Source organism: Pongo abelii, chromosome 2, assembly GCF_028885655.2.
Source record: "Pongo abelii isolate AG06213 chromosome 2, NHGRI_mPonAbe1-v2.0_pri, whole genome shotgun sequence".
Classification (NCBI taxonomy): domain Eukaryota; kingdom Metazoa; phylum Chordata; class Mammalia; order Primates; family Hominidae; genus Pongo; species Pongo abelii.
In genome coordinates this window covers 139208-427565 of record NC_085928.1, presented here as the reverse complement: position 1 = coordinate 427565, position 288358 = coordinate 139208, and the positions used below count along the sequence as shown (strand labels likewise).

Sequence of the window (288358 nt, the reverse complement as noted above, 5' to 3'; positions counted from 1 at the left end):
TGAAATTTTTACATCTAATTAGATGTTAAAACTCAATGCAGCTAAATTTGTCGCTTAGAAAAAAGGACACAACTGATGCAATGCCTTATATCATATCACCAAAACTTTTGCTAAATTATTCCCAATCCAGTAAATAGCCTTCTTTGATTCTCAGATGCCAGTTGGCCTATGTTATCATCCAGCGCAAATGTCTGCATCTTGCCATGAAGGTATCATTAAAGTCTTTAGTTGTATTTTGGCATTTCCCTCCAGTATTCTTTAAACATTACCAGTAGCACTTCCCAAGTCACTTCTGGAAGTCATTATTTCAACCAAAGAAGAAAGCTCACTTAGACCTGGACGTGTATCCTGATGTAAATCATCTAGACACTTTTGTTTGGTACTACCCTACCTGGACTTCTCTTCTACTGTATTTATGTTTCTCTGTTAATATCTGAGGGAGCTTTGTTTACATATGATTCTCTCTGTTATACAACTCCAGTTGCTCTGCTTTCTCTCCCTCCTTGGTAAATGTTGCACTTTTTGTCTTATTAGTGTCTGTCTCCCTCCCTACCTTGTTCTTCTTGGTCAAAAATTTTCCCTCTTCTAGCCCTACCGTATACTTCTCTCTTCAAAACTCTTTTTGTTGGTCTTAGCTTTAAAAATACATATATATTACCTGAACACACATGAAAGTTTATATTTTCTGATATTCCTTTTTTTTTTTTGAGACAGAGTGTCGCTGTTGTCACCCAGGCCAGAGTGCAGTGGCACCATCTTGGCTCACTGCAACGTCCACCTCCCAGGCTCAAGCACTTCTCCTGCCTCAGCCCCCCAAGGAGCTGGGACTACAGGTGCGCCCCACCAGGCCCGGCCAATTTTTTGTATTTTTAGTAGAGTTGGGGTTTTGCCATGTTGGCCAGTCTGGTCTGGAACTTCTGGCCTCAAGTGATCTGCCCATCTGGGCTTCCCAAACTGCTGGGAATACAGGCGTGAGCTGCCGCACCTGGCCTATGTGGAGCTTCTATTAAGGAAAGGCATGGTGCTAATTCTCTAGAAAAGGCATTTGTTAGGTTCCTTTTTCAAAATGAAAAAAATATATATATGATTATAAAAGTCTGCAAAATATGGAAAAGAGAAAAGGAAAAAAGTCACCTGTAAATATACCATAATAGCACACTGTTACTGATGTTGATGATGTGGTTGTTACTGATGTTGATGATGTGGTTTTTTCCATTCTTTTTTTTTTTTTTTTTTGAGACAGAGTTTTGCTCTTGTTGCCCAGTATGGAGTGCAGCGGCTCAATCTCAACTCACTGCAACCTCCACCGCCCGGGTTCAAGTGATTTTCCTGCCTCAGGCCTCCTGAGTAGCTGGGATTACAGGTGCCCACCACCACGCCCGGCTAATTTTTTGTATTTTTAGTAGAGACGGGGTTTCATCATGTTGGCCAGGTTGGTCTCAAACTCCTGACCTCAGGTGATCCACCCGCCTTGGCCTACCAAAGTGCAGGGATTACGGGCGTGAGCCACCACACCCGGCCCCATTCTTTTTTTCTACAAGTTGCTAAGGTTGGTCTTAAGTGTTTAGATAGCAATATTTCTTAATAACGTCTAACCACAAGAACAGCGTGTTTGTTCCTTTGTGCTGCCGTACAGGAATACCTGTGGCTGTGTAATTTATAAAGAAAAGAGGTTTATTTGGCTGATAGTTCTGCAGCCTGTACAAGAAGCATGGTGAGGGTCTCAAGAAGTTTTACTCATTGTGGAAGGCAAGGGGAGCCAGCATGTCACATGGCAAGAGGGGGAGCAAGATTGAGAGCAGAGGGAGGTCCCAGAGCCTTTTTAACAATCAGATCTCCCATGGAGTCATTACCACGGGGAAGGCACCAAGCCATTCATGAGGGATCCACCCCCATGACCCAGACAGCTCTCAGTAGGCCCCACCTCCAACACTGAAGATCAAATTTCAATGAGATTTGGAGGAACAAATATCCAAACCATATCCAACAGGGATAGTTTATTCATATGTATCCAGCACTGTGTTTGGCCCAGGGGGAATGATAGAATCCTGGAATGTCTACATGGAAGAATACAATAGATCACCCAGAAATAGCCAAACTCTCATAACATGTCCCAGCAAGTAAAATCTATATCTTTCAGATTTACTATCTTGTAGATTTAATAGTAACAGTAATAATTCAGATTTCATTGACACTTGTTCATCTGCTCACATAGGATCCTAATCACCTTAAAATTTCCCCCAATTTTGGAGGAAGTTCAGGTAATGTTTTACATATACTATGAAAAAAAAACAGTTAATTATCTAATGAGTTACCACTTCTTTCCTCTTCACCTGCTGTAACCTCATAGGCGGGATACTGCAGAGTGCCCTGGAGCTGCTGCCTCCCCAGAGTTGCTGCCATGAAGGTCCTATGAGCTCTCACATGCCAAGGCAGTACAGGGGTCTGTGGAAAAGAAACAGACTGTTCTCCTTTCCTCTCCTATTACAGGGTCCACTGGTAGTGCCATTTCTGTCTTATGGAATTTTTACTGAAACAACTTTTTAGGAATGTACTTAAACACTTACTACTCAAAGTGTAGTCCATGGACCAACAGCATTCGGCAGCATTGTTAGAAATGCAGAATCTCAGGCCTCCATAATCAGAATCTGCATTTTAACAACAGCCCCAGGTGATTCATATGCAAGTTACTCTTGAGAAGCACTGACTCAAAGCACCTCTCTCTTCTTGGGACTAAGGCATTAAATTCAATTGGGGACAAGAGCAGTCAGGAAACAAAAGTTCCCAGGAGGCTGCCTCACTCCTCACTGCCTCAAGAGATAGACTTCGGTGACCTGCCACTTCTAATGAGGTTCAAGCAGACTCGGCTTAGGCTCAAACTAGGAATCCACCAGATACATGAGAAATCTTGCTCTTTACTTACACATGAAATATATTTTTATTTAATCAACATTGTTTCAGCATGTATTATTTACAAAATACTCCATTATGGGTTGTACATATACCAAAACAAGTGAAACAGTCTTTGCCCTCAAAGGATGCAAATTAAGATGTATGTTGGGGCAGGTGGGGACCTTTGGGATATAGTAAAAGGAGGGGGCCAAAATGTTCCCAGCTGGAACAGTCTTCTGTAGTTTGGAGAAACCACTAACACCTCTCATATTTATAGCCTATGTAGGCTTGTTTTCCAGGTGGAATGCCCATCTTCTGTCTCCATTTCTCTATGTTCTTGTTTACTTTCCAAGGCCAATTTAAAATGCCAATTTATTAATAAAACCTGCCCTATTCCCCTCAGCTAATAATGGTGTTGACATCTCAGAACTCCCATCATATCCCACCTTAAGATCAATTATGTGTGTTGAGGTCTTATGGAGAAAGGAGGGAGATGTAATGGTACCTCATAGACAAAATGCATTTTAGCCGGTCTTAGATTCGCCATGGGATCCAACATGTGGTGCCATAATAGTTTTTGAAGAAAGAAAAAAAAATTAAAGGTAATGCATCCTTTCTGTTAATGCCTCACTACTCAGGAAATATATCAGCCTTCTCAAACCACAATCAGAGAGAAGAAGTGAGAAAACACTGAACACTGACTGGGATAGTAAGAGCACTAACCCCCTTTTTCTTCACTGTTTTCTCTGGTTTGATTGGTTCTTTCATCTAGAAACAGTGTCCTCATTGGTAGATTAGTAGCTGTTAATCTCAGCTGAATGGAATTTCAGCTTATAAGAAGTGGGCTGGCTATATTCCTATTAGTATTTAAGAAGTCCCTTACCTTAGTGGGTGGTACTTTTTATGGCTGGGTTTCCCTAAAGCTGAGATGGAATATGAAATCCACGGTCCCTTCTCTGAAGAATGTGGAGTTGCTATTAACCGAGTAGCATCTTATGAGCTGCATATCAGTGATGCTTACTTATCCATGGTTAGTATGGGTTCTTGAGCAACTGAGAGGGAGGTTTTAGCTCTGCTCTGGGTGATAATATATCTTCTGTCTTCTTAATAATAGTGCTTATGGCCATATTGGTAGTTGGATACCAGATGAAACAGCAACTCAGTGGTTGGGATATTGCTGCTCTGTGGCCCTATATTAAAAGCTACGGGCTTTGATAGGGGAAGTTACAGTTCTTTCCAGTGTGTTCTGAAAACTACATGGGCATCAAACACTGGTGACAGACTGAATAAACAATTTTATACCTGTATGCTATTAATTTATGCTAGATTTCTGTCATATCTACACAATTAAAGGATGTAAGTGCTAGCATCTAAGTTCAAAACTATGACCCTTGAAGAAGCCATAAGAGCAAGACATTAGGCACCAGCATATTAGGATCTGGATGGCTGATCTTTGAGGTAGACTAGGTTCTGGGGGACAGCCAGAGCCTTCTGGAAGTCAAAGAACAAACAGGACCCAAGACTGACCAAAGAAGGCCTCTTCCTGGACAACCACTGAGACAACAAAGTGAGTTTGTGTGCAATTCAGGTCTTAAAACTATTTTACCTCATCCTCAGCCTCCCCCTTTTCTTACATTTGACCAGGCCTGTTATTACAGTGAAGATATGAGAATGCCTCCTTTTGCCAAGTTCTTCTCGGAGCAGGCTGAGCTGAAAAGGGAGCATGCAAAGCAGTTCCTAAGATATCTAAGAAAACGTGAGGGTATTATCTGCCTTCCAGTTATTAAGGTGAATGTCAAACTTTGTTTTGACTTCTGTGGGGCCTTTGCCAGGTCTAGAGAATTAAACTGATTAGTTGCTACCTAACATTTTAGGTTACTCATGTTCCTACATGGGCTTCTTAGCAACTAACTGACTCTGAAAGCAAGTATATGTCAACATCATTTGGGGTAAATTTTAGCCACTAAATGCTTGTTTGGCTTGTCTTAATGAGCGTCACAAAGTTTGGTCGCTGGGTTGTCAGCATCACCTGGGGACTCACTAGAAATGCAAATTTGTGGATCTCACCCCAGACACAGGCCCAAAGAGCTACAGCTTAACAAGCTCTCCAGATGATCCTAATGGTATGTGTAGTTTGAGAAGCGCTACTCTAATGCCTTCTTCCCAGAGGTTGTTAGCATCCTATTTCAGATTGTTAATCTAATTCAGGTACATGTTCAGGTATTTAATATGGCTGTCTCTTCAAAGTAGTAAAACAAACTTTTTTTGTTTGGGCACACGCTCCAAGGAAACAACCTGAGCCTTAGTTGGGACTATTACCTCCAGGAACATCCCTAATTTTCCTAAGGTGGTTGTTTTGGTTGTTTTTTAACTTCTGCTTTATGAAGAGAAGTAAATGTGTGCTAATGAGAGAGGGACCACCATCATAGAATTCCAAAGCTAATGGAATACTTGTATGTGTACCTGTGCTAGTAGTACCCTTGCTCTGTAGCACATTAAAATCACCTGGGAATCTTTTAAAACTCATGATGCCCATGTTGCATCCCATGCCAATTAAGTCACAGTGTCTACGATTGAGAGCCAAGTATTAATATTTAAGATTTTCAGCTGATTCCATTGCACCTCAAAGTTTGGAGACCATTACACTATGCAAACCTAGTCATGGCCCTATGCAGGAAGCAGAATGCAACAAAACTGTGCCTGAAGTAAAAAAGTGACTCTCCTGTTCCTCTTCAACAGAGGCCCAACATAGATAACTGGGGAAATGGCTTACAAGCCCTGAAGTTTGCTGTGCAGTTGGAGAACACATTAACCAATGTCCTACAAGATCTGAAAATCACAGCTACTAAGGATGATGAAACTGGTGTAAGTAGTTAACTGGTTCTGACAAACAGTGTCATCTTTCACTTCTGGATTATGATTTGCTTCTGGGAAAGGGGACCAAGGCAATAGATCACCCAACATATGTTTGTTTCCCTGGAAGGAAGTCTGGGAACTTATTTCTAGGAGTAGTTCGGGAGTGGGGAGATAGCTGTCCTGGTGAAGAAAAGTGAAACTTAGTGTATGGTGAAAACATCTTCCTAGGAGTAATGCACTCTGTAAAATTAAGTAAAACAATGGTTCTGTTACTGTTGGCTTGTAAATATCCTAAACCAGAAATGCTTAAGTTTTACTGAGCACAAGAATCACTTGGAGTGCTTACTAAAACACACTTCTAGGGCTCACTCCCAAAAGTTGTTTATTGGGTTGGTTTTGTATAGGTCTCAAGAATGTATTTCTAACAAATCTAGGTGGTGATACTGCTGGCTGATGGCCACAGTTTGAGAACCACTGTTCTAGATTGTTACTGCAAAAGTAGATGTTAATGGTGACCTATTACAATACAGACTTCTCTGAAGTCTTCCTGGTTATTGGTAAGCACTCTACCTCAAAGTGATAACTTCTTTCTAACTTCCTAGCTTCTCAGGAAGTCAAAGTGAAGAAAATGGGCCTAGTTACAATAGTTCTCAACTCTAGACACATGTTGGACTCAGTGAGGAGCTCTGAAATGGTACAAATGCTCGAACATTATGCCAGATCACTTACATTTTAATCTTTAGGAATGAGGTCTGGGCAGCTACTCAAAATCTCTATGTGATTCAAATAATCAGGATTCAAAACCATTGCAGTAGTAGCCTGTTAAAGTAACCTGTACTTTTGATAAGACAACCTAATACTCATATCCATTGAAAGTAGGTGCTTGTATTCACCTGAAGCTCTTGAATATCTTAGATCAGTGCTGCTGGATCATCAATATGCATATGAATCACCTAGTCTTTCTTAAAATTCAGAGGCTGGTTTAGTAAATCTGGAGTAGAGCCTGAGATTTTGAATTTCTGACACGCTCTCAGGACGGCTGGTCCCTGGGCTTCAATTTAGGTAGATTCTTGTTGCAGACATGGTCCTCAATGTGGGTGCTTCCCTGTTCTATTTCTATAGCTCATAGACTTCGTAAAGGAGTTCATAGACAAACAGACAGCAAGCATAGCTTTTCTGGAATACCATCAGAAGCTATTAGAAGAGTCCCTCCAGCAGAAAGGCCTGTCTGAAAAGTCTGCTGAGTCTGCTGAGACATCAGTTGAAGAGACTTAACTTCTGAAGGCAGCAGCACAGCAAGTCTTGCCATTGTAGTGATCTCAGAGTCAGCTACTTAAGAGTCTTGGTCAGTTCCACTTGCCTGAAGACTGCTTTCCTTTTTATCTAGTTTCCTAATCCTCTTTGCTGTGCATGCAAATAAATCTGCTTTGCATTATAACTATGTGTAAAAATATTGGTAGAGCTAGCCCTTCCAGTGCTCCAATAGCAATGTGGGATTGGTATAAAAAGCTTCCTGAGACAGTGGGTGTGTTAGGCTAAAAAAAAAAAAACTTCTGTCTACCATGCCCCCACCTTACCTTAGCACCCAGAGTCAGGATTTGGTAAATGCAAGCAGTACAAGTGGATATACTAGAAATCAAGTAGTGAAACCTTAAGTCTCAATGTTCTCCTCTTATTTGTATATGTACTTTAAGTATACAATATAATAGGGGTTACTTCATGTTAAACGCAGAGCTAAGATTGAAAACAATTCTTGGTCTAGGAAGGGTGGCCTTCACCTGAAGGATGGTGCAGTGCCATTTCATAGCCAAGGTAGGTGTAGGCAACAGGAGGGTACACAGAGGCAATTAATGCATTGCAGCCAAGTGTGTGGATGCCCCTATCCATTCCACTGTAAGCCAATTAGCAGCTACTAGGGTAATTACTTTCAAGAGCAAAGAATGAGCAAACAAGCTTGAGTCAGGCTTCTCAGGGCCTCGTGTGACTAGTACCCTCTAGGAAGAAATAGGGGCTCTATAGGATTGTGCACTGGCTCCAAAACTTACTAACTCCTTGGCCTTGAGTTTATACCTCTTCATTGCCTCAGTTTGGTCATCTGTAAAGTGGGGTGTATTAGTCAGTGTTCTCTAGAGGACAGAACTAATGGAATAGGTATACATAAAGGAGAGTTTATCAAGTATTAACCCACACAATCACAAGGTCCCACAATAGGCTGTCTGCAGGCTGAGGAGCAAGGAGAGCCAGTCTGAGTTCCGAAACTGAAGAAATTGGAGTTGACATCTGGTATAGCACCTACAATTGGAGTCACCACATGGTTAAGCTTACGATAATCCGCTGTCATTCTCCAAGATCCATCTGTCTTCTGCACAGGCCAAATGGGAGAGTTGAATGGAGATGTGATGGGAATCACCACCCCTGCGTCTTTCAAGTCCTGGATGGTGGCATTCATCTCCGCAGTCCCTCCAGGGATGAGATATGATTTTTGATTTACTATTTTTCTAGGTAGAAGGAGTTCTAATGGCTTCCATTTGGCCTTTCCCACCACAATAGCTCTCATCCTACCATTCAAGGAGCCAATGTGGGCATTCTGCCAGCTGCTAAGTATGTCTACGCCAATTATGCATTCTGGCACTGGGGAAGTGACCACAGGATGAGTCTGGGGACCCACTGGACCCACTGTAAGTTGGACCTGAGCTAAAACTCCATTAATTACCTGACTTTTGCTGGAGGACCACAGTGACGTTTTGAGTCCCCTGGAATCAATGTCACCTCAGAGCCAGTGTCCAGTAGTCTCCAAAATGTCTGATCATTTCCCTTTTCCCAATGCACAGTTACCCTGGTAAAAGGCTGTAAGTCTCCTTGGGAGGGAAGGGAGAAAGGTTCACTCCATAGTCGGTAATATAGTGGGTCCTTCCTCAAGGGCACCCAGCCTCCGCTTCATTTAAGGGGTTCCAGGTCCATAAACTGGCTCAAGTCTGGAAATTGAGGGGTTGTGATTCTGTTTTCATAATTCAAATTAGTCTTTTGTCCATTCAACCTAGAAGGTTTTTGCTTGCATAAATGAAGTAGGAATGCAGTAAGCTTCCTATCAATTTCACTTTTAGGAACACCGTGATTAATTAGCCAATGCCTGAGCTCTGTACAGTCAGACTATTCTGATTGCCACTTTGCTTCTGCTGTGCATTACGGTAGCTAGGCCTACCTTGCCTTTGACAGTTTAGTGCCGCCACCTGCCCCCTGCCACCTTGGGATTCAATTATTCTCGTATTTAATTTTGTAGTAGAGGGACTGTGGTTCCCACTATTAGATCTGACATAAAGAAAAGAGCAATTACAGGGCTCTTCAAAGATGTAGGTGCTGCCCTCGCAAATCTATTTTGCAAGGCATTGGTCAAAGGTATCTTCTGGACCCTCCCAGCTGTGATGAGTAGGTCTAAAGCGACTAATCCATTCCACCATCCTACTCTCCCTAAGCCTTTCCATCCCTTCCTCTACATTAACCCAAGGGGGATCAGGCACTTCCAGCTTACTCACAGTGGGCCATCTTTTAATCCATACTTCAGCTAACAAAGCAAATAAGCTTTTAGAACCTCTTTTAACTCCCTGAGCTACAACATTGAGTGCAGAGTCCCTACTTAGTGGGCCCAAATTAATAAATTTAGCCTGATCCAACTCTATGTTCCTTCCAGCATTATCCCATACCCTTAATATCCATTTCCATGCCTGTTCTCCAGATTTGTTTATATAAATTGGAAAATTTAAGCAGTTCTTTTGAGAGTAGCATACCTCCTCATGGGTCACACTCTCAACCTCACCTCTAGGGGTCTCCAGGACTTTAGTTATAAGTCTAGAAGCAAACAGGGGTGTTGGGGGTGACCCCTGAGGAGAATCAACGTTATCTTGCCTGGCAACTGCCTCAGGGGATGCTACCACTGTTGCCTCAGGCAGCACAGGGTTTATCTCAGACAAAGGTGGAAAGGCTGATGGCAGCATGGGTGGGGGAGGCGATGTTGCCACTACTGGGAATGGGGAAGCTGTCTAATGAAAAAAGTTTCATTAGAGCTTACAAGCTCAGTATCCCCAGCTTCATCAGGGTCCTCCCACATGTCCCCATTCCATATTGCAGGGTCCCATTCTTTTCCAATAAATACCCTCACTTTAACAGTAGACACCTGGCTGTGCATGTACCTTTCATTGCAGGTCAGCCACTCACATAAGAGCTTGTCTGTCTGTCTAGAATTTCAACTTTTTCTCTACAGGAGATAAGACTCTCACTCAGGCAATCTTAGCAGATTTGAGGCTCAGTATCTGCTTCTGAAGCCGGGATATAGAATTCCTGAGTTCATTTTCTTTAATCACTTTGTCCACTGAACTTAGGAGCAACCAACCAGCTTCATTATGTTCCTTGGTTCTCCACATATAGTCAAAGGTATTATGTATAGAGTCACTGAACTCCTTGCCTCTCACGAGCAATGAATCAGGAGTGTCAAATGCATTTATTTTGTATAACTCTCTAAACAGTTCATGCCAAGGACTATCAGTGTTCTCCATACTATTGGAAGTAGAGTCCTTAGCATTCTGGGGTCTAATCAGCCAACTCCAGAAACCCAAAGTCAATGAAAGAACTTCATCCTTAATATTCTTTTCCTCTAGAACTACCCCTGTCTCGGTACGAAAATCTGTATTAGTCAGGGTTCTCTAAAGGGACAGAACTAATGGAATAGGTATGTGTATAAAGGGGAGTTTATTAAGTATTAACCCACATAATCACAAGGTCCCATGATAGGCCGTCTGCGGGCTGAGGAGCAAGAAGAGCCAGTATGAATTCCAAAACTGAAGAACTTGGAGTCTGATGTTCGGGGGCAGGAAACATTCAGCATGGGAGAAAGATGTAGGCTGGGAGGCTAGGTCAGTCTCTATTTTCACATTTTTCTGCCTGCTTATATTCTAGCTGAGCCGGCAGCTGTACATTGTGCCCACCCAGATTAAGGGTGGGTCTGTCTTTCCCAGCCCACTGACTCAAATGTTAATTTCCTTTGGCAACACCCTCACAGACACATCCAGGATCAATACTTTGTGTCTTTCAGTCCAATCAAGTTGGCACTCAGTATTAACCATCACATGGGGTTAATAGTACTTTATAAAGTTAACAAAAGGATAAGTACATTAATGAATATGAAGTGTCTAGAATAGCACATGCTCAAATTTTGTATTCTGTTAGTAATAAATAGTGCTTCTACTTAAACTTGAGGAAAGCCAAAACATAACAGAAGCATTTCCAATAAGAAAACGCATCACTAGAATTGAGGCAGAATCTTTTTTGGGGGGAGACAAAGTCTCACTCTTGTCACCCACGCTGGAGTACAATGGCGCGATCTCGGCTCAATGCAACCTCTGCCTCCCAGGTTCTAGCGATTCTCCTGCCTCAGCCTCCTAAGTAGCTGAGATAAGAGGTGTGCACCACACCCAGTTAATTTTGTATTTTTAATAGAGACAGGGTTTCACCATGTTAGCCAGTCTGCTCTCGAAATCCTGACCTCAGGTGATCCACCCTCCTTGGCCATCCAAAGTGCTGGGATTACAGAGGCAGAATCTTAAAAGATTGAATATCTTTAGACAGAAAGGAGTATCTTGTTTGAAATAGAAACAAGTGGTTCTAAGAATGGACCTATTAGATATCTTGGAAAAAATCAAGTTAACAAATGGACTGAATATTCAAATAAACACAATCAAACAAGTGACCTAGAAGTAATCTCAGAAATTGTCAGCCAAAAGAATTTAAAAATGGTATTTAAAATGTTATAAAATGGAGTTCTAACAAAAATATCTAATTGAAGCTTCAGCAAGAAAGAGAAACTGACAAAATATTAAACTCACTGTAGTATAATTTTAGAGCATCAACAATGAGAATGCTCTCCATAAAAGATATTACTTACAAAGAATGCAAAACTGACAAATTAATAGGAGCTTTCTCAATACTAGCAGCAAAAAGCAAATGGAAAACATCTTTACATGCTGGTAAGTTGGGTGAATCATAACAAGTAAGGGAAGAATGGGACTATTTAGATATACAACAATTAAGAAAGCTTATAGAAGCTTGCAACCTACAGAAGACATTCACTATCAATATCATGGGTTTCCTCTACCTGCAGGCCCAAAGTAGGCTGGCTGATATTAACCAACCTTGTATAATTCTTATGCCTTAGTAATTCTAGTGGCAAAGGGCATGTCTCCAGGTGAAAGTCAGCAATGTAACTAACATTTTTACCTCCCTCTTCACACCTTTCTGCAACTTTCCTGAGAATTAGTGCCATGGTGAGCTTCTGTCACCATTGAATAATTACTAGTTTACAAAGTACTCTTGAATAAATGTCTCACTTGTATACTTATTATGACCACACTAATTTATATCTAATTTTATACTTATTAATGAATATTAGACATTCACATTAAAATCAGGAGTAAAACAACATTGCTTTATTCTAATACTATTGAATGTTTTCTGGAAGTTCTCAAGCAGAGTTTCTCAACCTCAGCACTACTGACAATTTAAGCCAGATGACTCTTTGTTGTGGGGGGATGTCCTGCGTATTGTGAGATGTTTACTAGTATCCTTGGCCTTTACCTACCAGATAGTACCTCCCCCAGTGTGACAACCAAAAAAAGTCTCCAGATGTTGCCAAATGTCTCTTGAAAGGTAAAATCCACTTTTGAGAACTACTCTTGAGAATCACTATTCTAGATAATGCAATAGAAAATTGGCATTATAGATATATTTGTTTGCAAAAAGACTGATTTATTTAACATAACTAGAACTGAGAAACTATTACAACTTACAGGAAAGTTTAATAAAGTTGCTGGATATAGAATAAACAGCTACAACAATAAAAGGAGAAAACAGTTTTTAAAAAATCGTATAATATCCACAAATAAGAATACATATGAATAAGCCTAACAAATCCAGTTGGGAACCTATGTAAGTAAAACGTTTCCTAGAGGAGATGAAAGCTTTATATAATAGAACAAAGACAGATTAAGTATTATGAAGATGATATGTCCAAAATAAATAGAACTAAAGCAATTTTGGTCATAATCCCAACAGAATTTTGAGGGCCTAGACAAATTAATGCTAAAGAATTAATAAACTTCAATCATGGGGAAAAACATGGAGACACACAGAAAACTTAACATCATTAGTTATGGGAAAATGCAAACCCAAACCACAATGAGATACCTCTACATATTCATCAGAATGACTGCATTTCAAATGACTGCCAACACCATATGTTGGCAACTTGGTAAAGCACCTGAAGCTTTCACACATTGTTGGTGAGAATGTAAAATTATATAACCGCTTTGGAAAAAGTTATGACACTTTCTTGTAAAACTAAGCATATACCTATTAATACTTCATGAACCAGGAGCCCTCTCCTGTATATCATACAAGAAAAATGGAAGTATGTGTTCACAAAATGATTTGTATAGAGTGTTCAGTAGCTTTATAATAACTAAAAAATGGAAATAGCCTATCAATAGGAGAATGGATAAACAAATTGTACTATATTTGTAAAATAAGTATATTCATCCATATTCATAGAGCTATGAAAAAATACCCAAAGGGATGGGCATGGTGGCTCATGCCTGTAATCCCAGCATTTTGGGAGGCCGAGGTGGCCAGATCACCTGAGGCCAAGAGTTTGGGACCAGCCTGGCCAACATGGTGAAACTTCATCTCTACGAAAAATTCAAAAATAGCCAGGTGTGGTGGTGGGCACTTGTAATCCCAACTACTTGGGAGGCTAAGGCACAAGAATTGCTTGAACCCAGGAGGTGGAGGTTGCAGTGAGCCGAGATCATGCCACTGCATTCCAGCCTGAGTGACAGAGCAAGACTCTGTCTCAAAAAAAAAAAAAAAAAGAGTGGGTAATTTATAAAGAAAAAGAGGTTTAAAGGACTCACATTTCCACACAGCTAGAGAAGCCTCACAATCATGGTGGAAGGCAAAGGAGGAACAAAGTCATGTCTACATGATGGTAGTCAAGAGAGCATGTGTTAGGTTATAAAACCATCAAATCTCATGAAACTGATTCACTATCACAAAAGTACGAGAAAAACCCGCCCCCCCATGATTCAATTACCTCCCACCAGGTCCCTCCCATGACACGTAGGGACCATGGGTGCTACAATTCAAGCTGAGATTTGGGTGGGCACATAGCCAAACCATATCAATAGGATACCACTCAGTAATAAAAAGGAGTCAACTACAGATACAACATGGAAGAATATTAAAAACATGCTGAAAGAAAGAATTTTATACTAACAAGTACATACTTTAGAGTTCCATTTACATGAAATTCTAGAACATAAAATAATTCTGTAAAGGAAAACGTCAGAACAATGGCTATCTTGGAGAGGCAAGGATTGACTAAGAAGGGGTATGAGTGACCTCTCTGGGGTGATGGTAATGTTCTATATCTTGACATGATTAAGTTGCATAAACTGGTCAGAACATGAAACTGTTCCAACAGTTTTTTTTTAATGATTAAATTATTGGGCTTATGGGATAGCAGATATAAAACAACTTGCTGAATAGTTGAAACTGAAGCTGTACCTCAAAGAGTAAGAAACAAATAACTAACAAATACTTGAGTTTGCAGGAGGGCAGATAAGAAATAACTTGCTGAAACACTGAAACTCCCTCCACTTGTGAGATTTCAAAAACTGGCTGAAATTGGTTGGAACGAATATGGTCAACTGGAGTTTGCACAGAATGAGCTTGCTGACCTCACCTCCTGAATTTCCACTGTGTGGTTCACTTGATCTTAGCCAAAAGGCCAAGAAGCGATCCACTATGTGTTTCATGCTAACTACACCTGAATTTGCACATGCAGTCCATGAGGTAGCATGAGATAACTGTGCATGCCTTAGAACTTTCTACACCTTGCCTTTTCTTCCATCAGTCACCTACTAATCCCAGAATCCACTTCCTAAGCCTTTTCTAATAAAATTACTGCCTGAAAGCCAGAACAAGGAGACAAATTTGAGCTGGACTCCTCTCTCAGCAGAAACCTTAAAGGCCAGGAGAAAATTGGGTTATATATTCAAAGTATTGAAAGAAATAGCCAAAAACACTGTATCCAGCAAAGGTATTCTTCATAAATGAAGGAGAAATCTTTCTCAGGAGGCAAAAACAGAATTCATCACTATTATACCACCCTATAAGAAACTCACTGATAAAGCAAACACACAAATGAGGGAAAGGACTCAAATGTTACCACTTCAGAAAATCATCAAACTGCAAGGATAGTCAATAAGAGAAAGAAAGGAACAAATGATATACAAAACCAGTAAACAATTAGCAAAATGACAGGAATAAGTCCTCACATATCAATAATCTTAAATGCAAATAAATGTTCCACTTAAAAGATGTAGACTGGCTGAGTGAATTATTTTTTTCAATTTCACAACTATATGCTGCCTACAAGAAATTCACTTCACCTGTAAAGACACAGATAGATAGAAAATAAAGAGACGGAAAAAGACATTCCCTACAAGCGGAAACCAAAAGCAAGCAGGAGTAGCCATACTTCTACTAAATATAGCACACTTTAAGTCAAAAACAGCAAAAAGATACAAAGAAGGTCATTATATAATGATAAAGGTATCAATTCAGCAAGAGGATATAACAATTCTAAATATGTATGCACCCAACACTAGAGCACCCAGATATATATAGCAAGTTAGATTGCGAGGGAGAGATAGATTCCATTACAATACTAGTTGGGAAATTTAACCCCCTACTCTCAGCCTTAGACAGATCGTCTAGACAGAAAAGCAACAAAGGAACATTAGTTTTAAACTGCACTTAGACCAAATGGAACTAACAAGCATCTACACAACGTTTTATCCAACAGCTGCAGAATACACATTCTTCTCATCAGCCCATGCAACATTAGGACGGTACATAAGTTACATCTGTAAAAACAAGTATCAGCAAATTTTTAAAAATTTGTTGTATATCATATCAATAAAATGAAATCGTAACAAGCATCTTCTCAGACCACAGTGGAGAAAAACTAGAAATCAATAACAAGTGGAACTTTGGAAACTGTACAAATGGGTAGAAACTGAACAACATGGGCTGGGTGCAGTGGCTCACACCTATAATCCCAGCACTTTGTGAGGCTGAGGCAGGTGGATTACGAGGTCAGGAGTTCGAGACCAGCCTGGCCAATATGGTGAAACCCTGTCTCTGTTAAAAATACAAAAAATTAGCCGGGTGTGGTGGCGGGTGCCTGTAATCCCAGAAGAAAAAAGGAACATTATGAATATAGCAGATTTTTTCCATGTTAAGATGAAATTATAAATAATTATGCCATTAAAACATTAAAACTTAAATAACATATAATAATAATAAACAATACATAAGTTGTCAAATTGACTCAAGAAAAGGTAACCTAGCATAATTTATAAGGTTATTATTATTTCAATAGTTTGGGGAGAACAGATGGTAGTTCGTTGCATGAATAAGTTCTTTAGTGATAATTTCTGAGATTTTGGTGTACTCATTACCCAAGCAGTGTACGCTGCACCCAATGTGTAGTCTTTTATCCCTCACTCCACTCCCACCCTTCCCCCTGAATCCCCAAATTCCATTATATCATTCTTATGCCTTTGCATCTTCACAGCTTATCTCCTGCTTATAAGTGAGAACATACAATGTTTGATTTTTTCATTCCTGAGTTACTTCACTTAAATTAATGGTCTTCAACTCCAACCAAGTGGCTGAGAATGGCTGAGTCGTGTTTTATTTTATATATATATGTGTATATACACACACACATACACACACACACACACACACACACACTTTTCCTCTGGGTAGATACTCAGTAGTGGGATTGCTAGATTAAATGGTAGTTCTACTTTCAGTTCTTTAAGACATTTCCATATTGTTTTTCAAAGTAGTTATACTAGTTTACATTACAACCAGTAGTGTAAAAATGTTCTTTTTTTACCACATCCACAGTAACAACTATTTTTTTTTTATTTTTAAACTATGGTCTTTCTGCAGGAGTAAGGTGATATTGCATTGTAGTTTTTGATTTGCATTTCCCCGATAATTAGTGATATTGAGCATTTTTTCATATGTTTGTTGGCCATTTGTATATCTTCTTTTGAGAACTGTCGATTTGTGTCCTTTGCCCAGTTTTTAATGGTATTATTTGTTTTTTTCTTGCTAATTTCTTTGAGTTCCTTGTAGATTCTGGATATTAGTCCTTTGTCAGATGCATAGTTAGCAAATATTTTCTCCCACTCTGTTGGTTATCTGTTTACTCTACTGATTATTTCTTTTTTCGGTGAAGAAGTTTTTAGTGTAATTATTAATAGGTCCTGTCTATTTATCTTTATCTTTTCTATAATTTAGCTTAATTATTAATAGGCCACATCTATTTATCCTTGTTTTTGTTACATTTGCTTTTGGGTTCCTGGTCATGAACTCTTTCCCTAAGCTAATGTCTAGAAGGGTTTTTTCAATGTTATCTTCTAGAATTTTTATGGTTTCAGGTCTTATATTTAAGTCTTTGATCCATCTTGAGTTGATTTTTGTATAAAGTGAGAGATGAGGATCCAGCCTCATTCTTCCACATATGGCTTGTCAATTGCCCCAGCACCATTTGTTGAATGGGGTGTCCTTTCCCTACTTTATGTTTGCTTTGTTGAAGATCAGGTGCTGTAAATATTTGGCTTTACTTCTGGGTTCTCTATTCTGTCTCGTTGGTTTATGTGCCTATTTTTATACAACTACCATGCTGTTTTGGTAACTATAGCCTTGTACTATAGTTTGAAATCAGGTAATGTGATGCCTCCAAATTTCTTCTTTTTGCTTTGTCTTACTTTGGCTATGGGGGGTCTTTTTCGGTTTCATATGAATTTTAGAATTTTTTTTCTGGTTTTGTGGAGAATTATATTTTGATGGAATTGCGTTGAATTTGTAGATTGCTTTTGGCAGTATGGTCATTTTTACAATATTGATTCTACCCATCCATGAGCTTGGGATGTGTTTCCATTTGTTTGTGTCACTGATGATTTCTTTCAGCAGTGTTTTGTAGTTTTCCTTGTAGAGATCTTTTACCTCTTTGGTTAGGTATATTCCCAAGTTTTTTGGTTTGTTTTTTTTTTTTTTCTTTTTGCAGCTGTCATGAAAGGGGTTGAGTTCTTGATCTGATTCTTAGCTCGGTCATTGTTGGTGTATAGCCATGCCATTTATTTGTCTACATTGATTTTGTATCCTGAAACTACTTAATTCCTGTATCAGATGTAGGAGCTTTTTGGATGAGTCTTTAGGGTTTTCTAGGTATATGATTATATCACTGGCAAAGAGTGACAGTTTGACTTCCTCTTTATTGATTTGGATGCCTTTTCTTTCTTTCTCTTGTCTGACTGCTCTGGCTAGGACTTCCAGTATTATGTTGAGTAGAAGTGGTGAAAGTGGGCATCCTTGTCTTGTTCCAGTTCTCAGGAGAATGCTTTCAACTTTTCCCATTCAGTATAATGTTGGCTGTGGGTTTGTAATAAATGGCTTTTATTACCTTGAGGTATTTCCCTTCTAGGCCAAATTTGCTGAGGGTTTTAATCATAAACCATGCTGGATTTTGTCAAATGCTTTTTTTTAATCTATTGAGATGATCATATTATTTTTGTTTTTAATTCTGTTTATGTGAGGTATCACATTTATTGACTTCCATATATGAAATTATCCCTGCATCCCTGGTATGAAATCCACTTGATCATCATGTATTATCTTTTTGATATCCTGTTGGATTTGGTTAGCTAGTATTTTGTTGAGGATTTTTGCATCTATGTTTATCAGGGATATTGGTCTGTAGTTTTCCTTTTTTGTTATGTCCTTTTCTGGTTTTGGTATTAGGGTGATACTGGCTTCACAGAATGATTTAGGAAGGGTTCCTCCTTTCCCTATCTTTTGGAATAGCTTCAGTAGGACTTGTACCAATTCTTCTTTGAATGCCTGATAGAATTCAGCTGTGAATCTATCTGTTCCTGGACTTTTTTGTTGGCAATTTTTAAATTACTGTTTCAATCACGTTACTTGTTATTGGTATATTCAGAGTTTCTGTTTCTTCCAATTTAATCTAGAAGGGTTGTATATTTTTAGGAATTTATCCATCTCCTCTAGACTTTCTAGTTTTTGTGCATAAAGGTATTCATGGTAGCCTTGAATTACCTTTTGTATTTCTGTGGTATCGATTGTAATTTTACCATTTTGTTTCTAATTGAGTTTATTTGGATCTTTTCTCTTCTCGGTTAATCGTAGTAATGGCCTATCAATTTTGTTTTTCTTTTCAAAGAATCACATTTTTGTTTCATTTGTCTCTTTTTTTATTTAATTTCATTTATTTCTGTTCTGATCTCTCTTATTTCTTTTCTTCTGCTGGGTTTGAGTTTGTTCTTTTTTCTCTAGACCTTGAGGTGTGACCTTAAGTTGTCTATTTGTGTTCTTTCAGACTTTTTGATATAGGCATTTAACGCTATGAACTTTCTCTTGCAGGGCTCTTTCCATGTGCCAGAGAGTTTAATAAGCTCTGTCACTATTATCATTCATTTCAAAAATGTTTTAAATTTCCATCTTGACTTCACTGTTGACCCAAAGATCATTCAGGAACAGACTATTTAATTTCCATGTATTTGTATAGTTTTAAGGGTTCCTTTTGGAGTTAATTTCCAATTTTATTCTACTGTGGTATGAAAGAGTACTTGATATAATTTTAATTTTCTTAAATTTATTGAGACTTGTTTTGTGGCCTAACATATGGTGTGTCTTAAAGATTATTCTATGTGCTGATGAAAAGAATGTATATTGTGCAGTTGTGCAGTTCAATGTTCTGTAAGTGTTAAATCCATTTGTTCTAGAGTATAGTTTAAGTACATTGTTTCTTTGTTGACTTTCTGTATTGTTGATCTGTCTAGTGCCATCAGTGGAGTACTGAAGTCCCCCACAATTATTGTGTTGCCATCTATGTCATTTCTTATGTCTAGTAATAATTGTTTTATAAATTTGGGAGCTCCAGTGTTCAGTGCATATGTATTTAGAATTGTGATATTTTCCTGTGGGACTGATCCTTTCATCATTATATAATGGTACTCTTTGTCTTTTTTAACCGTTATTGCTTTACAGTCAGTTTTGTATGATATAAAAATAGCTACTCCTGCTCACATTTGGTTTCCATTTGTGTGGAATATCTTTTTCCATCCCTTTACCTTAAGTTTATATGAGTCCTTACGCATTAGGTGAGTCTTTTGAAGACAGCAGATACTGTGGGATTTTTATCCATTCTGCCATTCTGTATCTTTTAAGTGGAGCACTTAGGCAATTTACATGTAACGTTAGCACTGAGATGTGAGGTACTGTTTTGTTCATTGCCATAGTTGTTGCCCGAATACCTTCGGTTTTTTCTTTGTGTTATTATTTTATAGGCCCTGTGAGATTTATGTTTTAAGGAGGTTCTATTTTGGTGTATTTTGAAGTTTTGTTTCAAGATTTAGAACTCCTTTTAGCATTCTTTGTTTGTTTGTTTGTTTGTTTGGTTTTTGGAGACAGTCACACTCTGTTGCCCAGGCTAGAGTGCAGGGGCATGATCTCAGCTCACTGCAAACTTTGCCTCCCGGGCTCAAACAATTCTCTTGCCTCAGCCTCTGGAGTAGCTGGGATTACAGATGCCTGCCACCACACCCAGCTAATTTATGTATCTTTAGTAGAGACAGGGTTTCACCATTTTGGCCAGGTGGGCAGGTTGGTCTCACTGGCCTCAAATGATCCACCTGCCTTGGCCTCCCAGAGTGCTGGGATTACAAGCATAAGCCACCATGCCCAGCTCCTTTTAGCCTTTCTTGTAGTGCTGGCTTGGTAGTGGTGAATTCTCTCTGCATTTGTTTGTCTGAAAAAGACTTTTTCTCTCCGTTATTTATGAAGCTTAGTTTTGCTGGATACAAAATTCTTGCTGACAGTTATTTTGTTTGAGGATGCTGAAGATAGGACCCCAATCCCTTCTGTCTTGCAGGGTTTCTGCTGAGAATTCTGATGTTAATCTGATAGGTTTTCCTTTATAGGTTACCTGATGTTTTTGCCTCACAGCTCTTTAAATTTTTGTCTTGACTGCAGATAACCTGATGACTATGTGCCTGAATGATGATCTTTTTGTGATGAATTTCCTGAGTGTTCTTTGAGCTTCTTGTATTTGGATGTCTAGATCGCTAGCAAGACCAGGAAATTTTCTAAATTATTCCCTCAAATAAGTTTTCCAAAGTTTTTTATTTCTCTTCTACCTCAGGAACACCAACTATTCTTAGGTTTGGCCATTTAACATAATCTCAGATTGCCTTGGAAGCTTTGTTCATTTTTTGCAAATTCTATTTTCTTTGTCTTTGTCAGATTGCAGCAGGACGAGGCCCAGACAAAACCTCTCAGACACCGAGTTGTAGAAGGAAGGGCTTTATTCAGCTGGGAGCATCGGCAAGCTACTGCCTTAAAATCCAAGCTCCCCGAATGCACAATTTCTGTCCCTTTTAAGGGCTCACAACACTAAAGATTTCACATGAAAGGGTCGCGATTGATTTGAGCAAGCAGGTGGTACATGACAGGGGCTGCATGTACCGGTGGTCAGAGAGAAACAGAACAGGGCAGGGAGTTTCACAATGTTCTTCTATACAATGTCTGGAATCTATGAATAACATTGGTTTCTAAGTTATGAGTTGACTTTTAACTACTGGGTTTAGGTCAGGCAGGCCCAGGCCTTGTTTTGGGCCTGGCGCTCGGCTGCCTGTCTTTGGTTTTACTTCCTTGTTATTTTTTCTTAAAATAGGTACTGAGTATAAAAAAATATAAAACAATATAAAACAATATGAGAGGGTCTCTCTCTTCCCTCAAGATTTGGTTAATTTGAAAGCCCTGTCTTTGAGCTCTGATGTTTTTTCTTTATTTGTTTGATTATATTGCTGAAACTCATTTCCAGAAGTTGTGATTGTTTTTATGATATATATTTCTCAGGAGCATTTTTCATCCATATCCTGTATTTTTTTTTAATTTCTTTAAGTTGGTTTTCACCTTTCTCTGGTATGTCCTTGAATAGCTTAATAATCAACCTTCTAAATTCTTTATCTGGCAATTCAAAGATTTCTTGTTGGTTTGGATCCATTGATGGGGAGCTAGTGTGGTCTTTTGGGTGTGTTATAGAAACTTATTTTTATAATATTACCAGAATTATTTTCCTGATTCCTTCTCATTTGGGTAAACTATTTCGGTGGAAAAATCTGGAGCTGAAGTGTTGCTGTTCAGATTCTTTGGTCCCATGGGGTGTTCCCTTGATGTGTTGCACTCCCCATTTCCTTAGGGATGGGGCTTCCTGCAAGCCAGACTGCAATGATTGTTATTGCTCTTCTGGGTCTAGCCACCCAGCAGGACTTCCAAGCTCTGGGCTGGTGCTGGGGAATGTCTGTAAAGAGTCTTGTGGTGTGACCTGTCTTCAGGTCTCAGTATCAGTCCATTTTTACACTGCTATAAAGAACTACCTGAGACTGAGTAATTTATGAAAAAAGAGGTTTAGGGCAGGTGTGGTGGCTCAAGCCTGCAATCCCAGCACTTTGGGATGCTGAGGCAGGCGGATCACTTTAGGTCAGGAGTTGAAGACCAGCTTGGCCAACGTGGTGAAACCCCATCTCTACTAAAAATACAAAAATTAGCAGGCCATGGTGGCACACACCTGTAATCCCAGCTACTTGGTAGGCTGAGGCACGAGAATTACTTGAACCTGGGAGGTGGAGGTTGCAGTGAGCCAAGGTTGTGCTACTGCACTACAGCCTGGGCGACAAAGCAAGACTGTGTCTGAAAAAAAGGAAAGAAAAGAGATTTAGTTGACTCACAGTCCTGCAGGCTGTACAGAAGCATGGCTGGGAGGCCTCAGGAAACTTACAATCATGGCAGAAGGTGAAGGGGAAGCAAGCACATCTTACTATGGGAGAGCAGGAGAGAAAAAGAGAATAAAGGGGAAGTGCCACACACATTTAAACCATCAGATCTAATGAGAACGTACTCACTGTCATGAGAACAGCAAGTGGAAAATCCACTTTCATGATCCAATCATCTCTCACCAGGCCCCTTCCCTCATATGTGGGGATTACAATTTGACACGAGATTTGGGTGGGGACACAGAGCCAAACCATATCAGTCTCCCAGCCACGGATACCAGCATCTGCTCTGGTGGAGGTGGCAGGGGAGAGAAGTAGACTCAGAGTCCTTGGCTGTAGATAGGTTTAGTGTGCTGGCTTTCTCCAATGCTGGTTATGCTAACAGTGAAATTGTCACGTGGACAGACTCAGGGCCACTGGTTATGCAGGATGTTGTAGACTGTGGAATTAGTTGTTGTTTAATCCTTATTTGGAGCAGGGTTATTCTCTCATGAGTTGCTGTAATGTCATGAGTTGGTTGGCCTCCAGCCAGGAGGTGGCACTTTAGAGAGAGCACCAGCTCTTGATAGTAGAAAGGGGATATAAGCTTGCCCTAAGTTGCCCAGGATAAGTATTTGGGTTTCTCAGGTGATGGGTGGGTCATAAAGCTTCCAAGAGTTTATGTCTTTTGTGATCGGCTACCAGGGTGGATAGAGAAATACCATATAGTTGGGGCAGGGGTAGGCTTGTCTGAGCTCAGACTCTCCTTGGGAAGGGCTTGCCATGCCACTTTGAGGGATTGGGGAGTGGTTCTTGGGCCAGTGGGGTTATGTTCTAGAGGGGATTATAGCTGCCTCTGTCACCAGGGAAGTGGGGGAAAGCCAGTAGCAGCAGGCCATACCCACTTCCCACACAGTTGGTGAGGCTGGTTTCACTCCTGCAGTGTCCCGCTCACAGTGCCAGGTATATCTCCAGGAAGCCTGCACGTGGGACTCAGACCTAGCCCCAGGCTATAAATTTCCCCACTGAGAAAGCAAGCACAGCTTCCAGGCCATACCCATCCTCGTCTGCCCACACTGTCGGTGACGACTCCTGCTCTCCCTTCTGCATCAGTTCCTGTTCACACCAGATTCTGCTCAAGAGAGTTTGCACCCAGTCAAAATTAGCACACATTTCAGTTGGAACTTCTTTCACCCTGTGACCCCTCCCAAATTCTGCTGGCTGCCTTCCCCCAGGTCCCCTGTGAGATACAGCCAGGGATGGTTCCCCTGGGCTTGAGCTGGAGACGGGGAGTGCCTACAAGGCTCTTCCCACTGTGCTTCTACTTTTATATTTCATTCTAAATCTGTTTCAGCTCTAGGTAAAGTTAAATTCTTCTCCTGTAATCTGGATTTTCAAGTTCCCCAGTGGCAACATGTGTTTGGAGGCAGGTTTCCCCACACCTCACACTTTGGGACTCGGTGTTTCATCTGTCTTGAAGAATTTGCAGCAGCCTGCAGGTTCTTTCGAAGGATCTGTGAATTATTTTGGTTTCCCTGGTACACTCCTGAAGTGGTTCCTGGATCAAATGTCCATGGTGTTAGTGTCCACACACTGTTCTGTCCATCCAAGTGGAAGCTGCACATCAGCCCTGTCTCCTACCACCATCTTCCTTGTCTGCCAGGTCACAAACTTTTCCTATAAAGTTATTATTGATTGAAATAAAAACCCAAAAAGGACAGAAGTAGAACTATTAAATACAAATATTACAATGCAAAAATCAAATTAAATACAAAGAGAAATGTAGCAGTGTATAAAGGTCAGTCCATTTTGATAAATAAAATATAACTCAAGAATAGAAGTTTCAGCAATACACAACATTGTGAGATTATTGAGGAGAGGCTTATAGGTGGTCATTTAATAATCACAATCATTTATTTTTATTGTTTATTTTTTATTTATTTTTTATTTTTTGAGACAGAGTCACACTCTGTCACCCAGGCTGGAGTAGAATGGCATGATCTCGGCTCACTACAACCTCTGCCTCCTGGGTTAAAGCGATTCTCTTGCCTCAGTCTACTGACTAGCTGGGATTACAGGTGCCCACCAGCACACCCCGCTAATTGTATTTTTAGTAGAGATGGGGTTTCACCATGTTGGCCAGGCTGGTCTCGAACTCCTGATCTTAAGTGATCCGCCCGCCTCAGCCTCCCAAAGTGCTGGGATTACAGGCATAAGCCACCGCACCCAGCTTCATTTCTGATTTTTAAAGCTCTTAGCAAACTAGAAATAGATGGAGAGACTTGAGCCTAATAAAGAATCCTTATCAAGAACCTACATCACATGTGGTGAAACTTTAAAGGCATTCTCACTGAAGTCTGGAACAAGGCAAGGGTTCCTGTTATAACTACTTTGTTTAATTTTATCCTGGAAATCTTGCCAATACAACAAAATTAAATATAAAGAAAACTTCTGATAGGTTTGTGTCATCTGCTTGGTGCTGAATATTTCTACTACTCCTCCCGAAATAATTCAAATTTTAAAAGGGACAACAACAAAGACAAATACCCACAAAACATAACTTTTATGAAACTAAGAGACAGAAAAAAATCCTGCAAACTCAAATTACAGATGCACCAAAAGCAACTGCTATCAGCCGAACTGGGGCAGAAAACCAGAGGAGTACGATGGATGTGGTGAAGAACAGGGAGGTCATCTGTCAATACTGGCATATGTGTAAACATTCACTGTCAAATAAACAATTATCTATGACTATTATATTTTACTGTGGATTTATTATAGTCTTTCCTCTTTCCCTTCCCAGCGTGAACTCTTCTTTGCCTAGTATACTGCTTTCTTTGAAATGGAAATCCTAACCTTTCATTCATCCATCTTTTTACACTTTTAGTCAGAATGATATTTTACTTTTAGTGTAATTTTATAAATGGTAAATGAAGCATATTTATACTTACCAGTATGACAGATATTCAGGTGTATTTTGTCACATTACTCTATGTTATTTTTATTATTGTATGCACAGTATTAAGAGTACAGAACATACAGGTAAACACTAAGACCAAATGTATTAGTCTTCTGGGACTGCCATAACAAAATACCGCAGTTTGGATGGCTTTCTCACAGTTCTGGAAGCTAGAAGTCAGGTGTCAGCAGGTTTGGTATTTCCTGCGGCATTTCCTTGGCTTCAGAGGGCTGCCTTCTCAATGTGTCCTCACCTGGCCTTTGCTTTGTGTGTGCACACATTTCTGGTGTCCCTCCTTGTGTCCAGATTTCCTCTTCTTATAAGGACTCCAGTCAGGTTGGATTAGGGCTCACCTAAAATGCTCATTTTAACTTAATTACCCCTTGAAAGGCGCTACTTCCAAATACTGTTACATTCTGAGATACTGGACTTTAATATATGAATTTTGTGAGAACACAAGTCAGCCAATAACAAATGATAATTTTGTTGACTAAAATTGAGTAGTGAAAGCTAGGGAGAAAGGTGAGGAGGAAGAAGTTAAAAGGTAATTCATGTGATGCTAGTAGAAATCGATGGATACTGTCTGAAACAAAAGAGGTTAAGGGTACTATATAAATTTCTCATTATAAATGCAGACACTAGATTAAAAATATCATAAAAACAACAATTTTAAAAAGCCTCTATAGTATGAAAGTTTATATAATACAATGTTCATATTTACATTGTATTTTCCAAACTTTATATTAGACCTTGTTTTAGTCCTAGTTCTATTTATAGGTATGAGGGGACTTCAGGAAGTTCATGAAAAAAGGAAATAAAAATATAAAATATAAACTTTATTTTATATTTCTCAACATAAGCCCCATCAAGTCCAAGACACTTTCACAAGCAATGATACCAGCCATCATCTAATCCATCCCTAAAGAACTGACAGTCCTGGGAATTTAACCATGCAGTGTTTTTTTTTGTTTTTGTTTTTGCTTTTTTGTTTTTTTACATTATTAACTGAAGAAGAATGGGTGCCCTTTAAAGACCTCTTTTGTTTTTGTTGTTGTTGGTTGTTGTTGTTGTTGTTGTTGAGACGGAGTTTCACTCACGTCGCCCAGGCTGGAGGGCAGCAGCGTGATCTTGGCTTACTGCAATCTCCGCCTCCCAGGTTCAAATTATTCTCCTGCCTCAGCCTCCCGAGTAGCTGGGATTACAGGCACCCACCACCATGCCCAGTTAATTTTTGCATTTTTAGTAGAAACAGGGTTTCACCATGTTGGCCAGGCTGGTCTCGAACTCCTGACCTTGTGATCTGCCCATCTCGGCCTCCCAAAGCGCTGAGATTACAGGCATGAGCCACCGTGCCCGGCCCTAAAGACTTCTTAAGATTACAAAACAAAAAGTAGTCAGAAAGAGCCAAATAAAGGATGGTAAGGTGGATTTGCCTAATAATTTCCCATCAAGAGTCTCACAAAATTGCTCTGTTTGATGACAGCAATAAGCAGGAATATTGTTGTGGTGAAGGACTCTCAGGTGAAGCTTTCCTGGGCATCTTTCTGCTAAAGCTTTGGCTATCATTCTTAAAACACTGTCATAATAAGCAGATGTTATCATTCTTTGGCTCTTCAGAAGATTCACAAGTGAAATGCCTTGAGCATCCCAAAAAATGTTTGCCATGACCTTTGCTCTTGACCAGTCTGCTTTTGTGTGACTGGACCACTTCTACTTCTTGGTAGCCATTGCTTTGATATTGCTTTGTCTTCAGGATCATATTGGTAGATCCAAATTTTAAGTCCTGTTACAATTCTTCAAAGAAACACTTCAGGATCTTGACTTTACTTGTTTAAAATTTCCATCGAAAGGCCTGCTCTTGTCTACAGCTGATCTGGGTGCAAGGGTTTTGGCATCCATTGGGTGGAAAGTCTGTTCAATTTTTCAATCAATTGTGTAAGATAAACCAATTGAGATGTCCATGGTGTTAGCAGTTCTTTCTGCAGTTAATCATTGGTCCTCTTTAATTAGAACACAAACTTTTTCCTTGAAAATTGGTGTGGATGTTCAGCCACTATGGGCTTCATCCTCAATTTCATCTCATCCCTTCTTAAATCAAGTTATCTATTCATAAACTGCAAACTTATTTGGGGCATTGTCCTCAAACTTTTTGTAAAGCAAGAATGATGTCACCATTATTTACCAAATCTGATCATAAATTTGATGTTTTTTCTTGCTTCAAGTTTAGCAGAATCCATGTTACTCTGATAGGGGTTCTTTTTAAACTGATGTATTAGTGCCTCAAACTAAGATCCTGTTCAGAGACGTTAGTACAAGTTTATTTCGTTGCAAAATCATATTGAAATCTAGGCAGAGTTTTTTATAATATGCATTTTCCATAAATTTTTTGAAGACCCCTCATATATTCAATGTTTATCTCAGTCCTTTTGCAGAGGTTACTCTGATCATCTTATGGTTGGGTTAATCTTACACTCTGGGAGATGATTCAGTAAGATCTAATGTGAACAATATTTCCTGAGTCCTTGAATTTGTAGAAATGTTTCTCTGTGGCTGGGTGCAGTGGCTCATGCCTGTAATCCCAGCACTTTGGGAGGCTGAGGCAGGCAGATCACGAGGTCAAAAGTTCCAGACCAGCCTGGCCAACATAGTAAAACTCTGTCTCTACTAAAAAAAAAAAAAAGAAAAAACAACTAGCTGGGCATGGTGGTGGACGCCTGTAATCCCAGCTACTCTGGAGGCTAAGGTAGGAGAATCGCTGCTTGAACCAGGGAGGCAGAGGTTGCAGTGAGCCGAGATCGTGCCATTGCACTCCAGCCTGGGAGACAGTGCAATACTCTGTCTCGAAGAAAAAAAGGAAAAAAAAAATGTTTGCCCTGTAGCCTTGACACTTGAAGAACAGCTTGGTTGGATTTTAAATCCTTGGCTCAAATTTTCCACTTCCATTAGCATTGACTATAGCTGTGCCATCTTGGCCTCTTTCCCTTAGAAAAGACACAATGTTTTTTGCCCAGATGCCCAAAGTTTGTTACTAATATTAGTAGGACATGTCTAGCGTTCGTAAGATATGTTATAAGTAGGATATATCTACTAACCAATGTTACTAGCTTTGATATTGATAATTCTGGGACAGATTTATCAGATCTTGGATATAGCATCTAATATAAAGATTCAAATCTGCTGGGCATGGTGACTCACGCCTGTAATCCCAGCACTTTGGGACGCCGAGGCAGGTGGATCCCCTGAGGTCAGAAGTTCAAGACCAGCCTGGTCAACATGGTGAAACTCCATCTCTACTAAATATACAAAAATCAGCTGGGCATGGTGGTGGGTGCCTGTAATCCCAGCTACTCAGGAGGCTGAGGCAGGAGAATCACTTGAACCCGGGAGGCAGAGGTTGCAGTGAGCCGTGATCGTGCCATTGCGCTCCAACCTGGGCAACAAGAGCGAAACTTCATTCCAAAAAAAAAAAAAAAATTTTGAAAAGATTTAAAACCTACTTTAAGAATACTTTCTAATGTTTGTTTTCTATTCTTCTGGATTTTCTCTGGAGAAACTACAATTACTAATATTTTAGATCATTTATTGTCTTTTATAACTTTCACTTTCTCTCTTTAAAAATTATTTTTGCTTCTCTTTCATTTCCTTCACTTTTCCCATATGTATACTGCGTTTTGCTGTGCTTTCTGTGGTGTCTGTTTTCCTATATGACCCTTGTAATTTAGTCTTTACTTATGAAATGATTCTGTTTCTCTAATTTCTTTCCTAAATTTTACCAATTACCATTTCATATCCTTGTATTGACTGACCATTACCTTCTGTTGACTGGCCATGACTTTTCTTTCTTTTCTTTTTTTTTTTTTGGACATATCTTCTCTGAGATCTTTTTTGTTTGTTTGTTTGTTTTCCTCCCTTACTGCAATTACATCATATTTTCTCCTTTATGCATGTTGAAATATTGTGTTACAATTTTTCTCTGCTTTGGAGCAATATTTTGTTAGCAAGTATTCTTAGTCCTCAGGGAAGTTTTGTGTCTATTTTTAGTTCCTTTTTTGCCCTTTTAATTTCCTAGAATATCTTTCTTTGGATGTTCTAGTTACACAATTACTTTGTCAATTATATTTGAAGGAGTTGACATTTTTTCAGCTGAAAGAAGGATCTCTTGAAGTGAGGGAAGGAGTAGCTTTTCCAGTTTCTCAGCTCAAGAGCTCACTTCAGGTAACAGGCCTCACCTGAATTGCAGATCTTAACTTCCTCACAGAAGCTCCTGCAATTAGTTCCACACTACTACAGTTCCTTCATGACCTCCAGGGAAGAAGCTACCTTCATCAGCGGATCCTGTTCCAAACTTCCACTAACTTCTCCCTCTTATAAGTGCTATTTTCTTGAATCTATCACTTCTGGTTGCCTCCTCACCCAAACACATTCTAACCCTTCTATCTTCAACTCTCCCATTGCACCTGCTGTCTTCAATTACAGCAGTCTCACTGAGGATGAGGCCCCATTCTTTTGGGAGTGCATATTCACTGTTGATTTCTCAGACCTTCCACTTCTAAAACTTTTTGGTACATCCTGTTCTTAAACACACCTGCAATGCTCTTGTGGCTTTTTATACCAAAACTGCTAAATTCAGATGTCAAAAACAGTTATCACCTGGAATACACAAAGGAAGGGAGGTTCAGAAGAGAGAAACAATTAGTCATAAAACACAAACAATAAAACATATACTTTCTACATGTGAGCAATTCCTCTTGAGGGCAAAATCCATACCCTTTGTCCAACAAAAAGGGCCCATGAACAGGACTGGATGTGACAGAAGGCCCCTCTGGAACCAGTTAAGTGCATAAATGCAAAGAGACAAGGCTCATAAAGAATCATGAAAATAAAATTGAAGAAGGCTAGTTGATTTTCTGACTGTGGAAAAGAAAGATAAAGCATTAGAAAAATAAAAATCTTTCAGCATAGATTGTTATCCTGTTATCCTACAGGAAATTCTTGCAAATAGATGATCCAGAAATCTCTAACTCAAACAACAATGACAGGAGGAGGAAGAAGAAGAATGAAGAAGAAGAGGAAAAGAAAAAGAGAAGAAAAGGGGGAGAAGAAGAAGGAGGAAGAAAAGGATGAGGAGGAGGAAAAGAAGAAGAGAAGAGGAGGAGTAGAAGGAGGAGAAGGAGGAGGAGAAATGGCGTGACATCTATATAGGTAGTATTAAAGAAAAACGGAGAAAATTAAGCACAATTTATTAACATATAAGGAATACTTTAACATGGAACAGATGAAAACTATAAACAAATATTTTAACTTTAGCCATTTTGTGAGTGTGTAGTATATCCCATTGTAGTTTAATTTCCATTTCCCTATGACTCTGAAAAGAAAATATTTAAAACTGTTAGAAAATTATATAGGCAAGGCCAGGCATGTTGGCTCACACCTGTAATCTCAGGCCTTTGGGAGGTCAAGGCAGGTGGATCGCTTGAGTTCAAGAGTCCAAGACCCGCCTGGGCAACATGGTGAAACCCGGTTTCTACAAAAAATACAAAAATTATCTGGGTATGGTGGCAGGCACCTGTAGTCCCAGCTGCTAGGAAGGCTGAGGTGGGAAGACTGCTTGAGCCTAGGAGGCCAAGGTCACAGCAAGCCATGAGCATGCTAGCCTGGGTTACAGAGCGATACCCTATTTAAAAAAAAAAAGAAAAAAAGAAGAGAGAGAAAGAAAGAAAGAAAGAAAGAAAGATTATGTAGGCAAATATGCCGTGGTCCTCTATGGGAACAGAACTGAGTCTGACTATGAAGAAAATAATCTCACTGCAATCTCTTGGAAGGGCAACACAAAGCACTGAAGACCCTCCAGCAAACTGCTTGTTATGAAAAGATTACTGGGCCACAGCTTGGAGGTTTGCTTGTGTTTGCAGATAGCTTTATTACCACTATCATTGTGTTCATTTTAATACTAAGAGAAACAAGAGCAGTTATGTCTTTGCAAATAATTTATCTGTGCCTCTGGTTAATTTCCAGTAATATGATGTTACCAGTAGAAAGTAATTTCCTTAAAACGTTGCAGAGAGACAGCTTCTTACACATCAGAAACAAAATTGTTGGATTTTGTACCTTTTCCGTCATACTAAATCAGTTCAATTAAACAAGTTATTGAGCACCATTTATTCATCATGGGATTCTATTCATCTAGAAGATGGGAATACAAAGTTAAAATAGGCCTTGCCATCAAGACATACATAATATAATAGAGAACACATATATATATTTGCAAAGAACTAGAATTCTGTTTGGTAAATGCAATAGTAAAAGCCTATGTGAGGCAGAGAGGAGCATAGAGCAGCGTGACCAATTGTGCCCGGTTAGCGATGGGTGCGCAGCATAAAAAAGCTCCTGAGTAGGGTTAAATGAATAACCCAGAGGTCAGTTGGATGGGATTGAGGGATCAAGCATTTCAGGCTTAGCCAATGGCATTGAGTCAGATCAGGAAGTGCGTGTCATGCCGTCTTAACATGCTTGAGTTTCATTCCTTAAGAAATGAGAAGGCTGGGTGCCGTGGCTCACACCTGTAATCCCAGCACTTTGGGAGGCTGAGCCATGGGATCTCTCGAGCCCAGAGTTTGAGACCAGCCTAGGCAACATAGCAAAACCCAGTCTCTACTAAAAGTAGAAAAATTAGCCGGGTGTGATGGTGTGCACCTGTAGTCCCAGCTACTTGGGAGGATCACCTGAGCCCAGGAAGCAGAGGTTGCAGTGAGCCAAGGTCGTGCCACTGCACTCCAGCCTGGGTGACAGAGAAAGACCCTGTCTCAAAAAAAAAAGAGAGACAGCAACGCAAGGAGTTTTAAACATAGACATGATTTGATCAGATGTGCCACTTATTAGATGACACAATCTGTCATAGCACAGTAGCTGATGGATTGGAGTCAGAGGTCAAGAATAGACACTAGGGGCTGGGCTCAGTGGCTCACACTTGTAATCCCAGCATTTTGGTAGGCCTAGGAAGGAGGAGCACTTGAACCCAGGAGTTTGGAGGTTGCAGTGAGCCATGATTGTGCCACTGCACTCCAACCTGCACAACAGAACAAGACCCCACCTCCAAAAAAAAAAATGGGTGACTAGGGTTCAACTGCAGTGGTTCAGTGGGAAAATAGTGCTGGCAGTGGAGCGAAAGGAAAAGACAGATTCAAATTATGTATTCTAGGCCTCATCAGTAGGATCTTGTGATTTATTAAAAGTCAAGGATCCTTGAGTGTAAAATCTTTTTTTTTTCTTTCTTAAAGACTTTTTCAGTCGTAGAAAAACCAAGACAACTTATATTCAATTGTGGAGGAAATGGACTGCTTCATGCAGTACCTTATAGGAGGCAGTGCTTCACCATTTTCACACACTGTACACCACATGGCCACTCAGTTCTATCAGTTCACCAAGAGGTAATCAGAATCCAGTAGACTGACTTGTCAAGCTGGTCAAATGCAAGTGACTTATAAATTGGAATTCCATTGTGTTCATTTACAATAAATACTAAGCCCAATTACAGAATTTACCCAATATTGTCACATGGTTCTCCCTTTTTCCTATTAAAAAAAATAATAAACTAGCATTCAGAAGATTGTATGTTTAGCAGACTCTGAGAATAATGTTTCCAAATGTCTGAAAAATGTTAATCTTCTGGATGCAAGAATAAGACATTGGGCCGGGCATGGTGGCTCATGCCTGTAATCCCAACACGTTTGGAGGCCAAGGCAGGAGGATCATCTGAGGTCAGGAGTTCAAGACCAGCCTGGCCAACATGGTAAAACCCTGTCTCTACTAAAATTACAAAAATTAGCTGGGTGTGGTGGCGGGTGCCTGTAATCCCAGCTACTTGGGAGGCTGAGGCAGGAGAATTGTTTGAACCTGGGAGGCAGAAGTTGCAGCGAGCCAAGATGGCCACACTGCACTACAGCCTAGGTGACAGAGTAAGACCCTGTCTAAAAAAAAAAAAAAGAAGAAGAAGAAGAAGAAGACATTGGAACTCAAGATTTCTTGAAACTTCTCAAAACAACAAATGATTTGTAAAATGCTTCCAACATTCTTCATATTCTTTTCTTCCTATTACGAATAGCTAAAATTGTTTAATAAATAAAAAGTTATATATTTTAAAGCACTTACAAATAAGTAAATCCTATAGCAAATATTCAAACTCTGGTAAACACCAATGAACATTAATGACTTATATTTAAGCAACATGACACTCAAATCTTGTAGCAAGATTAATAGCACTACACAGAATCACATGGAAAATGCCAATCTAAGGACTTACTTTCTTGCTACACTTGTTATTTCTTGGAACACCACTGGTAGGATTTATAGAAAGTATACTGCGTATTTGAAGTTATTAATTTTTTTTTATTTTTAGGCATGGCTCACTTTTAGTAGCAGACAGGGCCACAAATTTACGCTTACACCATGGCAACAGCTACAAATAAAACGGCCTGATTAGCTCCACCCAGCCCTTGTCTCATTTCCAGATAGGTCAGTCTTAACTTCTGACTCCATGAGTAAATATTTCCTGTGTCTGCTCTTACATGACCACAACAGATCCCCTTCTCTATGTTGGTAGTTAAGCTTTAATTATAATATTTTATGAAAAACACTGATCAGAGTGGAAAATGCATTTCTTAGGGCCCACTACTCTGTTTGAAAATTATAATGCAAGTGTTTATCAATGTGAGTTAGACTCAAATACCACTTACTTATCAACTACTATGCAATGGACATAATGATCAATGCCAATGGTTCAGTGCTCACTTCTTAGATCAGAGAAAATGAAATCAAAACCCACTCTCTTTTCATTCCTAGTAACACACTTCAAATTTAAAAATAATTGTATAAACTTGAATTTCCATTGTCATGTTTGTTTAATGTTCCCACATGATTTGAATAAATTTTGGTCAATACTGGTTCTCTCTCACACTCTCTCACATTGCTTTCACTCATCCATTTCATCTCAAATTCTGATGGTTAGGACTTTGTTAAATATGATGTAGGTTAATAGTATTCAAACTTTTGCTCACAAATTTATTAAAACTATTTTGTAAAAATATGTGCCTCCATCACACATTTCAAAGTTAATGTCTAAATTTTTTATCATAACTTTATAGTTGTAAAGGACATAATTTTCAGTAGATTGTAAAAATTTACATTTTAAAATAAAACTGTCAATCATTGTTTTAAACATATTCAATGAGATTTATTTATTTATTTTTTATTTTTTTCTGATGGAGTCTCGCTCTGTGGCCCAGGCTGGAGTGCAATGGCGTGATCTCGGCCCAGTGCAACCTCCGCCTCTTGGGTCCAAGCGATTCTCCTGTCTCAGCCTCCCTAGTAGCTGGGATTACAGGCGCCTGCCACCTCATCCGGCTAACTTTTGTATTTTTAGTAGAGACAGGGTTTCGCCATGTTGACCAGGCTTGTCTCAAACTCCTGACCTCAGGTGATCCGCCTGCCTTGGCCTCCCAAAGTGCTGGGATTACAGGCATGTGCCACTGCACCCGGCCTATTTATTTATTTTTGAGACAGGGTCTTACTCTGTCTCCCAGGCTGGAAGTGCAGTGGTGCAATTACGGTTCAGCACAGCCTCAAACTCCAGGGCTCAAGTAATCCTCCCACCTCCGCCTCTGAGTAGCTGGGACTATAGACATGCACCCCTACACCTGGCTAATTTTTGTAGAAATGGGGTTTCGCTATGTTGCTGAGGCTGCTCTTGAACTACTGGGCTCAAGCAATCCTCCCGCCTCAGCCACCTGTTATAGGTGTGAACCATCGCGCCTGGCTTCCAGTGAAATTTAAATGCATAATGATTCGATATAAATGTTCATTCCTATAAAAATATACAAACTAGTCTTCCATGTTGCCCAGAGCAGAACTTGTTTTGTAACAATTTATACGAAAACATCATGAATCCCAAAGCCCTTGATATTCTGCAGGTAAAAGAGGAGTTGTGCCTGTTCCTTCCCGCAGGAGCTCATTTAAGTACAGATGGAATAATGTGACAGACAAGTGGACCACAAACACAGTATCACTAATCATCAGAAAAATGCAAATCAGGGCCGGGGTGGGGGTGGGGGGAGAGTCGACCTGGCTGTGCAGGCTCCGGGTGACTGCTGGCGGCCTGGGCCTGCTGCGAGATGGTGATCTTTGACGTGGAAGGGTAAGGCCCCGGCGCGCCGGGGTTGTCAGCCCCTTGAAATAGGGAATCGTGTCTTACTCGTCTTTGTATCCCCAGTGTCTAGCAGTTCCTGATACATAGTTTTAGCTGAATTTTGGGACAGGGCCACTGCTTCACCAAGGTCTGATACTAGTGATAACCACAGTGGAAGTTTGCAGTTATAGGTAAGTGTTTCTAGTGCCAAACTTAAAAGAAGAAAGAACTGGTTCAGAACAGCAATATATACAGAAGTAATTGTAGATGGAGAAATTAGGAAAACAGCAAAATCCAGTAGTTCTTCTAATCCAAAATGGGATGAACAGCTAACTGTAAATGTTATGCAACAGACTACATTGGAATTTCGAGTTTGGAGTCATCACAATTTAAAAGCTTAATTAGGAAATGCAACGATAGATTTGAAACAAGCTCTATTGATACACAATAGAAAATTGGAAAGAGTGAAAGAACAATTAAAACTTTCCTTGGAAAACAAGAATGGCATAGCACAAACTGGTGAATTGACAGTTGTGCTTGATGGATTGGTGATTGAGCAAGAAAATATAACAAACTGCAGCTCATCTCCAACCATAGAAATACAGCAAAATGGTGATGCCTTACATGAAAATGGAGAGCCTTCAGCAACGACAACTGCCAGGTTGGCTGCTAAAGGCACGAATGGAATAGATAATCATGTACCTACAAGCACTCTAGTCCAAAACTCATGCTGCTCGTATGTAGTTAATGGAGACAACATACGTTCATCTCCGTCTCAGGTTGCTGCCAGACCCAAAAATACACCAGCTCCAAAACCACTCACATCTGAGCCTGCCGATGACACTGTTAATGGAGAATCATCCTTATTTGCACCAACTGATAATGCTTCTGTCATGGGTATTCCAGCAGTGTCTGAAGAAAATGCCTTGTCTCCAAATTGCACTAGTACTACTGTTGAAGATCCTCCAGTTCAAGAAATACTGACTTCCTCAGAAAACAATGAATGTATTCCTTCTACCACTGCAGAATTGGGATCTGAATCTAGAAGTATATTAGACCCTGACACCTCTAACTCTGGAAGTAGTTCTGCTTTTGAAGCTGCCAAATCAAGACAGCCAGGTGGGTGTATGGATCCTGTATAGCAGGAGTCTGGGAATGCCAACACAGAAACCTTGACATCAGAGTGGGAACAAAGAAAATATCCTCATGGTAGAACCTATTATGTGGATCACAATACTTGAACTACCACATGGGAGAGACCACAACCTTTACCTTCAGGTGGGGAAAGAAGAGTTGATGATTGTGGAAGAGTTTATTATGTGGATCATAACACCAGAACAACAACGTGGCAGCAGCCTACCATGGAATCGGTCAGAAATTTTGAACAGTGGCAATCTCAGCGGAACCAACTGCAGGGAGCTATGCAACAGTTTAACCAACGATACCTCTATTCGGCTTCAATGTTAGCTGCAGAAAATGACCCTTATGGACCTTTGCCACCAGGCTGGGAAAAAAGAGTGGATTCAACAGACAGGGTTTACTTTGTGAATCATAATACAAAAACAACCCAGTGGGAAGATCTAAGAACTCAAGGCTTACAGAATGAAGAACCTCTGCCAGAAGGCTGGGAAATTAGATATACTCGTGAAGGTGTAAGGTACTTTGTTAATCATAACGCAAGAACAACAACATTCAAAGATCCTCGCAATGGGAAGTCATCTGTAACTAAAGGTGGTCCACAAATTGATTATGAACACAGCTTTAGGCGGAAACTTGCTCACTTCCATTATTTGTGCCAGTCTAATGCACTACCCAGTCACGTAGAGATCAATGTGTCCCGGCAGACATTGTTTGAAGATTCCTTCCAACAGATTATGGCATTAAAACCTTATGACTTGAGGAGGTGCTTATATGTAATATTTAGAGGAGAAGAAGGACTTGATTATGGTGGCCTAGCAAGAGAATGGCTTTTCTTGCTTTCACATGAAGTTTTGAACACAATGTATTGCTTATTTGAGTATGCAGGGAAGAACAACTATTGCCTGCAGATAAATCCAGCATCAACCATTAATCCAGACCATCTTTCATACTTCTGTTTCATTGGTCGTTTTATTGCCACGGCACTATTTCATGGAAAGTTTATCGATACTGATTTCTCTTTACCATTCTACAAGCGTATGTTAAGTGAAAAACTTACTATTAAGGATTTGGAATCTATTGATACTGAATTTTATAACTCCCTTATCTGGATAAGAGATAACAACATTGAAGAATGTGGCTTAGAACCGTACTTTTCTGTTGACATGGAGAGTTGGGGAAAAGTTACCTTACATGACCCGAAGTTGGGAGTTTCCAATATTCTGGTGACTGAGGAGAACAAAGATGAATATATTGGTTTAATGACAGAATGGCATTTTTCTCGAGGAGTACAAGAACAGACCAAAACTTTCCTTGATGGTTTTAATGGAGTTGTTCCTCGTCAGCGGCTACAGTACTTCGATGAAAAAGATTTAGAGGTTATGTTGTGAGGCACGCAGGAGGCTGACTTGGCAGATTGGCAGAGAAATACTCTTTATCAACATTATACAAGAAACAGCAAGCAAATCATTCGGTTTCGGCAGTTTGTGAAAGAGACAGACAATGAAGTAAGAATGCTACTATCGCAGTTCGTCACTGGAACCTGCCGGTTATCTCTAGGAGGATTTGCTGAGCTCATGGGAAGTAATGGGACTCAAAAGTTTTGCATTGAAAAAGTTGGCAAAGACACTTGGTTACCAAGAAGCCATACGTGTTTTAATCTCTTGGATCTACCACCATATAAGATTTACAAACAACTAAAGGAAAAACTTCTTTTTGCAATAGAAGAGACAGAGGGATTTGGACAAGAATGAATGTGGCTTCTTATTTTGGAGGAGCTCTTGCATTTAAATACCCCGACCAAGAAAAATTGCACAGATAGTGTATATAAGCTGTTCACTCCGTACAGTGAATTTTCCGAACCTCTCAAAGTATGTTTTCCATTCTTCCACAGAAATATGCAAAACATATATCATCCTTTTCTACTTTATTTATTGTTCCCTTGAAATGATTGACCAGGAAAAAGATCATCCTTAAATTTTGAAGCAAGTGAGAGACTTTATTAAAAATACGTATGTATCTATATAAGCATATATGATAGTGGCTCTAGGTTTATAGAGCTCCAAGTATATTAAACATGACAGCCATTCATTCATAAAGATCTGGATTTGCCTTACCTTGTTAATATTATCTAGGGGAAAAAGTGCAAATTGCTCCATGTTCTTCTCTCCCTTATGTAACATCTCTTGAGGGTGTTTAGTTGCATGGCAGTTCAGGAAGGTATTAAGGGCTTAGGCCAAATCTTACTTTGAGTATGTTTTAAAAAAAATGCTGCTGGCTTTTCTGAAGATAGGTGCTTGAACCTGTCAGTTTGTTTTAAATAAATACAATGGTTGAAAATTTTTCTCTCACTGTTACATCAGTAATATTGTCAAAGTAATGGATAAAACCATAACTTACACATGAAAGTCATATACTAGATCCGATACTGTTTAGTTTATTATCGAAGGATTCAATGAGTAGCATAGAAGTTTGTTTACATGTTACTTTGAGATGCTAGGTATTTGTGGAATTAAAAAGAATCAGGCACTTTTGTACTTTGTTTTAAAATCTGTGATGTTTTACTAATTTAATTCATAATAAATTGATGCAATTTAATACTTAGGTATGTAGAAAAGGTAATGTCAACTCTGCCACTTGTTTTGTGTTCAAAATTTTGGTTTTATGAAGCCAGATGGATTGAAGAGTTACATGAGCATTTGAATGTTCTAATATGAGGCTAATGATTTTCTGTTAGTGTTTGAATATCTTCATTCCTCTCAAATTCATAACAGTTCTATTTATCTGAATTAAATAAGCATGTTAAAAAAAGAAGTGACATTTATCAGCCTCTGGAATTCAGAGCTGTTCTTTTCTTATGTTTATATCTTTGCAAGGCATAGATGAGCTGAAGCCTCCATTTTGTAGGTATTCCATAAAATCTTATGGCGCTTTGTGGCTTGCGGGAAAGACTAACCGCCAACAAACAACATAGGTAGATATCACAAAACAGTAAAAAGGATAAAAACAATACATTTGGTAGAATCAAAGTACTTACGGATGGATAGAATATTGACCAAATGGGAAGAACTGAAAGCTGGAATAAATTGTAATGTCTTCTGTTCCAAAAATGAGGAAGATTATGCCTTCCTTTCTTTTTCTTAATATTTCAAATAGATACTTCACATAACTCAGCATAACTCATCAATTCCGTATTGCAATAAAATTAGTCCATACCTAAATTTTCATTTCTCTTTTGGATCAGAACAACAACAACAAACTATAATAGCTAAATATTTCAAAGAACAGTACCAAAGCAAGGGAAATTACATTGATACAGACACATGTATATCATGCTGGCAGTGTTTTAAATACATTCCATATTTTTTGGAAATAACTTTTTTATCACATATTTGTGTAGTATTTTCAATTATTTTTCTTGGCTTTGGAAGTCACATTTTGTTGAAATTAATAAGGCATTTACTAGTGGGGCTAGTTTTTGTTCAAAGATCCTGAGATGGTATCAGTTACTGACAGGTAATCTATCTCAACATTTTATAGAAACAGAGCAATTTCAATGGAAAAGTATTAGGAGATCTAAGCCTGATAGTTTTTGTAGTAAATTTTGTTTGTTAAATTTTAAACTTCTAATTCTCTAACTTATTTTAAAATTTACAAAATGGTTTCAAGAAAAAAGACCAAATCTTAATACATCTCTATAGTACTTAACTGAATTAGAAACCCAGCAAAAATAAAGTACAAGATTTCATGATATTATTATATGGCTATGTTCTTTCAAATTAGTCCTGAAACAAAAGGAAATAATTTTCCTCCACTGTATCATTAGCTGCCCTGTCTGCCTACCTCTGACCTTTGCTGGTGACCTGCAGTTCTGGCTGGAAAGGGGAGAAAAAGCAAGTAGAAATTTTCAGTTCAGGGCTGGTCCTTATAAAATTTGTCTTTCTGTGCCTCTCAGCAGCTAGCTTACTTGCTCTCTCTCTCTCTTTCCTCTTTCTCTTTCTCTCTTTCTTTTTTCCTTCCTTCCTTCCTTCCCTCCTTCTTTCCTTCCTCCTTTCCTTTTCTTTCTTTTCTTTTCTTCCTTTCTTTCTCTCTTTCTTTCTTTTCTCTCTGTTTCTCTCTCTCCTTCCTTCTTTCATTCCTTCCTCCTTCCTTCCTTCCTTTCTCTCTCTTTCATTCATTCGTTTGTTCCTTTGTTCGTTCTTCACTGTCACCCAGGCTGAAGTGCAGTGGAACAATCATAGCTCACTACATCTTCGACCTCCCAGGCTCAAGTGATCCTCCTGCCTCAGCCTCTCAAGTGGCAGGGACTACAGGCATGCACTATCAATCACACTCAGCTAATTTTCTTTTTTTTCTTTTTTTGTGGAGATAGGGTCTCACTCTATTGCCCAGGCTGGTCTTGAACTCCTGGCCTCAAGCAATTCTCCCACCTCATCCTCCCCAAGTGCTGGGATTACAGGCATGAGCCAGTGTGCTTGGCCAGCATATTTTATTTTCTTAAAAGAGGCTCATATCCTTAATTCCCATAAGAACTTGAACTCATTGTTAATGATATCCTAGGTTGGGTCAGGCAAAAAACTTCATACTATAGCAGATGACATGGAACAAAAGTCCTGATGGGAAGCTCAGTTCCACCAACGACTTTTGGCAAGTCCTGTTACCTTTAGGATCAAAGTTCTCACCTCTAAGAGGGGGAGGAGGGTGGCTGGCTTATCAATTCTAAACCTCATTTCTCCTGTAACACACATAACAGATGATCATGTCTATGAACAAAAAACACTCACTGAGGAAACCCAAAACATTTCCCAAGATATAAAGCAAAGAGCAAGGAGATATTTTTATGTTCTTGACAGTTTTGTTTTAACATAATGTGAGGGGTTACATAATACTTCACTGAGAGCCAAATAAAAGAACAGCAAATGAATTTTATTTCCTTCTAGTAAAGTAGTATAATGGTTTATGTACACCAGTTTGGTTTGACATGGCATTCCAAAAAGCACTTATGAGCTTATAAGTAAATAAAATTGCTATTTATTTCACAAGGAAAAAAATGGGCCTAACTAAATTCTAATTTTTTTCTTAATTTTTTAAATTTTTGTGGGTACATAGTTCATGTATATATTTATGGGGTACAAGAGATGTTTTGATACAGGCATTCAGTGTGACATAAGCACATCATGAAAAATAGGGTGTTCATCCCCTCAAGCATTTATCCTTTGAGTTACAAACAATTCAACTGTACTCTTTAAGTTATTTTAAATAAATTCTTAAATGTTTAAAAAATGAATTTTGATATTTTAATATTCTCTACCCCAAGATAAACTAAATTGAGCAGATTTATGTGTTGGCATATTTAATATTCTGATATGTGTGACTTTCTTTTCTTTTTTCTTTGAGAGGGAGTCTTGCTCTGTTGCCCAGGTGGGAGTGCAGTGGCACGATCTCGGCTCACTGCAACCTCCGGTTCAAGCGATTCTCCTGCCTCAGCCTGGGATTACAGGCTCCCGCCACCATACCTGGCTAATTTGGGTATTTTTAGTAGGGATGGGGTTTCACCATGTTGGTCAGGCTGGTCTCAAACTGCTGACCTCAAGTGATCCACCTGCCTCCGCCTCTCAAAGTGCTGGGATTACTGGCCTGAGCCACTGAGCCAGACCGTGACTTGTTTTTTTTGTTTTTTTTTTTTTTGAGACGGAATGTCACTCTTTCGCCCAGGCCGGAGTCTCGCTCTTTTGCCCAGGCCAGAGTGCAGTGGTGCTGTCTCCGCTCACTGCAAGCTCTGTCTCCCAGGTTCACGCCTTTCTCCTGCCTCAGCCTCCCGAGTAGCTGGGACTGCAGGCGCCCGCCACCACGCCTGGCTAATTTTTTTTGTATTTTTAGTAGAGACGGGGTTTCACCGTGTTAGCCAGGATGGTCTCGATCTCCTGACCTTGTGATCCGCCTGCCTCGGCCTCCCAAAATGCTGGGATTACAGGCGTCAGCCACCGTGCCCGGCCGTGACTTTCTAATAGGATAAGGGAGCACACAGCAGTTACTCCCTGGATCAGCGTCCTGAGACAACAGTTTGGGAAAAGCTTGTGAAGTGCTAAGAACCTAAGATTTGGAGCTAGAGACCTGTGGCTTGGTCCTGATTCTTCCACTCACTGTGTGATCTTCGGCAAATCACCTGACTTCTGAGGTTTCAGCTTTATCATATGTAATCACTGATAATTACACTGTACCTCTAGAGACTGTAGTGAAACAAAAGAAGCTAGTAATTTCTTAATGACTAACGTTGTTGGTGATAAATGCTGTCATTAGGACCTTTTCTTTCCAGTTTTTACTAGAAAGACAGACTCTTATTTCTACTATAAACAGACCCAGCCTGATACCACATCTGAAATATCCTCCTACTGATCTGGAATCATGAAAATATTCCCAGTACTAAATGTTTAATTCCATTTAATGAACACGTATTAACCATTTCCTTTATACTATGAAATACATGATATAAGAATAAGACATCATTTTAGCCTTTGAATTTCTTACAATCCAATTGCCACAATTTACTCTGCAGTCTTAATTTAAACTCCTCAATGCTAATGCAAAAGTTATATTAATTTCACCCCGCCTTTTTTTTGGCAAATTCTTATTTAAATATATAGAATGAAGATACGGCCAAATAATAAATATAGATGGGCATTTGTACCAACATTCTACACAATTTGTAACTGCATTTAGGAAATGAGATAAGCCATGCTTTTAATATTTTCAGTATTGTCTTAATTACTTGGGGAAGTTATAATCAGCTTTAAAACAACAAGGAAAGAAGAAATTGTACTGCAAACAGGAAAAAAATAAATGTAAGAGAGAAAAGTAAGGGAAGCAGTTCATTGTTTTTATTTAGAAAAGTTGTAAAAGCATGTTTCATTCTGGTTTAACTGAGAGTTAGCAGTATTTCATCTTTTTAATATATTTTGACAAAAGTTATGTATGTTTTTGATGTACAACACGATGTTTTGATATATGTATACATTGTGGAATGGCCAATTCAAGCTAATTAACATACATATTATTTTACTTTTTTGTGGTGAAAATACTTAAAATCTACCCTCTTAACAATTTCAAGTATACAATACATTGTTAACTATAGCCATCATGTTTTACAACAAACTTTGGGTCTAACTGAAACTTTACACCTTTGATCATCTCTACAACCTCCTCCGAAGTCCCTTGAAACCACCATTCTAGCCTCTGTCTAGTCTCTGGTCTATGAGTCTGACAATTCTGCATATAAGGGAGATCATGTGGTATTTGTCTTTCTGTGTCTGACATTTCCCTTAACATAATATTCTCTAGGTTTACCCTTGTTGCAAATGACAGGATTTTATTATTTTTGAAAGCTAAATAATATCCCATTGTGTATATTGTCCATTCATCCACTGATAGATAGAATACTTAAGTTGATCCGTTAGCTTGGCTATGGTGAATAATGCCACAGTGAACGTGAGAGTGCAGAAACTAATTTCATTTAGTGGAATTGCTGGATTATATGGTAGTTCTAGTTTTAATTTTTTGAGCAAACTTCATAGTTTTTTTCACAATGGCTGTACTAATTAACATTTCCACCAACAGTGTAGAAGGGTTCCCTTTTCTCCACATCCTCACCAACATTCGTTATCATTTGTCTTTTTGATAATAGACATTCTAACGGGTATGAGATTATATCTCATTGCAGTTTTAGTTTGCATTTCCCTGATGATTACTGATGTTGAGCATTTTTTCATATACCTGTTGTTTGTAAGTATTCTTTTGAGAAATGTGTATTCAAATCCTTTCCCCATTTCTTAATCAGGTTATTTGTTTTTTATTATTGAGTTGTTTGAGTTCCTTATATATTCTCTTTCAATCTCTCAAAATATATTATTGAACTGTACTCACCTATTTTTGGACTATGATTGACTGCAGGTAACTAAACCATGGAAAGCAAAACTGCAGCAGATAAGGAGGGACTACTGTACTCAATAGTGAAGAATTGAAAGCTTTTCCTCTAAGACCAGGAACAAGCAAGGATGTCCACTCCTGCCACTTTTATTCAACATAATACTGGAAATCCTAGGCAGAGCAATTAAGTAAGAAAAAGAAATAAAAGGTATCCAGGCCAGGCATGGTGGAAGCCAGGCGAGGTGGTTCACACATATAATCCCAGCACTTTGGGGGGCCAAGGCAGAGAGTTTGAGACCAGCCTGGCCAACATGGCGAAACCTCGTCTCTATTATAAATACAAAAATTAGCTGGGTGTGGTAGTGTACACCTGTAGCCCCAGCTACTGGGAAGGCTGAGGCAGGAGAATTGCCTGAACCTGGGAGGTAGAGGTTGCAGTGAGCTGAGATCATGCCATTGTACTCCAGCCTGGGAAACAGAGTGAGACTCCATTTCAAAAAAAAAAAAGTTAAATTGTCTCTGTAGATGACATGGTTTTATGGTTTTATGTATAGAAAACCCTAAAGTCTCCACCAAAAAAACTGTTAGAGCTGATAAAGGAATTCAGTCCTGTTTCAGGATACAAAAATTAACATAAAAAGCAGCATGTCTATATACTGACAAACCATTTGAAAAAAGTTAAGAGAATAATTTCATAATACCAAAAAAAACCCTTAGGAATAAATTTAACAAGAAAGTGAAAGACTGAAACCTATAAAACATTGATAAAAGAAATTTTAAAAGACACAAATAATTGAAATGGTATCCCTTGTCCATGGATTAGAAGAATTAATAATGTGAAAATATCCATGCTACTCAAAGTAATAGAGAGATTCAATACAATCCCTATGAAAATTCCAATGACATTTTTCACAGAAATATAAAAACAATCCTAAAAGTCATATGGAACCACAAAAGACTCCGAATAGCCAAACCAATCTTGTGCCAAAAGAACAAGGATAGAACAACACTCTGTGATTTCAAAATCTACTATAAAGCTATGAGAATCAAAATAGCATGATGCTGGCATAAAAACAGACACATAGACCAATGGAACAGAATACAGAGTCCAGAAATATTTCATCTTTAAAATATTAACTTTTGGCCAGGCGCAGTGGCTCACGCCTGTAATCCCAGCACCTCAGGAGTCTGAGGCGGGTGGATCACGAGGTCAAGAGATCAAGACCATCCTAGCCAACATGGTGAAAACCCATCTCTACTAAAAATACAAAAATTAGCTAGGCATGGTGGTGTGTGCCTGTAGTCCCAGCTTCTTGGGAGGCTGAGGAACGAGAATCTCATGAACCCGGGAGACGGAGGTTGCAGTGAGCAGAGATTGCACCACTGCATTCCAGCCTGGCAACAAAGTGAGACTCCGTCTCAATAATAAATAAATAAGATAAAATAATAAAATATTAACTTTTATGAAACTTCCTATTACACAGGGGAGAAATAAGAAATACTAATTGAGCTTTTCTAAAATTATAGAATATATCATGGATATTAGACATTCAAATACTTATGTTAAATCAACATAGGAGCTGGAAAGACCAATAAGATAAGTGTGAACTCAAGAGTTGCCACTGGCATAAAAATTGATGCACTATTTCTAGCAATATATAAGCAAGAACCCTAAAAAGTTTGTAGCTTCAACTTTATAATCCCAGTATTAGAAATTTAAATAATAAAAGCTTTATTTATATACCTTTGTAAAAAGTGGCATTTGTAAGAGCAAAGCCCTTGAAACAATCTGATCGTGTAGCAGCCACACAATGGCTGATTAAACGACACGTGTCATGAGGAAATTTGTGAAACCACTAACAACACAAATACAAGATTGTAGAAAAGTGAATGCAAAACTATCTTAAGTACAAACAAGGGTAAAGTGATTATAACTAGGCAAAGCCAATGCATGCATGTATACAACTGGAGAAGCTATGTAGAGATATAAATAATTCTTTAATATGAAAGCATTTGTTTATTTTAACAGCTTAGCGAGATGTAATTTACATGTCATAAAATTCATCTGTTTAAAGTGTGCTATTCAATGGTTTTAAGTACATATATAGAATGCTCAGTTTTAGAAATGACTGAAACTTTTTTTTTTTTTGGTGAGACAGGGTCTCCCTCTCTCACCCAGACAGGAGTGCGTTGGTGTGATCTTGGCTCATCGCAACCTCTGCCTCCCAGGCTCAAGTGATTCTCCTGCCTCAGCCTCCCGTGTAGCTGGGATTACAGGTGCGCGCCACTACCACCCGGCTAATTTGTGTATTTTTAGTAGAGACGGGGTTTCACCATGTTGGCCAGGATGGTCTCCAACCCCTGACTGCAAATGATCCACCCAAAGTGCTGGAGTGCTGGAGGCATGAGCCACGGCGCCCAGCCAACTTTTCTTTTCTTTTTTGAGACAGAGTCTCTCTCTGTTGCTGATGCTGGAGTGCAGTGGTGTGATCTCGGCTCACTGCAACCTCTGCCTCCCGGGTTCAAGCCATTCTTCTGCCTCAGCCTCCTGAGTAGCTGGGATTACAGGCGCGCACCACCATGCCTGGCTAATTTTTTTTTTTTTTTTAGTAGAGACGGGGTTTCACCATGTTGTTCAGGCTGGTCTCAAATTCCTGACCCCGTGATTTGCCGCCTCGGCCTCCCAAAGTGCTGGGATTACAGGCATGAGCCACTGTACCCGGTCCCCAACTTTTAAGATGAGGCAAGAGATCAGTAGATCTAATTGCCTGGTACAAAGAGGACTCATATTTGAATTTGTTTAAGATCTACTGAAAAATTATTGCTACTGTGTCCATGTAGTGAACATAATTCCAAATACTATGTTTGGATCTAATATCCAAATAGATATCAAGCCAGTCCAACGAGATTTTTTTTTTTTTAATCTGAGTCCATTACTGGCAGTAGATTTCCTCTTTATTTCCCAGATCACATAAGGTTTGTATTCTGTCCCAACTGGTCCCAGCAAATTTAAATCCACTATGTCTAATGTCACTTCTAGAGCCTACAGTCTCTCATACATTCTGCTTTGTTAGGAAGAAGGAAGCAACATGATATAGTTGGTTTTATCTTAAGAAAAAATGTGGAATGATGATAAACACACAGGCTTTGGATTTACACTTGGATTTGAACTCAAGCTCTGCTATTTGTTATGTACTCTGAGGCTTACCTGCCCCAGTTACCTCGTCTATAAAATAGGGCTAATGTCACTTATTTGCAGGGTGGTAATTGACCTGATAAATATTAAGCACTTAGCACAATAGCTGGAATGTTGGTGAGGCTCATTCCCTGGAGTAACTACTATGATGATAAATCCCTGATTAGTTAGCACAGAGCCACATACACTGGAGCTTTGTTTCCCAGACCACACCAACCATGAGAAAACCATATAGAGGCATGAATTACAATTAAATAATTATTTCTGCACCCCTCCCTTTTCCTGGGACTCTCACTGTGGCAAACACCATTGCAGAACAGAGCGGATGCTCCACACACCTCCTCCTTGGTTGTCTGTGCATGTCCACAGAGCTGTCCTGCATCAACAGTGCCGCCGCTACTCATTTTCCTCTAGCACTGATGACCTGTCTCACCAAAGTGCCATCCTCATCCCAAGTATATGGTTCTGCTTTTTCCCATTCATAACTTTTGGAAAACTTCAAAAGATGGTCTTGTTCCTTGGGGGAATAACCCAGCCACACCAGCTGTGATTACAGAATCAAGTTAAACTTCTCTACTGGCTTGGCAGGAGCCTCACCAACCTACTTGCTGGAAATTTCCACACCTGCACACATACACATCTGCTCAAACTATACCCCAAACATTTTTGAGATTTTCCCAAAGTATTTTGGTTATAAACCCCTCAGGTTCTTTCGACAGAATTCCTGTAACTACATGTGCATATATATGTGTGTGATTGTGTGTTTTCTTCTTAGATGTGAACCCAAACATTTTTTTTTTTCCTGCTCTAAAGAGGTTTGGCAAGGTTTTGACCATTGAGAGCCTGAGCTTCACTTTTGCCAAAAAAAAGAAAAAAAAGAAAAAAGTTGAGGGCTTTGTTTTCAAAAACCTAGAATGGGCCAGGCACAGTAGCTCACACCTGTAATCCTAGCACTTTGGGAAACTGATGTGGGTGGATTGTTTGAGTCCAGGAGTTTGAGACCAGCCTGGGAAACATGGCAAAACCCCATCTCTTCAAAAAATACAAAAAAAAAAAAAAAAAGCTGGATGTGGTGGTGCACGCCTGTAGTCCCAGCTCCTTGGGAGGCTGAGGTGGGAGGATAACCTGAGCTCAGAAGGTCAAGGTTGCAGTGAGCCAAAATCGTGCCACTGCACTCCAGCCTGGGCAAAAAACAGAATGAGACCCTGTCTCAATAAATAAATACACAAAAAATCAACAACAACAACAACAAAAAACTAGAATGGAGTCTAGGAGCTGGGTTGTTTGAAAAGGTCAGGGTTCCATGGGTTGAGAGGGAAAGGAGTGGCCTGTACTTGAGGAAGGGGAGTGGTGGAAATCTTTTTGCACAACCTCAATGTGGTGCAGCTATGCGGGCATCCCCTAGGTGAGAACAGGCAGTGGGGCTGCCCAGTTCGCACACAGGGGATGCCCACATAGCTGCACCACATTGAGGTTTCTGATTGTAAAGTTTAGTGTAGAATGCATTGTTCAGTTTGGAAAATGAACATTTTCACAGTAACAAATATAGAGTCAAGATCAGCAGTTCATCCTTAAATTACCAAAAGCCCTAGGATTCCTGTAGAATTGTCAGTTAAAATTAAGATTTTCTACCACGTAAAAATTATATTTTCTTCCACCTTTGATGGGTGTTGTTGGGGAAGGGAGGTCAGATTGATTTTATTTGGAAAATAAAATAATGTTACATTTTCTTTACTTTGAGTGCCTGGAATAAATCACTCTGGTTACTCTCCCATTTCAGCTTCATTCAACTCATAGCAAGGATTCCTACGCTTGCTGAGAAGTACCCTTGGCTTCCCTATTATTTTGAGAAGTTGCATTCTCAAGGGATTATCTGGAAAGCAAAGACAGATTTATATAAAATTGATTATTTTTCTTTGGAGTTTACGTGATTAGATTCAACCATCTAGATTATTAAAATAGTTATTGTCTGAAAAGACAATGTGTGAACTCTGAAGCAAACTAAAACTATATACATACGGTGCAGAAAACAGAAGTTTTGGAGACAAAAAAACAGCCTTTGCCACCTTGGACAAGTTGTTTACTCTCTCTAAGGCTTGGTGTTTTCAACTGTAAAATAAAAAAGTTAAGTATATTTTTCATGAGGTGATGGTGAAGAAGAAAACAAATACATACTTAAAGGGACATAGGCTTCAAGAAATGCTCATTTTATTCTCTGTCATAGCCAAAATGGTTTCTTTTGATCTCCCTTTTTAACAAATCTTATTGATATATACACAGAAAAGACTACCATAGGCATAGAATTTGATGAATTATCACAGAAAGAACATATCCTAATAATCACCGTAATATCAAGAACTAGGACATCCCAATGTCAGGGAAGCCCCTCCTGTGTCCCTTCTGATCATTACCTCCTCTACCTCATCCCCTAATGTAAACAATCTCCAGACTTCTATCATTTAGTTTTGCTTGATTTTAAAATTTAATACATATTGAATCATATAGTCTATATCATTCTGTATCTGGCTTCTTTCACTTACCATTATGTTGGTAAAATTCACTCTGATTTTGCACTAAACAGGGGTTTGTTCATGTTCATTGTTGAAGAGTTTTTCCATTGTTTGAATGTGCCATATTATATTTATCCTTTCTTATGTTGGTGAGCATTCATGTTGTTTCCAGACTTGAGCTATTATACATAGTACTGTGTGACAATTTGTATGTATGTGCATGCATTTCTGCTGGGAATATGAATAGGATCCAAATTGCTGGATCACGTGTTATGTGCAGGTACAGCTTTAGTATATGCTGCCATAGTTTTCCAAGTTGCTGTGCCAATTTTCTCTCTCAAACAAGTATATGAGTTCCTTTTGTTCCACATCTCTGCACTTGGTATTTATAATTTTAAGTTTTAGCCATTCTGCTAGAGATAGATAGATTACTATTTCACCGGGCTTTGATTTACATTTAGCTATCTTCTTTTGTGAAGTGTCTGCTCAAATGTCTTTTGAGCATTTTTTTTACTTGGTTATGTGTGGTTTTTCTTTTTAAGGATTTCTTTATATATAACCCTTCTTACTCTGTGGTTTGCCTAGTAACTATACTAAAAATGTCTTCTGATTGAAAAGAAAGTTTCCAAGTCTAACGTGGCCCAATTTGTCTATCTTGTTTTTGTTTGTTAGTGCTTTCACCATGCTTAAGAAATCATTCTTACTCCAAGATCATGATAATATTCTCATGTGCTTTCTTTTAAAAGCTTTGCATTTTAACCCTTATATTTGGTATAAATCCACCTGGAACTGATTTTTTAACATGGTGTTAAAAAGGGGTCAGGATTCACTTTCTTTCTCCATATGGAGATCCAATAGACGTAGCACCTTCTATTTGTAAAGAATATTGTTTCCTCACTTCTTTGCAGAGCCACCTTTCTCACTAATTCAGTTCTGTATGAGTCTGTTCAGATTCTCTATTTCATTCCAGTAGTCAATTGTTTATTCTTAACTATTGTAACATTATGGTAAGTATTCATATTTAGTACTGTAACTTCTACAACTCTTATTTTTCTTCAAGATTACCTTGGCTCTTCTTGTCTCCTGCATTGCTATACGCATTTTAGTATTAGCTTGTGAATTTTTTCACAAAATCTGCTTGGGCTTTCATTGAAATTGCATTAGATCTATAGATGTATAGAACTATTTAGGATGTATTCTACATATTAAAAATGTTGTCTTCTAATCCATGAACATGGGTTTTCTTCTATGTTTCTACATATATCTTCTTTAATTATGCTCAATAATGCTTTTTTTTTTTTTTTTTTGAGACAGAATCTCACTCTGTCACCCAGGCTGGAGTGCAGTGTCATGATCTTGGCACACTGCAACCTCCACCTCCTGAGTTCAAGCAGTTGTCCTGCCTCAGCCTCCCAAGTAGCAGGGATTACAGGTGCCTGTCACCACATCCAGTTAATTTTTTAATTTTTAGTAGAGTCGGGGTTTCACCATGTTGGTCAGGCTGTTCTCAAACTCTTGGCCTCAAGTGATCCACCAGCCTTGGCCTCCCAAACTGCTGGGATTACAGGTGTGAGCCACCACAACTGGCCTCAATAATGCTTTATGGTTTGTGTAGAGAACCTACATTTCATTACATTATATCTAGATTTTGCTGTTTTGATGCTATTGAAAATGTTAATTTCTCAAGTCTTTAGTATTAAAAAATATAGATTTATGTATATTGGCATGTATTCAGTAATCTTACAGATTCACTTATTAATTTTAATAGTTCACCTATAGATCCTTTTGGGTTTTTTGTACACACTAACAATTATTTATTTCTTCCATTCCAATGCTTACAACTTTTTTTCTTGATGTATTGCACAAGCTGGTTCCTCCAGAATAATGTTTAACAGAAATGATGGTAGCAGGCATTCTTGTTTTATTTGTGAAATTGGGGGAGAGATTTCAATATTTCACCATTAAGCATGATGTTTGTGGTAAGTTTTTTTAAGGCATCTTTATCGGATAGTCCTTTTTTATCCCTAATTTTGTAAGAATTTTTATAATGGATAAACATTGACTTTTTAAACTTTTATTTTAAGTTCTTGGGTACATGTGCAGGATGTGCAGGTTTGTTACATAGGTAAACGTGTTCCATGGGGGTTTGTAGTACTGATTACTTCATCACCTTGGTATTAAGCCTAGTATCCATTAGTTATTTTTCCTGATTGTCTCCCTCCTCCCAGCCTCTATCCTCCAATAGGCCCAAGTATGTGTTGTTCGCCTCTATGTGTTTGTGAGTTCTCATCATTTAGGTCCCGCTTTTAAGTAAGAACATATGGTATTCGATTTTCTGTTCCTGTGTTAGTTTGCTATGGTTAATGGCCTTCAGCTCCATCCATGTCCCTGCAAAGAACATGATCTCATTCCTTTTTATGTCTGCATAGTATTCCATGGTGTATATGTACCACATTTTCTTTATCCAGTCTATCGTTGATGGACATTTAAGTTGATTCCATGTCTTTGATATTGCAAATAGTGCTGCAATGAACATACACATGCATGTCTTTATACTAGAATGATTTATATCCCTTTGGTTATATACCCAGTAATGAGATTGCTGGGTCAAATGGTATCTCTAACTTTAGGTCTTTGAGGAGTTGCCATACTGTCTTCCACAATGGTTAAACTAATTTATACTTCCACCAACAGTGTATAAGCGTACCTTTTTCTCCACAACCTTACCAGCATCTGTTTTTTTTTTTTTTTTTATTAATAGCCATTCTGACTGGTGTGAAATGGTATCTAATTGTGATTTTGATTTGCATTTCTCTAATGATCAGTGTTAAGCTTTTTTTCATGTGCTTGTTGGCCACATGTATGTCTTCTGTTGAGAAGTGTCTGTTCATGTCCTTTACCTACTTTTTAATAGGAATGTTTGTTTTTTTCTTCTAAATTTTATTTAAGTTCCTTATTAGACCTTTGTCAGATCCATAGATGGCAAAATTTTCTCCCATTATGTAGGTCATCTGTTTGCTCTGTTGATTGTTTCTCTTGTCGAGTAAAGCTCTTTAGTTTAATTAGATCCTCTTTGTCAGTTTTTGCTTTTGTTGCAATTGCTTTGGACATCTTCAGCATGAAATCTTTGCCCGTGCCTATGTTCAGAATGGTATTGCCTAAGTAGTCTCTCAGGGTTTTTATAGTTTTGGGTTTTACATTTAAGTCTTTAATTCATCTTGAGTTAGTTTTTGTATATGGTGTAAGGAAGGGGTCAAGTTTCAATTTTATGCATATGGCTAGCCAGTTATCCCAGCATCATTTATTGAATAGAAAATCCTTTCCCCATTGCTTGTATTTGTCAAGTTTGTCAAAGAAGAATAAGCACTGAAATTTTATCTCATGTTTTTTTGTTTCTATTAAATTATTATATTATTTATCTATCTTCTCTTCTCGTTTAATGTAGTGAAATCCATTGGCAGATTTTTCTTTAATGCCAAACTAACCTTGAGCTCCTGGAATACATCTGTACCTGTTCATGACTTATTGTCATATATACATATATAAAACAATATATATGACAAAAGATATGTATATGACAAGACTATATATATATAACATTTTATTTAGGATTATTGCATCGATGACTATCCTATAATGTCATTTTCTTGTTGAGTCTTTCTCCAATTTAATATTAAAGTTGTGTTTGTCTCATAAAATGAGTTGGGAAGAGTCACCTCTTTCTCTACTCTCTTGAATGGTCCTGTTTCTTCCTTAAGTGATTTGGAAGAATTTCCTATTGAAGTGTGTGGGCCTGGAATTTTATTTTTATAATTTTAATTACAGATTCTATGTTGACATAGGATTGTTTATACTTTTTGTTTTGTATTGTATACATTTTGGTCAGTTTTGATTTTCTTAGAATTTGTCTATTTCATTCAAGTTTCCAAATTTGTTGGCATAATGTTATTTAAAACATCCTCTTATGGTGTTTCTAATAGTCATTGAATTTGTAGTGTTTTTTTCATTGTTGATATAATTTATGACTTATTACTCTTTTCCAGATTAATTTTTCCAGGAATTTATCAATGTTTTTACTCCTTCCAAAGAACCAAACTTTGAGTATATTGATCTTCTCTGTAATAAAATTTATTTGTATTTCATTAATTTCTACTTTTATCTTGGTTATTTTCTTTCTAGTTTCAATGGGTTTAATTTACAGTTCTTTTTTTAACCTCTCGAGCAGGACATTTAGATAATCTATAGATATTTTTAAAAACAAACCCAAAACTTACAATGGACATTTTAAATATTTTCACTTAAAGCTATAAATTGTTCTTTTAAGCATGAGTTTTCATCCAATTAAGTTTCAATAGTCTGTATTTTCACTCTAATTCAGTTTAAATATTTCTATATTTTATTGTGATTATTTTGATACATACACTATTTAGAATTATATTGCTTAATTTTCAAGTATTTGGAAATTTTCTACTTTGTTTCTTTTAATTCTCTTTTCTAAGTCAACTTTATTGAGACATAATTTAACATAAGTGTACTGATTTTAAGTATATAAGACAAATGTATGTGCCTATTTAGCCACCAACAAATCCAAGATACTGTACTCTGCCATCTACCCTAAAATGTTCCCTCATGACCTTTTGCAATCAATTCCCATACCTCTGACCCCAGGCAAACACTATTGTTGTTTCTGTCACTACAGATTCAGATTTGCTTACTTTAGAATTTCATATAAATGGAATCATACAGAATGTTATCTTTTGTTGTCTGAATTATTTTGTCAACAAATGTTTTTGAGATTCATCTATTTTTGTTGTGGGTATCATCAGTTTGTTACCATTTATGGCTGAGAAATATTCCATTGTATGTATATGCCACAATTTATTAATTCATTCACCTGTTGATAAGCATTTGGATTTTTCTGGCTTGGGACTTTTTGAATAAAGCTTACATGAGCATTAGTGAATATATATTAGTATATTCCTTTCTGTGCACATACACTTCCATTTCTCTTGGTTAATGTGAAATCCCTGGGTGAGATGGTGTTTACTAATTACTTAGTAATTATGAAACCCTTTTCCAAATTGATCGTACCATTTTTTATTCCCACTACATTAGAGTTCCAGCTGCTTTACATCCTAATACTTGGTATTGTCAACCCTTTTAATTTTAATCATTCTAATTGTTTTACAGTGGTATATAATTGTTTTTAATTTATATTTCTTGTGATGACTAGTGATGATGAGCATTTTGCATGTACTTGGTCATTTCTATATATTCTTTTGTGAAATGTCTATTCAAATCATGTGCACATATTTTAAACTCAGGTTGTTTGGCCTCTTATTATTCAGTTGCAAATATTCATTTTATATTATCGTCTCTTATTTTCTTAATGATGTCTTTTGAAGACTAGATGTTTTTTATTTTAATGAAGTCCAGTTTATAATTTTTATTTTTTATACCTAGTGTATTTTGTGTATCATATAAGGGAACTTAGCCTACCAAAGATAACAAAGGTCCTATATTTTCTATAAAAATTTTCTAAATTTTCCTTTTACATTTAGTTGTATAGTCCATTTTGAGTTAATCTTTGTCTATGAAGTGAGGTATGGGTTAAGGCTTTTTTAAACCCTAATTATCTTTTGGTTACTGTTTTTTTTTTCTGAATTGTGTTCAGAGAATATCTTCTGTATAATTTCAATTTGTTAGAATTTGTTAAAAGTTCATTTGTGGCCTATGATATTATCAATTTTGATAAATGTTCTATGTACATGTGAAAAGAATGTATGTTCCATAGCTATGGGTTACAATGCTGTTCAAATGTTCTGAATGTCTACTTTTTTTATTGCTTCATCAGTTATTGAGAGATTTGTGTTAAGATTTTCTATCATGATTGTGGATATGCTTGATTGTTTTTTTTAGTTTGGTATGGTTTTGCTTTAAATATTTTGAAGGCTTTTTGGTTAATATTCTGTCATTTAGAATATTGTATCTTATGGTGGATTAATTTTTTTATCATTTGTAATGTCCTGTATCTCTAAGTAAATGTTTTTACCTACATTATCTGATATTAGTGTACCAGTGCTGTTTTGTTTAGTGTCTGCATGGTTGTATGTTTCCATTCTTTTACTTTTAATCTTTGTGCTTTTTTTTTTTTTTTTTTGAGACAGGATCTCACTCTGTCACCCAGATTAGAAGGCAGTGGCGCTATCACTGCTAACTGCAGCCTTGACCTCTTGGGCTGAGTTAATTCTCCTACCTCAGCCTCCAAAGTAGATGGGACTACAGGCATGCAACACCATGCCTGGCTGATTTTTTGTATTTTCTGTAGAAACAAGATTTTGCCACATTGTCCAGGCTGTTCTTGAACTCCTGGGCTCAAGCAATCTGCTGGCCTCGGCGTCCCAAAATACTAGGATTACAGACCCGAGCCTGGCCTTTTGTGCATTCTTATATTTAAAATGTGTCTCTTATAAGTACCACATAGTACTGTTATTATCAGGTCTGACAATGATTGTTTTTTAATTAGAATATTTACTCTGGTAATATTTGATATAATTTCTGATATTTAGGGGTTTAAATTGAGTGTTGATTCTCTGTGTGTCTTTCTCTTGCTCTTTCTCTTCCTTTGTTCCTTCTTCCATTCCTCTCTTACAGCCTTTTGAATTAACTGGACACTTTATTATTTTATTTTTCAACTCTTTTAGCTTGTTACACATTTTTTTTACTATTCTCTTAGTTGTTACTCTAGAGATTACTATGTGCATTCTAACCTGTTAAAATCTGATATAAAGTAGTACTTTTATATTACTTCCAAAAAAATGCAACATTCATGAAGCACATTAAGACCATTTATCCTTCTATCTTTTGTGACTTTTGTGCTATTGTTGTGGATTTTGCTCCTGCATATATTTCAAACCCACATATTATTATTGTTTATATATTTCATATTTTTAGATTTACTCATATACTTATCCTTTCTGTTGTCCTTTATTTCATGCTATTGCTTTGTGATTTTTATATGGAACCATGTACCTTCTGACTAAAGAACTCCAATTAGTATTTTTTTCGTGTGAATCTATTAGTAAATAATTATGTTTTTTTAATCTCAAAAATCTTCATTTCACCTTTACTTTACAAAAATATTTCTAACAGATGTAGAATCCTAGTACAGTTATTTTCTTTTAGCTTTGACCTTATATTAATAGATGTAATTTTGATGTTTATGGCTTACTTTCTTTTGTTAAGAATTCAAGTGTCAGTCTTCTTGCTGCTTTTGAAGATTATACTCCTTTTTCCTCCAGTTTGTATTAACATTTCCTCTTTGCCTTTGATTTTTAGCAGTCTTGGTATGATACACTTATATGTTGTTTTCTCTGTATTGAATTTGCGTGGGATTTATGACTTCCTGAATTTATGCCTTGATGTTTTGTAAAATTCTGCTGTTTTATTCTTCAAATTTTGTCTCTATTTCATACATCTCTTGTTCATTACTTTCTTCTCTTCATCATCCCCCTTCTCCTCCTCCTCTTTCTTCTGATTTTAGGATTTCAATTGCATATATATTAAATATTTTCACTATTTCCCATCTTTTATCTTTTTTAAATTACTTTTTATATTTTTCTTTCTATTTTCTCTGTGTGCTTTGTACTGAATATTTTCTTCCATCTATATTCCAATTTACTAATGCTTTCATTGACTGCTTCTAATCTGCTTTTATTAACTTTTTAATTTTAGTTATTATAGATTTTTTCAGTTCTAGAATTACCATTTGAAGAATTTTTAGATTTTTTTAATTGTATGCTGAAATTTTCCATCTTGTCATCTGATTTCTAGAACATATTAATATCAGTTATTTTAAAGTCCATGTACAACGATTTCAATATTTGAATCTTCAATGGGTATATTTTTATAACCTATTTGTACTGTTGATTTTGAGTTCTGTGGTCTCATCTCCTGATATGCCTAGTAATTTTTTACTGACAACTCGACAGTGTATATGATAAATTGTACAGATATTTTAACATTCTAGATAATATTATCTTCCAGAGATAATTCACTTTTGCTTAAAAGTTAGGTAAAAGGAACATTAATTTTAACTCGACCAGCAATTTAGTTGTTTCTAGAGTTACAACTAAAAACTACTACACACTTTAAGAAAAGAAAAAAATAAACTCTGCTGTCTTTCAAAGATCTTATTAAAGTAATATAAAGCATTAACCCCATATGCCACTAACATCTAAACGTAGCTAAAAACTAGTTGACGTTATCCTCACAGTACAACTAATGAGTCACCAAGAGGTCAGGTTCTCACCTACAGCAATAAATTGACCCATATCTATATATTGACTCCTCACATAAGTTCAGTAGATGTTTTCAATGTCTAATTGCATATAATTTATTCAGATTAATCACTAACTGTATCATTCATCTTACAGAAATTCCCATTATGACTAAGGTACTAATCATGAGTAGGGCCATAAAAAAGGTGATTAATCTCCTCTTTAAAATACAGCGAAGTTGCCGGGCACAGTGACTCATGCCTATACTCCCAGCACTTTGGGAGGCTGAGGTGGGCGGATCACCTGAGGTCGGGAGTTCGAGACCAGCCTGACCAACACGGAGAAACCCTGCCTCAACTAAACATGCCAAATTAGCTAGGCATGGTGGTGCACACCTGTAATCCCAGCTACTTGGGAGGCTGAGGCAGGAGAATCATTTGAACCTGGGAGACAAAGGTTGCAGTGAGCCGAGATCACACCATTACACTCCAGCCTGGGCAATAAGAACGAAACTCCATCTCAAAAAAAAAAAAAAAAAAAGTGTATATGTATATATATATATATATATATGTATATATATATAGCGGAGTTGGTGTGGCTGACAAGACAGATCCAGTCTGCAGCTCCCAGCAAGATCAACACAAAAGGTGGGTGATTTCTGCATTTCCAACTGAGGTACCTGGCTCATCTCACTGGAACTGGTTAGACGTTGAGTGCAACCCGCAGAGGGTAAGCCAAAGCAGGGTGGGGCGTTGCCTCACCCAGGAAGTGCTAGGGGTCAGGGAACTCCCTTCCTTAGCCAACGGAAGCCGTGAGGGACCGTGCCATGAGGAATGGTGCATTCCAGCCTGAATACTATGCTTTTCCCATAGTTTTCGCAACCCGCAGACCAGGAGATTCCCTCGGGTGCCTATACCACCAGGGCCCTGGGTTTCAAGCACAAAACTGGGCAGCCATTTGGGCAGATACCAAGAGTTTGTTTGTTTTTCTGTTGTTTTTTGTTTTGTTTTGTTTTATGTGTGTGTGTGTGTACTCTAGTGGCATCTGGAATGCCAGCAAGATAGAACCTTTCACTCACCTGGAAGGTGAGCTGAAGCCAGGGAGCCAAGTGGTCTAGCTCAGCAAATCCCACCCCGATGGAGCCCAGCAAGCTAAGATCCACCAGCTTGAAATTCTCGCTGTCAGCACAGCAGTCTGAAGTTGACCTGGGATGCTCAAGCTTGGTAAGGGGAGGGGCGACCACCATTACTGAGGCTTAAGTAGGCAGTTTTCCCCTCACAGTGTAAACAAAGCCAGTGGGAAGTTCGAACTGGGCGGAACACACCACAGCTTGGCAAAGCCACTGTAGCCAGACTGCCTGTCTAGATTCCTGTTAGGCTTATAGATAAAATTCCCATCTCCCTGGCACAGAGCACCTGGGGGAAGGGGCGGCTGTGGGTGCAGCTTCAGCAGGCTTAAACTTTCTTGCCAGCTGGCTCTGAAGAGAGCAACAGATATCCCAGCACAACATTCAAGCTCTGAAAAGGGACAGGCTGCCTCCTCATGTCAGCCCCTGACCTCCTTGCCTCCTGACTGGGAGATACCTCCCAGCAGGGGTTGACAGACACCTCATACAGGAGAGCTCTGGCTGGCATCTGGTGGGTGCCCCTCTTGGACGAAGCTTCCAGAGGAAGGAACAGGCAGCAATCTTTGCTGTTCTGCAGCCTCTGCTGGTGATACCCAGGCAAACAGGGTCTGTAGTGGACCTCCAGCAAACTCCAGCAGACCTGCAGCAGAGGGGCCTGTAGAAAGAAAACTAACAAACAAACAGAAAGGAATAGCAACAACATCAACAAAAAGAACGTCCACACAAAAACCCCATCCGAAGGTCACCAACATCAAAGACCACAGGTAGATAAATCCACAAAGATTAGACAAAACCAGTGTAAAAAGGCTGAAAATTCCAAAAACTAGAATGCCTCTTCTCTTCCAAAAGATCACAACTCCTCGCCAGCAAGGGAACAAAACTGGACGGAGAATGAATTTGAAGAATTGACAGAAGTAGGCTTCAGAAGGTGAGTAATGACAAACTCCTCCAAGCTAAAGGAGCATGTTCTAACACAATGCAAGGAAGCTAAGAACCTTGAAAAAAGGTTGGAGGAATTGCTAACTAGAATAACTAATTTAGAGAAGAACATAAATGACCTGATGGAGCTGAAAAACATAGCACAAGAACTTTGTGAAGCATACACAAGTATCAGTAGCTGAATGGATCAAGCAGAAGAAAGGATATCAGAGATTGAAGATCAACTTAATGAAGTGTGAAGACAAGATTAGAGAAAAAAGAATGAAAAGGAACAACCAAAACCTCCAAGAAATGTGGGACTATGTGAAAAGACCAAACCTACATTTGATTGGTGTGCCTGAAAGTGACGGGGAGAATGGAATCAAGTTGGAAAACACTCTTCAGGATATTATCCAGGAGAACTTCCCCAACCTAGCAAGACAGGCCAACATTCAAATTCAGGAAATACAGAGAACACCACAAAGATACTCCTTGAGAAGAGCAACCCCAAGACACATAATCTTCACATTCACCAAGGTTGAAATGAAGGATAAAATGTTAAGGGCAGCCAGAGAGAAAGATCGGGTTACCCACAGAGGGAAGCCCATCAGACTAACAGCAGATCTCTCTGCAGAAACCCTACAAGCCAGAAGAGAGTGGGGGCCAATATTCAACATTCTTAAAGAAAAGAATTTTCAACACAGAATTTCATATCCAGCCAAACTAAGCTTCATAAGCAAAGGAGAAATAAAATCCTTTACAGACAGGCTAATGCTGAGAGATTTTGTCACCACCAGGCCTACCTTGCAAGAGCTCCTGAAGGAAGCATTAAATATGGAAAGGAAAAACCAGTACCAGCCACTGCAAAAACATATCAAATTGTAAAGACCATCGACACTATGAAGAAACTGCATCAAGTAATGGGCAAAATAACCAGCTAGGATCATAATGACAGGATCAAATTTACACATAACAATGTTAACCTTAAATGTAAATGAGCTAAATGCCCCAATTAAAAAACACAGACTGGCAAATTGGATAGACAGTCAAGGCCCATCGGTGTGCTATATTCAGGAGACCCATCTCACATGCAAAGACATGCATACCAATGCAAAGAGATGGTAAACATTTACCAAGCAAATGGAAAGCAAAAAAAAGCAGGGGTTGCAATCCTAATCTCTGATAAAACAGACTTTAAAGCAACAAATATCCAAAAAGACAAAGAAGGGCATTAATGGTAAAGGAATCAATGCAACAAGAAGAGCTAACTATCCTAAATATATATGCACCCGATACAGGAGCATGCAGATTCATAAAGGAAGTTCTTAGAGCCCTACAAAGAGACTTAGACTCCACACAATAATACTGGGAGACTTTCACCCCACTGTCAATATTAGACAGATCAATGAGACAAAAAATTAACAAGGATATTCAGGACTTGAACTCAGCTCTGGACCAAGCAGACCTAATAGACATCTACAGAACTCTCCACCCCAAATCAACAGAATATACATTCTTCTCAGCACCACACCACACTTATTGTAAAACTGGCCAAATAATTGAAAGTAAAACACTCCTCAGCAAATGCAAAAGAATGGAAATCATAACAGTCTTTCAGATCACAGTCCAGTCAAATTAGAACTCAGGATTAAGAAACTCACACAAAACCGTACAACTACGTGGAAATTAAACAACCTGCTCCTGAATGACTACTGAGTAAATAACAAAATTAAAGCAGAAAGAAATAAGTTCTTTGAAACCAATGAGAACAAAGACACAACATACCAGAATCTCTGGGACACAGCTAAAGTAGGGTTTAGAGGAAAATTTATAATACTAAATGTCCACAGGAGAAAGCAGGAAAGATTTAAAATGGAAACCCTAACATCACAATTAAAATAACTAGAGAAGCCAGAGCAAACAAATTCAAAAGCTAGCAGAAGACAAGAAATAACTAAGATCAGAGCAGAACTGAAGGAGATAAGAGACACGAAAAACCCTTCAAAAAATCAATGAATCCAGAAGCTGGTTTTTTGAAAAGATTAACAAAATAGACCATTAGCCAGACTAATAAAGAAGAAAAGAGTGAACAGTCAAATAGACACAATAAAAAATGATAAAGGGGACATCACCACTGATCCCACAGATATACAAACTACCATCGAGAATACTATAAACACCTCTACGCAAATAAACTAGAAAATTTAGAAGAAATGGATAAATTCCTGGACACGTACACCCTCCCAAGACTAAACCAAGAAGTCGAATCCCTGAATAGACCAGTAACAAGTTCTGAAATTGTGGCAGTAAATAATAGCCTATCAACCAAAAAAAGCTCAGGACCAGATGGATTCACAGCCGAATTCTATCAGAGGTACAAAGAGGAGCTGGTATCTTTCCTTCTGAAACTATTCCAAACAATAGAAAAAGAGGGACTCCTCCCTAACTCATTTTATGAGGCCAGCATCATCCTGATACCAAAACCTGGCAAATAAACAACAAAAAAAGAAAATTTCAGGCCAATATCCCTGATGAACATCCATGCAAAAATACTCAATAAAATACTGGCAAACCAAATCCAGCAGCGCAGCAAAATCTTATCTACCATGATTAAGTCGCCTTCATCCCTGGGATGCAAGGCTGGTTCAACATACGCAAATCAATAAACATAATCTATCACATAAACAGAACCAATGACAAAAAATACAGGATTATCTCAATAGACGCAGAAAAGGCCTTTGACAAAATTCAACACCTCTTCATGCTAAAAACTCTCAATAAACTAGGTATTGATGGATGTATCTCAAAATAAGAAGAGCTATTTATGACAAACCCAAGCCAATATCATACTGAATGCGCAAAAACTGGAGGCATTCCCTTTGAAAACGGCACAAGACAATGATGCCATCTCTCACCACTCCTATTCAACATAGTATTGGAAGTTCTGGCCAGGGCAATCAGGCAAGACAAAGAAATGAAGGGTATTTAAATAGGAAAAGAGGAAGTCAAATTGTCTCTGTTTGCAGATGACATGATTTTATATTTGGAAAACTCCATCATCTCAACCCAAAATCTCCTTAAGCTCATAATCAACTTCAGCAAAGTTTCAGGATACAAAATCAATGTGGAAAAATCACAAGCAATCCTACACACCAATAACAGAGAGCCAAATCATGAGTGAACTCCCATTCACAATTGCTACTAAGAGAATATAATACCTAGTAATACAACTTACAAGGGATGTGAAGGACCTCTTTGAGGAGAACTACAAACCACTGCTCAAGGAAATAAGAGAGGACACAAACAAATGAAAAAACATTCCATGCTCGTGGATACGAAGAATCAATATCATGAAAATGGCCATACTGCCTGAAGTAATGATAGATTCAGTGTGATCTCCATCAAGCTACCATTGACTTTCTTCACAGAATTGGAAAAAACTACTTTAAACTTCATATGGAACCAAAAAAGAACTGGCATAGCCAAGACAATCCTAAGCAAAAAGAACAAAACTGGAAGCATCACGCTACCTGACTTCAAACTACACTACAAGTTTACAGTAACCAGAACAGCATGGTACTGGTACCAAAACAGATATATAGACCAATGGAACAGAACAGAGGCCTCAGAAATAACACTATACATCTACAACCATCTGATCTTTGACAAACCTGACAAAAACAAGCCATGGGGAAAGGATTCCCTATTTAATAAATGGTGTTGGGGAAACTGGCTACCCATATGCAGAAAACTGAAACTGGGCACCTTCCATACACCTTATACAAAAATTAACTCAAGATGGATTAAAACTTTAAGTGTAAAACCCAAAACCATAAAAATCCTAGAAGAAAACCTAGGAAATACCATTCAGGACATAGGCATGGGCAATGACTTCATGACTAAAACACCAAAAGCAATGGCAACAAAAGCCAAAATTGACAAATGAGATCTAATTAAACTAAAGAGCTTCTGCACAGCAAAACAAACTATCATCAGAGTGAACAGGCAACCTACAGAATGGGAGAAAAATTTTTGCAATCTATCCATCTGACAAAGGGCTAATATCCAGAATCTACAAAGAACTTAAACAAATTTACAAGAAAAAAACAAACAACCCCCATCAAAAAGTGGGCAAAGGATATGAACAGAAACTTCTCAAAAGAAGACATTTATGTGGCCAACAAACATATGAAAAAAAGCTCATTATCACTGGTCATTAGAGAAATGCAAATCAAAACCATAATGAGGTACCATCTCACGCCAGTTAGAATGGCGATCATTAAAAAGTCAGGAAACAACAGATGCTGGAAAGGATGTGGAGAAATAGGGATGCTTTTACACTGTTGGTGGGAGTGTAAATTAGTTCAACCATTGTGGAATACAGTGTGACAATTCCTCAAAGATCTAGAAGCAGAAATACCATTTGACCCAGCAATCCTATTACTAGGTGTATATCCAAAGGATTATAAATCATTCTACTATAAAGACACATGCACGTATGTTTACTGCAGCACTATTCACAATAGCAAAAACTTGGAACTAACCCAAATGCCCATCAATGATAGACTGGATAAAGAAAATGTGGCACATATATACCATGGAATACTGTGCAGCCATAAAAAAAGATGAGTTCATGTCCTTTGCAGGGACATGGATGAAGTTGGAAACCATCATTCTCAGCAAACTAACACAGGAACAGAAAACCAAACACCACATGTTCTCACTCATAAGTGGGAGTTGAACAATGAGAACACATGGACACAGGGAGGAGAACATCACACACCAGGGCCTGTCGGGGGATAGGGGTCTAGGGGAGGGATAGCATTAGGAGAAATACCTAATGTAGATGATGAGTTGATGGGTGCAGCAAACCACCATGGCACTTGTATACCTATGTAACAAACCTGCACATTCTGCACATGTATCCCAGAACTTAAAGTATAATATATATGTGTGTGTATACATATCCGCTATATATATGTATATGTACATATACATATATATCCGCTATATATGTGTATGTATACACACACATATATCCACTATATATGTATATATACACATATATACATATAGGTACGTATGTAATATGTATGTGTACATATGTAATATGTATGTGTATTTCTACATACATACATATTACATATGTAATATGTGTATATGTATATATGTACATGTGTACTATACATGTATACATATATGTACATATGTACTGTATGCATATGTACTATATGTGTATATACATATATGTACATCTGTGTGTATATACATATATGTATATCTGTGTGTATATACATATATGTATATCTGTGTGTATATACATATATGTATATCTGTGTGTATATACATATATGTATATCTGTGTGTATATACATATATGTATATCTGTGTGTATATACGTGTGTATATCTGTGTGTATATATATGTAGGTACGTGTGTGTATATACATGTAGGTACGTGTGTGTATATACATGTAGGTAACGTGTGTGTATACACATATAGGTACATGTGTGTATATGTGCGTGTATATACACATAGGTACATCTGTGTATATGTGCGTGTATATACATATAGGTACATAAGTGTATATATGTGGGTATATATACATATATAGCAGATATATATATTATATATTATATATATGGAAATATATATATAATATATATAACGGAGTTTCTTTTTCTCCTATAATATGTAGTGGAAAACAAGAAAAATTTAAAAATCAATTTTTAAAAAATTCAGTCTTAAGACTAAATTTTTTCGTCAGGTAGTGTGCACTCAGCTTCAAGTAACAATACACTGCTAAAGTAGCTTTAAAGACAGGAAAAGTCTGGAACCAGGAAGTACGGAGAAAAATATTTCCAAGTTTATTAGAGCAGTTCAGCAATTTCATTAGGAGGTGGGGCCTTCCTCACACCCTCCTTGGTATATTGGCTCTGTACCTTCATACTTGCAGGATGGCTCTCCCCTCCAAGATGAGACATATGACAATATTTGGGCCCCCAAAATCTATCAGATTTTATAACCTGCATCTATACATATTGTACCAGAAGCATTTATTCCATAGTAAGTCTTTTGAACTTTTATTTATTTTTATTTTTATTTATATATTTATTTATTGAGAAGGAGTCTTGCTCTGTCGCCAGGCTGGAGTGCCGTGGCGCGATCTCGGCTCATTGCAACCTTCGTCTCACAGCATCAAGCGATTCTCCTGCCTCAGCCTCCTGAGTAGCTGGGACTACAGGCGCGTGCACTCATGCCCGGCTAATTTTTTTGTATTTTTAGTAGAGACGGGGTTTCACTGTGTTAGCCAGGATGGTCTCAATCTCCTGAACTCTCGTGATCCGCCCACCTCGGCCTCCCAAAGTGCTGGGATTACAGGGTGAGCAACCGCGCCTGGCTATTTATTTATTTTTGAGACAGAGTTTGGCTCTTGTTGCCCAGGCTGGAGTGCAGTGGCGTGATCTCGGCTCACTGCAACCTCCACCTTCAAGTGATTCTCCTGCCTCAGCCTTCTGAGTAGCTGGGATTACAGGTGTGTGCCACCATGCCCAGGTATTTTTTTTAAATATTTATTTATTTATTTAATTATTTATGGGCATGAGCCACCACACCCGGCCTCAACTTTCATTTTAAATGGTGATACATATTCCATACCGAAAAAAAAAAAAAAAAAGAAAGAAGGAAAGAAAGGTCGGGCACAGTGGCTCATGCCAGTAATCCCAGCACTTTGGGAGTCCGAGGCTGGTGGATCACCTGAGGTCAGGAGTCCAAGACCAGCCGGACCAACATGGTGAAACCCCGTCTCTACTAAAAAATACAAAAATTAGCTGTGCATGGTGGCAGGTGCCTGTAATTCCAGCTACTCAGGAGGCTGAGGCATGAGAATTGCTTGAACCTGGGAGGAGGAGGTTGCAGTAAGCCAGTATCGTGCCACTGCATTTCAGCCTGGTCTACAGAGTAAGACTCCATTTCAAAAAACCAAAACAACAACAACAAAAAAGAAAAGAAAGAAAGAGAAAAACAAACCACACACCATATAATTGGATAGGCCCAGTGCCTCATTCCCGTAATCCTAGCATTTTGGTGGTCAAGGCAGGAGGATCACTTGAGTCTGGGAGTTACCACCTTGAGCAACATAGAGAGACCTGGTCTCTAATAAAAATAAAATTAGGCTAGCATGGTGACTCATGCCTGTAGTCCCAGCTATCTGGGAGGCTGAGGCACAGGAGAATAGTTTGAGCCCAGGAGTTTGAGGTTTCAATGAGCTATGATCACATCATTGTACTCTAGCCTGGGCAACAGAGTGAGACTCTGTCTTAAAAAACCAAAAACTGTAGTTGACTTAACATAATAAACAGCGTTCCTTTCATTTATGGAATACCTGGGTATTAAGAAATATATACTAGAGGCTTTACACAAACACCTCTAATCCTTAAAACAATCTTGCAAGGTAGCAATTATCATTCTGATTTTACAAATGAGAAAACTTAAACTCAGCTTAAAACTTATCTGATATTTCTGCTAGTAAGTTGCAGAACAGGGAATTTGAGCCCAGATATATCTGATTTCCAAACCAGCAGTCATAATGATATTTAACACTGGGGGTGGGTGGGCCGGGTAGGGAGAAATCAAAGCCCAAAGGAATAGGCAAATTCATAACTCATAAACATAGAATTAGTTGGCCAGGCACGGTGGCTCACGCCTGTAATCCCAGCACTTTGGGAGGCCGAGGCGGGCGGATCATGAGGTCAGGAGATCGAGACCATCCTGGCTAACACGGTGAAACCCATCTCTACTAAAAATACAAAAAATTAGCTGGGCCTGGTGGCGGGCACCTGTAGTCCCAGCTACTCGGGAGGCTGAGGCAGGAGAATGGCGTGAACCCGGGAGGCGGAACTTGCAGTGAGCCGAGATCGCGCCACTGCGCTCCAGCCTGGGCGACAGAGTGAGACTCCATCTCAAAAAAAAAAAAAAAAAAAAAAAACACCAAAAAAAACCCAACATAGAATTAGCTAAGCTTATTATTGAAAAAAAAAAACCACACACACACAAAAAACCTGAATTCTTATAAGAAGTCAGCAAATGGCTACAAAGCTATGAGAATATTCAGATCTATTTATAACCTACAGTTCATCATTGCATTTTTAGTAGACAGTAAGCAATTATTCAGTTTGCATCAGTAGCTATGTTGAGCTTACTCTGACATCCTGTTTTCCATACCTCTTGATCAGGCTTACTGGCATTTTGTTCTTCATAATTCTTTGTCAGCACTTCCTACAGTTGTCCAACACTATCTAGCACATACAATTAGTCACATTTGTCAACAGTCCTCAGTAAGGTTAGATTAAGTTCAATTTCTCATGGCACCCATATAAAAAGCTCCTGGTTTGACTTTTCTATAGCACAATAAATTTCACTAGCCAATAGAAAATTCTGTGAAATATATGTAAATGCGTATATATGTGTGTATATATATGTGAGTGTAGTACTTCTTGTGGTAGGTTTAGTCTGTATCCTCAAATAGGTGACAATCAAACATTTTTTTTTGTTCTAAAGGCATCAAGAAGGCTATACAGAGGCCGGTTGTGGCAGCTAACACCTGTAATCCCAGCACTTTGGGAGGCCAAGGCGGGTGGATCACTCGAGGTCAAGAATTTGAGACTACCCTGGCCAACATGGCAAAACCCTGTCTCCATAAAAATACAAAAATTAGGCGTGGTGGTGCATCCCTATAGACCTCGCTACCTGGGGGGCTGAAGCAGGAGAATCACTTGAACCCGGGAGGCAGAGGTTGCAGTGAGCCGAGATCGCGCCACTTCACTCCAGCCTGGGCGACAGAGCAAGACTGTCTCAAAACAAACAAACAAAATGGCTATACAGTGTCTATAGGTGTTAGCAGTTAAATGGAATACATGGATAAAAAAGGAAAAATAAGAAGGAGGGAAGCAGTGAAAGAAGGAAGAAAGAACTGTATACATAGGGCAAGGGAAAGGGACAGACAGTGTGTCACTATTGTGAATTCTGCTGGACAGAATAAATTCTAGAACAGACTGGGAAACAGCACACGGCAAATGTTTCTGTCCTGCCAACAGGACTAGCAGAGACTAAGCCAAACTGCTGTCACTGATTGCATCACTGCAGGTTGTCACGGATTGCATTACTGCGGTTTCTCTTCTCTGAGGACACTTTTTTCTCTCCTCTCCACCCAGGGACTTGGACACTTGATTTCAAATTCTCCCAACAGTTTCAGGCTCTTTAGGCCCAGTCTCACTTATTTGCCTACCCACTTCCAGGACGTGTTCCAAAGGGCTTTACCAATATACCCCTCATATCGAAGACCAGCCCCATCTCTGGTTTTCTCTTCTCCCCATGTCATTCCTGCCTATGGCATGGGTGGTTCTGGGAGAAAGGTGACATAAACAGGTTCCCTCCGGACTCAACACAGCACAGCCAAATAGGAAATGATGTTGGCAGCTTTCCTTGTGAGGTCAGTCACTGAAAAGTGCTGACAGTCTGGCAGGTGGGAAATCAGAGTCCCTGAGAGAGCAGGAAACACTCACCGAGCTTCTCAGCCTCCTTTTTTTGCCCTCTGCTATGGCTATCTGAAGATGTCCTAGGGTCAGTGAACAAGAAAGTTCTCCCCAGTCGGTCTGGCCAGACCAAAGTAATATTTTGGATTAAGCTTCATGACATTTATTTGTCCCATCCTGAAACAACCCTCTGGGAGGGAGAGGGGAATTCATAAATTTACTTTAGTTTGATTTTTGTGACTAACAAGAAAGTGGTATTTTACCTTTTTTTCCATTCTAGATTGCTAATGTGCTCACTTTTAGCACCTTGTTAATAATATATAAGATTTATTTACCCCATCTTCATTTACTCATCATCTTTCTCCTGTCTTAAATAAACCCCACACTTGGAGCATATAAATTTACACAGTTTATTTTAAAAGAACAGACTTTGAAGACCTACAGATCTGGTTTTCATACTGGCTCCCACGTGTCTTAGCAGAGTGACATTGGACAAGCTGGTCAACTTCTTTCAATATCGCTCAGTTGTTTCATCACCAAAATGAAGGTTATGATGTCTACCTCAGAGGGTTCTTAAGATTGAAGAGAAAGATCTCCATCAAGTGAAAGGCAAGGAGTAACTGAGTAGAAATATCCATTCCCTTTCCCCTCTCTTTAACCCATCAGACCAAAAGAATTTAGCATTTTTTGTTTGTTTGTTTGTTTTTTTAACAAGTTGTGAACTCAGCAAATCTGAGACAGGTCTCAGTTTATTTAGAAAGTTGATTTTGCCAAGGTTGAGGACATGCCCGTAGCACAGCCTCAGGAAATCCTAATGACATGTGCCAAAGGTGGTCAGGGCACAGCTTGGTTTTACACATTTAGGGAGACAGGAAGCATCAATCAATATGTGTAAGAAGTACATTGGTTCCGTCTGGAAAGGCGGGGCAACTTGAAGCAAAGGCAGGAAGACCGGAAGCGGGGAGGGAGCTCCAGGTCACAGATAAGTGATACACAAATGGTTACATTCTTTTGAGTTTCTGATTAGCCTCTCCAAAGGAGATATGCATCTATCTCAGTGAGCAGAGGAGTGACTTTGACTAGAATGGGAGGCAGCAATAAACATACGTGTGCATGTGTCTTTATAGCAGCATGATTTATAGTCCTTTGGGTATATACCCAGTAATGGGATGGCTGGGTCGAATGGAATTTCTAGTTCTAGATCCCTGAGGAATCGCCACACTGACTTCCACAAGGGTTGACGTAGTTTACAGTCCCACCAACAGTGTAAAAGTGTTCCTATTTCTCCACATCCTCTCCAGCACCTGTCGTTTCCTGACTTTTTAATGATCGCCATTCTAACTGGTGTGAGATGGTATCTCATTGTGGTTTTGATTTGCATTTCTCTGATGGCCAGTGATGATGAGCATTTTTTCATGTGTTTTTTGGCTGCATAAATGTCTTCTTTTGAGAAATGTCTGTTCATGTCCTTCGCCCACTTTTTGATGGGGTTGTTTGTTTTTTTTCTTGTAAATTTGTTTGAGTTCATTGTAGATTCTGGATATTAGCCTTTGTCAGATGAGTAGGTTGCGAAAATTTTCTCCCATTTTGTAGGTTGCCTGTTCACTCTGATGGTAGTTTCCTTTGCTGTGCAGAAGCTCTTTAGTTTAATTAGATCCCATTTGTCAATTTTGGCTTTTGTTGCCATTGCTTTTGGTGTTTTAGTCATGAAGTCCTTGCCCATGCCTATGTCCTGAATGGTAATGCCTAGGTTTTCTTCTAGGGTTTTTATGGTTTTAGGTCTAACATTTAAGTCTTTAATCCATCTTGAATTGACTTTTGTATAAGGTGTAAGGAAGGGATCCAGTTTCAGCTTTCTACATATGGCTAGCCAGTTTTCCCAGCACCATTTATTAAATAGGGAATCCTTTCCCCATTTCTTGTTTTTCTCAGGTTTGTCAAAGATCAGATAGTTGTAGATATGTGTTATTCACAATAGCAAAGACTTGGAACCAACCCAAATGTCCAACAATGATAGACTGGATTAAGAAAATGTGGCACATATACACCATGGAATACTATGCAGCCATAAAAAATGATGAGTTCATGTCCTTTGTAGGGACATGGATGAAATTGGAAATCATCATTCTCAGTAAACTATCACAAGAACAAAAAACCAAACACTGCATATTCTCACTCATAGGTGGGAATTGAACAATGAGAACACATGGACACAGGAAGGGGAACATCACACTTCGGGGACTGTTGTGGGGTGGGGGGAGGGGGGAGGGATAGCATTGGGAGATATACCTAATGCTAGATGATGAGTTAGTGGGTGCAGCGCACCAGCATGGCACATGTATACATATGTAACTTACCTGCACATTGTGCACATGTACCATAAAACCTAAAGTATAATAATAAAAAAAAATTAAAAAAATAAAAAATAAAAAATAAACAAAAAAAGGAAGGGGGCAAAAAAAAGAATGGGAGGCAGCTTTGCCCTAAGCAGTTCCCAGCTTGACTTTTCCTTAGTGATTTTGGGGGCCCAAGATATTTTCATTTCACAAATTCAACAAATGCTTTGAAGTATTAAAACATTATCACTACTCTTAAAGAGCTGATAATTTAGTTGGGGATATAATGCTAAGTCACTGGAACAGTAAAAGACCAATTCAAGAGTGGTTATTAAGTAATCAATTATGTGTGATTTGGATTATTTAACTAAAATTAAATAAGAAAAGAAAAAAATAGATTGAAGTTTTCTGTCAAGTAGACTTTCCTCTTATAGGATCTTGTAGGCATTCCGTGAAGTGAGAAATAAGTATAGGTTGAGGTTAATTATATGAACATATTAATTTATATTTGTCCTTATTAAACATAGACTGACAGGTATACTTGGTGACAAAATCCCACGAATCCCCAAACTCTCTCAAAAAAAAAAAAAAAAAACTCTAAAAATCCATGTTAGAGGCCGGGCACTGTGGCTCATGCCTGTAATCCCAGCACTTTGGGAGGCCAAGGTAGGTGGATCACCTGAGGTCAGGAGTTCAAGACCAGCCTGGACAGCATGGTGAAACCCATCTCTACTAAAAATACAAAAATTAGCCGGGTGGTGGCGCAGGCCTGTAATTCTGTAATCCCGGTTACTCAGGAGGATGAGGCAGGAGAATCACTTGAACCCGGAGGCAGAGGTTGCAGTGAACCAAGATCTCGCCACTGCACTCCATCCTGGGTGACAGAATGAAAAAAAAAATCCACATTAGAATTCATCTGTCCTTCCAATCCTCTTATAAATCTATAACACTTTTCTCCTAACTTGTGCCTATCATGATGATTATAAAAGTATTTTACATAAAAATTTTCCCCTGCTTACTCATACAGTCAGTAAGATTCCATCAGAAATTTATGAAATAAGAATTTCCCAGCTCCCTTCTACTTCCACTTACCAAAGAAGCAGAAATTCTATCAAATATCAGGAATAATTTTTTTAATGCAAATTCCTCTTTGAAACCCTTTGACCCTCAGGAGATTTAAATTCTATGAGGTGAAAAAGAGAACATAGCAGACCTTTAAAACAGTAGATGAGAAATGTTTGCATTTCTGAAAGAATTTTCATATGACTCATGAGTCATCTTCTTCCTCTTTTGCCGCCTAATACAAATTCAGGATGTTATTTATTGTCTCTATAAAAACTATTTTTTCCATATATCTCTGGATAATTCTTTTGCCACAACCTAAGGGGTTATGATACTTTTCAAGAATCAAAGTATTAAGTGTGGCAAAAAGACTAGTATCCTCTGGACAGAAACCAAATAAGCTCACTCAAAATTAAAGAACAGAGCAAAAGAACTTTCATGTTTTTCATGCCAGATACTGTTCAAAACATCTCATAATTAGCTCATTCAGTCCTCACAACTGTCCTAGGCATAGGGTAGGTATAAATGGCCTCATTTTGTAGATGAGAAAAATGGGGTGAGAGAAATGAAGTCATTTACCCAAGGTCACAGTGCCAGAAAATGGCAGAACCAGGATTCTAACAGGAAGTTGGACTCAAAACCTAAATGAATATCCCCAAACCAGAATTTCATAAGCACTGGTGAATTCTGAGCAAGCATAGGAGAATCTTTATTTAGTATAATTAAAGAATGGCGAATTCTATTAGGCCAGAAATTCCTTTCTATGACAATGCATTACTGTAAACCTCTCTTTAAACTCATCTACTTCCTTTTCTTATAAATTTCATATGTATATTTATATACAAATTATATATAAACAAAAGCAACATGATGTGTATGTGCATGTATATGTATGTAGATAGATAGATAGATAGATAGATAGAGGAATTGGCTCACATGAATATGGAGGTTGGCAAATCCAAAATCTGCAGGTTGGGCCAGCAGGCTGGAGACCAGGGGAGAGTTAACGGTGCAGTTCACTACTGAAGGCCATCTTCTGGAAAATTCTCCCTTCTCTGGGGAAACTATTGTTTTGTTCTATTGAAGTAATTGGATGAGGCCTACTCACACTATGGAGAGCAAGCTGCTGCACTCAAAGTCCACTAATTTAAATGCTATTTTCATCCATACCCCCCTACCCAGAAATATCCAGAATAATGTTTGATCACATATCTGAGCAGTGTGACCCAGCCAAGTTAACACATAAAATTAACTATCATATATATATGATAAATATATATATATGTACACATACACGTACCTCATATATAACCCCTCTCTATATAAACTTTTCATAAAGGAAAGGTGATATTTTTGTAGTATCTTAGGAATTATGAATAGGAACATTTGAAATCACTGTTGAAGGGCTAAACACATAGAAAGCATTGGATCAAATTCTGTACTGACCACCAGACATAACCAGGAATTTAGATTCATGAATAACTTCTGACTATTAGCTTTTCTTGTGATTCATTACTTTCTCCTAAAGCTTGAGGGCAAACAAAACAAAAATCAGGTTAATCAAATAAAATGATACATTTCTTCCTATGAATTATCTAATTTATCTATTTGTCTGTCGGTTCATCTATCTATTGAGACTTAGAAGAAGGTCTACGTTCTACCTCAGCCAGAACTGGAAATAGGGCAGACTGGATAACACATGCTGGCTTCTTTGCTTTCCAAAAAGAGAATGACCAGACCTCCCAATACCCCACTTAAAAATTATGTACAAATGACTTAGTTAAAGTGATGCAATTTTTCCAAAATGTTGTGGGTAGACTTGATGATGAGGAAATTATCTAAATACTGCTGCAAACAATCTCTAAAGCGTACACCAGACAATCCATTTGAGTGCAAGTAGAATATGCTGTATTAGGATATATGCATTCTCTTTATATGTAGTTTTAGTTTAAAATATTTTAAAAATTTATATTGACACTTCCCTTATGATTGTCAGCCAATCGCCTGTCATGTACAATGTGAAAAAGGTCCTAAGGGACAAGTAGAAGATACACAATGACAATGGGTTGATAACAGCACCATTGCTCATTGGTTTGCTATATATTGCAGAACACAGGTGCCTTGTTAAGTGAATTTACATATTTTGGCTCTGATTTTAACCTAACTAGTCCTCCCAAAATGGGTAGGTGACTAAAAAATCTATTGCAGCAAAGAATTGAAGGTGTTAATAATGCATGTACAAGGGAACAATTAGAAAACTGCGGGGCTAACACTTTTATTCCTGCCATAAGCTGTTGCCAGAAACACTAAAATTACCAAGAATATTATTTGAAATATCTATTTATATACATTATCATTATGATAGGTGGTTAATATACAAAATGATTTTTTTTTTGAGATAGAGTCTCACTCTGTTGCCCAGGCTGGAGTGCTGTGGCACGGTCTCAGCTCACTGCAACCTCCTCCTCCTGGGTTCAAGCAATTCTCCTCCTCAGCCTCCCGAGTAGCTGGGATTACAGGCACCTGCCACCAAGCCTGGCTAATTTTTGTATTTCTAGTAGAGACAGGGTCTCACCATGTTGACCAGGCTGGTCTCGAACTCCTGACCTCATGATCCACCTGCCTCAGCCTCCCAAAGTGCTAGGATTACACGTGTGAGCCACTGCGCCCCGCCACAAAATAAATTTTAGAACTACTACTTTAAAATATTTCATGTTGTTGGATGGGCGTGGTGGCTCACGCCTGTAATCCCAGCACTTTGGGAGGCCAAGGCGGGTGGATCATGAGGTCAGGAGTTCAAGACCATCCTGGCTAACAAGGTGAAACCCCGTCTCTACTAAAAATACAAAAATTAGCCGGGCGTGGGGGTTGGTGCCGGTAATCCCAGCTACCTGGGAGGCTGGGGCAGGAGAATCTCTTGAACCTGGGAGGCGGAGGTTGCAGTGAGCTGAGACAGTACCACTGCACTGCACTCCATCCTGGGCAACAGAGTGAGACTCTGTCCCCCCCCAAAAACAAAACAAAACAAAAAAAAACCAAAAAACCATGTTATCGATAAATTGCAAAAGTGGCCACAAATTCTATCTATCCCTGTATGCTTATCCATTCACAATGTGACTTTGCAACTACTCCCATGAAGAGGTAAATTCTGTTCTATTCCTTGAATCTGAGTTTGACCATGTGGACAAAGAAATAGTTGTAAAAATTATACAAGAAGACTTAAACAGATATTTCAATGTTTATTGAAATAATCCTGTCCCTGCTTCATCATTGTATATCACATGTATTGGGGCAGATAATTCGTCTTTTTAGTTCATTGGCTTCTAAAACTAGAAGAACAATATCTGAAGAGACTCGTCTGATCTGATTTAGATTACAAGATCCCAAACCATTATTAGTTGAGACTGTGGTGCAAGGATCTCATCTGCAGAAGGAATCGTTTCAGGCCTAGATCACTTTGCCTCTAAACATAACAGTCTCCCCCTTGCAAACCCACAGGGAGTACCTGCTGGAGGACAAGAGATGTGTGTCCCAACCACCCCTGTCACCCAGCCAACAGCTGATCAACCCTCAGGAGCAGAGCTGTCAGAGCAAGTTTTACCTGCTCAGAGGAACTCTGAACTAAATGAGCCAGTTGAGAAAAGCATCCAATTGATCCCAGCCAAAATAGTTGATTTAAAAATTATAAAATAAACGTAACTGTTATTCCAGGCAAATGAGTTGGCTAGAGGGTGGTTTGTCTACTTGTCTGTGTCTACACCAGTTGGATACTAAAATTCAATATAGCTTGATATCTGCTGAGGCAAATCTCTCCCCACCATACACACGTTTTCCTTCAGAAGAGTCGTGGGGCTATTCTTGGCTTTTTTTTTTTTCAGCTCTATACATTTTGAATGAGCTTATCAAGTACAGTGGAACCAAAAAATACCCTGTTGAAATTTTCGTTGGAATTGTGTTAAATCTATAGATACATTTAGAGGAACTGGCATATTTTTATGTTGACTCTTTCTATCCATAAATATGTCTCCATTATTTAAGCATTCTTTGGTTTCTTCTAATAAACTTTTGCAATGTACTACATAAACACGTCATACATCTTCTACTTTTCCAAATGATTGTGGCAGGTGTATCAAAGTGCAAATGATTCTTATTAATTGTAATAATTTGTCTGTGGGTGTCTGAAACTTTTCCCCTCCCTCCCTCCCTTCCTTCCTTTTTTTTTTTTTTTTGGAGACACTATCTCACTCTGTCACAACACAAGCTGGAGTGCAGTGGTGATAGAATCCCAGCTCACTGCAGCCTCGACCTCCTAGGCTCAAGCTATCCTCCTGCCTCAGCCTCTTGAGTAGCTGAGACTACAGCACCATCATGCCTGGATTTTTTCTTTCCTTCTTTTTTTTTTTTTTTTTTTTGAGTCGGAGTCTCGCTCTGTCACCCAGGCTGGAGTGCAGTGGTGTGATCTTGGCTCACTGCAACCTCTGCCTCCCTGGTTCAAGTGATTCTCCTTCCTCAGCCTCCCAAGTAGCTGGGACTACAGGTGTGTGCCACCACGCCCGGCTAATTTTTTCTATTTTTAGTAGAGATGGGGTTTCACCGTGTTAGCCAAGATGGTCTCGATCTCCTGACCTTGTGATCTGCCTGCCTCGGCCTCCCAAAGTGCTGGGATTACAGGCGTGAGCCACTGCACCCGGCCTTCTTTCTTTTTTTTTTACTTTTTGTAGAGACAGGGCCTCAATATGTTGCCCAGGCTGGTCTCAAACTCCTGAATCCAATAGGTCTTTCTGCCTCAGCCTCCTGCAGTGCTGGGATTACAGGCATGAGACACCATGCCCCTGGCAAAATTTTCTATGTAGACAATAATCTAGAGAAAATAGCTTTCTCTCTCTCTCTTCCCATTACACTTGATAATGGATGAGTCCAAAGTAACAACTGCAAATATAAGAGGAAGCAGAAGGGAAAGAAAAGAAATGAAGCCAAAGTGCCCTTTTCTTCCACTATAAATTTGCAAATCTGAAGCAGACTGAGGAAGGAGTAGCTACTTGGGTAAGAATTTCAGTTTTGATGTTACAACTGCAGGGAATAAAGGTAAATTATATTAGATGAGACCGAACTTGTATTTTCTAGGAACAATTGTAAAATCTCTGGCACAATGGAACATTTCTCTCTTAAATGTTTCAATCAATAAAAATAACTTAAGCCTTAAAAAAAGAAGTATAACACATATTTAATGTTGCTCTGGCATGGCAAGCAAACTGAGGTAGTCATAAAAGCCAAAAAAAATCAAAGTAAAAGTGGGAAATCTAAGTAACCAAAAAGCAAAGCCAGCATTTGCCTGAGGACACATTCAGACCCCTCCAACCCCCACCCACACCCAACGACTCTGAGTCTCTTCTTTCATGAATGCTCAATTCTGGTGACATAAAGCCCAGTTCTGGTGACATAAAGCCCAGTTCTGGTGACATAAAGCTTCCACCAACTTTGGAAGTCTAGTTGGACGACTTCCTGCATAAAGCTGGTAGATGAATAATTGTCTCCAAAAATGTCCATGTCTTAATTCCCAGAACCTACAAATATGTGGTTACATGGAGAGGGAGAATTTAGTCTGCAGATAAAATTAAGGTTGCTAATCAGCTGACTTTAAGATAAACAGATTATCCTGGATTACCCAGTGGACTCAGTGTAAGCAGAAGGACTCTAAGTGTGGAAAAGGGAGGAAGAAGGTCAAGAGTCAGAGAGATTTGAAGATGCTCTGCTGCTGACTTTGAAGATGGAGGAAAAGCCTATGATCCAAGGAATGCACGTGGCCTTTAAAAACTGTGGAAGGCAAGGAAGCAGATTGCCCAGTACAGCCTCCAGAAGCAATGCAGACTTGCCAACACTGATTTCAGCCCAGACTCCTAACTTTTAGAACCATAAGATTATAAATTTGCATTGTTACTAACCACTACATTGGTGATAATTTGTTACAACAGCAATACAAAAGTAATACAGAGCCCAAAGGGATAATATATCTTCAATACAGAAATGTTGGGGGAAATTATGGTTATGAAGAAAATAGAATAATTTTTATAATACATGTTAAGATGGGGCCAGGTGTGGTGGCTCACGCCTGTAATCCTGGCACTTTGGGAGGTCTAGGTGGTTGGATCAAAAAGTCAAGAGTTTCTGACTGCCTGGCCAACATGGTGAAACCCTGTCTCTACTAAAAATACAAAAATAGCTGGGCATGGTGGTGCATGACTGTAATTCCAGCTACTCGGGAGGCTGAGGCAGGAGACTCACTTGAACCCGGGAGGCGGAGGTTGCAGTGAGCCAAGATCGCGCCATTGCACTCCAGCCTAGGCAACAGAGAAAGACGCCGTCTCGAAAAAAAAAAAAAAGAAAGAAAAGTTAAGATGGAACACACAAAAACATATCCAACCTACTCAGGAGTTCAAAGCACTCTTACTAATTGAATTTGATCTGATGAAGTTAAAAGTGTCATCTGCCTCTGAGAAAGGCAGGGCAAGATACATTAACAATTAAATTTACCGGAAAAGGAAGAGCTGAGTCACTATGCCTGAAGCATGAGAATATCTTCATTCTGCGGAATTCATGATCTTATAAACAGAAGTAGATGCCCTTCCCAGCAATGAGTTCCTTCCTATCTTCGAGATGCTTTGATCATGCGTCCCAAATGGAAGAAATGGTTTTTGTAAGTTAAGGAAATAATTTCAATTTTATGACATTCAAAATATGAATTATGAGGGTTATTTGGGGAACAGACCACTGAAGTTCACAAAGTAAAAAAATCCAGGCCAGGCACAATGGCTCACACCTGTAACCCCAGCACTTTGGGATGCTGAGGTGGGCGGATCACCTGAGGTCAGGAGTTTGCGACCGGCCGGGCCAACATAGTGAAACCCCGTCTCTACTAAAAATACAAAAATTAGCCGGGCATGGTGGCAGATTCCTGTAATCCCAGCTACTTGGGAGGCTGAGGCAGGAGAATCGTTTGAACCCGGGAGGTGGAGGTTGCAGTGAGCCAAGACTGCACCATTGTACTCCAGCCTGGGCAACAATAGTGAAACTCCATCTCAAAAAAAAAAAAAAAATCCAGGACTCCTTCTGAGTCTTTTTTTAAAAGTGCTAAAAGTGCTACTGCTTCTACACATGAGAAGCGTTACATCTTTTTTTTTTTTTTTTTAGACAGAGTTTTACTCTTGTTGTCCAGGCTGGAGTGCAATGGCACCATCTTGCCTCACTACAACCACCACCTCCTGGGTTCAGCAATTCTCCTGCTTCAGCCTCCTGAGTAGCTGAGATTACAGACGTCCACCACCGCGCCCGGCTAATTTTTTGTATTTTTAGTAGAGACGTGATTTCATCATGTTGGCCAGGCTGGTCTTGAACTCCTGACCTCAGGTGATCCACCGCCCCCGGCCTCGTTAGATCTTCTTTTAAGTCCATGGACCTTTGATATCACAGTAGTGACTTTACAGTTTAATATTTTTCTTTCAAAGTTTGAGTGTCTATGCCCTGTGTTTCAGAAAACTTTGGCTAAAGAAAAGATTTTGTGGTGGGAGGTGTACTGACTTCAAATCACTGAAGAAAAGGCAATTTAGTTGGCCGAATGGTAGCTATGTTTGAAATGTCTCAGTGCTGAGTGAGGAAAGGAGCTGAAGATAAGGGTGTTACCAGAGGACCATAACATTGGCTTAACCCAGGGCTGTGAGACAGCAAATTTTCTTCCCTTTTTAGTGTTCTTACTCTTTCTATTTTTTTTTTGAGATGGAGTCTCACTCTGTCACCCAGGCTGGAGTGCAGTGGCGCGATCTCGGCTCACTGCAACCTCCGCTGCCTCCCGGGTTCAAGCGGTTCTCTTGCCTCAGCCTCCTGAGTAGTTGGGATCATAGGCGAGCGCCACCATGCCTGGCTAATTTTTGGATTTTTAGTAGAGACGGGGTTTCACCATGTTGGTCAGGCTGGTCTCAAACTCTTGACCTCGTGATCTGCCCGCCTCCATCTCTCAAAGTGCTGGGATTACAGGCATGAGCCACCACGCCCGGCCTTAGTGCTCTTACTCTTTACCTCTGCCCCTTGCTAAAGACTCAGGAACTGAGTACTGCCAGCCTTGTATCCTCCACAGCTACTCCAAGCACTACCTTAGCTATGGATATCTTACTTCCCATCCTTGCATCTCATCAAATCTCACCTGTTAAGATGTTCTAATTTCCGTGCTTCCACTTCCAGCTTTTTTTTTTTTTTTTTTTTGAGATGGAGTTTCGCTTTTGTCACCCAGGCTGGAGTGCAATGGCGCGATCTCGGCTCACCGCAACCTCCGCCTCCTGCGTTCAAGCGATTCTCCTACCTCGGCTTCCTGAGTAGCTGGGATTACAGGCAAGCACCACCACGCCCGGCTAATTTTCTATTTTTTTTTTTTTTTAGTAGAGACGGTGTTTCACCATGTTGGCCAGACTGGTCTTGAACTACCGACCTCAGGTGATCTGCCCGCCTCGGCCTCCCAAAGTGCTGGGATTACAGGTGTGAGCAACTGCGCCTGGCCTCACTTCCAGCTATTCTTATTGGGAAGGAGCTCATCACATATGTAATATTCTACAATTCTGGAATTTTCCTTCTCTCACAGAAGAGAATAATGATCCGATGACTTGGTTTTTCTCCTCAAAATGTCCATCCCTTCTCTCACAGAAGAGAATGATGATCCGATGACTTGGTTTTTCTCCTCAAAATGTCCATCCATTGGCTGGGCACAGTGGCTCATGCCTGTAATCCCAGGAGTTTGGGAGGCTGAGGTGGGCGGATCACCTGAGGTCAGGAGTTCGAGACCAGCCTTGCCAACATGGTGAAACCCCATCTGTACTTAAAATACAAAAATTAGCCAGGCATGGTGGCAGGTGCCTGTAGTCCCAGCTACTCGGGAGGCTGAGGCAGGAGAATTGCTTGAAGCCGGGAGGTGGATGTTGCAGTGAGCTGAGATCATGCCATTGCACTCCAGCCTGGGGGACAGAATAAGACTTCGTCTCAAAAAAAAAAAAAAAAAAAAAATGACCATCCATTGACCCAAGAAGTGTTTTCTCCTGTCCCTGTCAAATCAGTTTCATACATTCATGTTGAATGTTAGCAATGAAGGTGAAACCTGGGAGGTGGAGGAGAAAGGAATGAAGTTAAGCTAACCTTCAAAATAAGCAGATAAGACGATTTTGGAAATTGAGGACAAATGAAAGGTGCTAGAATAAAGTGGAGGTAAGATAATTGGGGAAGAGGGAAAAAAGGTAAACGGGTTGCTGCCGGGGGTTGGTAAAGAATCAACTTTAATATATTTTCAAAAGCACAAAAATTAGAACATAATTCTATTTTTCCTACTAAATAGATATTTGGTCTGCGCTTCTATGGATGAGACTGTATGCATGGACTGGACCATATAGGTCAGAGGGTAAAAGGGTTACACACTAAGTTTAGGGTGACCAACTTGTATCAGTTTTCGTAGGACTTCCCCAACGTTAGCACTGAAATTTCACATCCAGGGAACTCCTTCAGTCTTTGTCAAACTGGGATGGTTGTTTACGCTAAGTTGTTAGTGACTAATAATGGCTCCATGTGTTACATTTTCTGGGAGAATAGTAAGCTCTTGGTTTTCATAAGAAAGGCTTAGAGGATGAAGAAACTATTGTGACATTTGACTTTCAGTGATGTCCATAGAAATATTATCTTTAGTTGAAATGCAAACACTTATATTTTACATACCCACAAGTGGTTCTTGGGATTCTAATTCTAGAATCTGAATTTCTCTTTCTCCTGCTTGCAAGAGAAGACAAATATAGTACTCAGAAAAAGAGACAGTCTCGGGGGAAATTTAGTGGAAAAGAAGGAGGTGGAGGAAGAGGAAGAAGTGAAAGGAAAGAAGAAGGGCTCGAAGAAGAATAAAATTTAAGTGCATGTGTGTCTATAAGGGAGAAACTCTCTTCTCTAAAAAAGAAGTTGTTGGGTGGAGATGATTCTATCCTCCAGGGGATATTTAGCAACGTCTGGAGATATTTTTGGTTGTGACAACTGGAAGGAGGGCACTACCGGCATCTAGTGGGTCAGTTGCTACAGGGCAAGAATGCTGCTAAACATCCTACAATGCACAGGAAAGCCTTTCGCAATAAAGATCTAGCCCAAAGTGTCAATAATGCCAAGGTTGAGAAATCCTGACCTAAAGAATGCATCATTAATAATGGACTAATAGACATCAGAAAAAATGTATAGGATGAGGACTGAGGACACAGCCTCCCTATCTGTCCTTAAATCATACCATATATAGAGTGATGCTAAAAAAATGATTTTCAAGGGTCTAAAATGGTAGTGTTAGCATATAAATAGAATGCTAAAAGAACATCAGCAAAAAGCAGGAAATAGGTGTCAATTTTTTATTTAGCTGCCCATGTCTCAGATAAAGTACTTGATGTAGAAAATAACAATACTTTTCTCCAAGGTTTTCCAATGTTAGGACAAAGGGAAGTATCCCAATTTACCCAGAATCTGTAAGACACTGCCGAACTGGAATTGAATCAGCAATTAGGAGAGGTGAACTTTGCCTTATGAACATTAGAATCAGCCAATTTAGTCACTCAACAAGCATATTCTTTCATGCCAGGATTCTTGAGGAAACTGGGGATGCAAAGATGAACATGATACACTGAAGGTACAAAAAATATAATTCTTTACTGAAGGTGAGAATTGTGTCATGGGAGCACAGCCAAGGAAAGACTCATTCTGCTTGAAGAAGGTGTCTCAGAACAGGTAAAATTCTACCCGGCCCCTGAAAGATGAGTAGTAAATAACCCATCAGCGACAGGGCAAGATAAGGACAATCCTGGCCAAGGCTGCAGTGAGTGCAAATCATGGGGGCTTTAAAGAGGGGTAGACCTTGACATTTGAGCAACTCATCTTTGCAGCTAGATTTCATGGAGAAAAGAAAGAAGTGATTGTGTATCAGATGTCAAGAAAAAGACTACCATAATGCCTACATGTTGTCCTCTCAAGTCAAACAGCATATACATTCTCCCCCATGCCCATCATTGTCCTCTCCCAACTCAGAGGCTTAGACCACATGTCCCCCTCTCTCTGCCTATTCAAGGTCCCTGCAAATATCCCTTAGACCAAAGAGATGCTTCTGTGCTTGCACTACCAATAGTTTATGTCATTTAACGTTCATTTGTAACTCTGTTAGGGTGGCTGCATCTCCTGAGTATAAATTGTATCCTTGCCCATCTATGTCATGAACTTTCCAAAAGATGGACCAGATATATATGGCTTGAAGCTCCCAAGGACATATTGCCACATCCCTGGCAATCATATATACAGACTAAATGTTGGTGAGTTAATATTATAAGAACACTGTTGGTGTCGACAAAATGGAAAAGGAAACTTAAGTCTGAAACAATTTGGTGCTCTGCTGAAGTGTTATTTCAAAAAGAAAAAGAAATCATTCTTCTAGAAGTGGGATTAGTAAAGCTTACGTATTTAGTACCTGACACAAACTGGACACTCAATAAATATTTGTCCCATAAGTAAAATATCATATTTTATTGCCCAAGTTGAGTTGATGTTAATGGTTAGATTGCTTACTCTACAGGTCATCTCACTCTTCAAATCAACAATCTACTCCTGTGTTTCTGCTTTCAACCCACAAAGGCAATAATCAATTGCCGTGATACTCTCTTACATTCCCCAAAATGTATGATCACATGAACCTACTGCTAAGCCTCCAGTAGGTTTTACCTCAGTTACCAATAGAAAATAGGTAACAAGGCCAGGCGAGATGGCTCACGCCTGTAATCCCAGGACTTTAGGAGGCCGAGGCTGGCAGATCACCTGAGGTTGGGAGTTCGAGACCAGCCTGACCAACATGGACAAACCCCGTCTCTACTAAAAATACAAAATTAGCCAGGCATGGTAGTGCATGCCTGTAATCCCAGCTACTCGGGAGGCTGAGACAGGAGTATCACTTGAACCCGGGAGGCGGAAGTTGCCATAGGCCGAGATCGCACCATCACACTCCAGCCTGGGCAACAAGAGTGAAACTCCATCTCCAAAAAAAAGGAAAATAGATAACAGATAGTGTATTGAAAATACATAAAGTCCCTATCACAGTTTGTGACATATTGTAGGTGCTCAATGAAAGGTGGCTATTATAACTTATCTTGTTACTATGGAACCCGATGGTCACAATTCTCCCAAACGTGTGTGTGCATGTGTGTGTGTTACACACCTACCCAGAAAGGGCAATTATGCAGTCAGCGATCATCTGCTCAGTACATGTTCTTTAGAAAATCTTCTGACACTTCCCCCTAGAATCATTTCACTAATCAGTGCCACTATTTAATATTGCCATAATCCCTTGTCCCTTATTTCAATGACAGTATTTTTCTTTGTCCAGAGATTTCCTGTTCAGACTTGATTGCTGTTTTGTACTGCAGTTATTCTGTATATGTATAACAGAATCGACCTGCAAAATATAAGTAATATCATATTTTCAGAACCAGCCATTAAACACTGATTAAATAATAAAACTTACATTTTTCTTATCATTAAAAAACACATGGGGCTAGGCATGGTGGCTCATGCCTGTAATCCCAGCACTTTGGGTGGCTGAGGTGGGAGCAATCCCTTGAGTCCAAGAATTCGAGACCAGCCTGGGCAACACAACCCCATCTCTAAAAAAAGAAAAAAAATCGTATAAAAAATAAAAAGTAAAAAAAGAAAAAATTACTAAACAAAGAAACAAACAAAATATGGTAGCACATATTGTAATGCCAAAGGTTCTTGCCTTAGCCACACCAAAGAATTAGTGTGGCGGCTGCCCGCAGCGAGTGATGGAGACACGGACCAAGAAAAAGCCTACAGCTTTATTGAGCAGAGTTACAATACAAAGCTTCCACAGCGTGGAAGCGGTCCCCAGCGGGTAGCCAGAGTTAGATTATGCAGTTGCCTTTTAAACTCTTTAAGGCGGGAAATACGTGCCTGCGGAGGGAAGATGTTACCAGAGCAGAAACAAAGGCAGTAAATTATTTTGTGATGTGTTTTAGATTTTGAGGAAAACCAGAATTGCAACTTAGGTTTTATCTACTTTATGACCTCGCAGCGGCATGGCAAAAGAGACAGGATCTCACAGGACTTTACAAAGTATGTTTACAAGGAATTGGAATTAGGAGCATAGATAAGGTCCGCTGGTCACAGAAAACAGGCATTTAACATTCCTTTTAGTTTTAGGGGAGGGGGAAGAGAGAGAGGGAGAGAGGACACAGGGAAACTTACAGCAAAATTTTTGCTGTTTATAGCTTTCTTGGGGAAGAAAACACATGCACAAATCCTGGTGTTAGGAATATTTTAAGCATATATCTTCAATATTATTCATCCAGGACCGAAGTAAGTCCTGATGCAGGAAATGAGTGAGTTTCACAGTTTTCTGAGCCCCTACTTGACCCAGGAAGCCCAGCTGGAACCTCCTCTCAATATTATAGATATCTATACCAGTCATGCAAAAATAAATAGGTGGATGGGTTTCTTTGCTTTGAACTGAGAAATACTATGGTTAAAAAGCTTCAAGTGTTAATAACCTTACTTGCTTTCATTATATACAGTACTATCTAGGCCTTCAGCGGTGAGATAATCTGGTAACTGGTCACAGGCTATAAATCCTAAGGCCAAGGAAATAACAATTTACTGCAGGCTACCAGATCAGACAAAAAACAAAAACAAAAAACACGTAACAGGGAACGTATCATACTCCAGGACCCAGCTAGTACCAAGGCCAGCAGAAATTTGGGTGCAGTCCTGGCTAACCCCAAAGCCCATGATCCTTCTCTTATTCTTGCCCCCCACTGCCTCTGGAAGGCAGAATGCAGTGTGTGAATGACTCCTGAAACCCACTCTTCTCACTCAATATTGGGAACCTCATTTGTTATTCTATCAGGACTATGCAAGGAGGTAAGGCTTCAAAGAATCAGTCCAAAAAGAAATTTCCAACATCTCCTATACATATGCAGATACTTGGAGACTAGAAGGTAGGCAGTTTGTTGCACATCTATAAATAACATTGACCCTGGTCAACCATTTTCCACAGACAACTCTTTTGGTGCTGACTTCAAGTAGTGGTTTTGTGTAGTCTCATGTTGGTTTCTGGCTAGTTCAAGATGAGATGGACAATTTTACAGTTAAGGAGGTGGGGGCGGCGGGGGGTGGATATCACTGTCTTCCTCCTTCCTCAGGGCTTGTCAGACCAGTTGGAAGGGGATGAACCTGTCAGTTGCTGGAAGCAATTTTCAGGCCATGTGGACTGTAGAAAGGGTTTTAATCAATCCGGTATTTCCTAGTGCTGACTCTCTCCGTGGCCAAACTTGGCCCAGCTAAATTCCTCACTTCCCTGGGGGCTTCCCTTTCTTAAGGAGATAACTCTCTTTTGATTTAGCCAAGGCTAGGCTCAGGTGTGGGGAAGGAAGTCTTTAAATAATTTGTATTTTAATTAAAGGAGGAAGTAAAACAAAAGAAAAACAACAACAACAACAACAAAAAAAACAAGAGGAAAAGCCAGCTGTTTTCTGCAAACCTTTGACACAACAGCTGTGCACTCTTCTCCTGCTCCAGTAGAAACTGGCTTCCTCCCCAACCCTGAATGTTGCTTTTCTAGTCTCCTTAGCTTATCCCAATGGCTGTGACCTTGCCACTATCATTTCACCTATAAGTAAGATTCTGAGATATGCTAAGTGAGCTCAGAGACAGCTTGTTCAGTTCTTCACTCGGCTATGATCAAAGCTATGCTTTTCACATAATAGCCATAATATATAACACTTTATAAACACAACCTCATTTAATCCTCAAAGTTACCCAGTGAGGAAGATTGTATTATTATCCTCATTTCACAGGTGATGAAAGTGAGATGTAGGTCCTATGTCCGAGTCACCTAACTTCAAAACCTATTCCATAAATCAGAGGATCACAAAAAGTCTTCACATCAGAAGGGTGCTTGGTCAAAAACATAGATTTCCAGGCAGCCAACTCCGAGATTCTGACTGAGTAAATGTGGAGTGAAGCCCAGTAATCTGTTTTTTAACAAATGTCTCTGTTGAAGCAAGAGTTTAAATCTTTACCATGCTACTCTATAATTTTGTATATTCTGCTTGGCACAGCCCTTTCTCAATTCTTAGTTCTAATTAATCACTCCTTCCACTGGGTTCCTCTTCTCATGCCTAGTGCAGCAGGAACCACATTGTGTTAAAATCAGCTCTCTTTTTCTTTTTTTTTTTTTTAGACAGAGTCTCTCTGTCGCCCAGGCTGGAGTGCAGTGGCACGATCTCTGCTCACTGCAATTCCTGCCTCCAGGTTCAAGTGATTCTCGTGCCTCAGCCTCCCAAAAAGCTGGAACTACAGGCGTCTGCCACCACGCCCGGCTAATTTTTGTATTTTTAGTAGAGACAGGGTTTCACCCTGTTGGTCAAGCTGGTCTCGAACACCTGACCTCAAGCAATCCACCCACCTCAGCCTCCTAAAGTGTTGGGATTAAAGGTGTGAGCCACCACGCCCGGCCAAAATGAGCTCTTTTTATGTCTGTCTCCCTGACTAGATGGGGAGCTACTTGATGTCCAGGATCCTGTTTCTTCTTTCTTTTTCCTGGGTTGCTCATTCCATTGATCTTTACGTAGCTGGGTTCTCCTCATCATTTAGACATCAACTTGAAAGTTCCCTCCTCAGAGAAGTCTGTTCTGATAACACAAGCAAGAAGCCCTCCAGTCAATTCTCTGTCATATCCCATTTCCTCATCCAGTGTAAAGCACAGTCCTTAGCACAGCAGGTGCTCAACTGCAACTGGATTACCCAAATGCAGCTTAAATACATTCTTAGGGCACCAAAAACAGAGGCATCAAAAGAACTTTTTTTAAGTTAAAAAGTGGTTATTTTTAAACTACAGAAAAAGTCATCTGAAAATTATCAGGATCTTGCTGGTCTCCCACTTACATTAGGGACTAGTATTATTTTTATACAGAATTACATATTGAGTATGGACTCTATAACATTTTTGAACTTTGAGTCTCTAAAGGTTTTAATCTGGCACTCTGCATAGTACCGGCTTATCAATATCTTTGTTTTCCAAAACATATTGAAAATAAGTTGTATGGGTATCATTATCCAGTCTTATCTCGAAGAGGTTAAAAAACAAAAAAGAAGAGAAAAAACATTGAACTGATTTTTTATTTTATTTTTGAGACGGAGTCTCGCTCTGTCGCCCAGGCTGGAGTGCAGTGGTGCAATCTCGGCTCACTGCAAGCTCCGCCTCCCGGGTTCACGCCATTCTCCTGCCTCAGCCTCCCGAGTAGCTGGGACTACAGGCGCCCGCCGCCACGCCTGACTAATTTTTTGTATTTTTAGTAGAGATGGGGTTTCACCGTGTTAGCCAGGATGGTCTGGATCTCCTGACCTTGTGATCCGCCCGCCTCAGCCTCCCAAAGTGCTGGGATTACAGGCGTGAGCCACTGCACCCGTCCCGAACTGATTTTTTAGAATCCTTCCTGAATTTGAGCATTTTACTGGGAATAGAATATTAGACTAATAAATTGAGCACTACACAAAGCCCAAAGAGTATGTCCTTTCCTTGCAAAAAGCCTCTTGAGCATTAAAGAATCAACTCTCCAGAGGTTTAATTCAGGCAAGACCCTCGCCATGATGAGCTCACTTCATTTTTCTTACTCATGAAACATGGGAACCCAACTAGATAACCTGTAAGATGTGGACCACCTAAGCATTAGACTATTCTACCTTGAGACGTAAAAAAAAAAACAGTGCCTGACTCAAGATTTTTTTTACCAGAAACTCTTCTTCCCCTGATTAAAGTGACTCATCATTCTATGAAAGAAAGAAATGATCCGGCATTATTCATACTCCTTAGGGTCCCATTTGCTTTTCTGCTGGGGCTTGAGTTTGTCTCATATGAGACTAGCCTTTGATTTTCTGCATTCTTTAGGATAAATTTAGATGGCACTGGGCTCCATATCCACAGCCGCCAGCATGGTCCAAGCCACTGTCATCTCTTGCCTCAGGTCCTGCAGTAGTCTCCAGACTGGCTTTTCTGCTTCCACTCTTGCATCATTGTAATTCTTTCTCCATGTAGACCCCAGAGTGATTTTTAAAAAAATATGTCAGATTCACTCACTCCTTGCTTAAAATATTTTAATTACTTCCTTTCCCATTTAGAATCAAATCCAAATTCCTTACCCTTGCCTTTGAGGCCCTGCGTGATGAACGATCTAGCTCCTACCTCCTCTTAGGCTTCCTTGCCCATTACGCTCCCCTCCCCTCGTATGATATGCTCCAGCCAGACCGATCTGCTGGTTCTTCCCTGCACATGCCAGGCTCATTCGTACTATTATAAATAAAGTTTCAGTGCCGCAAAAGAAATAGGACTTGAATATAAAATTTTCTTTTTAATTCTCAGCAAGACAACGTACTTCTATAGAAGGGTGTGCCCTTACAGATGGAGCAATGGTGAGCACACATTTGGACAAGGGAGGGGAAGGGGTTCTTATCCCTGAGGCACGTGGTCCCTGCTGCTGTATCGTTCCCCTATTGGCTTGGGTTAGACTGCACAGGCTAAACTAATTCCAATTGGCTAATTTAAAGAGAGGGACAGGGTGAGTGGTTTGGCGGGAAAAATGGTTATGGCAGAGCAGGAAATCAGAGTAAGTCAGGGTGGAGAATGAGCAGGTAATCGGAATGAGTCAGGGTGGAGCAGGTAATGGAAAAAGGTTGCTTTACGAGGAAGTTAAGTTTAAAAGTAGAAGGCAAAGAATTGAACATACTGACATACTGATTCTTTGAAGAGAAATTTAGAACTCATATCTAACAGTACCTGGAGAGTGTGCATGAGCCATTCCCTCTGCCTGAATTGTTCTGCATAGCAGGTCCAGCAGTTGAATGTATGTTTTAAAATGTGCTCAGGATTTGTTTAAATCAGGTATAGTAAGACACGCAGACATGGAAATGACTGCCATGAAGAAAGAAGTTTTTACACTTGCAGGTTCCTAGAAACAGGAGGTAAGCCCCGAAGGCCCACAAAGGAAAGCACCAGGATCAGTCCGGAGGCAGAGGGAGCAGAAGGAAAATGTGGCAAGAGCCTTTATTGCGTTTTGCAACGAAAGGAATAAGGTCAAGGTAGGGCAAGCAGCTTAGAATTGTCTAGTTTTAATAATGTCAGTGGGCTCTGGGGGTGTAGTGGCCGTCCCGAGTTGCCTGGTACCTGGCCCCAAGATGATTAGAGCTGGGGAATATCGGGCAGGAGAGTCCTTATAGAGGAGGCAGGGGAAGTGTGGACTCCAGTTTGAGTAGTTTGCATATGAAAAGCATGCTCCCTTTATCTCTAAGAATTAGCTCTTCCTGAGAAGAGCTATCCCTCCCCAGTTACCAAGGCCCCAGTTGCCAGCACATCAAACACACACACACACACACACACACAAATAAAAAAATACAGTGAATATAGTTTAGTCCTATAAACTCCATATAGGTAATTGAAATACAGGTGCAGACTTCTGGAAACCATCACCTTCTAACTGGAAGAGGGCCTGGACAGGAATACCTCTTCTTTTCCCATTGTCTTGGACTTCATAAAGTTTAACTTGATATTCTTCCCTAGACTGGGAAATGACAAATCAAATGTTATTGCTCTTCTCAGTTTTTATTTTTATTTATTTAGCGACAGTGTCACTTGCCAATCTCCCCAGTTTTTAATAAAGAAATCCTTGTAAATATGTTGTCTTTTACCAATATTCTCAATAAATTTTGGCAAGGATGTGACACCAAATGAAACTATTCTTTTCAGATGTAAATGGAGGCAGAGGTCCTGTAAATTCTTTAAAGAGAAGCAATGTGAGAAGAGAAAATCATGTCACTATCATCTGTGAATAGCTGTCCCTTTCTGGAATCTGAACTAGGCCATCAAACTGTATTAACTCATCTGAATTCAAAATAAGGATGAGATGGAGGGGCTAGAAAAGAAAATGAAGGAGTGAGAGGCCTAAGAAGATTGTGAGGGTATTTAGGGGAATATGGTTCAAAAAGGAGAACAGCTCTCTTTTCCATATAAGGGAAGAAAGTCTGTTAAATAATCTTTTGCTGCAGTCTCCATTAATTTGTTGTTGCCATTGACCCATTTTTCTATCTCTTGGTTGAATTTTTGCAATAGCAAAAGAACCAGCTTATCAATATATATTGAGAGTTTAGTATAATACTTGAAAATTTTGATATCATAGAATCTTAGAGTTGTAGGCGTTGTAGGAATTACAGAATTACTCATTTACCTATGCAGGAATTAATTCTGAAAGATAGTTATATAGTTAATACAGGTGATGTATTCTATTGCTGGACCCTTCATAGTATTAATTGTAATGGATAAAAACATAGCCCTTTCATGATATAGTTTGATTCAAAGATAAAATTGGAAAGATTTTTCCCCATGTTTTACTCAAGAGAAAAAAATGAATCCGAAGTTTTGTCTAATAGGGTCTCTCACCTGAAAATCACATCAGTAATTTTCATTCATAATTATTTCTCAAAGCCAGCGTTTTGGTAAGAGCATAGAGAGCCTGTGGTTGACTTCTGATGAGAGGTTTGTCAGGATTCTGTGCCACCAGTTGTGTATGCAAGATACTTTTCAGGCTGTAAGAAGGGGAAGAATATCATGATTGACTTTAACATTGAATGTACTTGAATATACTACATATAAACATACTACATGACATATTTTATTATTATTCCAGGTTTGGATAATCTAGCAGCTCATTTACCTCATCATGTATCCAGATCCTTTCTGTCTGTTTTCCTCAGATGCTGGCTTCGTCCTCAGGTCCTTGGCTGTTTCAAGGTAGATGCCACATCTTCAGGCGTCACATTCTTGCCCACTGATATCTCACAGCTGGAAGAGAAAAGAGTGCAGCCACATCCCTCATTTATTTTATATTTTTAATTTTTGAGACATGGCTGTGTTGCCCAGGCTGGAATGCAGTGGTGTGATCTCGGCTCACTGCAGCCTCGACCTCCCAGGCTCAGGTGATCCTCCCATCTTAGCCTCCCAAGTAGCTGGGACTACAGATGCATGTCAACATGCCCGGCCAATTTTTGTATTTTTTGTAGAGATGGGATTTTGCCATGTTGCCCAGGCTGGTCTCAGACACCTGGGCTCAAGTGATCTGCCGGCCTCGGCCTCCCAAAGTGCTGAGATTATAGGCGTGAGCCACTAAACCCAGCTTCATTTATCTTTTTAAGAGATAAGAAAAACCTTTCCAAAGCCTTTCCTCCCCTATGTCATCAGCAAGAATTGTGCCACACGTCCATCCTTACTAATGTCCATTGTCCTAACCAATGACAAAGGCAATGGTTGTCATGATTGGCTCAAACCAATCCTGATTTACACCCTTGGGGTGAGAGAAAAGCCCAGCCTCCTTTAAAGTTTACAGCCCACTCATCATGAAAATATTTGGGCTCCTATTAACAAAAGTGAAGAGGAAAATGGACAAAGTAGATACCCCACAAAGAAGGCAGTGTGTTTTGACAGTGAGTGGTGCACAGAGAAGGGTTTATATTGTACTCAAAAAATTAAGGAAATCATTATTAATCAAAATTTCTTTCAAATATGGAGATAAAAGTTATTTCTGTCATTTCCACTTAGGCTTGGGTATTTTTCTGGATAGAAGTAAAATAAGTCTAATTTCTTATTATTGTGTCAATATCAAAGCACTATATATCTATATCTATCTAAAGATATCTAAAGATATAGATATATAGATATTTTGAGATAGGTTCTTGCTATGTTGCCCTGGCTGGAGTGCAGTGGCGGGATCTTGGCTCACTGCAACCTCCATCTCCAGGATTCAAGCAATTCTCATGCCTGAGCCTCCCGCTAGCTGGGACAACAGGTGCATACCACCACACCCAGCTAATTTATGTTTTTTTTTTTTTTTTTTTTTTTAATGAGACGGAGTCTCTGTTGCCTAGGCTGGAGTGCAGTGGCGCTATCTCGGCTCACTGCAACCTCTGCCTCCTGGGTTCATGCCATTCTCCTGCCTCAGCCTCCCGAGTGGCTGGGATTACAGGCACCCGCCACCACGCCCGGCTACTTTTTTGTATTTTTAGCAGAGGTGGGGTTTCACCAAGTTAGCCAGGATGGTCTCGATCTCCTGACCTCATGATCTGCCCACCTTGGCCTCCCAAAGTGCTGGGATTACAGGCGTGAGCCACCGCGTCCGGCCTAATTTATGTATTTTTTGAAGAGACAGGGTTTCGCTATGTTGGCCAGGCTGGTCTCAAACTCCTGGCCTCAAGAGATCCACCAGCCTAGGCCTCCCAAAGTGTTGGGATTACAGGCGTGAGCCACTGTGCCTGGCTGAAGCACGATATTTAAATATTGCTCCTCCTTGACTCCCAGGCCTTTTCCCCCCAATCTCCTCAGCCCTTCCTCATGGTTTCCAAATTCATCGCTATGTCTGCTCCTGGCATAACCCTCATCTCTTCAACTCCCAACCGATGACATGAAACTCAACTTTCAAGGCTTAGCTCTGGAAAGCCTTTCCAAAGGCCTTATGGCAGTAAGTACTCCATGTTCTGTTTGTAGTCCTCTCTAGTTCCTCCTCTATGCCCACACTACTTGAACTCCTTATGCCAGTCAGTGTGCCAAAAACTTTATCAATAACCTTATTTAGTCTTCACTAGAACCCTATGGTACAGATATTAATTTTCTCAGCTTCATAAGTGACAAAATTGAGGCAAACACAGATGAGTAATTTGCTTAGGTCATAAGGTTTATAAATCGTGGGGCCAAGATTCAAAGCCAAATCATAAGACTCCAGAGTCCTGGCTCATTAGCACCACACTCTACATCTTCAGCATGTTCTTACCCATATCCCCAGAGTTATCCTTGCCCTAAGTCTGGCTCTGTGTATCACTATGTCTGGTGCACAGGGAATGCTTCACAAATGTTTGTCAAGTGAATGAATGATTCATGGTTATTCTCTATACTCTTCCATATAACACCATTAATCAATGTCCTCCTGAAAATATGCCCAGAAAACACTACCCCAAGTTTGTTTTTTTTTTTTTGGTTTTTTTTTTTTTTTTTTGAGACGGAGTCTCGCTCTGTTGCCCGGGCCAGAGTGCAGTAGCATGATGTCAGCTCACTGCAATCTCCACCTCCTGGATTCAAGTGATTCTCCTACCTCAGCCTCCCGAGTAGCTGGGAGTATAGGCACGCACCACCACGCCCCACTAATTTTTGTATTTTTAGTAGACACTGGGGTCTCACCATGTAGGACAAGCTGGTCTCGAACTACTGACCTCAAATGATCCACCCACCTCGGCCTTCTAAAGTGCTAGGATTATAGGTGTGAGCCACCATGCTTGGCACCCCCCAAGAGTTTTTTGATAGAACAAAATAAATAGCATATGTAGAAAAATAATTCCTCCCTCCACCCACAAAGATGTCTACATCCTAATACCCAGAAACTGTGAATACATCACCTTACACAGCAAAAGGAATTTTGCAGATGTGATTAAGTGAAGAATCTTGAGATGGGAAGATGATCCTGGATGATCTGGATGGGCCCAATGTAATCACAAAGTCCTGAGAAAAAGGAAGCAGGACAGACAGTCAGAGAATGAGATCTGATGACAAAAAGGAAGCAGGACAGACAGCCAGAGAAGGAGATCTGATGAGGGAAGCAGGGGCTGCAGTCAGAGAACTCTTTCTCTAAAGACACCGTGCTGCTGACCTTGAAGGTGGACAAAGGGGCCAAGAGCCAAGGGATACAGGTAGCCTTTAAAAGCTGAAGAAGGCAGGGAAAAAATTGCCCCCAAGGGCCTCCAGAAGGGAACATAGCCTTTCTGACACCTTGATTTCAGACATCTGACCTCCAGGACTAAAAGAAAAATTAATTTGTGTTGTTTTAAACCACTGAGTTTGTGATACTTTGTTACAGCAGCAGCAGAAGGAAAATACAGTATAGATACTTTCTTTTTTGACTTGGTTATGATGTTTCTATTTATAACTCTGTTTATGAGTATAGTCCTCTTGATACTGGGCACACTGAATTTTCAGACCTCAAATAGATTCTTCTGAAAATATAAATTCTCTCCATGTTCATTTTGCTTTTCTCATTTAAAATCACTTAGTTGACATCTGTCTCCTCATGTTGCCAAATTCCTCTGGACTGTTACCACCATCATTGTCCCTGTTGTTTGCTCTCATTGATGCTGTCTCTTTTTTTTTTTTTAAGACCCAGTTTCACTCTTGTTGCCCACGTTGTAGTGCAGTGGCGCCATCTCGGCTCACTTCAACCTCTGCCTCCTGGGTTCAAGAAATTCTCCTGCCTCAGCCTCCTGAGTAGCTGGGATTACAGGCGCTCACCACCATGCCTGGCTAATCTTTTGTATTTTTTGTAGAGACAAGTTTTCATCATGTTGGCCAGGCTGGTCTCCAACTCCTGACCTCAGGTGATCCACCCACCTCAGCCTCCCAAAGTGCAGGCATTACAGGCATGAGCCACTGCGCCCAGCCTGATGCTGTCTTAAAAGGAGTTTGCAATAAGGCACAGTGCCTCACGTCTATAATCGTCTTAAAAGGAGTTTGCAATAAGGCACGGTGCCTCACGTCTATAATCCTAGCACTCTGGAAGGCTGAGGCAGGATGATCGCTTGAGCTCAAGAATCCAAGAACAGCCTGGGCAACATAGTGAGACCTCATCGCTACAATTTTTTTTTTTTTTTTAATTAGCCGGGCATGGTGGCGCATGCCTGTAGCCCCAGCTACTCAGGTGGCTGAGGCAGGAGGATCACTTGAGCCTTGGAAGTTGAGGCTGCAGAAAGAAAAAAGGAGTTTGCCTCCCTACATTAAAGCAGTGGCCTTGAGGCCTCATCATGAAGTCCAGCATTATACTACTGGTCACAGATGTGGTCACAACTTTTTAATATCTAAATTTCTAAAACATCTGTCTATGAGATTAAACAAAGAGAGTGATATCAAGTCAAATAACAAAGCATTTCAACCTCAAAGTATTTTGGATTCTGATAATCAGTGATAGATGGAGGCTTTGGGCTTCAAGTTAATAGATTGTTGCACTGAGGACATGAAATATTTATTACTGTATTTAGTTTTGTCTTTCTCCTTATAACTTTGCATTTTCTAAATAACCTAGGCTTGTTATTCATCCTGTGAAACAGAGATATTATCTGCCTCACAATCTTCCAATAATTATTTTAACTTTTAAGTTGGTATATTTAATCCTTTAAACTATGATTTTTAAAGTGTGGCCCCTGAACTGGCAGCATCAGCAACTTCTGGGAGCCTGTTAACAGTACAAAGTCTCATATCCCACTTTAATCCTACAGAATCAGAAACCCTAGGGAGGCATCAGTGATCCATGCTATGGCTTCGAGCTATGTTAGGTGGTATGAATCAGAGTGTCCGAGCACTGAAGATTTTTTTGGAATGCCATTTCACATCTCAGTGGCTGAGAATCCTCAGATAGAATCGTTCTTCTGGCAAATCTTGGGTACATGCATGCTTTATTTAAAGCAAAGATAAGGCAATACTAGTAAAGAAAAATTAAGAAAAAAAGAGACAATTCTGCATAAAGCAAATCACCAGTGCCATCTTTCCTGATGTACCTAGGAAGTTGTGTCCTCTTTTCTATTAATTCTGTTGATGTCTAACAGTTGCAATATGCTGAAATAGTATTAGTCTGCATATCTGCTATGGTCTGAATGTCTGTGTTTCCCCCAAACATGTTGTACCTAGTCCTCAATGCAATAGTATTAAGAGGTGGGGTTAGGAGGTGATTAGGTCATGAGGGAAGAGCCTTATAAGAGATTAATTCCCTTATCAAAGAGGCCTCAGAGAGTTGGTTGGCCCCTTGCACGAGGGGAAGACAAAGAAGTTGCCATCTATGAGAAAGCAAGCCTTCTCCAGACACTAAATCTGCCAGCACCCTGATCTTGGACTTATCGGCTTCTAGAACTATAAGAAATAAATGTTTTTTGTTTACAAGCTACCCAGTTTATGGTATTTTGTTATAGCAGCTTGAATGAACAATGTCTGCAAGCATCATCAAGATAGGGAATCTGTCTGTTCACCACTGTATTCTCTGAACCTAGCTCAATGCATGACACATATGAATCTCAGTAAATATTTTTAGTTTCAATGCCTATTTTCCTCATATCACCTCCCAAGGCAGAAACTCCATCTAGAACTCTGTATGTCCAGTGCCTACAATGCCACTGTGCTGGACACATAGGTTCTCATGAAACATGTAAAGCAATAAATTAATGAAGGCATGATACACATATCAAATATCATTCCAATATTCAGTTCACATTCTGATGTACTATCAAGTTGTGCTGGAAATAAGTAGACATAGGTTGATGCCAAAGGAATTTCTGTTGCACTAAGACTTTGATTGTAAAAGTATTTAATGCTAGAGAATTTACATTGCACAAGCTGCTTCTATAGAAATGAGAAAAGCCAGCAGGCAAAATAATAGAAAATTATTTCAGACATTTATCTGGATTTGGACCAGAATCTATTTTATTATGCATGAACTAAAACATAAATACTTATACAATAAAATATTAGAAAATGCTGGATGGGTGCGGCGACTCATGCCTGTAATCCCAGCACTTTGGAAGGCTGAGGTGGGTGTATCACTTGAAGTCAGGAGTTCAAGACCAGCTTGGCCAATGTGGTGAAACCCCATCTCTACTAAAAATACAAAAATTAGCCAGGCGTGGTGGCATGCACCTGTAATCCCAGCTATTCAGGAGGCTGAGGCAGAAGAATGTCTAGAACCCAGGAGGTGGAGGTTCCAGTGATCCGAGATCATGCCATCGCATTCCAACCTAGGCAACAGAGCGAGACTCTGTCAAAAAAAAAAAAAAAGGAAATGCTGATAGATGTATGGTTTCAAAAATACAGTGATGATTTTATATTAAACCTGTCACTGCACGTTTGCCATGCAATTTTCTTCTAAATATATTTCTAGAGCTGGGTGCGGTGGCTCACACCCATAATCCCAGTACTTTGTGAAGCCAGCTCGAGAGGATTGCTTGAGGCCAGATATTTAAGACCAGCTTGAGCAACATAGCAAGACTCCCTCTCTACAAAAAAAAAAAAGAAATAAATAAGTAAAGACAGATAGATAGATAGACAGACAGACACACAGATAGATAGATATGCGGTGTGTGGTAGTGTTATCCCTTAGTCCTAGATAGTCAGGAGGCTGACACAGGAGGATTGTTTGAGCCCAGAAGTTGAGCTTGCAATGAATAACTGTGCCATTGACTCCAGCTCTGTCTCTAAAATAAATTAATAGATTGATAAATAAATTCCTAATGAAATAAAGTGACTTTCATCTTTAACCCTTTATAGTCACAGTTGATTTTATCAAAGATCCCAGCTGTTGGTTCTCTGACTGGATATATACAGACCCAAATCTACAGGAATTGGTTTTTTTATTGTTGTTTTAATTTGCTTTGGGAGATAGAGATAGGAGATTATGATAGAATACTGAATAAAAAAGTCTTTGACACAAAAACAAACTTGTTTAGATCTGTTTAACATTTAAGGAAAGTTAAACACCTTTCCTTTTTGCTGTTTTTACCTGGTTCTTTAATATGCTAATATGTACTGAATATGGCCTGGAGGCAGGGGTGTGGGAGGCGAGGTTAGCACTCAATGTTGTTTGCGAGATATCCTTTGTTCTTAGAACTCAGATTAGCATCTCCCAGCACGATAAAATTTGGAAAAGGCTACTCAATTCCTAAAGTAGTGAATCTTTTCCGAAATAACATTTACAAAGAAGGGAAACCGTAAGGTCTGGGCTGCTGCATCAGACAGTTTTTTACTTAATAGGCCATTCCCAGATCTTTCTTTTTAAGGATAGTAAGAAAAGCACAATTTTTACTAGGAAAAAAATGAAAATGTAATGACAAACTTGAAATTTAGTCTTAACGTTTAAAAAAAAGTAATGACATGAATTAGTTACTTGTTATCAATATTTCATCAAACTGCAGAAAGTTGGGAATTAAGTTATATCTGTTCTCCTCAGTTAAAATTTTTATTTTTATGTCAGAGTCAATTGAGAGGGTTCCTAAAAGAGCACTGGATCCCCCACTTCTGTCAGGTGAGTTTGTGTGTCTTTGCGTTGGACCCACGGAGACCTAGGTTTGCCTCTGGTTCTGTCCTTGACTGTTTCTGCTCTCATCATATTACCTCAGTAATACCTAACTACCAGATTTGTTGCTATTAGATATGATAATGAATGCAAAATCCTCCCTCCCCCCTTTTGAGATGGAGTCTTGCTCTGTTGGCAGACTGGAGTGCTGTGGTACGATCTCAGCTCACTGTAACCTCCGACTCCCTGGTTCAAGCGATTCTCCTGCCTCAGCCTCCCAAGTAGCTTGGATTACAGGCACACGCCACCACGCCCAGGTAATTTTTGTATTTTTAGTAGAGATGAGGTTTCACCCTGTTGGCCAGGATGGTCTCGAACTCCTGACCTCATGATCCGCCTGCCTCGGCCTCCCAAATTGCTGGGATTACAGGCTTGAGCCACCATGCCTGGCCTTTTTTTTCCCCCCCTGCTTCATCTGACTTCTTGTCTGTTGAGGGCTTTCATATACTTGGGGCAGCCATATTTTGCCTTGTGTTAATAGATGACTGTTAAACAGGAATTAGTCTTAAATCTCTTTATGTTCCCACATATATCCCTGCTGTAAATATTTATCACTCCTCCATCTCAAGAAGGTAACAGAGCTTTGGTGTTCTGTCGGCTCAGTGATTTTTTGGTTACAGAATAAAAACTAAAAGTCACCAGATATCCAGAAGACAGCTCAACTTGTTTCTTTTGTTTAAAAATCTTAGACTGATTGAGTCAGAGAAGCAGGATTCCACTGTTGTGCTTCGTTTTAGGGGAATGAGTGTGGCGAGGTGGAAGAGGCAGGTTATTCTAGAGAGAAAGAGAAAAGAAACCTAAGGAGAGAGAGTTTGGGCGACTAGCCCAAGACTGAGAAGTAGAATGGTGAGTTGTGGATCCTTGGGATAGCATCGCACAGATCCCAGCTCTAGGTGACCTCACACAGGGAATGGGAATGAACACTACGGGAGGGGAAGCACAAGTGAAACAGAGATAAAGCGATCGACAAGATGACCTTTGAAGACTCTTTCTGGACACCATTATATATTAGACTGTAAGCGGCCAGGCATGGTGGCTCACACCCGTGATCCCACTACACTGGGAGGCCAAGCGGAGGATCACTTGAAGCCAAGAGGTGGAGACCAGCCTGGGCTACATAGTGAGACTTTGTCTCTACAAAAAATAAATAGCCAGTGTGGTGGGCACCTGTAGTCCCAGCTATTCAGGAGGCTGAGGTGGAAGGATCACTTGAGCCCAGGAATTGGACGCTACAGTCAGCTACGATTGTGTTATTCATTATACTCCAGCCTGGGTGACAGAGCAAGACCGTCTCTAAAAATTTTATAAAATAAAAATAAAAAATTTGCTCTCTCTCGAGGTTGGGAGGAGAGAGACACAGAGAGAGACAGAGAGAGAGAGAGAGAGGGAGAGACAGAGAGAGGGAGAGACAGAGAGAGAGAGAGAGCGAGCACCTCTAGAGCGCCTCTAGAGAGAGCAAGCAATAATTTCTTTTTATTTTCCTGCTGGTAAACTGTACTCCTAGCACCTAGAACTATAGTACCTGGCAAAGAGTAGGCACTAAGTAAAGATGTATTTAATGATTGAATATGAAGTATGTTAATGACATGAAGGAGGAAAGTTCAAGTAAGATGAGAAAAAGGAGAGGTTAGGATGACTGAGGTTTCATAGTGGGAGAAAAAGCATTATCACCAATAAAAATGTAAGTTAAATGGCTGGCTGAGCTGGAAGCCTAAAGAGTTTAGCTTTACATTGGGAACAGATAAACACATGTTGAACCGAATGTTCAGCAGGCAACTGGAGATACAAGACTAAGACTTAAGAAAGTAGTCAGAGCTAGGAATAGAAGACTCGCTAGTCCCTCAATAGAAGTTGGGTAATGAATCCTTGAGAGATCTCAGATACAGAATAAGTGTTGGAGGTGGGCGGTACTGAACTGGAAGGGACATGCACCTTTTCTGAAGTGATGTTCAAATGAACCTGTGAATAATCCTGGGGTTAAGTAAAATTTAGGAACAACTTCCAAATCTTTAGTATTGGTGTGTTACTGTTTTTCAGCCTGTGGATTAGAGTTTTGTCTATCTGAGACATTGTCAGTAAGCAGGACTCTTCACTATCAAGGGCCCAGGAAGAATCAAAATATTCAACTTTGTAGTCTATAGCCAGTAAAATCTTTTATCACTTATACAAAATATTGTGGGTCCAAAGTCCAGGACCCATTTGATTTTGTTAAAATGCATTAATTTATTACGTGGTAAGCACAGACATACAATTAAATTCTGCTTACATCCTTCCCTTTCTCCAAAGAGCACAAATTATATGTGTTCTTTTTTAGTTCTTAGGCATGGATTCATAAGACCCTTCATTTTCTGGGATAATAAAAAATTATAATGATGATTGAAGTTATCAGTATTTACCACTTTTGAAGCATTGCAGATAGCTGTTTGGATGGTCAGTACATCACCAAATGGTTAACATACTCGTCACAAGTAACAGTCACTGCCGTTAATGAATAGGATTTGGAAAACTTTTGCCAACATGGCACTTTTGAGTACAAAAAGTAAATTAAAAGGTTTACAAGAAGATACAGTAAAAACAAACAAAAACTGTAGTAAAACAGATTAGTCGTCAGAATCACTGGGAAAAAATAGCCAATTTAAATCTTTCTTTGTACTTCTATTTCAGATGTTCACAACTCTTAGTTTGGGTTACTACAGCAAAGTACCATAGACTTTGCGTGGCTTGGAAACTGTGGATATTTTAGTTCCAGAGGCTGGAAGTCTGAGATCATGGCTGAGCTCTGCTGAAGATCCTCTTCGAGGCTGCAGACTGCCATCTTCTTGTCGCATCCTCACATGATAGAAGGAGTTTGAGACAGATCTTTGGGGCCCTTTTTATAAGGGCATTATTCTCAGTCATGAGTGCTCCACCCTCATGACCTAACTACCTCCCAAAGGGCCCACTTCCTAATACCATCACGGGGACGAATGAAAGGTTAGGATTTCAATGTATGAATTTTTGGGGAACACATTCAGTTCATCGCAAGATGTTCCCTGTATGTATGGCTCTTTAATTATTAATGCTGTTTCTCTTGTATTCATAATGTTCTGTAGTATAATAAACAGTTCCCCATAAGAAGCAGAAATGAAGAACTGAAGTACTGGTTTTGCATGCTCCTAGGGAGCTGCTAAACATATTTCTCCTATGAGCCTGATGCCATTAGTTACTGCTTCTGCCACTACAGTTACCTTAAAAATTGGATCCATCCCCGAAGAGTGAGTGGAAGAGATCATTGACTCAGCTAGGAGGAATGATGCCTGTGGTCCTGAAGAAAGTTTTCAGTAATCTACATTCTACATATCCCTGAAGAAAACATTATGGTGTTTGAGAACCAGAACTGAAACAATGGGAACTGGAAATGACTGCAATTCCATTTCAGTTGACAGCTTGATACTCATTCACAAAAGGCTAAGGCTTCACAGGATTCACATTAAATTTATTATGGCTATAAATGTTTTCCTGGAATGTCACATTGTAGAATAATAGGTATTAATTTTTCTCATTTCATTTCTTGAACAGAAAGGCACTATGTCCCAGTTTTGACACATATTAGCTCTAGATCCTTGAACAAATTATGAAACTTCTCTGAGTCTTCAATTCCTCATCTAGAAAATGGGGATAATGATAGCCCTCAGGGTTGATGTGTGTAATAAACAATATAATCTATAGAAAATCTCCTAGCATCTAAAGGGATATAGCAAATATGAACTCACATGTGAGGTTTTTTTTTTCTTTCGTTTTTTTTTTCTTTCTTTTTTTTTTTCCTATTCTCTTGGTGCCACTCTGTTTACTTCCAGGTGTAATGACCAAAAGCTGAGAGAGGGCCCCCAGTGTGCATGGGTGGCAATTCCTTGTGTATTCCCCAGCATGAAGTTTGTATCCTATTAGTGTCTCAGCTTGACAAGCCACTCTAAGTATCCTTATAATGATGAGAGAATTCCCTGCAAATTTGGGGGTAGATGAGTTCTTTTAATTCTGAGGATGAGAATAAATAGCCAAAGTACTGTAACTATTAAGATCCTAATGATAATCGCGCACAGACCCCTTTACAATATCAGCTGTTGTCACAACTTCTCAGAAAAATAATTGATCTCCCTTCCCCAACAAGTAAAAGTCAATTTGATATCTCTAAGCAATTGCATGTAAAACTTTCTAAGTATAAAATGCTTTGAAAAAAATTTTTTCAGCTACAAAGTCAATGGGTGCTTATTGTGAAAATGAAGCATTTGGAAATATTTTTACAAACATTCACATGAAGTTGCTTTAAGTCCAGCTCTGTAAACCCCCCAAAACGAGACAAAGGTGTAAGCTAAAAAGGTTAAGCATAACTAATGAATTAAGTGTATACCTAAAGTAAAGCTATTTGTAATACTTTGACAGAATTATTAGTGATGAGACTCTGAAGCAGAAATGAGGAGAAAAGCTTCACAGACATATGGGAAGGGTGAGATACCTCCCTCCTCTCCTGAAAGGGGGGCCCATCAACTCGTACAGTAGTTCAGGCTTCTAGTCCTTCCCATAATCAAATAAGAGCTCTGAGGAAGCTGCCTTGCCCCAAGCTGCCATTATTTTGTAGATTGCCCCCACACAACTCCAGGAAGAGCTCCCACCATCTTTGAGTCTGTGTTGGCAACCGCTCAGCAACCGGAAGCTTTCCTCCTGTGTTGACCAAGGTAGCTAGGAGTCAACTAAGAGAGCTCCTCTTTTCCACCCCTACATTGCTACACTGCTTGTTGACTTGAGGCCAAAATGTCTTCTAAGGAGAAAAGTTACGGAACTTTAATTAGGGTTTTGAAATTCAAACCCTAAACAACCTTGTAAATTTGATAGCAATCACCAAATTGCCCTCTAAAAAGGAAGCAGCACTTTACAATTCCATAAACAGTTTTCTGACACCTTTTAACAAAATTGTATCTCATTAATTTTTTTAGTTTCAGCCAATCTTATTTCTCATTTTTTTAAGTAGTGTTATTATAAAAGGACACAAATTTTTGCATATGGTTGTAAACTATTTGTTCTTTCTTTTCTTTTCTTTTCTTTTTTTTTTTTTTTTTTTGAAGGCAGAATCTCACTTTGCCGCCCAGGCTGGAGTGCAGTGGCAAGATCTCGGCTCACTGCAACCCCTGCCTCCCAGGTTCAAGCAATTCTCTTGCCTCAGCCTCCCTAGTACCTGGCATTACAGGTGCCCGCCATCATGCCTGGCTAATTTTTGTATTTTTAGTAGAGACGGGGTTTCGCCATGTTGGCCAGGCTGGTCTCGAACTCCTGACCTTAGGGGATCTGCCCGCCTTGGCCTCCCAAAGTGCTGGGATTACAGGCGTGAGCCACCGCACCTGGCCCTTGTATTTATTATATGAATTGCTTGTTTATGGCTTGTGTTCTATTTTAAAATAGGGGTTTTTTTGGTACTGATCCATAGGCATTTTTTTTAAACATACTCTGGATATTCTCCCTTTAAAAAAATACATTGCAATTATTTTCTGTCAGTTGCCCTATTTACGGTTTCCACTGTACAGATGTTCTACATGTTCAGGAGTTTGGGATGAACTTATCCCCAGTCCCACCATCCCACTTCCCCTCACCCTCCAGCCTGTGGTAAAAGAGACTGAGCAACGAAGACCCCTGAAACTTTGACAAAACTGGTAGAATATGAGGACATCATCATTTATGAAGTTGCAAATAAGCTTCCTGGTAGACTTGACTTCCTTTTTTGTACAGTCACAATAGTGGGAAAATCATCATAATGGATATTTACATATGCAAAAATGTAGCTGAGACTCTAGTCTGAAATAGAGATTTTGGAGAAGTATGACTCTGCTTAATGCAACTAAACTGCTTTTTGCTAATGTGATACATTTTCTACACTGTGGACAGTCATTGCTCTAAGTCAGGATTTAGACTGCTTAGGCAATGTGGCTTATTATTATTATTTTTTTTTTTGAGACGGAATCTCGCTTGTAGCCCAGGCTGGAGTGCAGTGGCAGGATCTCGGCTCACTGCAGCCTCTGCCTCCCAGGCTCAAGCAATTCTTCTGCCTCAGCCTCCTGAGTAGCTGGGATTACAGGCGTGTGCCACCACACCCAGCTAATTTTTGTATTTTTAGTAGAGTCGGGGTTTCATCGTGTTGGTCAGGCTGGTCTCTAACTCCTGACCTCGTGATCCAACCACCTCGGCCTCCCAAAGTGCTGGGATTACAGGCGTGAGCCACCGCGCCCGACCCACTGTGGCTTATTATTTTTGAGATGCACATGTTCTTTAAATAATTGCTTATAGGAGATAAAACTCCAAGACAGCCAGAAGACTGCACTGGCAGGATTTTCTCCTTGAGTTGGAGGAAGGATTGTATGTAAAAACGATTAGCTTGGTCAAGCTCAGTCACGAGCTAGATGGTGTTTAAAACTGAACTCAATGTTCTCTGACCAATGTGTCAAATTAAAAAAAAAAATTGAACTCGACCTTGAAAACTGTTTTTAAAAGGAAACCTTTTGAACATCATGTACTGTAAAAGAAAAAAATTTTTTAAAGTTTTAAAAATTATTCTAAGAGGATGTTGTAAGAAAGTGGCCTCATGCCACTTTATAGGTAGCTCCAGTCCTGGGGTTCACCTACTACAATCTGATCTGATTGTCTTGCTGAGAGCACACACTTATGAGTAGGTCTCTTCTACAAGGAGTAGACATTCTTGCCATCAATCATGGCAGAAAAGGCTGTACTTCGCACAGAACAGGAGAATTTAGAAGGCAGGCCCTACAATGGGGATGAGGAGGAAATACTTTGGTCTATTCTAGAGTGCACATTTAGTGCTGAATGGCCTCCCATGGTAATGTGGGGAACCTGGCCTCTACCTGTCACTGGTGCGCAGAGGCGACAGTCTATGAAACAATAGCATTTATTTTAAAGAGACTGCACCACCATAATAAAAAAACAAACCTAGCAAAACAGGCCCAGCCCTATATGTACACTGCCTGAAAATTATAATTTTAGGGGCCTTTGAAAGACCTTGCATGTCCCAAGAGTCCTCTCCTTCTTTGTGGTTTTTCCCCTCCCAGCTTATTAGAAGAAATCTACCAAAAGGCCAAATTAAATATACATATATTGGGAGAGTATTTTCTCCAAAACAATGACCAAACACACTAACCCAGAGAGGACTAAAAACTTTTAATTCCATCACACTACTTAAGCCTTTGTCAGTATCCACAGGAATATAAAATATTTACATAATAGCAATCATGTGCCCATACAATAATATATCTTGAATTTTTAAAAATTAATGTTACACTGATCAAAAGCTCCTCCCATCACAGAGAGTTACATAGCGGCGATATCTCAGGAAGAAGAATGATTTTGGCCTCAGGTGCCTTCCTTTGAGTCACAGCTCCAATGTAGGCAGTACAGCCCTAGACCACCTGACTCTGTTCCTTCCTTTCTGCCATGACTGGCTTGCAGGGTGAGTGAGAGGAACAGACACAATGCATGGTGAGTGGCTGACTCATGGTGGGCAATGACTGGTAGTTAATATTTTTAGTGTTATTTTTAAAGTCAACATTTTACTTCCTGAACTGATGGTTTTGGGGGCAAGCACTGTGCCAAGCGTTCTTTACAACAGAGACTGTTTTAATCCTAATCACCCTTCAAGAATAGCTGTATTATCTCACTTTACACCTGACAAAAAGTGAAGCTCACTGTGGTGATGCCACTTGCCTAAAATCACACAGCAGGTCAGCAGAAGAGGCACCTTTTGAACTAGGTTGCGGTCGACAGTAGTCACTACTGGCCACTACCAAATATGAAACACAAACATCACCTCAGAACAGCAGATAGCCTCTCTCCTTAGCACACTGCTTTGCAGATTCAAGAAGTCCAGAAGGCCAGAGTGGATGAGGTGAAATACAGTTTTAGTTTCTAAGATCATGAACAAGAGGTCAGTGAAGAACACAGGAGAAATTAAAAGAGCAAAGTAAACCTCAACACCAACTAGTTCAGATAGACAAATTCCCTAAAACTCTTTCACTATCCTGATGTCTCAAGAGCCACGTTTAAAATTACAAAATCTGTGTGGGTTATGTCAAAGGCAATCTGTAGAAAGGGCAAAGAATATGAATTATCTGAACCCAATGAGTTTTTGTTTTTTTTTTTTTTGAGACGGAGGCTCGCTGTGTCGCCCAAGCTGGAGTGCAGTGGCGTCATCTCAGCTCACTGCAACTTCTACCTCCCGGGTTCAAGCGATTCTTCTGCCCCAGCTTCCTGAGTAGCTGAGATTACAGGAGCGCACCACCACGCCCGGCTAATTTTTGTATTTTTAGGAGAGACGGGGTTTCACCACGTTGGTCAGGCTGATCTGGAACTCCTGACTTCGTGATCCGCCCGCCTCGGCCTCCCAAAGTGCTGGGATTACAGGTGTGAGCCACCGCGCCCGGCCTTTTTTTTTTTTTTTTTTTTTTTAAAGTAAGGTTGGGAAAACAACAAATGGTACCTCCTAGGGCTGTTATTACAATTAAGACAAATATCAGAGCACTTTGGGAGGTGGAGGCGAGCGGATCATTTGAGGTCAGGAGTTTGAAACCAGCCTGGCCAACATAAATGAAACCTCATCTCTACTAAAAATACAAAAATTAGCTGGGCGTGGTCATCCCAGCCTGTAATCCCAGCTACTCGGGAGGCTGAGGCAGGAGAGTCGCTTGAGCCCAGGAGGCAGAGGTTGCAGTGAGCCAAGATCATGCCCCTGTACCCCAGCCTGGGCGACAAAGCGAGATTCTGTCTCAAAAAAAAAGAAAAAAAAAAAAGACAGACAAATACCAGAAAGCCCATCACAGATGAAGGACTTTGTTCCAGTTCGTGACACATTGCCAACTTTGAATTACATCCAAGTCCGTGGGGCTTCTCTCTGGGGTCAATTGATCGCACGTGATTACACTGCTCAGGGCCCAAAGGTTGGAGCTATGACTTGAATGTTTCTAGACAAGGAATTATTGGACAAACACATTTTAAAAAGTATTCAGAGCCATCCAAGTAAGAGGACATTAATAACGTAGGGTTTTTCCTATGGAGACAAAAGAAAACGCAAAAAGCACGTTCCACCTTCGTTCTCCCTAAAGTAATTATCTCCTTCAAAAGATAAAAAGTACGAACACATTTGCCCTTGAAGGGCAGAGCCCCGGAATTCTGGAGCTCTCTGAACACCCCTCCCCTTCTGATAGGGACCAAACCTTGTGCTGAGCCTGTGCCACCGTCAGTCCGCGGCGCCACAAGCCTCGGTGTTTACTGCTGCCGCCTGCCGGGCGGGGAAGGGGGGACCCGGCCACCCCTCACTTCAGCTCCTGCAGCTTCGCAAACAAACCCGGGCGGGATGGGAGTGTCTCCTGATAGGGACCAAACCTTCTGCTGAGCCTGTGTCACAGCCAGTCCGCGGCGCCACAAGCCTCGGTGTTTACTGCTGCCGCCTGCCGGGCGGGCGGGGAAGGGGGGACCCGGCCACCCCTCACTTCAGCTCCTGCAGCTTCCCAAACAAACCCGGGCGGGATGGGAGTGTCTCCTGATAGGGACCAAACCTTGTGCTGAGCCTGTGTCACCGTCAGTCCGCGGCGCCACAAGCCTCGGTGTTTACTGCTGCCGCCTGCCGGGCGGGGAAGGGGGGACCCGGCCACCCCTCACTTCAGCTCCTGCAGCTTCGCAAACAAACCCGGGCGGGATGGGAGTGTCTCCTGATAGGGACCAAACCTTCTGCTGAGCCTGTGTCACCGTCAGTCCGCGGCGCCACAAGCCTCGGTGTTTACTGCTGCCGCCTGCCGGCCGGGCGGGGAAGGGGGGACCCGGCCACCCCTCACTTCAGCTCCTGCAGCTTCGCAAACAAACCCGGGCGGGATGGGAGTGTCTTCTTGGCCGTGGAAATCGATCCTCCTACCTTGTCCTGAAGCCGCCCGCCGCCTTTCCTCGTCCCTCCCTTCGCGGTGATTTTCCGGTCCCGGCGCCCGGCGAGGGCGCGCGGCTGGTGTCCGCCCCGCCCGAAAGGTAGGAGCTCGGCTGTGCTCCCGCCTCGCCCCCACGCCTCACCCCGGGGAGGCCCGCAGTCTCCCACCGCTTTGCACCTTCCTCCTCGAATGTGGGGGCGGCCGCGGCCACCGTGCAACTGGCGCCAGCCGCGGAGCAGGAGGAGCTTCCCGCGAGTCCGGAGGCGCTCGGCGCAGTCGCCCGGGATCGGGGCTGGCGGGAGCCTGGGACTCGGGGCAGCGCCGCTCCCTCCTCCGCTCGCCCGCCAGATCCGGGAGAAGGAATCGTGCCCGCGCCGCCTTCCTGTGGTCTCTGCCGGCCCCGGGCTCCTGCGGCCCGATGCGGAGGCGCCTCGAGACAGGCAGCAGCCGGCTGGAGCGAGCGGCGCGGGCGGGCTGAGAGCGGCGGCGCCCCGGGTCGCGGAGCCGGGTGCGCCTCTGCGGTCGTCGCTCCTGGGCCTCGGCGGGTCACTCCTGCCGGCCGGCTTCGCTGCGGGTTCGCATTGCCCGGGTGAGGGAGACTTGCGGGTGCGGGGAGACCGGTCCTGGGCCGGGGTCTGTGCTGCCGGGACCCTCCGGCTTTGCAGCCTCTGCGGCTCGGGGTCGGGGGTGGGGACACGGAGCGCTGTCTGCCCCCCACATATCCCGCCGGTACCGAGGCGGTGGCGGGCGGAGGCGGAAAGGAGCCACGGGCGCTGGGACCCGCGAGCAGCCGGCGCCGCAGCCACCGCCGAGGGGGCGCCCGGGGATCCTGGAGCCCCAGTGAAGGGCGCGAGGGGCGCGCAGCCTCGCGGGTCAGCCCGGGAGCCCTGGGGGCCGAGATAATCCGCTCTTGGACCCTCTGTTGTCGAATCGCCGGCGAGGCTGTGCAATTGGGAAGCCGAGAGGAGTGTCCAGCTCCTCGTTCACTGTTGTTTTCTTGTAAAAGGGTCTGTGCGCGAGGAGGGTGGAGGGGTCTGGAAGGTTCTGGTCTCTTACCGTATAAAGTTTTTCGAGAAACCCTTTTTCCCTCCACAATAGAACTAGACCTAACAAAACAAGCACCGAGGCAGTTTAGGAGAAAGGAGGACGGTGAGTAAATTGCAGTGTTTGGGCTGCTGTTAATTTTCAAGATAAGGGAGAAGCAACTTGTCATTTTGCGGCCGCCGGCTCCGGAGATCCCTGCAATCTCAAGCCTCTTTCTTGTGTGCTGTTATTTTGGCTTAAAAGAAAACCTATAAAAAGCGACGCCCAGAAACCAAAAACAAACCCAAAGCACCTTCTTTTAGGATTTTTCAGTAGCGAGGGTTGGCGGGGACGGTGGGGAGGAGAAGGCGGGGGAGAAGAGGTTGCTGTTGAAAGGTAATGTTGAAAAACTGTGTGGGGTAGGGATGAAAATAACATGGTAACTGCTAGTGTATCAGAAATCACACCGAGTCTAAACTCGCAAGTCCCATTTGCCTTACGAGGACCAGCTGGGTGCCACGAGTAGGTGGATAGTTAAGGAAACTGTAGATCGGCTGAAAGCTCCTCGTGGTCTGTGGTCTCGTGTCCACGCTGACCTTTGAGCCTCGTAACTCTTCGGGTCTTCAGCGGCCGCCTCTTTTAGGCTAGCCCAAATGTTTGACTTTCCAGTCCTCAATCTTCCTCACCTAGCTGCAGACCATAAAACTGTCTTTTTATTTACAGGGAGATGTTAAATATTTGGGAAGATCTGCTCAGGCTGCCAGGTTATTTTCCGTTTGAAAGCATGCCGATTTGACATTTGCAAGTTGGTTTATGTTGCTTCCTTTTTGTTTCACTAAGAACGCTTTTCATACCAAGATCTGCGAAAAAAGATGCCCTTAGACTGTTATTTAGTTTATTGTCTCTGAGTAAGGCCAAATTCCACAGAGGGTCTTTGGATAATGGCAACTTTGCTTATAAGAAGATAATTTTTCTAGAAAGTGTTGCCTTGGTCTGGTTTCCTAAGCTGTTCTCGTGGAAAGACTGGGAGGGGAGATCTTCATTCCTTGTGATGTCGCTTTCCTTGAATTGTATTTTTACTATAGTTCCTCAATGTCTCAGTCCCAGATTGCACCATACGTTGTTTGCATGGTGCAGTAAAATGGGACTGCAATTTTGACTACATTTCAGTAGATTTGTTGGAGATAGTTTGTTCTTATGCCCTAAGTCAATAATACTAGTAAAAAAACCTTTGAGGCTCAAGAGTAGACAGTATTGACAGAATAATACCATTAAGAGACATACCATTTAAAAACATTAGTCTGTCTCCTGTGAAATTGTAAATCGTAGGTGTTCTCATTCAGTGGCAGACGACTGGATTTCACAGCAGTTTTCTTGTGTTGGAGACATTTCTGTGTTCCCCATCATGTGGAACCTTATGGGAGAAGAAGTGAGTAATGCCATGTTTCCCACATTTCCCTGATAAGCATCATCTGCTAACCATGCAGACTGCCAGATGGCTTCCATGGAAATTGTGCTTCCATCCAGGAGTGGCGACCAGAGATCTGTTTAGCATGCATTTTAGGTGATGCTTATTGAGAAGGTGAAGGAAGCATGGAACTCCTATTTGGCACCCACTCTGATTTTTGGTGTGTTTTCATATGCTATTTTATTTAATCTTCCTGACAAAACTCCTGCAAGAAAGGAATTTTTAGCCCCATTTTATAGCTTAAAAAACCAAGATTGCCTTAGGTTGAGTTGGAGTGGCTCACATAAAGGTTTGACTCTACTTCTGCCTACACCATCCCAGGAATCCTCTGTAGTATACATTCTGCACAAATTCTTCCCTTTCCTGTGCATATCTTTCTCCTTTGCCTGGCATATCCTCCATTTATATATACCTTGGTCTGAATATGCCTTTCTAGTTATCCCCAGGCTGGGCTTCTTGAATAGGTGGTCTGTGTACTTTGCCTTCCTTGTGACAGCTTTAGACTTTCACCAGTCAGGCACCTTCTATCTTCTGCACATCTCTGGTGTGTCACTTAGGTGAGCAGGGTCTGGCGAAATCTAGAAGTTTATGCTGTCTTCAATGGGCATATTCCAAAAGTTCTTTCCTTTCTGAATACATTTTCACTGAAGCTATATGTTACCTGGAAGAAGTTTTCCCAGGGTTACATCCCCACCCTCACAGTTGAAATGAAACATTCTCTCCTGTCTGTCCCAACTGTGATGGATGATAGCACGCATCACACATCACAGTTTCCAATTTAACCCTTAGGGGTTAAAATAGATTTTGATTTGGAGTGAACTTGATGCATGGAATAGAATGTATACATTGGACATTATAGTGTTTTGGTAGGAAATTGTATTTCCAATTCCATTTCAGGGTGTCAGAAACACAATTCTCTCACCATTGTGGGGCAGCTGGAGTTCTTTCCCCTGATGGTGACACCTCAGCACTGAATCAGCTGCAGTGTCTCAGACTTGGTCAGGAACTTGACTGTTGTAACATCAGGCTAAGAAGTGCTGAGATTCTGGCAGTGAGGTTATGAAAGTAAAAGATAACAGGATCAGTAAGACCTGGTTTTCTTCCTTGTGCCCATGTTTCTTTTTCTTGGAGAGCTTTTGGTCATCTAGGGGGATTGTCCAGTTTACCTTTTTACTGCCACAAACTTTTGTATCTGACCAGGGGCTTTCCTCTTCCTGGACCGCTGAGATAGAGGGAAAGGAAAGCACCTAGCCCTTAGGAGATTTTCTTAAAAACATTGAAAACCTGAGTGAAAAGTTATCTTCTCCCCCATTCTCTCTTTCCCCTTCTTATATGCTTAGCCTAAGACAAAGTATACAGATAGCATCATTGCATATTTTGCAGTGTATTTAGTGCTGGGCTTTGAAAGATGGTTTAAACATTGATTTTTTATTTGGTTGGGAATGGAAAGATCTTTAGGACATGATGAGAACAAGGCCCCCAGAAGAGGAGATGGCAAGGAAGCTGGAGATTCCTCCAGAGGTGGCAGGGTTATTCTCATCTTCCACAGGTTGTGGAAGCAGGCCTGGAATTGTTATGGCTGTGGGTCAGAGTCACTGTGCTGAAAGATGGGGGAAACAAGGGAGCAGAAAGTGTTTTTTTCAGTGGACTTTGGGTGATATTCCATGTGGTCATCCATGAGGTGGGACTTCCGTAACGGTCAACCAACATTCACTGAGTGTCCACCATGTAACAAGAGACGTTCTTGTGGGTGGGGGTGGGAGCGTGCTGTGTTGGACACAGCAAAGCCCCTGCTCTTACAGAGCTTATGTTTTATGGGAGACAGAGTCAATAAACGAGATACAAATACGTGAGGCATGAGTGAATTTGGGTTGTTTGAGAAACAGAAGGTGCAGTGTGAGAAGAGAGTGGTTAAGACAACATGTAGTTAAAGAAGAGTGCAAAAGAGGGAGTGGGAGGAGGTATAGTCAGTAAAATAGGAAGGCAGATTTTGTGGAGTTTGTATTCTAGTTAAAATGGCATGCTTGGAGATTTTTGATGAGAGCCTAATTCAGTCTTCACCCAGTCATGACGGGCTTTCCTGTCTCTTCTTTTTCTTTCTTTTTGAGGTGGACTCTTGCTCTGTCACCCAGGCTGGAGTGCAGTGGCTCGATCGCCGCTCACTGAAACCTCTGCCTCCTGAATTTAAGTGATTCTCCTGTCTCAGCCTCCCAAGTAGCTGGGATTACAGGCATGCACCACCACACCTGGCTATTTTTTGTATTTTTTTAGTAGCGATGGGGTTTCGCCATGTTGGCCAGGCTGGCCTTGAACTCCTGAATTCAGGTGATCTGCCCACTTCGGCCTCCTAAAGTGTTGGGATTATAGGCGTGAGCCACCACACGCGGCCCTTTCCTGTCTCTCTGTTTCTCTTTCTCTCTCACACATAAACACACAAATTTCTACTCTTAATTGCCTTTTTTTCTTCCTACTAATTGTCCATAACTGATTTCCCCTCTCTTTTCCCTAGGGCAGAGCACAGGAATATCACAAAGACAGGCAGAGCTCAGAGATGCCTATACAGTATTCCTTTTATCCTCTTGTCCTTTGATTTCAGGATGTCTCATCATCACCACTCTATTTAGTATCTAGGGAGGCTTGGCACAATTTTTAGAGAGAAAATTATTTTTGAGATTCTTTGGCCCATTGTTAACTCACATACTTAACTAACATACAAAACAACTAAATTTTGGCTTTTCTGATTAACACAGTGGCATAAAACCTGAAACCTCAGGAGACCTGTCTCACATTCAGTGATATCCAAAGGCTGAAAGTAAAGGGATGGAGAAAAGTCTGGCAAGCAAATGGAAAACAGGAAAAAGCAGAGGTTGCTATTCTAATTTTAGACAAAACAGACTTTAAACCAACAAAAACCACAAAAGACAAAGATAGTGATATGGTTTGGATCTGTGTCCCCACCCAAATCTCGTATTCTATTGTAATCCTCAGTGTTGGAGGTGGGGCCTGGGGCCTGCTGGGAGGTGATTGGATCATGGCGGGCAGTTTCTAATCGTTTAACACCTTCCCCCTGGGTGCTGTTCTTGTGATACTGAGTTCTCACAAGATCTGGTTGTTTAGCCACGCACCCCCCACCCACCCCCACCTTTCCTCCTGCTCTAATTATGTAAGATGTGCCTGCTTCCCCTTCACTTCACCTTTTGCCAGGAGACTTCTGTGAGTTTCCTTAGGCCTCCCAGCCATGCTTTCCGTACAGCCTGAAGAACTGTGAGCCAATTAAACCTCTTTTTATATTACCTAGTCTCAGGTATTTCTTTCTTTCTTTTTTTTTTGGATAGGGTCTCACTCTGTTGAACAAGCTGAAATGCAGTGGCACAATCATTGTTCACTGCAGCCTCAGCCTCATGGGCACAAGCAATCTTACCATCTCAGCCTCCTAGGTAGCCGGGACTGCAGATACACACCGCCACACCCCGCTGATTTTTAAAAAAATTATTTGTAGAGACAGGGTCTCACTGAGTTGCCCAGTCTAGTCTTGAACTTCTCGGCTCAAGCAATCTTCCTGCTTCGGCCTCCCAAAGTGTCGGGATTACAGGCATAAGCCACTGTGCCCAAACTCAGGTATTTCTTTATAGCAGTGTGAGAATGAACTAATACAGATGGGCATTATATAATGGTAAAGGGTTCAATTCAACAGGAAGACCTAACTATCCAAAATATGTATGCAGCCAACACAGGAGCACCCAGATTCACAAAGTAAGACCTATGAAGAGACTTAGATTTCCACACAATAACAGTGGGAGACTTTAACACCCCACTGGCAGTATTAGACACATAATCAAGGCCAAAAGCTAACAAAGATATTCAGGACCTGAACTTGACAGAATGTACCTAATAGACATCTACAGAACTCTCCACCACAAAATGACAGAGTATCCATTCTTCTCATCTGCACGTGGCACGTACTCTAAAACCAACCACACAAATGGATACAAAACAATCCTCGGCAAATTCAAAAAAAACAAAATCATACCAACCACACTCTCAGACCACAACGCAATAAAAATAGAAATCAATACTAAGAAAATAACTCAAAACCATACAATTATATGAAAATTAAAGAACTTGCTCCTGAATGACTTTTTGGAAAACAGTGAAATTAAGGCAGAAATCAAAACGTTCTTTGAAACTAATCAGAACAAAGATACAGTATACCAGATCTCTGGGACACAGCTAAAGCACTGCTAAGAGGGAAGTTTATAGTGCTAAATGCCTACATCAAAAATTCAAAAAGATCCCAAATTAACAACCTAACATCACATCTAGAGAAACTAGAGGAACAAGAGCTAACCAAGCCTAAAGCTAGCAGAAGACGAGAAATAACCAGTAGCAGACTTGACTTGAAGGAAATTGAGACAAAACAAAAACCAAAAAAAAAAAAAAAAAAACCCATGCAAAATGCCATATAAACACAGACCTCTTGTCTTTGAGCTGATTCTATGAAATCACCTTTCCCATACCATTAGATTTTAGTCTTAAGAGGTATCAGCCTGTTGCTTCTGACCTCTTAGTGGGGTTTTCAGCTTCGGAAATATTCCATTACAAATATTTAGGCAGGAAACCTAGAAGGAAGTCTCAAATGCTTTTATTAAAATCTTATGCAACTCTAATATGTAAGAGTCCTTAATGTATTAAGGGGTGGAGGAAGCAGATATAGGGAATGTGTACATTTTCTGTGGTTAGCATAGGGCCAAAGATTAAAAGGAGATTGTAGATTTTATTTTTTTAATTCCCTCTTTTTTGTGGCTAACTCATTGCATTTAAAAACTGTAAGATGGGTTATCCAGTTGCATTTAGATGAGAGCAGTGAGGTGATAGATAATCCAGGCATTCAAGTAGGGTACAAATGGATTTTTCAACTACATTTTAGAACAGCAATTAAATGTAATTTATAATCTTATTTAATTGATAGATTGTGATAGTTAAAGGAGTTTTCTGTTGTAGGTGATCTTGTGAGATAAAGGACATTGCTGTCAAAATATTTTTAATATTTAAAGCCAATATTTCAGGTAGATGTCAAAGTGATTTAGCTAATTATTCTTGTTTTATCCCAGCTACGCTACAATTAAATGACAAATAATTGGATTTTTTTGATAAACGGGATGTAAGGAGATAAGTGTGTTTCTGATCATCAAGTAACTATAAATATTTTGCACATACTGTATTTTTTGGAGGACAAATCTCTGGCTCTCTTATTGCAAAAAACTTTTTTTTTTTTTTTTACAAATTTGATGTGTATGGTTCTTCTGCTTTAGTCATAGAATAAAAAATCATATTCTTACAAAAATCTTATAGTCAAGCTCTCTAATTATGACCATCAATATTCCTGGACATATACCTTTCATAATAACCTTCCTCAAGCATGATTTTCATTATTTTTTTCCTGCTCAAAAATCCAGAGAATTTCTCCCACTGATTTTTGAAGTTTTCTGCCATCTCATGTTGCTAACTTTCTTTTTATTGTCCTGTTTGACCCTGTAGCCACGCAGGTCTCGGGCTGTTCTTTGACACTCATTGCCATTTTCCTTCCCCTTCACACTCTCCCATCTAAGCCAGATTATAACATGTGTTCAGTTTCCAGCTTCATGACTTATCACTGCATGACTCTGAACAAATAACCTAACTTCTCTGAGCCTTACTTTCCTTATCTATAAATTTGAAATAATATCCACATCACAGTAATTGTGATAATGAAAAACATACAAATATTTGAGCATAGTTTCTGCCAAATATCAAATATTTAATCAGTGTTATCTGCCACTGTTACTATTATAACTCTGTTTTTATAGCTATTATGACAATTCTATTCTTCCTCAATTAGTTAAAAATTGACTTTCCCCAGAAAGCCTTTCTGATTGGTCTTATATACGTCTAATTTTGTCTCAAGTCTGTTTCCCCTTAGCACCTGGCTTCCCTTTGGACTATGTTAATCTACCTATGTTATTGTATTTCTTTCATCATTCTTCAGTGAATAGCAACAAATACTTGGCATCTATCATGTGCCAAGTACTCTGCTATTATAAAGGGATCCATGGGCATATAGTAGAGGGATTCAGTGTGTGTGTGTGTGTGTGTGTGTGTGTGTGTGTGTGTGAGCATGCATGTATGTACATATGCTTTTAAGTGGAGTTAGGGAAAGAAAATCTGTAGGTTGAATAGAGCTACGAATTTTTCAGAATAAACTAGGCTTAAGGAGCAAAAACCATTCTCTCCAAATGTCCTTGAAAAAACTTAACATTTTAAAATCTGAGATGTGTTTTTTTTTATGGTTCAAAACATAGGAGCACTGTAGTTATCTCTGATCTTGAAACAGCTTTACTTATGCTTTCTTGGACTCCTGTTCATCATCCAGATGCAGGGTAGAGAGAGAAAGGGAAGTCCTCCTTGAAGGACAGAATCCCAACAGATTATTCCAATTTATATCGGGGAGTGGGAATGTTGTGGGAGGGGAATTGGGGGGCGGGGTGAGAGGAGAGGGAGAACATTCCGGGCAGCAGGAACAGTATGACCAAAGGGGCTGAGACATGAAACAGTGCCAAGAAGGATTGGGAAGTGCACAAAGTTTGGTGTTACTAGAGCACAATGTCAAGAGTCAAGCATTTCAGGAGATGAGGCAGGACAGGCCGTAGGAGCCAGTTGGATCAGACTTAGAGGCTTATGGCTTATATATTTATATCTCTCTATAAGGCACTTAGGGAGGTAGGTCTATATAAACTATTTATAACAGGTAAATTCTACATGTTGCTTCTAAACTTGGACTTGGGGCTTACAATATGGCATGTAATACATTCCTTCCAATTGCTGTTTTCACCAGAATATGATGAAAACATTAGTTAAGGTAATATATAATTGATAATTAGCACTCTCACTTTTAATAACTTGAGTGTTTGAAGGATAGAAATGTGAAGTGTCATTTGTGACTTTTGAGGCGGGGGATTCTGTATGAAGTTTGATAGTAGAGATGGGCTTTGACGGGATTGAGACATCCAATGAGAAGAGTCAAGAGGATCACTACAAATGTGTGGCCTTGAACCTTTCAGTACCTTCTTCATATATTTTACACAGTAGAAAGCCAAGTGCTTTCTATTCACAGCTTCATTTTCCGCAATTATGTGTATGATAATGAACAAATACATTTTCATCAATATTTGGTTTGTATTTCTTTGTTGGCATTGCAATTAAGTTTTGGCTTCCTTCCCCTCTCCACTCCTTTGATTTGATATATCATGTGTTATTCATAGCTTATGCAATATCTGATGTTAATATTTAGCTCTAAAAAATTTTACATTTTTACCATGGAATACTATGCAGCCATAAAAAATGATGAGTTCATGTCCTTTGTAGGGACATGGATGAAATTGGAAATCATCATTCTCAGTAAACTATCGCAAAAACAAAAAACCAAACACCGCATATTCTCACTCATAGGTGGGAATTGAACAATGAGAACACATGGACACAGGAAGGGGAACATCACACTTCGGGGACTGTTGTGGGGTGGGGGGAGGGGGGAGGGATAGCATTGGGAGATAGACCTAATGCTAGATGACGAGTTAGTGGGTGCAGCACACCAACATGGCACATGTATACATATGTAACTAACCTGTACATTGCGCACATGTACCCTGAAACCTAAAGTATAATAATAATAAATAAATTTAAAAAAAAATTTTTACATTTTTACTCCAAAAATATGTTTTCTAAGTTTGAGTGTTGTCCAGTAGATTTTAACTCTGTCTTTTTGTGGTGTTTCCTCTTCCTTGGAAATTAAGCATTAGGACCCAAAACACCCTAACCACAAGAGCTTAAAATTCCCAGAGAAGAATTAGATGTGAAAGAAACAACTCTGTAACTTACTTGAACTTTAATTAGCCTGAAAGTGGAATGTCAGGGAGAAGTCTGCAAGGAGGCTAGGAAAACAGAGCAAAGCAGAATATCAGCATATTTCCAGCACTGTGCAGGGGAGATCATACCCTTATTGAGGGGTCCATGCTTACTAAACAACTTTTTAATTATCACTCATGGATTTGCCTGTAGAAGTTGCCAATCTAATGGTTCAAATATACAGACTTCTTGGCCCTTATATTTTTGTTTTTCTTTCTTTCTTTTTTTTTTTTTTTCTTTTTGAGATGGAGTTTTGCTCTTGTTGCCCAGGCTGGGGTGCAGTGGTGTGATCTCAGCTCACTGCAACCTCTGCCTCTGGGGTTTAAGCGATTCTCCTGCCTCAGCCTCCCAAGTAGCTGGGATTACAGGCACCCGCCACCAAGCCTACCTAATTTTTGTATTTTTAGTAGAGACGGGGTTTCACCATGTTGGTCAGGTTGGTCTCGAACTCCTGACCTCAGGTGATCCCACCCCCCTTGGCTTCCCAAAGTCCTAGGATTACAGGTGTGAGCCACTGCGCCTGTGAACTTACCTGTTTTTTATTTTGGGCTGAGTTTCTGGTGTTAGGGGAATCACAAGGACAGTACTGTTGTGAAGTCCCCAGAGTGATTCTCTAGGCTCAGGCCAGTTCCTGTGTTCTTGCTTTGGGACCTAGGGACTCTGCTGGTGGCATTTCTTTCAAATCCTCTTAGCACAGACTGTCCTTTGGTCTTTAATGTCCTCAGCCTAGCGTGGATGTACATTCTTCAACTGTCCCTTTCTTTTCTGTTCAGAAGCAGTGGAATATTGCTAGCAACTATGGGAAAGTCTTCAAGACATTTTTAAAAATCAACTTTCAGAAGTTTAGGTAATCCTAGTTTTGGTTTCTGGTCTATTTGACATTCTTAATTCTCTTGTTAAGCCTCTTTCAGCTTCTAGCTCCTGTTGTTTATACTGGGAAGTATTTTGCCCTTGGAGGAGGGAGTTTTAGGCTAATTATATATTCTATATAATGCACATTTTATATAATTGAAAAAATATAAAACAGTACACTTTGTGGTTCAGAGGTCAGGGATAGGGCAAGGGGTTATGTGTATGTTATGTTTTATTGTCTGTGTTTAAATGTGTGACTACGTGAGCTTGCCTTTAGTACATCCATACTCTCTCGGCTCAGACAGTCCTTACACCCTGAGATTTCATGGCACATGATAAATGGGTATAATTATCTGTGATGGATGGTTGGCTGGATAGATGGATGAGATAGGATGGATGGATGGATGGATGGATGGATGGATGAGATGGGCTGAGATGGATGGATACATGGATATATGAATAGATGAACAAATGATAGGGCTGCTCCATCTGCTTGGTCAGTTTTCTCACTAAACTATTATACTAGTGATATGAATTTCAGTTGATTTCAGGGGTGCCTCCTGAAGCTTGGAAGCGTTTTCCTAAGCCCAGGAGGATTTCTTAAGCTTCAGAGATCTAGAAGTGATAACTCCTTAGCTTGGCTATGGAATGTACTAAAATATTGTTCTAGTAGTTTGTGAAAGTGAGGCCAAACAGACTCCATTGTAACCCTCAGTGTACTGGGGTAATGTTTTTCATTGGGAGCCCAGATTTTTTTTTTTAAAATTTTCCTTCTTGGGGATTGTGTACACTTCTGTAGAAGATACTTTTCTTCTCCCCTCTGCCCCAGAAGAGAAATGCCCTTCGAATTTTGTATTGTATTTTCTAGACTGGGTTGTTTTATAATAAGAATAATGTCATCAGTAAATAGTTATCCATCTTTTGAAAGATCTACCTTTTAATGTTTTCTCAGATTCTTCTTTATAGAAAATAACGTTAACAGTGTAAGAATTCCATACATGAGTCTTCACATTTTTGTCAGTGAAAACAGAATTATTTTTTAATTTTTAAAAATTATGCAGTATTATTTATTTTATTTTAATTTCCTTATTGTTACATATTACATGTACATATTTTGGGGGCATATGTTATAGTTTGATACATTCATATAATCACATCAGGATAATTAGGATATTTGAGTCTTCACATATTTGTAAACTAGATTTCAGTTTACACTTGATAATAAACCTTGTTACAATGTCTTTGAGGTAACATTTGCCATTTGTGTAAGTAGATCATTGTTTATAGTCACATCATTTATAAGTCTAACCACTTCAAGATTAAAGACCAGGCTCATTCATGCTCTGTTTAATAGTCCCATTTATCAGACATTGTCTCTGGTACGTGGTAGGCACTTCACAGTCCCTTGATTCTAAAAACAATGTGGTAACCTTCCTGTAAAGTTGTGACTTGGATTATTTTCTGGCCAGAACACAGAACAAAGCATTCCAGAGAAACCTTGGTTTGTTTATCTACTTTCTTCAATGCGCTCATTTTTTCAGCCCTGTCAGTGTGGTTATCAGGAGGAGAAATTGGTTGTAAGAAGACTATTTTCTGCATCTACTTTCTCTTCAATATGTTTTGTTTTCAACAGCGTTATTATAGAGTCACATAAACTGGAAATCTTTTTCTGTTTTGTTTCCTTTTTCAGAGATTCATAGTGTTTTAAATATCTAGGTATCTTCAGATGACTTGAACTACCAAAGGTTTATGTTACATGACTTAATCTACCAAAAACATGTTTATGTTTTAGAAAAAAATTCTATTTAAAAATGAAATGACAATTCTAAAGTATTTCTAGCAATTTGTACGATTCACTAGCTTAGTAAACTGTTTTTACCAGATTGGCAAAAAGTGATTTGGCTCCAAAATGACATTTAGATAATCAAGTCTCTGAAAACAACCTAATTTCTACTCCAAGGAATGTACAAATTTGTGATGTATTTGTTTGATAGAATAGAGCATTTAAAAAGAATGAACCAGATCTTTAGGCACCATATGGATAGACCTAAAAATTAAAAATATAGAGTGATAAACACAAATTTCAGAATATTATGTATTTGCTATTCAAATGTTAACCACTTAAAACAATATCATATACCCTATAATGTTTATGAATATGTGTGTGTGGGTATGTGTTTATATGTGTGTATATATAAAAAGGGGACTGACTATGTATCAAATCCATGATACTAGGAGGAGAGGAATGGGGGTAGGGAAGGGACCATAAATTAGTTTAAAAATATCTTTCAGAAGAGATGGTTATTTTTGGTAATGAGCTCATGGGCATTTATTAAATTAACATTTGGACCTCTATTAATGTTTTTGTGATAAATATGCATAATATTTCCTAATGAAATAGATCACAACTAGGAGCCATACATTTATCAAGATTCTGGGAATGAGACTGAAGCTATTGTTAGGCACACCTAATACTTCATGATGTCATTCTGTGCAAATTGAAAATTAACAGAATGAATTTTGAACATGAGGAAAGCTTCAAGTTGATCTCACTCTTGTGAAGCTGTAGTAGCCTACAGGTTGGGAATAAGGACCCTGGCAGCAAACTGCCTAAGACCAAAGCAGCCTTGATACCTTTTAGCTTAAGACCTTGGGCAAGTCATTTAACTTCTCTAGGTCTCAGTCTCCTTTTCTGTAGAGTCAGAATAGTAGTGCATATCTCCGTCTCAGTGCTATTATGGGGATTATATGAGTTTGTGCCTGTGAAACCTGGAATGTAGTAAGTGTGCAAAAAAGATTAGCTATTATTTTCTTTTCTTATTTGTATTTATTTATTTTTTTGAGACAGAGTCTCTCTCTGTCTCCCATGCTGGAGTGCAGTGGTGAGATCTCAGCTCACTGCAACCTCTGCCTCCGGGTTCAAGCGATTCTCTTGCCTCAGCCTCCTGAGTAGCTGGGATTACAGGCACCTGCCACCATGCCTGGCTAATTTTTTGTATTTTTCGTAGAGATGGGGTTTTGCCATGTTGGCCAGGCTGGTCTCGAACTCCTGACCTCAGGTGATCTGCCTGCCTTGGCCTCCCAAAGTGCTGGGATTACAGGCGTGAGCCACCGCGCCCGGCCTGCGCTATTATTATTTTCATCACCGCCCCTGCTGTCTGCAGCCTCAGTTCTTTGAGTGTACCATTTTCATTCTCACCTCAGAATCTTTGCAAATGCTTCTTCCTCTGCCTGGAATGTTCTTTCTTTCTACCCTGTCTTATCTGATTAACTCCTCTTCATCCTTCAGAGACACTTCCTGTCCTTCCCTATCTGGATCAGTCCCTCGTCACCCTACAGTTGGAACTTGATGATTACTTGTGAACTACTTGTTAATTTCTGCCTTTCTTGATGAACTGTAAACTGTTTTTCTTCTTCGCTGCTGTATCTCCAAAGCCTAAAACAGTGTCTGGCACAGAGTAGTTAGTGAGAAATTCTTTATTGAAGTAATCAACAAAGTTACTATAGAAGGTGAAAACATTCAGAGTTAAATTTACCGAGAAATGATTTTGAAATTCACTTTGCCTTAAGGATCAATCCACTGGTTTTAGGAAATAAATCTAGGATTGTTTGATTTCATAAAAAAATCTACGATATGTATTGATTTATTTGTAATAATTATAAGTTGCCCTAAATTAAGATTCACCTCATATTTGTAACTTAGCTCTAGGAAATCATCTGATTGATAGTGGTATATGTGTTGTCACATTTTCATTTGCTGTGGAGAGCAGGAGAGATTCAACACGGGAATTTTAAGGTTTGATATATGCTCATCTGATTGTTCACCCTTAAGCTAACTCATTTCTTTCTTCTAAAAATAGCAGAAAAGGTAAGGGAAAAAAATCAGATTGTAGAGGATATTTCCTAAGGGCCAGAATAATCCAGGCTTATTCAGAATAAATTGGCATAATAAGTATTTGAAAACAGAACTTTCAAATATCAGATGAAATGTTATTTATAACTTTTAAGCAAACTAAAACAGTAAACTCTTTGGAAGGGGGACTTTTAGAATCAGGAAAGACAGAAACTTGTTCCCCCTTAGTTGTAGTTTTATTTACTCTGGGAGAAAAACATAAGAATGCTTTCAAGTGTAAGGAAGGGCTGTGGATTCAGATATCAGCATACTGCTCCAAGAAAGACATCAGAGAGTTTTGAACTGATTGAAAGCCCAAATCTATTAGATCAGTTGAGGAGCAGAGCAAAATATGACCAAGCAATAAACGAGTACCTTCAAAGCTTTTAAGAAATTCTTATAGTTTGTATAGGTGGTTGGGAGGTGAAATTCCAGGGCTAGGAATATAATGTAAAGCCCTACAATGAAAAAGAAGACTGCAAATTGTGGCCTTAGGGGACTTTCCCTGCCCCGTTCAGAGACACATGATTTTTTTTAACAGAAATCCCTGGAAAAATTACTTTAGAGCCATGTTTTCTTGCATCCTGCACTTTCATTAATGGTACTATACTGAAATCACAAATTCATTCATTCTTTTCTTCATCAGAGCACATTTACTTAGTTCTAAGTACTTTCCAAGCTCATAAGAATAAGGTCACCATTCTTCTATGGAAGTGAAACATCTCTTCTTTAGAATTGTGCAAAATTAATTACTGGTTGGGGTATGACCTTGGGGGTATAGGACACAACATGTTTTTGGACATTTGAATGTGTGGACTCACAAAACCCTGCTAATAACCACTTAACCTATTTATTAATCATCTGCCTCAAAATCAGGGCTGAAGACTTTTGCAATAATGTAGTTAGAAGACTCTGTACAGTGACCATACTTTGGGAAACCCTGGTTTAAATAACATTCTAATGTTCCTGTTCACCCTACATTCTTGCCACTCAAAGCAGGGGCTTCAGACTAGCAGCACTGGCATATTTTTTTTTGCATCATTTGGGAGCTTGCTGGAAATGCAGATAACCAGGCCCTGCCCTAGACCTGCTGACTCAGAATCAGCAACTTAACAGGATGCTCAGGTGATGCCAGTGGCTATTAAAGTTTGTTAAGCACTGCTCTGCACACTCCTGCCAAATGGACTTTAGAACATACTAGTAATGTGTGACCCACTTTCCAAGAATGCATCCTGTATTAGGCAGTCCAAATATTAGCAAGGTCTTCCTAGTACTGAGCTCAAACTTAACTCCTTGAATTTTGCATGCGCTGGCCTTGGCATAACTGCTTGGTAGCCATCAGAACCAGGCAAAATCCTCTTCAGCCTCCCAGGTTCAAGGAATTCTCCCTGCCTTATCCTCCTGAGTAGTTGGGATTACAGGTGCCCGCCACTACACCTGGCTAATTTTTGTATTTTTCATAGAGACGAGGTTTTGCCATGTTGGCTAGGCTGGTCTCCAACTCCTGACCTCAGGCAATCCTCCTGCCTTGGCCTCCCAAAGTGCTGGGATTACAGGTGTGAGCCACTGCGCTCGTCCCAGACTGAATAATCTTAAAAGGACCCTTCCAACTTTAAAATTGTGATGGATTCTTTAGTAATAAATAATAGTGGATAGAAGATGATAGAAACTCAGGAACTGTACTTTCTATACATTTAAGGAGAGAATAATGCTGAGGCACAAATATATCATGATCCATAATTTCTTTAGGTTCAAAATTTTGTCCCATGGTGAAGACTTCTCTAATAGTAGGCATTAAACAGCACTCCTTTGCTTTTCTCTTGATTTCTAAATGGGTTTGCTACTTAACACTTCAAAAGTGAAATGTATATAGAGATATATGAAAATAAGCACTTTCAGTTTCTTTGAAAATTGAAACATTTATGTACTTAAAAAAATTCTCTGTAATCTACAATTCAGCACATCAGCTGATTTTGTTTTTCTTTAATGCCTTTCAGTACAGTACATTCTCATTTAATGTCATTAATAGGTTTTTGGAAACTACAACCTTAAGCAAAGCATTTTTGTTCATTGTCATTTTATTATTGATGAAAAAAATTAGTTTTGGTGTACCTTACTTTGCTTAAAGTCATAGTTTCCAAGAACTTATGAACAGTAAGTGAGGATTTACTATAAGGTGTTACATACACATATATCTAACAAATGGAAATAATCTTCAGGTAGTCAACTTTTAAAAATTTTATTTCTTTGGTAAAATCTATTTTTTATGTTACTATATGATTTTCATAATCAAGCATAATTATTTCCCTGTTTAAGAAATATTAGAGTTCGTAAATGGCTTATGAAATAAAATATTTGCCAATTTTAAGGTATTTGTTTTCTAAGAATTTTTAAAAATAAATATATTCTAACAGAGACCATAGCAGCAGAAAAACCCTACCTTCATCCTCTTAAGGTCCCAGCTGGGTCCAAGAATTAAATTGACATAAGTTAGATTAACAGGAGAAAAGCATGCACATTTATTTTACAAGTTTTATATGGCATGGGAGCCCTCATAAAGAAGTAAAGACGCAAAGAAGCAGTTAGAGCCAGTTACGGGCATGGCTCATTTTATTGTATTTCATAGATATTGTGCTTTTTACACATTGAAGGTTTGTGGCCACACTTTGTCCAATAAGCCTATTGGTACCATTTTCCCAACAGTATGTGCTCACTTCTTACCATTGTGTTACATCTTGGTAATCTTAATATTTCAAATTTTTTCAGTATTATTATATCTGTTACAGTGATCTATGATCACTGATCTTTTTATAAAATATATAATTTTTTTCTTTCTTTTTAAATTTTATTTATTTATTTATTTTATTTTGTTGAGACAGAGTCTCGCTGTGTTGCCCAGGCTGGAGTGCAGTGACACCGTCTCGGCTCACTGCAACCTCTGCCTCCCAGGTTCATGCCATTCTCCTGCCTCAACCTTAGGAGTAGGTGGGACTACAGGTACCCACCACCACGCCCGGCTAAGTTTTTGTATTTTAAGTAGAGACAGGGTTTCACCATGTTAGCCAGGATGGTCTCGATCTCCTGACCTCGTGATCTGCCTGCCTTGGCTTCCCAAAGTGCTGGATTACAGGCGTGAGCCACCGCGCCCAGCTGGTCACTGATCTTTGATGTTACTATTGTAATTGTTTTGGGACACCACAAACTACACCCCTATAAGACAGTCAACTTAATCTATAAATGTTTATGTGTTCTGAATGGACCACCAACCAGTTTTTTCCCTGTTTTTCTTCCTCCCCTTGGGCTTCCGTATTCTCTGAGACACAACAATATTGAAATTAGTCCAATTAATAATCCTCCAATAGCCTCTAAGTGTTCAAGTGAAAGGATGAGTTGCACATCTCTCACTTTAAATCAAAAGCTAGTAGTGATTAAGCTTAGTGAGGAAAGCATGTTGAAAGCCCATACAGACCAGAAACTATGCCTCTTGAGATAGTTAACCAAGTTGTGAATGCATAGGAAAAGTTCTTGAAGGAAATTACAAGTGCTTCTCCAGTGAATACACAAATGGTAAAGTGAAAGCCTTATTGATGATATATAGAGAGTATTAGTGGTCTGAATAGAACATCAAACAAGCCACAAAATTTTCTTGAGCCAAAGCCTGACCCAAACAAGGCTCTAACTCTTTTCCATGAAGACTAAGGGAACCTGCAGAAGAAAAGTTGGAAGTCATGAGGTTTGAGGAAAGAAACTGTTTCCATAACACAAAAGTGCAAGGTGAAGAAGCAAGTGTTAAAGAAGAGGCTGCAACAAATTATCCAGATCTAGCTAAGATAAATGATGAAGGTGGCTACACTGAACAATAAATTTTCATTGCAGACAAACAGTCTTCTGGTGGAAGAAGATGCCTTCTAGGACTTTTATAGCTAGAGAGGAGAAGTCAATGCCTGGCTTCAAAGCTTCAAAGGGCTGGCTGACCCTCTTGTTAGGGGCGAATGCAGCTGGTGACTTTTAAGTTGAAGCCAGTACTCATTTACCATGCCAAAAATCCTACAACCCTTACAAATTATGCTAAATCAGCCAAGTGTGGTAGCTCACGCCTGTAATCCCAGCATTTGGGAGGCCAAGGCAGGAGGATCACTTGAGCACAGGAGTTTGAGACCAGCCTGGGAATCATAGGGAGAACCCATCTATTAAAAAATAATTGCCCTAAATCTAGTCGGCCTGTGTGCTATAAAGGAACAGCATGGTTTACTGAAGAGTTTAAGCCAGTTATTGAGACCTGCTGCTTAGAAGAAAAACATTGTTTTCAAAATATTATTGCTCTACAGTGCACCTAATTACCCAAGAGCTCTGGTGGTGTTGCATGAGGAGTTTAATGTTGTTTTCATGCCTGCTAAAACAACGTCTGTGCTGCAGTCTATGAATCAAGGAATAATTTCAACATTCAAGTCTTATTATTTAAGAAATATAGTTTGTAAAGCTCTAGGTGCCACAGATAGTGACCCCTCTGATGGATGTGGGTAAAGTAAATTCAAAGCCTTCTGGAAAGAATTCACCATTCTATATGCCATTAAGAACATTTGTGATTCATGGGAGGTCAAAATACCCACTTTAACAGAAGTTTGGAAGAAGTTGATTACACCTCTCATGGATGACTTTGAGGGCTTCCAGATTGTAGTGGAGGAGGAAACTGCAGATGTGATGGGAATAGCAAGAGAACTAGAATTAGCAGTAGAGCCTGAAGAAGTGACTGAATTGTTACAAACTCATAATAAAACTTTAATGAATGAGGATTGCTTCTTATGCAGGAGCAAAGAAAGTGATTCCTTGAGATGAAATAAACTCCTAGTGAGATTGCTCTGAACTTTGTTGAAATGACAACAAAGGGTTAGGAATAGTAGATAAATTTAGTTGATAAAACAGTGGCAGGGTTTGAGAGGACTGACTAATTTTGAAAGAAGTTCTGTGGCTAAACTGCTATCAAAGAGCATTGCATGATACAGAGAAATCTTTCGTGAAGGGAAATGTCAGTTGACACAGCAAACGTCATTGTTTTATTTTAAGACATTGTCACAGCCACCCCAACCTTTAGCAACCACCAGCCTGATAAGCACTCAGCCATAAGCACTGAGTCAAGATCATCCACTAGCAAAAAGATTATAAGTCAATGAAGGCTCATATGATCATTAGCATTTTTAGCAGTAAAATATTTTAAAATTAAGATACGCACGTTGTTTTTTAGACACAACGCTATTACTGCACACTATAGACAGTTGTATAAACATAACTTACATCCATTGGGAAACTGAAGAATTTGTGACTTGCTTTATTGTGATATTTGCTTTATTGCAGTGGTCTGGAACTGAACATGCAATATCTCTTCAGTGTGTCTGAACTTATTTTTTATTTATTTGTTTTTTTTTTTTTTTTTTTTTTGAGACAGAGTCTTGCTCTGTCGCCCAGGCTGGAGTGCAGTGGCACAATCTCAGCTCATTGCAACCTCCGTCTCCCGGTTCAAGCAATTCTCCTGCCTCAGCTTCCCGAGTAGCTGGGACTACAGGTACCTGCCACTGCTCCTGACTGATTTTTTGTCTTTTTAGTAGAGACTGGGTTTCACCATGTTAGCCAGGATGGTCTCGATCTCCTGATCTCGTGATCCACCCGCCTCGGCCTCCCAAAGTGCTGGGATTACAGGCGTGAGCCACTGTGCCTGGCCTGAACTTATATACTAGATTGAACATAATAAACTGTGAAAATGCAGCTAAATTGTGTGGGGAGGCTTAAACGATAAGAGTTATTTCAACAAGCTCTGTCTCAACATCTTGTCTTTGAAGATAAGGATGTTGCCATTTTTTCTAGTATAGGGAGGGTATCTTCCATGTGGGAATTTCATTTTCTGCTTTTAAGAAACAGCACAAGGGTTAATGAGATATTCATGCAGCTTCTATTTTTCAAGTGCCTTTAACTTAAATAGGCAAAATACTGGAATATTAATACCATAATAATGGACTTAATATACCCCATAAACCATGCTGTTCTTTTATAGCACACAGGCAGAGTAGATTTAGCATAATTGTTTTTAACGTCTTAAAGAGCATGCATTTTGTGTGTGCGTGTCTGTGTGTGTGTGTTAGTCTTGTGTAAAAATAGCGGTAGCAAGAGAGGTTTGAGATTTTTTTCAAATTTTTTTTTTTTTTTTTTAGAAAGTAGCCCACGGCACATTTTTAAACTAGTTGTTCTAATACTTCACCCACACTTCTTTTTCCCTCACTTTCTTCTAGATATTTTTATTCTTCTTGATCTCCTCCTCATTCTCCTCTCTCCTTCTGTCCCTTCCTCTTCTAATGATTTTCAGAGAAATAGCTACTTCTCTCACCTCACCTCTGCATTTCAAAATAAAGCTGTGTGTATGTGTGGAGAGAAGCTGGAAAAGAAGACAGATGGTTCTTTCATTACCAGGTTACTTGGGATTAATTGAGCTGGGTATGTTATTATTTTTAAGGAGACTGAGCTGGGTCCTTTGGAAAGCCAGTTCTGAAAGGCAGACAGTAATGTAATATGTACTGTTGGATTTTTTGTTTTGTTTTTGTGTTTGGTAATTTCATCATCCTGTAAAGCATTTTTTAGGAGATCAGAAGTGAGTTTACTAAAATGGCGTTTTCCTTAAAGTTTTTAAAATGACTTTACATTTTTCTGGGGCAGCTGAACCATTCTTAGAAACATACTATCTTTATGTTTTATTTCAGCATTTGCAAGTGAGGAAGCAGCACAACCCTGGGTCTTAGATAATTTCTAACAGAGAGGCCCCAGCAATTCAGCAGGCAGCGTCCTGAGTCTTTGGCAGCCTGGTCCCTCTTTAGCAAATTCTCCACCTTTGCCAACAGAGGGTCTTTAGGACACAGATTCTTAAAAGTGCAGGTAAGCAAAGGCAACACCACCATTGTCTCAAATTGCTTAAATGTAAACTTGAGCACTTGTAATGTTCTTATACAATGTTTCTCTTGTGGGTGATGTTAAAATCCCCTCTTCTATGAATACAGGTGCCTGCTATTTTTTCTCTTACTAGTTTTGCAGGCTGGGAGCCTATAAGACTGCTAATGTAACCCATGACCCTTCAGCATATCCCACAGTTGAGCTATGAGAGTCTTAAATATTATTTTTATTCTCAATTGAATGGGACTTCTTTGGGACTCTTCTTAACCAATACATAAGTGAGGAGTAAGAAAACTCTTAAAATTAGAACATTATATGCATCACAAATATTATAGAAATTCTGCTGTTAACCAGCTTTATATTGGGCAAGAGGGTTTCCCTCTTTGGGCCTTGTTTTCTCAATAGAATTAATTCCAGTTCTCTCTCTGTCTTTAAGTGCAACAATTAATGATAGTTTCATTAAAGTACCTTCTAATTTTTTAGGCTGATTTTTCTTACTTTTTTGGAATCCTATGCACAGATTTCAGACATCAATGTATAACTTTATTCTGAAAAAAGATCTAGTTTTCAGATGTCTACCAGGAATGAACTACATGTTTTACCCATGAATATATGCAGGCACTCAATGATTTATTAAGGTTCATCAGCGAATGATTATTCTAGCAAATTTGTTTGGAGATCTTTTTGGGAAAGACACTTAATGACTGATAACATTATGCTTTAGTAGTGCTGGCCAATATGGACACTCATAATGGTCTTGTGATTTAGTCCTAGGGAACCTCTTAAGCTCTTGCTTGTTCCCACTGAGATTGCTCATGAGGGTTTCAAAGTCCTTCCCCAGCATGGTCCTTAGCCACTGGACTTGCAGAACTCTTGAGGACCTGAATCAAGGCTGGAGGTAGGGCTGGATCCTCAGGTTTTATTGCCAGCAACACCTCAATTTAGTGGAACCTGGACTGTAATCATCTTGATGATTTGTAAAGCTGTTTTTCTTGTCAATCTTTACCGTTTCTGGCATCAAAAAGATGGAAGTATTTTGAGAGTCTTTGTGATGCTCCTGGACTCTAGTACGTGCTTGGGTTCAAGTCCCAGCTCTGTCACTTACGATTTGGGTATCCCGGGGGAAGTTATAACTTCTATGTGCTTTGGTGTCTTTATCTGTATGATAGGGATGACGATAAAGCCTTTCGTAAAGGTTGGTTTTGAGGATTAAAATAAGTCTATGTCTAAAGCATTTAGAACTGTTCTATCACATAAGTGTTTAGTTAATTTTAACTGCTTTTTCTTTTTTTTTTTTTTTTTTGAGACGGAGTCTTGCTCTGTTGCCCAGGCTGGAGTGCAGTGGCGCGATTTTGGCTCACTGCAACCTCTGCCTCCCGGGTTCAAGTGATTCTCCTGCCTCAGCTTCCCAAGTAGCTGGGACTACAGGCAGGCACCACCATGTCCAGCTAATTTTTGTATTTTTTAGTAGAGCGGGGTTTCACTATATGTTGGCCAGGCTGGTTTCGAGCTCCTGACCTCTAGTGACCCACCTGCCTTGGCCTCCCAAAGTGCTGGGATTACAGGCATGAGCCACCATGCCCGGCCCTAATTTTAACTGTTTTTATTGGCACCTGTCGCACAGTGTTTATTCTTCTGTCCTTATTCTCTAGCCTAGGGTGAGAAAAATTCCAGTCTTTATCCTTACCTTGTTAAACATTGCTTGAGTCACCATGGTATTTGCTTCAACACCTAGGACACAATATCTGAATCCTTCTCAACATTATAATGGATCCAAATGAGAATGAAACCTATTTCATGAAACCTGTTTGCCAACTCAGATTATTTATGGAGTTCTTGATTTTTATTTTTTTGCTCCAAAACATAAATTTGAAATGTTGTTTACAAATCTGAGTTTTTTGTTTGTTTTTACTAAATTTCAGAGTAGTTTTATTATGAAAAGCATAAAAAAGATATGGTTTCTATAGCCAGAAATAGGGTCTAATTCTAAGATGAGTTTTGTCAGTGAATTGTTACTATTTTGAATGCCTTTCACTTTATATTCAAAAGCAGATGAGTAAAGCTTCCTGTCACAGATACTTTAAGATGTTAAAATGATTGTGCAGCAATAATAGCACAGTAATGGAAACTTAATTTTTTGAGGCTATTATTAGCACACAATCATGAGTTCTTTAGCATCTCTACTGGGACATTAGGAAGCTAATTTTTTAGGGAGGCCTTGGTGCATGGGAAGCTAATACTTCACTAATTTTAAAAGAAGAATTAAAACAAGATTAGGAGAGTCTTTACCATGTGCCAGATACTTACCTAAGTATTTTATATTTACTACTTGTAATAGCTCTATTAGGAAGTATTATTATTTCTTATTTTACAGCCAAGGAAGCTGAAGTATAAAAAGATTAGGCAGATTCCCAGGGTGATACAACTCATCAGAGGAAGAGCTGAGACTCAAACTCAGGGGGTCTGATTGCCAAACAAACAATCTTAACACCCAATTATGCTACTACCTACAAAGAATAAATTGCCAATGAATTATTAAGACCAAATCATGGAAGTCTTAAATACCAGGCAAAGTGACAAGATGAGAGCCGCACTTTGAGGATTTTATGCCAAGTACAGCGTGTGGGCTGGTTTAAAGGGAAGAAAGATTAGAGATCATTGCTAGTAGCTAAGGTGAGAAGTAATGAGGACATGGGTTTAGGAAACAGGATTAAGATAACAGCTTGAAAACACCTGTATTTAGGTGGACAGAGGAAAAGGAAATCTAGAAACACAGGCAGAGAAGTAGAGGAGGGAGGCCGTGTAGTGCCACCCAAGGGGAGATTCTGGAACTGAAAACCATAGAGATCAGAGAGGACTGGAACAAAAACAAAGATGAGTGGGTTTGGAGATAGTAATTCATTTATTCATTTATTGACTTTTTTACTCATGAAATAAGTAAATATTATTATGCACCCATAATGTGACAGGAATTATGCTGGAGGGGAACCCATGTAAAATGTTCTTCTTTATTACCAACTTTGCTACTTATTAGCAAGATAGCCTTTGACAAGTTTTTTTTTGTTTTGTTTTAAACTTTTCAAAATCCTGGCTGCCTCTTCTGTAGTATGATACATAAGTCCTCACTGTGTCTAAATGCCCCCAACTCTTGCGGTCTTCCCAGCTCTAAGATCTGTAATTCTTGGGTTCAAGTTGTAAATTGCAATAATTGGAAATGTTGTAAATATGTGGCCAGTGATTCAGTTGGCACTTAGGTGAATCAGAAGGAGATGCAAGATAAGGTGTGTGTCCTATAGGTGTAATGTGAATGGAGGAATCTTACATATTTTCCCTCAAAAATACCGGTAGTGTCATACTGACATTATAGTAGATGGAAGGATGAGACTGAAAATAATACAGGAAAGATAGTGTCCAGGGAATTAAAAAAAAACAAAAACAAACAAACAAAAACCCCCCGCAAACATTCCCTAGAGTGGTGAGGGAAATTTTTCTCAAAGCCACTTATTTTCAAAGGGAATCTGACTAGTTTCTTCAGAGAAACTTCTGTTGATTGAAAACTTTCAAAGGTCAAGCCCTAAAGACTCTTAAAAGATGTAGCATAAAACTTAGAATGAGCTGCCAGTTCCCCTCAAAAACTGTTTTCTGTGAAGCCCTGATCTTCTCGGCTGGATACAATTCTTTTTTTCTCTGACCTTCTCCAGCAGTGCTTCTCAAACACACAGATCACATGGGGTTCGCCAAAATCCACTTGACTCAGTGGATCAAAGGTTGGAGCTGAGACTCTGCAGCTCTACCAACTTCCCAGGTGAAGCCAGTACTGCTGGTCCATGGACCACACTTTGAATAACAGAGGTGTAAAATAGTTTGCTTTAATTCTCATAGCAGATAATGGAAATAATTTTGAAACAGTGTAACATCTCCTTCACAAGACTGTGAGCTCTATTCTCCATATCCTAAAGTCGAGTACATACACATTATGAAATGCTTGATATTAATAGATAAGAGATTCTTACCTCGGTCAGTGATTCGTATTATTCAATAGCAGTAATAATTTGAATTGGTATAGGTAGGGCTTTTTTTTAAACTGAGATAAGCACCAGCATGCAATATAACTGAGATAGGCACCAGAATGCAATATAAAGTTTTCATATAAAGTTAAACGTGTTTACTATATGGCCCATGAAAACATATATCCACCCAAGAAGTTGCACTTGAATGTTTAATCCAGCTTTATTTGCAATAACCAAAAATTGCAAAGAAACCAAATGTATATTGCCTGGTGAACTGATAAATAAATTGTGGTATGACCATACAATGGGATGCTATTTAGCAACAAAAAGGAATGAACTCCTGGTACAAGCAACAACTTGAGCATTTTTAAAAAAAGTATTATGTTAATTGAAAGAAGTCAGAAGTAAGATATATATTATATGATTCAATTTCTATGAAATTTTAGAAAAGCAAAACTATAGTGATAGAAGTTAGAGACCAGGCTGGACAGTATAGTGAGACCCTGTCTCAAAAAAAGGAAAAAAATGAATAAAGCCGATTTTAAAAATTAGACACAGGCTGGGCATGGTGGCTCGTGCCTGTAATCCCAGCACTTTGGGAGGCCAAGGTGGGTGGATCACTTGAGGTTAGGAGTTCGAGACCAGCCTGGCCAACATGGCAAAACCCCATCTCTATTAAAAATACAAAGAATTAGCTGGGCATGGTGGCACGTGCCTGTAATCCCAGCTACTTGGGAGGCTGAAGCAGGAGAAATTGCTTGAACCTGGGTGGTGGAGTTGCAGTGAGCCAAGATCGTATCACTACACTTCAGCCTGGGCAACAGAGCAAGACTCCATCTCAAAAAAAAAAAAAAACAAAAAAAAACAAAAAACAAAAAACGTAGCCACAGTCTTCAACCTGTTAACAACATCTAATGCTTCTTGGAAGCTGATATCTTATTAGCAGGATGTTAATATGAGAATACAGGGACAATTTTTACTTTAAGAGAATAAATGGGCATGGAAAGAAAATGTGAATAAACAGTAGGAACAAAAGAAGTTCCCTAAAAGCTTACTTGTGTACTTGCAATGGACCTGAGTTTGAAGAGAGAGCCCTTGAAAACAGGAACTCCAGTTCTTTTATTTTTAGCATCCCATATAGTTGCTATTAGCTGAATGATTTTAGTGTGTCCCGCTGTGCTATTAAAGAAGAAAATTCTGCTGAGAAGTCATTTCTCTCCTTTTTATATTCTTTGCAGTGAGTACACCCCACTTTCAGGAGAGGATCTGGTCATCTGCTTTGGCAGAGGGCTTATCTTTAATTAAGTGAAAAGGTATGTCTGTATGTGCTAAGGATGATATCTGGTGAAAGCACTGGCTTTGTTGAAAAGCTGAAAGAGAAGGGTGTGTGTGCATATGCATGTAGGAACCAGCTTCATATCATTGTATTAGCAGAAGAGTTGGGGGAGGAGAGAGAAAGAAAGTTAGTTATACATGTTCCCTTTCTGCAATGCAGAAAGAAAATAGTTATATTCTTAGAAGTCAGTCAAAATGTATACAGCTGATCTAATTTGTTGAAATTACACAACTCAATATTTTTGGAGGGGGGCATAAATCAGATTGTCTGTTAATTTACTCAGCAATGTCAGAGTTTTTTCTTACCTTGTATTAAATAGCATTTGTTTATAACTTCAGATTAAATTTAGCCTTTTCATTGTAATATTGTATGTTTAAAAAATCTATATGTGCTGTTTTTTATTTCTTTAATTATGGCCTATTGGAGAATTTCTTCATCCTTCTAGCAGAAAATCCCATCAGCCAGACTACTGATTCCTTAAGATTTCTCTCTTTAATTATGAGATTAATAGCTTTTCATATTATATTTCTAAATAAGTGTGTTTGATAAATGCATAATTTAATGTGTATCATCCCCTTGTTTTATTTTTAAAAGATATTATTAAATGATTATTTCACAGTTCATGCTCTTAAAAATATGGTTATTATAGTTTTCTATAAGCCACAATTTAAAAGTGTGGGCTTTGAAATCAGATCTCAGTTTGAATTCTGGCCAGTGTTCTGGGTATTAAACATATCTAGCATGGGGATGAAAATATCCATGATTTCATCCTTATGTGAAAAAGGGCTTAGTACTGTGCTGGCCATTTAGTAAGTGGTTAATAAACTGTGCTATCATTTACATGATCATCGCTGCCAGAGGTTGTAGATCCTTGGGATATGAATGAAGCTGCTCTCACGTTTGGACTATGTAATTAGTAATAAGGACCAAACCTAAAAGAGAGGTAGTAAATGAATTGAGGAGGACTGAGGCCTTTCCATTCGTCACTGTGGAGTCCTGTACGTTTACATTAAGGCTTAGGTTATATGGAGATGGCTGGGTCTGTGAGGCTTAGGCTTAGGGGACCTATGAGGCTGGACCAAAAAAAATCTAGACATTAATGCATGGCTAGAGTTGGAGGTTCTGTTGTAGATTTGCTCATGTGGGCATGTGACTGCAGATTATAATCACAAACTGAGTAATAAGTACAAAGAGGAAGGAAGGCAGGATGTGAAATCCGTTGGCCATGTTCCACACAGTCTGGAGTTTATGTCAGTGTGAGCTGAGGACCAGCAGAGACTAGGATGGATGAGGGCCTGTCCAGGGGCTGAATGGACACAGGTGTCAGCACGGCCACCTGGTAAAGGTATGGAGGTGAGCCATGAACAAGGTTACCTGCTTAAGGGGAAGGTTGTGGCTGAAATCTGGATGCTGCTGAGATATTAGACATTAGGTGCCCACAGGCTGTGTGGAGGTAGATGGGGGATATGCTTCTCTTATTTGCACAAAGATGTGAGTTACTGAACAGCAGCATGTTGGGTGTGAGAAGAGACCTAGTAGTAGAAAAAGTAGGATGTCTGCCACTGAGGAAGCAGGAAACAGAAGGGTGCCTCACCCCAGAGTGGATGGGGACATGGTTTAGGATCCTAGTGACTAAAAAAAAAAAAAAAAAAAAATTGGAAGTTTGGCTGCAGAGCTGCTAGGGTGACTAGGAAAGAGAAGAACGCAGACATTGGAAAAGTATAGTATAGTTTAAGTACCCAGCAGCAGGAACCCAGGTCCAGTGGATGAGATGACAAAGATCACTACTGGATCCACAGGAACCTGACCCAACTGTTGAGCTGCTAGTCGAGGGCTCCTCAGACTCTTTCCGTGGGTCAGAATCAGTCCCAGTGCCTGGGGTGGCTGGGCTTGCAGATGGGCATTAGGAAGCACCTGCTTCCAGATTGAAACGGAACTGGGGATGGAGGAGACAGGCAGGTGAGGTTTGTGTGTGCTCGGCATCTGGAATAGAGAACGCCAAGGGTCTTTCTTCCTTGGTGTTGCATATTGACTGAGGTACCCACCGGGTTTTTCTATTAGGTTGGTTTTAAATGACAAAAACCACAATTACTTTTGCACTAACCTAATGCTTGATAAGTAGAACAATGTTTCTAGAATTATTGCTGAACATGCTTTTTTCTAGCTGGTTGGAGAAGCAAGCTCCCTTTGGTTTGAGAAAGCATTAGGAGAGTCTAAAAAAAAACCTGACATTTTTTCAATTGTTTCTCCATAGAGTTTGTTTTGTTTTCATAAACAATGCTAGCATGGTTGGGAGGAGCAGAACTGGGAACAGGGTTGGGAGTAACAGGCTTTTATTTCAGCTGAGTTTGAATCAAAAGTATTATAAGCTTTATCTCCATTTCATCAATTACTAGAATTGATATTGCTTAAAGAGCTTGCAGGATTGTCAAGTTGGAGAAATGTTCAGTAATGTTTAGTCTGGTAGCAAGTGGGGCCTGTGCTCACTTGTGAAAGCTCACATCTAGGGGGAGGTAGTATAACGCATGGGCTGTGGCCTGATAGAGACAGATTTGAGTCCTCGTTCTGCTACTTGTCGGCTCAACAAAGTCGTTGCTTCTCCCAGAGTTTTGGTTTCCTCCTCTATAAAATAGGAATTGTAAGTCTTCTACTTCTTTTGCAAGGTGGTTGTCAGGATGTCATGAGGTAATACACCAAAAGCAATTATCACATGCTTTGGCACAGGCTAAGCACTCATACATCTTAATGCTTCTAATCAGTTGTTATTCATTGAGCATTTACCACGTGCTAGGCATTTAGGGTAAAAAAAAAAAAATGATACAAAGCATCTAGTTATGGGATCTGTATCTGTTACAGTCTCTGTATTTCAGAAATTCTTCCATGGTTCTATTGTATGTCTTAGAGCAGTGATTCTCAAAATTTAGTGTGCATAAGAATCAAATTGGTGGATGCTGTTTAAATGCACATTCCTGAGCCCCAGAGATTCAGATTAAGTAGAGGCTCAGGAGTGTGCATGTTAACAAGTCCCCGGCCTGGTGCAGACTCTTGAGCCTGCCCTAGAGTCACCTCCTTTCACCAATATCTGAATTTACCCATCTAGACTTCAACATACCAATGGAACACCATTAGGAATTTTCAGATTAGAATGATCTCTTTTAGATTTGCCTTGTGCTTTTTATCTTGAGAGACAGGATAACACCAGGAATGGAACTCTGAGAAAGAAATGATCGAACCGTAAATCTATTTCTGTCTTCCTTAAACTATGTGACCTCAGACAACTCAACCTTATGAACTTTCAGTTTCCCTCATTCATCAAGAAGACAACACCTGCACACCCATCTTAACAAGCTTATTTTGAGCCTCAAATGGAGGGATGGACATATAAAAGATTTTTTATGAACTTTAATGCTCCACTCAAAATATGCTTTTGCTATTAAAGCAAAGTGAAACTGTTGTCAAGATTGAGTTTAATTTGGCATATATAGGTTAGTTATACATGGGTTACATGTCTTAGTTGGAGAATGTGTGAACATTTGTCCTCTGCCAATGAGTCCTTCTCTCCCTTGCCATCCTCTACCCACATTTTTGTAAAGGATGTTTTAGGGATCCTGATTTTAGGAGCATCTGCAGCCACAAAGCTGGCATTGGTCCTTTTTAATGTCAAGATCTTGAAAACTCTTTGTTTTGGTAATCAAAGCTATATTAAAGGGCCTTACGTCTTTTTAAAAGCAGATAACCTCTTAAATTCTGTTTTTTCTTTGAATGTTTTTGCTCAAAGCAAAATGCTCTTCCACTTATAGAATATAATTAGATAATTGGTTTATTTGTGGAAGCTTTTTCCTGTGAGCAAGCAGAGGAACCATGTTTATCACAAGGATATCCTGGCTGGCCCGTGTCCTTTGCAACTTAAATACTGAAGCTGTGAATTGTACATGAAATACGAGAGTGCCTTAACTTCCTAAATGTTTTTCAGGTGGTGTATGCAGTCGCTGTTCAAGAGTGGGTTCGTTTTATTGTTTGAAAACAGAGCATTCTCTCACACTTCTTCGTTTTTAATTAGACCACATATTAGTGAATGAAAAACAACAAAACAATAACATAAGTCTTGCTTACCCATACCTCCTCCGTGTTCTGTAAAATAATACAAAAATTGCCTAAAGAGTATGTTTTGGAGAATACATAGGAATTTTGACTCGTAAATACTGACTTCTTTCCCTAGACCTTCATATACTGTCTTAGATGTAAATACATTAAAAAATTTGCTGATACTGTTAAGTTTTATCCTTGTTGGATCTTTGCATAAATGTCATTCGTTGTTTTTTTTTGTTTTTTTTTGTGAGATGGAGTCTCACTCTGTTGCACAGGCTGGAGTACAGTGGCGTGATCTCGGCTCACTGCAACCTCTGCCTCTTGGGGTCAAGCAATTCTCTGCCTTAGCCTCCTGAATAGGTGGGATTGCAGGTGCCCGCCATCACGCCTGGCTAATTTTTTTGCATTTTTAGTAGAGACGGGGTTTCACCATCTTGGCCAGGTTGGTATTGAACTCCTGACCTAGTGATCCACCTGCCTCGGCCTCCCAAAGTGCTGGGATTACAAGCGTGAGCCACCGCGCCCGGCCAAATGATGTTATTCTTAGTGGAGCCTTAAATGTTTAATTTGAGCATTTAATAAGATGTTCATCACTATTTTGGCCCATGGTAAACTGCCTTCCAGGACAGTCTAATAACCCAAAGAGGTAGATGGTGTGTTCTCACTTGTAAACACGTGAGGACCCTCAGGTCAGAAGAGGTAGACTGATTTACCTTAGGCTCCCCACACCATATGTAGAGTTAGGCTGTGAATCTTGTCTTCTGATTTCCAACCGGTGTTGACTCTTCACAGGGATTATGTATACCTGATTAGAAGTATGTGTAAACTAAAGTTTGCTCATTAACTTGCTTATTTATTTGCTTTCTCCTGACATAGTTTTCATTTCTAACTAATTTAGAATAGTGGCATGTGGGGGTGGTGACTGTATTAATAGCAGCGAGAAGCAACAGCTGACAGCAAGGGAGGAGTGAAAAGCAACTCAACCAGATAATCATGCCAGTTTAGGACTGCTTAGCAAATAGCCCCACACACCCATTAGCTGCAGAGGGTTTCAACTGTAAGAAAGCCCAGAACGATTATATTTGTTGAGCTGACCCCATATTATCAAGAAAAGTTTAAATTATGTTTAGTATATTCTACTTATGAAGGCAAAGGGAGTGGTTTATTTTAAGATTTCCATTTGAACATATTTACCATTAAAAAGAAGGCAATGCCACATTATTTGGAAATTTATTCAATCAGACTCCCAGGTTCTATACTGCATCACCGTGATTGAGGTTAATAGGCATGGATAGGAGTGAAAGGAGTGGCACATGCAATTGTTTAGATGAACTACAAACTTGATAAGGGAGACAGAGAAGCAGTATACCTGTTTAAAGTCACAGGCATTGAAATAGGTCTATTATGGAACCATATGTTAAATTTGTCTTTTACATTTAATTACATAACACAGTGGAAACTTTTCCTTTTTTCCTTCGAAGCAAAAGAGAAAACTAAACATGTTTTATAGGTTTTTAAAATATATTCTATAAAGGCTTTTTTTGCACTTACATTTTAGAGAGGATTGTGTCAAGGTTTTTGTCTGTCTGCAAATGTGTAATGAACAATATCGTCAATTTAATACAAAACAAGCAAGTAGCTGAATATACCTGAACTATGATGTGGAAAAATCAAATGGGTGGATCTAAAAGTATATAAAAATTGAGGATGAGGGAAATACTTTTTCAGTAGCTTTTTTCCTCAGTTTTTAAAAATTGGAAAAATGACTTGTAAACATTATAATGTATACCACTTTAACATCATTTCAAGCACTGAAGAAATGAAATATTCACAGCTTAAGGCATCTATTTACTTCTACTGAGAGAGAAAATAGATAGGTTTTAATGTTTGTGAAAAAAGTTTTGGATATGGAATAGATGTGTAAAATTTTATTCTGGAGAAATTCTTTCTTTCTTACCTAACATGAGAAAGTAGTAGGGAGGCCCCTACCTTTGAGACCATGGAACTGTTTATTGGCCTAAACATACATTATGTTGTGCTTATTGATAAAAGGAGAGACAGAAAAAACATTATCTTTCTGCACGTTTAGTGAGTATTTCCAAAATTACATGCCCACATCATTTTTTTCTATAGTTCCTTTTGTATATTTTTTCCAATAATGCTTATATTTGAGCCATTGTGAAAATCCATTTGTATAACAACCTGGCCTTTGCTTTGGACTTCATTCCTTGTGTTTCAGGTGAGCCAGCCATGAGAGGGTATCTTGTGGCCATATTCCTGAGTGCTGTCTTCCTCTATTATGTACTGCATTGCATATTATGGGGAACGAATGTCTATTGGTAAGTTTCATTTTGTTATTTAAAAATAACTCTCAACCTAGTCTTTCACACAAATCCACAAATTACAGTAGAGGGTCCTATTAAAAAAACTTGTACCATTGTAACATTTTGAATATTTTCTTGCTTTCCATTGTAAATTGGGGTTTTACCATTCCAGTATCCTATAGATTGTATCTGGAACAATTTTAAAGTTGACAAGCAACACCTACTTTCTATTGACTTCCCAGTGAAGCCATAGTGTTAACCATCTTTGGGTTATAACATTCTTTCTTTATGCTATAGATCATCTCCTTGAGTTAATGGAGTAATTACTGGGCTCAGTGGTACTTAACTTTTGGAACCTAAAATGCTTGCATAAGAGATTATTGATAAAATATAGATATTACATATGGTTTCCTTTGTTTAAAAATATTTGGTGAACGATGACATATGTATCTTCTGAAATAGCTTTGACTTGAAATACCACATATAAAACTTTGAAGAGGCACAGATAGTTTTACTGAAGAGAAAGCCTCTGTAATAGGGATTTTAACCTTCTCATTGTCAGTCCTTTGGCTAGGAAAAAAGTTTTGATGACCTTTAAATCCCAAACAGGTGGCAGTACATAATTATGCTAAAATAAATCACATAACTTCCTTAGACAAAGAATCAGTATTTTTTGCCAGTGTTTCATAGTAGATCTTAGATCATGTTTCTAACTTGTGCTTACTCGATGAAAAAAAGCTGATGCTTCTGCATTTGATTTCATTACTGGTTGATTGAAAAATAATTGTAATGCTTTTCATGGAAGGAAGTTAGGCAAATGGCCACTGGAAAAAACCTAATGCCAGGTGGGTAGTTTTGGCCCTAAAGTTTTAGGCTTTGGACCCAAATATCGGGCTAGAGAATTTTGAAGTCTGATTATGTACTAAATGAGGACTACATCAAGGGGATCTATCCCTACATCTTTGCCACATTCTCTGTCCTACCCTTAGTAGTAGAAGACAAAAATAGAAGAGAAAGCAAAAAGCTTACTAGATTGCTGCTTTCCTACAAATCCTATTGTTGGTCACAGGGAACATGATAAAGAAGGTGATGAAAAGGATCTAAATCAGCAGTCTTTTGTCATCAGGGTTGACGTGACCATGTCACTCCTCAGCTAACACATTACTATAGTCACAGCAAGTACCTTGGGATATTAGCTCAGACAGTTGTTTGTGCAATGAACTTGCTTCCTTTAAAATGATTTAAGAAATATAATTGTGTTTTTCTTTTAAAAAGTCACCCAAAGGTTGTCTTCACAATATCCTAAAACTGTTTTCTATGTTTTAATGACTTTAGAAATCAAATAATATCTTCATGTTATCCTCCAAATATAATTGAGATGTTTTGGTCTAGTGTGCTGGTCCACCATATTTATGTATCTTCCTTATGTATAAATCAAGGAGTCCTTGCCATTGTGATATTCACAAAATATGTTTTCCTGCGTAAGGAGTTTACTAGCCTCGTAGTTCAGAAACCTAGCAGTTCTAACTATGGAGATTTTGTACCCACAAAAATGGAAAATTGTGTCTGTCCATGAAGGGTTTAGGATATTTCCTTCATTTTGAATTCTGCTGAGTATAGAAGAAAACTGATTAGTTTTTAAATACAAATTCTTCACATAACTGATGATCATTAATAATTGTATTAAGCTGTTTTCCTCTTTCCCAGCTAAGTCTGGATCCTGCCGTCCACCACCCCTTTATTTTCCTTGTTGTGCTCTGTCATGGTTCACAATACCCTTTTAAATTGTGGAGACAAGTACTCCATTCAGGAGCACACAAGGGCCTAACTTATGCCAAGAATAGAGAAGAGTTAGAAATGACTCTCAATAGTGTGATTTGTAGAGTCCCCCGGATCGCAAGGCAAGGGTCTATGGAACCTGCTCAGGTCAGGTGTTTCTGTGGTGTTCGCTGCCGGTGTGCGTCAGCAGATGTGGCAGGTAAATGGCCACTTGCCCTTGGGGTGAGTTTGGGTTTCTCCAGCTTTCAGGACTTCTAAAAAGTGAGCCTGGTTGCAGCTTCTACAATGCAGTAATCCTGGCCCTTCTCTGAAGGTCCTTTGAATCATTGCTCTTGGAATCACTTCTGGGTTGCTCATCACCTCAGCCTTTCCACCCTCCCTTCCCTTACATCCATGAATCTCAGGTGTGTGTAGGGCTTGGAGAAGGTACTGGCAAACCTCAAGAGGTGCAGGGAGTATTTTTGTTTGCTGCCATAGAACCTCTCAGTGGTGGCATGAATGAGTTCCCAGGGCATTTGCTTCCCTTTGGGCAGGGTTCCCGGTTCTGGTTTCTGACTGACATTATTTTTGTCTCATAGGGTGGCACCTGTGGAAATGAAACGGAGAAATAAGATCCAGCCTTGTTTATCAAAGCCAGCTTTTGCCTCTCTGCTGAGGTAAAAATATACCAGAAAAACCTGTGGCATACAAAATATTCCAAATATGCTTGTAATCATTTTCCACACTTGTTTATTTTTTTAATGCAAATCTTAGCAGTATAAAGTGGACACCCCATATTTAAGGAAGAGCTTGAATATCCTGTCTCTTTTTGTGCTTTTAGTCAGAGCTCTGCATATATTTTAAGAAAAGGCATTGAGGAACTCAATCAAACCAGTATTCTTTTCACACAGGTGAGGCTAGAGAGGTCTATTCGTGTTTGATTATAAAAAAGCGAATTGTTCTTTAGGGTTTTATTTTTCCCCCTTGTTGCTCCCATGTTATTTTCCACCCTTATTATTTTGTGGCGTCTCCTTCCTTGCCTCTAGGTTAAACTTTTTGAGTAGAGATTTTCCCTTTTATTAACTTTTAATGAACTACATAGAATGCAAATAATGATTAATCTACATAAAATGTCAATGATTGTTGATTATGGCTCTTGGGCTTTGTAAAGAATTTACTCTTCTATTCACATATGTTCTTTTCCTCCATCACTTTAACTTTGACAGATTGCTGGTGAAAATGCTCTAGATAACAAGAAATAAAAATCTGTTCTAGGCATGTTTAATTGGGTAAAACAGGCACAATCTGTTCAGCATTTTTTCTATGAAGCATTAAAAATTCATTTTTTTTCTATTGTCTTTTATTACTGCACCTTGTTATTACTGGTTTTTAACTCTTTGGGGCTACAGATCCCTTTATAATCAATCAACTCTCTGGAAAACTGCAAATAGATAAGACTTTTTCGGATATGATTCCAAGTGTGCTATGGCTGCTTGTAGTCTTTCCAGGGGTGTGCATCCAGTGAGGACCCACTGCAAAACTGGAATAGTGTTTTAAACTTTTTTGAACATGACTCAGGAAGAAATACATTTTACTTGGGATCTAGTGCGAACACATGTAATAAGAAAAAAAAAGAATTTTTACCTTTACTACTCCAGATATACTGTGTTCTGTTCCATTCACTTTTTAAAAAGATGCTGATCATGACTCACAAAATTGATTTTATGAGCCACATACGGGTTGCAGAACACAGGTTAAAATGCTACTCTAGAATTAAGATACTCCATAACTTTAGTGAAAAAAGATATCCTTTCCTTTCTGAGAAAACCCAAAAGGGTTAAAGTATTTGTGCAAGATTATTCAGCAAGTATGTAAGTCTACAGTGTAAGTGACAGGTAGATTTATGTTTGTCATGTGGACAGTACTCTCTGAGGGAAGTCCCCTAGAGTGTACTTGAGGCCACTTTCTCAGAAACAGAAAAGACAGCAGCAATCTGGAGAAGCTCTTCTGGGAAACCTGGAGCTTTTATCTTCAGTGTTATAAAGAGAACATCTTTCCTTATAATTAGGCTTGGGTGTGGATTTCGGCTTTGTCATTTATGGGATAGTGACCCCAGACTTGTCGTAGCTGATTCAACTTCACATATATGGTACTTTTAAATTTAGAAATAGCTTAGCATCAGCACTTTTATAATATTACTTTGTTTTTTCCTATATATGGCTATTATTTTATCACTTGCTGTTGGTTTGTTTTTGTTTTGTTTTTACTTCCTGAGTTGTAACATAATTTTCATCTTAGTAGCTGCAAAGTGTTTTCATTTCAGTTGTGTAGTTCCATTGAGTACTCCATTCTATGCAATATTTCAGCACGGTTTAAAGTTATTTTTAAAAATTAGAAAAAATTATACATTTTCATATAGCCAGTATAATGATATGAATTATATGCTATACTTACTTTTAGTTTTGATTTTAAAAGCTTGCAAATATAGTAGGTATTTGGCAAAATCATTCTTTATCCTTTCCTTCCAGGTTTCATCAGTTTCACCCTTTTCTGTGTGCAGCTGATTTTAGAAAGATTGCTTCCTTGTATGGTAGCGATAAGTTTGATTTGCCCTATGGGATGAGAACATCAGGTCAGTAGTATTATTCTTATCTGGTTCTGTTAAATTTGAGTGGTGTTTGATGAGAATGGCATGTTAATATAATTTTAAGGGCTTTTATTCTTTCTGCTTCCTAATGATTTCCAGTGGATATGATTTTGGGATGGAATGAAATGAATTACATTTTAAAATATAAATTCGCACTCCTTTTGAGGCAGTATAGAACCAAAGGATAACAGGGGTAGATTTGTTGTTGAGAAACGACGTTTTACATTTGCTCTGCTGCCATGTGATCCGTGTAAGTTCTGGTGCCTTACTTTATTCTGATTTATAATTAGCAGGAAAACCTGAGGGTTAGCTTCCTCCTAGCTTCCCATGGCTTCTTTTTACCTGTGAGTTTTATCTCATCAGCGATTCTTATCTCCTCAAGCAATCTTTTAATTTAACCAGTGGATATTTTATTTTTGTTAAGTTTAGAGATAATTATTCCATTTTCTAATGATAAAATACTTTCCCTTCTGCTTGTTGATAAGTGATTGGCCCTATATGGCATTAAGTTCTAGATTTTTGAGGGATCATAAAAGCCCAAGGTAACAAGCCTACAGCATTGTGAGTCAGATTTTGCTTATTCAACTGATCCTGTGAGGGCGGGCGTTGTATTTTTTGTTTTATTTTTTATTTTAAAACTATTTTGCAGAGAATTTGAGAATTTAATTGAGTTAAACTTACTATTTCTATTCTAACATCAATTTCAGAATCATGTGCTATTTTAAAATTATATGATTGTTTTTCAGGTTAAATGTGTTGTTTTTTGGGGAGGTTTTCGAAAGTGTCTTTAGAGCATTTACCATTTTGAATGGGCCTGCTGAGTAATGCTGGCTAATTGCAGTTGTATCATTAATTTTTCACAGAATAAATCAATGTGGCCATGCTGGTTGGAAATGGGTTTGTGGTGGAGGGAGTAAGGTGGTTTACTAAGTACTAAAAAGACATGATTATCCTTTTATTCATAACACTCCATTTGTTTTCTAGCGGAATATTTTCGACTTGCTCTTTCAAAACTGCAGAGTTGTGATCTCTTTGATGAGTTTGACAAGTGAGTTTATTTCCTTACTTCTAGTCTGGCTTTTAGCTTCAGCTAAAGTGGTTCAAAATATATACCCCAAGAAATGTAAGATGTATTTACTCAGGAAAATTTCATAGCATTTGTGCATAACAAAAATTTCTAGTAGTAATTTGACACTTAAAAACCTACACAATTAATTTAGATGCTCCATAACTGGTTGGCTCAAAAGTTTGCAGAGTCTTGATGATGATCAACACTGGTCCCAAATCAGGACATTTTTAACCTACATTCATTTTCTTCTAAGTTGTTCCTACTTAAGAATTAGTTCACCCCCTGCTAATCAGCTCATGGCCTCCCTTTACAGGCTGTTTCCCATACTTTTCCATGCATCCTCCAAACTACTGATGAGATTCTTTCTGTTTCACTTCTTAAGGAGATTATTAGATTTTGGAAGCAGCTCTCTTCTTTTTTAATCAGAATTATATTTTAAGGATAAATATACTTGCTTTGATGTTTTCTGACTACAAAAGTAATTTAGATTTTAGGCAATTTTGTCATTAAATAACCCCATATAAATTGAATTGCCAAAAATAGACTTCTTCACTGTTGGGCTTATTTTACAGAGGTAGGTTTATTTCACAAAGTTTCAAGCCACACTTTAGAATTTGGCCAGGGTGCCAGTGTGATAATATGGGTAGTCTACAGAGGTCAGGCCTCCATTAAAAAGGAAAATGGCAGAAATTACCCTCTTGCCCAAGAGAATAGGATGCAGAGAGTGGGGGTAGCGGATAGAGGTCTGAAAGTGTAGACAGAGTTTGCCGTAAGAGCAGTGTTAGATTTTGTCCAGGTTTATCTCATTTTTCTCTGTTGGAGACCAAGATGCTTGAAGTGAAGTGTGTATTTGTGTAATGTGTATTGGTTCATTTCAGTGTTTTATAATTTAAAACTATGCCATCAACCTAATCCATTTTAATTTTGATTGCATATCAACAGCAACCATACATTTTTTCAAGCCCCAAATTGATGTAGCTCTGATTTGTAGAATATTGTTTTTGCAGACCTTTCACATATGTGCTTTATGTTGATTCTCTCTAATTCTGTAAGTTTCTGGAGAAACTGAGGCTAGGTACACAGTTTGTTACACTTGGTAAATGCCAGACCCAGGATGTGAACCTAGATAGTTCAACTCCAGTGCCTGGATGTCTGAGTTAAGAGTAATAAAGGTGGCCGGGTGCTGTGGCTGATGCCTGCAATCCCCTAGCACTTTGGGAAGCTGAGGCAGGCAGATCGTGAGGTCGGAGTTCGAGACCAGCCTAGCCAACATAGTGAAACCCAGTATCTACTAAAAATACAAAAATTAGCCTGGCATGGTGGCGCATGCCTGTAGTCCCAGCTAGTTGGGAGGCTGAGGCAGGAGAATTGCTTGAACCAGGGAGGCGGAGGTTGCAGTGAGCCGAGGTCCACCACTGTACTCCAGCTTGGGCGACAGAGTGAGACTTTGTCTCAAAAAAAAAAAGATAATTGTGAATCCTTGCAGCAATTATCTGCAAATATTTGTAAAGATGCATGACTCTATACATGCAAGCTACTGTCAGGATTCTGGAGGATATATGACTAGAAGTTTTGTTCTTGCCTAGTTTTTATCTAAGAACTAGACTGTGCTTTATTTAGTTGCTTTCATAACCCCTTGTCCCACAGGTGTTCATCTGTTTGTGTATGCCTCCATTGGGCTAATTTTTCTCTTCTTGCTGACTTGGTCTTGCATTTCCTGCCCCTTTCCTCCTGTCACCGGAATCTCCCCATACCTCACCATCATGCTAAGTTCATTTCTTAGCATTACCTTTGTTGGGAGAGAAGTAGAGTGTAGTTGGTGAGGAGGGATTGAAAATCATGCTGACTGCAGGAGTCCTTTAGTCTGAAGTTGCCAAGAGTCTGAAGTGAAGTAAATGTATAGTCAGAGACTCTAGATAAAGAGTGAATGGCAAATAACGCTGTAGGATCCTGGGTTAGCATTGCTGAATTGTGTGTTCGACCTGGGCAAACCTTAGAGTATTTCGAAAATAGGTAAGAATATATTTATGACACCATTATCTTCTATTTGCATAGCACTTTTCAGAGGGGTTCACATGTAGTATTAAATTTTGCCTATATTTTAAGTGAGTCGTTCTATCTTTATCATGTGCCCAGTGTACAACACATAGAAAAAAACAAACCAGGCTATGCCTGAGCAATACATTTTTAGTAAACTCCAGAAAGGCAGAATGGACTGAATTGCCTGAATGCTGCCTCTGAGTCAGCTTAGTTCCTCAAGTGACCTTGTGTAGTTCTCATTTATCTTCTCAGCCTGGGAATAAAGCTCTAGAAGAAAGATGTCTGAGAACAGTCTTTCTTTCTCAGGCAGATAATTTAGACTGCCTTTGGCAGGAGAGTCCTCCCTGAGCCCCTGGCTTGTGGATTTGTGAGCTGGGTCCACACGTCCAAGGAGGAAGGTATTGATATTTAGGCTGGCTTGTCCTTCATCATGGGTCTGTAGGTCAGAGAGTAGGAGCTGAGGTAGAGAAGGATTACTTTCAAGTTACTTTCCTCCTTTTTCTGCTTTCTTTACTGATATTTATATAATTGCTGGCCTTGCTCTGTGCTCATTTTTTCCTACCTGTGCTCTAGAAGGTGCTTGACGTATTTTGAGTTGTAACAGCTAAGCACATTATTTTCCTTGCTTTTTATTCTCCTTCCATCCTCTTTGTCCCTTCTAGAAAGGGTCAGATGTTGTTGCTGTTGTTTCAAATCTGAATCCTTCTACCAGATATAAGTTGTTGTTTTGTCAGATATCCCGTCCGGCTTGTATGATGCCCTCAGTTGGGATAGATTCCACTGTGAATGGGAAAACTCAAAATATCAGTTGTGATTGTAAGAAGGAAGTTTTCCTTTTGTCCAGTTTTCATGTAAATGAACTCTGCAAATAAACTTTCCAGGGCTGGTTCTGTGAGCATCAGGGACCAAGGCTACTTCTCTATCTTGATGCCACCATTCCTAAATATACAGCTTGTTCCTTCTGGTCCGGTATGATGGCTGGAGTTCCACCAATCACGCCTACCTCCCTGCCAGCCAGGAGGAGGAAAGGGCGAAGGGCATACCCCAACCCTTTAAGACATGCCTTCTTCTTTAAGGACATCTCCCAGAAATCCCGTATAACACTTCCTTACCTTGAATGATGTGCTGGAACCAGTTGGTACCAACTTGTGAGAGCTGTATCTCTTTGTATTCAGCTCCATATTTAGTGCCATCAAGGTGAAAGCTTGAAATAGCCAAGGTGAGAGTATTCGTACCATGGGAATTGGCAAACATTACAAATCAGGGCTTTGCCCATTCATACTCCTCCGCCTCCCCCAGAACTGATTGTTAAACATTGACTAGCAACCACTGTTTGCATCCCATTGGATAGGACTCCATCACAAGGCCACCCCTAGCTGGAATGTGGACCGGAAAATGTAGTTTGTATTCCAGGTGACTGTGTGCTCACCTTTAAAAACAAACGTGATTTTAACAGATGAAGGAAACAAGATTATTGGGGAACAAACAGCTGTCTTTACCAATATTCTGCATCATTTCCCTGGTCCCCATCTGTTTTTATGCCTGGTCACTTTCAGGATTCTGAAGTAAAATATCTGACTCTGCTCTCTAACAACTGAGTTCAGTGCATCTTTTTTATCTGCAGCTGCTACTGATTTCTCATGGACACAGGCTCTTCTCTTTATTCTCCAAAGCATAGGCAACATAAGGTGACTAAGTTTAACAAACTTCACTGAAGACTGAGGATTTTTTAAGAGAATTGCATCACAGAAAAGGAATACTAAAAATATGACCACATTCCAAGGCCCTAATCCTTCCTGGCTGTCCATGTAGCTCCTTAGCACCAGTCTGCCCCCTAGTCCTAAGGATTATTGCTTTCTCCTCAGTGGAAGTACATCCTCACACAGCTAGAAACAGCAGCAACCCTAAATTATCAAATCTCAGCTCCCACTTAAAATGCACAGACAAGCTCCCCATCCCCAACCACCAACATTCCTTCTGAAAGCATGCCAAGTTTTATGAAGAATGCTTTAGTCCTGCAGCACAGGTGGTTATATAGTAACTAGACATAAATATCTTACCTAACTAAAGCACCTGTGTCAAGTTAGTTGCCTGCTAAATGGACAAGGATTTGTAAAAGCTGCCTGGTTGCTCTCTGAAGCGGCATCCATTATGTCAGCATCAGCAAAGCTGGGTTAGATTGGCTACCAGCCAGGCCAGGAGCATATCTTTAGAAAACTTAAAAAAGAATTAGACATTAGTGGTGTATTTATTAAAAAGAGTCCTAACTCTATACGGAATATCAATGTCTGCCTCCCTACATTTTGCAGAGTTTCTTTACATTGCAGGATTTTTAGCAAGGAGAGCTTGAGGATGAGGAGAAGTTGTGATTCTACATCAACAGAGTGAATCATTTGTGGTGAATATGCAGAAGCAGCCCCTGCCTGCTTTCTAGCATCTGCTGTGGTCAGATGTTGGGTAAAGGTATAGATGCCTCAGTACTTTTGCCAAAGGAAATGGTCTCTTCCATCAGACAGTAACATACAAGACCTAAGTGATTCCCTTACTTCACAAAAGAGCAAACTGAGATCAGAGAGGTCAGATTACTACACCAAGGTCCTAAGAGGTGCTAAGCAGAGGAGCCAGAACTAGCAACCAGGTCTCCAACTACAGTTCCTTGTGTAGTTTGAGGATCTTCTGGCTGCAAGTAATAGTCTTCACTAGGAGTGATTTAAACTAAGTGGACATTTATTATCTCCTTTATTGTGTAGACATGTGGATTCAGGTCTGCATATTTGTGGTTCCAGCTTGCAGTGTGGGGCTGCTTATGGCTGTACAGACTGTGGATTGCACAACTCCAGGGAGTACCGATTCATTCATATAGTGATCTGAATGGTGCTCCCTGACATTGGACTGTGTACAACTTGCACACATGTTTGGAGTGGCCCTGGTTGGGGGATTGAATTAGTGGCTCAGTGATGTGTAGCCGCTCTAACTTTTTATTATCATGTGTCAATGTCTAAGCAGAAAGGAAGAAGTGAGTAATGAAGTATCCTGTTCACATGATTCTTTTGGCAGCAGCAAAATCTCTTCCAAAAGCATCTAATAGACTTCCCTGATATCTTATTGCCCAGGGATGGGTCACATGGCTATGTCTAGATGAAACATTGGCAGAGGCAATGAGCTCACTATTGTAGGCTTAGGAAAGCAGGGATCTGCTAGCAAGGCACATGGGGTAATGGGTGTTGGGAATGTGAGCGGTATGATTTGCCATAGATTGTTACACTGAAGGTACAGTCATGTGTTTTAATGTACATGATGGTATTGAAGAGAAAATGCATGTCCAAAAGCATTTGTAAAATAAAACACATCGTAGATCATTTGAAATGGGCAACTCAAGTTTGCTTGCTCTATACTGATTGTGTTTAATGTTTCCCTCTGCATAAGGTAATGACTCTTCCAGCTTTTGCCTGACTTTATGAGAAACACACCTTTCACCTGGGGGAAGTGTAATCTCTTACTACCACTGCTTTAGCAGCTTTCCAGATTTTCCATTAACAGGTTCAGGAACCCTGGAATTATTTTGTTTTCTGGGTAAGCAGTTTAGAGCATATGCATTTTCCTACGTGTTTCCAGGGTGGTTGGAGGAGTAAAAGGTAATTGCTTCTCCAAACACGAAGTAGGGAAATAACCTCCATATACTTAATGTAACAACCAAACTTTATTCTAAAAATGCACAGCCTGTGAATCAGGAAGTGTTGTAGATGGGAGGATACAGAGATATAAATGAACTATTCTTTTCTCTAGGGACTCACAATTTACTGCAGCTATTTCTACATGAAAGTTATGTTAATTAAATATGTGAAGTTTTACAGTCACCCAAAGGACACTGAAAGTCATTGTTCCACACATAAAAAGGCAGAGGAAGCCAGAATCACAAGCCAAATGGATGAAGTCAAGGAGAGAATGAATCAGTCCTTTCAGAGTGTGGGGTACTTGCTAGAGAGTGAGGGAAGCAATGAGTAACGAGGAGTGTGATTCAGACAGCTTATCTGTACCATTCCATACTTCCCAGAGCCTTGGTGGTACTACGAATACTAGCTGTAGATAAAGTGTTATTGCCAAAGAGTAGTCGTAGGGATGCCCTCAAAAGAGTTTCTACGTGATTCTCAGAAAAATGCGTACATCTTTGCAATATCATTTACCAGGAGGAAAAGTGGACTTTCATTGATAAGGTTTCCTTTCAAAAGCATTGGCATGATTTCCTATAGTAAAGGCCCTTCTCTCTTTCTGTTTGTCCCCTATAAGCTGACAGGAAAAAAAAGTAGAAAGTGAAACTCCTAAAAATATGGTGACGTAGAGCTGTAAAGAATCTTTGGAATGGGCGTTCTAAATGAGGCAATGTCTATGTTATTTCTTCCTGTTTTTTAAAAGTCCTTGGACTGCTGGGACCATAAGTAGGAGAGGCTGAATATGAGGAATTGCCCTGCAGAAGAGATCTGCCTGAAACCCTAGACCCCTCTTTTTTCTTGGCTTGTAGGGTATGTGGGAGGAGGTCCAGGACCTTGAGTCTGAGTGATGACCAGTGATAATGGCACATGTATATGACAGATGGTAGCTACTCTTACCGTGATACTCTTTGGGGCATGCATTATCTAGGGCTTGATGACCATCTGTAACTCAGTGTGATAGAGTGGAAACTTCTGTGAACACTGAGGTCTAAGCTATCAGTTCATTGTTGAGCAATGTTATATAACTGACTGCGTCTAAGACTGAGCTCAGTCAATCCCATTACTGGGTATATACCCAAAAGATTATAAATCATTATACTAGATAGACATTATACTATATAGACTTTATACTATATGCACATGTATGTTTATTGCAGCACTGTTCACAATAGCAAAGACTTGGAACCAACCCAAATGCCCATCAATGATAGATTGAATAAAGAAAATGTGGCACATAGACACCATGGAATACTATGCAGCCATAAAAAAGAATGAGTTCATGTCCTTTGCAGGGACATGGATGAAGCTGGAAACTATCATTCTCAGCAAACTAACACAGGAACAGAAAACCAAACACCGCATGTTCTCACTCATAAGTGGGAGGTGAACAATGAGAACACATGGACACAGGGAGGAGAACATCACACACCAGGGCCTGTTGCGGGGTTGGGGGCTAGGGGAGGGATAGCATTAGGAGAACTACCTAATGTAGATGACGTGTTGATGGGTGCAGCAAACCACCATGGCACTTGTATATGTAACAAACCTGCACGTTCTGCACATGTATCCTAGAACTTAAAGTATATATAAAAAAATAGACTGAGCTGAGTAACCTTTCCAGGGTCAACTTTAGATATTTGGCTTGTGGGTCAGGAGTCTTTTATAGAGGATAGGGGCCCTGGTGGTATGCTGGTGGCTTGTTGGCCTTTGCCCCAGCATGTTCTGTGTAGTTGGAGTCAGGTAGCCCAGTGTCAGACTGGGAACTCCAGGCCAGGATGGATGCAGGAGCCCCTGAGGCACCTGGGCTCAGGGCGAGGCAGCCCCTTCTCTTGACAGAGGATTGGCCTACAGCCTTCATTGGATGGAGAGGATTAGACTAGATACCATCTGTAGATATTCCCCCTCTACCCCTATGCAGGTTATCTCACGGGAACAGCTGTTATTTCAATCCTGTCTGTTCTTAGCCATGCCTTCCCCAGTGCCCAGCCTTGCTTAGCATTCCTAGTGGAGATGGAGCCAGCTTTAGGAGGTGTAGCCTCTGATCTGAATTAAACTGACCCTGAGGTTATGGAAAGGGCAAGCAAGCTGTGAGTGTGAGAATCGCCCCCTGCTATAGCGCATTCATGGGATGATTTGGGGAGGATAATGGCAATAATACCCTGAGAGGAAAGGGTTTTGAATATTCAGCAGCTCCCATCTCGGCCATACTACATGGCCCCACAGCAGAGAGCCTTTGATAAAGTTGGCTTTCTAGAATAGGGATTGAAGTCAAACTTGCTTGTAAAAGCATCTAGAGTTATGTTATTTTCTTATTTAGAAACAGAGAGCCCAGGACCATGAGGCTTCCGCCTGCTGGACAGCAAGGACTTCCAGTAGCTTCTCAGCTGTTTTCCCGGTCACTTTCAGAAGCAAGGCTGCTATAGCTAATTGATGTATGAAAGATGTAATTACAGCCATTGATAGGGAAAATATCAGCAATATGATGCACTTGGAAACTCAGAAAAAAGTCAAAAGGCTGTACCATGACTCTCACAGTAGCCAGATCTGAATATAAAATCTAGTCTCTTCTGGTGATGGAGAAAAGGAAGTGTCATCCATACAAGATGAATTTACGCTCGGAACCCCAGGAGGTCCCGCACGTAGGAAGTGCCTGCAATCCAAGTACCATGCTCTTTACTGCCTCTCCTGCTTCCAGCACTGTCCCTGGGGTCATCCAAACCAGTACAGCAACCCAGCTGGCCTCTCTTCTTCTGAAAACATCTCCAACTTCAACAATACCTTGAGATACCATATTGCTAGTATTTCAAAAACTGCTGCCAGCAGGGAGGAGGCCAATGGCATGCCCATAGATCATGTTCAGCCTCCAAGTGGCCTCATCATCAACAAAGAATCTGAAGTTTACAAGATGCTTCAGGAGAAACAGGAGTTGAATGAACCCCTGAAACAGTCCACCTCTCTCCTGATTTTGCAGGAAATCCTGGAGTCTGAGATAAAAGGGGATCTCAACAACCCTCAGGATTCAGAAGTGTTAAAACTCCTGACCCTAAGTGGCTGCATCAATTGGAAATGCTCAGAAGGTGCCCATGTGTGACAAATGCGGTCCTGGCATTGTAGGCATGTTTGTAAAGCTGCGGGGACCATCATCCCCTCCCTGAATCTTACGTGTGCACTGATTGTGACACTCACCCAAAAGAGAAGGGTTTTTTTTTTTTTTTTTTTCTCCCATCAAATCTACTGTGAAGAGCATGCCCAGGAGCAAGTCACGCCACCTGGGGGTACGATGTGGTCATCATGTTCCCCAAGTGATCCAGCAGACCTGCACTGACCACTGTTCTCCACCCAGCCTCTGCTGCAGCTTGTTCTCTAAATGTGCTGGCCTTGTCTCTTGAAAGTTCTGTACATATTCCCCCAACCCCCCCCCCCCAACCCGCTTACCTTGGTTTTATCCCTGCTCATTGAACCTTGAGTCCCCTGTCTTGGTTAACTGACTCACACTGACTGTGTGGTGCCTGCCCACTTTTACAATGAAGGGCAAACTGTTTTTGTTCAGTGTCCCCTTGCCGGCAACACTGTGTACCTTCCTTCCCTCAGTTCTTCTCTGCTACAAATGGACATCAGCCACATTTGAACCAAATCAAATACAATATGTCTGACATTTATTTCATTTTTGCTCAATCTATAGACTCCCAGAAAAAAGAAATTAAAAAAAACAAAGAAAATTTAAATGAACAAACAGACCCTTTTGGAACCCACTGTGACATGAGACGTGTCCACAAGGAGAGGTTTCAGGCACACACTGAAGGAGCATCTGCTGGACAGTCCTCCCCGCCCCCAAGTCCTTACCAAACTGTGCCACTGGTACTTATTTTTCTTGACTGATTAGGTAGACACTGATTTAGGCATGACTCTTTAATATTTGAGAGCCTAGAGCTTCCAATTAAAATGTTAAAAGTATTTTTTAAATTTTAAACCTTACAATCAGATGAACTGTACTACTCAAAAAAGGTAAATTTAATGAATATAGGAGTGTGTACATCATCTCCTGTTTACCTGACAAAGCCAATGCTTGGCTCTTTTAAACAGTTTCCGAATTCTCACATTCTCCATGTTTCCATGTTCTACAGTGTTTGTACAGTTTAGCTACTCATTGACTTCCTAAAAGCCTTAAGGTCTTGAGTTCATCTGGTCTGCCAATTTTATGGGTCTCAGGGAAACAGTGTTCTCTTTAGACTTCCCATGCCATGAGGGCCCTGGAAGGATAGCCTCAACAACTTTCCCTTCTGTGGTTTTGTTCCCTAGCGGGCAAGGACAGAGTCTATTTTGTCATTTCTCCAGGCCTGCCTGGGTGAGGGTAAGAGCTGGGAGAGAGATGGACCAGCAACACGGAGTTCCCCTTTGTGTTCTACTTTAAAGCTCTTTGCCAGGAACACCACATGAACTTTTAGTTTGTATTGGTTAAGCTCCAAGGACCAGTCCATGTTTGGGGAATTGAAGTGAGCATGGGCAGGGTACAGAAAACTGCACTTTTTTCACCAGATTCCAAACTGTCCATCTCCACACTTACGCAGCAGAGAGCCAGAGGTAGAATCTTCGAGGAGTGGGTGATGCTGGCAAAAAATGTAGACCTGCATAATGTAAAACACACATGCAGGGTCCTATATGGAGGTGTGTTTCACAGTCTCAAGTTCTGGATCCACATGCTAGTTGCACTTTGGAGTATGACTTTAAAATGTTACATAATAGATTTCTGAACCTCTTTCTTCATTTGTATACTGGGAATATCAGGCTTACTTATCTCAGTAGGTGGGTATGAGAATCAAATGAGAGAACGTGTATGGGCTGATAATAGTTGCTGACAATGATATGCTCTTCCTCTAGAATGTTACTCATGGAATCATTTATCTTTTTAATACAGCTCTAGACTTGTAAGTTGCAGTTGGTTCTTTTTCTACTTGCGCAACAAGTGGAATTTGGCACTGGGTTTCTGACAGTATGCATGGATTCTTAGAATCAGTTTTGTAAAAGATGGCTCAATCTCTCACTTGTCCATCTGTCCAACAGCATACCCTGTAAAAAGTGTGTGGTGGTTGGTAATGGAGGAGTTTTGAAGAATAAGACATTAGGAGAAAAAATCGACTCCTATGATGTAATAATAAGGTAAATATATTTTCTATTTGCTACCCTAGAATTGTTTCAAAAGAATATGGTTTCTTACCTTAATACAGCTGTGTTTTGAAAGGAAGGGGAGATGTTTCCATTTTTTTTTTTTTTTTATTGCACAACCTTCTCTCTTGGTTGTTGGCTAGAGTTAGACCTAGATTTCAGGTTACTCATTTAGCAAATATTTGTTAAGTCTCCTTAGTTCCTTAGTATGCCAGCATGCTTCTAGCCACAGGAGAGAGATAGCAGTGGATAAGAACAATGTTTGTGCTCCCTGTGGAGGGAAGAAAATGAGTAATTAAATATATAAAAATAATAAATGCCACACATAATTTAAAAAGGATATAACAGAGAATCTTTGAATGGCTCCTTTGTAATGATTGACCACTTTGAGAAAGAGACATCTAAGCAGGGCCCAAGTGACCACGCAGCAACAGCCATATGAAGATTATGGTAGAGCAGTCCAGGCAGAAAGGATGTTTGCTGCAGGGCCTCAGGAGGAGATGATCCTGAGTTTGAGAGGAGTAGCAAAGAAACCCAGTGAAGCTGGAAAGTAGCAGGCAGCGGGAGAGTGGTGCAATTGGAAGCTGAAGCTGTGAGCAAAGATCAGGCTGCATAGGACTTTGTAAGCTAGGATTAGAAACTTGGATTTTAAGTACAACAGGAAGCTTTTAAAGGGTTTTAAGCAAGAGAACAACGCAGTCTAGTTATGTCTTAAATATTCTGGCTGTGGCATGGACAATGGAATGTGAGGGACAAGGGTGGAAATGAAGAGGCCAATTAGGTTGCTGTATTCGGGTATAATATGATGGTGGCTTGGGACAGGATTGTCATAGGAGAGGAAGAGTTATGTGGACTGACTGCAGATGTGTTTTAGACACAGAGCTATCAGGATTAGTTGCGGTATTAGATGTGAAGAGTAATGAGAATAAAGAAATCAAGGATGCCTCCTACTCTGTTTTCAGCTTAGGAGATTGGCTGGAGAGTGGTATCATTTATTAAGTTGGGGAAGACTGGTATAGGAGGAGGTTTAGAGGAAAACCATTATATGAACATGTTAGATTTGAGATGCTTATTAGATTTGCAGTGGGTATGTCGAGTAGGCAGTTGGATAAACAGGTTAAAATCTTGATGGTGTGTGGCCTATAAGCTGTATTTAAACCATGGACTGGGTGAGATTTCCCAAGGAGAGACTGAGAGAGAGAGAAGAGAGTGAGGCTGAGCCTCGGAGAACTCAAAATGTAGAGGTTGAGCAAAGAAAAAGGAATGTGTAAAAAAGATGAAGAAGATCCACCAGTGAGGTAAGAAGAAAATCGGGAGAAAGTGATCACAGAAGCCAAGAGAGCAAAGTGTTCCAGGACAGAAGGAGTGACCAGCTGTGTCCCAGTGCTGGTGAGAGGTCATGGAAGATAAGGACAGAGTGGTGACCATTGGACTGGTGACCTGAAGCCCATTGACACTCCCAATAAAAGCAGGCTTAGAGGCGTGATGTGGCAAGAAGCCCAGCTGGACTAGGTCGAAGAGAGAATGCAGAGAATGTACACCTGAATGTACAGATGAAGATATAGAGAAACCAATGTAGTCCAGAGATTTTGCTTCAAAGAGGAGTTGAGAAATCAGATGGCAGTTGGAGTTTTTTTTGTTTTCTTCTTTTGAAGAGATTGGAGACACTATAGTATATGGGTTAACTGGTGGAAACGAGAAAGAGATTGGTGTGGTAAAAGAGAGGGGAAGGGGGTTCAGAACACAGGTGTGGTTAATGTTTCGTAATGGAAAGGAGAGCCAGGATTGTGGTTACAACTACCAAGAGTCCCTCTGATGTAGTGAAGGGAAAATACAGACCTTTCTATCTCTATTTAGTGAAAGGTCGAGATAAGGTCATCATCTGGGATAAGTGTGTGTGTGTGTGTGTGTTAGGAGTAGCTATGAATAGTTTAAAGAATGGCAAAGTTAGCATACTGAGGCAATACATTAGGATGGTTTGGCAGTGTTGGGGGTTTTGAGGGGTTACAAGCTGCCTAGGGTTTCTGCATGGTGAGGTCACCTTATTATCTGTTTACTATCCATTTTGAGGAAGCTGTGATAATTTACCTACAAAACAATTTTGAAGCAATCACAGGTTTCTCTACCCATAATTGTCTAAATCTGATAATTTAGAGCCACAGGAAGCCCTTGCAGGAAAATATCGTGGGTACAACATTTTGAAAGTCATCTCAAGTGTTAATAAGTCTGTTCGTCTTATATTACATAGAATCAGTAGCAAAGGGCAAAACAGTATTTATCCTCCTTGGGGACACTGTTTTGGAAACAAAGCATTTCTTTTTTTATAGCATGCCTTCATAATGTGTGCATAAATAGTGCATGTTCAATGTTGGCTTTCAGCATACACAAACCCAACAGTAGATCCTTTGTGGTTCTTTAGTTTACTCTAGCAATAGACATTCATTTGGTTGTGCTTGAATATAATATAGCAAATTTATATTGTTAACCTTATTTCAGAGTACAACAATTTTGATGGGTCTTTAAACCAACTTAAATGTGATTCTTCTTACCTGTCAGTCACACACATCCATGTGCTACATGACTGTGTGGCTTTGAGCAAGTAATTTTCTCTCCAGGTGTTTGTCCTCCAAGTTCTCTTTCAACTCTGGTATCCTGTGGCTCTGTGTTCCCATTTTTTTTTTTTTTTAATTTAGTCTTCAGTTCCCCTGGAGGTAAGACTGAATTATCATTGACTTCACAATTAATTTTCAAATACAAATGAACATTTCTGCCTTTGATCAACCAACTATTTCATGAAAAGGAATCATCTCCTTGGCCATTATGTGTGAAAGATTGATCTATTGCTTTGTGGCTTCAGAGCACAGGATAAAAGGCTGATGTTTGTCCAACTCTGAAACCTCTGAGAACTGTGATGGAAATGGCACATACTACACTTGGTCTACACATCTTGTATGTTTTACTATCCACAGAATGAATAATGGTCCTGTTTTAGGACATGAAGAAGAAGTTGGGAGAAGGACAACCTTCCGACTTTTTTATCCAGAATCTGTTTTTTCAGATCCTATTCACAATGACCCTAATACGACAGTGATTCTCACTGCTTTTAAGCCACATGATTTAAGGTGGCTGTTGGAATTGTTGATGGGTGACAAAATAGTAAGTAGGCAAAATTGTTCTGCCTTCAGATTACCTTTAGTGCCTTTTTTCCTTAAAAAACAGACAGCCACACTGTTCTATTCTCTGTATTTTTACTTTCAGAACACTAATGGTTTTTGGAAGAAACCAGCCTTAAATCTGATTTATAAACCTTATCAAATCCGAATATTAGATCCTTTCATTATCAGAACAGCAGCTTATGAACTGCTTCATTTTCCAAAAGTGTTTCCCAAAAATCAGGTATGTATTTATCTCTGCATGGTTTCAAACTACAGATCTGGCTGAGGTAGGATAGAGGGTCCTGGGAACTCTCAGAAACTGTATGAGAACCACAGCTCACGAGATGATTTCTGAGGGCCATCTGTGAATTAGTAAAAGTAGTTATCTATGGATATTATCTTTATGTTTTTCATTTATGTTGCAAGGAAATGTAATTTTAAGTTGGGTTTTTTTTCCTGCCCTTGTAGGGCCTTCCTGGGGTCTCTTTGTACATGCCGAAACAATTTATCTTTCATAACTCTGTCTTCAGTGTTCTGCAGTGAGGAGAGTCTGACTGGGTGGGCTGACGGGCAGGCTTGTGCTCAGAGTAGCTGGCCTGGCTTCAGGACAAGTGTGTGGCTTTGCAGGCTAAAAAGAACTGTCTGAGATGCTCTGATAAAAATATCACAGGAAAGCCAGAGGAAAGGTGAGGAAGGACAATAAAGTAGTCCAGAAACATTTCTGTGGTCAGAGGAAATGTTGGCATTAAATTCTCAAGAAATGGTAGTTACAGCAATATTGAAAGAGTTCTTGAAACTTCAAAATGAAATCTCATTGACTTTCACTCCTGTTTGCCTTCTTTCCCTAGAAAACAATACTCTAGACCCATACAGTGGCAGAGATATTTTTCACCGGAAGCTTGAGTAACTGTATAACATGATACCTTGGTTGAAATGAGTTTTCCCCCCTTCTTAAAGTAGGGAAAAATCCAAAGAAATAAATATACATCATGTATTTTCATTTCATTTCATGTATTTTCATTATGTATATTTAGCATGATAAAAATTGTGATTAAGAAATTCAAAAGTGTTATATGCTGAAAACAAATGTTAGTGTTGTACACTGAAAATAAAGGAATATTAAAAGTCAGAAAGGAAGTCACCATTCTTGTCTCTTCCCTCTACAACCCATGTAATCTCTCAAGCTTTTCTACCTTTTATGTGCTTCCAGACTATTTGCTATGCATTCATAAACACATACCCTTTTTGCTTGCTCAGTATAATTATGATTATACCATAGGTATTGTTGTTATTTTTTTTCCCTTTATTTAACTCTTCCCCTATTTATAGACACTCAGATATATCCAACATTTTCTTCTCTTTAAATAATGTAGCAGTACATGTGTTTATAGGGGTTTTCTGCCCATTTGTTGGATTTCTGTAGGATAGACTTCTGGAAGTGGAATGCTCAAGTCAAAAAGCATACAAGTTTTAAATTTAAACCTGACTTCCTAGTAATTTTGAGGGTAAAGGACAGCTTCTGAATGTGTGTTTTGTGACTTTTCAGTTCCTATATTCCTAAGTGAAATATGATCAGGTATATCTCTTGCTTCTTCATTTTAGGTAATATCTTTAATTCCAAAAGCACAGGAAGACCCTGAGCATACTTAGTGATGACATTAGAACTAGCTGTAGCTACATCAAAGTCCCAGTAGGACATGGTGTCCCAGAAACCAAATGCTGTATTTCAACAGAAGTCAGCCGTGTCGGATGCTGTCCAGAGGTTGAATGTAAATAATAAACCCTGGTTTTAGAAACATGGAGGTCATATTGGTGATATATATTGACAACAAGAAAGAAGGAAAAAGCCTGCTTGAATTGGGTTGAAGAGAACCTGGGACATGAGCAAGCAGCAACAAATCTTTAGTGGACTTTTTGCTAGAACAAGGATCGGAGAAATGAAGCAGTAGTTGGAAGATGATATAGGATCAAAGAAGCGTGTTTTGTTTATTTTTGGTCTGTGTATATGCTGAAGGGAATGGTTCAGCAGAAAGAAACACTGATGATGAGGGGAGAAAGTAGATAAGTACAGAAGTAAAACTGTTGAGAAGTGATATGGGATAAAATATACACTAGTGAAAAGTTGCTGGAGTTACATCTCATCCATTGTAAGAGGAATAAGCACCGCAAATATGAGTAACGATACAGGTAAGATGGTAGATTTGGAGTTGGGATGATGAAGTCACTCTTTTGACTGCTTTTGTTTCCTTAAAAAAATAAAGATTAAATAGTCAAATTAGGAAGGAGACTAGGGCTGTTGGAGGATACAAAATTATAAATTCTCATCTTGGAGAGTAGGAATGGAAATTTACTAGTCAAACATAACTGGATTGCTGGGCATACTTAATGCCTGTTTGAGGGTTGGGTCATAAATTCAACATTCAACCAGGTAAGCATATTTTTCTCTTGCCCTATTCTGTTGCTGGGGTGTGGGTACAGGGTGACTGCCGTGCTTATTCCTCTTATAAGAGTTGGTCAGGTGGTAATATAGGTTCTGTGGGTGATGGCTGCAGAAGGGCTTGTCTACATAAAGGAATGGTTATAAAGACGGATGAAAGACTCTTAAGATGTGAAGAACGGAAGTAGAAGACATGAAAAGGGGCAAGGAGAAGGAAAAAGTAATGGGATCAATGAGGCTGAATGACTCCTAGGTTACAAGGGTATATAGGATAAAGAAAAGTTTATGCTGAAGGCAGTTAATGCTTTCGGACAAGTTTGCCTCCTGGAATTGATTTGATTTGATTGTGCTTCTTCGATTTTTTTTCTTTTCCTCACAATCATAGTAAGTCATATGTAATTTTAATGGGAACTGTAAGAAACACTTTATTGAAAGTGTTATGTAAAAAGCTTAAGATGTATCTTGTTTTTTGCTTTGAAGGCCATCTCAGTGAGAATTACAATTTTTGAAAGCCAAAACCCTCTTGTCAAATATCTATCACACTGGTTTTCAAGATATATGTAAGATAAGGAAAGACGATGCTTGGTTTTTCTTTCTAAAAATATAATGGTGCAGTTGAGATTGTGATATTGCTATGTGTGCATTTGGAATATTTATTTTCTAGTCAGATACTGTTACAATTTGTCATTGAAGTACTAGATTAGCCTTTCCCTAGAGTTAGTTTAAATGGTGAGTATAAAATATAGCTATTCGAAGGAGAATTTATATGAAGTCTTTTATCATGATTCCATCCATTTGCAAATTAAGCTGTCCTTACATTTCATACATGTGTTCAAAATTCCCAGGCTTTGCTTTTGCCATAAGGAGCCTGACTCATCATGTTTTTGTATTTTTTAAATCAATACAGCAACATTCTCTTCCTTAAGCCTCACAGTATTCTTTCATGGGATAGTTGTCCTCTGGGCTAATATCACAGCTATATTTTATTTTAAAGATTTCCTAAGATTTTAGTCACAGTTTATATTTTTTTTAGAGTTAAGGTATATATGCATACTCTTTGGGGCTTGAGCCTTATAATGAGAGTTTAATTATTTCTCTCCTTATTAAATGTTTAGAAATCCCTGTTTTATATGATTCAGCCAACAAAATATGCTTTGGTAACAAGTAGCTCCTTTTGCTTAAAAAATTCTTTTTCATTCCCTCCCCCAGAAACCTAAACACCCAACAACAGGAATTATTGCCATCACACTGGCGTTTTACATATGTCACGAAGTTCACCTAGCTGGTTTTAAATACAACTTTTCTGACCTCAAGAGTCCTTTGCACTACTATGGGAATGCCACCATGTCTTTGATGAATAAGGTAATATACGTATGCTTTGGACTAATCTTTGAGGGATGGAAAGCCCATATTTTCTCTTCTCACATTCATTTTACTGAGGGACTGGGTTTTGAGGGGTTGAGGGCTTGATGGGGATTACAGGGCTACCAAGGGTTGTAACTAGAACTCATGTTCAGGATCATTTTACTACAGCATCAAATCCCAATTTATGGGCCTCATGGTTATTGCCAAGCATCATCAAACCCATATAAGTACAGAACCTTACTTTAGATATTATATCATATTTGCACTATTGAAATTCAGGCAACCTGCTGTGTTTGAGATATTAAAATTCACCTTGCATTGCTATGCTTAATTATTCTCATTTGTTTTTAAGTAGACAAGATGGTGTAGAATATTTTAACCCTACAAGAGAATCTTCATGATCAAAAAGGTTACCAACTTTCATACTGGATCACACTTCTCTTGAATAGGGATTAATAGTGAGGATTTGTATTTTATTTATTTTTTTAACAATTTTAGTTTAAATTTTTTTTTCTTTTTTTTTTTTTTTGAGACAGAGTCTCACTCTGTCGCCCAGGCTGGAGTGCAGTGGCATGATCTCAGCTCACTGCAACCTTCGCCCCGCAGGTTGAAGTGATTCTCCTGCTTCAGTCTCTCTAGTTTCTGGGATAACAGGGGCCCGACACCACGCCCGGCTAATTTTTTTTTTGTATTTTTGTAGAGATGAGTTTTTGCCATGTTGGCCAGGCTGGTCTTGAACTCCTGGCCTCATGTGATCTGCCCGCCTTAGCCTCCCAGAGTGCTGGGATTACAGGCATGAGCCACTGTGCCTGGCTAAGGATTTGTAATTTACTTGACTGGGAAGGAGTTTCCTAGTTTTCTAATTCTAACTTAAATTAGTACTGCACCACAAGTGATGGGATTAAAATGTTATCTGTATACTTTTAATATTGAAATATTACTTGATAAAAAGTATATGGATGTATCTCATGAAATCGGTCCCCTTGAATCACCCCACTATATAAGCTGAGGAAGTGGTATAAATCAGGTTAGATTTAGTATTGTCTTTTGTCCCTCCCCTCGACCTTCTGTCCCCACCACGTAAGACAAGCACTTAAGTATTTCAAGAATGAGGTGCCCCAACAGACTTTGGATCAGGCTTTCTCCTCAGCCCTAAACTTTCCTGTAGCACTTGTGGTATTTCAAGTGTCATCTAAAGAGCAGAATATTAAAACAACTTCCTCAGGAAGAAAAGCTGGATATTCATGTATAGAACAGTAATTTTTAACACATCTTAAACTGAACCAGGCATTATAATGGTTTCTTATCTCCAGACTGATTTTTTTTTGTTTCTTTTTAAACTGAGCTCTAGGGGCTTCTTCCATTAAAGTGAACAACTCAAAATTTTGGTCTCCAGATTTGTATTGTACCATGATTCGGTCTACCAGGGTTTGATATGAAGGAGTCTTACTTACGTGAGAGGTGAAATGGAAAGAGTGGGCTGTAGGGAAAGCTTTTGCACAAGCACCAGCAAGGAAAGTAATTTAAAAGACTTATCAAAAGTTAAAAGTACATGCAACCCGTTACTTAACATTCAAGTTCTTTATTCAAAATTTTTTAGATATAAATTATCCCACTGGTGCTGCTAATACTTTGAGATTGGGAAAGATGGTAATTGTATTTTTCTTCTTTAGAACGCGTATCACAATGTGACTGCAGAGCAGCTCTTTTTGAAGGACATTATGGAAAAAAACCTTGTAATCAACTTGACTCAAGATTGACTCTACAGACTCAGAAGATGATGCTAACAGTGTTAGTTTTATTTTTGTACTGCAATTTTTAGTTTAAAATATGTTGGATGCACTCGTCAAATAATTATGTATATTGTCTGTTGCTGCCTGGTGATTCATAACCACCAGCTTAATTTCTGTGAATACTGTATATTTAACTTATGAAAACCAAGAAATGTTAAGATATCAGGAAAATAAGTTTTGATTGTTTTTAAAATAAGCTAGTTTTCTGAGGTGTTTTCACATGTCTTTTTATAGTTACTTCATCTTAGATTTTTGAAGGGATATGACTTCCTACTAAGGATTTAGTTTACCACAATAATTCTGACTACAATAAGACATTTTGAGAAGTATATTTGGCTACTGTAAACACGGCTGGTGGAAAATCACATGATTGTGGCTTGATGTGACAAGCCGAAACCACTTGGCTCTGGAAATCTAAGTTCATACTGGTTTAATTAAGCTCTCCCCTGACAACCCCCCGAATTAAATGAACCATGATTGTGAAGAGTAATTTGGTACAATGAAGGCAGTGTTTTTAAGTTAAAGGAAATGGGCTAAACATAAAGTTCTTATTAGATAAGTAAATAACTAAAGAATACAATTACTAAACTCTGATGGCTTTGTATTATTTTAACTTTATACAATGAAGCTAAGCTAGGCAAGCTCAAGAAGGAAAAAAAAATCTTGAACATTATTTTTTTTTGCCTGACTTATTCATTAAATTTTGAAGGTTTTCCACTTGAAGTAAATTAGGAAAGGTAAAGAAGATAATAGAACAAGTAAACACTTAAGAAAAGTCAAGCTGAGGCCGGGCATGGTGGCTCACACCTGTAATTCTAACACTTTGGGAGGCCGAGGGAGGCAGCTGGATTGCCTGAACTCAGGAGTTCAAGACCAGCCTGGCCAACATGGAGAAACCTCATCTCTACTAAAATACAAAATAATTAGCTGGGCATGGTGGTACGCGCTGTAGTCCCAGCTACTCGGGAGGCTGAGGCACGAGAATTGCTTGAGCCCGGGAGGCAGAGGTTGCAGTGAGCCGAGATCGCGCCACTGCACTCCAGCCTGGGTGGCAGAGCGAAGCTGTCTTCTAAAAAATATAAAAAGTGAAGCTGGCATTTTTGGATTTAAATGGTACAAAAAGAATATCTCATTTTCCCATGATTAAAGCTAATCTTCAGACGGAAAGCTTGCCTGGCTACCTAGGGTGCACCAGAGAATCTGATCCAATGCAAGCCAGTCAATCCTACAAATGTGGTGAGCTAGTCTCCCTTCCTGTATTTTAATAAATGTAACCAAAGGCCACCTGGAGGTAGGGGAATGAGAGATGAAGGAACAGAACAATAGAGATTATAAGGATGGAACTAAAAGTTGTCAGAACAGGTGTGAGCTGAAGAAAGAAAGAATTACTCTCTTTTGAACAATAAATACAATTGGGAAACACTGGAAAACCATGGCTTGATTGATTGATTGATTACTGACAACCAACCTGCCTCTAAAGAGGGTGTATAAAGGGTGAAATACATTAGATTTGGCTCAGAAACAGAATGCAGTACTTATAAAGCAGGATAAAGGGGAGAATAGTAGTAGCTGATCTAACCCAGATCAGACATTATGAATACCAGCATATGTTTACAGAATGCCACAGTTTTGATTCTTCTTATAACTTTGAGGTGCAAAAGGAAGGTACCAGAACTGGAATCACATGTAATCAGTGTGATTTTCCCCTCATACCACATACCCATAGGCTGCAGTGTGGCTGCTGAAGTTCAGTTGATATAAAGTAAATCAGGCTTCAAAAAGGATGGTGCTGTGGGTACACAAGGACATAAAGATGGGAACGATAGACACTGAGGACTGCGGCGGGGGGAGCGAGGGGAAGGCAAGGGCTGAAAGACTATGTATTGGGTACTATGCTTACAACCTGGATGATGGGATCATTCATACCACAAACCTCAGTATCACACAATATACCCATGTAACAAACCTGCACTCTGCACATGTACCCTTAGAATCTAAAATAAAAGTTGAAATTATTCTTTAAAAAAAAGGATGGCGCTGGTCATAGAAAAAGTCAAGGTAAAAACCAACAGTGGCATTTTCAAATGTTGCTGGAAGCACAATATTGGCCATAAATTAGGTTAAAATGGAAGAATCTGGCATTTTATAGTATAAGGAAAAGCTACAAACCTCAAGGTTGTTTTATTTAAACCAAATAATCTGAGCAAGACATATATACAATTTATTAAAAACAAATGAACACATTAAAATTTCACTATTTTACAATCTAAATTCTAGCAACATATACAAATACTGAGTGACTACAGTACATGCCGAGGTAAGAAAAGTACATTCTGGGAGAATATCACTGACGCTCAAACCATTTTTATTTCCAATATGTATTTCACTACATGTTTGTTTCCACTTTTCCCAGTGCCACAAAAAAAAAACAACACACACACACACACACAAGTTGGATTACATGAGAATTGGTGCCACAGTTGACTTTAAAGCATTTTAATAACCATCCAACTCTTCGATTTTGCAGTTTAGGGACTTCAAGTTCAGAACCAAAAAGCAGAGAATCGTTTCATGTGACATGATGTTTCTATAGACCTCTTGCTCTCTAGGTGACAGTGCAGAGCCAGGGCAAAGGTGTTTAAGCTTTGTCACTTTCCACAGCTTTGTGGCCACATTCATATTTAGATAAGCTCGGACTCTGCTCCCCTCTTCTGGAGATGGGGAGAGGCAAGTGTGTATGTGTTGTCATGCTTACTGCATTAATTCTTCACTCGAACCGTTTACATCAGCGAATAAACCCATTGTTCAATGCAAAGTGCAAACAGTGAAACATGAACTTAAATAAACTGGACTAGACCCATCACATCCAACAGGATCTATTTAGATTTACAGCATTTAATAAAGTATAAGTCAGAATTCACAATATCTTAAACTGTGCTGTTTCCTAAGATCAAGTAACAGCCAAGTCAGTGTAATTTTATGAAACCTATAATGGCCACATTTGTTGTGTCTCCGGTGTATTTCTATAACTGCATTAACAGGAAGAAACTTAATCCAATACACCAGTGACTTTGAGTCTTAAATGTTGCAAGCAAAGGATAAAAATTCAAGGGAATTTTGTCAGATAAGGTTACTTTCACATTTTCAGTTGTTACTTGATTGTCTCCAAAGCTGTATATGTATCAGACATACAAATGTAGTAAAAAAAACAAAAACAAATAGAAAACCTCTACTATAAAAACCAATGAACTAAAAAGAAGTACAAAGCAGAAAAACCATTTGAATCAGGCTCAGCTCTTCATCTGGAAAGTAAAGTTTATATAAAAGTAGTAAAAACTAGATATTTTATAAAAATTATTGGTAGTTCAAGGATAGCACAGTGGCAATATGAATCGAGTCTTAAAATATGCATCATTTCAGAAAACACTTGCCTCTCTTAAAAAAAAAACAGCCCAAAACTAAACAACAACAAAAACCTCCAGGAAAAAACAATCAGGTATACACAATTAACACAAGAATAGCAAATTTCTTTGGGAAAATGAAATAGTTACCAAAAACATCTGTCTTAAAGCTTCAAACAGGTATATTACTTGAGGAAAAGTATATTCTCCGTGTACTAAGGATGAATTAAAAAATCAACTGGTTTGCTCTCTTCCCACCTGAAAAGGGATGACTGCATTAATACATGTGCTTTACATCCATATATGTTTTAATAAAAGTCTACCATCTATGTCTTTTGTTTCAAACATTTTGAAACAAAATATGTATTGATTCTTCAATGAATGAAATCGTGCCTCAAAGTTTGGAGAAGGAAAAGCCAGTGAAAATAAGGCCAACAAAACCATACCACAAAAGGACAGGAAGCCTGCAGAAATAAACAGTTCTCTTTCTGAAGCAATGTTTTAGAATACTGATATAATTCATGGAAACAAGAAAACAAATACTGTTCATCTTTATTCAAATTGAGTGAATTCTGGCAACATCATAATCTGGTGGCTCAGGCCAACAGAAGTGACTAGAACTTTATGGAAAAGTACTGTTCAACATTAAATCTATAAACAAAGGTTTATGGAAGAGGGAATGTCAAATTTATATATTTTTATCATATGATGAGCTGCTCATGTCGTCTTGCCAGTCTGAAGGCTTTTAAAGATGGTTTTACATTGTTGGCTAATAAATTACAGATGATTTCTATTTTGCCATGTCTAAAACTAGCTCTGGGCAGGTATGAACAAGTGGTGTCATGGAAGCTGCCAGGAAGTATCAAAAACAAGGCAAGAATATTCATTTGCTAGGAAGCTATAATGTCTGTTCCCTAGGTGACATACAGGACTACTCAAACCTCTTACCACACAAAGTGCACGATCACGCAGTCCTGAAAAATACACGTTAGGTTTATATTTTGTGTAACAGTTTATGGAAAACTGAAATGAAAAATTATTTTTTCTGACTAAAAATATAAAATACCTTGAGACTCAAGAAAAATGTATATGTTTGTGAATGTATAAAACCAAAAAGGACAAATTCTGGTTACTTTTTGAAGAGGTAATTTATATTACTTCTGAGTGAATAATTTTGCCTTTCACTGTGATAAATATAAGTGGGTCATGTTTACAGTATTCCCTTAGAAGCCTTCAACTTTTCGTAACTCTCCTAGGAAAAATCCCATTGCAAATAAAGTTGGGGGTGGGAGAAGAATCTCCTTTAAAGCTTTCAAATCATAAAGTTGTTCCTGTTTACACATAGAGGAGCATACTTAAAAGACATGAAGGGATCTGAATTCATGAGACTAAGGCAAGCATCACTCATCAGAAATACTCAAACGTTTTATAAACACAAGAATGGGGCAAGTCACCAAGGGCCTCAAGTGGAACACGCAAGGATGAGACCAGGCCATATACTGTGAAGCATTAAAGCTCTAAAGAGTGTCACAAAGTGAAAAAGCAATCCCCCTGCTCATTACAAGTCAGAGAATCCCAGCTATATAGATCTTAAGATGGATAAGTGGATATGGCTGCAATCAAAACAATGCTCATATCACTAATTATTAAAAAAAAATCCAGAAAAGAATATAGGAATAGAAGAGGAAATCATGATAGTACCCATCTTTCACAAACAGACTAGAATTTCAAGCCATTAGGTATTTCAAGAACAGTACCGTGCGTTATTGCCAGTCAGGCTTACAGAGCCATCTCGAGTTCATTAATGTACCTGCAGCATTGGTAATAAATACTCTCAGTGATTTTTAATTTCTCTGAAGTGCATTATAGGGAGCTTTTTCTGTATTAAAAATAGTGTTCTACAGTAGTATCAAACAGGACATTTGAAATTTAACAGGTGAGCAGTAACTGTGCCACCATAACACCTTAAAGCAAGATGGCAAGATTAGTAGTTTCCTGTACCTCAGTCACCACATTTTCCCCAACCACTTCAGTGACAGTTACATAATACATTCTATATATTACTACCACTAATAATTAAAAAAAAAAAAAAAGGCCATGTGCTTTAAAACGATGCTTTGTAAAAAGCAGCATCACCTTCAAAGGATTTCTTTAAAAACATCACATTCCCCATCCCTTCCTGCTCCTGATACTTCCTGTGTGCTCTGTGGCACTTGGTACACCAATTCATCTGGGGCAGGTGGACCTGGCTTCCCACCTTTCGGGGTATCATACTGGGCCTGGGCTGAGGAGCAGCTGTCAGTCCTGGAGAGAAGTGTATTGTAAGTTCCCACTAGTGGGGGAGGTTGGTTCCCCATAGCTTTGAAAGTGGATGTGGAGGGCAGACCAACTGAAGCTGTGGGGTGCCCTGACATGTCCATGATGATTGGGGTTGCATACTCAGGCCCCGTAATTGGGAGTGGTTCAGCATAGGCATGATAAACTTCCTGCCCTGGTGAGTTGTAAGGATCTAGGTCTGCATAGCCTGCTTCTTTTCCTTCTTCTGGTTTAAAGGTAGATCTCTGATGAAGTGTACCAACAATTCCTCCTACCAGTGGCTGAGCATACTCTGTGGATATCACAAAACAACAGAAAAGTCATTTTACTAGTAAAGAGATTGCATAATTTAGGGTGGCAGCTGCAGATTACACTAAAAGCACATTCTTTAGGGTACTTTTGTTGCCATCAATACTTAATCTGCAAGAACTTTGAAAATTAAAATTAAACATACTGTCTAGTACTTCTCATAGTAATAATATACCAGAAAGTCTCCTTCATGTAATTTTGCATATAGAATTTTCATATATGTTCTTTAGATTTACAGACAAAATATTTCTTTACTGAATATTTCATTTCTGAATTATTTTCAGAATATTTCATTGGAAAAGAAACACTCAGTTACTGGAATAAATATTAATCTTGAAAAATAATTTCAGAGATTTTTTTGAAATATTAGGAAATATTTAAAATAAGTATGTACTAGGCTAAGAGGATAAACACTGTAAGGCTTCTTCTGTCTTTCCCGCTCTCCTCTCAACATCTCGGGTCTCCCCACAAGCCTCAGTTAACATACATAATGCCCAGAGTCTTTAGAAATCAATGTCCCAACTTTACAGACAGAACATCCGAGATACAGAAATGACTCTCTGAAGAGTCACCTTTTAAAAAAGTGGTTCTACCTTTAGGAAACAATTCGTAACATGAAACGGATCAAAGAACTGTAAATCCCAAAGCACTTTATAGCAAACCTAAGCAGTTTCTCCCTCTGCCTGGTACCAGAAGGCTGCAACATAGTTACCTGCAGAGTCAGCCTGCAGCACTGTGGTGACTTCTCTTGGACTCAGGTGATTAACTTCACTGCTGCTATAGCGAACTGGGGTTTCCTCATGGTCCACTGCTTTTGCAGGAAAAAACTGCTTCATTCCTTTCCACCAACCTTCATTGTGACGGTAAGCCAAAGAGACCATTAAATAAAAACCTGTATCTCAAACAGTAGTATCAAGAGAGAAATCCTGTTGCATTTAAGCCATTTCTATAACAAATATCTCTACAAAGTTGCCTTTATAATCCAACTTTTTTTTTTTTTTTTTTTTTGCTGTGATAGACTATCCAGCACCAAGCAGTACATGGTAGAAATCTCTACCAAACACATGCAGGCAAATCACTGTGAGGATAGTACAGCCAGATACAGTATCTATTTTAAGGGTGGCTTTAATTACTTTTTTCCCAAAAAATATTTTCCAAGATCTACCCTGGGGCACTAGCTGCCCTTTTCTATCCTAGCCACAGCAGTGAACTCTCCTGGCTCCTAAGAGCTGATCCAGTAGTGAGATTGGGAAGTGAGAGACTGGTAGGGGGGCCCCTTTGGTGTCACTTGCAGCAATTCAGATGACAACTCATCATGGGAGACCTCCTAATTCCTAAACTGCTGGACTCCACTTGGTGAATAACCATGGCAGAGGACAAACACACACTGTGTCCTGGAGACCACAGTCTTGTTTCTTACTCAGTGTTCGCATGGGCCACAGAAAGCCGGTCTCCTCATGAGAAACAGATACACAGGACAAACTACACAAGTTTTCCAGAAGAAAAAGAACAGAGCTTGTTTTAAGAAATTTGTACTTTTCATTTCATTACTTATGAATTACAAGAGATTTTGCAGAAGGGTAAAAATGGTGAGAACTGAAGAGTAATGCCATTGTTCTAACAGTGTCGCGGAGTTCACCTGGGCCTGAGAATGACTCTTTTTTCACTACTGCCCCCTGTAGGGGAGGGACATCCCTCTGATAGAAATGAGATGCAAAGACCATGTGAGTTACCTGCCCGGTCCCAGTAAGGTAAATCATAGGTGCCTTCAGTTTTTTTCTTTCTGGAAAAATACAGAAGAGAAGTTAGCAAATAGAGTAAATTCACTGGTAAGCCTGCTCCCCCTACCCCACAACAGGCCCTGGTATGTGATATTCCCCTTCCTGTGTCCAAGTGTTCTCATTGTTCAATTCCCACCTATGAGTGAGAACATGTGGTGTTTGGTTTTTTGTCCTTGGGACAGTTTGCTGAGAATGATGGTTTCCAGCTTCCTCCATGTCCCTACAAAGGACATGAACTCATCATTTTTTATGGCTGCATAGTATTCCATGGTATATATGTGCCACATTTTCTTAATCCAGTCTATCACTGTTGGACATTTGGGTTGGTTCCAAGTCTTTGCTATTTTGAATAATGCTGCCATGAACATATGTGTGCATGTGTCTCTATAGCAGCATTAATCCTTTCGGTATATACCCAGTAATGGGATGGCTGGGTCAAATGGTATTTCTAGTTCTAGATCCCTGAGGAATCACCACACTGACTTCCACAATGGTTGAACTAGTTTACAGTCCTATCAACAGTGTAAAAATGTTCCTATTTCTCCACATCCTCTCCAGCACCTGTTGTTTCCTCACTTTTTAATGATCACCATTCTAACTGGTATGAGATGGTAACTCATTGTGGTTTTGATTTGCATTTCTCTGACGGCCAGTGATGATGAGCATTTTTTCATGTGTTTGTTGGCTGCATAAATGTCTTCTTTTGAGAAGTATCTGTTCATATCCTTCGCCCACTTGTTGATGGGGTTATTTGTTTTTTTTCTTGTAAATTTGTTTGAGTTCTTTGTAGATTCTGGGTATTAGCCCTTTGTCAGATAAGTAGATTGCAAAAATTTTCTCCCATTCTGTAGGTTGCCTGCTCACTCTGATGGTAGTTTCTTTTGCTGTGCAGAAGCTCTTTAGTTTAATTGGATCCCATTTGTCAATTCTGGCTTTTGTTGCCATTGCTTTTGGTGTTTTAGACATGAAGTCCATGCCTGTGTCCTGAATGGTATTGCCTAGGTTTTCTTCTAGGGTTTTTATGGTTTTAGGTCTAACATTTAAGTCTTTAATCCATCTTGAATTGATTTTTGTATAAGGTGTAAGGAAGGGATCCAGTTTCAGCTTTCTACATATGGCTAGCCAGTTTTCCCAGCACCATTTATTAAATAGGGAATCCTTTCACCATTTCTTCTTTTTGTCAGGTTTGTCAAAGATCAGATGGTTGTAGATGTGTGGTATTATTTCTGAGGGCTCTGTTCTATTCCATTGGTCTATATCTCTGTTTTGGTCCCAGTACCATGCTGTTTTGGTTACTGTAGCCTTGTAGTATAGTTTGAAGTCAGGTAACGTGATACCTCCAGCTTTGTTCTTTTGGCTTAGGATTGTCTTGGCAATGTGGGCTCTTTTTTGGTTCCATATGAACTTTAATGTAGTTTTTTCCAATTCTGTGAAGAAAGTCATTGGTAGCTTGATGGGGATGGCATTGAATCTATAAATTACCTTGGGAAGTATGGCCATTTTCATGATATTGATTCTTCCTATCCATGAGCATGGAAAGTTCTTCCATTTGTTTGTGTCCTCTTTTATTTCATTGAGCAGTGGTTTGTAGTTCTCCTTGAAGAGGTCCTTCACATCCCTTGTAAGCTGGATTCCTAGGTATTTTATTCTCTTTGAAGCAATTGTGAATGGGAGTTCACTCATGATTTGGCTCTCTGTTTGTCTGTTATTGGTGTATAAGAATGCTTGTGATTTTTGCGCATTGATTTTGTACCCTGAGACTTCACTGAAGTTGCTTAACAGCTTAAGAAGATTTTGGGCGGAGACGATGAGGTTTTCTAAATACACAATCATGTTATCTGCAAACAGGGACAAACTGACTTCTTCTTTTCCTAACTGAATACCCTTTATTTCTTTCTCTTGCCTGATCGCCCTGGCCAGAACTTCCAACACTATGTTGAATAGGAGTGGTGAGAGAGGGCATCCCTGTCTTGTGCCAGTTTTCAAAGGGAATGCTTCCAGTTTTTGCCCATTCAGTATGATATTGGCTGTGGGTTTGTCATACATAGCTCTTATTATTTTGGGATAAGTCCCATCAATACCTAATTTATTGAGAGTTTTTAGCATGAAGGGCTGTTGAATTTCGTCAAAGGCCTTTTCTGCATCTGTTGAGATAATCATGTAGTTTTTGTCTTTGGTTCTGTTTATATGCTGGGTTACGTTTATTTATTTGTGTATATTGAACCAGCCTTGCATCCCAGGGATGAAGCCCACTTGATCATGGTGGATAAGCTTTTTGATGTGCTGCTGGATTCGGTTTGCCAGTATTTTATTGAGGATTTTTGCGTTGATGTTCATCAGGGATATTGGTCTAAAATTCTCTTTTTTGGTTGTGTCTCTGCCAGGCTTTTGTATCAGGATGATGCTGGCCTCATAAAATGAGTTAGGGAGGACTCCCTCTTTTTCTATTGATTGGAATAGTTTCAGAAGGAATGGTACCAGCTCTTCCTTGTACCTCTGGTAGAATTCGGCTGTGAATCCGTCTGGTCCTGGACTTTTTTCGTTGGTAGGCTATTAATTATTGCCTCAATTTCAGAGCCTGTTATTGGTCTATTCAGGGATTCAACTTCTTCCTGGTTTAGTCTTGGGAGGGTGTATGTGTCTAGGAATTTATCCATTTCTTCTAGATTTTCTAGTTTATTTGCGTAGAGGTTTTTATAGTATTCTCTGATGGTAGTTTGTATTTCTGTGGGATCGGTGGTGATATTCCCTTTATCATTTTTTATTGTGTCTATTTGATTCTTCTCTCTTTTCTTCTTTATTAGTCTTGCTAGCAGTCTATCAATTTTGTTGATCTTTTCAAAAAACCAGCTCCTGGATTCACTGATTTCTTGAAGGGTTTTTTTGTGTCTCTATCTCCTTCAGTTCTGCTCTGATCTTAGTTATTTCTGGCCTTCTGCAGCTTTTGAATGTGTTTGCTCTTGCTTCTGTAGTTCTTTTAATTGTGATGTTAGGGTGTCCATTTTAGAACTTTCCTGCTTTCTCTTGTGGGCATTTAGTGCTATAAATTTCCCTCTACACACTGCTTTGAATGTGTCCCAGAGATTCTAGTATGTTGTGTCTTTGTTCTCATTGGTTTCAAAGAATATCTTTATTTCTGCCTTCATTTCCTTATGTACCCAGTAGTCATTCAGGAGCAGGTTGTTCAGTTTCCATGTAGTTGAGAGGTTTTGAATGAGTTTCTTAATCCCGAGCTCTAGTTTGATTGCACTGTGGTCTGAGAGACAGTTTATCATAATTTCTGTTCTTTTACATTTGCTGATGAGTGCTTTACTTTCAACTATGTGGTCAATTAAAAATATGGAAAGCTTCACGAATTTGCGTGTCATCCTTGCACAGGGGCCATGCTAATCTTCTCTGTATCGTTCCAATTTTAGTATATGTGCTGCCGAAGTGAGCACCACAAATGTGGTTTTCATAAAAAGCCCAAGCCATGTGCTTTTCCTACTAGGAAACATTCTCCAGTATAAGACTATATTTTTGATACTAAATGCATCCTCATTTTAAAGCATAGGTATACTTATTTCATTATTTCAAAGTACAGTATAATATAAAATTTGTGAAAAAGATAATAGGTGTTGAAGATGTTAATGAAACACTTGAATGGAAAAGAAATAATAAAATATACTGATTAAACACCTTTCTCTCTGAAAATGCTCTAATCATCATATGATTTAGAAATAAAAAAATAAATAAATCATCTTTTCTAAATAGAAGTTAGATGCCCTATATGACTAGGACAACAAATTTATGGCATCAATATTAGCCATAGGTTGTACTATAAAGGATTTTATACACATAAGTGACAAAGCTTCCGGTTACTTATTCATCACATATGAAGTGCTTAGAATTAGCTCTGGATTCAATAAGCTGCAGCTGTTTTTATTATCATTCTCTTCCTCCCTATTTTCCACAGCACATTAATGGTATCTGCTCCTTTACTCCTTGTCATAAAGCCACTCATCAGTGATTTCAACTACATTCCTAACAGTAACTTCATTTCTCCAGCTTAGATCGTGTCCTTAACACCAGGTGTGTGGTCGAATTGCCTCAGGAGTCTGGATGTCCACAGGGTCCTTTCAACACTATCCCAAACTGACCTCAGGCTCTGTCTGACTCCTGCCCTCTCAACAGCAGCACTCCTCAGTCCTCCCCCTCACACCCTGTGCTTTAATAACAGTGAGTCATACTTTATTTATTATGTGTTCAGAGCAGCAGTGGGTAAGAGCACGATCTCTCAAGTCTGGTCCAAAACTCCCCTCTGCCTATGTACTAGCCGAGTGACCTTGGGCAAGTTATTTATGTTGTGTCTCATTTTCTCCTTCTGTAAAATGGGGCTTATTATAGTGCCTGCTTCGTAGATTGTTTGAGGATTAAATTAATTAATACAGGTATTTAGAATAATTTGCGTAGAGGTGCATGTTGTCAAGACTGGGCATGTGGTGATAACTGCAGAAGCTTTTGCAGATACACAAAAGCTTGTTATACTATTCATTCCATCTGTGTAGAGATGTGAAATTTTCCTAAATTTTTAAATCACTAAAAATTGAAAATAGAAAATACAGGTATTTAGAATAATTATGTAGAATAGTGACTAAGATTAGCCTTCAATTTTCTATAAAAATTAGCTACTGCTGCTGCGGGCCTCACCACTACTATCACTGTTGTTGCTAAGTTCCTTAAATGCATCATACTCTCTCCTCTTTGGAATTTCCTAAAGTCCTTTCCTTTCCCTATTGTTCTCATACTAATCTGCTGTGTCTCTGCTTAGACAGCCTGCTCATGAAGCTGGGATCCACTAGCTTCCTCCCATGGTATATATTCTATGGTTGGTGTTACAGCTGGGAGTTTTTTTTGCATTGCATCCGTTCCTAATCTGTAAGCTTTGGCGTTCATCACTGGAATCCCCAGCACATGGCTCAATACTTGACACAGGGTAACAACCAAGTATTCAAATATTTGTTGCATGGCTGAACAAATGAAGTCATTTTCATTCTCCACCAAAACTGTCCCTCCTGCTCTGTTATCTCAACTCATGACACCTCTACTGGTCTAACTGCACAAGCCAGAAACCTCAGATTCCTCCTGTATCACTTCTTCCTTACTAGACAACTAGTCATACAACCTGTCAATGCTACTGGGAAACATCTCCACTCCATCTCTTCTCCCTTTCCTAGAATCAGTGTGTTATGTGCCTGCCTGGCCTCAGTGGTTTCCTAACTCATCTTGCTAAGTCTCTCAGCCTCTCTCCTCTTCAATCTACCCTTCAAAACTGCCCCCATCTTTGTACAATCATCTGACAATATCACCTCTTTACTTGACACTCAAGTGACTTTCCATCTATAGAATAAAATCTAAATTTCTCTCTTCCAGAAAAGCCTTTCCTGATCCAGGCCCAGACTGCACCTCTATGGTTATTTCTCAGGACTCTCCCACGCCAAGCGTACATGCAATGACTCACTATTTTGCCTACATTCCGTATCTCTGTGCCTTCACTAAAACAATTTGCTCAGGTTGGGCCATTCTCTACTGCTATGGTCTGAATATTTGCATCTCTCCAAAATTCATATGTTGAAATCCTAACCCCCATTAGAAAGTGGGGCTTTGGTAAGTGATTAGGTCATGAAGGCAGAGTCCTCATGAATGGGATTGGTGCCCTTACAGGAAAGGCCTGAGAGAGCTTGTTTATCCCTTCCACCATGAGAGGATCGGGCAAGAAAGCACTGTTGATGAATGAGCCAGACGGCAGGCCCTCACTAGTCATCGCATCTGCAGTGTTTTGATCTTGGACTTCTCAGCCTCCAGAACTGTGAGAAATCAATTCTATTATTTATAAGTCAGCCAGGTTATGGTATTTTCTTATAGCATCCCGAACAAAGACATCTACCTTCCTCTATCTAGCCAACTACAACTCCTTTAAGGCAAAGCAAGCCAAACTTGAGGATTCCCCTTTCCTGAAGAAAAAACTTCAGTTAGTTCTCATGATTCATAACTCATCAAACCACATGATATAGTTCCTTGTTAGTCAACCCTGCTAAACACTTCAGAGAAAGGAATTGTGTCTCATTCTTTAAGTAAATGTAACTATCATGTGTCAGAAATTGTTCATATTAATGTACATATCCCAGTGTATAATGCAGAACTTGATACAAAAAAGGTACTTAGTAACTGATTGTGGAATTGAACTTACTTATTTTTAATGGGAATAAAGGAGAAGCATGAAATTTTCATTTTAATAACTACCTTAACTCTCACTCTCAAACAGGTAAACATTTTGTGTGTAGTTCATCTTCTATATTTAGCTTCTACTTCACATTTGGTAGTTTTGGACTCAGGTGAACTAGTTATGTACTAACCTGTTTCTCCAGTGCCAAGCACACACTAATATGAGAATGAGAGTAGTGAGGACCATGACCAGCACAGGGACAAGAACTGCAGCCAGCGCTACATCTGAAGTTACAAGGACAAAAACAGACAAACAAAAGCCATATTAACACCAAAGGCAGAAATCACTAGGGAGAATTAACCACATCATCTTTCAACATTTTTCTACCTCACAGAAATACCATAAACGTTATTTGTCAAGACTGGGCATGTGGTGGTAACTGAAGAAGCTTTTGCAGATACACAAAAGCCTGTTACACTATTCATTCCATCTGTGTAGAGATGTGAAATTTTCCTAAATTTTTAAATCACTAAAATGAAATTGAAAGACAAATGAAAAATTGGGAAAATATATTTTCTACATATGAGAAGAGTTACTGTAAATAATTATTATATTGTAGGGCATTACAAGTCAAATCCAAACACTTAAGAGAAAAATCAGTAGAGATTAACTAGCAATACATTAAAAAATACAAGTAACCATTAAATATGTTAGCTTCACTAGTAATCAAAGAAATACAAGTTAAACAACCAACACAAAAAAAGTTAAAACAACAAAATACTACTTTTGCTAATCAAAGTGGCAACTATTTAAAACAACAACTAAATTGATGAACAGGCTACCAGGAAACAGTTATTTTTTAATGGAAATATAAACTGATACTATCTCACTGATTGGCATTTTTGGGCAATATGTACAAAAATCTATTGGCAATTCCATTCCTAGAATTTATTCTCAGAAACTAAAAAAAGATGCATCCTTAAAGATGTTCTCCCTGTTTCTGCAGAAGAGTGAAAAATTGGAAATAATCCAAATGCCCAAAAATGAGAAGGAATAAATCATGGTATCCTCCTTACAAGAGAAAATAATCCAGCAATTGAAATGATGTTACATCATAATGGCAAAACATTCATATATATATATGGGAAGGTAACAATGTGGTGTTAAGAAAGTCAATTGGAAATGTGTGTGTGAACAGGTCAGAAGCCAGCATAATGCTGGAACTGGGAGAGATTTAGGGATCATTTAATCCCCTAATTTCACTCCAGAGATAAGGAATTCTGGGCCCAGATATAGAAAATGATCTGCCTAAGGTCACTTGGGATATTAGTTTGTCGCTCAACCCCCTACCTGCCATGAAGATGATAATAGCAGCACCTGCTGATATTTACTGGGGGCTCAGAGCCAGACACTGCAATGAGTCTAACCTGCAGCATCTTTATTCCTTAAAACAACTGTATCCAAAAGAGAGAAAGAGGCTGAAGATATAGGAGAGGGAGAGGATAATCAGTAAGATCGGGTCTGTGAGAGGTGGATGGAGGGGAACCAGGGCACAGGTGATATAATCAGCCTTGGGCAACATAAGGAAGCCCCCTTTTCACTGCAGTGAACAGAGGATACAGATAGGTTTGTAGCCTCCACAAAAAGGGAGTTTCACTGGAAGGAAACTCCCTACTTTCTCTGTGAAGTTGGAGTGGTAACTGAGAGTGGGTGAAGATATCTGGGTGAAAGGTTTGAAAATAAGGGGAACATTTAAAATAGCTACAGCTGAGAACAGACAGAAGAGCTACTGCAGCCTTTCAGAAGGACAGCCAGCTGGTGCCACGGGCCCCCCTGAGGGAGGACCTGGAAACTACAGAGGCACAAATCTCACTATGACATAATCTTTTCCATGAAATCACTCTCAGCCTGGCTGTAAAAATGGAGAAGTCCATAAACAGAAATAATGACTTAGACTAGAAAGCACTCAGAATTCACAACGGTAAGTGTGTTTTTTTCCGTAAGATTAGTGAGACAAGAGAAGATAATCAAGTTTAGATGGATGCTGTGTGATTTAATCAGAGGCTTTAAAACATCTTCTTAGGTTCAAAAAATAAATTTATATACTACCATCCCCCCAAAAAAGAGACAGGAGGTCTTTGAGAAGACCAACTCATTCTTTGTTATTCTTTTTGGGCATACAGGGATCCTAATTCTGGAAGGAAATTATTTAACTAAGGACTCTTTTTCGCCTTCAGGTTCTGAGATGCAATCAGATTTTAAGATGAGCAACACTTTTCAGTGACTGATCTCCATCTAGGCACGTGGTCTGGGATTCTGCCTAAGTACATGCCTTCTGACAACTGGTAAGCAGTTAAAAGATGCTGAGATCTCCTGCCTCTGAGAACTCTTGATTCTCTCTAGCTCTACCTGTAGCACGAGAAAGTAATTCGTCTTTATGAAAATGCTTCAGAAGATGGGAAAGAAACCAACATGGGGAAAGTCAGAGAAAGTTATCTGAATCCAGGCAAACTTTCAAAAAATGAGAATGACTGAAGTTCTATGTGGCACAAATTACTTTGGATGAACTGCTTTCTCTCTCTGCACTTTCCTGAAAACAAGTAAGCTTTTTATGTGAGAACCCTGATACTTAGTCTACTATGACATTGACACTTTTTTTAATTCAATTGAAATTTTGTTTTTCAACAACTAGTAAGACTACTACGTTTTATATATTTTGAGGCCTTATTTATCACTGATAACAAAACTTGAAAGTAAATTCTAATAAATTTGTATTTATAATCTTAAAAAATATAATTGCAAACACTTAAAAAGAGACCAAAGTTTTTTTTTATGAATATGTTAACTCAGAGTATTTTTAAACAATTATTAGTTTCTACTAAAAGTTCTGTTTTTATTTTCCCCTGTTTGCCATCAAGTTCCCTATCCATTAAATTAATATATTATCAAGGGAAACAAGTTTGTTTCCTGCTATGATTTCAGTTATTTCTAGAAAATATTGTATTTCTAAGCCTGAGAGTCAACATGTTTAGCTGTAAGGAAAAATAAATCACAAGAGGCGGCCTGCAACACCATGGCCTTCTCTAAATATTTAAAGAGCAATTCTACATGGCAGCAGAGACTACAACTTAGATCAATGCAGTCTTTTCCTATGAAAAAAAATAATTTTTTTTTTTGCTATACTTAAAAACTATAGTTGGAAGAAAATAAACTGAAGGTTTAAAAATGCCCGTGAAAACTTTAGTTAAAAACAAAACAATACTATGTACTAGGCGTTCATTTCCATGTTTGCATACCTTTGGTTACATTTGGAGTTACGGTAGTATTTTTGATATCAGGACTGGCAGTTGTTTGTTCTGTCTGTGCAGGAAATTCATTGCTACTGCGAGGTTGTAGTGGTTGCGTAAATTTTGGGGCACGACCTTTAAAAAAGTTTCAAAAGCTCTTTACTTTTTAATCTGTACCAACTTGATTAACATAAACTTATCTGATAATGCTTTTCATATATTTTTGGAAAGTTGCGCCATAAATCCAAGGAATATCAAATTCTCACATTAAAAACAGGCATACCTTTGGCTATTTTTGGAGGGGCTGTAGTGTTTTTGAGGTCATTGCTGTTCCGAGGAGGTGGAGGTTGAGTAAGTTTTGGAGGACGACCTTGAAAAATGGTTTAGAAAAATTTAAACATTTTGTTTTTAAAAATCATAACTAAAAATAGTAATGCTAAATGTCTTCAATATTTCCTAAAGTATTTAATTCTGCAGAATAATTTTAACTCTCAGAGAGAAATATATTGGAAGGATAAATATTATACTCTGCAATAAATGCACAAATATGCCAGGATTTCTCAGTTTTTAAATAATTAAATCATCTGAAAATAATCTTAGGAAGAAGAATAATGGGGTGGAAAGTGATGTTGAATGCTAAAGCTATAAAGGAGTCATCCATATTTTGATATAGTACTTATTCAATTCATTTAATAATTATTTATGGAGGGCCAACGATGTGTCAGGCATTGTGGTAGCCTTTGGGGGTACAAAAGTAAACAGTATATTAAAATGTATAATATTGAGATAAATTATTCTTGCTTTAAATGTATTGTTACAATCTTTTATGCTTATGTTAAACAAATATTACAGTATATGAGACCTGATTTAAAATTATTAGGATTGAGACTAAATTTGGAAAGTGATCTCATTTACATTATCTCATGAATGATGCTATTTCTTCTTCCACTTATAATTTTGGAAACCATTCTGATAAGTAACTTTTTAATATGGTAACCATTTATTTTTTTAACATCCGTTTAAGAAGATATTGTAATTAGAGTTTAACCAGAAAAACACTCACATTATTAATTACTCTCTCTGAGAACAGCAAAACCATTTTAAATTGGCAATCCAGTAAAAATAACATATCTTAAACACACTGTCTCTTTACCTTTAGGAATAAACTGACATCCAAGCAGCTCCATTTTCATGGCAATTTTCTGCTGCCATTGGGTAGGATTCACTCTAATAAAACGTGCAATAATTGGTGGTAAAAAGTTATTACGCACATCCTGGTGATAATCTTTGTTTCCTTGAAATATCTTTAAAAAAACAACAACAAATTGGTACTTCAAATCAATAGAGGTCAGGGCTAAATTTCTCCACTTAAACATGTTTTTGTTCTTTGCTCTAGGCCTTAAATTACATCTGTAAAGTATGACAATAAGGATTAATTTTTAAGAAAATAATCATAATTTGGAAAACTATTAAGATGCTGCACATTTTTATCAAAAGTTTATAAAAGAAAAATATTTAATATAGAAATGATTTTAAGATGATTTAAGAACTTAACAAGAGGGCTAACTTGGCATTTGGGTAAAAGGTTTCAAATCCAGTGAGACAATTTATCCTATTAATAAATTAGTAACTCTAGTCCTGTGGAATTACCAACTATTTAAATATATTAATTTTTATTTTTAAAGTAAAACAAAATTGATCATGCCAGGTCTTAGGGGAAATATTTTGCTTGTGTACTTTTCATAATTTTTCTCTCAACAGGCTGAAGGTGAACATATACTAAGGAACATATACTAACAAACATAACAGATATATACCTCCACCTACTGGATAAACTGCATAAAGACAGTTCTCCTATTATCCCGGTTTTCGTTCCATGCTGCTATTTAAACTAGAAGTGACTTTGAAATGCTATTTTATGCTTAAATTATTAATTATTTTTAGAGATAGAGTCTTCCTCTGTCATCCAAGGAATGCACTGGCGGGATCATAGCACAATACAGCCTAGAACTCCTGGGCTCAAAAGATCCTCCCACCTCAGCCTCCTGAGTAGCTAGGACTACAGAGGCACATGCCAACATGTGTGGCAATATTTACTTATTTATTTAGAAAAGAGGTCTCGCTTTGTTGCCCAGGCTAGTGTGCAGTGGCGCAATCTTGGCTTACTGCAGCCTCTTCCTCCCAAGTTCAAGCAACTCTCCTGCCTCAGCCTCCTGAGTAGCTGGGATTACAGGTGTACACCAACACGCCCAGCTAATTTTTGTATTTTTAGTAGAGACAGGGTTTTACCATGTTGACCTCAAGGCATCCACCTGCCTCAGCCTCCCAAAGTGCTGAGATTTAAATCAAAGTGGTGATTTTTTATTTTTGTAGAAAGGGGTCTTGCTATGCTGCTCAGGCTGGTCTCAAACTCCTGTCCTCAAGTATACTCACGCCTAGACCTCCCCCAAAATGCTGGAATTACAGGTGTGAGCTACCACGCCTAGCCTGTGACTAATTTAATGCTTGTAACTAAATAGCAACAAATGCATTATAAAAATAATCCCTAGGTAAAAATATGAGTTTAGGTGAGTCTCATTCCCTTAACTACTTCAAGCAAATAATGATAGTATCTTACAATGGACCAGCACTTAATTATTTATAAAACATTTTAATGTAACTAATTCAGACAACCCTATGAAATAGGAGGACACAGGAATCTGTAAGTGGATTGCACAGCTAGTCAATGACAGGGCAGCAACTTGACTCTGGGTCTTCTGACTTAAGTATGGCCTCCAATAAGCTAAAAAGAGCCCTGTTTGTTCTCTAGGTCAGATCAACTAAAGGTAGTTTCTAAAGACCATTAATAAGCATATATTGCCTAAAATCAAAGTGATTTTTTTTCTAATCAGCTAAGGTGAGATTAAGTAAATGTTTAAATTCTCAATCAAGCTATTTCCAAGTATTGTGGCTCTATTTCTTTTCGGCTAATTCACTTGGCATTAGACTATAAATCTCGAAAGATGTGTTAATATCCTTCATTTCCTAAAAAGTTTGTTTTGCAGTTACAATAACTTCCATACTAGTGAGCTCCCGTGATTTCCTCAGATATTACTCTGAAATAAAATGAAAGGCAATTATTTTCATTCTTACTATATTAGTGGAACAGGGACGATAACAAATCATTACTTTAACACATAAAAACTATCTTTAAGATATTCCTCTATATTGCTGTCTCGATTTTATAAAAACTGAGTAAAAAAGATTTGCTATAGTCAACCTATGAGCATTTACTGAGAATCCTCATGTACAGAAGTATATGAGGTGTCATGAAGAGAAAATGGATATGGTTGCTACAGTTCCCACCCTCAAGAAACTTAAATTTTATTGATTACCACACATAAATATGACATAATGTTAGAAAGTGATACATTATGAAAACAAATTGTGTATATATATATATAAATCCCATTTTCTGAAAACAAAACCAAATGCAGTCTCTGTACTCATGCACATGTGCAGGCTCAGAAAAGGGGTAAAATGAATACACCAATTACCCTTGAGTTGGAGGTGATGAGGGAGCAGATGGACTTATATGAGTGGGAAAGACTGTTAATTCATACAATTCAATGTGAGGGTTTGCATTTCTGACCATGAGAGTAATGGATTCGATTTATTGTTCAGCCCTATACATACCTGAGAAACTGGATAACATATATGAAACAATGGTTCTCAGACTCTGGACAACAGGCTGCCTTGGGCAATAATGACCGAGAGAAGGGAAACAAATAAGGTGAGCCCTGCTATTTATTGCCCCAGTACTGTCTGTAGAGAGTTTCCAGGCCACAGTGCAGGGAGAGAGATCCCTAACAGAGCCTGCTGGCCTCACTGAGTTGCGGAGACAGAGCTGAGAGTGGGAGGCCAACAAGGTAGCTAGAATTTGTAGGCAGAGATTAGGAGAGAAGAGAGCTATAAAGATAGAGTGAGAGAGAGAGAGAGAGACACTTCTAGAATATATAAGGAGTTTTCCCTTAAATCTTCAGCTGCATGTAAAGAAATGACCTATGGCCAGTAAAAGAAACACTGGAAGGAGTCAGCAGGACAAGTCTCAGAGCTCCCTAGGTCTGGGAATTCCTTACACTGCCAACAGGTAGAACAGAGAAACCTCATAATACATGGGACGCTGCAGTGAGTACTTAGAACAGTATTTTCTCAGTGGTGGAGAAAAATAAGAAAACTAAAGGCTGTCCAGGTCCTGCCTAATGAAGTTTAAAAGCAAGCCTTGAAAATATCACATTGTTTCCAATAGCTTAACTACATCCCAGAATAAAGCTCAAAAATATTTAAGTGAATAATAACAACAAAAAACCCCAGCACCAAACAATGTAACACAATGTCTGGCATCCAATAAAAAAAATTCAGGCAGGTAAAATATGATCCATAATGTCAATCAACATAAAAAGACCCATATATGACATAGGATAACATTAGCAGATGAGGATATTAAAAGAGCTATTATATATGCTCCATGTTCCAGAGATAGAGAAAAGCATGAGCATGTAAAGACACATTGGAGACTATCTTAAAACTCCCAAACTGAACATCTAGAGGTGAAAAATACAGTATCAGAGATAAAAATACATTGGATGGGATTAACAGATTAGACATTTCAGAAGAACAGATTAGTGAACTTGAAGACAAAACAGAAAACTTTCAAACTAAAACACAAAGAGAAAAAGACTGAAAAAAATAAAGAACGGAGCATTGGTGAATGGTGAGATACCTTCAACGGTCATAATATTCATAAAATTAGAATTGGGGAAGGGAAATATTTGAAAAAAAAAAGAACTACAATTTTCTAAATTTGATGCAAATCATAACCTACAGATCCAAAAAGCTCAAAGAACTACACACACACAAAAAAGAAGAAAAATATAAAAAAGCCACATCAATCAAACTGCTTAAAACAAATGATAAAAAGAAAACCTTAAAAGGAGCCACAGAAAAAAAGACATATCACATATTGAGGAACAGAGATAATAGCAGAATTCTTGTCAAAAACAATGCAAGCCAGCAAACAGCAGACAACGTATTTCAATTATTGAAAGGAAAAACCAAAAAAACAAAAACAAAAAAACCACTGATCAACCCAGATTTCTATACTTAGAGAAATTACCATTCAAAAATGAATGCAACAATCTTTTTCAGAAATATCATTTAATGTTGTTAGAAGTTTTTATAGTATAAGCCTGAACAATTCTTAACATTTCAAAAATTTCGCTATATTCCACAAGCAAAATAAATGTGATACAAATAAATATGGATGTGGTAGGAATAAAGAGTAGTCAAGTTTAGGGGCATGAAGTAGAAGGTATGTATGGAGACAGTATTGTTATTTTCTTTAACAGGTAGAGGCTCACCAAAGATGAAGTTCATGTGACGCCAAGTAGAAGAGAAGAAAGAGGCCTTGAATAAAAGTGGAGGAGTTAAGATGCATGTGAAAGATAATGAGCCCCTGGAGGTTTTTGAACAAAGAGATGAGAAAAGTAGTAATTGAAGACTTTTTAGCAAATCATACATGATAAAAAACAAAAATATATAATCAAAATCAAACTCATAGGAAAGTTTGAAAAAATGTCATCATCGTTTTAGTTCTTTTTTTTCCACTTTGAGACAGAGTCTCCCTCTGTCGCCCAGGCTGGATTGCTGTGGAGTGATCACAGCTCACTGCAGCCTCAACCTCCTGGGTTCAGGTGATTCTCCCACCTCAGCCTCCCAGGAAGCTGGGACTACAGGCATGCGCCACCATGCCTGGCTAATTTTCTGTATTTTTAGTGGAGATGGCGTGTTGTCATGTTGCCCAGGCTGGTCTCAAACTCCTGAGCTCAAGCAATCCCAAAGTGCTGCGATTACAGGAGTGAGCCATCATGCTCAGCCCCATAGTTTCGGTACCGATGGGAGACATCTATCTTCCTTAGGCACAAGGACTCCTCCAATTAAAGATCAAAGGGATACACATCTGATAAGATCCATCTCTGCCTGCTCCCCACCCCTTATCATTTCTTCTGGCTTATTCCAGCATCTTCATAATTTGTTGCTAACTAAAACAAAGATTCCATAATTATAATTAGATGCTAGAGCAATTCTTCATGTAAGAAAAAACAGAAGTTTCCCAAGATGAAAGTTGGTGAGATGATCTTCAGATGAATTTTCGTCTCTAATATCTTATAATTTAATGCACGTTGGCTTTCAGCTTTTTTCTTTTTTTACTTCTTGCCTACAGAGTAGAAATCTGGGAACAAAGGCTGTCCATCATCTGGTGAATTGAAAAAAGCTTCATAAAAATAAGAAATTATGAGGTCCCTTTTAGACTTTCTTAATAAAGTGTCTAAACAATTCAATTAAAAATGCAATGACAAAAATCAGAAAAGTACTCACCGTTACAGTCACCAAAAGGAACCTAGAACTACTGAGAATTTTCTAAAGTCAGTAGAGTAAGGCCAATAACACTACTTAAAATAACCACAAGAGGGTAGTATAAGACATTCTAAACTTCTACATCTCTTTTATACAGAAGAGCTCTGTGACTTTTGGCAACCACCCATTTTAAAAATGCTTTTTAAAAATATCTTGGTAATCATTTTACCTTATCTTGCTCCACACCAGGCTCTCTGTACACAGTCCATTTCTGCCCATCATCACTGTACAGGATTCTGTAGGCAGACACATAGTAATTGTGCTCCACCATGGTGGATCCAGTGGTTATAATGCCTGGGGAATGAAGAGTTGCTTTCATTAATAATGCACACGGTCTGATTCCCTAAGTTTGTTCAGCATCAAAGTATAAACACTTGAAATGCACAGCTCGAACATTTCTAATTATGGCTCATTTCCATATCCAAGTGCATGTTTTCATCATAACCATTACTAAATCCTTGGCCTTATTCCCTTGGAGAGATAGATAGATAGGAAGAATTGTGAGTGTGCATTAAGTAAAGAACTATTCTGTTTTGGTGTCTTGTGTTTATAATGTCATAAAATAGATTTTGACTACTGGGTAAGATGACTTCCTGGGAATGAACAGATTAAAGATGATTACTGGTATTATTTACAGTACCAAAACAAAATAAAATTTTAACAAAATTAAACCAATCCCAACCAATTATTCTGGCCATTTGCTAAATTCCCCTAAATTAAATTTATACTCTCCACATGTGGAAAATTGATGATCTCATCATTTGAAATGGACTCCTTTAACATAAATTTCTCTTAATGACCATAAGAGACCATTATTTTAGATGTCTCAAGACCACTCTACTGAAACACTACCTTAAAAAAGAGTCTCATTACAATGGAAACAAAAAGCTATTACGAATTAAATACTGTAATGGTTAATACTGAGTGTCAACTTGATTGAAGGATGAAAAGTATTGTTCCCGGGTATGTCTGTGAGGGTGTTGCTAGAGGAGATTAACATTTGAGTCAGTGGACTGGGAAAGGCAGACCCACCCTCAATCTGGGTTGGCACCATTTAATCAGCATCAGCACGGCCAGAATAAAAAAAGGCAGAAGAAAACATGAAAAGACTAAACTGGCATAAGTCTCCTGGCCTACATCTTTCTCCCATGCTGGATGCTTCCTGCCCTTGAACATCAGACTTCAAGTTCTTAGCTTTGGGACTTTCGGACCTTTGACCATAGACTGAAAGCTGCACTGTCAGCTTCCCTACTTTTGAGGTTTTGGGACTTGGAATGGCTTCCTTGCTCCTTAGCTTGCAGATGGCCTACTGTGGGACTTCACTTTGTGATCATGTGAGCCAATACACCTTAATAAATTCCCCTTTATATATACATCTGTCCTATTAGTTGTGTCCTTTTAGAGAACCCTGACCAACACAAATAACTCCTTTTCTCTGCCATGTTTCATAAAATGTGTCTCCAGTAATATTAACTTCAGTGAAGAAAATATAAAACCATATAATTAAAATTTTAATGCCTTAATTTTCTCTGAAAATCTTAGATGTTACCAGTTTTTCAAATAAAATAAGTGTTACAAATTGCTCTAGAAAATTTTTATCTCTTAACCTGTTATTTTCTTTTCCTTATTCAAATCTATTTGTAACCACTGGTATTCATCAGTGGCAAAAGCAGCCCAAGGCGGTCCAGGTTTTTTCAGCCTGGCTTTTTCGGGTTTCCAACTATTCTCTTGCCCTGTGTGGTCAGTCCACTCCAGCACAGATGATGCTGTTATTTGAGGATCCGCGATCACACCAGACTCCATCCCCAGTGTTCCATAACAACCTGAAACAAAAGACTAAATTTGGTTTCCAGGTATAATTTCAAAATGCATGTAGACCTGCTCACTGAAAACTTTCTATTCCATCTTTAATTAACATACACTACGCTAATAATACACTGTAACAGAGAAATGTCAAAACTAGGCAAGTGTTTCTTGGGCATATGTCTTTGTGTATCATTAGGAAACCTACAAACATGCTCATTTACAAGCATGACTGTTAGTTTAATGGAGATACGTTATCTTCTCCCTGGGATGCTCTTCCCAAAAAACTGAGTAACTCACTCCTTTACCTCCTTCAGGCTTTTGGTCTATGTTGCATTCTCCCTGAGGTCTTCCCTGGGAGGAAGCCCTTCCCAACTTCAATCCAGTCCTCCTTATTTTCCTACATCTTTTATCATATTGTAAACAGTACATTATAAACAATTACTTATTCATTGCTTATCATCAATCTCTCACTACTAGAATGTAAGCTCCAGGAAGGCAGGAGTTTTTTCACTTTAACTCTACTCTATCACTCGAACCAGAGCAATGCCTGGCACATAAAGAGAAGGTGCTCAGTAAATATTTTCTGTTGAACGAATTGATTACTTCTTCAGACAAGTTCAAAAGTCATCTTTCTTAAGGAACCTTCCTTGCTTACATGACCATTTCTCTACAAATACAGAACTTCCAATTTGCTCTATTCATTATATTATTAGATAACTATCTTACCTCATAGTGCTATTATGACAACTAAATGAGAAAGTACAATAAATCAGCAACTGACACAGTGCCTAACAGTGTTCAAAAAATATTAATTATATAAATAAAAAATGATAACGTCCATAAAAGGCTTACCACTTGTCTTAAATGTAAAAAGACTTGTAGATAAGTGTCCCCTGAAAGAGAGAAGGGTTTTTTTTGGTGATACTCACATAACACATGATTGCCCCATATTTAGTGAAACTTTTTCTTTTGATTTGGTTCCCCCCACCCAACAAAAGAACCAAGAAGACTGTGTGGCTAAAAATTAGACAACTAATATTGTTCCTAGGAAAAAAGTCTCATTTCCAAGCAGGGCAACTTCTGAAATCAGCATAAACAACTTTCTCTACCAGTATCTAGCACCCAGGTTCATATGTGATTGTGCAAAAGTTCTCTATGTAATCTTTAATATGTACTTCTTTTTCATAATTTATTTACTCATTGTTTACTGTCGATCTCTCCCTACTTTATTTCATGAAATAAATGGATTTTTAACACTTTTCTGTGGCAAATGCTTTTGATGAAAATACACTAAAAGGTCTAATTCTCAGAGAATGAGGCTCAAGTTTTTTCGGATAAACATGAGAAAAGTTGGGTACTAATAGATTTATTTTTCATTTTTTTTTTTAGAAGAAATCAACATCTCATGGAAGAAGTTTCAGTGTACACTCCTGCCTTTAGTCTAACATACAAACCATTACAAGAGGATGCAATTTATCCCTGTTTTCTTTTTTATAGTATGAAAGAGAGAATTCACACACACTAAATCTTTCTAAAGGTATAACATGGTAAAGGAATGAAAGGGTCTGCATAAAATAATCTAGAAAAAAAAAAAAAAGAAGGGAAGGTAGTTGAATCTATACCAGTGATGGGCAAATGACTGCCCATGCATGGCCTGTTTTGTATGGGCAGTGAGTTAAGAATTAAGAGCTGTAAATAAAACAGAAAAAGAATAAGCTGCAGAGACATGTGGCCTGTAAAGCCTAAAATATTTATTAGCTGGATCTTTACAGAACAAGTCTGCTGAATCCTGTTGTATACCAATCTGGATATGGATGATGCTTGTGTCTTCTGAATGAAAATTGGCCTAGGACCTCTGAAGAAAAGCTGGTTTCAATTAGGCTTAGTGTTGTCTGAAAGACTGAGCATATCTAAGAGACAAAATTTATAAAAACAGATTGCTAACACTGCATTTCTATTTAATGTTTCAACTTCTGCTTTTGATGCCTACCCTATGTTTTATAAAACAGTAGAACACTATAGTTACCATGAAAATACATCCTTAAAATATTCTCTTAGAATGAAAGGAAGATTCACATAATGCTTATGATGTAACACTTTATGTCAAATTTAAATTTATATTTAAAGTATTTCAATTATCTTGAATCCCCATGTGCTATAAGGAACACAGTAGTTAAGCCTTTCAATCTGTAAAATAAATAAAGATTTGGCAACAAACTTCTAGACTCTTATGTAGACTTTTTTTTAGCACTTAGAAAAGACAGAAGAAACACATTACTCTTCCAAATGACTACATTTTTGAAGAACAATAAGCTAAAGTAGTACAACACCGCCTGTACTCTTCAAAATATGCAGACACTGGCTGGGCACAGTGGGTCACGTCTGTAATCCCAGCACTTTCAGTGGCCGAAGCGGGTGGATCACGAGGTCAGGAGTTCGAGACCAGCCTGGCCAACAAGGTGAAACCCTGTCTCTACTAAAAATACAAAAGTTAGCCAGGCGTGGTGCCACACACCTGTAATCCCAGCTACTTGGGAGGCTGAGACCAGAGAATCGCTTGAAACCAGAAGGCAAGAGGTTGCAGTAAGCCGAGATCACGCCACTGTACTCCAGCCTGGGCAATGAGAGCGAAACTCTGTTTCAAACAAAACAAAACAAAACAAAAAAACAGACACTGAGCACACAAATGTGAGTGCTTACTGCCTAAATGTTCTTTCATGAACACCATTAACCGTGATACTGCTGAGATCTAGCTAGTTCTTAGCCCGATGCTACCCAGAATGCTAATTATATATAGCATATATTTTTAAAATTGCATATATACTTACACCACGGATGTGACGTTGTTAGCCAAAGAACTTTCATAATATGGGATACCTTTACTAATTACAACACTGATTTGGCCGCCCAACGTGTTTGACACTACTCCTGCATGCACACCAGCCATGCACAATGGCGAGGACTTAAGGAAGGGAAAAAGAAAAGATGCATTTTTAATTTTCTCTTAATAATTCATAAACAAGACACTCTACTTCCTCGAGAAATCAGTTAATCTAAGCAGTTTCTTCATAAGCTTCATAAACAAAAATAGATTATTGGCACTGTAACACAACAGTTTTAGCAGAAGAAAAAGAATAAAACACATATTACTAAAAAATGTCTTAAAAAGGTAAAAGGTGAGGATATATGATTAACACACCTCTAACTACTCTGGAGTTCTAAAAAAATAAAGTTATATCACAATTTTCAAATAAGTTTATATCTGGCTTACATCTCTATATCCATGAGGAATTGTTCCAGATATCTCAGCAAAAGGAAGCAGACAACCAGCTGGGCAGTACTTACTGAGAAATGAAAACAAGCAAAAGGTTACATAATGCTATATTTTACAGGGAAAAAAGCAACCTCCCAAAAATATCACAGACACATTTTTCAGTTCAAGGTGAATACCATAATCTCACTACCCTCAAAGACTCACCAGTTCTTTTTTTTTGACACGGAGTTTCACTCTTGTCGCCCAGGCTGGAGTGCAATGGCACCTTCTTGGCTCACTGCAACCTCTGCCTCCTGGGTCTCAGAGATTTTCCTGCCTCAGCCTCCCGAGTAGCTGGGATTACAGGTGCATACCACCACACCTGGCTAATTTTTGTATTTTTAGTAGAGATGGGGTTTCACCATGTTGGCCAGGCTGGTCTCAAACTCCTGACCTCAGGTGATCTGCCCACCTCGGCCTCCCAAAGTGCTGGGATTTCAGGCGTGAATGACTGTGCCCGGCCAGGACCACCAGTTCTAAAAAGCCGTTTCAGACTTTCTTCCATCCATATATATATATATATAATGTGTCTTTACTCACACATTTGAAACATTTTTTTGTCTTATTATATACTGCCTTGATTATTTTATTTCATAATGAATGGTAGACATGTTTCTACTATAAAACCTACTCAACAAATTTAAGAGCTACATGATATTCTATTCTGTGGATATGCCATAATACATTGTACCAACCCTCTATTGATCCAATTTAAGCTGTATTAAAAGAGGTGCATTCATTCACGCTGCTACCCATCCACCCAACACATTCATTTGAGGGTCTATTAGGCTGTCTGTTGAGTGTAGGGCGGTACTAGGCACTGGGTTTGCAAAAGTCAAACAGACAAATATTGCCCCTGTCCTCACTGACTTTATATTCCAGTGGTAGAGGACATTAAACCAATACTTACACAAAGAATTGATTTTGATTCTGCTATGAAGAAAAGTCACGCTGAAATAACCGGAAGAAATCTAACTTAATACAAGTAACACAATAATTCAGTAAACTTAATGAATTGCCAGGTAGCACCCTAAGTGCTTTAGGTAATCCATGTAAGAACCCTATGGAGGAGATGCTAGTGTTGTCCTCATTTTAGGAAACAGGGAAATTAAGGAACTGTATGCCCATTCACACAGCTAGCAGGTAGCAAATGGGCTCTGGAGTCCATGCTCTTATGCAGGACTCTGTACTGCCCCCAGTCAGGGAATGGGGGTGGCAGGATGGGGCTCTTAGGAAGTGAAGGCTCAGCAGTGAGCTAAGGGGTGTCACTAGAACAAGTGGTGGGAAATGCACACTAGTCAGAGGGATGAGCACAGCACGAGGCAGGATGGCCTGGTGCGTGTCTGGAAGTGAGGACGGCAGTGCAAGTAGGTGCCAGAGAGCAAAACTAAGGTTAGTTAGAGAGAAGACTGGACAGATGGGCAGGTAATGCAGGAGACTTGTGGGCTATGGTGAAGAGTATGGAATATATTTCTAAGTAAAAATAGGAAGCCAGTAAAGGATTTTGGCAGCTTACATACATAATCTGATTAGTATTTTTAAAAAAGATTATTCTGGCTCCTGGGAAGAAAAGAGATAGCAAGGAATCATGAGTGGAGGCTGGGACGCCATTAGGCGATAGTACAGCAGCCCCGGACAGGGATAATGGGAGCTTGGATTTGTTGTGGCAGATCATGGAGCTGGAGAGTGGCACGAGCACAGCTGACCCTCTGCCAGGGCTGTCTACCATACACTGATGCTAGGGTTACCCCAGCTAACGTCCCCCTCAAATGCTGAAGAGGGCACCCTTCCCACATAGAACCATTCTTGATTAAGAATGGTTCTTAATCAAATCTTAAAATTAAGGGTCTTGGGGGGAAGTGGTAGTAAGTTCGGAAAAGTTAGTAAGATGGCTCTTGAAAGATGAGAATGATTTGCCAAGCAGAGAGGAGGCAAGTGGTTCCTGGTAGAAGCTCTGTGAGCTCAGAGCAGTATAAATAACTCAGAGTCATTTCAATATGGAGAACATAAGATGAGACTGGAAAAATGGCCTGAGGACTGCTTGTGAAAGAACCAGAAGACCAGGTTAAGGAAACCTGGACAACTGTTTTTTTATCATAATAAGTAGTTTCTCAAGATTTTTAAGCAGGGAAATGATCAGATATGTATTTTGAAAACAACTTGGCAGCAGTGTGAATGGCAGCCAGCAAACAGAAATAGGAACTCGATTAGAAGTTGTCTAGGCAAGAGATAAAGGCATAAAGAAGAGAAATAGTAGAAATGGTACTTGAATAACAACACTGCAGAATTCTATAACAGCCAAAATCAAGCTCTTTCAATTTTTTGAAAAAAGATAAATAACTTTTCAACTTTTACTAGAAGTTTTGCTGGATTTTGAAAAGCAACTAGTTCTACTTTCAAAGCATATTAAAATGATACTTTCATTTTGCAGATCTAAACGCTACAATAAAAGCAAAATGTAAACATGCAACTAAATGGCTTTATGCTTTAAGTAAGCTCTAATTTATTGAAGTCTCGGAACAATGATATGTACCACACGATATACATTAACCCTAAGAGTATACAGAATGAAAATGAAGAAGTGAATGAAGAGTAACATTTAAGCAAAAAAAAAAAAAAAAAAAAAAAAAAAAGTCACAAATATAATCATACCTGAACTCAGGTTCCAAAAAATTGGATGCAGTGTCCAAACAAGTAATTAGATCTAGAAAAACAAAAATAAAAAACTGATTCCATTAATATACAGGATTACCTTGCTGAAACTCCAAGTGTCTCAGAATCCCAAACTGTACTACTGTAATTTTCAAAAATCTCAATGGCACTGTCAAGGTGGTACTAAAAACTTTACCAACTTTTGTTAATCACAATTTCTTTCTGATATTAAGTTTCTTGATTTTTGGAGCAATGTCTCCTCAATACTGTTTACTACATCACCTCAGGAAGTCACATACCATATACACATGAATATGTATATGTGTATTTATATATATATATATATATATTTAGAACATGCATAGATAAGTAAAATTTATAGCTTTAAAGTGGTTTCTGTAAAATACAGATACCCACACACACAAATATTTCTTGGTTATTATATAACTAAAAATGATCCTTTGCTGTTTGCACATAAGGAAAACAATGACAAAGAAAGTGAGTTAATTTTATGGCTCTAACTATTAATAACTGCTAATTAAAATCTGGTCCAGAGACAGGACTGGTGCATCAGCATCTTCTGGAAATTTAGTAGAAATTCAAATTCTTGAACTCCATCCAGACTTACAGAATCTCTGGCGGTGGTGCCCAAAAATCTGTTTTAACAAGTCCTCTCGGTAATTTCTTAAGCACACGGAAGTTGGAGTAGCATTACTCTAAAGAAACAAAACTTCTAAAATTTAACATTTTCTGCCTAGAAACCAATACATCTGAGCAAGAGCTAATCTGCCTCTAATTAAGACCAAGTTCATAGGCTATGTAAAAAGTGGCTTTGGTTAAAAAACAAAAAACAAAACAAAAAAACACACCATTTCAATGGCTTCCTTCTCCTCTTAGGATAGACAGCAAAGCCTTCAACACAGCCTACAGAGTCTTAAAGTGCTGGCCTTGTCTTACTCTGCAGTCTTGTGTGTACCTGCCTTGGCTTCTTGCCACTCCAGCCTTGTTTTGGTCCCCTGGCACAAGCTGCTCTCTTGACTTGGAAGGCTTTCCCACTACTCCTTAGCCTAGCTGATTCCTCTCTAAGAGCTCAGCTTCACTGCCACTTCCTCAGAGAAGCTGTCCCTCAGCTTCACAAGTCAAATTCCTTTAGCACACAGTAGGCACTTGAGTTTTGTTTGTTTTAATAAACGGATGACTATTCTGTGTTGTCAAAGGTAATGTGTTATGTTAATATGTAAGCCTGACTTGTTGATGTAATTATAGATTTATAAGCAAAATCACTCTATAAAGCCTAGTCCCCGGACAGAGCCTGAGGCTGTTTGTCCTCACCTTTGTATTTCCAGTAGCAATAACAGCATATGGTATACAGGAGACTTATTTATTGAATCAATGGATGAATAAAAGTTTCTGATCATTAGCATGTTTGGCTAAGTCCAGTTATTTACTAATCTGCAGGGAAGAAAACCTGGAAGAAGACCCCAAGGCAATCACAGAAGTAAGTGATTTTACATATAAACGCTTGATTAAAGAACCGTGTCAAGGGTAGCCAATATACTGATGGAGATAGCACCTAGCACACTGAACAGTATGTAAATATTTGTTAAATTAATGGTTACCACAGCAAGCACATGATAATCGATCATTTTATTCTATAATTCTGAAGAAATTTTGTGTTTACTATTCAACTAAAACGTGTCTTGAACTAGAGCTTAATAACTGTGTTGTATCAGTAGGAAAGGGGTATTTTCAAGGCAACTGTATAAATTAATATTTATAAACCACAGGCATTTGAATGACAAGCTAAATCTGTGCTTTAGGAATTTAATAGGATAGATGCCTAAATAGGGGTTCACTACCACCCAGCTGACCAACCAGAAGAGCAGGCAAATTGAATTACCAGTACTCTAGTTATTCCTGTCAATCTTTGCCCAGCATCAACAAGAATCAATTTTCCACTTTCTGCTCCACCAAAAAAAATTCCGACTTCTAAGATTAGAAGTTGAATTTCTAAGATTAATAGCCTGGGATGAAAGGTACTGTGTGGTCCAATATGGCACTTAAACCACAAGAAGACTGCCAGCTGGCCCTATTATCTTCCAGCCACATGCCAGAAATCTGGTCAACTATGGATTATTTGATCAGAACAGGGCTTTGGTTGTAAGTCCATGCAGTGCTGAGACTCCAAAACTATGCCATGCAAATGTGCAACTCACTAAACTTGCTCTCAGATTCCATGGAAGTTCAAAAGAGCTCTCAAGGAGAAAATAAGAATTCAAAATGGACAGCTACAAGGAGAGCCAAGAAGACTGAAGACAAAGAAAGCCTTAAGTACACACTTTGACCTTTACAACTCTACACAAAGGCAAAGAAAACAACATCACATAAAGCAGGCAATTAAGAAGCTTTAAAATGTCTTTCTTAAAAGTTTTTCCCAAGTAAACAGCCTTCCAGAAAACTGTCATTACTACAAATGCTCCCAGCTAATAAGAACACAGCCTAGCTCCAAAAAAATCCATCTGCCCCAGAGATTTCTGATAGCAATGTATAAGTCATCATAATCAAAGGAACAGAATTGAAAGTCTAGAAATAAACCCTCGAATTTATAGTCAACTGAGTTTCAACAAGGGTGCCAAGACAATTCAATGGGGGGAAGAATTATCTTTTAGACAAATGATGCTGAGACAACTGGATATCCACCAAACAAACAAATGAATTGGACTCATACCTCACACCACATACAAAATAAAGTGGATCTAAACTCAACAGCTGAAACTATAAAATTTTTAGAAAAAAATATATGAGAATATCACAACTCTGGATTAAGCAGTGATTTCTTAGATAAAACACCAAAAGCACAAGAAAACAAAAATAAATTGAAGTTCATCAAGATTAAAAGCTTTTGTACTTCACAGGACACCATTAAGAAAAAGAAAGCACACAGAATGGGAGAAAACATTTACAAATGATATATCAATGAAAACAGATGTATCTAATATCCAGAATACATAAAGAATATTATTATGTGGCATTAAAAAGGCAAAGGAACCAACTTAAAAACAGACAATGGATATGAACAGACATTTCTCCAAAGAAGATATACAAATGGCCAATAGGCACATAAAAAGATGCTCAATATCATTAGCCACCAGGGAAATGAAAATTAAAATCACAGTGAGACACCACCATACACCCATTAGGATGGCGAAAATAAAAAAGATATAACAAGCACTGGCAAAAATGTGGAGAAACTGGAGTCTTTATGCAGTACTAGTAAAATTGTAAAATGGTGCAACTGTTTTGGAAAATGGTTTGGCAGTTCCTTAAAATATTAAACAAAGAGTTAGCATATGACCCAGAAATCCCACTACTAGGTATATGCCCAAGAGAATTAAAAACCTATGTCCCCACCAATATTTGTACACAAAAGTTCATCAACTGATGAATGGATGGATAAACAAAATGGGGTGTATATACATACAATGGAATATTATTTGGCCATAAAAAGAAATGAAGCACTGATTCATGCTACAACATGGATAAACTTTGAAAATATGCTAGTCACAAAAGACCACATACTATATGATACATTAATATGAAATGTCTCGAATAGGCAAGTCTATAGCAATAAAAAGTAGATTCGTGGTTTCCTAGGACTGTAGGAGGTTAAGAGGAGAGAAATGGGGAATAACTGCTACTAACTAAGGAATTTCCTTTGGGGTGATAAATATGTTCTAAAATTGACTATGGTGATGACTGCACAACTCTGAATACACTGAAAAATCAAAGAATTGTATACACAGATATTTTATTATTTGATTTCAACTTTTATTTTAGATACAGGGTACATGTGTAGGTTTGTTCCATAGGTATACTGCATGGTGCTCAGGTTTGGGGTACAGACCCCACCACCAAGAGAGTGAGCATAGTACCCAACAGGTAGTTTTCCTTTTAACTTTGTTTTAGGTTCAGGGGTATATGCGCAGGATTGTTATATAGGTAAACTTGTGTCATGGGGGTTTGCTGTATCTTTTGTCATCTAGGTACTAAGCCTAGTTAGCATTCCACAGTTATTGTTTCTGTTCCTCTCCCTCCTCCCACCCTCCAGTAGGCCTCAGTGTCAATTGTTCCCCTTTATGTGTCCATGTGTTACATTTAGCTGCCACTTAAAAGTAAGAACATGTAGTATTTGGTTTTCTCTTCCTGTGAGGTTAATGGCCTCCAGTTCCCTCCATGTCCCTGCAAAGGGCATAATCTCATTCTTTTTTATGACTGCATAGTATTCCATAGTGTATATGTACATTTTCTTTATCCAGTCTACCATTAATGGACATTTAGGTTGACTCCATGTCTTTGCTATTGTAAATACTGCTGCAATGAACAATATGAGTGCAATTTATATTCCTTTGGGTATATACCCAGTAATGGGATTACTAGGTCAAATGGTGGCCCTGCTTTTAGCGCTCTGAGCAATCACCACTGGTTTCCACAATGGTTGAATTTACACTCCCACCAACAGCGTGTAACTGTTCCCTTTTCTCCACAATCTCATTAGCATATTATTTTTTTACTTTTTAACAATAGCCATTCTGACTGGTATGAGATGGTATCTCATTGTGGTTTTGATTTGTATTTCTCTAATGATATTGAGCTTTTTTTCTTATGCTTATTGGCCACATGTGTGTCTTCTTTGGAAAAGTGTCTGCTCATGTTCTTTACCTGCTTTTTAACGTTTCTTTTTTCTTGTAAACTTAAGTTCCTTATCGATGTTGGATATCAGACCTTTGCAAATATTTTCTCCCCATTCTGTAGGTTGTCTGTTTACTCTGTTGATAGTTTCTTTTGCTGTACAGAAGCTCTTAATTTTAATTAGATCCTATTTGTCAATTTTTGCTTTTGCTGTGATTGCTTTTGGTGTCTTCATCATGAAATCTTTGCCAGTTCCTATGACCAGAATGCTATTGCCTACATTGTCTTCCAGGGTTTTTATAGTTTTGAGATTTACATTTAAGTGTTTAATCTATCTTGAGTTGATTTTTGTATATGGTATAAGGAAGGGGTCCAGCTTCAATCTTCTGCATATGGCTAGCCAGTTATCCCAGCACCATTTATTAAATAGGCAGTCCTTTCTACATTGTTTATTTTTGTTAGCTTTGTCAATGATTAGGTGGTTGCAGATATGTGGCCTTATTTCTGTGCTCTCTATTCTGTTCTATTGGTCTACACACCTATTTTTGTACCAGTACCATGCTGTTTTGGTTACTGTAGCCCTGCAGTACAGTTTGAAGTCAGGTAATATGATTCCTCCAGCTTTTTTCTTTTTGTTTAAGATTGCCTTGGCTATTTGGGCTCCTTTTTGTTTCCATATGAATTCTAAAGTAGTTTTTTTCTAGTTCTGTGAAGAATGTCATTGGAAGTTTGATGGCAATTTCATTGAATCTGTACATCGCTTTGGGCAGAATGGCCACTTTTATGATAATGATTCCTCCAATTCATGAGCATGGCATGTTTTTCCATTTGTTTGTGTCACCTCTGATTTCTTTGAGCAGTGTTTTGTAATTCCTGTTGTAGAGATCATTCACCTCCCTGATTAGCTGCATTCCTAGGTATTTTATTCTTTTTGTAGCAATTGTGAATGGGATTGTGTTCTTGATTTGGCTCTTGGCTTGACTGTTTTTGGTGTATAGAAATGCTAGTAATTTTTTTTTTTTTTTTGAGATGGAGTCTTGCTCTGTTGCCCAGGCTGGAGTGCAGTGCAGTGGCGTGATCTTGGCTCACTGCAACCTCCGCCTCCCGGGTAGCTGGGATTACAGGCACACGCCACCATGCCGAGCTAATTTTTTTTTTTTTTTTTTTTTTTTTGGTATTTTTAGTAGAGACGGGGTTTCATCATGTCGGCCAGGCTCATCACCAACTCCTGACCTCAAGTGATCCACCCACCTTGGCCTCCAAAGTGCTGTGATTACAGGCATGAGCCACTGCTCTTGGCCCTTCCCTCTTCTTTATTAATCTAGCTAGTGGCCTATCATTAATTTTTTTCAAAAAACCAATTCCTTGATTTGTTGACCTTTTGAATGTTTTCCTGCATCTCACTGTCCTTCAGGTTGAGCTGATTTTGGTTATACATATTCTGCTAGCTTTAGGGTTGGTTTGCTCTTACTTTTCTAGTTCTTTTAGTTGTGATGTTAGGTTAATTTGAGATCTAACTTTTTTATGTGAGCCTTTAGTGCTATAAATTTCTCTTGTAACAATGCCTTAGCTGCGTCCCAGAGATTCTGGAATGTTGTATCTTTGTTCTCATTAGTTTCAAAGAACTTCTTGATTTTTGCCTTAATTTCATTATTTACTCCAAAGTTATTCTGGAGCATTTCCATGTAATTGCATGGTTTTAGCCATTTTTTTTTAGTTTTGATTTCTATTTTTATTGCACTGTGGTCTGAGAGTGTGTCTGGTACGGTTTTGGTTCTTTTGCATCTGCTGATTGTTTTATGTCCGATTATGTGGTCATTTTTAGAGTATGTGTCATGTGGCGATCAGAAGAATGTATTTTCTGTTGGCTTTGGGTAGAGAGTTCTGTAGAGGTCTATCAAATACATTTGGTCCAGTGTTGAGTTTAGGTCCTGAATATCTTTGTTAATTTTCTGCTTAGATGATCTGTCTAATACTGTCAGTGGAGTGTTAAAGTCTCCCACTATTATTGTGTGGGAGCCTAAGTCTCTTTTTAGGTTTCTAAGAACTTGCTTTATGAATCTGGGTGCTCCTGTGTTGAGTGCATATATATTTAGAATAGTTAGGTCTTCTTGTTGAATTGAATGCCTTACATTAGGTAATGCCCTTGTCTTTTTTTGAGCTTTGTTGGTTTAAAGTCTGTTTTGTCTGAAATTAGGGTTGCAATGCCTGCATTTTTCTGACTTCCATTTGCTTGTTAGATTTTCCTCCATCCCTTTATTTTGAGCCTATGGATGTCACTGCATGTGAGATGGGTTCCTGAAGATGGCATATCATTGGGTCTTGCTTTTTTATTCAGCTTGTCACTCTATGCCTTTTTAAATAGGGCATTTGGGCTATTTACATTCAAGGTTAGTATTGATATGTGTGCATATGATCCTGTCATTGTGTTGTTGGCTGATTATTATGCTGGCTCGTTTGTGTGGATCCTTTATAGTGTCACTGGTGTGTGTACTTGAGTGTATTTTCCTAGTGGTGTTTTAATGGTTTTTCTTTTCCATATTTAGTGCTAGCTTCAAGATGTCTTGAAAGGTGGGTCTGGTGGTAATGAACTCGCTTAGCATTTGCTTATCTGAAAAGAATCTTATTTCTCCTTTGCTGAGGAAGCTTAGTTTGGCTGGTTATGAAATTCTTGAAGATTTTTTTCCTTTAAGAATGTCAAATATAGGTCCCCAATCTCTTCCAGTTTGCAGGGTTTCAGCTGAGAGGTATGTTGCTAGCCTGATGGGGTTCCCTTTGTTGGTGACCTGCCCTTTCTCTCTAGCTGCCCTCAACATTCTTTTATTTAGACATTGGAAAATCTGATGATTATGTGACTTGGAGAGATCTTGTGTAGAATCTTGCAGGGGTTCTCTGTATTTCCTGAATTTGACTGTTGGCCTCTCTAGCTAGGCTGGGTAAGTTTTCATGGATGATATCCTGAAATATGTTTTCCAAGTTGTTTGCTTTCTCCCCATCCAATTCAGGGATATCAATGATTTGCAGATTTGGCCTCTTTATTTAATCCCTTATTTCTTAGAGGTTTTATTCATTCCTTTTCATTCTTTTTTTCGTTACTTTTGTCTGACTTTCTTATTTCAGAGAGCCAGTCTTCAAGTTCCAAGATTCTTTCCTCAGCTTGGTCTATTCTGCTGTTAATACTTGCAACTGGGTTGTGAAATTCTTGTAGTGTGTTTTTCAGCTTTATCAGGTCAGTTAGATTCTTTTTTGCACTGGCTATTTTATCTGTCAGCTCCTGTATTGTTTCATTGTTAATTCTTAGTTTCCTTGAATTGGGTTTTGCCATTCTCCTGAACCTCGATGCTCTTCATTCCTGTGCATATTCTGAATTGTATTTCTGTCATTTCAGCCAACTCAGCCTGGTTAAGAACCCTCACTGGTGAACTAGTGCAATTGTTAGGAGGACATAAGACACTCTGGCCATTTGAATTGCTGAAGTTCTTGTGTTAGTTCTTTCTCATCTCTGTGTATGGGTGTTTCTTTAACTGCTGGGCTATCTCTAATTGAAGTGGTCAGGTGGGGGCACAGTGGTTGTGCTGGAGTCCCAGGTCACGCAGCCCTGTCCAGTGAGGAGAAGTGAGGACCAGGATCTACATGGAGAACTGTCTGACCACTTCTCTGTGAGATGAGTACTGTGCTGGGGGTTCAGACCAGCCTTCAGTCCCATGGACTCTCCAGAGCCTGGAAACAGCAAAGGTGAGGGTTGCAAGGCAGGGAAGATGGAAACACCACCCTTCCACTGGGAGCTCCGTCCCAGGTTGCTGCAGAGCTGCTACTGGCTCCAAAGTCCTAGTGAAGGGAGGCTGGAAACCCAAGCCTGGAGGACCTGCCCAGTGAGGAGATATGGGAGTGGGGACCCATGTAAGAAACAGTCTGGCCACTTTTCCATGACTACTGCAGTAAATTAGGGGCCTGCTCTGGTCCCCAGTCACCTCGGATTTTCCAGCACCACTTCCCTGGGCGGGGGAGGCTCCTCTGGCCCTGTGTCACTCCTGAGTGGGTGGTTGTCCTGCTTTGCTTTTTTCCATTCTCTGTGAGTTGAGTTGTTTTCTTGATGAATCCCAGTTTGTGTACCTGGGTGTTCCAGTTGAAGTGCTATATTTACTTGCCCCTTCTATTTCTTTCCATGAAGGCGGCACACACTAGCTGTTTTTAGTTGGTCACCTTCACCAACCCCCCGAATTGTATATTTTAAATAAGTGAATTGTATGGTGTGTGAATTATAACTTAGTAAGACTGTTATAAAATAAAAAGAAACTATCATAGAATAACAATGTCCTTTCATATGTAGCATATCTGTATTGTTGGGTGAAATAAAGCCTAGTAAAAGAGCCAGGGCTGGCAGTTTGTTCATTTATTCATTCAGCTTATATTTAATAAGCATGTATTATGACCAGGTGTCATTCTAGGCACCAGAGATAAAACAAAGAACCACCAGATAAAAATTCCTTCATATAGGGAGTATACCTCTGGGTGGGGTGGGGGAGGTAAAAGACAATGTGAGTAAGAAAAAAATACTGTGTTAGAATGTGTATTGTACTTTAGAAAAATAATGAGAACAAGGAAGTTTTAAAAAGTTAGGGAGTTACAATTTTAAGTACAGTGGTCAGATCAGGCATCACTGTGAAGATGACATTTAAGTAAAACTCTAAAATCGGTGAGGGAGTGAGGTGTGAGGTATTTGAATCTGAGAATAGGCAGTGGGAATCAAAGGCCCCGTATGGAAATGTGCTCAGCATGTTTGAGGCCACAGTAGACAAGTAAAAGATGAAGTCAGATGAGTAATGGGAAGCTGAATGCTAGAGCATCTTGAAGATAAGGATAGTTGGTAGAGTGAGATGAAACTGACCACTGAATTCAGAGTAGACTGAAGGGGAAAAACGGCAAAAACAAAGGTAAGAAATTTATTGCCGTAATTGAGGTAAAAGTTGGAACCTGAAATAGAGTGGTAGTGGTAGAGCTGTCAAGATGTAGTCAGATTCTGGTACATGTATATATATATTCGAAGAATTGGCAGCTGAATATGAAGCTTGAGAAAAAAAGAGGAGTCAAAAATACACTAAAGTTTCTGGACTGAGCAACTTAAAAGATGAACTTAGTACATGTGAAGTGCTTAGACTATAATAAATACTGAGAAAACACTTATCTTGCTGGATCTACTTTGATGTGTCCTATAATACTAGAAAAATCAGTGATATGTTCAAAGTACCAGGCAGTATATAATTTACATTTCTTTTTCCTTGCTCTGTCACCCAGGCTAGAGTGCAGTGGCATGATCCTAGCTCACTGCAGCCTCAAGTTCCTGGTCTCAAGCAATCCTCCACCTCAGCCTCCCAAGTAGCTAAAACTACAGGCGTGTGCCACTACACCCAACTAATTTTTTAAATTGTTGGTAAAGATGGGGGTCTCACTACCTTTCTGGTCTGGAACTCCCAGCCTCAAGTAATCCTCCCACGTCAACCTCCCAAACTGTTGAGAAGACACGTGTGAGCCACCATGCCTGGTATTTGCTACGTTTTAAACTGACAGCCTCTGCATAGAATTTTATTCTGGTAATTTTAATCAAACAATACATACAAATGACTATTAACACATTACTGCACGAAGTATCACATATATGGTACACTTCATTTGAGTGTTGTAGATACAGCGATGGCAGTAGTAAACAGAATGCCCTCAGGGATTCTGCTGAAGCAAACTGGTATTCCCTCTTTTTCTGTATAGCCCCCAAAAGAACATCTTCAGTGTTGAATATACACTAGTCTTCACAGTAGAGTTTAACCCAAAGGAAGTATAACCATAGTATCTGTAAAAAGAGTTTCTATCCTTCCCCATTACCTGCCTTCCCTAATCCTAGAGGGCTGTCCAGAGGAGGCAGATCTCAGATGGGGCTCTGAAGGCAGGATAATGTGATTGTGAGAAAGAGCAGGAGAGAATACAAATGTGAAGGCAAGTCAATAATCAAGAACAGCCTGAGGAATGTCAGGTTTTCTGAAGACACCAACATCAGATTTTCTAAGACAGTTGCAAACTTAGTTAGCTATATTATCTGCCATAACTGATATATACATTAAAAAAAAAAAGTACAATTAAAAACATTTTCGACACATAATAACTGCAAAGGCTAGAGAACTTTGTAACTGTTGCATGAAATATTTAAACTTGAAATCTTATGTTGACCCATATATAATACCATGAAAATATATTTTATGTTAACAAATGAATCAAAAAATATCAGCACATTGGTTACTATCATAGAAATATATTTGATTGACAGTGTTGGCTATTTCTGAGATTGTAGGGTTGCAAAATATATTTATTTAGATTTTCCTTCAATTAATACTGTTTTGTATTCTAGACTGAATTGGAAAAAGACCCTCAGTAGTGTCAGTAGCCATCACTTACCACAATATAGTTGGTATAAAGCCAACTATATTTGCTGTAAACATTTTTGCACAGTTGAACTCAAGTGCCTATATTTATTCTAACTCAAGAAAGTGGCCAGGCACGGTGGGTCACGCCTGTAATCCCAGCGCTTTGGGAGGCCGAGGCAGGTGGATCATGAGGTCAGGAGATCGAGACCATCCTGGCTAACACGGTGAAACACCGTCTCTACCAAAAAAAAAAAAAATACAACAAATTAGCCGGGCATGGTGGTGTGTGCCTGTAGTCCCAGCTACTTGGGAGGCTGAGGCAGGAGAATCGCTTGAACCCGGGAGGCGGAGGCTGCAGTGAGCTGAGATCGTGCCACTGTACTCCAGCCCGAGTGACAGAGCAAAACTCCGTCTCAAAAAAGAAAGCACAGAAGTACTATTCCTAAGTTACTGTATTATTTACTAGAAATAAGAAAATATACGCGGAAACAAGAAAATGTACACCTATACATTCTTCTCTCTTATGTGATCTAAAATTATTTAAATAACCAATTTCCAAGAGCCTTAAACAATATGTGGTCTTGCTTTCATAATTCTCATCTTGTCAATAGCCTTGCATCGTAGATACACGAACAGCTACTCTGTTCAAGCGCTAAAGGATGTAGGATAAGCCTGGTCTTCTGCTAAATTCTCCTGACAATATTATTGTCAGGAGACAATTCCTTGCCTCTATTATAGGAATCTGGCATTGATTTTTAGCATCTGCAATTCTGTTAGAGAAATTTACATATATAGTATAGTACAACATAATTTATAGTGATTCAGAGCCAATTAACATTTACTAAGTACCAGACACTATACTAGGTATTTTACCTCTTCTCTCCTTTTACATACTGAGAGTGGACACTAAACCTTATGTTTCTCTTAGGAATATAACAATGTCATCTATGAAAGCAGAGTCCACAGTAGAAGCCCGGAAAAAATTTTCTCAGATGAAAATAATTAATGCTTTCTTATGGATGATATAAAGCATAGCTCAGTTGCCTAAGCAATAAACTATGTAGTCAAACAGGCTATAAGCTACATATGGTTAACTGGATCAAATCAAACTCCTTATCTAAATCTCCATACACTAAAAAATGAATACAAAACATTAAAATATAGCATAATTATTCTGTGACCTACACAGTATCTAGGAAGCTAATAAATACATTAGTATTTATCAACAGTGAAGGACAGTGCCACTGTACAGCACAGGACAGCACAAACACATATGTAGAATCTCCTCAGCACTCCTAATATGCCAAAAAAATTAAAAACATAGAAAACATTAAAATCATTAAGATGCTCTTCAGGTTTATCTAACAGCTTGGAATAAACTCTATCCTGTAATGTGAATTGCCTCTTCAGGTTAACACCAGCTTAACAGATTAAGTGTTTAATTTCTCTTTCTCTGCAAAATTGGTAACACTTTGTTCGTCAGCACCTTTGTTCTACAAATTGACACCAAACTACAAATATTCTTCTGCGTGTTAATTATATTATACATACAAACATTATACATACTCATTTGTGTGGAAATAAAAGCATATCTAAAGATAGGAATGTAAACTGAAACTTCATTAATAAAATCTTACTAAGTTTAATAGTATCAGAGTTTTAAAATGTTTGCCAGATACAGGAACCAAAATTTGGAACCCAATATAAAAATAACAAATAGGAACCTAGCCAATTGTAGTACTGGAAACAAAACAGATTCTATAAAATTACTGTACAGTTAAGAAGGCAAACAATCTAAGGAATTCACACTCTATTTTCAAAGCCGAAAACATTCCATGCAGGAAAAAAATAACCGGTTACACAAATTTGGACTCTGCTAGAAAGGAATTATCTAGTCAGCCCTGTGTTTCATTTACAAACTGATAAAATCTGATGTAAGAATGAAAAAATGGCAAATATTTGCAAAAATGATGTGATTAAAAATGCAGCAAATATTTTTTATACTATTGGTGTTAATTCTAAAAATAATCCATCATATAGCAATGATAATCTTGTGAAATGGGAATATTTTCCAGGCTCAGCTGTTCACAAGTCTTAAGTGCAACTGTCATCACATTCTAAGGGGTGGCAGACAATGAATGAACATGTGTTTATGCATTCCAATTAGGAACTATATTAATATCTACATTATTACACATGAAATTTTAAACTATTTACTATTTCTGCCCTCCAAAATAAAGGCAAACTTTAGACTGACCACTACAAAATTCCAAGTTGGTGAAATCTAAAGTAGTAAGATTCAGTATTATGTTTTAAGTGACAATTTCATGTTCTCCAAAAAGAATACCAGGATCACCACTTTGCAGTCATGCATGTACACACACACACCCCAATTATGGTACATATGAATAAATGCTGTCTTGAAGGACTTGAAGCTTTCAATGCAAATGTATATATTTCTTTTGAGTTCACTGTTTTCTAACTACAACTTAAAAAAATCATCACCCAGAACCATTCTACAAACGTCCAGTTCCTCCTAGAAACTGGTCATTGTTGAACAGATTCAAAAACAGAAATTTAGATCATCTATAAAATTCATTTTATTTTTCAATTCCAATGACAACTGCTGTTTTTAAATCTACTTTTCAGAATAAAATGTCAGTACCATTTATTATTATTATTATTATTATTTTGGGACAGAGTTTCATTCTTATTGCCCAGGTTGGAGTGCAGTAATGCAATCTTGGCTCACTGCAACCTCCGCCTCCTGGGTACAAATGATTCTCCTGCCTCAGCCTCCTGAGTAGCTGGGATTACAGGCACCCACCACCACGCCCAGCTAATTTTTTATATTTTTAGTAAAGACAGGTTTTCATCATGCTGGCCAGGCTTGTCTTGAACTACTGACCTCAGATGACCCACCCGCCTCAGCCTCCCAAAGTGCTGGGATTACAAGCGTGAACCACCACGCCTGGCCACATTTATTATTATACTAAATTAAAAGATCCAAGTTACCTGAGTCTGGACCTTAGTGTGGTAGGTTCTGCCTCACTCAGTAACACCAGCAGTAACTCAGGAGTTTCTATAGAACTTCTAAACAGGGGTTGCCAATATAAAAGCCCAAGATACCACAAAGGTCCACATACATGTTCAAATTTTCAGAAAGTCTGGCCGTGGTAGATGAAAACTGATTAACAGTATTTATTATAGTTCACTGTCTGGAGAATAGACTATTAGAGAGAATACCTATTATGAGGACTATAGATGTGGTTGTTTGTATAAGGAAGTATTTAGTGGCTGCTTCTGTGGAACGGTTGAAATTTGTTGAGATTATGCTACTTTAGAGTAGAAATATCAGTCCTCTCGTAGTTGTTGGAAGTCTTGATTCATATTTCTATATATCAAATTGCTTGAGGAAATGGGAACTTTTCCTTTCACTATCTTTCAAAAATGAGGTTTATAGGTGAAAATGGAAAAAGATAACTGGTAATGAAAAAAGCTGAAAACTATTGCTCAAAGATCATTAAAAATAGCAGAGAGGGGGAAAAAAGCTTTATTAAAAATTTAATGAAAACTAGAAACAAAAGTGGAAGAGGACTCCAGGTAGAGAGCACAAGATACAACCTGGGCATTACTGTAGTTCAGAGCTTTACCCAAGAGGGCTTCCTAATGCTCAAAGACTCTTCCTAGAGCTTAAATTCCACCAAGATAAACTCTAATTCATTGAAATGTTCCCTATAGAAGATATGTCTGACTCTACAGTCTTTACAAACTGGCATAATTCTAGTTACATTTATAACGAGACCTCTTAATTCAATCATCTCTGCTTTGGCTCCTCGGACAGCCTCTTAATGGGCCTCTCTACATTTATTCTTACTTTTATTTGACCCGCTCTTCACAGAGCAGGGAAAACTGCATAAGCAAAAACATAAATCCAGTCACACCACTTCTCTCTTCTTAACAGCTTCCATGCACTCTTAGGAAAAAGCTCCAACGCTTACATTTTCTATAAGGTTCAGAATAATGAAGCCTACTCTCCCCCAGCCCAATCTACTCCAGCTACTCTGGCTTTCTTTTCCAGTTCTCCCAGAGCTCTTCTCTATCATCAGGTTTTTGCACCTGCTGTTCCCTTCTGTAGAATGTTTTTCCTTCCTTGTCTGCCTGGAAACTCTAATCCTTCACTTCTCAGCTTAAAAGTGACTTCCTCAGGAAAACTCTGCTTTTTATCAATCTTCCACTCCCCACACACCTCTGGCCCCTATCACTTGGTGATTCTTTCACCATACTTTATTTCATAGTTGCAATTAAGTATTCGTTTAACGTCTTTTTCCAACCCTATACTGCAAGTCCCATGAAGGTGTGATTGTGTCTTATGTACTGCTGTTTCCTTGGTGCCAAGTATAGGGCAGGAAATAAGGAATCAAAAGGAATAGATTTTTATAATGGGCTCTTGCACAAGGTAATGAGAATTAGTCTATCTCACGCAAAATCATGACTCTATCAACGACACATACTATAACACAAGTCATCTTGAGAGCCTAACAAATGAAGTAGCTGATGAAGCAATATTTTTCACAATCTTTTCATTCCCAAATACTCTTAAATCTTCAACTAGACTTCTAGGCTAGGGACATGTAGCTAGGCTCCTTGAAAATATTTATGGAATTCATTGTGGCAGTTAAGTTTCCTGGATAAAAATACACTGAGGACCTCAACCAAAGCCAAGCAACCTTCAAATGAATGAGTCATTATAAGAAATTGTGATCAAAAAGCCACTCAAGAAGAAGTAATAAGAAATTCAACCAGTGTTCTCTTGAATATAGTTCAGGCAATTCATTCTAGTTCAGATAAAACAAATGCTTGATGGATGGGATAAAGACATGCAAAAAATAGTAAGATTTCAGGAGCTGTTAAATGAGATTTCCCAAGATAATTATGACTTTGGAAAGTTTTAGTATCAAGAAATTCTTGATTAAGGTGGTTGTTTCAAAAGTCTTTGGAAGCTAAGATTCATCTAAAATAGAATATAGCCATTTGAAATTTGGTAGAGAGGTTTGTAAGCTACACAACATACTGATTCTTTTATCTGAGGTCATAGCCAATTCTTAAGTAAATTTAATGCAGGACATTAAGGTTTCTGTGGGCCAAAAAGCCTCATAATTTAAATATCTAATATGAGAACATTTTTTTAAAAAAAACAGGATACTTATTTTCCAGAAACCTTCAACTTGATAAATAACAGAGAAAAGCAAAAATATGAATCAAAATAAATATTTTAACCTGATATTAAGATTAAGAAACTTAATGAAAATAAGAAGCAAATTAACTTTATTTTCTATTCTCTCACCTATCAACCCAAGACTTTCAATAAGTAAAACTTAAAGGACGGTAATCCATTATCATCTCACTTGTGTTCTCCACATTACTTTTTCGGTGGTAGGGGTGGGGAACACGTGTATGCATGTGTACAGTGGTAGAAGGGGGGAAACTAACATTGTATGTGTCTGCTATGTCATGAGCCTACAAACAGTACACATGTTTTTATTAGATTCAGTCCTCACAACGAATCCATTCAAAGATACAACTCACAGCAGTGAAATGACTGGCCAGAGGTTAGCCAGCTAGCACGTGGCAGAGGCAGGGATACCAAGAGTCCTTTCCACATCACACTGCCTATTCCAGGGATACCAAGAGTCCTTTCCACAACATCACAATGACTAAGTTTTCCTGGTTCTGTCGAAAATATTAATTGTTCATTTGGCATAATGTTTCTAGTTCTTTTCTATTATTTCATCCAAATGAATTTTCCTTCTCATTTACTATGAAAGATTTTGTTAGCCTTCACACCTTGCCCTATTGCTTATAAACTAAGGAAAGGCAGGTTCCTCCACACAGAACAGTTCTCTCCTCTACCACTTTCTATATGAAACTTCCAATAAGACATATCATGTTTATCTCAAGCCCACCATAGCTGAGGAGGAATCGCTTGCTTTCCCCTATAATTCCCAGTGCCCATCATTCTCACAACTAGGAGGTTCTTGAGAATCTCCTCATTTATACAATATGAAGTAAAAGCCAATTTAAACTTTTAAGTGGTAACTTAATTCAATGCTGAATATCAAAATAATCAACTTTTAAAAATTTAAATGATTGTTTTGACATATTCTTGTACTAGCAACATTTATTAAACTTTCTCATCATGGTACCCCTATATAGCAGGGGGAAATGAACACATCCCACAGCAGCTAAAACACATGAGAGAGTTCATGCAGGTCTTGCATTTTATCTTAGAGATTCAGGTAAATTTTGGATTCTATTCTATTTAATAATCTTTTGTTTTTAAACTTTTAAGTTTGGGGTACTTGTGCAGGTTTGTTCCTAAGTAAGCTTGCGTCATGGGGGCTTGTTTTACAGATTATTTTATCATCCAGGTATTAAGCCTGGTGTCCATTAGTTATTTCTCCTGATGCTCTCCCACCTCCCACCCTCCCAAAAGCCTCAGTGTGTGTTGTTCCCCTGTATATGTCCATGTGTTTTCATAATTTAGCTCCTACTTATAAGTGAAAACATGCAGTATTTGGTTTTCTGTTCCTGCATTAATTAGTTTGCTAAAGATAAGGGCTTCCAGCTCCATCCATGTCCCTGCAAAGAACATCTCGTTCTTTTTCATGGCTGCATAGTATTCCATGGTATATATGTACAAAACTTTCTTTATCCAGTCTATCACTGATGGGCATTTAAGGTGAGTCTAAGTCTTTGCTATTGAACAGCTGTGCAATGAACATACACATGCATATGTCTTTATGATAGAATAATTTATATTCCTTTGGGTATATATCCAGTAATGGGATTGCTGGGTTGAATGGTATTTCTGTCTTTAGGTCTTTGAGGAATTGCCACACCGTCTTCCACAACGGCTGAACTGACTTACACTCCCACAAACAGTGTATATTGTTTCTTTTTCTCCACAACCTCACCAGCATCTGAATAACCTTGTTTTTAATTTTCCCCCTTTACATCACATTTTCCTCCTAAACATTAGCAATTTAGAAATACCCCATGTTTATTTCATGCTGTCTCAGCACTCCTCAGGTACTCCTGGGGATGTGAGATCTTATTCTTTGAAAATAATGGTAGTATGGTCTTTAACACAGCACTATGAAGTGCTAAACTGTGAATAATAATGTTTTAAATTGATATAAAACATTTCAATAATTTATAAATTTTAAAAATGTTATCATAGGCCGGGTGCAGTAGCTCACACCTGTAATCCCAGCACTTTGGAAGGCCGAGCCAGGCGGATCACCTGGGGTCAGGAGTTCGAGACCAGCCTGGCCAACATGTAGAAACCCCATCTCTACTAAAAATACAAAATTAGCTGGGCATGGTGGTGCATGCCTGTAATCCCAGCTACTCGGGAGGCTGGGACAGGAGAATCGCTTGAACCCAGGAGGTGGAGGTTGTGGTGAGCCGAGATCGCACCACTGCACTCCAGCCCGGGCAACAAGAGGAAAACTCTGTCTCAAAAAAAAAAAAAAGTTATTATAGCTCGTGTTCCTATCTTATAAAAATAAAAAAAATCAGTATTTCAGCAGTATTTCTTTTACTAAGGAAAGGGAAGTAATGTTTACGTACTTTTATTTTTGGAACTTTGAAACTGATCTCACCTTATTTGTCAAATTTATATATGTGCTATTAATTGTTCAGTCTTTCTGCTCTATTCCAATTTCAGAAAACAGGTACTTAAAAAAAGCATTTTATTTTTGTTGTTAGATATTACAAACTGTAGGAGCCATTGCATACGGTGAAAATTACCTTGTTTATCTATAACAGAGTATGAGGCCAAAAATCCGCGTCCAGAAACATGGATTCCACTCATGAACAGCAATGTGATTTCATTGCCTTTTGATTCAATTGAATGGTTCATCTGCAACCCCAGACCACAGTATTTGCCTAGGAATGAAACAAAAGCAGATTATTTGGTGTGACTCTCATGAAGTCAATAATATTTGCAACGTAGATAACAGAATCAGAATAATATACCAAGCTGGCTATTAAATTAGTATAGAATAATGACTAAAATGTTTAATGATTACAAATCATATTGCTCTTGAGGAAAAAAATGACAAGTAATATCTATTCAAATGATTCAAAAGGAAAAGCAGTACATGCATCACTGAACTTATAAAGATTGATTTCCTGTGAAAGACATGTATACTCTTTCAAAACAATAATGAGGGACTAAAAAAATAATTAATAAAATATTTCATCCAGGCAGGTGGCTCACAAATGAATTGATGGTTAATTAGTAGTATTCTTAACGTGCTTCCCTCAAACCCCTTAGATTCCAGCCTCAGGTCATCCCTCAAGCCTTTTTTTGGACCTACTCAATTTTACTTCTGAGGGTTGTTGGATTTCTAGTTAATCTCTTTAGGTGATCATATCTGATCCCATGGCTTTAACTATGATCTGACAACTCACAAGCTTAACCTTCCATCCACAGCTTTTTCCTTGAATGTCAGATGCATATATAAAACTGTGTTTTATACTAAATTTCATCCTTTAATGTCTATCACAGGGGTGCCTCATCTTTTGGCCTCCCTGGGCCACAGTGGAAAAAGACTTATCTTGGGCCACACATAAAATGCATTAACATTAATGACAGCTTTTGGGCACAATCAATCAATCAACCAATAAACAAACATAAATAAATAAATCACAAAAAAACTCATAATGTTTTAAGAAAGTTTACGAATTTCTGTTGGGCGGCATTCAAAGCTGTCCTGGGCCACATGCAGCCTGCAGGCCACAGGTTGGACAAGCTTGGTCTATCAGATATATAAAAAACAACATATCCTCAGTACAGATCTAAGATACTAAGATAAAAAGGAAGAAGAAGAAAAATTAAAGCAAGACACACACTAATAAATAATAAAAATTGATTTTCTTATGAGCTTGTAGTAAGAAAGCCTGAATAAGGACTTCCAAAAATGTTTTAAGCTATGGCAACATCACTTGAATAAGAGTAATGTGGACTTCCAAGGATATTATTTTCAAGGATGATACTTGATCTTATGAGTAGTGAATTCTAAGGAATTGACAAACAAAACCAAACCAAACCTCTCTAGAACTAGTAAAGAAACTTAGCTAAGTCACAGGATCCATAGACAAAAATCAACTGCATTTCCATATATGCTAGTGCAATCTGAAATGAAATTTTTAAAACTCCATCCATAATAGCATCAAAAAAGTTAAAAAACTTAGGAATAAAATTGCTTTAAAAAGTTCAAAATCAGTATATCTCAAAATAATAAGAGCTATTTATGACAAACCCACAGCCAGTATCATACTGAATGGGCAAAAACTGGAAGCATTCCCTTTGAAACCTGCACAAGAAAAGGATGCCCTCTCTCACCACTCCTATTAACATAGTATTGGAAGTTCTGGTCAGGGCAATCAGGCAAGAGAAAGAAATAAAGGGTATTCAAACAGGAAGCGAGGAAGTAAAATTGTGTTTGTTTGCAGATGACATGACTGTATATTGAGAAAACCCCATTGTCTCAGCCCAAAATCTCCTTAAGCTGATAGACAACTTCAGCAAAGTCTCAGCATACAAAATCAATGTGAAAAAATCACAAGCATTCCTATACACCAATAACAGACAGAGAGCCAAATCATGAGAGAACTCCCATTCACAATTGCTACAAAGAGAATAAAATACCTAGGAATATAACTTACAAGGGATGTGAAGGACCTCTTCAAGGAGAACTACAAACCACTGCTCAAGAAATAATGCCACATATCTACAACTATCTGATCTTTGACAAACCTGACAAAAACAAGAAATGGGGAAAGGATTCCCTATTTAATAAATGGTGCTGGGAAAACTGGCTAGCCATATGTAGAAAGCTGAAACTGGATCCCTTCCTTACACCTTATACAAAAATCAATTCAAGATGGATTAAAGACTTAAACGTTGGACCTAAAACCATAAAAACCCTAGAAGGAAACCCAGGCATTACCATTCAGGACATAGGCATGGGCAAGGACTTCATGTCTAAAACACCAAAAGCAATGGCAACAAAAGCCAAAATTGACAAATGGGATCTAATTAAACTAAAGAGCTTCTGCACAGCAAAGGAAACTACCATCAGAGTGAACAGGCAACCTACAAAATGGGAGAAAATTTTTGCAACCTACTCATCTGACAAAGGGCTAATATCCAGAATCTACAATGAACTCCAGCAAGTTTACAAGAAAAAAACAAACAACCCCATCAAAAAGTGGGCAAAGGACATGAACAAACACTTCTCAAAAGAAGACATTTATGCAGCCAAAAAACACATGAAAAAATGCTCACCAACACTGGCCATCAGAGAAATGCAAATCAAAACCACAATGAGATACCATCTCACACCAGTTAGAATGGCAATCATTAAAAAGTCAGGAGACGACAGGTGCTGGAGAGGATGTGGAGAAATAGGAACACTTTTACACTGTTGGTGGGACTGTAAACTAGTTCAACCCTTGTGGAAGTCAGTGTGGCGATTCCTCAGGGATCTAGAACTAGAAATTCCATTCGACCCAACCATCCCATTACTGGGTATATACCCAAAGGACTATAAATCATGCTGCTATAAAGACACATGCACACGTATGTTTACTGCGGCATTATTCACAATAGCAAAGACTTGGAACCAACCCAAATGTCCAACAATGACAGACTGGATTAAGAAATGTGGCACATATACACCATGGAATACTATGCAGCCATAAAAAATGATGAGTTCACGTCCTTTGTAGGGACATGGATGAAATTGGAAATCATCATTCTCAGTAAACTATCGCAAGAACAAAAAACCAAACACCGCATATTCTCACTCATAGGTGGGAATTGAACAATGAGAACACATGGACACAGGAAGGGGAACATCACACTTCGGGGACTGTTGTGGGGTGGGGGGAGGGGGGAGGGATAGCATTGGCAGATATACCTAATGCTAGTGGGTGCAGCGCACCAGCATGGCACATGTATACATATGTAACTTACCCGCACATTGCGCACATGTACCATAAAACCTAAAGTATAATAATAATAATAATAATAATAAAATAAAAAATAAATAAAAATAAATAAATAAAAAATAAAGTCTGTTGTGTAATGATAGCCTTTACAGTAGAATCTGCTAGAAAGCCTATTATGAGGGATACATTTCTAGTTATTGCCTATTTTATTCTAAACCGTGGAAAAAGGACCTAACAAATGATGTCCTTTTAGAAAAGTGAAGGCCCCCTGACAATGTTCTCTTTAACCCATGATGTGGGTTAAGAGGAGTTTTTACTGATTATGAGGAAATGTATGTACAATTAAAGTTTTTCACCTACAAAAAAAAAAAAAAAAAAAAAAAAGAAAATAAGAGAGGATACAAATGGAAAAACATTCCATGCTCGTGGATAGGAAGAATCAATATCATGAAAATGGCCACAATGCCCAAATGTATAGATTCAGTGCCATCCCCATCAAGCTACCATTGACTTTCTTCACAGAACTAGAAAAAACTACTTTAAATTTCATATGGAACCAAAAAAGAATCCATGTAGCCAAGACATTCCTAAGCAAAAAGAACAAAGCTGGAGGCATCACGCTACCTGACTTCAAACTATACAAGGCTACAGCAACCAAAACAGCATGGTACTGGTACCAAAACAGGTATCTAGACCAATGGAACAGAACAGAGGCCTCAGAAATAACACTACACATCTACAACCATTTGATCTTTGACAAACCTGACAAAAACAAGCAATGGGGAAAGGGTTCCCTATTTAATAAATGCTGTTGGGAAAACTGGCTAGCTAGCCATATGCAGAAAACTGAAACCGGGCCCCTTCCTCACACCTTATACAAAAATTAACTCAAGATGGATTAAAGACTTAAACGTAAGACCTAAAACCATAAAAACCCTAGAAGAAAACCTAGGCAATACCATTCAGGACATAGGCATGGGCCAAGACTTCATGACTAAAACACCAAAAGCAATGGCAACAAAAGCCAAAACTGACAAATGGAATCTAATTAAACAAAAAGGCTGTACCAATTTATTCCCCCTCTCCCAGCAGTACTGGTGATCAAGAAACTGGTAACTTGTTATTTTCTTGATTAACTTTTCCAATGCGTGTTTAGTTGTAAAATTTCCTCTAGTATGTGATCTTTTAATGCTTCTAGGATATTTTTCTTTTTTTTTTTTTTTTTAACGGAGTCTCGCTCTGTCACCAGGCTGGAGTACAGTGGCGTGATCTTGGCTCACTGCAACCTCTGCCTCCCGGGTTCAAGCAATTCTCCTGTCTCAGCCTCCCAAGTAGCTGGGATTACAGGCGCACACCAACATGCCCGGCTAATTTTTGTATTTCTATTAGAGACAGGGTTTCACCATATTTGCCAGGCTGGTCTTGAACTCCTGACCTGTGGTGGTCCACTCACTTCGGCCTCCCAAAGTGATGGGATTACAGGCGTGAGCCACTGCACCCAGCCTTCTAGGGTATTTCTTACCAGGATTCCCTGTCAGTTTTATTTTTAACTACTTTTATGTTACGTATATGGCAAAAGGGAGATTTTTCTGTGTAAGCCTGAACTAATCAGGTAGGCCCATTAAAAGCACATTGTTTTCTCAGGTTGCAGAACTGGAAATAAGAGAGACACATGCCAGGTGGCCTGGAAGAATGCAAACATCTATGTAGCAACTTGCCTATCAGGGCCATTGCAAGTCACCTCTAGAAACTTGCAGCAGTCCCTGGCCAACAGTTACCAGGAAAATGGGGACCTCAGTTTTACAACTGCAATGAACTGAATTCTGCCAACAACTAGTACACTTGGAAGAGAACTGTGAGCCCCAGATGAGAAACGTATTCCCAGCTAACACCTTAATTTCAGCCTGGTGGGACCCTGAGCAGAGAATTTAGTCATGCCATGCAATGCCCAGACTTCAGATCCATGGGAACTGAGATGATAAAACTGCGCTGTTTTAAGTTGCTAGGCTTGTGATAATTTATTATGAAGCAAAATAAAACAGAATACAACCAGGAATTTAGTGTACAGTCCAAGAATATTGTGCTTTTGGATAACTGAATTTGATAGAGGCATGGAGGAGAAGTTAGAATTGATGGCTCAGGACCCGAATCAGCCCACAGGCCTCTTGGACTATATAGTTCTGGGCTATACTCTCCTTCAAAAATGTTTAAATTAGGTGTTAAAGTTCTCAAAATCTGGAAACTTAACATAAATTCCGAATTTCCAACTTCTCTTAAGAAATCACAAGGGAAAAAGGAAATCTAAGCCAGTTTTCTAAGTGGTTGTCCTTAAGTAGCAGCTACCCCCTTTGAAAAAGAAAGTCACACTCCAGTTTGCCACAGCCCTATCACTCCACAATGCCCCCAGTCCTGAAGCTCAGCTATCATTTATCATCATGGCTATGCTGTTATTTTTCATATGCCTAGGCCATTCACTCCTTTATTTCATCTGTCTAGACCCTGTTGGCAGTGAGTTTGTAGCCACTTGTACAGACTATAGAGACCTTATGGTCACCATGCCTCTTCTGATGTCCACATCAACCACAGTAGATGAAGAACAGCAATAAATTAAGCTCTAGAAGGGGTTAAATGGAAACATTCTGTATTCAAAAGAGTGGAGACAGTGCATCTGACTCTGATAAACCAGAAGTATAGTTAATATTGTTACAAAACTTGAGAAATCTTATTTATGTTCTCAATTAAATGGAAGCTCATTCAACTTCCTGAGGTGTGCCACGGAACAATGCTCTCCTTAGGAAACTGCAACTTAGAAGGATGAACCAGAAGGTAGAGAGTTACTTGCTAGAACAAAAGCACATCAGCTCTGTCCACTTTCAGTAGAGGGAAATGAAGCTTGCTTAAAGAGCATCAGTCCTAATTTACAAACTTATTTAAGAACAGGTTTTTTTGTTTTGTTTTGTTTTTTTTTTTTGTAACTAGTATAGAGCATCTCCAGTCTCAAAAACAAAATTTGGAATTCTCAAAGGAACTCATTTATTGAAACCGTGAATATCCAGGCACTAAGCCAGGCAGGAACCGGGGGTTTGGTGACGGAATGAGAGGCAGTGATGCCCTCAGAAAGCTTAGTGTAGTGGGACAAATCAAATGTATAGCTGAATCCTCTAAGGTACAGAAGAGGCTATTATAGCACCTGAACAATATTTACCATAGATGCTATCATTAAATAACTTCCATCAGTAGTTTCTTTAAGAAGTCTGGCTTTGAGGACCATTGTCTTACGCTTGGTGGGCCAGAGTGAGGTGGAGATGTACAAATTAACCCCCTGACTTGGAGTGGTTGAGTGTTCTCTTTTTGAATGTCTAAAATGTCTTCCCATAATCATTTCTCTTATACTGTGAATAAGCTGTCCTTTTGGCTGGATTTAGCCTTAGTTTTAGCTGCTTCAGCAAAGACTTGCCTGCAGAAGATAATGATAGAAAGGTATAGCTCTAATTTCTTTTTAAACAATTAGACTATTGGGTATATATTTAAAATGGGACATAACAGATATTTACTAGGTTTAAAAGGGATTTAGCAATATTACTAAAAATGAATTTGCCTCTCCTTCTAAAATATAGTGGTTTTAGAAAAGTATTTTAAATTATGTTTTTCTACAACATATCATAGTCATTGTACATCTTGATTTTAGAAAAGTGGCTATTTTGGTGTTATTCTTCTTAAGCAGCAGATTTGATATCTGCACATTTTAAAGTGAATAAACGCTGCAAGGGAAAAATGTACCTTGACACTTTGACTCCTACCTCACCCAACACAGATAAAAATCAATTCTGGATGGATTGAGGATAATATTAGAAACAAATCCAATAAGGCTTTAAGTGGGAAACTTTGAGAACAGCTTCACGACCTAGAAATGGGCAAAAATTTCTTAAACAGAATACAAAAAGTACTAACCATAAAATAATTAGTAAACGCAAACTACATAAAATTAATGTCTATTTATCATAAGATACCAGTAAGGGAGTAAAATGGCAGGCCATAGCAATGCAGAAAATATGTGTACTACATCTAAAAAGAACCCAGTACCCGAATATATGCAGAAACCCAACAAATGAATAAGAAAAAGATCTCCCAATAGAGAATATGCATGAAAATGTAAACAGATTCTTTATAAACAAAGATATTCAAATGGATAATAAATGTATGAAAAGAGCACAGTATCATCAGCTACCAAGGAAATACAAAGCAAAGTATGTATAACGTGCCATCAGTACACACACACCAGAACAGTTAACATGGAGAAAAGCAGAGAATGGTAACCGGAACTCTTATACACTGGTAGTGGGTATAAAATAGTACAGCCACAAAAACATTTGGCAATAACTGCTAAAGCTGAACATATGCAACCCAGTGATCCAGCAAATCCTCTTCTACATATAGAAATGTCTACTTACGTACATCTTCAACATAAAAAAGTGTCAGTTTTACCACACTCACACCAACATAACATTAAAATTTTAATATTTTTTATGAATTCAAAAGTCAGGAAAAAAATGTAGTTTTAAAACTTTGCATTTCTTTGATTGTAAGCATAGCTGCCTCCTCTAAAATCCTTTCAGAACTGTAGCTCAGACAAAAGAGCACATAGGTTTTTACCACTATCTACAATGGTAACCAAACGGTCTTGATAGAAAAATTTATAGCATTCAGATGGGCTAAAACATTCATCAGGTAATATCAAAATTCCCCATCGAAATTTTCCAAGTGGGCTTTCCTTCTCTCTTATGAAATTTCTACTTTAGTAAAGGACTTTAAGAGTTATCTTTTGGAAAACAAGCCAACTCTGTAAAGAAGAGAGCTTCACATTCTATTTCTTAATAAAACATCTTGAAAAGGTAGTGATTCAAGGTCCTAGCTCTTACTAAGTTGACAGATTCTTTCAGTATAGCTGGCAGTTTCTTATGCCAAGTATGCTAATACAAAAAGCAATGAGTCATAATAATGTGAAGACTTCAGCAAAACCAGATGTGGTGCCAAGCATCACAGATGAGACATTCATAGAATGACATTCATAGAATATCAAGAAATTTCTTTAAAGCTTTTCTGAAAAAATATACTCTTCACTACTCAGGAGATGTCAAAACCTTTTAATATTCACTTAAAAGGCTCACAAATAAGAATTCTTGGATGGGGGCAGGATCTCACAGGAGAGTAAGTTCCCTCCAGTTAAATGTTGAGAAATGGACAGTTGTCAATTCCTCAATAATCTGCCTCAAAACCTCAGAGGAAACATTTAGGATACTGAAAGAACGAAACAAAACAACAAATATATATGCAATCTCTCCCAAACTACAGTCTCTCTCAGAAGAAAAAAAAGAAAAAACTATATTAACAAAGAGGCCTATTATGAGCTACAAAGCTTATAAACCACTGCAAACTGCCAGCCCTATCCACAGAAATACAGAGGTACAATGTTAATCTACTTTAAAATACACAGTATAAAAAGAAAACAAAAAATGGGAGTCCCTAAAATTTAGTTTATGAAAACCCTCTCCCCCTATAAAAACAGTGACAGAAGGAAACTACAGCACAACACTCCAAAGTTAATTAAATGTCCTCAAACATTTGGGATATGATAAAACATCTTGAAGCATAAATTCAGAAACTAGGGGCAGAAATGGACAAAAAAGCAGAAAGAAATGAGAGTTGGTTGACCTCAGGAAAGAAATACAGAAAAAGACAAAAGTATACCAAAAATGAAGAATTAAGACCACATTATAAACTGCACAAGGAATTACAGATTCTAATGAAAACATAACGAATGTTGAAAAGAAGAAAAAAAACAGACTAAAAAGAATATTTAAAAAGTAAAAAGGATCAGTGAGAATGTGGCTGAAATGAAAGGGGATATAACGTCAAAGAAGATTCAATTGATGTATAAGTGTGTCCGGAATTGGTGAGTTCTTGGTCTCACTGACTTCAAGAATGAAGCCGCAGACCCTCGCAGTGAGTGTTACAGTTCTTAAAGATGGCGTGTCCGTAGTTTGTTCTTTCTGATGTTTGGATGTGTTCGGAGTTTCTTCCCTCTTGTGGGTTCACGGTCTCGCTGGCTTCAGGAGTGAAGCTGCAGACCTTCGCGGTGAGTGTTACAGCTCATAAAGGCAGTGTGGACCCAAAGAGTGAGCAGTAGCAAGATTTATTGCAAAGAGCGAAAGAACAAAGCTTCCACAGTGTAGAAAGGGACCCGAGCTGGGTTGCCACTGCTGGCTCCGGCAGCCTGCTTTTATTCTCTTATCTGGCCCAACCCACATCCTGCTGATTGGCCCATTTTACAGAGAGCCGATTGGTCCATTTTACAGAGAGCTGATTGGTCCATTTTGACAGAGTGCCGATTGGTGCGTTTACAATCCCTGAGCTAGACACAAAAGTTCTCCACGTCTCCACTAGATTAGCTAGATACAGAGTGTTGATTGGTGCATTCACAAACCCTGAGCTAGACGCAGGGTGCTGATTGGTGTGTTTACAAACCTTGAGCTAGATACAGAGTGCCAATTGGTGTATTTACAATCCCTTAGCTAGACATAAAGGTTCTCCATGTCCCCACTAGAGTAGCTAGATACAGAGTGTCGATTGGTGCATTCACAAACCCTGAGCTAGACACAGGGTGCTGATTGGTGTCTTTACAAAACTTGAGGTAGATACAGAGTGCCGATTGGTGTATTTACAATCCCTTAGCTAGACATAAAGGTTCTCCAAGTCCCCACCAGACTCAGGAGCCCAGCTGGCTTCACCCAGTGGATCCCGCACCAGGGCTGCAGGTGGAGCTGCCTGTCAGTCCCGTGCTGTGCGCCCGCACTCCTCAGCCCTTGGGTGGTCAATGGGACTGGGCGCCGTGGAGCAGGGGGCAGTGCTTGTTGGGGAGGCTCAGGCCACGCAGGAGCCCACGGCGGGGGGCAGGCTCAGGCATGGCGGGCTACAGGTCCCAAGCCCTGCCCTGCGGGGAGGCAGCTAAGGCCCAGCGAAAAGTCAAGCACAGCAGCTGCTGGCCCAGGTGCTAAGCCCCACACTGCCTGGGGCTGGGGGGCCCGCCGAGCCCATGCCCAACCGGAACTCGTACTGGCCCTCAAGCGCCGTGTGCAGCCCCAGTTCCCACCTGCGCCTCTCCCTCCACACCTCCCCGCAAGCTAAGGGAGCCAGCTCCGGCCTTGGCCAGCCCAGGAAGGGGCTCCCACAGTGCAGCGGCAGGCTGAAGGGCTCCTCAAGTGCCGCCAAAGTGGGAGCCCAGGCAGAGGAGGCGCCGAGAGGGAGCAAGACCTGTGAGGGCTGCCAGCACGCTGTCACCTCTCATAAGTATTAAAAATAAATACACAAAATAATGGAACAAATATTAACATTAAAAAATAGTCATATAGGATTACCTCAAACTAAAATGCTTTTGCATAGCAAAGAAAACAATCAACAGAGTGAAAAGACAGAGAAAGAGAAAATACCTGCAAACCATATATCTGGTAAGGGGTTAATACCACAAACATACGAGGTCAAACAACTCAAAAGCAAGAAAACAAGTAACTTTAAAAATGAAAAAAGACCTAAGTAGATATTTTTCAGAAAAAGTTTGTGAAAACAATCCCCTCCCCTATTATACAAATAGCCAACAGATATATGAAAAAATGTTCTGGGTCCTCCGTCCCAAGATGGCCAAACAGGAACAGCTCCAGTCTACAGCTCCCAGTGTGAGCAACGCAGAAAATGGGTGATTTCTGCATTTCCAACTGAGGTACCGGCATCACCTCACCTGGGAAACATGTGGGGCCAGGGAATTCCCTTTCCTAACCAAGGGAAGGGGTGACAGATGGCATCTGGAAAATCGGGTCACTTCCACCCTAATACTGCGCTTTTCCAATGGTCTTAGCAAACGGCACACCAGGAGATTACATCCCATGCCTGGCTCGGAGGGTCCTATGCCAACGGAGCCTCACTCATTGCTAGCACAGCAGTCTGAGATCGAACTGCAAGGCGGCAGGAGGCTGGGGAAGGAGAGCCCACCATTGCTGAGGGTTGAGTAGGTAAACAAAGGGGCCAGGAAGCTCGAACTGGGTGGAGCCCAACACAGCTCAAGGAGGCCTGCCTGCCTCTGTAGACTCCACCTCTGGGGGCAGGGCATAGCCAAACAAAAGGCAGCAAAAACCTCTGGAGATTTAAATGTCCCTGTCTGACAGCTTTGAAGACAGTAGTGGTTCTCCCAGCATGGAGTCTGAGATCTGAGAACAGACAGACTGCCTCCTCAAGTGGGCCCCTGACCCCCAAGTAGCCTAACTGGGAGGCACACCCCAGTAGGGGCAGACTGACACCTCACATGGGCGGGTACCCCTCTGAGACGAAGCTTCCAGAGGAACGATCAGGCAGCAACATTTGCTGTTCAGCAATATTCACTATTCTGCAGCCTCCACTGCTGATAGCCAGGCAAACAGGGTCTGGAGTGGACCTCCAGTAAACTCCAACAGACCTGCAACTGAGGGATATGACTGTTAAAAGGAAAATTAACAAACAGAAAGGACATCCACACCAAAACCCCATCTGTACGTCACCATCATCAAAGACCAAAGGTAGATAAAACCACAAAGATGGGGAAAAAACAGAGCAGAAAAGCTGAAAATTCTAAAAATCAGAGTACCTCTCCCGAACACAGCTCCTCGCCAGCAACGGAACAAAGCTGGACGGAGAATGACTTTGACGAGTTGAGAGAAGAAGGCTTCAGACGATCAAACTTCTCTGAGCTAAAGGAGGAAGTCTGAACACAACACAAAGAAGCTAAAAACCTTGAAAAAAGATTAGACGAATGGCTAACTAGTATAACCAGTGTAGAGAAGTCCTTAAATGACCTGATGGAGCTGAAAACCATGGCACGAGAACTACGTGACGAATGCACAAGCTTCAGTAGACGATTCAATCAACTGGAAGAAAGGGTATCAGTGATGGAAGATCAAATGAATGAAATGAAGAGAGAAGAGAAGTTTAGAGAAAAAAGACTAAAAAGAAACAAACAAAGCCTCCAAGAAATATGGGATTATGTGAAAAGACCAAATCTACGTCTCACTGGTGTACCTGAAAGTGACGGGCAGAATGGAACCAAGTTGGAAAACACTCTGCAGGATATTATCCAGGAGAACTTCCCCAACCTAGCAAGGCAGGCCAACATTCAAATTCAGGAAATACAGAGAACATCACAAAGATACTCCTCGAGAAGAGCAACCCCAAGACACATAATTGTCAGATTCACAAAAGTTGAAATGAAGGAAAAAATGATAAGGGAAGCCAGAGAGAAAGGATGGGTTACCCACAAAGGGAAGCCCATCAGACTAACAGCAGATCTTTCAGCAGAAACTCTACAAGCCAGAAGAGAGTGGGGGCCAATATTCAACATTCTTAAAGAAAAGAATTTTCAACCCAGAATTTCATATCCAGCCAAACTAAGCTTCATAAGTGAAGGACAAATAAAATACTTTACAGACAAGCAAATGCTGAGAGATTTTGTCACCAGGAGGTCTACCCTAAAAGAGCTCCTGAAGGAAGCACTAAAAATGGAAAGGAACAACCGATACCAGCCACTGCAAAAACATGACAAATTGTAAAAGAACATCAATGCTTGGAAGAAACTGCATCAACTAACAAGCAAAATAACCAGCTAACATCATAATGACAGGATCAAATTCACACATAACAATATTAACCTTAAATGTAAATGGGATAAATGCTCCAATTAAAAGACACAGACTGGCAAATTGGATAAAGAATTGAGACCCATCAGTGTGCTGTATTCAGGAGACCCATCTCACGTGCAGAGACACACATAGGCTCAAAATAGGAGACCCACCTCATGTGCAGAGACACACATAGGCTCAAAATAAGGGGATGGAGGAAGATCTACCAAGCAAACGGAAACCACAAAAAGGCAGGGGTTGCAATCCTAGTCTCTGATAAAACAGACTTTAAACCAACAAAGATCAAAAGAGACAAAAAAGGCCATTACATAATGATAAAGGGATCAATTCAACAAGAAGAGCTAACTATCTTAAATATATAGCACCCAATACAGGAGCACCCAGATTCATAAAGCAAGTCCTTAGAGATCTACAAAAAGACTTAGACTCCCACACAATAATAATGGGAGACTTTTAACACCCCACTGTCAGCATTACACAGATCAATGAGACAGAAAGTTAACAAGAATATCCAAGAATTGAACTTAGCTCTGCACCAAGCAGACCTAATAGACATCTACAGAACTCTCCACCCTAAATCAACAGAATATACATTCTTCTCAGCACCACATTGCACTTATTCCAAAATTGACCACATAGTTGGAAGTAAAGCACTCCTCAGCAAATATAAAAGAACAGAAATTATAACAAACTGTCTCTCAGACCACAGTACAATCAAACTAGAACTCAGGATTAAGAAACTCACTCAAAACTGCTCAACAACGTGGAAACTGAACAACCTGCTCCTGAATGACTACTGGGTACATAACGAAATGAAGGCAGAAATAAAGATGTTCCTTGAAACCAATGAAAACAAAGACACAACATACCAGAATCTCTGGGACACATTTAAAGCAGTGTGTAGAGGGAAATTTATAGCACTAAATGCCCACAAAAGAAAGCAGGCAAGATCTAAAATGGACACCCTAACATCACAATTAAAAGAACTAGAGAAGCAAGAGCAAACACATTCAAAAGCTAGCAGAAGGCAAGAATTAACTAACTAAGATCAGAGAAGAACTGAAGGAGATAGAGACACAAAAAAACCTTCAAAAAATCAATGAATCCAGGTGATGGTTTTTTGAAAAGATCAACAAAATTGATAGACCGCTAACAAGACTAATAAAGAAGAAAAGAGAGAAGAATCAAATAGACACAATAAAAAATGATAAAGGGGATACCACCACTGATCTCACAGAGATACAAACTACCATCAGATAATACTATAAACACCCCTATGCAAATAAACTAGAAAATCTAGAAGAAATGGATAAGTTCCTGGACACGTACACCCTCCCAAGACTAAACCAGGAAGAAGTTGAATCTCTGAATAGACCAATAACAGGCTCTGAAATTGAGGCAATAATAGCCTACCAACGAAAAAAAGTCCAGGACCAGACGGATTCACAGCCAAATTCTACCAGAGGTACAAGGAGGAACTGGTACCATTCCTTCTGAAACTATTCCAATCAACAGAAAAAGAGGGAATCCTCCCTAACTCATTTTATGAGGCCAGCGTCATCCTGATACCAAAGCCTGGCAGAGACACAACAAAAAAACAGAATTTTAGACCAATATCCCTGATGAACATCAATGCAAAAATCCTCAATAAAATACTGGCAAACTGAATCCAGCAGCACATCAAAAAGCTTATCCACCATGATCAAGTGGGCTTCATCCCTGGGATGCAAGGCTGGTTCAATATACGCAAATCAATAAACGAAATCCAGCATATAAACAGAACCAAATACAAAAACTACGATTATCTCAATAGATGCAGAAAAGGCCTTTGACAAAATTCAACAGCGCTTCACGCTAAAAACTCTCAATCAATTATGTATTCATGAGACGTATCTCAAAATAATAAGAGCTATTTATGACAAACCCACAGCCAATATCACACTGAATGGGCAAAAACTGGAAGCATTCCCTTTGAAAACCGGCACAAGACAGGGATGCCCTCTCTCATCACTCCTATTCCATACAGTGTTCGAAGTTCTGGCCAGGGCAATCGGGCAGGAGAAAGAAATAAAGGGTATTCAGTTAGGAAAAGAGGAAGTCAAATTGTCCCTGTTTGCAGATAACATGATTGTATATTTAGAAAATCCCACTGTCTCACCCCAAAATCTCTTTAAGCTGGTAAGCAACTTCAGCAAAGTCTCAGGATACAAAATCAATGTGCAAAAATCATAAGCATTCTTATATACCAATAACAGACAAACAGAGAGCCAAATCATGAGTGAACTCCCATTCACAATTGCTTCAAAGAGAATAAAATACCTAGGAATCCAACTTACAAGGGATGTGAAGGGCCTCTTCAAAGAGAACTACAAACCACTGTTCAACAAAATAAAAGAGGTAAACAAATGGAAGAACATTCCATGCTCATGGATAGGAAGAATCAGTATCGTGAAAATGGCCATACTGCCCAAGGTAGTTTATAGATTCAATGCCATCCCCATCAAGCTACCAATGACTTTCTTCACAGAACTGGAAAAAACTGCTTTAAAGTTCATATGGAACCAAAAAAGAGCCGCATTGCCAAGTCAATCCTAAGCCAGAAGAACAAAGCTGGAGGCATCACGTTACCTGACTTCAAACTATACATGTACCAAACTATACATGTACCAAAACAGCATGGTACTGGGACCAAAACAGAGATATAGACCAATGGAACAGAACAGAGCCCTCAGAAATAATACCACACATCTACAACCATCTGATCTTTGACAAACCTTACAAAAAGAAGAAATGGGGAAAGGATTCCCTATTTAATAAATGGTGCTGGGAAAACTGGCTAGCCATATGTAGAAAGCTGAAACTGGATCCCTTCCTTACACCTTATACAAAAATTAATTCAAGATGGATTAAAGACTTAAATGTTAGACCTAAAACCATAAAAACCCTAGAAGAAAACCTAGGCAATACCATTCAGGACATACGCATGGGACTTCATGTCTAAAACACCAAGAGCAATGGCAACAAAAGCCAAAATTGACAAATGGGATCTAATTAAACTAAAGAGCTTCTGCACAGTAAAAGAAACTACCATCAGAGTGAACAGGCAACCTACAGAATGGGAGAAAAATTTTGCAATCTACTCATCTGACAAAGGGCTAATATCCAGAATCTACAAAGAACTCAAACAAATTTACAAGAAAAAAAACAAATAACCCCATCAACAAGTGGGCAAAGGATATGAACAGACACTTCTCAAAAGAAGACATTTATGCAGCCAAAAGACACATGAAAAAATGTTCATCACTGGCCATCAGAGAAATGCAAATCAAAACCACAATGAGATACCACCTCACACCAGTTAGAATGGCGATCATTAAAAAGTCAAGAAATAACAGGTGCTGGAGAGGTTGTGGAGAAATAGGAACACTTTTACACTGTTGGTGGGACTGTAAACTAGTTCAACCATTGTGGAATTCAGTGTGGTGATTCCTCAGGGATCTAGAACTAAAAATACCATTTGATCCAGCCATCCGATTACTGGGTATATACCCAAAGGATTATAAATCATGTTGCTATAAAGGCACATGTGCACATATGTTTACTGTGGCACTATTCACAATAGCAAAGACTTGGAACCAACCCAGATGTCCATCAATGATAGCCTGGATTAAGAAAATGTGGCATATATACACCATGGAATACTACGCAACCATAAAAAAGGATGAGTTCATGTCCTTTGTAGGGACATGGATGAAGCTGGAAACCATCATTCTCAGCAAACTATGGCAAGGACAAAAAACCAAACACCACATGCTCTTACTCATAGGTGGGAACTGAACAATGAGAACACTTGAACACAGGAAGGGGAACATCACACACTGCGGTCTGTTGTGGGATGAAGGCAGTGGGGAGAGAAAGCATTAGGAGATATACCTAATGTAAATGACGAGTTAATGGGTGCAGCACACCAACATGGCTCATGCATACATATGTAACAAACCTGCACATTGTGCACATGTATCCTAGAACTTAATAATAAAAAAAAGAAAAAATGTTCTGCACCATCAAACACCAAGGGAATGAAAATAAAACCACAATGAGATATCACCTCACACTTCCTAGAATGGCTATTATCAAAAAGACAAGTGTTGACAAGAATGTGGAGAAAATGGTACACTTCTACACTATTGGTGGGAATCTAAATTAGTATAGCTGTTATGAAAACCAGGATGGAAGTTCCTCAAAAAATTAAAAATAGAACTACCATATGATCCAGTAATTCTACTACTGGGTATTCATATCCAAAGAAAATGAAATCAGTATGTTGAAAAGATATCTACACTCCCATGTTCACTGCTGCATTATTCACAATAGCCAAGATATGGAATCAATCTAAATGTCCATCAGTAGATGAATGGATAAAGGAAATGTGGTATATGAACACAACAGAGTACTATTAAGCCTATATTAAAAAAAAAAGAAACCCTGACATTTCTACCAACATGGATGAAACTGGAGGATATGATGTTAAGCGAAATAAGCAAGGCATAGAAAGACAAATACTACATGATCTCACTCACATGTAGAATCTAAAAAAGACAAACTCACAGAAGCAGAGAGTAGAATGGGTTGAAGGGGGATTTGGAGGGATGAGCTGGAGAGATGTTGGTCAAGGGACACAAAAACTTCAGTTATACAGGAGTGATAAGTTAAAAAGAACCACTGTATAACCGTGTATTGTATAGTTAAAAATTGCTAAGAGATTTTTTAAGTGTTCTCACCACAAAAATGTTAAGTACGTGAGGTAATGCATTTATTAGTCTGACTGACCCATTCTACAATGTATACACATATGAAAACATAATGTACATCATATACACAATTTTCTTTTTTTATATATATATTTTGTATTATACTTTAAGTTCTAGGGTACATGTGCACAATGTGCAGGTTACATATGTATACATGTGCCATGTTGGTGTGCTGCACCCATTAACTCATCATTTACATTAGGTATATCTCCTAATGCTATCCCTCCTCCCTCCCCCTACCCCACGACAGGCACCGGTGTATTGATGTTCCCCTTCCTGTGTCCAACTGTTCTCACTGTTCAATTCCCACCTATGAGTGAGAACATGCGGTATTTGGTTTTTTGTCCTTGCGATAGTTTGCTGAGAATGATGGTTTCCAGCTTCATCCATGTCCCTACGAAGGACATGAACTCATCCTTTTTTATGGCTGCATAGTATTCCATGGTGTGTATGTACCACATTTTCTTAATCCAGTCTATCACTGATGGACATCTGGGTTGGTTCCAAGTCTTTGCTATTGTGAATAGTGCTGCAATAAACATATGTGTGCATGTGTCTTTATAGCAACATGATTTATAATCCTTTGGGTATATACCCAGTAATGGGATGGCTGGGTCAAATGGTATTTCTAGTTCCAGATCCCTGAGGAATCACTACACTGAATTCCACAATGGTTGAACTAGTTTACAGTCCCACCAACAGTGTAAAAGTGTTCCTATTTCTCCACAACCTCTCCAGCACCTGTTATTTCTTGACTTTTTAATGATCGCCATTCTAACTGGTGTGAGGTGGTATCTCATTGTGGTTTTGATTTGCATTTCTCTGATGGCCAGTGATGATGAACATTTTTTCATGTGTCTTTTGGCTGCATAAATGTCTTCTTTTGAGAAGTGTCTGTTCATATCCTTTGCCCACTTGTTGATGGGGTTGTTTTTTTCTTGTAAATTTGTTTGAGTTCTTTGTAGATTCTGGATATTAGCCCTTTGTCAGATGAGTAGATTGCAAAATTTTTCTCCCATTCTGTAGGTTGCCTGTTCACTCTGATGGTAGTTTCTTTTACTGTGCAGAAGCTCTTTAGTTTAATTAGATCCCATTTGTCAATTTTGGCTTTTGTTGCCATTGCTTTTGGTGTTTTAGACATGAAGTCCCATGCGTATGTCCTGAATGGTATTGCCTAGGTTTTCTTCTAGGGTTTTTATGGTTTTAGGTCTAACATTTAAGTCTTTAATCCATCTTGAATTAATTTTTGTATAAGGTGTAAGGAAGGGATCCAGTTTCAGCTTTCTACATATGGCTAGCCAGTTTTCCCAGCACCATTTATTAAACAGGGAATCCTTTCCCCATTTCTTCTTTTTGTAAGGTTTGTCAAAGATCAGATGGTTGTAGATGTGTGGTATTATTTCTGAGGGCTCTGTTCTGTTCCATTGGTCTATATCTCTGTTTTGGTCCCAGTACCATGCTGTTTTGGTTACTGTAGCCTTGTAGTATAGTTTGAAGTCAGGTAGTGTGATGCCTCCAGCTTTGTTCTTTGGCTTAGGATTGACTTGGCAATGCCGGCTCTTTTTTGGTTCCATATGAACTTTAAAGTAGTTTTTTCCAATTCTGTGAAGAAAATCATTGGTAGCTTGATGGGCATGGCATTGAATCTATAAATTACCTTGGGCAGTATGGCCATTTTCACGATATTGATTCTTCCTATCCATGAGCATGGAATGTTCTTCCAGTTGTTTGTGTCCTCTTTTATTTTGTTGAGCAGTGGTTTGTAGTTCTCCTTGAAGAGGTCCTTCACAGCCCTTGTAAGTTGGATTCCTAGGTATTTTATAAAATATGTACAATTTTCATGTCACTTAAAAAATCATTAAATAGGAAGTATTAAAACTATAATCCAAGACAATTTTCTAGAAATAAAGGAAGACTTGAATTTACATACTGAAAGAGTCCACCGGATACCAGTGAAAACCCGTAATGATCAACTTCAACACATATCCTTAGAAAACTAATAGACTTTAAAGGTAAAGAAAAAAATCCTCATGGTCACTGTACAAAAACCAAATACCTTATAACGGCAAAAAAGTTCAATTGTCATCAGACTTCTCAAAAAACAAAAGGAAGTAAGGGAATCATGGAAAAGCATTTTTTTAACTCAAAAGAAATAAGATTTGTTTTTGTTGTTTTTTGTTTTGAGACGGAGTCTCGCTCTGTCACCCAGGCTGGAGTGCAGTGGCACAATCTTGGCTCACTGCAAGCTCCGCCTCCCAGGTTCATGCCATTCTCCTGCCTCAGCCTCCTGCATAGCTGGGACTACAGGCGCCCGCCACCGCGCCCAGCTAATTTTTTTTGTATTTTCAGTAGAGACGAGGTTTCACCTTGTTAGCCAGGATGCTCTCCATCTCCTGACTTCGTGATCCGCCCGCCTCGGCCTCCCAAAGTGCTGGGATTACAGGTGTAAGCCACCGTGCCCGACCAGAAATAACATTTGAATCCAAGATTTAGATACTATCGAGCAGCCCCCTCAAGCCTAAAGGCCATAAAAAATTTGCAAAGTAAGCAGTTTTAAACATGCAAAATCTGCACCATAAGCCCTTCTTAAGGAATCAACCTATTCAAAGATGAACTTCATCCAAACAATAGACTAGTGGGAGGACTTGAGGAAAAAGACTGACAGTGATCATTTATTATATTTAATTATAGATCTAGAAAAGTTACAGATGGGATTGAAGAATTAGAAGATATGATACATGCTGTGTGTTATGAATGTGTATTCTGAGAGTGCTATGATTTGGATGTGGTTTGTCCCCATCAAATCTCATGTTGAAATTTATTTATATTATTTTTTTAAATTTTCAATAGCTTCAGGGGTACAAGTAGTTTTGGTTACACAGATAAATTTTATAGTGGTGAAATCTGAGCTTTTAGTGTACCCATCACCCAAATAGTGTACAGTGTACCCAACAGGTGATTTTTTAATCCCTTACCACCCTCCCCCTTTCTGAGTCTCCGATGTCCATTACAGCATTCTGTATGCTGTTATTTATCCACAAGGTTAGTCCCCCCTTGTAAGTGAGAACATGTGGTACTTGGTTTTCTGTTCCTGAGTTACTTTACTTAGGATAATGACCCCCAGTTCTATCCAAGGTGCTGCAAAGACATTATTTCATTCTTTTTAAAGGCTGAGTAGTATTCCACTGTGTCTCTATGTGTACATCATATATATATAACATTTTCTTTATCCACTCATTGGTTTGATGGACTCTTAGGTTGGTTCCGTATCTTTTCCATCATGAATTCTACTATGATAAACATACTAGTGCAGGTATCTTTTTGACATAATGACATATTTTCCTTTGGGCAGATATCAGTAGTGAGACTGCTGAACTGAATGGTAGATCTGTTAGTTCTTTGATAAATTTCCATACTGTTTTCCATAGAGGTTGAACTAATTTACATTCTCACCAACAGTGTATAAGTGTTCCCTGTCTGTGCCAACATCTATTGTTTTGTGACTTCTTAATGGCCATTCTGACTAGGGCAAAGTGGTATCTTACTGCAGTTTTAATTTGCATTTCTGTGATGACTAGTGATATTGAGCATTTTTCATATGTTAGTCTTTTGTGTATCTTCTTTTGAGAAATGTCTGTTCATGTTGTTTGTCTACTTTTTAATGGGATTAATTATTTATTTTCTTGCTAATGTGAGTTCCTTGTAGATTACAGACATTAGTCCTTTGTCAGATGTATAGTTTACAAATATTTTCTCCCATTCTGTAGGTTCTCTATTTACTCTGCTGATTCTCTCTTTTGCTGTACAAAGCTTTTTAGTTTGAGTCCCATTTATTTATTTTTGTTGCATTTGCTCTGTCTTTTACCCATAAATTCTCTGCCTATGCCAATATCCAGAATTTTTCCTAGGGTTTCTTCTAAAATTGTTATGGTTTCAGGTCTTACATTTGACCCTTTTCCTGTTTTCAAAACAAAGGTGTGGCTTGCTGCCAGCGCTCATTTAATTTTACATAAACACGTTCTTTGAGGCTGAAGCAAATCTGACTGATAGCCAATGTGAAAATAAAATATAAAAACTGTTCTTGGAGTTATTTCTAAACAGAACTAACATCAGAATTGTCTGAATCATCAGAATCATCTATTTCAGAAAAACTGAATTCATGAAACGAATCTTTGGCCAACAACTTTTCAAGAACAATGTTAACATCATGTGTAGGAATGCTGTTTTCTAAGATTTGACATTTTCAGTGGTTGAGATTTTATTTTGTAAGTGGAAATACCGCTACTAAAAATGGAGTGCTATAAATAGGATAATGTATTTTGTTCCCAAAGTTGATATACTAGAGCAATGCAAAAATAATAATCATAGGGTGCTATTTTGTGGCAAATTTACTTTGGGGTAAATGATGCAGCCGCAAGTGCCACTGGCGAGTATTCCCAGAGCAAATGGGGAAAGGGTTAAGTCTTTAATCCATCTTGAGTAATTTTTGTAGACGGTGAGAGATAGGGAACCAGTTTCATTCTTCTGTGTATGGCTATCCAATTTTCCAGCACCACCGAATGAATAGGGTGTCCTTTCCCCCACTGTATGTTTCAGTCTGCTTTGTCAAAGATCAATTGGTTGTAGGTATTTGGCTTTATATCTGGGTTCTCTATTCTGTTTCATTGGTATATGTGTCTATTTTTATACCAGTTGTCATACTGTGTTGATTACTGTAGCCTTGCAGTATAACTTAAAGATAGCTAATGTGATGCCCCCAGATTTCTTTTGTTTGCTCAGGACTGCTTTTGCTATTCAGGATTTTTGGTGTTATTTGAATTTAGGATTTTATTTTCTAATTCTGAGAAAAATGGTGTTTTTGGCAGGATATGATGGCACACGCCTGTAGTTCCAACTGCTTGGGAGGCTAAGGCAGGAGGCTGAGGCTGAAGTGAGCCAAGATTGCACAACTGCACTCCAGACTGGGTGACAGAGTAAGAAGGAAAGGAAAGGGAAAGGGAAAGGGAAGGAAGAGAGAGAGAGAGAGAAATAAAGAGAGAAAGAAAGAGAGAGAGAGAGAGAGAAAGAGAAAGAAAGAAAGAGAAAGAAAAAAAGAGAAAAGGAAAGAGAAACAAAGAAAGAAAGGCAGGCAGGCAGGCACACACTGGTGGTATTTTGATAGGAACTCTATTGAATCTGTAGATTGTTTTGGGCAGTATGGTCATTTTCACAGTATTGAGTCTTTTAATTCATGAGCATAGGAGGTTTTCTATTTGTTTGTATCATCTATGATTTCTTTCATCAGTGTTTTGCAGTTCTATGTGTAGAGATCTTTCACCTCTTTGGTTACGTGTATTTCTAGGGTTTTTTTTTTTTCCTTTTTTTGCAACAATTGTAAATGGGACTGAGTTCTTGATTTGATTCTCAGTTTGGTCATTATTGGTATATAGCAGTAGTACTGATGTGTGTATGGTGATTTTGTAACCTGACACTTTACAGATTCATTTATCCAATCTAGGAGATTTTGGAGGAGTCTTTAGAATTTTCAAGGTATAAGATCACATCATCAGCAAACAGCGATAGCTTGACTTCTCTTTTCTAACTTAGATGCCCCTTCTTTCTTTCTCTTGCCTGACTGTTCTAGCTAGAATTTCCAGTACTACATTGAATAAAAGTGGTAGAAGTGGGCATTCTTGTCTTGTTCCAGTTCTTAGGAAGAATGCTTTCAGTTTTTCCTCATTCAGTATGTTGGCGGTGAGTTCGTCATATACGGCTTTTATTATTTTAAGGTATGTTCTTTCTGTGCCTACTTTGTTGAGGATTTTTATCATGAAGGGATGCTGAATTTCATCAAATGCTTTTTCTTCATCTATTGAAATGATTTTTTTTTTGTTTTTAATTATATTTACGTGGTGAATCACATTTGTTGATTTGCATATGTTGAACCATCCTTGCATTCCTGGTATGAAACCCACTTGATGCTGAATTATCTTGTTGATATACTACTGATTCTGGTTTGCTAGAATTCTGTTGAGGATTTTTGCGCCTATGTTCATTAGGAATATTGGTCTGCAGTTTTCCTTGTTTGTTGTGTCTTTTCCCGGCTTTGGTATCAGGGTGATACTGGGTTCATAGAAAGAATTAGGGAGGATTCCGTCTTTCTCCATCTTTTAGAATAGTTTCAGTAGAATTGATATCAGTTCTTCTTTGCATGTCTGGTAAAATTCAGCTGTGAATCCATCTGGTCCTAGGCATTTGTTGTTGTTGTTGTCGTTGGGAGATTTTTTTATTACTGATTCAATCTCACTACTTATTACTTGGTCCATTCAGGATTTGTTTCTTCCTGATTCAAACTTGTGGGGTTGTGTGTTTCTAGGAATTTATCCATTTCCTCTAGACTTTCTAGTTTGTGCACACAGACATATTCACGGTAGTCTTAGATCATCTTTTCCAATGTTCTACACATTCAGAGAAACTTTCTAATAATAAACTACAGAAATGATCTCTGAAAGTATAGTCTTCATGTTGAAGTTTAACTGCCAGCATGATAGTATTGGAAAGTGGGGCCTAATGGGAGTTGTTTGGGTCATGGGGCCAGATCTCTCATAAATTGATTAATGCCATCTCATGGGAGTGAGTTCTCACTCTAACAGGACTGGATTAGTTACCATGACAGTGGGTTGTTATAAAGCAAGTCAGCCTCCTCGGTCCCCTCTTTCTCTGCACAAGCCCCTTTCCCTTCCAGTTTCCTCCATGAGTTGAAGCAGCACAAAACCTTTATCAGATGAGCTGTCCACTCTTGCACTTTTCAGCCACCAGAATTATGAACCAAATAAACCTCTTTTCTTTATAAAACATCCAGCTTCAGTCTGTTGTAGCCACACTAAACAGAATAAAACAGAGGAAACTGGGTACAGAAAGAAGGGGAAAGAAGTCTAGTTCATTGAATGTTTTACAGGCAATAGGTAGAAAATAAAGAATACCATTAAAAATGGACAAATCGGATAGCAAATGATTAAGACAATAGGGACCACAGGCATTTTAAAAAGTATAAATTGAAAAGCAGCACCTAGAACAAAACTATAAAGCTTACCAAACACGAAAAGACACTTAAAAAAACCCAGAAGGACAGAAAACAATGTAGAAAAAATAAACACAACAAATATAATACACATAACTTCAAAAGATATGGAAGAGTTAAAATGTATCAGTTATAAATAAATGCAAATGGATTTAACTTAAGACATTAAAAAATATTTGCAATTTGGCTCATAAAGACCCAAAAATATGCAATATACAAGAAACACACCCAAAACAAAGTGATTCAGAAAGGCTAAAAATAAAGTGATGGGCACAGACAGACACAGCAGGATAATGAAAACAATAAGGAATAAATAGGAGGGTATGTGTGTGATACTGGTGTCAAACAAAGGAGAATTCAAACTAAAAAGTAATATATGATGGGTAGGAAACCTTTAAATGTAAGAAGTCATAATTTAAAATGGAGATATTAGAATTATGAATATCTAGCCGACACAACACAGCAACTTTATAAAAGCAAAACCTCCAGGAGACAGCAGAGAAAGAACCACACCAAATAGGAGATCAAATAGATAAAATAAGAATATAGAAGACCGAAACAGCAAAATAAAGACAGATATTTCAAACGCATATCAAACTTTTTACAGTAGAGAGTAAACCTTCTCAAGTATATATAGAATATTCACAAAAAACTGGTCATACATTAGCTTATAAAGTAGAAATTTTACAATGCTGACTATAATGCAATAAAATTATACATTATTAGCAATAATAAAGAAAGGTCCTTCCAATTAGAAATAAACCTATTAAACAATTTTTGGGTAAAAGAAAAACATAAACCAAAATTTAAAAATTCCTAAATAATGATATAATTGACCCATATTAATCAGTGATATCATTCTTAAGGATGTGATCAAAGTAAAATTCATAGGCTTAGATATTTTTATCAATAAAAATGAAAGAAAAAGTGAATTAAATTCCTAGCTAAAACTAATAGTTAACAAAGTAAAAAAAAAAATTTAAATCATGAAAATAGAGATTAATAATGTAGACAACAGAAAAACAATAGCTCTAATAAATTGAGATTCATTTTTTGGAAAAATTTAACAGAATAGGCATGCCCCTAGCTAATTTAATGAAAAAAGAGGGTGGGAAGCATAAATATGTAAAATAAGAAATGACAGGAGGGAAATAACTATTGGAAAAACACGGAAATAACCATTTTAATAAATGTAAGATTCTATTTTACAGACATCATGGCAAATATATTAGATCACCTAGGTGAATGGGTAATTTACCAGGCAAGTACAGTTTATTACAATTGGACCCATTAGAGGTAGAAAGCTCAAACAGACCAATTTCCTGAGAAGAAACAGAGAATGTCATTAAGGAAGCATCCTATCAAAAACGCACCAGGCTAAGATAGTTTCACAGAGTGAAACCTTCAAAAACTAGATTGTTCAAATTCTCTGTAAATTTTTCCAGAGAACTAAAAAGAAAGGAAAACTTCATATTTCTTTTTATTTACATGTATAATATCAATACCTAAGCCTGATAAAGAAAATGCAAAGTAAATTACAAATTAATCTCACATCAATATTTATGCAAAAATACTAATAAAATATTAGGAAACATAATCCAATGCCACATTAAAAGAATGCCACACCATAACCAAGAGATATTTATTCCAACAATGCACAGTTATTTCAATATTAGGGAACCCATTAATATAATACACTATACCAATAGATTTAGATAGAAAAACCGTATCATTACCTCCATAGATGCTAAAAAAGCTTTTCAACAAAATTCAATAATCTTTCTTGATAACAACACTTAACAGAAATCAGTGGATACTTCCTATTATGGACCAGATACTGGTACGCCCCCCAAAATTAATTGCTGTTGAAGTCCCAACTCTTAATATGACTAGAGTTGGAGTTAGGCTCTTTAGAGAGGTAATTAAAATTAAATGGTTTTAGTTTTCCTAAGGTGGGGCGCTGATCCAACAGGATTAGTGTCCTTATAAGAAGAGACATGAGAGAACCTGCTGTTTCTCTCTCCTCATCCCTCCAACCTCATCATGTGAGGACACAGAAAGAAGGTGGCCATCTACAAGCCAGGAAGAGAGCTCTCACCAGAAACTGAATTGCTTGGCATCTTGATATGGGACTTCTAGTCTCCAAAATTCTGAGAAAGTAAACTGCTGTTTTTTTAAGTCACTCGGTCTATAGATTTTGTTATGGCAACCTGAGCTCAGACACTTTAAATTTCCACTAAGATAAGGAACCCGGAAAGGATGCTCATTCTCTCCACTACTGTTTAACGTAGTCCTGGACTGGAGGTATTAGCCAATACAATTAGATAAAAGAATCAACCATAGGCATAAGAATTGGAAAAAAAGGAAGTAAAACTATCTCTATCTACAGATGTGATTGTATATCTGAAAATCCCTAGAAAGTGAATGATAAAACTAACTGAAATAATTTTAAAAACTCAGTAAAACAGCAGAAAAAAATCAACATACAGAAATACAATCTTCACATAATTAGGAACCCGTTACAGGATATAATAGCAAAACAAAAACACCTCCATCTCCATTGCAACAAAGCAGATAAGATGTTAAGGATTAAGTTTAACAAAAAATGTGTAAACCCTACATGAGAAAAAGTTTAAAACAATCTTAAAGACAACAAAAGTAGATGTGAAGAAAGGAGAAAAAAAGAGAGCTCTTGGTTTTGAACATGATAACTCAACATCATAAAGTTAATTTATAAACAGCACAATGTCAATAAAAACACCAACGAGCTTTTTTATGGAATTAGATAAGCTGATACTAAACTTCACATGGATAAACAAACAGGCAGGAAGAGCCAGGAAAACACTAAAAATGAACGTTTCTGAAAGGAGACTAAGCCCTATCAGGCATTAACACACACCATAAAGCCTCTGAAAGCCTTTACAAAACAGTCACATTCTGGTATGTGGATAGATACATCTGTAGAGTGCAACCCAAAGTCCAGAAATAGACCCAAGCACATACAGAACTGCAGTATATGATAAAGGCAGTATTTCAAACCACTGGGACAAAGATAAACTTTTAAATGCATGGTGATGGGACAAGTGGTTAGTCAAATGGAAAACACAATGAGATCTATACTTCATGCCATACAAAAGAAAAAAACCCCGATGTACCACGGATCTAAATATAAAAAATGAAATCATATAATCCCACTATGAAAAAAATGGGTAAATTTATCTTTAGTTGGGATATAGGAAGAAGCTTTCTAAGTAGGACTTAGAATCTAAATGCAATTTAAAAAAAGACTAATTAATCTAACTATTAATACATTTTTAAAAGTTTGCATGGTTGAAAAAAAGTACCATAAACAAAGTCAAAAGACAACTGGCAAATTAGGAAAAATTATTTGTAGCATATACCACTATTATGTTTATAGACTAATATCCCTAAAAGATAATGAGAAGTCCTAAAACCTGAGAGAAACAAAGACCAAGAAAACTTGACAGATGGGCAAATGGTGTGTGCCTGTCATCCCAGCTACTCAGGGGGCTGAGGTGAAATGATTGCTTGAGCCCAGGGGTTCGAGGCCAGCCTGGGCAATATAGAAAGACCTGTCTTTAAAAATAAAAAAAAAACTTGACAGAAAAACGGGCAAAAGACAAGAAGAGATAAAAAGTAAAAAAAAAAAAAAAAAAAAAAAAAAAAAAGCCATCAACATATGGGAAAAAAACAGTTCAATTTCACTCATAGTAAGAGAAATGCAAATTACAACTATACTGAACACTATTTATCATTATCAATTGGCAAAACTTAAAAGATATGACAACACACTTTGTTGGGAAGGCTGTGGAAAACAAGCATTTTTATGCTATGGAAATGCAAACTGGTATAACTTCCAATTTGGCAATGTCTAACAAAGTATATAATTTACCTTTTGACTCAGCAATCACTTCAGGAATCTACACCAAAGTCACCTCTAAGAATACAAAAATAGTTTGTAATTGTAAAATATTGAAAGCAACCAATACAACCATTCATAAAAGAGTGATTAAATAAACTATGATACATCCACATGATGGAGTTCTATATTGCTTAAAAAGAATGAGGACTATCTCTACAAAATGATGCACAGTGATTTCCAGAAAACATTGATAGGGAGGGAGAAAGCAAAGTACAAAAGAATATTGAAAGAATGTTAAAGTTCGTATAAGAAAGGAGAAAACAGAAAATATAAATGTCATTTGTATAAAGAAGTACAGAAAAGATAAAACAAAGACTAATGCAATTGGTTAGCTACAGGGAGCGAGTGGAGATGGGGTTAAAAGGATAGAAGAAATGCACTGTAAAGGTGACGAATGTCACTTATCTACCTTTTTGTACAGTTTTAACTTTGAGAATCATGTTAATGTTTAACATATTCAACAAAAAAGAAAGAAAACCAACAAGGATAAAGAAAAAACCTATAATGGAAGATGAACAGAAAGACATGAACCAAACCATATTTCAAATGAGTAACATAACCACAATGAAGGGCAGGTGGTGGTGGAGTAAGAACCAGCCCAAAGAATTTTTTAATGTAGTATTTAGACTCTAAGTCCTCAGGTACGAATTCTAGGTAGCAGGCTTCTTTCAGTTCGAGTTATGGGTTAGCAATTCTAAAACTATTTTCTGGTTATAGCACTGAACAAGTAAGTAAATACATTACAGGTAATGGGAGCAAGATTTCTCACTGTCAGACAAATGAGTTAGAAAGAAAAATAGGAAAAGGATAGAATGAACCCTATAATGTTGCATTAGTATTAAAGGTATCAGCATAAACTCATGCTCTTTAATACAAGCAGATAAATATAAAAAGATATAACACAGGTACATGTACATTCATATGTATATACAAATGTCTGTTTACTAAATCTGTCTGTTGATAGGGCATATGGTAGCTCATTGGTCTAAACCTAGCAACCAGACATTCATTTCTAATACCATTCTCCACTAAAAAGAACCAGGGTTGCCTGAAGAAATGGCTGATTCTAGGGCTGGAGCAGGGCAAGCACAAGATAAACCTAGAATATCCTGTGCCGGAATATAAAGAAGTACTCAAATAATGATGAGGACATCACCAAAGGACATAGGAGCTAGCGTGAAAAGGCTCCCACTGGAGATTTGGGACAATCTGAGCACCAAAATAATGACAGGAAAGGGTGATAAGTGATGGCCTAACACAGGAATCCATTGACTTCACACTGATATAAACAAACAAATGGGAGAGAAGGGAAAGATCCTGTTTTTAGTAGGAAAAAAAACCTAATAAATACAGAAGGAATAATGAAATTAGAAAATAATAATTGATTCATACAAGATTAATATGTCCCAAATCTAGTGGGTATAAGTTTGATGAGTAACAGGATATTTCCAACATTTCAAAGAGTCTCCCAATCAGACATGTATTGGTTATGAAGAGCAGCATAGCTGCAGTGTAGAAAACTGGGAGACATCACCTTAGCCAAAATATCAAAGTTAATAGCACCAGAAATGGGACAAATCAATCTCATGTGCCATGATATGATACAATGAGAACATCGCATCTGTGGTATTCTTGCCAAAAGTCACTGGAATCTAATAATGAGGAAGCATCAGACAAACATCCCACGAAATAATTAGCCCATATACTTCAAATGTGAACAACAGAAACACAGAGAGACCAACGAACTCTCTTCTCCTTTAATGCTTGTTTTCTAAGGGGGCAGTGAGAAAACATGATATAGGGGGAAAAAAAAGATTCAGTGGTATTATCACTGAAATCTTGATGCCCACAATGTATTTGTTTCTATCCTGTAATTCTCTGCAGACCTATCTTAACCAGAATGTTAAATGACTATTCTTGAACTATCTTTATTTCTCTGCAATATGTTAAGAAACTTTTCTACCATTAACCATAGGCTGCTACCAAATGGAGGACCAGTGGGTATATGGTAGGTGTGATGGCGGAAGGGTGGGTACAAACTGAAGCCCAACAGGAACCATCATCACTCAGGCCCCTTGACCTTTCTGCAGCTTTCCATTCACCCATGAGGAGACTAGGAAAAAGCAATGGAAATAAGGGAAAGCTGAGATTTATTAAATACCTATTACACACCAAACACCGCAAAGTATTACTTCTTTTAATCTTCAGACCGTATAGAAAGTGACTATGAAGTCTGGGCAGGTTCAACACTTTGTAGAAAAAGGACTCTCAGCAAGTAACTCCTGGAGCTTTGACTAGAACTCAGCGAGCAATTTGAAACCGGTGCTCAGAATCTTCCCCACGCCACTCTTCCACTCTACCAACAGTGCCACTATGTATTATCTAAATATATAACTCTCTTGTCTTATTTTAACAAAACCACTTTTCTTTATTGGAATTTTCAAAATTACACAAAAGTAGAAAGAAGAGGGTGTAACAATTCCCATCTGCCCATTACTCAGCTTCACCAATGTGCCCTTGTTTCTATCCTTCTCCCTATTTCTTAAATACTTAAAAATAAATCCTAGACATTTGAACTTGAGAATGTCTCTAACAAATTAGAACTTAAAAATAATTTTAACATTATTACATCTAAAACAGTCATTCTTTACCATCACTGAATGCCCAATGCTTGAAATTTCTCTGATAATCTTTTTTTCTTTTTTTGAGATGGAGTCTTGCTCTGTCACCCAGGCGGGAGTGCAGTGGATCGATCTTGGCTCACTGCAAGCTCCATCTCCCGGGTTCACGCCATTCTCCTGCCTCAGCCTCCCAAGTAGCTGGGACTACAGGCACCTGCCACCACACCTGGCTCATTTTTTTGTATCTTCAGTAGAGGCGGGGTTTCACCATGTTAGCCAGGATGGTCTCGATCTCCTGACCTCGTGATCCGCCCACCTCGGTCTGATAATCTTAAAAATATTTTCTTTCAGTGGTTAGCTTGAATCAAGATCCAAGCAAAGTCTACATATTATTTTAGGAAGATATGTAGCAATGTAGAACAGTTCCCTTCCCCCTCCTCCTATTTTTTTAAAATGCTATGTATATGTTGAAGAAACTAGGTCATTTGTTCTACAGAATTTCTCATATCCTTAATTTAGTCCTTACACTCAGTAGAATGTATTTCTCTATCTCCCTTATTTCCTGTAAAGTGTTAGAGGGGTGACCAAACTGTGGTTCACTTTTCCTCACTGTTGCTTAAAGAATGCTCAGGTGGTACTGTCTGCTCCCTACTGCATGTGCAGGAGACATTTACTATCCAGTTATCTTCTATTAGTGTTAATATCACAGTAAGTTTTTCTACATCCTCAGGCGATTTGTATTCCTAAAACTTTGTTCAACACCATATATTCATGCAATACGCACGTGGTGCTCAAACCACCAGGTTAATCAAGAGGTAATTGAGAAGCACCAAAGTTTATCAATCAGCAGCCTGGGAGACAGGGCAGGAATTTTTCCTCTGGTAGATAAGAGGCCAAAAAGTAAAGAAGAGATGAAGGATTTCACTAGAGATGGAGAGGAAAACAGAGGATGAACATAGCATGGTATTTAAACAACAGTATACTGGATTCCTATTATAGTTCTGAAGGATATTTTACACACTGGAACCAAAAAATGTTTCTAAATAAACTCACAGAGAATTCCTAATTTTGTAATGTTAGTTCACCCAAAAAGCCTTACAAATTTTTCCACCTTTCTTGCTTAAGAAAGGTACTGATGCCTAAATCAAAGGTTTTTAACCTTGACTGCAAGAGATTTTCCCAGGAAGCGTTTAAGATACTGAGGCCTGGGTTCCACCTAATCAATTCTGATTCAACTGGTCTAGGATGGTAACTGGGTTTATGGTATTGTTTACTACTTAGGTGGCTCTAATATGCAGCTATAACTGAGAACCACTGCTCTTAATCAAGAACAACAACAATGGCCACTACCATTTACTAGGCATACATTATGTCTTAGGTGCTGTTTACTTTTCTAAGCACGTTACACATACTAGTTCATTCCCTGTATTTTTTACAAGAGAAAAAATGGAGTGGTCAGGTAATCCGGCCAAAGTCACACAGCAAGCTGATGAGAGTTATGCTTTAATCCCAGGAAGTTTGGATCCAAAACCCTTGCTTTTAATCACCATGCTATACTGTCTCCTAAGCATTAATTATACTTGTATTCTTCAATTGCAAATAAAACTATGAAAGGAAAACATTTTTAAAAATGAGATAATTGGCTTGGTGCAGTGGCTTACGCCTGTAATCCTAGCACTTTGGGAGGCCGAGGTGAGTGGATCACCTGAGGTCGGAGTTTGAGACCAGCCTGGCCAACAGCCTGGCCACCATGGTGAAACCCTGTCTCTACTAAAAATCCAAAAAAAATTAGCTGGGTATGGTGGCGAGCGCCTGTAAACAGCTACTTGGGAGGCTGAGGCAGGAGGATAGCTTGAACCCAGGAGGCGGAGATTGCAGTGAGCCAGAATTGCGCCATTGCCCTCCAGCCTGGGCTACAAAAGCGAGACTCTGTCTCAAAAAAAAAAACAAAAACAAAAACAAAACAAAACAAAACAAAAAAAAAAAACAGAGAGAGAATTAACTTCCTCCTTCTTAGTAGTACAGTGGCATCTTGGGCAAGTGTACCAATATGTGCTTATTAGAAAAGTAAATAAAGTAAACAGACAAGAATCTTCTCTTCCCAAAAGATTCAAATTCAAAATTTTTACACATATTCAATAATTTCCCACATAGCACCTTATGTAGTATGGTTATTTAATGTTAATATCAAAAAATACATCACTGAGTCGATGATGTATTTACATGTACATTTACAAAAAAAGTCCTACCTATTTCAGTTCTGCTGACTCCAATTCCATTATAAATTCTCAAGTAATTAAAGTGACAAGAATCAGAATCTTCAATGTCAAAGTCACCAAATTTGATGCGAACTCTCTCTCCCATCTTTACACGGATCTCCCATTCACAAACAGTGCTGTTGGGATAGGTCTGTGGGTAGTTTATGGATGTAAGGGTTCCACTCTCAGGGCCTAGTACAGTGTGTCCACATCCATCACCTTTAAAAAAAGTGAAAAGAATGATAAATTATTCTCACATATTTTACTTCCTCTGTAACGATTTTTTGTAAAGATTTAAAAATATGTATGACATCAAATATTTTATACCACCCATACTTTCTATTTTAATTTTTTTAATGGACAAATAATTGTACATACTCATGGGGTTCACAGTGATGTTCTGATACATATGACATATAGTGATCAGGGCAGTTAGCAAATGCATCATCTCAAACATTTATCACTTGTGTTACCTGAAACTACATAATTTTGTTAACTATAGCCATCCTGCAGTGGTAGATTCCTCCTATCTAGCTGTAACTTTGTATCCTTTAACAAATCACAAGACCTGACATTGTTCTTAGTATATCTATTGACAGGAGCCAAGAGAAGACAAGTTAGGTCAAAATAATCAATGGTTACTTATATAATTTATAAGTTCAAGGAGATTTCAATTCTGAACAAATAAAAGTAAATATAAATTAGTAGTCACTAAATATACATATACATGTTATAATAAATCCAATCTTCAAAAGAAGAGCAACTTAGAGTAATTGTTCAAAAAGTGAATGTAAAATATAAAAATGTGATCAGCTTCATCTGTTTACAAATCATGAACCAAAATATCTGTGAGAAGCTGAATGACAGCTTTTTTTTTTTACTTTTTAAAAGTTATACAAGTTCTGGGGTACACGTGTAAAACGTGCAGGTTACACAGGTATACATGTGCCATGTTGGTTTGCTGTGCCCATCAACCCGTCATCTACATTAGGTATTTCTCCTAATGCTATCCCTTCCCCAGCCCCCCAGCCTCTGACAGGCCCGGGTGTGTGATATTCCCCTCCCTGTGTACATGTGTTCTCATTGTTCAACCCCCACTTATGAGTGAGAACATGTGGTGTTTGGTTTTCTGTCCTTGTGATAATTTGCTGAGAATGATGGTTTCCAGCTTCATCCATGTCCCTACAAAGGACATGAACTCATCCTTTTTTATGGCTACATAGTATTCCATGGTGTATATGTGCCACGTTTTCTTTATTCAGTCTATTACTGATGTACACTTGAGTTAGTTCCAAGTCTTTGCTATTGTGAATAGTGCCGCAATAAACATACGTGTGCATGTGTTCTTATAGTAGCATGATTTATGATCCTTTGGGTATACGCCCAGTAATGGGATGGCTGGGTCAAATGATATTTCTAGTTCTAGATCCTTGAGGAATCGCCACACTGTCTTCCACAGTGGTTGAATGAATTTACACTCCCAACAGTGTAATAGCATTCCTATTTTTCCACATCCTCTCCAGCATCTGTTGTTTCCTGACTTTTTAATGATCACCATTCTAACTGGCATGAGATAGTATCTCATTGTGGTTTTGATCTGCATTTCTCTAATGACCAGTGATGACGAGCATTTTTTTCATATGTCTGTTGGCGGCATAAATGTCAAGAAGTTGAATGATTTCTAAAAATACTATGTACGAAAGATTATGCAGATTACTGACTGTATTACAGACTACAAGGCACTCCTTCTTGAAATTATTAAAGCAATATTTAATGAAGTTTAATTCTATATTTACTGAAATTTAACTTTTTAGTAGTTCCTCCTGCACACCTTATTTTTTCCCTATAGAATAAGGAGAAGTAAAATTAAAGATTTGAAAAAATGACCTTTATATATTGGCAGCAGCATTATTTGCTCCAGAAATTTATTCAGCAGCTAAATACAGAAACTTAGTTAACAACATGTTTGTAAAAATGAAATATTTGCATTCTTTATCATAAAGTTTGTATTTTGTTTTTACTGAGCACCCAGAAGGAAAAATTAATGATCATTTAGGAGTTTCCGCAGCTGCTCCAACTGTACTGTTCAGCATTCCGTAACAATGAGATTCAAATAAATCTCTTTCTAGTAGGATGATGAATATATGCTTTTAAAATAACAGCATTTTGTCCTTCAAAACAGTTATTTATAAATCACCTTTTGGAATAGTACAGCACTTACACAAAAACTATACTAAAAGTGACACTGCTGAGTTCCAAACTCAATATGGACACAGAGGGCTGTAACAGAACTTTCTACTATGTTATTTTTAAGAACAAATGTAGTGCTAATATTTGCTAGAAAAGACAAAAGCTTTCAAAAGCCTATGAATAAGAACTTCATATAGTATTTAGTAAGTGGTGGATGCTAAATAAATGTTTATTAATTGAGTAAGGAAACTGTACATTAATCTATGAAAAAGTAATTTCAAATTAGCCTCAAAACTAACTTTAATGATGGAACAACTTTGTACCTAAATTCTTATGACAATACTTAAAAATCGTATCCTTGGCTGATAAAGAAATGCTATTGTTGAATCCATATTAGTATTGCTCCTTAGTCTACTTTTAAAGGTCAGTACTAGAAATCTGGCTTTCTGAACAAGTATCTCTCACACAAAGCTTAGTTTTTAATCAACATTAAATTTTAGCTATCTTCTATACTTGCTTTCATTTCATACACAAGAACTAGGCATAGCAACTCAGTACAAAAATATATAAGGGCAGAATGTAATAAACATGTGGATTTTTGTGCAATATATCCACTGGTCTTTTGCAAATATAAAATGTAGGATGTTACACAGTCCATAAAAAAAAAAAAAACCACAAATTTCCCCTGAAACTGGCATGAAAATACCTTGAATATCTCTGCTGGATAACATCTAAATTAAAAACAAAGGGATACAAAAAAACTACTGTGAAAATAAATGAATTGTAAGATAAATAACTCTTAAACAATCACTAACATTTTTCCTCAGAGGAAAAAACTACCACCCTAAGACAGAGTTTCTAACATTATAAAACTAGTCTGAAATGCCCTTACTACTGAAAAGATGAAAACATTCTTCCCATAGGTGGTTCAATCTTCAAAAAATAACCACTGAATAAACGAAATAACTCAAAATATAAATGCACGTTCTTTAGTAAATAGAAACAAAGGCAGCTTTTTAGGTGATTGAAAGTGTAGATGAATTTCAGAAACTCAAGAATTTTCTATTAACAGCTGAATCTACGACTTTGTAGTGGCAGATTGTCACACTTAAGGTATTCCCCGTAGGCTATTATTCAACTTACGGTTGTCATTTAAAAATGATTTTTACAAAGAGTACACGCAGAGTGTTAGGAGTAATTTTTAGACATCTTATGCTCATGTTTGATTCTCAATAAATACACAAAACATTTACTGCCCTTTCCAACATGAAGGATAATTTCTACAAAAGTTAACAAAAGAAATACTAACTGATGAAAAACAGGACTTTGCATGCATGCTGATGAAGAAAATAATTACAGAGTTGTCTTTTTTCATAACCTTGTGTAGGGGGAGGGCAGGAACAGTCCACAAGTAACGTGCCAAGAATGTTCTAAAATATGTGATGGAGTTCAGAGCTTCCTCCTCTTGCAAGCAAGATGATATGCACCAGAAACTAAAGTTAACAACAGGTCTCCAATCTACAGCAATGAACAAATCTGAATGTTTTGTATCTCAAAAAATATTTGACAAGTTTAACCTGACTGGATAAATAGCTTAACTAAGCACCTACTGCTATGAAGTGTATGTTCAGAATACTCCAGTTCAAAAGGGAAGGCTAGGCATATACACATGTTTTTTGCTTATTCCAAAAGAAATACCTGTTACATCATGACCCTATACACTCTCGCATGCACGCTCATGACCCATTAAAATACTTCATGACCCCTAATGTGTCCCCAACTGCAATCTGAAAAACACTGTGCTAGGCATGCAAAGGTCTTAACATTGAATTTGCAAATCAAGGAAAGACCTCGTTCTCATTTTCACCCCTAAATTAGAAATGTGTTTCCAGTTTATTTTTACAGTTCTTAAAAGTAAAGCCTATTCCACCAAGATACTTAAAATACAACAAAATATTTAAAAGTAGAACTAAAATTGGGAAAACATTCTTGATCAACCAATTATGTAATACACTTAGAGCAGTGATTCTCAGAAGGTGGGTTGCAGGGCAGAGGAGAAGAGGACCCCACAGAAGCAATTTTACCTCCCATTTGGCAGTGTCTTGAGACAATTTTGGTTGTCACAACTGGAGGGGGAGGGGTGTTATTGGCATCTAGTAGGTAAAGGCCAGAAAAGCTGCTAAAACATCTTATCATGCACAGGAAGAGTCCCTCAGAACAAAGAATGATCAACCTTAATAGTGAATAGTGCTGAGGTTAAGTGCTGACTTAGAGTTAAAGCTAGAAAATCTCAGAAAAAAGATCTGTTTTAGCTCTTGGCTGGGTTCCATTTGGCCCAAAGGGTAATGCTGTTCTATTCACTAAGAGACTGGTTTCCCCCCAAAGATCAGCAGTTATACTAAAGAGTTTTATATTCTGACTTTCCAATTTTAAAAAAAGTAAATGGAATGTTTTATTTTTCTTTACGTTAAAGAAAAATATTCTTTTTATTAGTCTACAGACCTCAAATGATACGTATTTTTTCTGGGTCAGGAGCTCTTAACATTAGGAGGGAAAGGGAGCTAACAGTAATCATCTCTGACTGCTATTAATTCTGAGTAGCTTTGTACACTGGGAAGAATAATGATCTGTGACCAGGCTACACCACCTACCATTATTCCTTCTCATAATGCAGAATTGACAAAAAGTATAACTACCATTGGAAAAAACAACGTTCAGAGCACCAATCCATACATTCTCACCAACTCCAACTTCACTAACTTTCTCCTTCTCCAAACTCCATCAGCACTATTCACTGACAGGTTCTCTTTTTCATCTTCCTCCTTGACATGGTCTCCACCAGACTATAACTGATCAAAAAGGATAGAAGCCTGTTAACCTAATTTTTGAATTTTAATTTTATTTCAGCTAAGAAAAAACACTGGAATTTAATCTTACTGCTTCTTTGTTTGGCTGCACATTTATCTAGGGAATTACTCATAGAACATGTGCTCACTTCCTCTGAAGAGTGTAAGGTCAGATGTGTTAAGCCAGACACAAATTTTGATATTATTCCAGGAAAAAAGCCTTTTTTTTTTTTTTTTTTTTTTTTTACTACTTATCCCTAGAAAAAAGAGAAAGAAAATTAAACATATTTAAGTGATAATGAATTATTGCAACAAAGAATGCATGCTTTTTTAGGCTACTCTAATTAAACTCCAAATCAAGTGTGTTTTTTGTTTAAGTATGTGCTTGTGATGCTGATTCCATATGACTTTCCAGCCACCCCCAGATTTTAGCCATATCACTACTGATAAATTACATTAATTATATTCTTATATATACATTACTGAATTTTAATAATATGAACATTGTGATTTCCAAAATTATTTCCTTTAACAGCAAATACAAATGCAGTATACACTTGCACAAATACGCCAAAAATGGAGAGCAAAGGTTTAAACTTTTCCAGTGAGTTTTCAAGGTTTTTTTTTTGGTGAACTGGTGAGTCTGACTATACTTGCTCTAAATGACTGTCACTTTGGTCACGTAATACATCTGTGAGATCTTAAAATGAGAAAGCATGGAGCTTTTACGAAACAGAAAAGTGTTCAGAAGAGTAAGTTGCAACTGTTAACTAACATATCTGATCTCATTTGGTTACAATAAAGTTTTTATTATTTGGTACTGTAAATTTTTAGACCAGAAGTACTATATCAACCTTGTAATTGTGAAGTTTGTTAAGGTGCATCACTACAAATCTCAGATAATTCAAATACTACTCTAATTTCACTTAATTTTTTAATGTCCCCTTTAACCCTGGTAATTTTCCTTGTTCTGAAGTTTTGTCTGAAATTAATACAGCGACTCTAGTTTTCTTTAGTGTTCACAAGGTATATCTTTCTCCATCCCTACAGTTTTTAAATTGTGGTAAAATATATATAACATAAATTTAGTATTTTAAATATATTTCGCTTTTTAAAGCAGTTTTAGGTTCATAATAAAACTGAATAGAAAGAACAGATATTTGTCATATATCCCTTGCCCCTACACTTGCATAGCCTCCATCATTATTAACATTCCTGACTAAACTGATATATTTGTTACAATTGATGAATCTACACTGATACATCGTTATCACCCTGAGTTCACAGTTCATATTAGGGTTCACTCCTGGTGTACATTCTATAGGTCTAGACAAATATATGACATGTACCCACCACTATAGTATCATACAGAGTAGTTCCACTGCCCTAAAATCCCATGTTCCACCTGCTCATCTCTACCTCCCCCAAAACCCTGGTAACCACTGATCTTTTTAGGGTCTCCCTAGTTTTGCCTTTTCCAGAGCATCAAACAGTTGGAATCATATAGTTTGTAGCCTTTTCAGGTTGGCTGCTTTCACTTAGTAGAATGTATTTGTTTCCTCTATGGTTTTTTGTGGCTTGATAGCTCATTTATTTAATTTTTAAAATACTGCATAAGATGCACATGCATTCAGAGTCCAAAGAGGGTCAATGTAACAATTTTTTTAAAAAGACATTGCCCCCAGCTTCATTCTTTTTAAGCTCAAACTCATCTCTGCATGTGTGATAATCTACAAAACTGAATAACATGAAGGAATGTGAGCTATATATAAATCCTCTTCAACTCCACCATGCACATACTCTACCTAGAATGCAACGGTAATACACACTGGAGTCATACAATCATTTTAAATGTCCTCTCTACCACTCACTATGACCTTGAAAAGGTTACTTATTGCTGCTAAATCACCGTTTTGCCAGGGGTAAAATGGGAATATTAACAATTCGAGCTACCAAGGTTAAGACTTAAACGACATACCATATGAAAACAACTGGTGTCAAGGTCCTAAGCCATAACAATGTGCTCAATAAATATTTGTGAGTACTATTATTGTCATAAAAGACCAGAACAGCTTTTGCCCATTGTTTATTGACCCAGTACACTTGGCTACAATCTGGCTAAAGTTAAGAGAACAATGGCACATTATTTTAGGAAATTTAAATTTATAGCAGCTTTAAAGCTTCTAGTGTCTTGTAGAAAGTATAAATTTATGAGAAAGTAATGCTCACCAATCAACCCAATGACCTCTACTGCAGTTCAGTAACTCACTCTCAGGACCACAACCTGGACTTTATTTTTGCCGTTATTGGAAACTACTTCCAACTCTGAAATCTTAAAAACTTTAACATCTCGCTCTTCTGGTTACAGTCTCCTGACCTCTCAGCTCTCTTACACCCACTGCATACTTTCTGCGAACTGGATTTCTCTCTCTTTTCTCTCCATATGTTAAGCTGATCCTGGCCTCATTTCTTTCTCTACCTAGTCTGGGCCTCACGTCCAATATATTAACTACACTCTTTCTGATACCTTCGCTTTCTAGCCACTGTATTCTTCTTGAGCATATATGTGCCTGGCAAAAGCTCCACCCTAGATCATTAAATAATTTCTCTTTGTCAAAGAGTTGAGCACTATAGAGAGAGATAAAACTCACAAAACCCAGGGGATGAGTGTCATCAGATAGTAATGGGTTCCAGCCTCAGATGGGCACTCAAAGCCTCTCAGTTTTCTCTTATTTGGTGGTACTCAAAGTCAAATCAATGTTAGAATCACTTACAGGCTAATTAAAGGTTCTCAGGCTCCTATTTCCACCTCCATGGATTCTAACAAGTATGTCAGAAAGATGACCTGAAACTTGGAAATAGGGTAAAAAAAAAAAGTGTGCAGCACATCCTTTAAATGTCATAAAAAGCAAAAGCCACTCAAAGTTATAGGGCAAAATAATTACCACCTGCTATTTAATGCTGATTAAAGGTTGCAGTCTTGGTTGCATGTTAACTTACAGATTGCTGTTTGGTAAAGATGCACATAATTTCTGTATAGTTGAAAAAATAACCTATAGGTAAAAGTTTAAGGCTTTGTTGGCCATTAATCAGTTTTGGCCATCTAATGCAGCAATCATATCCTAACATTGCCTATAAACACCTAGCTTCTCAAATACTCTATGGACAGTTTTAACATTTTACTGATTCCCTCATTAATGAATGAGCTGAACAAAATATTTGGTGTGTTCATCTTATATTTGCAAGACAACTGATTTTGCCTTTTTTGCAAATTATAACCTGTAATTGTAGCTCTTCAGTGGGGCCTTGGATCTGCAGTTTTACAAGCTTTAAAACACTAAGGGTAACAACTAAAAACACACAAAACCTCCTTCCACATGGTGTCCCCTCACCACCCCCATCTACCATCTTTTTTCTGACTTTTTCCTTCTTGTACATGGATTTCTTTAGTTGCCTATGCTTGATGTCTTCTTTGCCTCCTTTTCTAATGTCAATGCACTGCAATTCACGTTCAAGACTGTTGTGGGTTGAATTGTGTCCCTCAAAAAGATACATGTTCAAGTCCTAATTTTTGGTACCTACAAATGTGACCTTACCTGGAAACTGGATTTTGCAAATGTAATCAAGTTAAAATGAGGTCCTTCTGGATTTAGGGTAGGCCCTAATCCAACAACTGGTGTTTTCTAAGAGGAGGAAAGTTTAGACAGAGATGCAGGGAGAACCACATGTAACCACAGAGGCACAGACTGGAGTGATATATTACAAGCCAAGCAATGCTAAGAGCTGCAATCACCAAAAAGCTAGAAAGAGATAAGGATCCTACCTTAGAGTCTTAGGAAAGAGCATGGCCCTCTGCACACCCTACTGTCAGAATTCTAGCCTCCATAACTGTGAGACGATAAATTTAAGTCAACTAAGTTTGTGGTACTTTGTTACAGCTGCCCTAGGAAACACACAGATCTACATATTCAATGAAACTCGTCACTAAAGCAGTCAGTTTCTGAGCTGCCAAAAGCTAATGGAGAATTTTCCATCCTTATCTTTTGTTACCTTCTGCAGCATCTGGCATTGCTGGCACTTCCTTCTCTCGCTTCCTTCATATCTTCCCTCCCTCCTTCTTAAATCTCTCCTCCCATGTCTTAATTCCTTTAACCCTCCAACTGCATCTCGCAGACACCTTAACTGTATGTAACCTTGTTACTACCAGCTGTTGATGTTGCTGTTCTTCAGAGTTCTTTCCCCACTCTGTATTCTATGTGAGCAATCTACTCCTTGACTTCAGTTACCACTAAATGGAGAAAGCTCCAAAGTCTTCAATCTTATCTATATACATACTAAGCGCTTTTGCTCAGAAGTTCCACAGCATTTGAAACTCCATATGTCCTACGCATTCAATGAACAACCTCCACATGTCCAGCAGTGTGCTACTAGGTATTAGGAACAACAGTAAAAATGTCAGATAAGACCCTTGTCCTTACAGAGTTTACAATATAGGGAGTAAGACAAACACAGAGTCATTCCACGGATGATGAGTATTAAAGGGAAGTAATGAGTGCTTCAGTGTGAGTGTGAGAGTGTGTGTGTGTGTGTGACGGACAGACGGAGAGGGAGAGAGAGAGAGGGAGAGAGAGAGCGGGGGGGGGAGAGAGAGAGAGAAAGAAAAAGAAAGAAAGAAAGAAAAGAAAAAGAAAGAAAGAAAGAAAGAGAAAAGCAAGCAAGCAAGCAAGCAAGCAGCTAGGTAGAAATCCTGGTGAATGAGAGAAGTGGAAAGCAGAAAGAGGAAGAAGATTCCAGAAAGAAAAATCTCAATATTAAACTGACTTGGCTCTCTCAAATTTAACTAATCATTATATTTTATACTTTCTATCTCCTTAGCAGTTCTAAATTTAGTCCCTCTGAACAAGTGCAGGCCCTTGCAAAGTTCTCTAATAGGTTTCCCCACTTTCTATCTTTTCTCCCTCTAATCCACTGTCCACACTCCAGCCAGAGTTTCTTAAATACTAACTGGGTCATGCAGGTCCCTTATTTAGAGATCCTTTAACTGTTTTCCACTGATGATACAACAAAGTTCAAATGCTTCAGCCAGGATCCAAAGGCTATCATAATCGGGCCCCTGATTCCCTTTCTGGTCTCATCTCTTCACTTTTCCCACAACCTCTTTGTTCCACAGTCCTGAACTATAGGTGACTCCCCACGTGCTCCACGTTCTCACCTCTGTGCCACTGCACTTGACATTCCACTCTGCCAAGAATAACGTCCCTCCTCCTTTTATCCACCTAGCAAATACCTATTCAATGTTATTTTCTTTGTGAAACCTTTCTGAAGCTCCTGGTGTTTCTCCCTATTTCCATAATAATATCTTTCTGTACTTAATATGCCTAATTATGCATATTTATGTCAGGTTACCATATCAACCTACAAAATTTGGTTAGAAAGGCAATGCATTCTATTCACCTTTATAAGCATACACACAGAAATAAAACATACAAGGCTCTTAGCACATGCTGTTGAATGAGAAATAAGCCTAAACTAATTGTTATGGTAGACAACTAACACATTAGAAAGTACATAGGCTTTAGGAGTCCAACAGACTTAGATTCAAATTCTAGACATGCCAGTTTTCAAGCTCCTGGACACTTAACCTCCATAAGCTTACATACCCTAACCAGTATACTGGTGAGGATGCAACTACCTCACGGATGAGGATACCACCACCCATCTCCCAAGATAAATGTAAAGGTTCAATAAGAACTTCTTTAAAATACAGTGGACTCTTTATGAATGTAACACTCTTTCTCCTAGAAGAGGATGCCTCTGTTTATCTAGTACCCCGCCTTATCCTTCTCTGGAACGTGCTCTGCAGTTCCCCAACAGTTTTAACATGACCTCATGCCCCCTGGTTATTTGACTGGTCCAAGGGTGGGTACTGAATCACACTGGGCCAACGTGAGGGCCAACTCACCCTTTCCTGGACCTTGTACAATAGGGAAAATACAGAATTTCTCCGTCTTAAAACTGTAAGCCTTCGGGATTGCCAGCAGCCATGATTCCTTCCATAAAGAGAAAGCCAGACTGAAGCAAGAGGGAAGAACTAAGCTGAGTCCTTGGTTCCTGAAGTCTAGCTGCATTCCTGCCTTCCCCTCTCTATCCTCCCAATAGTTTCTCCTTCTGCCTTAATCAGATACGGATTTCTGTTCTCTATAACCTCAAAGGTCCTAACTAAAATACTCTTCCTCCATGCATGCAACACAATGTCCACCTCACATCCAGACCTATAAAGCTGGCTTTTAGGATGCCAAGAGTAGACAGAAACAAAGGTATGTCAGGAAAGAAGAGATAAAATGATCTGAGATGGTGGGGATCAAAAAACACTGAAGCACATCAACAGGCAGAAGGCTGAAGAGGCAGAGCAAAGGTCAAAAAGGAGAGCACAGAACTCATATTAAGGTTTGGGTGGGCTGGAGACAGTCATGCCTTTCTGTCACATTCCTCTATCGCATGCTCTGACTCCTCTCACCGAGCTGGGGGTGGAACAATAATTGGGGATAAAGGGAAGAGGGATGGAAAAGTGAGTCTTAGTGGAAAGGAAACATATAAAAATGGAAATTTTAACTGCAGAGTAAAGTGAAACAAAATTTTCTTTCACATATTGATTCATTCATTGAACAAAAATTTACTTGCTACCCAGATTCAATCCCAGCCCTCGTTACAGTCTAAAAAGAAAGATGAGTTACATATTTTAAAATATTTAGAGTAGTAACGGGATGTCAAGTTCAACAAGGCTATTATTTAAATCCAGGTATGTCCAAGTCCAAAGCCTCCAGATTTTCAAAGACCACTGTAGTAAGAAAAAAAAAAAAAAAAAAAAAGAAACTAATAATAAAGATAGGCAAAGCTGCTTGGTTTTTCAAACTAAAACAAAAACCAAAACAAACAAAAATGTGACAGTGTAAATGACAGTTTCAGTAAAGCAGAAACAAAACCCTTGCTTTTTTATTGCAAGGGTTAAAAAATAAATTAATAATTTAACAAATATCTGCTGTGTGCCAGTCACTAAGAAAATATACAGCACAAATGTAGACTACCATTTAGAAAGCTCGTCACTGAAAAAAGCAGAGATACAAGGTACCACAAAGCATTGAAAAGAGATATGTAAAAGCCAGTGGCATTTTGAGCATGTTTCCAGATATAAAGTAAAAGTGCCATAAAAGTGTAAAGCATACCAAAACAAAATTCACATTCCCCAATGTAGCAGTGCTCTGATAAAGAGGAAGAGGACAAGGTTTCAGGCAGGAGGAAGTCATACTGTGCAAGGATTAGGAGCAGGGCAGGAGTTCGGCTGTACAAATCAGCTTTACAAAGTGAGATAGTCTGCTAAGCAGTAATCCCCACTTGTGACTTGATTAGCCAGATCTCATTTGTGGCAGATCTAATCATGATGACCACACTACTTAATCTTGTAACTATGAGCTATCCAGAACCAGAGAAAGCAGATAGTGGGGATTATCACATGGGCCCAAGTTTGGGAACTGTCCAAGATCAGGGAAAGGGCACTGTTGAGATGATGGATCTGGGGTGCCTGAGCTGAGAAGAGATAACCAAACCTAGTGACAGACAAATGAACCAGGTGAAAGAGGAAGCACCTGAGGCTAATGTCAGGCCTAACACTGCAGCTATAAACTCCTCAGTCTGCCCCTCAATGGGAAGTCCTCCACAATACGTTCCAGCCTCCATTTCTCATTACTTTTCTATTACACCAGATTAGTGAAGCTACCTGAATGCTCCCCAGGAACACCCACTGGCAAGAAAAAGGAGACAGGCAACTACTAGAACAAAAACTAGGGGGATTTTTATAATATTGGAGATGCCTATTGAAGTCAGAAGCTGAAAGCGTGCAAAGGAGAAAGTTTGCCCAAATTGCTGGCACTGATTTAAGCTGTCACCGTTGTTAAGGATGACCCATCTGAGGGGAGCAGAGCTTTCTAAGTAGTAGCCATGTCTATGTTCAGAATTTCAGCTTGAAAGACTCCTCTCATAGTCAAGGGTGTGCAGCAAAGGGCTCTTCCTCCTGGGAAGAGGTGGGACTGGGAAAAGCTGGGAAGACTGTTAGGCTCTGAGCAAACAGGTAGTAAGGGTCAAGACATGGCTCTGTTCCCGGCTCCTGAACTGACCACTAATTTATGGGGATTAGGCAAAGGACAACAGCATGAAGTGCATGCCGGTGCCCAGGGATGAACCAAATAATGTGGTTAGGGTAGCAGATTAACTCTAGAAATGGGGTTTTTAATTCACATAATTTGAATGACAGACACTATGATAAGTATTAGAAATAAGAAAATGAATAAAACTCTCTCCACTGGCAGGAATAAATACTTAGAATACAGTGTGGAATGTATTATCTGGAGATGAGTGTGTAGGGACTGTTCGAGAACTCTTCATAAAGGGATGATACCCAAGAAGGGTTTTGAAGGCTGATCGAGAGTTTACCGAGAAGACAAGGAAAGTAAGAGCATTTCAAGTAGAGGAAACTGCATATATAAAGAGGTTAGTATAGGGAACAAGGTAAAATGGCATGAAATTATATCTTAGAAGAATAAAATTAGCTCAGTCTCATATCTGAACTATACAGTGTGAGAAGTGCTGGCATTAGATTAAGTCAGAGTGAAAGGGAGGGACCAGACTGTGAAAAAAATTACATATATGATATGCAAAGGAGTTTGGACAGTATCTTATAGATGATAAAGGGGCTGCTGGCAACACTATGGAAGTCATTAACACAGCTCCAAGAGGAAAATGCCCCAGCATGTGGTACCATGCCTGGCCCACAGTAACCAACCAACAAATGTTTTTCCAATAACTGGGCAGACACAGGGCAAGAAGCAAACAGTGGAGCACGACCAGAATGAGTTTTGCTACTCATTCTAAAAGGGTGGGCTTTCACACTCCCACTTTCCTGACTCCCCATGTTCTAGTCTTATGATCTTACTCTTCAAATATCTGCTGTTCCTTGTGGACAAGAAACCTACCAACCTTCAAAGCTTACCGCTCTAAAACCACTTTATCAGTGAGGCATCTCCTACTTCTCCAGGAGTTGTGAGCTCTTTCTGCCTTATACAACCTTCTTATAACCTTCCTTGATTATTATTATAGTAGGCGTCTCCTGCTTCTCCAGGAGTGGTGAGTTCTCTCTGCCTTACATAATCTTCTGATATCCTTCCTTGGTTATTATAATATATATTCCAACTTGAATTACTTTCTCAGACTGTAGGTTCTCTGAAGACAAAACAATGTTTTACTCTTCTCTGAATGTCTCAGGACTATACTGAGGTACATGCACACTCTCTTGAGAGTTCACAGTTGGTACCCCTTCATACTGATAGTTCTTAACGAAGAATGATAAGGAGTGCCAATGTCTTCTCTTTGATCCCAGGCGATTCAGTTTTGAAGGCAAGGTTGCACACACCCTACTCAACAAAAGCCTTGCAGGGAATTCTGGGCCATTCTCCTTAAAAACCAGTTGAGGGAACATGCATCTTGGGATTCTCCCATAATTCAAGTAGCAAATCAAAGTTTTTCTTTCAACTACACACCCATCAGGGTGCACGTTCAGCTGGTGAATGTTTTAGTAGCCCTTGGAAATCATCCAGTATCTCATCAGCTTCAATGGGTACTGCACTGGCACTCATTAGATACTAGTTTATTTGAATATCTGTATTTTCTGTCCTTATAGGTTATACTAATTTAACCCAAATAATGAACTGAAAAATTCGCATATTTGTTTCTAAACGTTTTGAACTGAAATACTTTCTCAAAGATTTTTCTCCAGAATGAAGAATTCAATTAAATACAATAACAGCTCTGAACAATATAGTAATTACTTTATAAATACTGAATGTCTTATGATAAAATTTTGCATTTTGAAATTTTTGTTTTACTGTATTTTGTAGGTAGGCTTATGTGTGCTAAATTAGCCTGTAAGTTAATTTTAAATGAACACACTATTAAAATTATAACTACATAAGATTATGCAGGTATGTGAATATGTAATAGAAAGGAAAATTAAAAATTATAAGTCGATGGATTAGTAGAACTGTGGATAATCATCTACATTTTTAGTTTTAAGTAATAATCGTTGTTATCCATACAATATTTTAAAATAAATACAAAGTCCTATGGCCATAAGGTTGTTATAAAGAAAACCGAATCCAGGAGCCACATCAGAAAAATTGCCAAATTGTCTCACTTCATATTTCAACAATCACACTTAGCAAATATCACTATCTTTATGAAGCTTTTCCTTATCCTTCTACTGTTAGGTCATCATTCCATATCCTTCCAAATATATCAAGAAGTGGAAGCAGAAACTGTCTACCTGTATGCATTCAATTAATGTCCAACATTACTACCTGAGCTTCACTTCCCAGTGTCACTTTGCTAAGTGTAGTCCTAAATTTAAATTCTACTCCTATGTAAATCTAGCCCTTTCCCATATACATGATCTATTAACTTTTGGAAATTAATTTATTTGTCATTTTAATTCCAGTACTGGTATTTTACTTATGCCAATTCCACCATTTTAAGATATTTTTACATGTTTGTCTTTAAAATGAAGCTCAGATGTTCAAATGGAATTATCAACTATCCCCAGGGAAAATAATATGTTCTTTTTGTTTCTAACACTGAGAAATCTACCTATAATTTACCTGCAATCTTACAATCAATTTTTCATTTACAAGTTTCAAAAATGTGGTGTTTCAATCTGATCATTCACACGTGTGGAATGTGTGCTGTTTCTAATTTTCATTTTGTAAAATTAATTAGAAATATAGCAGAAAAGGATGCTTTGATTAATTTGCTTCTGAACAAAACTGGATAAAAGCCCCAATGTTTTATCAGACAAAGAAAAGACAACGGAAATTTCTAAATTAACCTAATGTCAATGTGAAAAATAATTACAAATGTTTATTTGCAGAGAGAAATAAGTTTTTATTTTCTGGCAACTCACAAATATTGTTCAAAAATACTTCCCTGCATCACAAGCAAATCAAGGCATTCCTTGACAGAATATAAACTTTTTCACATATTGGTTCCAAATATGTTCAAATAACTGAAACATCCTTTTTAAGAATGAACCTGATTTGTTTCAGATTAAATTAGCAAAGAAAAACTAACATCTTCACAACATGTTATATATTAATAGGCCCAAACAAATCAGGCTTAATGGTTTTTAAGAATTAATTCCCTGATATTTTACCATGTTCAAATTACATTCTAACCAAGAAAGTAGGCAAGCCTTCCAGGATACAAATGAGGAAGCTGAGCTCCTGATATGAAGTAACCCAAATTCCTAGAGTCATAATAGAAACCAGAGACCTAAAATCATAGTAGACCATCAACTTCCTATAAATTTAATACAACAGCAAATATGCTACCAGCATAAGTTTCACCAATTTAATTTTTTTTGAGATGTACATTTTACAGAAAAAAAGTTTTCAATAAAAAAGATTTCAAAGACCAACTTCTTGATATCCAACTTAGAACTCTACACAAATACAAGCCATCTGTGAAACATCAACATAATAAATAGAGGTAAACAGAATACATTTATAAATTTATAAGTGAAACACAACTGGTTAAAATACATCTGTTGTGAAAAGTCGGTAAGTTTTCAAACTAATGATACATTTTATTCGGAGCCAAATAAAAAGAAAGGTCATTGTGAACAGAAAATCTATTGAGGAATAGCTATGTATGACATTAATTGGAATGAAGGTAATATATTCTGCTATTTCAAAATGATGTCAGAAAGAAAAAAGACACTGAAGCACATTTCTACCTCTCCATACTAGATGCATTTCTACCTTCAGTTGTCAAATGAAGAAAAAAAATCTATCAAAGAAACCTTTTTTGCAGTTTAATTTTTATTCTGACTATATGCGAATTACAGAAAATTTGGAAAAGTATAAAGAAATATCCCACAATTTTACCACCAAAAGACAAAAACTGTCAACAGTTTATTTCCTTCCAGTCTTCAGACTTCTTATAGAGTAAAAACTCTACCTTGTAGCTGAACATTAAAACGTGTACAAATCCCATTAAAAATTCTAAAGGTGTTTTAAACAGACTTCTTTTCAGGTTATGTGAGGGAATATCAGTAGACCCTAAAGAACATCTGTTAGACTGGGAAGACAGGCTTAAAAGGAATTCCACCACAGGCTGCTTTAGGGTCCTTTGAGTAAAAAATTTAATTTTTAAAAATGAGGAAATTCAAGTCTCAAATAATTCTGAGTTTTCAGATGATGTATACGTAATTAGCTCTTAATTTATCAACTTAGTAAGATCGAGATTAATGATGATCATTTATAGCTATTTTAAGTTTTTCCCTTTGCAAAATTCCTGCATACTATCAGTTCATTTATAGTAAGCTATGAGATAGGTATGCATTCTCATCTTAATGATGTAGAAAACTGAGGTACAAAGAGATTAAATATTAAATGAGTTAGCAAAATTTACCCAAGTAATTTAGAAGAACAGAACTAAAAAAAAAATTCTTTTAATTATCAGAATCATTTCTATTTATGTTGATGTTTACATAAGATGACACTGTTAAAGAGAAATGTATTTGTTAAAATGTTCTGGTAAAAAAATTATATTAAACCTTAAAAAATGAAGTAATGTTGCATGTCTGATTAGACTGGCTTTTTTTTGACACAGTCTCGCTCTGTCGCCAGGCTGGAGTGCAGTGGCACGATCGCTGCAACCTCCGCCTCCCGGGTTCAAGCGATTCCCCTGCGTCAGCCTCCTGAGTACCTGGGACTACAGGCATGCACCACCACGCCCGGCTAATTTTTTGTATTTTAGGAGAGACGGGGTTTCACCATGTTGGTCAGGATGGTCTCGATCTCCTGACCTCGTGATCCGCCCGCCTCAGCCTCCCAAAGTGCTGGGATTACAGGTGTGAGCCACCGCGCCCGGTAGACTGGCCATTTCTAAAAACAAGGCAATCCCTCATTTGGAAGGGAGACATGTAACTGATTCTATACTGTTTCAAGATTTTTTTTAATAACATGATACAAACACTATCAGATCCAGAAACAAGCAAAACAGAGTACTCTGCCTATGGAATAATATGCCCTCCTGCATCAAGGTACCTTATATTCTTTGTGTCTCAATTTCCTTACGTTTGAACTGGGATAACAATAACTATCTCAGCTGATTGTAGTGAAGATTCAAGGAGTTAATAAACCCAAACCACTTAGTCTAGTTGTTCCCGCCACAAAGTAAGCCCTAAGTATTAGCCATATATAAGCCTGTTTTCCCCTCTACCAGGAGGGAAATACATCTCTACAATGGAAAGAAGGATTTCACATTTTAATATATTAAATGCTGATGATGTTCAGTAATTTTAGAAGACGATCTAACTAAAACCTAAATGCTAAGCATCTAAATTTTGAGTTACTCTATATAGAAATGTGTCTAGATATAAGGGGTCAGTTTGCCAAATACGTTTTTTCCTTATAGTTACAGAGATTATATTTCTACATGCCTGTCAAGGTTCGGCATCTTCTTAATGACAGGCCATGATTCCATACTTTACTGAAAACCATGAGAGCAACATAAAGCTGGGCTTAAAGGTAGAGAACAATTTTCTTTTTAAAAAACTCTCTTCCTAGGAATAAGTAACAATCCAATCCTTATCCTTCCCACTGCAATAAAATGGAAAATGCAATGGAAAAATCTGTTCAAAAACTGATGCCAAACTGATTCAAAAAGTGTGGTACACTACGGGAAAATAGTACTAAAGGGGAAAAAAAATCACCCTGCATTCTCTTTCCATTATGATAACTATTTAATAAACAGTTTTGCTTGTTTCTGGAACAGGTTTTTCAAGGATTGTAGGTGGAAAAAAAAAAAGTTTTGTCACTTTCTGGAAAGGCTTACCTTTTTAATGTGGAAAGCTTCACTTGGGCAAATTAGCATAGCGTTGGGTCAGACCCAGTGTTTGACCAAGGCAGTCTAGACCACTAGCCTCAATGATGGATTGTAAAGAACACGTTCTGAATCCAAGACTCAGAGATAAGCAGAAACTATTCCATTCGCTTCAGAACCCGGGCTCTTTCACAAAGGATGATAATCACCACCACTTACCTTTAATAGGCTTAAGATGCTATTTAATTAACCTGCCTTCCTACAGTGTCCATCCATCGGTGCAGCTTAACTTTAGGGGTCATTATCTCCAAAGGTTCTTTTTCCTCCCCAAAATTTTCCCCAGAAGGACCTAATATCAACGAGGCTTTCATAGCAGGGTCTCACGTCCCCCTTTCAGAAAAATAAATGGCCTTGCCAAAAAGTAAAGCCGCGCCAACTTGGGGGACAGACGGGCAAGAGCCTGCCTTTGCAACTCAACCCTGTGAGTACGCAGCCAGGTCTGGCCACGCACGAAAGCGCACCGCGCCTCCCTGCAGCGTCTGCAGATTCGTTCAGCGGCCAAGAGACCCGATGCCCCGACGGAGGTTCCCCCGCCGCTCACTCCCCTGGGACCACTCACCTTGCTGGGCTCCAGCGTCCTCGAGCAGCAGGAGCAGGACAAGTAAGAGCAGGAGGAACAGAGGCATGGAGAAGGAGGAGGAGTTGGAGCAGGGAGGGAGGGAGCGGGAGAGGGGGAGCGCGGCCCAGGCGGGGGCGGCGGCCGCGGCCCGGACTTGGGGACACTGCAGGCAGCGCCTGGCTCTCACCACCGCCCGGCTAGCCATCGCGGCGGCCGGCAGTCCGCCTGCATAGTGCGGGTGACCCGGCAGCCCCGCGCGCCTCTGGCTGCGGCACCCGACCAAAAGACGGCGGCAGCGGCGGGAGAACGAGAGGCAGCCCTCGCCTCACCCCAAGCCGGGACCCTTCCGCCCCTCACCCCGCTTTCACCTACTCCTCCTTCGTCCTTTCCCTCCGCTCCCCGCGCCGAGACCCCAGGCCGGAGCGCAGGGGAGGGGAGGGAAGGAGGCGGAGTCCTCGAGCCGCGGAGGGCGGCCGCGGCGGAGCTAAGGGCCGCGCCTTCCGCGCCGCGCTCCTCAGCAGGGTCGCCGCTCGCCGCGCTCGCCCGCGGCTCCGGCTAGCTGGCAGGCAGGCCCGCAGCCTGCTCCCTCGCGCTCCCTCTCACGCGCGCGGCCACGCCCCCTCGGGGCCGCAGCCAATCCTCGGCCAGCTCTGGTCCGTCTCCTTCAGTGAAACCCAATCAGCATGCTCGCTCCTCTGTCGACCCGCTAGTTCTCCGGCCCATTCCTCGAGCTCCACCGCCCCTTATCTGCCTCTTCCAATCCCCTTCGGCCTTTGGAGGCGTCCCACCCGCCTCCTCCAATCCGGGTCCCGCCCTCAAGCTTCGGATCCCCGCGGCCCCCTCCCGGCCCGGGCGCCTGTTATTGTTGGGACCGCAGCCCAAACTGATCCCGCAGAGGCGGCAGCTAGCTCGTCAGTGACTTCCGGGACGTCCCCCATCCCGCGCTCCCTGCTCCTCAGGCCCAGCTTGCTCCTTGCTCCTTGCTCCTCACTCCTCCGACGCACATCAGACCACTGGCAGGGGGTGGGAAACCTGGATCCTAGGTTGTTTTAGCTGGGAGCTGAGTCTAAGGGACTTTTTTTTTTTTTTTTTTTTTTTTTTTTTAATGGCAGAGTGGCTTGTTTTGTTAAAACTGCCGCCAGTTGTTGCAACAGCTCCGAGTTACAATAATAGATGCAGTGTTCAGTTTTTAATATATGTGTTCCCTGTTTTCTCTGCCCCTTTTATGGCGGGGGGTGGGGGACAAAAAAGTGTAAAACAAGATCCGTGCCGCAAAGGCAATTTAAACCTAACGTCCCAACCTTCATTCAGCCATTCTACAAGGAGTTGTTGAGCACCTGCTATCTATCTACAGAAATCTTGAAATGTGGAACAGGGATGGAAATATAGCATGCAAGTCAGAATGAAGTAAGTGCTAATTAGAGTCACAAGCAGTTTGATGGAGACTGTAAGCCTATGGAACGACAAAAAGAATTTTGGGAAAGAGGAATGCAGAGGTCTACGCAGTGATTTATTTTAGAGAGAAGAGAGTGGCCATCTAGGATGTTTTTAACAGCAGCCCCTAAAAGGACAATGGTGTCATTAACAAATACAAAAAACTGCTAAGGTGGAACAAGTTGTGTGGGAAAGTAAGTTAATTTTGGACGTATTGAATTTGAGATGCCAACTTAGATAATAAGTGAAGCTATGTAACAGGCAGATGGATATTTTAGTCGAAAGCTCAGATTGAGTGCTTTGAAATTATGGCTCTGGGAGTCATACATAGCCATACATGTATACATATACATATGTTTACATAGTCATACATAGATGTGATATTCAAAAACATGGAAGGGACTGATATCCTTAAATGAAAGTCTAAGTTGGAAAGGACTTTGGAGGTCGTATTTTTCAACTCCCCTGCATATTTCTCATACAATAATCTCTTTAACCAAATGTATTCAATTAGCATTTATTAAATGTCTAAGAAACCCTATTATGCTCTAAGCCATTGTGGGCATTGGCATAAAAAGTTTACTGAGAAGAGCTTACATTCTGGAGGAGGAGGTGACATGTAAACAAACCTATTGTTATTAGTGCCGTGTTAGAGGTGTGGACTGGTGCCACAATACCACAGTGAAAGGAGTTCAAAAAAACCCGTCACAGTTTGAAATGCCAGTGTCTTGAATAAGAAACTAAAGTGAAAAAGGTGATCTCAGGCCAGAGGCAAAATAGGCTGGGTCACAGGCTCAATAGGGAATGGTGTTGATGGAGCTGGATTGACTACTGCTGACGTAATGGGAGGAACTGGAGACTAGTCTGGAAAAGTTAGGAGGGGCAAGATGTAAGGCAAGCTAAGAGTCAAGATTTTATTTTGTATCACTGGAAAATAACTAAAGGGTTCTAAGAAAGAATGACATTGTCAGTTTTTTTTTTTTTTTTTTGAGATGGAGTTTTGCTCTTGTTGCCCAGGCTGGAGTACAATGGGATGATCTCGGTTCACTGCAACCTCTGCCTCCCGGGTTCAAGCAATTCCTCTGCCTCAGTCTCCCTAGTAGCTGGGATTACAGGCATGTGCCACCACACCTGGCTAATTTTGTATTTTTAGTAGAGCTGGGGTTTCTCCATGTTGGTCAGGCTGGTCTCGAACTCGCAACCTCAGGTGATCCGCCCGCCTCAGCCTCCCAAAGTGGTGGGATTCCAGGCGTGAGCCATCGCGCCCAGTCATTATCAGGTTTTTATTGTAAAAACCCCAATCAGCCAGTAGAGTGAGGAATACATTCGTGTAAGAGCAAGACTGGAGGCCAGGGAGAGCCAGTCTGCAGTTAAAGGGAGTGATGGTGAGTTTTTAGTGCATTAAAAGTGGGCTTGGGAAGGGGGGACCAACTAGGGGAGTATTTTTGAACTTAGTGACTGATTACATGTGGAGTGTAAGGAGTTGAGGAAGTCTTCAGGTTTCTGGTAGAAGGTGATGTCTTTCCCACAGTAAGGAGTACAAGAAGGAGAATTGGTTTGGTTGGATAAAGAAGTAGAAGTTAAAAATCATAAATTCAGAATTGAACCTATCAAACATGATGTGCTAATGTGGCAAGCAGTCAGTCATGAAATAAGATTTCTAGAAATAGTGCCTGAGACAACCTATTTCGTGTTGAATCCCTCCTTTCATAGGACCATTGAAAGAGAAGCTTGAGGTCACAGACGTGGTGGCAGAGCAAGGTAGTATGAATCTTAGCCTGGCATTCTATTGACTACATAGAACTGTGGCAGAGGCAGAGAATTCACCTAAGAACTAGCACAGTTATGGAGCATTTCTGGAAGAGGCAAAATTTGGTCTCTAGCAACCCCTACCCCTTTAATACAGCAGGAAAAGATCCAAACTACATACCTATATAGCAAGAGGAAGGAACACTTATATTTCTCATCACTGTTTTACTTACTGTCTGGTGTTTTAAAGTGTTGTTAAAAGTAGAGACTAGAGAGGTGAAGAGGTTCTAAATTAGGTCACTGGCAGGGAAAAAGAGAGGGAGGTGGGAGCAAGTTGGAGTTATATTTAAAGTAGCAAAATCAGAAGGTCTTAGTGACTGATGCCATTTGACTATTTCTGTGTTATTTTATGCCTCAGCTTCCAGAGTTTTGCTTTGGAAGACAGGGTCTGGAAGTCTGGCTAGAGAACATTTGTGGTGCCCCCTATTGGTTTATGTATATAGGAAATTACAAATATAGCACAGATGTGGGAGAGGATTGATGCTGTTGCACCCGTATTCTCTCTTTACTTCTGATTAGCGTCTCTCTACTGAGTTGCCAAACAATGACAGAAGGCTGCTCTGAAATGATCAAAATTTTCTCCTGGGACCTTACACCAAAGGAATATAACAGGCGTTCATTTCTAAGACAATGCCTAGGTAAAGTGGAATTCTAGTTATATTACCTTTCTTATTCTCTGCATGCTGCTCTAGACAACTTTGTCATGATCCTTGCTTCTGGGGACTTGGTTTATTTGGGGAATGACATCTTATGAGGCAGTGGGAGCAATACTTGTCCAGGACCATTTTACCTATGCAACCCAGATGCATAACCCAGGGGCAGAACTGGGGATTCTAATCAAGTCTCAAAGTGGGTAGGTTTGGAGAGGGCCATCATTGTAGCAGATAGAGGCTCCCAGAAGCTACAGTTCCTCCACAAGGCAAGCCCAGGTTCTGGCTTCTTTTTACAGGGTTTCAAAAGTGTGTATTATTTTATTGTATTTCTGGTTGTTTACTCTACATTAAGATATTTAAAAATAAAAATAGATTCTCAACCTAAATTTTAATTTACCAACTCTTTCTCCTCTTTTTATCTTTTCTCTCTCTTCCTCTTTTTTCTCATTCTTTATTTCATGTTTCTTAATCAGTAAAGAATGGAAGAATAGGCCAGGCGCGGTGGCTTACACCTGTAATCCCAGCACTTTGGGAGGCCGAAGCGGGAGGTTCACGAGGTCAGGAGATCGAGACCATCCTGGCTAACACGGTGAAACCCTGTCTCTACTAAAAATACAAAAAATTAGCCGGGCATGGTGGCGGTTGCCTGTAGTCCCAGCTACTCGGGAGGCTGAGGCAGGAGAATGGTGTGAACTCGTGAGGCAGAGCTTGCAGTGAGCCGAGATCACTCCACCGCACTCCAGCCTGGGTGACAGAGCAAGACTCCCTCTCAAAAATAAAAATAAAAAAATAAAAAAATAAAAAAAGGCCGGGCACAGTGGCTCATGCCTGTAATCCCAGCACTTTGGGAGGCCGAGGCAGGCGGATCACAAGGTCAGGAGATCGAGACCCTCCTGGCTAACATCGTGAAACCCCGTCTCTACTTAAAATACAAAAAATTAGCCGGGCGTGGTGGTGGCGGGTGCCTGTAGTCCCAGCTACTCGGGAGGCCGAGGCAGGAGAATGGCATGGACCCAGGAGGTGGAGCTTGCAGTGAGCCGAGATGCACCACTGCACTCCAGCCTGGGTGACAGAGCGAAACTCCGTCTCATTAAAAAAAAAAAAAAAAAAAGGAAGAATGAAGAAAATCAAATTAATCTATAGAGAAAAGGGGAAATATAAAAAGAATAGTTACATTTTACTATTCCTAGTTTCAAATGAATCCAAGCTCAGCCAACTGCTAAGGAAATTAGAATGTAGGAAAAGAACCTGGGGGCTGGTGCCTTTGTTTCTGTCTGTGCAGAAACATCTGGGTTTCAATGGAATGATACAGTGAGAATCATTTGGCACCCATCATTGCTATTAAATGTCTGTTAGCATTAATGAAACAAAAGAGGCTCATTAAAATGGTGTTTATACTGGAAACCTTAGGAGGATGGGATGTAATGAGTCATTGGTGATCTTCCAGTGGGGTAGGAGAGAAAGAAGACTGTGGCAGTTCTGGGGAAATACTTCAAACGTCAAAGACCAGAGCCTTAAGATCTGGTTACTGTACTCGCAGGAGCATTTTCTTTGTGCTGTTGACTGTTTGGGAAAATGTTTACAGCCAACTTTGCTGCTAAGTGTCTGAATTCCACTGAAGACACTTTCTGTGTACAGAAGTGGTTTGCATACATTTTTCTCTTTATCTTGTATGCTTTTTTCAGTTACTTATTTCAGTCAACTCTCCTAAGTTTATTACTCATATTTTCTTAATATTTATAAACTTTTTAAAAGATATTTGTTATAGCAAATTTAAGGCAAAAGTGCCAGAAATCTAATTTATTATAGAAGGTATTTAATTTCTGCCAGTGGATGATAATGTTAAATACTTCTCTTAAAAGATTAACATTTGTGTATATCAGCAACATGACTAACTTTTAGCATTTTCCATTTGCATCTTCATCTACTGCAACCATCTTACTCTCTTTCTCTCTCTCCATCTCTTGCCCCAGTCTCTCTCACACTCTTGGTTTTTCTAGGAACTTTAGGAAATTAACCAATTCATTTTCTTATGGGTCATGACAAGACGGCTTCAGTCTAGTATTTTATCTCTGATGGAGATTACAAAGGATTTTAGTAAAAGCATGTGAAAACTGCCTTCCATAACATTATTATCATGCCTGGAAATTAGGAAATTAATTATACATGGATGGTTAACATAGCAGTAAAATGTGAATAGTGACCATGCTAGTATATCTGAGATAATATGATTTAGGTAACCTGCAGGCCTCCCCTGCTATATGCCTGTATCCTTTCCTGTGGGACTTTTGCTGGCAACACAGTTGAGAATTAGGTGTACAGAGTTGAAATGCTCTTTGGATTCTGAGAAATTAAGTTTTGTGAGATAATGGAAACAGCCCTAGATAAGACTCTTGTATACAATTTCTGCTTGAAAGTGCTATATAACCTCCAGCAAGGCTCCTAATCTCTCTAGGCCTCAGTTTCCTTGCCTGTAACAGAAAATGATTGGATTCTGTTCTAAATCTGAAGTTTGATAATACTTCCAAATTTTCTTTATTCACATCTCCCTTTCATCTCACGCCAAATTCTGAGTCTTCAGTTCCCAGATTTCTACCTAATGAGGAGGGAAAAGAACCAAAAGCTGATAACTACAGAATTGGTCTCTGGGAAATAATTGTCTTTGCCGAACACCAGTGCACCTTAAAGGGTGTGTTTGATTTGGAAAGTAATCCTCAGGTCCCCTAACTGCATCCCAGCAATGTCTTTATGAATGGAGGCTACATGAATAGCCCCAGTTTTATTCTGTGAAAGAAGCGAACAGAACCTTGGACAGGCAGGGTAACCTTTTCAGAGAGTAGATGGGGCCGGGTCAGAGGAAATAAAGCTAGTTAGCAACTTGGCAGGAAGCTGGAGCTTCAGAGATATAAGAAATATAATTTCCCACTCATTTCAATGCAAAGATGCTTTAAAAATAGGGATATCTAATAAATAATTTCAAGGTGTTTGCTATATATGCTATACTGTAATCTTCCTCTTGCCTTCCTTCCAAACTCTCCGTTAAGTTTACTACAATCACAGCCTTGATTGGGGGAGACTTTGGGCACTGTGAGTGGAGGACATGCCTATTTCCACATAAACAAGGGCAGCATCAGCAGGTGGTGAAATGAAAGCATGGATCAAGGATTCAGAGGAAGCAGAAGACTACTATAACTAAAGGTTTTGAGAAACTTAAATCTTCACACCACTCCCCACTCTCTTGATAAGAAACTAGGTTCCCATCCCTATATAAGTCAGGATGTTTGAACCATAGCAAGCTAGAGGATTTGGAATCATCCAGGCAAGTGACATCGTTAGCATTAGGATAAGCAAATAATAATATAATAATTCAAATTTTTATTTTCTAAGAACGAAGAGAATAGAATTGAAATTGGGTGCTCACTTTGGTGGCACATATACTAAAACTGGAACAATACAGAGATGATTAGCATGGCCCCTGCACAAGGATGGTACGCAAATTTGTAAGCATTCCATATTTTTCAAGTCTGCAAAATAACCAGCTAGCATCATGATGACAAGATCAAATCCACACATAAAAACACCAACCATAAATGTAAATGGGCTAAATGCCCCAATTAAAAGACACAGAATGGCAAGCTGGATAAAGAACCAAGACCCATCGGTATGTTGTCTTCAAGAGATCCATCTCAGATGCAAAGATACACATAGGCTCAAAATAAGAGGATGGAGGAAAATTTACCAAGCAAATGGAAAACAGAAAAAAGCAGGGGTTGCAATCCTAGTTTCTGACAAAATAGACTTTAAACCAACAAAGATTAAAAAAAAAGACAAAGACATTACATAATGGTAAAGTGTTCAATTCAGCAAGAAGAGCTAACTCTCCTGAGTATATATGTACCCAATACAGGAGCACCCAGAATCATAAAGCAAGTTCTTAGAGACCTTCAAAGAGACTTAGACTCCCACACAATAATAGTGGGAGATTTTAACACCCCACTAACAATAGTAGACAGATCATTCAGATAGAAAATTAACAAAGATATTCAGGACCTGAATTCATTTCTGGGTCAAGTGGACCTGATAGATATCTGCAGAACTCTCCACCTAAAAACAACAGAATATGTATTCTTCTCATTGCCACATGGCACTTACTCTAAAGTAGACCACATAATCAGAAGTAAAACACTCCTCAGCAAATGCAAAAGAACTGAAATCATAAACAGTCTCTAAAACCACCATGCAATCAAATTGGAACTCAAGATTAAGAAATTCACTCAAAACCACACAACTACATGGAAATTGAACAACCTGCTCCTGAATGATTCTTGGGTAAATAATGAAATCAAGGCAGAAAACAAGAAGTTCTTTGAAACTAATGAGAAGGAAGAAACAATGAACCAGAATCTCTGGGATACAGTGAAAGCAATGTTAAGAGGAAAACTTACAGCACTAAATGCCCACATCAAAAAGCTAGAAAGATGTCAAGTTAACAACCTAATATTACAACTGAAGGAACTAGAGAACCAAGAGCAAACAAATCCCAAAGCTAGCAGAAGACAAGAAATAAGCAAGATCAGAACTGAACTGAAGGAGTTAGAGACACAAAAAACACATTAAAAAAATCCAGGAGGTGGTTTTGTGAAAAAATTAACAAAATAGATAGACTGCTAGCAAGACTAATGAAGAAAGGAGAGAAGATTCAAAGAAACACAATTGGAAGTGATAAGAGGGCTATCACCAATGGCCCCACAGAAATACAAACAATCATCAGAGAATACTATCAACACCTCTATGCATATAAACTAGAAAATCTAGAAGAAACTGATGAACTTCTGAACACATACCCCCAATCCCATAACTGAACCAGGAAGAATTCGAATCCCTGAATAGACTAATAATGAATCCTGAAATTGAGGCAGTAATAAATAGATTACTAACCAAAAAAAGTCCAGAACCAGATGGATTCACAGCCAAATTCTACCATAGGCACAAAGAATTGGTACCATTTGTACTGAAACTATTCCAAAGAATTGAAAAGGAGGGACTCTTCCCTAACGCATTCTATGACATCAGCATTAACCTGATGCCAAAACCTGGCAGTGATAGAACAAAAAAAGAAATCTTCAGGCCAATATCCTTGATAAGAATCAATGCAAAAACCCTCAATAAAATACTAGCAAACTGAATCCAGCAGCACATCAAAAAGCTCATCCACCATGATCAAATATGGAACCCAAAAAGAGACCAAATAGCCAAGACAAACCTAAGCAAAAAGAACAAAGCTGGAGGCATCAAAAACCAGAGGTTTTGAGAAACTTAAATCTTCACACCACTCCCCACTCTCTTGGGAAACTAGGTTCCCATCCCTATATAAGTCAGGATGTTTGAACCATAGCAAGCTAGAGAATTTGGAATCATCCAGGCAAGTGACATCTTTCGCACTAGGATAAGCAAATAATAATAATTCAAATTTTTATTTTCTAAGAATGAAGAATAGGCTTCATCTCAGGGATTCAAGGTTGGTTCAACATATGCAAATCAGTAAATGTGATTCATCACATAAACTACATGATCATCTCAAGAAATGCATACAATAGCTTAAATAAAATTCAACATCCTTTCATGTTAAAAAATCTCAATAAACTAGGTATTGAAGGAACATGTCTCAAAATAATAAGAGCCTTGTAGGACAAACCCACAGCCAATATCTTACTGAATGGGTAAAAGTTGGAAGCATTCCCCTTGAAAACTAATGCAAGACAAGGATGTCCTCTTTCACCACACCTGTTCAACATAGTGTTGGAAGTTCTGACCAGGCAATCAGACAAGAGAAAGAAATAAAGGGTATTCAATTGGAAGAGAGGAAGTCACACTGTCTCTGTTTGCAGGTGACATGATCCTATATTTAGAAAACCCAGTTGTCTCAGCCCAAAACTTCTTAAGCTGATAAACAACTTCAGCAAATTCTCAGGATACAAAATCAATTTGCAAAAATCACAAGCATTCTTATGCACCAGCAGGCAAGCAGAGAACCAAATCACGAATGAACTCCCATTCAAAATTGCCACAAAAAGAATAAAATACCTAGGAATGCAGCTAACGATGGATGTGAAGGACCTCTTCAAGGAGAATTACAAACCACTGCTCAAAGAAATCAGAAATGACACAAACAAATGGAAAAACATTTCATGCTCATGGATAGGAAGAATCAGTATGAAAATGGCCACACTGCCCAAAGCAATTTATAGATTCAATGCTATTCCCATTAAACTATCATTGACATTCTTCACAGAATTAGAAAAAAAAAAAACTGTTTTAAAGGTCATATGGAACCCAAAAAGAGACCAAATAGCCAAGACAATCCTAAGCAAAAACAAAGCTGGAGGCATCATGCTACCTGGCTGCAAAATATACTACAAGACTACAGTGACAAAACAGCATGGTACTGGTACAAGAACAGACACATAGAGCAATGGAAGAGAATAGAGAACCCAGAAATAAGACTGCACACCTAGAACCAGCTGATCTTCAACAAACTTGACAAAAACGAGCAATAGAGAAAGGATTTCCTATTTAACAAATGATGCTAGGAGAACTAACTGGCTAACCATATGAAGAAAACTGAAACTGGACCCTTTTCTTACACCATATACAAAAATCAACTCAAGATGGATTAAAGACAATCATAAAACCCAAAATTATAAAAACCCTAGAAGAAAATCTAGGCAATACCATTTAGGACATAAGCATGGGCAAAGATTTCATAAAGAAAATGCCAAAAGCAATTACAACAAAAGCAAAGATTGACAAATGGGATCTAATTAAACGAAAGAGCTTCTGCACAGCAAAAGAAACTATTATCAGAGTGAACAGACAACCTATAGAATGGGAGAAAATTTTTGCAAACTACCCATCTGACAAATGTCTAACATCCAGCATCGACAAGGTACTTAAATAAATTTACAAGAAAAAAGCAAACAAGCTCATTAAAAAGTGGGCAAAGGACATGAACAGACCCTTCTCAAAAGAAGACATGCGACTGAGCACAGTGGCTCATGCCTGCAATCCCAGCACTTTGGGAGGCCAAGGCGGGCAGATCACGAGGTCAGGAGATCGAGACCATCCTGGCTAACACGGTGAAACCCCGTCTCTACTAAAAATACAAAAAATTAGCTGGGTGTGGTGGCGGGCACCTGTAGTCCCAGCTACTTGGGAGGCTGAGGCAGGAGAATGGTGTGAACCTGGGAGGTGGAGCTTGCAGCAGTGAGCAGCCGAGATCGCGCCACTGCACTCCAGCCTGGGCAACAGAGTGAGACTCCGTCTCAAAAAAAAAAAAAAAAAGAAGAAAGCTCAACATTACTAATCATTAGAGAAATGCAAATCAAAACCATAATGAGATACCATCTTATGCCTGTCAAAATGGTTATCATTAAAAAGTCAAGAAACAACAGATGCTGGCAAGGTTGTGGAGAAAAAGGAACACTTTTACACTGTTGGTGGGAGTGTAAATGAGTTCAACCGTTGTGGAAGACAGTGTGGTGATTCCTCAAAGACCTAGAGACAGAAATATCACTTCACTCAGCAATCTCATTACTGCGTATATATACCCAGAGAAATAGATCATTCTGTTATAAAGATACATGTGTGCATATGTTCATTGCAGCTTTATTCATAATAGCAAAGACTTGTAATCAACCTAAATGTCCATCAATGATAGACTAGATAAAGAAAATGTGGTTACATATGTACCATGGAATACTGTGCAGCCATAAAAAGGAATGAGATCATCTTCTTTGCAGGGACGTGGATGGAGCTGGAAGCCATTATCCTAATGCAGGAACAGAAAACCAAATACCACATGTTCTCATTTATAAGTGGGAACTGAATGATGAGAACACATGGACACATAGTGGGGAACAACGCACACTGGGGCCTGTCGGAGGGTGGGGGTGGGAGGAGGGAGAGGGTCAGGAAGAATAGCTAATGGATGCTGCACTTAACACCTAGGTCATGGGACTATCTGTACAGCAAACCACCATGGCACACATTTACCTATGTAACAAACCTGCATATCCTGCACAGGTACCCCTGAACTTAAAATAAAAGTTGGAAAAAAAGATATTTAAAAGGAATGTTTTTAATATTAAAAAATAGAAATTGGGATTTTTTAATGCATAGATCTCTTCTTTTAACCAGCCTTTTTGAATCCTTTAATTAAACTTTAAGATATTTGTTTAATAAGTTAATAGAATAGGAAGCAATATTTTAAATAATAGCAAGCCTTTGGAAACTCACTATTTAGCAGGAATACTTAAGATTTTTAAAACAAAGAAATGTATCATTTTCTTTGTATCACATTCACAGACTAGCTATGTTCGCCTCCCTAACACAATAAGATATAAATGAGATGAAGAATATATTATACATTTTCATTTAAACAAAGCTTTTTATTTTTGTCATTCTATTAACCATGGTTTGTGAAATGATAGATAGTGGACTAAGAGAAATAATATATTATTCAGATTAACCTGACTTTCCATGAGCTTCTGCATTAATAATCAGGTTTTAATATAAGTATTACATTGACTGACATACACTATCATTTTGTTCATAGTTAACATACTGCACAAAAGTGAAGATGTGAGAGATTCTTCTGAAGGATTGATTGCAGACCAAAGTAATTCCTAGGAGAGAAACAAAGGAGAATATAATTTCCCTGACTTAGCTATTTTTTCTTTTAATTGTAAAAAACTGTTCATGCCTAGTGCTTATACAATTCTGAATTTAAAAGAACGATTTTTAAACCACATATCTGGCATTATTTGTTGGTGATCTCTCTAAATCAATGCTTGATTCCAAAGATATGTAGATTCATTTTGTGAATATAATCAGTATATTTGATGCACATTGCTTATCCTACTGCGTTGACCTAAGTGGAGGGTAAGAGCATGGCCTTCATAAAAATCATAAATTACTGAGTCACAAAAAGTCATGTAGTAACAAAATTCATGGATTTCCTTCTTATTTGGGACCTTATTTGGAAGGCACTCAATTATTAACAGCCCCATCTAATGACAAAATCTATTTGTTTAGCTGTTTGATTTGAAATATTAAGCTTTTTCCACCTAAAATCAATTACCAGACAAAAGTTAATTCAGGATTCACTTTAGTCTTTTTGTCATTTACTATTATTCTCATATTAATAAATAACTAATATTAAGAAAGTACATCATTATTATAACATCAATATATTCACCCATAGATATATTCACTCTAGATACTGTTAATCATATATGTATGCAATTAATTAAATCACTTACAAAATAGTATGCTCACCAGAAAGCCACGATGAATCAGCCCTCAGATTTTATTTTAATAATAACTGCAACACTGTGTATAATTGAAATTCTCTCCAACTGAACAAACTGACACAACCATTCATGCATTCTTATTGCAGCCATCAATTTAGACAAATTATAGTTATACATGGCCCAGAATGAAATGTTTAACACCATCTGTGCCCTAATGGAGAAAAAATGAAATGAACAAGCCATGTTTGAATATGTGTTAAAATATTACACTCAAATCCCATCTGTGATCAAATTTTCTCTTCTAAAAGTTATTTCTCAACTTATATATTATATATTATGTATATTATGCATTTAAACAATGTAAATTCTTCTTTATCAAGATTTTTTCCCTGGTCTTCTAATTTTCATAATTGTGGGTCTAATTTCATTCTGTTATGTAAAATAAACCCCACCTTTATTTTTCCAACCCAAATGATACCAGAGATAGCTAATATTAATGAAAGGTAGAGTGAGTAGCTGCTAAATATCTTCTTTTAAAAATTGCCTTTATGGACTTGATGTAGTTAATAAATGACAAGAAACTGTATTTTGGAGAATATAATATGAATTGTCACTATGGATATATTGAGAATGTAAAATGTCTTTGGAAAAAAAGCAAAGCAGCTGAAAATTCTACATCCTGAACAATGAATGTTAATTTTAAAAATCAGGTTTCCAAACTGATTAAAAACAAGCTGCATTAAAATTATTATGGTAAAGTTTTTGGCCTGTAGAGTAAAATGAGCTGCTCTACTGAGATGGTAAGTACCAACAGAATCACCTGCTGGGGATTTTAAAAGTCCTGATAGCCCCTAATAGCACCTGTGGCCTCCTTGCATAGTGGTGGGAAAAATATTGAGAACCAATTGGTTGGAAGACTTAATTATGGCAACCATGTTGTGTAAATTCATCAGGGGCTTTGGCTTTGTCAAATTTACATTAAAAAATTCTATATGTCTTTTTCTGCCAACTAAGCTTTTGTGCATCCTGGGCTACATATCATCCGTATTCCTTCTCCTTTGCTGTAGGAATCTAAATGAAACACTTTGATCCATTAATAGAATGTAGCTGACCCAGTGCCCTCTCTGTCACAATGTTGATTCACGGCCACAAGGAGCAATGGGCAGCAAGCCAGGCTGCAGATAGTGTCTAAACCGCAGCAACAGGTCAAACGTGATGCTTGCTTAATGGGCTCATCTGTCTTGAGCAAACAGATCGCCCATCACAGTGGGTACGGGATTCTTGTTGTAGGAATTAGTTGCACACAATTTCCTCAGGATACCTCAGAAAGCTGTTGGTGACCCAGATGAGGTATTCTCTTGTAGCAAATGAAGAATCATATACTGTAATACTGGGTCACCTCCAATGCTCAGCAACCCTGGCCAGAAGAGAAGGAGA

General features: G+C 38.9%; 3 protein-coding genes, 2 long non-coding RNA genes, 2 other non-coding genes and 3 pseudogenes across 15 annotated transcripts in view; 5 read left to right on the top strand and 5 right to left on the bottom strand.

Moving 5' to 3' along the window:
* The window catches only part of LOC129058409 (soma ferritin-like), a 15091-nt gene extending 7905 nt beyond the window's left edge, over positions 1-7186 (top strand). The window contains exons 2-5 of the mRNA XM_054551195.2: positions 715-833; positions 4537-4680; positions 5632-5757; positions 6871-7186. Of these exons, the coding sequence (XP_054407170.1) occupies positions 4558-4680; positions 5632-5757; positions 6871-7023 (402 nt within the window). The 5' untranslated portion in view covers positions 715-833; positions 4537-4557 and the 3' untranslated portion in view covers positions 7024-7186. The remainder of the gene's footprint in view (positions 1-714; positions 834-4536; positions 4681-5631; positions 5758-6870) is intronic.
* Positions 7187-36164: 28978 nt separating this feature from the next.
* On the top strand, positions 36165-38989 carry LOC100445041 (NEDD4-like E3 ubiquitin-protein ligase WWP1; annotated as a pseudogene).
* Positions 38990-84263: 45274 nt separating this feature from the next.
* Positions 84264-89813, bottom strand: LOC134760972 (uncharacterized). The gene is made up of 2 exons (XR_010139106.1): positions 89386-89813; positions 84264-86358 (listed from the first exon to the last, which is right to left on the bottom strand). It is a non-coding gene; the product is annotated as an uncharacterized LOC134760972 (long non-coding RNA).
* A 3966-nt stretch (positions 89814-93779) lies between these two features.
* On the bottom strand, positions 93780-110691 carry LOC134760971 (uncharacterized). Its single transcript, XR_010139105.1, has 3 exons — positions 110528-110691; positions 96413-96510; positions 93780-93810 (listed from the first exon to the last, which is right to left on the bottom strand). It is a non-coding gene; the product is annotated as an uncharacterized LOC134760971 (long non-coding RNA).
* A 74-nt stretch (positions 110692-110765) lies between these two features.
* ST3GAL6 (ST3 beta-galactoside alpha-2,3-sialyltransferase 6) lies at positions 110766-171495 on the top strand. 8 transcript variants are annotated; one of them, XM_063721509.1, is made up of 12 exons: positions 110847-111160; positions 132983-133154; positions 138418-138492; positions 144844-144943; positions 147286-147363; positions 149215-149318; positions 150318-150381; positions 161214-161309; positions 164285-164471; positions 164574-164711; positions 168117-168269; positions 169946-171495. In XM_063721509.1, exons 4-12 carry the CDS (start codon positions 144855-144857, stop codon positions 170030-170032), a joined length of 996 nt encoding a protein of 331 aa, XP_063577579.1. In that variant the 5' UTR covers positions 110847-111160; positions 132983-133154; positions 138418-138492; positions 144844-144854; the 3' UTR covers positions 170033-171495.
* Positions 155195-159458, top strand: LOC129058408 (PDZ and LIM domain protein 1-like; annotated as a pseudogene).
* Positions 171496-172944: 1449 nt separating the features above from the next.
* On the bottom strand, positions 172945-274543 carry DCBLD2 (discoidin, CUB and LCCL domain containing 2). Of its 2 annotated transcripts, XM_009238658.4 has the most exons (16): positions 273715-274543; positions 254122-254349; positions 220509-220646; positions 201592-201643; positions 198898-198970; positions 198455-198588; positions 196479-196519; positions 195428-195643; positions 193990-194114; positions 188518-188668; positions 187648-187734; positions 187374-187499; positions 184268-184361; positions 177825-177874; positions 176804-176941; positions 172945-176074 (listed from the first exon to the last, which is right to left on the bottom strand). In XM_009238658.4, exons 1-16 carry the CDS (start codon positions 273917-273919, stop codon positions 175605-175607), a joined length of 2328 nt encoding a protein of 775 aa, XP_009236933.4. In that variant the 5' UTR covers positions 273920-274543; the 3' UTR covers positions 172945-175604. The 2 variants fall into 2 exon arrangements, with proteins under 2 accessions (XP_009236933.4, XP_054407169.2); XM_054551194.2 differs by lacking the exon at positions 254122-254349 and having other exon boundaries at positions 273715-274283.
* Positions 181206-181312, bottom strand: LOC112132787 (U6 spliceosomal RNA). The gene has a single exon (XR_002914509.2). It is a non-coding gene; the product is annotated as a U6 spliceosomal RNA (small nuclear RNA).
* Positions 244653-244748, bottom strand: LOC112132978 (small nucleolar RNA U3; annotated as a pseudogene).
* Positions 274544-281023: 6480 nt separating the features above from the next.
* LOC112132794 (U6 spliceosomal RNA) lies at positions 281024-281129 on the top strand. Its single transcript, XR_002914516.1, has one exon. It is a non-coding gene; the product is annotated as a U6 spliceosomal RNA (small nuclear RNA).
* Positions 281130-288358: the final 7229 nt, after the last annotated feature.

Bases quoted from the DNA above. Each gene is read 5' to 3' on its own strand.
- ST3GAL6 (XM_009238653.4), top strand. From the start codon at position 111,250: ATGTGGGGGCGGCCGCGGCCACCGTGCAACTGGCGCCAGCCGCGGAGC. The intron at 111,650-144,843 runs GTGAGGGAGACT...CTTGTGTTTCAG, and splicing joins TGCGGGTTCGCATTGCCCGG to GTGAGCCAGCCATGAGAGGG. The intron at 168,270-169,945 runs GTAATATACGTA...TTTCTTCTTTAG, and splicing joins CCATGTCTTTGATGAATAAG to AACGCGTATCACAATGTGAC.
- DCBLD2 (XM_009238658.4), bottom strand. From the start codon at position 273,919: ATGGCTAGCCGGGCGGTGGTGAGAGCCAGGCGCTGCCTGCAGTGTCCC. The intron at 195,644-196,478 runs GTAAGCCTTTTA...CTTTTGTTTCAG, and splicing joins TTTTACATTTAAGACAAGTG to GTTGTTATGGAACACTGGGG. The intron at 176,075-176,803 runs GTAACTATGTTG...TGATATCCACAG, and splicing joins GCTGCAGGCTGACTCTGCAG to AGTATGCTCAGCCACTGGTA.